Here is a 288358-nt window from a genome sequence, read left to right on the forward strand (position 1 = left end):
CAATATCAGATGCTTGCCTCTGGAATTCAGATCGTTTGCCCACATTTGGACAGAGGTAGGAATGCTATCAGCCTCAGAGGGGTCGACATGCTTGCTGGATGGAGCAAGGATCCAATACAGTTTCTGCTTTCAAAACCGGATGATTATTTCAGTAAAAATAACAGATGGTCACAAAATGAAATTGCAGTTTCATTAGGTGCTTTCACTTCTCTATTTTGAGAGGGAGAGGAAAGTCCCCAGGACTTTGAGACAAGTCACAAAAACTGAATCTCAGTTTGCACAGGAGTACACGATTTGTCTCAGCCTGTTAGTGCAAGCTGCAAGCCCAAATTGTACTTTGAAAGCGATAAGAGGTGTGGAGGGAATTAACTGATTTATCCGCTCCAGGAAAACAAACCAAGCAGCAGCAGTCTGGTGTTGGGGTGAAGTGCAACAGCTTTGAGATTTATTGACATCTAGAATGGAGGAGCCACACGTCAGACATGTCGAGGTGCTGGGATTTGAGAAGAGATTTGTCCCAAGTCAGCATTATGTGAGTACAAGTAGGAAATGGATATTTCCATATCACTATTCTTTCATTATGACAAGTGAATCTGTGTTTTTCTCTTCTTACTCAGAGGGAGGGAGGCAAAAGAGGTGGAGGTTTTGGCAATGCTGATCTGAGATAGTGTCACGGCTGCAGAAAAGGAGAACATGGAGGGATTGTCTACTGAGCCTGTGGGTGGAAGTTAGAAACAGGAAGGGGTCAATAACTCTACAGGGTGTTATTTTTAGACCACCCAATAGTAACAGGGACATCGAGGAGCAGATAGGGAGACAGATTCTGGAAAGGTGTAATAATAACAGGGTTGTCGTGGTGGGAGATTTTAATTTCCCAAATATCAATTGGCATCTCCCTACAGCAAGGGGTTTAGATGGGGTGGAGTTTGTTAGGTGTGTTCAGGAAGGTTTCCTGACACAATATGGAGATAAGCCTACAAGAGGAGAGGCTGTACTTGATCTGGTATTGGGAAATGAACCTGGTCAGGTGTCAGGTCTCTCAGTGGGAGAGCATTTTGAGATAGTGATCACAATTCTATCTTCTTTAGCATAGCATTGGAGAGGGATAGGAACAGACAAGTTAGAAAAGCATTTAATTGGTGTAAGGGGAAATATGTAGTTATCAGGCAGGAACTTGGATGCATAAATTGGGAACAGATATTCTCAGGAAAATGTACGGCAGAAATGTGGCAAATGTTCGGGGATATTTGTGTGGAGTTCTGCATAGGTGCATTCCAATAAGACAGGGAAAGGATGGTAGGGTACAGGAACCGTGGTGTATAAAAGTCTGTTGAAAATCTAGTCAAGAAGAAAAGAAAAGCTTACAAGAGGTTCAAAACACTAGGTAATGATAGAGATCTAGAAGATTATAAGGTTAGCAGGAAGGAGCTTAAGAATGAAATTAGGAGATCCAGAAGGGGCCGTGAGAAGGCCTTGGTGAGCAGGATTAAAGAAAACCCCAAGGCCTTCTGCAAGTATGTGAAGAGCAAAAGGATAAGATGTGAGGGAATAGGACCAATCCAGGGTGACACATAACCCTTAATGAATTATTTAAGCAAACAAAGAATGCTTAATCAAGCAATACATTTACAATATTACTCAAATATTACAGAATAATTAAATACACCAGAAATATTAAATACACATCATCCAAATCATTAAAAGATGACAACCAACAGTGGACTCAGCGCCAATCCCTGCAGCATACCACTTGAATACCATGTGATCTAGCTTTTGACTATGCCTACAATGGGTGAGGAGGTGTGTTATGCAATATCTGCCATCCTGATATATCAGTCATTTGTAACCTATTCAAATAAACTCAGATCAGACCCAGGAGACAGTCACACAACACACAGAATGCTGGAGGAACTCAGCAGGCCAGGCAGCATCCATGGAAAAGAGTACAGTTGACGTTTCAGACTGAAACCCTTCAGCAGGACTGGAGAAAAAATGCTGGGGAGTAGATTTGAAAGATGTGGGGAGGTGAGAGAGAAACACTGGCTGATAGGTAAAACTTGGAGGGGGAGGGTTGAAGCAAAGGTCTAGGAAGATGATTGGTGAATGAGATGGAAGGCCATGGAAGAAAGAAGAAAGGGGGAGGGAAGGAGCACCAGAGGGACGTAGTGGGTGGGCAAGGAGATAACATGAGGAGGGACAAGGAGATGGGAAATGGTGAAAGGGAGGATGGAGGCATTATTGGAAGTTTGAGAAATCGGTGTTCATGGCATCATGTTAGCTGCTACCCAAACAGAATACAAGGTGTTGTTCCTCCAACCTAAGTGTGGCCTTATCCTGACAGTGGAGGAGGCCATGGATGGACATATTGGAAAGGGAATGGGAAGTGGAATTAAAATGGGTGGCCATTGAGAGATTCCGCTTGCTCTGGCAGACGGAACATAGATGCTCTGCGAAGCAGTCTCCTAATTTCCATCAGGTCGCACCGATATAGAAACATAGAAAACCTATAGTACAGTACAGGTCCTTCGGCCCACAAAGTTGTGCCAAACATGTCCCTACCTGAGAAATTACTAGGCTTACCCATCGCCTTTTATTTTTCTAAGCTCCATGTACCTATCCAAAAGTCTCTTAGAAGACCCTATCATATCTGTCTCCACCACCATTGCCGGCAGCCCATTCCACGCACTCACCGCTCTCTCGGAGTAAAAAATTTACCCCTGACATCTTCTCTGTATCTACTCCCCAGCACCCTAAACTTGTGTCCTCTTATGGCAACCATTACAGCCCTGGGAAAAAGCCGCTGACTATCCACACAATCAACACCTCTCAACATCTTATGCACTTCTATCAGGTCACCTCTCATCCTCTGTTGCTCGAGGTTTGGTGCCACACTGGGAGCACCAAACACAGTTGGGAGTGATCCCTGTAGAAAGCAGGAAGTGTGGGGGGAGAAAGATGTGTTGTGAGATCCATTTGGAGAGAATTATGTGCTGGATGCGGAGGGTGTTGGGGTGATAGGTGAGGATAAGAGGAACCCTATCATTGGTAGTGTGACGGGAAGTTAGGCTAAGAGCAGACGTGAGTGAAATGGAAGAGATGTGGTTGAGGGCAGCATTGATGGTGGAAGATGGGAAGCCCCTTTCTTTGAAAAAGGAGGGCATCTCCTTCATTCTAGAATGAAAAGCCTCATCCTGAGAGCAGATGCGGTGGACACAGAGGAATAGGGAGAAGGGATGGTGTTTTAATGCCTCCACCACCCTTTCACCATATCCTATTCCCTTGTCCTTCCCTCATATTATCTCATTACCCGCCCATCACCTCCTTCTGGTGCTCCTTCTCCCCCTTCTTTCTTCCATGGCCTTCTGTCTCTTTCACCAATCAGCTTCCCAGCTCTTTGCTTCACCTATCGCTTGGCGTTTCTCACTCCCCTCCCCCCCACCTTTCAAATCTACTCCTCAGCATTTCTTCTCCAGTCCTGCTGAAACGTCGACTGTACATTTTTCTGTAGATGCTGCCTGGCCTGCTGAGTTCCTCCAGCATTCTGTGTGTTGCAAGGTATACAGATAAAAGGTCTTAACCCCAAACGTCACCTGCCTGTTTCCTACCATTGATGCAGCCTGACCTGAGTTCCTCCAGCATTCTGTGTGTGTTGCTATAAGTTTCCAGCAGAATCTCTTGCATCTCCATTTTGCATCACATTTTAAGACCACGAGATATGGTAGCAGTATTAGGCCATTTGGCCCATCAGGTCTGTTCCACTCTTTCATCATGGCTGATCCATTTTCCCTCTTGCCCCAATCTCCTGGTTTCTCCCTGTATCCCATCATGTCCTGACTAATTGAAAATCAACCATCTTCTGCCATAAATATACCCAATGACCTGGCCTCCACAGATTCAAAGATTTATTATCATCAAATGTATAAATTATACAACCTTGAGATTTGTTTGCTTAACAGGCAGTCGCAAAGGTAGGAACCAAAATAACCCAATTAAAAAAATTAAGACCAACTCCCAGTGCCCACAGAGAAAGAGAAAAATAAACCAAAACAAATCATGCAACCAATAGAAGTGAGCAACAACAGCATTCGGAACCAAACTGAGTCCTTAGGTCCAAATCCCTGGAGCAGCCCAGAACAGGCCCAAAGCCTCAGTATTCAGTTTGTCATATTAGTGGGGCAAGTCACCACAAAGTTCACAGACATGAAGCACAGCAGCCGGGTGTGGTCTCACAGCCTTAACATCATGGAGAGAGGAGCCCCCAGACTATCTGAGCGAGTGTTTAAATTGTCTGAACCTCGCACTCTGTACAGGGTCTTACCATGGCAAATCACTCCAGGCCTAGATTTTGCTGCTGGAGAAGCTGTTCTCAACCTCTCCAAATCAGTCTGGCACTTCAATTGGTCCAACCTCACCTGACTCTCGAAACTCTGCCTTTCCAGTCCATCTGGGTCTAGAACATGCCACCCAGTGATTTGCTTCAGATCTTGCAGCCAAAGAAGCCACTCTCAACCTCACCAAATCAGTTCAGCACTTGGAGTAATCCACCATTGCACCCAGGCAAGCAGAACGGGCATCAGAATTCCTCCATTCCATCTTCTTCGCTCCAAATCATCCAGTTCAACTAGCAGGTTCCAACTCCAAGTGTGTTGATTTTGCAGTGCACCAGCAGGGCACGTCTCGAGTTCACTTTGCCCTGACTCGCCTCTTCATTGTTTGTAGAAATAGTTTACCATAATTTACTTCATAAACAGTATTATTAGTAATGTTTTTAATCAAATTCCTTTGCTTTCCAACCACAAATATGCTGTTGCATGTCTTCGGAAGTGCCATCTTAAATGGGAAGCTGTCTGTAGCAACAAATTCCACAGATTCACCACCATCTGGCTAAAGAAATTCCTCATCTCCATTCTAAAAGGAAGCCCCTCCTTTCTGAGGTTGTATTTTCTGGTCTAAGACTCTCCCAATGATATTATTGGCTCATTTACCTTCACAATATTACCAGCTCATTTACCTTCATATTACATCTTTTCCTTCATTTTTGGGATGTATATATCCTGTGCTTTCTGAATTGTTTCCAGTAATTCCAGCCATTGCTGCTCTGCCATCATCCCTGCCAGTGCTCTTTTCTGATCAATTTTGGCCATCTCCTCTTTCATGCTTCTGTAATTCATTCACTTCATTGTAATACTGACACCTCTGACAGCTGTAAACACTCACCTTCCTGCACCCCTTTCCAAAATCCTCCTTAACCATTAATTACTTACCTTAATCTTATAGTAATGATCTTACTACAGAACATTTTTGACACTTTTAATCCTTGATCATTAATTCAGAAAATCATAAGCTCCCTGTGAGTCGGCACAAGTTTTCAGAGCCTTACCAAGTACTCCATCTGGGCCTACTGCCTTGCGAGGGTTCACCCTTCTGAAAGACAGCCTAACGTTGGCCTCCAAGACACAGGGTCACCGGGTGCTGCAGGGATCCTCACAGTTGTAGCTATATTTTCCCTTTCAAAGTGGCATAAAAGGTGTTGAGCTCATCTGGTAGTGAAGCATCATTGCCATTCTTGATGTTGGGTTTCGCTTTGTAGAAAGTATTAGAAACATAGAAAACCTACAGCACAATACAGGCCCTTCGGCCCACAAAGTTGTGCTGAACATGTCCCTACCTTAGAAATTACTAGGCTTACCCATAACCCTCTATTTTTCTAAGTTCCATGTACCTATCCAAAAGTCTCTTAAAAGACCCTATCGTATCCGCCTCCACCACTGTTGCTGGCAGCCCATTCCACACACTCACCACTCTCTGCAAAAAAGACTTACTCCTGACATCTCCTCTGTACCTGTTCCCAAGCACCTAAAACCTGTGCTCTTGTGGCAGCCATTTCAGCCCTGGGAAAAAGCCTCTGACTATCTACACGATCAATGCCTCTTATCATCTTATACACCTCTATCAGATACTTTGTCCTGTAAACCTTGCCAGAGTTGACATGCATCCAGTGTCACCTCCAGTCTTGCTTAGAACTGTTTCTTCACTCTTGAAATAGCCCTCTGCAAGTCATACCTGATATTTTTCACCCATATATCCTGATTTATATCCTGTTGTAGACTTTGCCAAACTTCTATGCTATCCATAACATCACCAATCTTCATATCATTTGCAAACAAGGTCATTTATGTACATCACAAGCCAGGGAGTTCCCTGTACAGATACCTACAGAACACTACTAATCTTAGACCTCCAGTTAGAATAAGTCCCTTTAACCACCACCCTCTGTCTTCTATGGAAGAGGCAGTTCTGAATCCAAACAGCCAATTCACCATGGATCCCATGCATCTAAGGCTTCTGGATGAGCCTCCCATAAAGGAACTTGTCACACACCTTACTAAAATCTATGTATGCAACATCTACAGCTCTATCTTCATCAACCATCCGGCTGTGCTTGTGCAGTACCAAGCAGAAGCAGAAGAAACCACCCTCGCCACCTTGTCAAACAACTCAATCAAGTTAGTAAGTCACAACTTACCCCACACAAAGCCATGTTGGCTCTCCCTAATTAGGCCAGTTTTGCAAGTGCTCATAAATTCTGTCCCCAAGAGTTGTCCCCAGTAACTTTCCTACCACTGACATGAGACTTGCTGGTTTATAGTTTCCAGGATTATCCCTGATTCCCTTCTGGAATAATAGGAAACATTAACTATTTACTAGTCCTCCAGGACCTCACCTGTAGCAAGAAAGAACATGAATACGTTAGTCAAGGCCACAGCAATCTCTTTTCTTGTCCTTCTCAATAACCTGGGGTCTGGCTTCAGTGCTGTGTGTCAGACATGGCTATAAGCAGAACTAGAGTCTCATGGGGACTGCGGTAGATCCCTTCATTTTTACCCCGTATATCTCAGACTTTAGATACAACACTGAGTCACGTCATCCGCAGAAATTCTCCATGACTAAGCAATAGTTTGGTGTATAAAGGTAGAATATAGTGGGGTAGACTCAGTGCTCACAGGTGGCTGCGGAAGATGGAGGCAACAAAAGTGGGGCAGAGAGTGAGTCTGGGAAGCCAAGGAAGTAAAAGTGGGACTGGGGGTGCAGCAAAGAGCAGGAGCTTTGAGTGAGCTGAATGAGACCCAGTGCCAGGCCTACAAGAAGGCCAAGAGCTGGAGAGGGTGTGAGAGGCAGTGGAACTGTGGCATGGAGAGCAGTGGTTAAAGCTGCTGATTCCTGACTCCAGAGACCGAGGTTCAATCAGGAGCTCCAATGGATTTACTACACCCCTCTACCATGGTTAAGAGTCACATTGCCACCACTGAGGTCAAAAGGTCATGGTGCCCCTCCCTCAGTAACTCGCATCAGGAACCCTACCCTGGTTCCCACTACCTCACCAGGGAAGTTCGCAGTACAAACTCTGAGCTAGCGCTGAAAGCTGCACACTGTCTACAGTGCCCCATGTGGGGCCAGAGCATTCACTGCCAGGGCATTAGCCTGAGCACAGCCCACCAGTGCCAGTGGATGAGTGGGTAGTGAGGAACAGGTTCCCTTTTTGCCTGACCCCACTACACTGACCTGTCCCTTGCAGTGCAAACACCCAACTTTTTGATACTAGGTCTGGCTGGGGTCAAGCACTCCTGGCCAGAATGGCCAGGGCTTCTTGTAAAGTAAATAATCAGAAACTCACATTGGGTGTGCTGGTTTAGTGAGGAGACCCAGACAAGAGGAAACGGGAAGTGGACCATGCTTTGTGTGGGTCAGGACAGCACACTGGTGCAGTTTTGGGGAGTAAACTTTTCAGTGTTTTATTTGCAGGTTTATATGCTCATGGTGAAGTGGAATGACTTGTCGGAAAAACTCATCTACCGAAAGTTCTCTGAAATCTATGACTTCCATGTAAGTAGTTCACTTTCACTGTCCACTCAAGAGGTGAAACTATAGCCTGGGTGCTGCAGAATTGTCAGTCAGGCTCTCGGGCACACAACCCAAGCTGAAGAACCTGCCACAGCAGGTACCAATAGAGCCATGTCTGATCATGCTGCGTTACTGGGGAGAGCTACGAGACACCACTCCTCCGCCTTAAAGCCAACAGGACATTGAGGAACAGAGATGCGGTTAGGTTAGAGAAAGGGATAAAAACAATCATTATGAGTGACTTCAACTGAGACCTCCTTAGTGCAAGAGTGTTAGATGGGGCAAAGTTTAGTACATCCAAGAGAGTTTCTTTACACAGTCTGTGGATACTTCAACAAGAGGAGAGGTCATATTGGACCAGATGTTTGGTGACAGAGTGGGGGAACATTTAGGAAATAATGATCACAATGCCTTAAGTTGATGGATAGTTATGCATAATCTTGGATCATTGGGATCTATTTTGGGGGAGGAATGACTTATACAGAAACGATTGGTTACACCTGAACTCAAGGGGTACTAATATCCTGGCAGGATTGTTTAATATAGCTGTTAGGAAAGGTTTAAACTAAGTTGGCAAGGGAAAGGAAACCAGGGTGTTAGGGTCGAGGAAGAGGGAAATAGAAATAAGTCAAAGATACTGTGCAGCAAAGATGGCAAGAAGGACAGGCAGGTGAAAGGACATGGTAATTTGCTGTGCGATAGAAATATAGCAAAATCAGTAACAGATACTGATCTAAATGTACTGTACTTAAATGCACGCAGCATTAAAGTGGATGACCTTGTTGTACAGCTACAGGTTTAAAAGATATGACATTGTGGCCATCACTGAGTCATGGCTAAATGATGGATGTGATTGGGAGCTGAATTTTAAAGGATACACAGTGTATAGGAAAGATAGGAAGGTAGGTAAAGGGGGTGGCATGGCCCTGATGGTAAGCAATGATATCAAATCACTAGAAAGAAGGGACATGGGATCAGAAGAGGTAGAATCCTTATGAGTTAAGTTAAGAAATGGCAAGGGTAAAAAGACACTAATAGCAGTTATATACAGGCTTCCAAACAGCAGTCGGGATGTGGACTACAAGTTACAGCTGGAAATAGAAAAAGTGTGTCAGAAGGATAATGTCAAGATAATTATGGGGGATTTTAATATGAAAGTGGATTGGGAAAGTCAGGAAGGTACTGGATCTCAGGAGAGGGAGTTTGTAGAATGAATGCCTATGGGATGGCTTTTTGGAGCAGCTTGTCCGTAAGCCCACCAGGGGATCAGCTGTTTTGGATTGGGTGCTGTGTGATTAGGGAGCTAGAGATAATGGGACCCCTTGGAAGTAGTGATCATAATATGATTGAGTTCAGTTTCAAATTTGAAAAGGAGAAGCTGGTATCAGGTGTATCGATAGTGGATAGTTCAGTGGAACAAAGGAAAATACTGTGGTATGAGAGAGGAACTGGCCCAAGTTGATTGGAAAAGTAAGCTTGATGGAGGGACAGTAGAGCAGAATTGGATGAAATTCCTACAAGAAATAAGGAGAGTGCAGGAAAAATATATTCCAAGAAAAAAGAAAATCATGAATGGAAAAATGGCACATATGGGTCCCAGAACAGATCCCCGAGCCACACCACTAGTCACTGACCCCCATGCAGAATGTGACCTGCCTACAACCACTCTTTGCCTTCTGTGAGCAAACCAATTCTGGATCCACAAAGCAATGTCCCCCTGGATCCCATGCCTCCTTACTTTTTCAATAAGCCTTGCATGGGGTACCTTATGAAATGCCTTGCTGAACTTTGAACTTGACTTTGAAGAGTGAAGGGGGAGGGGAAAGTCACTGGGAGTTAGAGAAATCGATGTTCATGTCATCATGTTGAGGCAAACCAAATAGAATATATCTATTGTACGGAGCCTATCAGCAGCATCAACAGAGCTCTACGAAGAGGAGTTTCTCGCAGGTTGGCGGCGATTATTTAAAAAGAGAGCTTTGCGAGTGTTTGTTCTTTGTGTGGGGCCCATCAGTGGCATCAGAGCTCTGCAAACTAAATAAAAGTACAGAAAGGATAAGCAGAGTGGCCATTATTGGCAGTAGGCCAGCGTCAAGAGTAGAAGTGACAGGCTTTGCTTAAAAGAGGCTTCGGGGTGTTAGCTCTGTGTTATTTGTCTGTTAAGATTTCCTTTTTGTTTTTTTTTATCTTGTACTCTACCATTTAAATGGCTGTGGTGTGCTCTTTGTGCTGGATGTTGGAGAACTGGGAGACCCAGTCTTCTGGGGAACTACATCTGTGTGAAGTGCATTTGGCTGCAACTCCTTGAAGACCGTGTTATGGATCGGGAGCAGCAACTGGATGATCTTCGGCTTGCACGGGAGAGTGAGGAGATAACTGATCAAAGCTACGGCTGAGCAGTCACCCCAGTTGCAGGAGGCGAGTAGCTGGTGACTGGCAGGAGAAACAGAAAGAGGCAGGTAGAGCAGAGCACCCCTGTGGCTACTCCCCTCAAAAATAAGTATACCGCTTTGGATAGTTTTGTGGGGGTGAGCTCCTGGGAAAATGCCACAGCGGCAGTGTTATAGGCACTGAGCATGGGTCCGTGGTGCAGAAGAGAAAAAGGGAGAAGTGACAGGGGACTCAATGGTGAAGGGAACAGGAAGGAGAATCTGTGGATGTGAATGAGACTCCCAGATGGTATATTGTCTCCCAGGTGCCAGGGTCAGGGATGTCTCAGATCATGTCCATACATTCTGGAGAGGGAGGGAGAGCAGCCAAATGTCTTGGTACTTATAGGTACCAATGACATAGGAAGGAAAAGCAAAGAGGTCCTGACCTCCCCGGGAAGTATTTTCTGGATTGCTGCCTGTGCCACGGGTAGAAGCAGGATGTGTGGCTGAGAAGCTGGTGCAGGGGGCAGGGCTTCAGGTTCTCAGATCACTGGGATCTCTTCTGGGGGGGTATGACCCATCCAAAAGTGAGGGATTGCACCTGAACCCGAGGGGCAATATTCTTGTGGGCAGGTTTGTTAGAGCTGCTGGGGAACTAATTTGGTGGAGGGGAGAGGTTGGGAACCGGAAGGGACTCAGGATAGGATGGACAATAAAAACATAAAGATAGTGTGCAGTCAGACTATCAGGAAGGACAGGCAAGTGATGGGTCTTAGTTGCAGCCAACAGGCTGAGTATCAAAACATTAGGGATGCAGAATCATAAAGGATAGCAAATCTGGTACTCAAGGTGCTGTATCTAAATGTGTGTAGTATAAAAAATAAAGTGGATGATCTTGTTGCACTATTACAGATTGCCTGGTATGTTGTAGCCATCACTGAATTGTGGCTGAAGGATGGTTGTAGCTGGGAGCTGAATGTCCAAGGTTACACATTATATTGGAGGGACAGGAAGGTAGACAGAGGGGGTGGTGTGGCTCTACTGGTACAGAATGGCATCAAATCAGTAGAAAGATGTGACATAGGATCGGGAGATGTTGAATACCTGTGGGTTGAGTTAAGGAACTGCAAGGGTAAAGGGACGTTAATGACCGTTATATACAGGCCTCCCAACAGTCCCAACAGTCCACAACTTACAACCAGAAATAGAAAAGGCGAGTCAAAAGGAAAAGTAAAAGTCGCCTTGTAAGGAGATAGCAGATATTTGTAGTAAGCGCAAGGTTGTGATTGTGGGAGATTTTAATTTTCCACACAAAGACTGGGAAGCCCATACTGTAAAAGGGATGGATGGTTTGGAGTTTGTAAAATGTGTGCAGGATAGTTTTTTGCAGCAATACATAGAGGTACCGACTAGAGAAGGGGCAGTGTTGGATCTCCTGTTCGGGAATGAAATAGGTCAGGTGACGGAGGTATGTGTTGGGGAGCACTTTGGGTCCAGTGATCACAATGCCATTAGTTTAAATATAATTCTGGAGAAGAATAGGACTGGACCCAGGGTTGAGATTTTTGATTGGAGAAAGGCTAACTTTAAGGAGATGCGAAAGGACTTAGAAGGAGTGGATTGGGACAATTTGTTTTATGGGAAGGATGTAATAGAGAAATGGAGGTCATTTAAAGGTGAAATTTTGAGGGTACAGAATCTTTATGTTCCTGTTAGGTTGAAAGGAAAGGTTAAAAGTTTGAAATCGCCATGGTTTTCAAGGGATATTGGAAACTTGGTTCAGAAAAAGAGGGAGATCTATAATAAATATAGGCAGCATGGAGTAAATGAGGTGCTTGAGGAATATAAAGAATGTAAGAAGAATCTTAAGAAAGAAATTAGAAAAGCTAAAAGAAGATACGAGGTTGCTTTGGCAAGTAAGGTGAAAATAAATCCAAAGGGTTTCTACAGTTATATTAATAGCAAAAGGATAGTGAGGGATAAAATTGGTCCCTTAGAGAATCAGAGTGGACAGCTATGTGTGGAGCTAAAAGAGATGGGGGAGATTTTGAACAATTTCTTTTCTTCGGTATTCACCAAGGAGAAGGATATTGAATTGTGTAAGGTAAGGGAAACAAGTAGGGAAGTTATGGAAGCTATGACAATTAAAGAGGAAGAAATACTGGCACTTTTAAGGAATATAAAAGTGGATAAATCTCCGGATCCTGACAGGATATTCCCTAGGACCTTGAGGGAAGTTGGTGTAGAAATAGCAAGGGCTCTGACAGAAATATTTCAAATGTCATTAGAAACGGGGATGGTGCCGGAGGATTGGCGTATTGCTCATGTGGTTCCATTGTTTAAAAAGGGTTCTAAGAGTAAACCTAGCAATTATAGGCCTGTCAGTTTGACGTCAGTGGTGGGTAAATTAATGGAAGATATTCTTAGAGATGGTATATATAATTATCTGGATAGACAGGGTCTGATTAGGAACAGTCAACATTGTGCGTGGAAGGTCATGTTTGACAAATCTTATTGAATTTTTTGAAGAAGTTACGAGGAAAGTTGATGAAGGTAAAGCAGTGGATGTTGTCTATATGGACTTCAGTAAGGCCTTTGACAAGGTTCCACATGGAAGGTTAGTTAGGAAGGTTCAATCATTAGGTATTAATATTGAAGTAGTAAAATGGATTCAACAGTGGCTAGATGAGAGATGCCAGAGAGTAGTGGTGGATAACTGTTTGTCAGTTTGGAGACCGGTGACCAGTGGTGTGCCTCAGGGATCTGTATTGGGTCCAATGTTGTTTGTCATATACATTAATGATCTGGATAATTGGGTGGTAAATTGGATTAGTAAGTATGCAGATGATACTAAGGTAGGTGGCGTTGTGGATAATGAAGTAGGTTTTCAAAGCTTGCAGAGAGATTTAGGCCAGTTAGAAGAGTGGGCTGAACGATGGCAGATGGAGTTTAATGCTGATAAGTGTGAGGTGCTACATTTTGGTAGGAATAATCCAAATAGGACATACATGGTAAATGGTAGAGCATTGAAGAATGCAGTAGAACAGAGTGATCTAGGAATAATGGTGCATAGTTCCCTGAAGGTGGAATCTCATGTGGATAGGGTGGTGAAGAAAGCTTTTGGTATGTTGGCCTTTATAAATCAGAGCATTGAGTATAGGAGTTGGGATGTAATGTTAAAATTGTACAAGGCACTGGTAAGGCTGAATTTGGAGTATTGTGTACAGTTCTGGTCACCGAATTACAGGAAAGATATCAACAAAATAGAGCGAGTACAGAGGAGATTTACTGGAATGTTACCTGGGTTTCAGCACCTAAGTTACAGGGAAAGGCTGAACAAGTTAGGTCTTTATTCTTTGGAGTGTAGAAGGTTGATGGGGATGATAGAGGTATTTAAAATTATGAGGGGGATAGATTGAGTTGATGTGGATAGGCTTTTTCCATTGAGAGTAGGGGAGATTCAATCAAGAGAACATGAGTTGAGAGTTAGGGGGCAAAAGTTTAAGGGTAACACGAGGGGGAATTTCTTTAGTCAGAGAGTGGTAGCTGTGTGGAATGAGCTTCCAGTAGAAGTGGTAGAGGCAGGTTCGGTATTGTCATTTAAAGTAAAATTGGATAGGTATATGGACAGGAAAGGAATGGAGGGTTATGGGCTGAGTGCGGGCCAGTGGGACTAGGTGAGTGTAAGCGTCGGCACGGACTAGAAGGGCCGAGATGGCCTGTTTCCATGCTGTAATTGCTATGTGGTTATATGGTTAAAAGGGCAATGTTATGATAGTCATAGGAGATTTAACATGCAGGTCGATTGGGAAAAACAGGTTGGTAATGGATCTCAAGAGAGTGAGTATGTTGAATGCCTAAGAGATGGCTTTTTAGTGCAGTTTGCTGTTGAGCCTACTAGGGGATCAGCTATACTGGATTGGGTGTTATGTAATGAACCAATTAGGGAGCAATTAGGTAAAAGAACCCTGAGGAACCAGTGATCACAATATGCTTGAGATCAACTTGAAATTTGATAGGGAGAAAGTAAGGTCTGATGAAGCAGTATTTCAGTGGAGTAAGGGAAATTACAGTGGTATGAGAGAGAAGTTGGCCAAAGTAAATTGGAAGGAGCTGCTGGTAAACATGTCAGCAGAGCAGCAATGGCGTGCGTTTCTGGGAAAAATGAGTAAGATACAGGACACTAATATTCCAAAAATGAAGAAATACTCTAATGGTAAAATAGTACAATGATGGCTGACAAGGGAAGTCAAAGCTATTGTAAAAGCAAAAGAGAGGGCATACAACAAAGCAAAAATTAGAAACACAGAAAAACTACAGCACAATACAGGCCCTTTGGCCCACAATGCTGTGCTGAACATACACTTACTTTAGAAATTACCTAGGGTTACCCATAGTCTCTGAAAAGACCCTATCGGATCCGCCTTTGCCACCATTGCTAGCAGCCCATTCCACGCACTCACCATTCTGCATAAAAACGTACCGGACATCTCCTCTGTACCTACTTCCAAGCACCTTAAAACTGTACCCTCTCATGCTAGCCATTTCAGCCCTGGGAAAAAGCCTCTGATGATCCACATGATCAATGCATCTCATCATCTTATACACCTCTATCAGGTCACATCTCATTGATCCATTGCTCCAAGGAGAAAAGGCTAAGTTAACTTAACCTATTCTCCTAAGGCATGCTCCCCTATCCAGGCAACATCCTTGTAAATCTCCTCTGCACCCTTTCTATAGTTTCCACATCTTTCTTGTAGTGAGGTGACCAGAACTGAGCACAGTAGTCCAAGTGGGGTCTGACCAGGGTCCTATACAACTATAACATTACCTCTCGACTCTTGAACTCCATCCCACAGTTGATGAAGGCCAATGTACCATATGCTTTCTTAACCACAGAGTCAACATGCGCAACAGCTTTGATCATCCTTTGGACTCAGTGCCCAAGATTCCTCTGATCCTCCACACTGCCAAGAGTCTTACCATTAATACTATATTCTGCCATTATATTTGACCTACCACAATGAACCACCTCACACTTATCTGGGTTGAACTCCATCTGCCACCTCTCAGCCTAGTTTTGCATCCTATAGATGTTCCTCTATAACCTCTGACAGCCCTCCACAGAATCCACAACACCATCAACCTTCGTGTTGTCAGTAAATTTACTAACCCATCCCTCCACTTCCTCATCCAGGTCATTAAAAAAAATCATAGAGAAAGGGTCCCAGAACAGATCCCCGAGGCACACTACTGGTCACCGACCTCCATGCAGAATATGACCCATCTACAACCACTCTTTGCCTTCTGTGGACAAGCCAGTTCTGGATCCACAAAGCAATGTCCCCTTGGATCCCATAAGCCTTGCATGGGGTACCTTGTCCTTGTACCTGAAATCCATACACACTACATCTACTGCTCTTCCTTCATCAATGTGCTTAGTCACATCCTCAAAAAATTCAATCAGGCTCGTAAGGCACAACCTGCTTTTGCCAAAGCTATGCTGACTATTCCTCATCATACGAGGGGTGATTGATAAGTTTGTGGCCTAAGGTAGAAGGAGTCAATTTACCCTCTCTTACATTTATACACAGTCCAGTGTCGTGGCGCATACGGATCCCTTCTTTGTAGAAGTCAGCATCTAGGACCGCCAGGAAGTGTTCACAGCAGGGGTGATTGATAAGTTTACAACCTAAAGTTTAGGGGGCAAATGTTTAGGGGTAACACAAGGGGGAATTTCTTTACTCAGAGTGGTAGCTGTGTGGAACGAGCTTCCAGTAGAAGTGGTTAGAGGCAGGTTCGGCATTGTCATTTAAAGTAAAATTGGATAGGTATATGGACAGGAAAGGAATGGAGGGTTATGGGCTGAGTGCGGGCCAGTGGGACTAGGTGAGTGTAAGTGTCAGCACGGACTAGAAGGGCCGAGATGGCCTGTTTCCATGCTGTAATTGTTATATGGTTATATAAAGTAGAAGGAGATGAGTTATACAGCTCTTGCTACTTGCACGTGCAGTTTAACTCTGAGTGATTAAGCAGAAAATTAGAAATTAATAACTCACCTCCTTCTACCTTAGGCCATGAACTTATCAATCACCCCTGCTGTGGACCACTTCTGCAGGTCCAAGATCCGTATGCTCAACGACCACTGGACTAAGTGTGTAAATGTAAGAGCGGACAATGTTGAAAAATAAATGTGCTAGGTTTTCTAAAACTGACTCCTACCTTAGGCCACAAACTTATCAATCACCCCTCGTGTAGTGCCTCTCCAAATATTCATAAATCCTGCCTCTCAGGATCACCTTACCAACCACTGAAGTAAGACTCACTAGTCTATAATTTCCTGGTGTTGTGGAAACACTAACTAAGAACACCACACACACAAAATGCTGGTGGAACACAGCAGACCAGGAAGCATCTATAAGGAGAAGCACTGTTGCCGTTTCGGGCTGAGACCCTTCATCAGGACTAACTGAAGGGAAAGATACTAAGAGATTTGAAAGTAGTGGGGGGAGGGGGAAATGCAAAATGACAGGAGAAGACTGGAGGGGGTGGGTTTCTCGGTCCACCAGAGAAAGCAGGATCTCCCAGTGGCCACACATTTTAATTCCACATCCCATTCCCATTCTGATATGTCTATCCATGGCCTCCTCTACTATCAAGATGAAGCCACACTCAGGTTGGAGGAACAACACCTTATATACCGGCTGGGTAGCCTCCAACCTGATGGCATGAACATTGACTTCTCTAACTTCCGTTAATGCCCCTCCTCCCCTTCTTACCCCATCCCTGATATATACAGTTTTTTCCCCCTCTTTTTTTCTCTCTCTCTCTCTCTGTCCATCACTCTGCTTGTTCTCCATCTCCCTCTGGTGCTCCCCCTCCCCCTTTCTTTCTCCCGAGGCCTCCCGTCCCATGATCCTTTCACTTCTCCAGCTCTGTATCACTTTCACCAATCACCTTTCCAGCTCTTAGCTTCATCCCACCCCCTCCTGTCTTCTCCTATCATTTCACATTTCCCCCTCCCCCCACTACTTTCAAATCTCTTAGTATCTTTCCCTTCAGTTAGTCCCAACGAAGGGTCTCGGCCCGAAACATCAACAGTCCTTCTCCTTCTAGATGCTGCCTGGTCTGCTGTGTTCCACCAGCATTTTGTGTGTGTTGTTGTTTGAATTTCCAGCATCTGCAGATTTCCTCATGTTTGCACTAAGAACACCACAGTGACTTGGAGTATTATTTTAAGAGTTTATTAACATGATTACATGAAGTGTCTGCAGCAGTCTCCACCGCCACCAGAACTCTGATTTTAAGTTGTACAGAGCTCATACTTGTACAGCAAGACAGACATCTTCACATAACCTTGTTTGGCATCCCACGGTCATGATGATCAATCGTTTAAAAGACTTCAATTATCTCTCAGCACGAGTCTAACAATTCTTCCTGCTTTCTGTCATCAAGACTCATAATTTACACCCAGAGGTTCCAGAGGCCTAGTGTCTTATTAACTGGAGTTCCTGGTACTGCGTTTATCATCCAAGGTTATTCTCGACATGCATTAGCAGTCTTAAGCCCAGCTTTTCCAGAATGGTCAAGTATCCTATCATACACTAGTTTTAACCATTTCTACCACACCTTTTCTTGAATAAGGTAAGAACTTCTGCAACCCTCCAATCCTCTGGAACCTCCTCCATTCCCAATGATGATACAAAGATCATTGTCAGAGGCTCAGCCATCTCCTCCCTCGCCTCCCACAGTAGCCTGGGATACAACTCATCCGGTCCCCGAGACTTATCCAACGTGTTGCTTTCCAAAAGCTCCAGCACATCCTCTTTCTTAATGTCTATATGCTCAAGCTTTTCAATCCACTGTAAGTCATCCCTACAATCGCCAAGATCTTTTTCCATAGTGAATACTGAAACAAAGTATTCATTAAGTACCTCAGCTATCTCCTCCAATTCCATACACACTTTTCCACTGTCACACTTGATTTGTCCTATTCTCTCACGTCTTATCCTCTTGCTTTTCACGTATTTGCAGAAGGCCTTGGGGTTTCCTTTAATCCTGTCTGCCAAGGCCTTCTAATGGCCCCTTCTGGGTTTCCTGATTTCATTCTTAAGCTCCTTCCTGCTAGCTTTATAATCTAGTTCTCTATCATTACCTAGTTTTTTGAACCTTTCGTAAGCTTTCCTTCTTGACAAGGTTTTCAATAGCCTTTGTACACCATGGTTCCTGTACCCTACCATTCTGTCTCATTGGAACGTACCTATGAAGAATGCCGCACAAATATCCCCTGAACATTTGCCACATTTCTGCCATACATTTCCCTGAGAACATCTGTTTCCAATTTATGCATCCAAGTTCCTGCCTGATAGCTTCATATTTCCCCTTACTCCAATTAAAACTTTTCTAATTTGCCTGTTCCTATCCCTCTCCAATGTTATGCTAAAGGAAATAGAATTGTGATCACTATCTCCAAAATGCTCTCCCAATGAGAGACCTGACACCTGACTAGGTTCATTTCCCAAAACCAGATCAAGTACAGCCTCTCCTCTTGGAGGCTTATCTACATATTGTGCCAAGATACCTTCCTGAACACACCTAACAAACTCCACCCATCTAAATCCCTTGCTCGAGGGAGATGCCAATCAATATTTGGGAAAATAAAATGTCCCACCACGACAAACCTGTTAATCATTACACCTTCCCAGAATCTGTGTCCCTATCTGCTCCTTGATATCCCTGTTACTATTGGGTGGTCGATAAAAAACACCCAGTAGAGTCATTGACCCCTTCCTGTTCCTAACTTCCACCCCCAGAGACTCAGACAAACCCTCCATCACTTTCTCCTTCTCTGCAGCTGTGAGACTATCTCTGATCAACAGTGCCATGCCCCCACCTCTTTTGCCTCCCTCCCTGTCCTTTCTGAAACATCTAAAGCCGGGCACTCTAAGTAACTATTCCTGCCCCTGAGCCATCCAAGTCTCTGTAATGGCCACAACATCATAGCTCCAAGTACTGATCCACGCTCTAAGCTCATCCATTTTGTTCATGATGCTTCTTGCATTGAAATTGACACATCTCAAACCATCGGTCTGAGCGTATCCCTTCTCTATCACCTGCCTATCCTCCCTCTTGCACTGTCTCCTAGCTTTCTCTATTTCTGAGTGAACCATCCCTTCCTCCATCTCTTCAGTTCGGTTCCCATCCCCCAGCAATTCTAGTTTAAACTCTTCCCAATAGTCTTAGCAAACCTCCCTGCCAGGATATTGGTCCCCCTTGGATTCAAGTGCAACCCGTCCTTTTTGTACAGGTTACACCTGCCCCAAAGAAGGTACAAACAATCCAGAAACCTAAATCCCTGCCCCCTGCTCCAATTCCTCAGCCACGCATTTACCCTCCACCTCATCCTATTCCTATACTCACTGTCACATGACACAGGCAATGAGGTCCTGCTTCTCAACTTCCTTCCCAACTCCCTGTAGCCTGTTTTCAGGACCACCTCCCTTTTCCTACCCATGTTGCTGGTATCAATATGTATCTGTTCACCTGTCCACTTCAGGATATCATGGACCCGATTAGAAACATCCCGGACCCTGGCAGCTGGGAGGAAAACTACCATCTGCGTTTCTTTCCTGCGTCCACACAATCGCCTGTCTATAGAGTCCCCCATTACTGCTGCCTTCTTCCTTTCCTCTGTTGCTTCCCTCAGGTAGTTCGCCCCCCCCCCCCCAACAGGAGTACTTATTGTTAAGAGGGACAGCCACAGGGGTACTCTATAGTATCTGCCTCTTGCCCTTCCCTCTCCTGACTGTTACCAACTTAGCTGTCTCCCGAGGCCCTGATGTGACTTCTTGCCTATAGCTCCTCTCTATCACCTCCTCACTCTCCCTGACCAGATGAAGGTCATCGAGCTGCATCTCCAGTTCCCTAACACCATCCCTAAGGAGCTTCAGCCCAACACACCTGGTGCAGGTGTGGCCATCCGGGAGGCTGGGGGTCTCCTGGACTTTCCACATCTGACACCCGCCTCACAAACATACTTCATGTTTCTATGCAACACGTACAACACACTGGAGGAACAGGAGCCCTATGTAGTAGAAGAAGACAGTATCATGAGAGAGGTGATAGGCAGCTGGAAGAGGAGGCACAGTGAAAGTGGGATGGGGGAAGGGAGAAGGAGGGAATTACCAGAAGTTGGAGAATTCGATGTTCATACCAAGGGGCAGGAGGCTACCCAGACGGTAGATGAGGTGTTGCTCCTCCAACCTGAGTTTGGCCTCATCATGGCAGTAGAGGAGGCCGTGTATGGACATATCCGAATGGGAATGTGAAGCCTCCAGCCGCTTTCTCTTCTCCTTCCTCGCGTCCAAGAAGGAACACAAGCTTGCCCACCTGCAGCCCATGATGACCGCCTCCAGCCTGGACCCCGATCCCTCAGACTTTGACTTCTCAGGCCTTCAGCAGGCCGAAGACCCATCCGCCACTGACTCTAACCCCGACTGGAACCACATGGGCATCAGCCCCCGGCGGGCCATGGACTCACTCGCTTCTGACTCGGACCTTCAGTTCTGGCGCCCTGCTGGCCACAGGCTCCAACACCCCCAGCTCCAGATCCAGCTCGGACCGTGATCCTGACCCTATCCAGACTGGGACCGCTCTTACTGCCGCTGGGTCCTACCGCTTGTCTTATTCCTCTACCAACCCCTATTCTCCCCGGGACTCCCAACCTTCCCTCCACCCCTCATCCCCTCCATTCCTCTGATCCCTCATCCTCCCCTCAGCCCACTCTCCCTGAATATCCCAACACCCCTCTCCCTCCTGAGACCTCCCACGCTTTACCCTCCTCTGAGTCATCAACTTTGCATCAACCCAGCCCTTAAATTCACTTGGTCCATCTCAGACACTTCTCTCCTCTTTCTCGATCTCCTGGTCTCCATCTCCGGAGATAGACTGTCCACTGACATCTTCTATAAACCCAGTGACTCTCATAACTACCTCGACTGTACCTCTTCCCACTCTGCCAAATGCAAAAATGTTATTCCCTATTCCCAGTTCCCCCGTCTCTGCCGCATCTGCTCCCAGGATGAGGCTTTCCATTCCAGGACTTCTCAAATGTCCTCTTTCTTTAAGGATCGTGGTTTCCCTTCTGCCGTCATCAATGATGCCCTCACCCGCATCTCCTTCATTTCCCACACTTCGGCCCCCTCACCCCATCCTCCCGTCACCACAACAGGGACCATGTTCCCCTCATCCTCACCTATCACCCCACCAGCCTCCGGATCCAGCACATTATCCTTCGCAACTCCCACCACTTTCAACAGGACCCCACCACTAAGCACATCTTTCCCTCTCTACCCCTCTCTGCTTTTCGCAGGGATCATTCCCTCTGCAACTGACTGGTCCACACGTCCCTCCCCACAGATCTCCCACCTGGTACTTATCCCTGCAAGCATAAGTGCTACACCTGTCCCTACACCTCCTCTCTTACCACCATTCAGGGTCCCAAACAGTCCTTCCAGGTGAGGCAACACTTCACTTGTGAGTCTGTTGGGGTAATCTATTACATCCGGTGCTCCCGGTGCGGCCTCCTCTACATCGGCGAGACCTGACGCAGATTGGGGGACCGCTTCATCGAGCACCTCCACTCCATCCACCACAACAGACAGGATCTCCCGGTTGCCACTCACTTCAACTTTCCTTTACATTCCCATTCGGATATGTCCATACATGGCCTCCTCTACTGCCATGATGAGGCCAAACTCAGGCTGGAGGAGCAACATCTCATACACCGTCTGGGTAGTCTCCAACCCCTTGGTATGAACATCGAATTCTCCAACTTCCAGTAATTCCCTCCCTCTCCCTTCCCCCAACCCAGTTTCACTCTTCCTCCTCTTCCAGCTGCCTATCACCTCTCTCATGATTCTGCCTTCTTCTACTACCCATAGTGCTTTCCCCTTACATTCCTTCTTCACCTCTCCTGCCTATCCCCTCCCTGCTTCCCCTCCCCCACCCCTTGATCTTTCCTCTTATTGGTTTTTCACCTGGCACCTACCAGCCTTCTCCTTCCCACCCTCCTCCCACCTTCTTTATAGGGCCCCTGCCCCCTTTGCCTTCAGTCCTGACGAAGGGTCTCGGCCCGAAATGTTGACTGTTCGTTTCCACAGATACTGCTGGACCTGCTGAGTTCCTCCAGCGTGTTGTGTGTGTTGCTTTGACCCCAGCATGTGCAGTGTACTTTGTGTTTACTTACTGTTTCTATTCCTCATGGGTAACTCACCTCACATCGACCCAATATTAGCAACATAGAAAACCTACAACACAACACAGGCCCTTTGGCCCACAAAGTTCTGCCAAACATGTCCCTGCCTTAGAAATTACTAGGCTTACCCATCGCCCTCTATTTTTCTAAGCTCCATGTACCTATCCAAAAGTCTCTTAAAAGACCCTATCGTATCCGCCTCCACCACCGTTTCCGGCAGCCCATTCCACGCACTCACCACTCTGAGTAACAAACTTACCCCTGACATCTCCTCTGTACCTACTCCCCAGCACCTTAAACCTGTGTCCTCTTGTGGCAACCACTTCAGCCCTGGGAAAAAGCCTCTGACTATTCACACGATCAATGCCTCTCATCATCTTATACACCTCTATCAGGTCACCTCTCATCCTCCGTCTCTCCAAGGAGAAGAGGTCGATGTCACTCAACGTGTTTTCATAAGGCATGCTGTCCATAAGGAACATCCTTCCTGTACTGAGGCGACCAGAACTGAGCACAGTACTCCAAGTGGGGTCTGACCAGGGTCCTATATAGCTGCAACATTACCTCTCGGCTCCTAAATTCAATTCCACTATTCATGAAGGCCAATACACCATTCACCTTCTTAACCACAGAGTCAACCTGCGCAGCTGCTTTGAGTGTCCTATGGACTCGGATCCCAAGATCCCTCTGATCCTCCACACTGCCTAGAGTCTTACCATTAGTACTATATTCTGCCATCGTATTTGACCTACCAAAATGAACCACTTCACACTTATCTGGGTTGAACTGCTTCTGCCACCTCTCAGCCCAGTTTTGAATCCCATCAATGTCCCGCTGTAACCTCTGACTGTCATAAGGTGGGTGCTGGGAGCAGACCCAAATGCAAGACACAGACGCTGAAGTACTGGGAACTGGACAGGACTAGAGTTGGGGACGGGGCAGGACACAGACTAGGAGCTGGGACAGGAACACAGACTTGGGCTAGGACTTTGGCCAGGAAAGCAGGACCAGGACAAGGAACTGGGAACCAGGAGCCTGGGCTTGGACTCCAATCCAGAGACTGGACAAGGACCCAGAACCTGGGTCTTGACTCAGGCTCAGACCCTGGAACTAGGCGAGGACATGACATGGCTACAGGACTGGACGTGGCTTGGGTTCTTTGAAGCTTGGCTGCAGGACTAGACATGGAACTCCTGCACAGGATGAGGTACATGGACAGGACAAGTACCAGAAGCCTTGATTCAATCTCAGGACACAGGAACACAGAGCCTTGGTCTCAAGAGAGAACAGGAACACAGAAGATGGAACACAGAGCCAGGACCCCTCCTTAGGAACAGGAATTGGGGCCAGGCTCTACTAAGAGTCAGGACCCCTCCTAGGGAGCAGGACAGAGAGTCAGGATCCCTCCTAGGGAGCAGGACAGAGAGCCAGGGCCCATACACAGAACAGAGATGGTTCTCAACACAAGGTAGCAGCAAACAGCCAGACCTACCTAGTGAAGGCATGGAGACAGACAGTTCCAAACAACAATAGAAAGTTCCTTATCTAGACACAGCAAGGCTCCAGTCTTGTTCCACAAGCAGAACTTGACAGCAATACAGGCCAGGGCTTCAGGGGGGAGGGGAGGGAACAGTCCAGCAAATGAAGCTGAACACAGGAGCTATTTATGTAGCCAGCCCAAAATGAGAATCAGGTGCCTCAATTAGAGCACCCAACAGAACAAGGGAGAACAGTGGACCGGACCGTGAATCAGAATGCAGACTTCACGGACCGGACTGTGAACCGGAATGGGGTCTTCACGGACCGGACCGTGAACCGGAATGGGGTCTTCACGGACCGGACCGTGAACCGGAATGCGGTCTTCACGGACCGGACCGTGAACCGGAATGGGGTCTTCACGGACCGGACCGTGAACCGGAATGCGGTCTTCACGGACCGGACCGTGAACCGGAATGGGGTCTTCACGGACCGGACCGTGAACCGGAATGCGGTCTTCACGGACCAGACTGTGACACCGACAACCCTCTGCACTATCCACAACAAATCCAACCTTTGTGTAATCAGCAAACTTACTAACCCATCCCTCCACTTCCTCATCCAGGTCATTTATAAAAATCATGAAGAGAAAGGGTCCCAGAACAGATCCCTGAGACACACCACTGGTTACAGACCTCCATGCAGAATATGACCCGTCTATAACCACTATTTGCCTTCTGTGGGCAAGCCAGTTCTGGATCCACAAAGCAATGTCCCCTTGGATCCCATGCCTCCTTACTTTCTCAATAAGCCTTGCATGGGGTACTTTATCAAATACCTTGCTGTAATCCATATACACTACATCTACAGCTCTTCCTTCATCAATGTGTTTAGTCCCATCCTCAAAAAATTCAATCAGGCTCGTAAGGCATGACCTACCCTCGACATTCCTAATCATATTATACCTCTCCAAATGTTCATAAATCCATCTATCCCGGGTGAAACATATAGATGCAATCATAAAAGATGGCGTGCCAGTGGTTTTAAATCTTTAAGAGTTTGAGAAGATTTAGTATGTCACCAAAAACTCTTGCAAATGCCTACAGATGTATCACAGCATGTATGGAGGCTGCAGAGGATTGTGGACTCAGCCAGCTCCGTCATGGACAAAAACCCTACTATCGAGGGCATCTTCAAGAGGTAATGCCACAAAAAGCTGGCATGGATCACTAAGCACCTCCACATTCCAGGAGATGTCCTCTTCTCATTACTACCATCAGGGAAGAGGTAGAGGAGACTGAAGACCAACAGTCAACGACATAGGGACTACTTCCCGCTGACTGGTTACGGTCCCTGATCCTCCCATCTAGCTTCACAAACTAGCATCTGCTTTGCCCGTCTCATGCACGGTGCTGACTGACCGAGAGCAGCTGGTATTCTGGGGCTGTCGCTCCACTGCTGCAGCTGTGCCACCCTTGGGCTTTGCTTCCCTCACCATGGCAGAATTGCTGAAACACATGGTCCACCATGATAGCATTTGTGAGCTTATTACCCCTAGCCTTCAGGCCACACGCTGTCATAGTTTCCTCTCAACTTTGTTCAGCTCATGGCTCTCAAAATGTTCATTGTGTACAGTGCCTGTCAGAGGGCAGGTCTACTGCGGAAGTGAGCTGAGGTGGTATTCTGGCCTCCGCTTCCAACACTATTTCAGCAGGAGCTCATAGCCAGAATGTCTCTCCAGAATTACAGACTGACCTGCTGAATGTTCTCAACATTTTCTGTTCCCAATTCAGATTTCCAGCATCTACCTTTCAATTAGTTACTTTTTTCTAGAACTCTTGCTTGAGCAGGGGTTTGATGTTTCTGATTCAGGAATGCTGTATAGGTACAGTATGTGTTGCAGTTTTGCACTAACAATTTTGTTCTTTTATATCAGAAAATGCTGAAGGAACTGTTTCCTATTGAAGCTGGAGAAATAGATCCCAAAGCCAGGACACTTCCACATTTACCAGGTTGGTCAGAAACAGTGATAATTCTAGAAGAGTGTCAAATGACTTTATTGCTTGGAATGTAGAAGATTGAGAGAAGATTTGATAGAGGTATAGAAAATTATGAGGGGTATAGATAGGGTAAATGCAAGCAGGCTTGTTCCACTGAGGTTGAATGGGACTACAACCAGAGGACATGGGTTAAGGGGGAAAGATAAAAAGTTTAAGGGGGACATGAAGGGAAACCTCTTCATTCAGAGGGTCACAAATGTGTGGAATGAGCTTCTAGCAGAAGTGGTGCATACAAGGTCGATTTCAAAGTTTAAGAGAGGCTTGGATAGGTACATGGATGGTAGGAATATGGTCCCAGTGCAAGTCAATGGGACTAGGCAACTTAAATGATTTGGCATGGACTAGATGGCCAAAAGGCCTGTTTTTGTGCTGTATTTTTCTATAAATGTTCCTTTATTTGAGAAATGGCAGTAAAGATAGGCCAGGAAAATAAAGCCTGTGACTCTAATAACACAAGCAGTTACTGGAAACAATTCTGAGGGACAGGATTAATCCATGTTTCAAGTTCAAAGTACATTTGTTATCAAAATATGTCTAAATTATACAGCCTTGAGATTTGTCTGCTTACAGGCAGCCACAAAACAAAGAACTCAATTTAATAAAAGGCCAATGTGCAGAGAGAGAAAAACAAACATAAATCATGCAAACAATAAAAGCAAGTGACATCATTCAGGATGATGAATACGAAGACACAGACACGAAGCCCGGAGCAGGCCCACAGCCGCAGCCTCAGTTCATCAGGCAGTGGGGAAGATCATCATGAAGCTCACAGACACGAAGCCCGGAGCAGCTGTAGTAGGACACAGCCTCAGTGCCGTGGCGTGCCATTGTAGAGCACCTGTGGTCCCCAACACCCAGCCTTTTCAATCCATCTAGCCAGGCATTTAAATTGTACAAAGACCTTGCACTCAGACCCAAGCGGTGTATTCAGTGTCTGCTGAGTTTCAGCCCATACCTGACCTTTCCAAATTGGCCTGGAGCTTAGATCAATCCAACCTCACTCTCAATTTAGGTAGATGGGCTCTGAAACTCCTCCACTCTGATTTCACTCACTCCAGCTCCATCCCCGACTCCAACTTCATCTCAAACATGCCTCGAGCACATTCTGACTCCATCTTGTACCCACATGCCTTGACCCTTGGATCAGCCTCACCTTTTCTGGAGTGATTTTATCCGCTGGAGTGTAGAAGAATGAAGGGAGATTTTATGGAGGTATACAAAATAGGAATGAAAGGGTTACTGTATGAGGAATGTCTGGCTGCTCGGATTGTACTCCCTGGAGTCCAGGAGAATGAGAGGGGATCTCATAGAAACATTCCGAATGTTAAAAGGCCTGAACAGATTAGATATGGCAAAGTTATTTCCCATGGTAGGAGTTTCTAGGACAAAATGGCATGACTTCAGGATTGAAGGATGTCCTTTCAGAACTGAGATGAAGAGAAACTTCTTTAGTCAGAGAATGGTAAATCTGTGAAATTTGTTGCCACAAGTGGCTGTGGAGGCCAGGTCATTTAAGGCAGAGATTGATGGGTTCTTGATTAGCCAGGGCATCAAAGGGAATGGGGTGAAAGCAGGGGAATGGGGATGATTATAATAATTGGATCAGCCCATGATTGAATGGCAGAGCAGGCTTGATGGGCTGAATGGCCTACTTCTGCTCCTGTATCTTATACGTTATTCTAAGGCATATGTACAAAGTTAAGGGAGGGAAGTTTAGGGGAGACATCAGGGGTAAGTTTTTTAGACAGAGGGTTGTGAGTGCCTGGAATGACTTGCCAGGGATGGTGGTGGAGGCTAAAATATTAGGGGTATTTAAGAGCCTCTTGGACAGGCACATGGATGAAAGAAAAATGGAGGGTTATGGGGTAGTGTGGGTTTAGTACTTTTTTTTTAAAGGATTATATGGGTTGGCACAACACGGAGGGCTGAAGGGCCTGTACTGTGCTGTAGTGTTCTATGGTTCTATGGTTCTATGGTAAGAGGGCACGACTTCAGGATTGAAGGACGTCCTTTTAGAACTGAGATGCAGACACAAGAGGGCACAGCTTTAAGGTGCTTGGAAGTAGGTACAGAGGAGATATCAGGGGTAGGTTTTTTATGTAGAGAGTGGTGAATACGTGGAATGGGCTGCCGGCGACAGTGGTGGAAGTGGATATGATAGGGTCTTTTAAGAGACTCCTGGCTAGGTACATGGAGCTTAGAAAAATAGAGGGCTATGGATAAGCCTAGGTAATTTCTAAAGTAAGTACATGTTCGGCACAGCATTGTGGGCCAAAGGACCAGTATTGTGCTGTAGGTTTTCTATTTGCTATGATTACTAATGCCGCCACAATCTCTCAGCCACCTCTTTCAGAACCCTGAGGTGTGCACCATCTGGTTGAGCTGACATATCTACCTTCAGACCTTTCAGTTTCCCAAGAACATTCTCCCTAGTAATGGCAATTTCATACGCTTCTTCCCAACGTTGACTCCTGAGCTTTTGGCAGACACTATGTCTCCCACAGTGACGACTGATGCAGCATACTTAATTCAGTTTGTTCACCATTTCTCTTTTCTTCATTAGTGCTGAACTGGTTGATAAGGTTTCTCTCTTCCTGTACTCCTGCTCAGTGATCGGTCACAGTCCAACTAAAGATACAACGGGGTGTAGATAAGCTAGAAAGTTGGGAGGAGTGGTGGCAGAATAAATTCAAAGAAACACAGACACAATCTCATTCAGAAACTTACCTGGCAAATTGCTTTTGACCTGCCTCCAATGTATTAAACCCACATCCACAACTTCTGCTGGCAGCTTGTTCCACACGCCTACCACCTTCTCAGTGAAGAAGTTCTCTTATGTTCCCTTTAAACATTTCACCCTTTGCATTTAACCTATGACCTCTAGTTCTAGTCTCTGTGGGAAAAACTTCCTTGCATTTCCCCAGTAACTTTGTATACCTCTATCAAATTTCTTCTCATTCTCCTCTATCCTAGGGAATAAAGTCATAATTTATTCAGCCTTTCCCTATTATTCAGGTCTTTAAGACTCAGCAAACTCCTTGTCATTTTTTCTGTACTCCTTCAACCTTATTCATATTGTTCCTCGAACTGCATGCAATACTCCAAATTAAGCCTCACCAATGTTTTATACAATTTCAACATAATATCCCAACTTCTGTACACACAAAGTGCTGGAGGAACTCAGCAGGCCAGGCATCATTTATGGAAAAGAGCAAACAGTCAATGCTTCAAGCCAAAATCCTTCATCAGAATTCCTGCTCTCTTTATGACCCTGTCTATCTGTAACAGCACTTTCAAGGGTCTGTATTCCCAGATCCACTGCATTCCTCAGTGCCCTAACATACACTGTGTAGATCCTACCCTAGTTTGACCTTCCAAGGCACAAAACCTCACAATTGTCTGCATTAGATTTCATCTGCAACTTTTCAGCCTATTTTCCATTTGGTCCAGATCATGCTGTAATCCTTAATAGCATTCTTCACTGTCCATTATACCCCCAATCTTGGTGTCATCTGCAAATGTGCTTATACAATTTACCATATTATCACCCAAAGCATTAATATAGATGGCAAACAACAACGTATCCCGGCAGCACACTGCTGGTCACAGATCCAGTCAGACAGGCAACTTCCAGTCACTGGTTTCTCCCACTAAGCCAATGTTAAATCCAATGTACAGTCTCATCTTGAACTTTCTGTGAGGCTTCGATGCAGGGTTAGTGGCAACAGTGGCCATGCGTGGCACAGAGTGCTGACGGGGAGGTTTGCTAAGGCTACTGGGGAGAGTTTTTGCTAAGGCTACTGGGGAGAGTTTAAACTAGAATTGTTGGGGGTGGGAACCGAATTGAAGAGACTGGGGAAGAGGAGGTTGGCTCACAAATAGAGAAAGCTTGTAGACAGTGCAAGAGTGAGGATAGGCAGGTGATAGAGAAGGGATGCGCTCAGACCGAAGGTTTGAGATGTGACTATTTTAATGCAAGGAGTGTTGTGAACAAAGCGGATGAGCTTAGAGCGTGGATCAGTACTTGGCGCTATGATGTTGTGGCCATTACAGAGACTTGGATGGCTCCGGGACAGGAATGGTTACTTCAGGTGCTGGGTTTTAGATGTTTCAGAAAGGACAGGGAGGGAGGCAAAAGAGGTGGGGGAGTGGCACTGTTGATCAGAGATAGTGTCATGGCTGCAGAAAAGGTGGATGCCATGGAGGGATTGTCTACGGAGTCTTTGTGGGTGGAGGTTAGGAACAGGAAGGGGTCAATAACTTTACTGGGTGTTTTTTATAAGCCGCCCGATAGTAACAGGGATATCGAGGAGCAGATAGGGAAACAGATCCTGGAAAGATGAAATCATAGCAGAGTTGTCGTGATGGGAGATTTTTATTTCCCAATTATCTTTTTCAATATTTTTATTAATTTCTACATAGAAAAATACAGAGTTCAAGGAAATACATATTATAAAACAAAAGAAAGATAAAATAATACCAAATACATTATATTTGAATTACATTGACAAACTCCTTATCCTATGTTCATGTAGATTAGATTAATTCATATGTTGAGATATGAGTAATTTTTATATATATTAAAAAATCTATATCCACTACCAGGGCCAAAGCTGTTTGGTAAAGAAAAAAAGGAAAATAAAACCTTATCAGATTGTGAAATATGCTATTAACCAGCATCTGTACTTTAACGGGAGATCAAAGGTTTTGAAAATAATTCAAAAATGGTGCCCACAAATTTTGAAAATCTTGGTTAGATTCAGAAATCGAACAATGAATCTTTTCTAAATTTAAGCACGCCATAACATCCCATAACCACTAAGCGTGATCAGATGGAGCAGCATCCTTCCGTTTAAGCGAGAGCGCCCTCCTAGTCATAAGAGAGATAAAAGCCAGAATGTGCTAGTCAGAGGTCTTCAAAATGATATCCACCCCTCCAACAATACCAAATAAGGCAGTCAAAGGATTAGGCTTAAAATTTACTTTAAAAAGTACAGAAAGAGTTTGGAATACTTCCTTCCAATATTTTTCAAGACGTAGACATGTCCAAAACATATGAATGAATGAAGCTTCTCCATTGTTACACCTATCATAGTAAGGAGATATATCCATATAAAAACCAGATAGCTTATCCCTTGGTTATATAAGCCCTATGGACCACTTTAAATTGTAGGAGGGAATGACGGCACATAACAATTAAGTATTAACCTATTTAAAAATTTCATTCCAAGTTTCTTCAAAAATTGAAGTCTATAAATTTTGTTCCCAAAGATTTTTGATTTTGTCTAAAGAATCACTTCTCATTCCCATCAACGTATCATAAATATTGGATATTGAATGAACCATTATAAAAAGGTTTCAAATTAAGAATTTCATCTAATAAGTTCTTATCAAGACTTTTAGGAAATATATATAATTGAGATTGCAGAAAGTCTCTAATTTGTAAGTATTGAAAGAAATGGGTTTTTGGTAAACTATATTTAGTTGACAGTTCTTCAAACAAAGAAAGACTTCCTCCAACAAACAGATCCTAGAAACATTTAATACCCAATCTATCCCATTGTTTAAAAACTACATCAGTCATAAAGGGCTTAAAAACATAAATAAGAAAAATGGGACTAGAAAGGAAAAATCTCAATAAACCAAAGTGTTTTCTAAATTGTATCCAGATCCTCAAGGTATGTTTAACTACCACATTTTCAGTTATTTTACTTAAAGATCAAGGAAGTGAAGATCTCAAAAGAGAGATGGTAGAAAATTTATTAACAGAGTTAGCTTCTAAAGAAATCCACCTTGGACAGTCCTCATGATTAATAAAGGGGCTCAAAGGACAACTTTGTCTGGTTCCACATTGAAGTTTATAAGGTTTAGAATGCTGAGAATTAGTAAGAACCCAAGCAGAAGGAGATAAATAAAATAATTGGATAGGTATATGGACATGAAAGGAATGGAGGGTTATGGGCTGAGTACGGGTCAGTGGGACTAGGTGAGAGTAAGCGTTCAGCACGGACTAGAAGGGCCGAGATGGCCTGTTTCTGTGCTGTAATTGTTATATGATTATATGTTTATAATTGAGTAAAATTGGGCCCAAAATTAAATTTTTCTAAAATTTTAAATAAATAGTGCCATTCAGCCTGATCAAAAGCCTTCTTAGTGTCTAAGGATATCACACACTCCAATATCTCCTTAGAAGGAGAATAGATAACATTTAATAACCGGTGAATATTAAAATGGGAATATTGATTTTTAATAAATCCAGTCTGAACGTCAGAAACAATAAATGGTAAGATATTTTCAATCCTATGAGCCAGAACTTTGGATAGGATTTTAGTATCAACATTAAGTAAGGAAATTGGTCTATGTGAAGAACATTCAGTTGGGTTCATATTCTTTTTAAGGATAAGAAAAATAGAAGGTTCAATAAAAGATTACGGCAACCTACACAACTTAAAAGAATCCGGAAAGACTAAACATAAATGAGGTATAAGCAGTGAAGAAAAAGCCTTATAAAATTCTCCAGAAAATCCATCAGGACCTGGAGCCTTCCCTGAGTGCAGTGAACGTACAGCCTCGGCAATTTCTTCATGAGAAATAGGCTGATCTAACTGTTTTCAGTTATCCACACAAAGTGCAGGAATATTTAATTGGTCTAAAATTATTCATTACAGTATTATCTTTAGGAAGGTGAGAACTATAAAGTTTAGAATAAAATTCTCTAAAGTTATCATTTATTTCTAAATGATCAGTTGTCCTAACACCATTAACTTTACAAATTTCTTTAATCTGTTGTTTAGCAACAGAAGTTTTAATTTGGTTAGCCAATAATTTACCTGTTTTATCTCCTTGAATATAAAATTGACTTTTATCCTTTAGGAGTTGAGCTTCAGTAGAGTATGTTAGTAAAAGATCATATTTAGTCTTAATTTCAACCCGTCTTTTATATAGAACAGGATCTGAACCCAAGGCATATTCTTGGTCTAATTATTTCAGCTGATTGGCTAAATTAATTCTCTCTTTATTAGCTTTTTTAACACTTGCAGTATAAGAAATGATTTGTCCTCTAATATATGCTTTAAACGCATCCTATATAACAAGTCTAGAAGTCTCCTCCACTATATTCTCTTCAAAAAAGAGAATAATTTGTCTCTACAAGAACTTTATAAAAACTTTGTCAGATAACAAAGTTAGAGTAAAATGCCAGAATCTGTTTGTTTGAAGAAAACCAGGAAGATTTAAAGATAAAAGCACAGGAGCATGACCAGAGCTAGCAATCTATTTATATTCACAAGATCAAGCTAGTGGAATCATTTGACTATCAATAAAAAAAAGTCAGTTCTGGAATATGTATGATGAACATGAGGGAAAAATGAATATTCTCTATCTGCTGGATGTAGAATGTACCATATATCAACAATATCACATTTCATTAGAAATGAATGAATAAACAAAGCTGATTTATTGAGTGTCGCTGGTTTAGAGGATGACCGATCTAAAACTGGATCTAATCAGCAATTAAAGTCTCTTGCCATTACCAGTGAGTACAAACTCAAATCAGGCAGAAATAAAACAAAAAATGCTGAAAGAATTGTGGGTGATCTATATTTGGGGCATAAACATTAGAAAATACCATTAAATTTGCCCTCAAATTTACCTGGTCTATTTCTGACACCTCCCTCCCCTTTCTTGATCTTTCTGTCTCTATCTCTGGAGACGGCCTATCTACTGATATAAGCCTACAGACTCTCCAGCTACCTGGACTATTCCTCTTCCCACCCTGTCTCCTGCAAAAATGCCATCCCCTTCTCACAATTCCTCCGTCTCCACTGCATCTGCTCTCAGGATGAGGCTTTTCATTCCAGGACGAAGGAGATGTCTTCCTTTTTAAAACAAAGGAGCTTCCCTTCTTCCACCATCAACTCTGCTCTCAAACGCATCTCTCCCATTTCCCGCACATCTGCCCTCACCCCAACTGCCCACCACCCCACTCGGGATAGGGTCCCCTTTGTCCTCACTTACCACCCCACCAGCCTCCAGATCCAACATATAATTCTCCGTAACTTCCGCCACCTCCAACGGGATCCCACTACCAAACACATTTTTCCCTTCCCCTCTTTTTGCTTTCACTACGCGACTCCCTTGTCCACTCGTCCCCCCCATCCCTTCCCACCAATCTCCCTCCTGGCACTTATCCTTGTAAACGGAACAAGTGTTACACCTGCCCTTACACTTCCTCCCCCACCACCATTCAGGGCCCCAGACAGTCCTTCCAGGTGAGGCGACACTTCACCTGTGAGTCAGCTGGTGTGGTATACTGCGTCCGGTGCTCCCGGTGTGGCCTTTTATATATTGGTGAGACCCGATGCAGACTGGGAGACCATTTCGCTGAACACCTACGCTCTGTCCGCCAGAGAAAGCAGGATCTCCCAGTGGCCACACATTTTAATTCCACGTCCCATTCCCATTCTGATATGTCTATCCATGGCCTCCTCTACTATCAAGATGAAGCCACACTCAGGTTGGAGGAACAACACCTTATATTCCAGCTGGGTAGCCTCCAACCTGATGGCATGAACATTGACTTCTCTAACTTCCGTTAATGCCCCTCCTCCCCTTCTTACCCCCTCCCTGATATATTTAGGTTTTTTCCCCCCTCCCTTTTTTTTTCTTTCTCTCTCTGCCCATCACTCTGCCTGTTCTCCACCTCCCCCTTTCTTTCTCCCTAGGCCTCCCGTCCCATGATCCTTTCCCTTCTCTAGCTCTGTATCCCTTTTGACAATCATCTTTCCGGCTCACAGCTTCACCCCACCCCCTCCGGTCTTCTCCTATCATTTCTCATTTTCTCCTCCTCATCCTACTTTCAAACCTCATACTATCTTTCCTTTCAGTTAGTCCTGACGAAGGGTCTCGGCCCAAAACGTCGACAGCGCTTCTCCTTATAGATGCTGCCTGGCCTGCTGTGTTCCACCAGCATTTTGTGTGTGTTGCAAATACCATTAATTTATTCTCTAATTTTCCTGATAGTATAACAAAACACCCATTAGTATCAGAGACTACCCTGTGTTAAACAAAAGGAACTGTATTATCTATAAAAATTGAAACTCCCCTAGACTTGGCCTGAAAACAACAGTAAAAGTTTAATTCTTTCCATCGGCTAAAAAGGTGTGAATTATTAGGGTTACATACATGAGTTTATTGTAAAAAAATAATTGGGACCTTAATTTTTTTAATATGGGCAAAAATCTTATTTCGTTTCACAGGGTGATTTAACTCTTTCACGTTAAGACTAAGTAAGTTAAGTAGTATAAACCATTTTAATACTATTCAAAAGTTAGAGGGATAATCCCTGAAATGATTAATAAAACTAAACAATGACCTTTTGAAATAAGGTAACCAAGCAACAGATTTGGCTAAGAATCCAAAACAGCTTCCAGGGAAAAAAACTCAACCCCCCCCACTCCCTCCCAAGGAGAGAAAGTTGACACCTACACCTAATGATAACATCCCCCCCCCCAAGAACCTACTGGCTTAGCTCCAAATTAAAAACTCAACCCCCCCACTCCCTCCCAAAGAGAGAAAGTCGACACCTACACCTAATGATAACACCCCCCCCCAAGAACCTACTGGCTTAGCTCCAAATTAATTTCAAGGTTAGAAGTATTCCAACCTAGTCAAAACAGCAGATAAAAAAGAAACACTTAATTCTGATATCAAGAACTCTAGAGAAAGAAGTATAATATAAAATAATATGAACTCACAAAGTATTAGCTCGTTAAAGTCTTATTCTCAAAATAAAGCCTTAAAAGGATCAAAAAGAGAGTTGACTACAAGGTTTACCAAAGGTAAAATAATAAACAGTCAATTTTCTGACTCTAAAAATCTCTGAGCCTCTAAACTCGAACAGAACCATTCCTTTGAACTAACCCACTGTGTAATTCTGAGTCGAGCTGGATACTGTAAAGAAGGTTTAAAATTTTTGTTGAACAGCTCTGACATGACACTTTTAAACTTAACACGCTCCCTTATGCTCTCTGCTGAGAAACCCTCGACAATCCTAATCTTCTTGCCATTGTAATTGATCATATCTTTCCGACAGGATTCACGAATTATAAGGTCCTTTGTTTGAAATTCACAAAAACAGATAATTACTGAACAAGGTCTGTTTCCAGCCACTCTGTGAGCTCGGTCAATCATTGGTGTCAACTTTAAAAATATTAGGGAATAGCTGCAAAGTTTGCAAAGAATTCCGTAGGGTGATCACCTTCAGTTAACTCTTCGAGGCCAAGAATTCGTAAGTTATTTCTTCTGCTTCTTTTCTGTGTTTTTGCAGCAACTCCATAATAGAATCCAAAGATGTAGAGGGATCTTCTTTTTTAGTACCTTTAGCAGTTCTTGTAGCCATGGTAAGACAATGTCACATTCAAAAGTAAGGTTTCAAATCAGATTGGGAAGTAAGAAAAGTAAAGTAAACCAGGAGCAGCTGCAAAAAACTGTTATTCCATCCACAGCCAGCAGAAAAGTCAATTTGCTAAATATCAATTGGCATCTCCCTAGTGCAAAGGGTTTAGCTGGGGTGGAGTTTGTTACCCGTGTTCAGGAAGGTTACAGTGGGACATTGATAGGATGCAAAACTGGACTGAGAATTGGCAGATGGAGTTCAACCCAGAAAAGTGTGAAGTGGTTCATTCTGTTAAGTCAAATGAAATGGCAGAATATAATAGTAATGATAAGACTCTTGGCAATGTGGAGGATCAGAGGGATCTTGGGGGTCCATAGGACACTCCAGGAGAGTCCATAGGACACTCAAAGCTGCTGCACAGGTTGACTCTGTGGTTAAGAAGGCATATGTGGATTGTGGATTGTGGGATTGAGTTTATGAGCCAAGAGGTAATTTTGCAGCTATATAGGACCCTGGTCAGACACAACTTGGAGTACTGTGCTCAGTTCTTGCCAGCTCACTACAGGAAGGATGTGGAAGCCATAGAAAGGGTGCAGAGGAGATTTACAAGGATGTTGCCTGGATTGGGGAGCATGCCATATTAGAATAGGTTGAGTGAACTCGGCCTTTTCTCCTTGGAGCGACGGAGGATGAGAGGTGACCTGATAGAGGTGTATAAGATGATGAGAGGCATTGCTCGTGTGGATAGTCAGAGGCTTTTTCCCAGGGCTAAAATAGTTGCCACAAGAGGACACAGGTTTAAGGTGCTGGGGAGTAGGTACAGAGGAGGGGGTCAGGGGTAAGTTTTTTACTCAGAGAGTGGTGAGTGCGTGGAATGGGCTGCTGGCAACAGTGGTGGAGGCGGATACGATAGGGTCTTTTAAGAGACTTTTAGATAGGTACATGGAGCTTAGTAAAATAGAGGGCTATATCTAAGCCTAGTAATTTCTAAGATAGGGACATGTTCGGCACAACTTCATGGTCCGAAGGGCCTGTATTGTGCTGTAGGTTTTCTATGTGTCTATGTTTCTAAGTTATGAGGTGTCTCTCACATTATATGTCAATGACCTGGATGATGGAATCCATGCTGGCTTTGTAGCCAAGCATGCAAATGATAAAAAGATAGGTGACATGCAGCATTGATGCGATGAGGAGCCTACAGGAGGACAAATTAGAAGAATGTGCAAGAAGTAGCAGATGGAATACAGCATAGGTAAGTGTATGGTCTTGTGTTTTGGTAGAAGAAAACAAAATGTAGATTATTTTCTAGACAGGGAGCAAACCCAGAAATCAGAGGTGCAAAGGAACTTGGGGGTCCAAGCGTAGGGTTCACTAAAGGTGAACTTGAAGGTCGAGGCAGTTGTCAGGAAAGCAACGCTTGCATTCATTTTGATCAGACTAAAGTATAAAAGCAAAGACGTAATGCTGAGGCTTTATAAAATATTGGTCAGACCACATTTGGAATGTTGTGAGTGTTTTTATTTAATAAAGGATGTGCTAGTGTTGAAGAGAGTCCAGAGGATGTTTATGAGAATGAACCCAGGAATGGAAGGGTTAAATGTGTGGAGCATTTGATTGCTCTGGACCTGTACTCACTGGAGTTTATAAGAATGAGTGGGGGGATCTCTGTGAAACCTATTGGCAATTGTTAGGCCTGACAGAGTGGACGTTGAGAGAATGTTTCCAATAGGTGGGGAATCTAGGACTAGAGAGTATAGCCTCAGAATACCTGTGTACATTTAAAACAGAGGTGAGGAGGAATTTCTTTAGGCAGAAGCTGGTGAATCTGTGGAATTCATTGTCACAGTCACTGTGGAGGCCACATTATTGGGTATATGTAAAGCAGAGGCTGATAGGTACTTGACTAGTAAGGGCCATGAAATTGTGGAGTAGTCTCTATGGGCCAAATGGCCTAATCACACTCCTATGTCTTGTTTTCTAATGGTCTTTACCCTTTACAGCTCCCAGATGGTTGGAAGGTCACAAAACCACAGAGAACAGACAGAGCACCCTAGCTGACTACTTACAAATGCTGCTCAGCCAGCCTCCCAAGATCTCACGCTGTCAGTGGATTATGAACTTCCTTCAGGTTCGCCCTGATGATGTTGCTGTGCCTAATCCTCACCCGTGAGTATGATCCATCCAATCATCACCCTTCTGCTTCATGTAGACAGAGACAGTCAGGGGCCAGGACAGAAGGTAGGATGTTGATAAGTTGGATGGAGCAATGGCAATGACTGATAAGTGTAAGGTGATGCACTTTGCCAGGAGTAATGAGAGTAGAACACACACCAGGAATGGTAGGGCTTTAGGGAATGTTCACGCACTGGTAAATGGGATTAGCATGGAAGATTTTCGGCTTGGACAGGAGGGGCTGAAGGTTTATTTCTGTGATCAGCTCTTTTCATTTTGGAGAGGTCCCAGACAACTCAAAGTACTGCACAAATAATCGTACTATTGAAGAAAGGATAAACTCCACAGAATCCCTACCCTCTGGCTAAAGAAATTTCTCATGGATAGTTAGCTTAGCTTCAACTATTGGGAAAAGTGGGAATTCATTCCTGAAGAAGAAGGGGATTTGGAAAATTTTGTCAGTCAAGTAGAAGTCATCTGGTTTTAAGAAAAGGAAATTATGTTTGATAAATCTCTGGGTTTCTTTGAGGATGTGAAAATGTTGGCAATGGGGAAACTAATGGTTCTAATGCAAAAGGACACAGGGCACAATAGGATTTGGGAGTGATGCACTGGCAGGGACTGGTGGATTGATAGTGTTGGGAGTGATGCACTGGCAGGGACTGGTGGATTGACAGTGTTGGGAGTGATGCACTGGCAGGGACTGGTGGATTGACAGTGTTGGGAGTGATGCACTGGCAGGGACTAATGGATTGATAGTGTTGGGAGTGATGCACTGGCAGGGACTAATGGATTGATAGTGTTGGGAGTGATGCACTGGCAGGGACTGGTGGATTGACAGTGTTGGGAGTGATGCACTGGCAGGGACTAATGGATTGATAGTGTTGGGAGTGATGCATTGGCAGGGACTAATGGATTGACAGTGTTGGGAGTGATGCACTGGCAGGGACGAATGGATTGATAGTGTTGGGAGTGATGCACTGGCAGGGACTAATGGATTGATAGTGTTGGGAGTGATGCACTGGCAGGGACTAATGGATTGATAGTGTTGGGAGTGATGCACTGGCAGGGACTAATGGATTGATAGTGTTGGGAGTGATGCACTGGCAGGGACTGGTGGATTGACAGTGTTGGGAGTGATGCACTGGCAGGGACTAATGGATTGATAGTGTTGGGAGTGATGCACTGGCAGGGACTAATGGATTGATAGTGTTGGGAGTGATGCACTGGCAGGGACTGGTGGATTGATAGTGTTGGGAGTGATGCACTAGCAGGGACTAATGGATTGATAGTGTTGGGAGTGATGCACTGGCAGGGACTAATGTATTGATAGGGTTGGGAGTGATGCACTGGCAGGGACTGGTGGATTGACAGTGTTGGGAGTGATGCACTGGCAGGGACTAATGGATTGATAGTGTTGGGAGTGATGCACTGGCAGGGACTAATGGATTGATAGTGTTGGGAGTGATGCACTGGCAGGGACTGGTGGATTGACAGTGTTGGGAGTGATGCACTGGCAGAGACTAATGGATTGATAGTGTTGGGAGTGATGCACTGGCTGGGACTAATGGATTGATAGTGTTGGGAGTGATGCACTGGCAGGGACTAATGGATTGATAGTGTTGGGAGTGATGCACTGGCAGGGACTAATGGATTGATAGTGTTGGGAGTGATGCATTGGCAGGGACTAATGGATTGACAGTGTTGGGAGTGATGCACTGGCAGGGACGAATGGATTGATAGTGTTGGGAGTGATGCACTGGCAGGGACTAATGGATTGATAGTGTTGGGAGTGATGCACTGGCAGGGACTAATGGATTGATAGTGTTGGGAGTGATGCACTGGCAGGGACTAATGGATTGATAGTGTTGGGAGTGATGCACTGGCAGGGACTGGTGGATTGACAGTGTTGGGAGTGATGCACTGGCAGGGACTAATGGATTGATAGTGTTGGGAGTGATGCACTGGCAGGGACTAATGGATTGATAGTGTTGGGAGTGATGCACTGGCAGGGACTGGTGGATTGACAGTGTTGGGAGTGATGCACTAGCAGGGACTAATGGATTGATAGTGTTGGGAGTGATGCACTGGCAGGGACTAATGGATTGATAGGGTTGGGAGTGATGCACTGGCAGGGACTGGTGGATTGACAGTGTTGGGAGTGATGCACTGGCAGGGACTAATGGATTGATAGTGTTGGGAGTGATGCACTGGCAGGGACTAGTGGATTGATAGTGTTGGGAGTGATGCACTGGCAGGGACTGGTGGATTGACAGTGTTGGGAGTGATGCAATGGCAGAGACTAATGGATTGATAGTGTTGGGAGTGATGCACTGGCAGGGACTAATGGATTGATAGTGTTGGGAGTGATGCACTGGCAGGGATTAATGGATTGATAGTGTTGGGAGTGATGCACTGGCAGGGACTAATGGATTGATAGTGTTGGGAGTGATGCACTGGCAGGGACTAATGGATTGACAGTGTTGGGAGTGATGCACTGGCAGGGACTAATGGATTGATAGTGTTGGGAGTGATGCACTGGCAGGGACTAATGGATTGATAGTGTTGGGAGTGATGCACTGGCAGGGACTGGTGGATTGACAGTGTTGGGAGTGATGCACTGGCAGGGACTAATGGATTGACAGTGTTGGGAGTGATGCACTAGCAGGGACTAATGGATTGATAGTGTTGGGAGTGATGCACTGGCAGGGACTGGTGGATTGACAGTGTTGGGAGTGATGCACTGGCAGGGACTAATGGATTGATAGTGTTGGGAGTGATGCACTAGCAGGGACTAATGGATTGATAGTGTTGGGAGTGATGCACTGGCAGGGACTGGTGGATTGACAGTGTTGGGAGTGATGCACTGGCAGGGACTAATGGATTGATAGTGTTGGGAGTGATGCACTGGCAGGGACGAATGGATTGATAGTGTTGGGAGTGATGCACTGGCAGGGACGAATGGATTGATAGTGTTGGGAGTGATGCACTGGCTGGGACTCTAAGACTAACATCCTGGGAGAGAACTATTGACAGGGACTGAAGCGTAAGCAGGTTAAGACTGATGCACTGTCCATAAGACATAAGACATACAGTAGGAGTGGAATCAGACTATTAGGTCTATCCACCATTCCATCATGACTGATTTACTATCCCTCTCAACCCCATTCTCCTGCATTCTTTCTGTAACCTTTGATGCCCTGACTAATCAATAACCTATCAACATCCATTTTAAATATATTCATTGACGGCCTCCACAGCTGTGTGTGGCAATGAATTCCACAGAATCCCTACCCTCTGGCTAAAGAAATTCCTCATCATCTCTATTCTGAATGAATGTCCCTCTGTCTTGAGGCTACGCCCTCTGGTCCTAGACTTCCCCACTTCAGGAAATATTTTCTCCACACCCACTGTATCAAGGCCTTTTCAACATACAATAAGTTTGAATGAGATTCCCTCTTATTTTTCTAAACTCCAGCGAGTACAGACACAGAGCCATCAAACGCTCCTCATATGTTAATCATTTTATTACCAGAATCATTCTTGTGAAACCTTCTCTGGACTCAAAGATGCTCACAGTACTGCAGGTGCAGTCTAACTAATGACTTATCTTGGAAGTTAACCTTCAGAGAATCTTGCAGAAGGACTTCCCTGCCCTATACTTCATCTGACATTTCTTTGCCCATTCTCCCAATCTGTCTAAGTCCTTCTGCAGACTCCCTGCTTCCTCAAGACTACCTGCTGCTCCAGCTGTCTATGTATCATCTGCAAGCTTGGCCACAAAGCCATTAATTCCATCAGCCAAATCATTGAGTTACAATGTGAAAAAAGTGGTCCAAACATTGACCCCTGTGGAACATCATTAGTCACCACCAGGCAACTAGAAAAGGCTCCCTTTAATCCTACTCCTGCCTCCTGTCAGTCAGCTAATCTTCTATCCATGCTAGTATCTTTTCTATAATAGGACGCTCAAAGCTGCTATGCAGGTTGACTCTGTGGTTAAGAAGGCATACAGTGCATTGGCCTTCATCAATCATGGGATTGAGTTTAAGAGCCGAGAGGTAATGTTGCAGCTATATAGGACCCTGGTCAGACCCCTCTTGGAGTACCGTGCTCAGTTCTGGTCACCTCACTACAGGAACGATATGGAAACTATAGAAAGGGTGCAGAGGAGATTTACAAGGATGTTACCTGGATTGAGGAGCATGCCTTATGAGAATAGCCTTTTCTCCTTGGAGTGATGGAGGATGAGCATTGACCTGATAGAGGTGTACAAGATAATGAGAGGCAAAGATGGTGTGGATTGGATAGTCAGAGGCTTTTTCCCAGGGATGAAATGGCTAGCAGGAGAGGGCATATTTTAAGGTGCTTGGAAGTAGTTACAGAGGAGATGTCAGGGGTAAGATTTTTACACAGAGAGTGGTGAGTGCGTGGAATGGGCTGCCAGCAGCAGTGGTGAAGGTGGAAATGATAAAATAGAGGGTTATGAGTGACCCTAGGTAATTTCTAAGGTAGGGACATGTTCGGCACAGCTTTGTGGGCCGAAGGGCCTGTATTGTGTAGTAGGTTTTCTATGTTTCTATTCTATGTTTCTAATACCGCAGGTTTTCATAAATAAAATAGCAGAGGCATTTTAATTTTAAGAAAAACTGTAACAACTCACTTTTGTTATCAACCAAACACAAAACAAGAGCTTCACGTCATTACGTTATCATGTCAGACCAGACTCCTAAGTGAACTCTAACTCAATGTTGGTGGTTGTGAATTATGCATAAGTTTTCACCAATTACATTACCTATACAGGCACAAAACCGGCAATGTGAGCCTGTCTGCAGCTCGGAGGGGCTGCCCAGCTTGGGTCCTATATTCCTTTTTTTTGTAATTTTTTTTATTGAAGTTCATCATCAAACAAACATTTCCATAAGATGTATTTCAGACATTGTACATATATATCATATAATCATATATATCACAAACCTCCACAAAGTATTTATTTGAGGTATACACTTATAGAAAAGAGTGGAAAGAAAAAACAAGCAAAAGGAAAAAACTATGTACAAGTAGGGAGTGATCTTTTTCACAACATATTCATTGATTTGTGAGAATAAAATCAGGCCCATGAGGCATTATGTAGTTAAACCATTTTTCCCAGTATGAATCAAATTATTCCAGCATATGATTAACAGACGCTGTTATCTTCTCCATTTTGTAAATGTCCATTGTAATTTCCATCCATGTATTTAAAGTTGGGCTCTCCTGTGATAACCATTTCCTAGTAAGAGTCTTTTTACCAGCCACCAACAGTATATTCATTAAATATTTATCTCTTTTCAACCATTCTTGAGGTATATATCCAAAATATATGGTCTTACTCTCCAAGGGTATTTCACATTTAAAGGTGTCTTGTAGGGCATTGTGTAACCCCCTCCAACAGTCTTTGGTAACAGGGCAGTCCCAAAAAATATGATAATGATTTGCATTTTGATTTCCACAATTTCTCCAGCAAACAGGGAGGTTGCCATCATAATGGGATTTCTGAGAGGGTGTAATAAAATATCTTATCAAGTTTTTCCATCCAAACTCCCTCCATTTCTGTGAACTGGTACACTTCCATTGATACTTCCATATTATTGTCCATTCCTCCTCAGATATAATTATCCTTCCTTCCTTCTCCCATTTTGTTTTAATGTATGAAGTCGAATGTGTTTTTAGATTTGACAACCCCTTATACATGCTTGAAATGATTCTACTACCATTATCTGAATTATATGCTTTTCTAAAGAGCTCTATCAAGCATGTATTTGCCTTGGTTACATTTTTAAGCGTCTTATTAACATATTGTCGCATCTGTAAATACCGATAAAAATCTTGTTTTTCTAATAAGTGTTTCTCTTTAAGCATTTCAAAACTGAACAGTGTTCCTTCTTTTATCATGTTGCAAAGAACTGTTATTCCTTTAGCTGTCCAGTCCTTAAATCTAGCATCCAATTTATTTCGTGTAAAATCTGAGTCATATGCACACCATTTAAGAATTGCAATATCTCCCTCTAGATTATATTCTTTTATAGTAGTTTTCCATATTTTAAGAGTCAATTTCACCCATGGGTTATCAATAATATTTATGTAACTTTGCAAGTTGTTATCAGCCAAAATTGCTTGTATGGGGATGGGAAGTACCCGCTTCTCAATGCTTTTCCATTGAGCGTCATATGATGGGTTGCACCAACATATCACAGCTCTCAACTGTGCTGCAAAATAATTATCTCTAAGAGAAGGTAGGCCCCATCCCCCCTTTTCCTTTTCTAATTGCAAAGTTTTGAGATGAACTCTAGGCCTTTTACCTTGCCAAATATGCCTTGATAACATCTTGTTCCATTCATTGAATTGATTATGATTAATCTCTATTGGTAGGGTCTGAAAGAGATATAACAGTCTGGGCAGTATATTCATTTTAATAGACTCAATCCTTGAACTGAGACTGAAAAAAGGAATCAGGTTCCATCTTGCCACATCTTCCTTAATTTTTTATGTAAAGGCTGATAATTACATTCTGATAATTTTGCCAAATCATTTGGCATAATGATGCCCAAATGATGCCCAAGACTCTGTGTGCCATGCCCAGGGATATCTACTTTCAATTTCTCTTGGTGGGCTATAGTTATATGAAAGTAATTGGGTTTTATCTATGTTGATCTTGTATCCTGATAATTGACCATATTGTTCAAAGGATTGCATCAATTTAGGTAAAGAGTATGTTGGTTGCCCTAGATAGATCAAAATGTCATCCACATAACAAGCCAATTTATGCTCTGTCCCTTTAATAGTAATTCCCCTGATATCTTCATTTTGTCTGATGTATTGGGCTAATGGTTCCAGATATAATGCGAAGTGTAGCGGGGACCATGCACAGCCCTGTCTCGTGCCCCTTTCTAGGGTAAGACTATTTGATAAATATCCATTGATTTTAATCCTAGCAGTAGGGTTGTCATGTAGTGTCTGTATAGTTTAATAATTGTGTCTTGGAAACCAAATCTATGTAAAACTCTGAAAAGAAAATTCCATTGAACCGAATCAAATGCCTTTTCAGCGTCCACGTTTATCACTATTGCTTTGATTTTATTTTTTTGTGAAGTGGGGTCCTGTATTCCATTGGTGGGGTAACAGCAGGTGCCTCTGGCTCATCCAAAGATGTGTTTATGTGCTCATGATCATGTTGTGATGCCAGGGGCAGCATAGCAGAATCCCACAGCTCTTGGTGGGCTGGTTTAAGGTGATCTACTGAAATACATTCAGATTTACTCCTCCTATCTATGATAAGCATCTTTGCTCTCTGTTCCAACTATCATTTCTACAGTCCTGATAGAAAAAGCTACAGAACCTGGACCTCTGTACTTCCCTCTGCATCTGGATCCTCAGCTTCCTAACTGGAAGACCACAATCTGTGTGCATTAGAAATACTATCTCCTCCTCACTGGTAATCAACACTGGTGCACCTCAGGGGTGTGTGCTTAGCCCACTGCTCTACTCTCTCTGCAGCCGTGACTGTGTGGCTAGATGTAGCTCAAATGCCATCTATAAATTTGCTGATGATACATCCATTGTTGGCACAGCTTCAGATGGTGATGTGAGGGTGTACTGGAGTGAGATGTATTAACTAGTTGAGTGGCGTTGCAGCAACAACCTTGCACTCAATATTTGGTATGTCACTTAAAACCCTCACAAAGTTCTACAGATGTACCATGGAGAGCATTCTGACTGGCTGTTTAGGATGGGAGGTGGGGGGAAACTACTGCACAGGATTGAAATAAGTTGCAAAGGGTTGTAAACTGAGTCAGCTCCATCACGGGTACCAGCCTCTGTATTATCTAGTGTTAACTGCATGCACAGAACTTACATTTGCACCTATGAAATCAGCAATGAAGAGGATTTTTGGAGAAAAGGCCACTAAGACAACAGTCGGAATTAGTTTGAGTCAGGAAATGGCATACTTCACTGAGCAAAAACAAAAGTATAGCAAGCGTAGATCCCAGAGGGACCAGACAAGGCCACCATTACCTGACACAAATCCAAGAAACAAGTATGGTAGGAGATCAAAATGTGTGATATGTCAAAGTATTTACCACTGGGCAAGAAACTGCACAGAAACGAACAAGTTAGGCTAACTGAACAAAATAGCAAAGCTGAAGATGTAGAAGTGTGCCATATCACACTGTTTACAAAGGAATCAATTACTAATTCAAAGACACCTGAGACAGAGATTTTGATCATATGACCATAAAGCCATAAGATATAGGAGCAGAAGTAGGCCATTCAGCCCATCGAGTCTGCTCTGTCATTCAACATGGGCTGATCCAATTCTTCCAGTCAGCCCCATTCCCCTGCTTTCTCCCCATACCCTTTGATGCCCTGACTAATCAAGAACCTATCTATCTCTGTCCTAAATGCACCCAATGACTTTGCCTCCACAGCCGTTCATGGCAACAAATTCCACAGATTTACCACCCTCTGACTAAAATAATTTCTCCGCACCTCAGTTCTAAAAAGATGTCCTTCAATTCTGAATTTGTGCCCTCTTGTCCTCGAATCCTCTACCATGGGAAATAACTTTGCCATATCTAATCTGCTGAGGCCTTTTAACATTCGGAATGTTTCTATGAGATCCCCCTCAATCTCCTGAACTCCAGGGAATACAGCCCAAGAGCTGCCAGATGTTCCTCATACGGTAACCCTTTCACTCCTGGAATCATTCTCGTGAATCTTCTCTGAACTCTCTCCAATGTCAGTATATCCTTTCTAAAATAAGGAGCTCCAAACTGCACACAATACTCCAAGTGTGGTCTCATGAGTGCCTTATCGGGCCTTAATATCATAAACCTGCTCTTATATTCTATACCTCGAAAAATGAATGCCAACATTGCATTTGCCTTCTTCACAATTGACTCTACCTGGAGGTTAACCTTTAGGGTATCCTGCACAAGGACTCCCAAGTCCCTTTGCATCTACATTTTGAATTCTCTCCCCATCCAAATAATAGTCTGCCCATTTATTTTTTCCACCAAAGTACATGACCATATACTTTCCAATATTGTATTTCATTTGCCACTTCTTTGCCCATTCCCCTAAACTATCTAAGTCTGTCTGCAGGCTGTCTGTTTCCTCAACACTACCCGCTCCTCCACCTATCTTTATATCATCAGCAAATTTAGCCACAAATCTATTAATACCACAGTCCAAGTCATTGACATACATCGTAAAAAGCAGCGGTCCCAACACCGACCCCTGTGGAACCCCACTGGTAACCGGCAGCCAGCCAGAGTAGGATCCCTTTATTCCCACTCTCTGTTTTCTGATGACCAGCCAATGCTCCACCTACACTGGTAACTTCCCTGTAATTCTATGGGTTCTTATCCTGCTAAGCATCCTCATGTGTGACACCTTGTGAAAGGCCTTCTGAAAATCAAAGTACCCCATGTCTACTGCATCTTCTTTGTCTACCCTGCTTATAATTTCCTCAAAGAATTGAAGTAAGTTTGTCAGGCAGAATTTTCTTTTCAGGAAACCATGCTGGCTTTGGCCTATCTTGTCATGTGCCTCCAGGTACTCCGTAATCTCATCTCTAACAATCGATTCCAACAACTTCCCAACCATTGATATCAGACTAACAGGTCTATAGTTTCCTTTCTGCTGCCTCCCACCCTTCTTAAATAACAGAGTAAAATTTGCAATTTTCCAGTCATCTGATACAATGCCTGAATCTATCGATTCTTGAAAGATCATTGTTAGTGCCTCCGCAATCTCTCCAGCTACTTTCTTCAGAACTCGAGGGTGCATTCCATCAGGTCCAGGAGATTTACCCAGCCTCAGACCATTAAGCTTCTCAGTTGTAATTTTCACTGCACAAACACACTTGAATGGCTGGTATACTGCAGATGTCTTGGAAACAAAGATGCAGATTATTTTTCCACCCTATAGCAGATAATTGACAGCTGTGAGATGTGCCAAAAGTTTGGAAAGCCAAAGCCTGCAGTTTACCTGCCACTAGTATCCGAATACAATGAGACAGGAGCCATAGACCTACATGAACTGGAGTAAGGAGTGTGGTATCTCCACATAAGACCATAAGACACAGGAGCAAGATAACGCCATTCAGCCCATTGAGTCTGCTCTGACAATTTCATCATGGCTGACCCCTTATCACAGTCAACCCCGTACACCTTCGCACATGATGCCTTCTCGCCATATCCTTCGAAGCCCTGACCGATCAGGAAATGATCAACTTCCGTCTTAAATGTACCCGTGGACTTGGCCTCCACTGCAGTCTGTGGCAGAGCATTCCACAGATTCACTACTCTCTGGCTAAAAAAAAATTCTCCTTGCCCCTGTTCTAAAAGGTCGCCCCTCAATTATGAGGCTGTGCCCTCTAATTCTGGATACTCCTCCATAGGAAACATCCTCCTCACATCCACCCTTTCAACATTCACTAGGTTTCAATGAGATCCCCACGCACTCTTCAAAATTCCAGTGAGTACAGGCCCAAAGCTGCCAAAATTTCCTCTTATGTTAACCCCTTCATTCCTGGAATCATCCTTGTGAACCACCTCTGACCTCTCTCCAATGACTGCACATCCTTTCTGAGATATGGGGCCCAAAACTGTTGACAATACTCCAAGTGCAGCCTGACTAGTGTCTTATAAAGGCTCAGCATTATCTCCTTGCTTTTATATTCTATTTGCTTTGAAATAAATGCCAACATTGCACCTGCCTTCTTTCCAATAGACTCAATCTGTAAATTACACTTCTGAGAGTCTTGCATGAGGATTCCAAAGTCTGATGTTTGAACATTCTCTACGTTTTGAAATTAGTCCGCTCTATTATTCTTTCTAGCAAAATGCATTATCATACATTTCCCAACACTGTATTCCATCTGTCACTTTTTTGTCCATTCTGCAATCTGCTTATGTCCTGCTGCAAACACATTGTTTACTCAGCACTACCTACTCCTCCACCTATTTTCATATCATCCACAAACTTTGCCACAAAGCCATCAATTCCATTATCCAAGTCATTGTCAAACAATGTGAAAAGTAACAGTCCCAAAACTGACACCTAAGGATCAACACTAGTCACTGGCAGCCAACCAGAACAAACCCTTTTATTGCCACTCACTGCCCCAGCCATTGCCCTATCCATGCCAGTAATGCCATAGGATTTTATCTGATGTACGGCACCTTATCAAGGGCTTTTTGAAAATCCAAGTTATGTCCTCAAGAACTCTAACAGATTTATCAGGCAAGATTTCCCTTTACATAAACCATGCTGACTTGGAATTATTTTATCATTAATCACCAAGTACTGCAAAATGTCATCCTTAATAATAGGCTCTAACAATTTCCCAACACTGAGGTTAGCCTAACTGGCCAATAATTTTCTTTCTTTTACCTTCCTCCCTTCTTTTGCTACCTTATAGGCCCTTTTCTTGGCTTTTATGTAGTCCTTAGCTTCCCTTGTCTGCCATGGTTGCCTATCCCTATCATTTGAGAACTTCTACTACTGTGGGACATATCTATCCTGCGCCTTGTGAATTATTCCCAGAAACTTCAGCTATGTCTGCTCTGCCATCATCCCTGCTGGTATCCTCCTCCAATCCACCTGGACAAGCTCCTCTCTCATGCCTCTGTCATTCCCTTTATTCCATCGTGATACTGATACATGTGACTGTGCTTCTCCCTCTCAATTTGCAGTATGAATTCAATCATATTATGTCACTGCCTTCCAAGGGTTCCTTTACATTCAGCTGACTAGTAAGATCTGGGTTATCACAATCTAAGACAGCCTTTCCCCGAGTAGGCTCAGGCACAAGCTGCTCTAGAAAGCCATCTCATAGGTATTCAACAAACTTCCTCTCTTGCAATTCAACACCAAACTGATTCTCCCAGTTCCCTTGCATATTGAAGTCCTCTATTAAAATTGTGACATTCCGCTTATTACTTGCCCTTTCCAGCTCCCTTTGCAACCTCAACCCCACATCTCGGCTACTATTTCAAGGCCTATATATGATTCCCAGAATGGTGTTTTACCCTTGCTGTTTCTTAACTCCACCCACAAAAGTTCAACATTTTCTCACCCTATGTCACCTCTTTCTAAAGATGTAATTTCAGCTCTTACCAACAGCGCCAGACCATTCCCTATGTCTTCTTGCCTGACCTTTCAATACCAAGTATATCCTTTAATGTTAATCTCCCAACTATGGTCCTCTTTAAGCCACAACTCAGTGATGTCCACAATGTCATACCAATCAATTTCTAATTGTACCACGAGTTTCTCCACCTTATTCCGAATATTACATGCATTTAAATGCAGCACCTTCAGTTCTACATTCTTTGCCCTTTTGAATCTTGGCTCTGTGGTACAATTTAACTCTTTGCTGTCTGTATTTGTACCCAATCATTAGCTTGTCTTTCTTTGCATTCATGTTAAATATGATGGCAGAATATAGTATTAATGGTAAGACTCTTGGCAGTATGGAGGATCAGAGGGATCTTGGGGTCCGAGTCCATAGGACGCTCAAAGCAGCTGCACAGGTTGACTCTGTGGATAAGAAGGCGTACGGTGTATTGGCCTTCATCAATCGTGGAATTGAATTTAGGAGCCGAGAGGTAATGTTGTAGCTATATAGGACCCTGGTCAGACCCCACTTGAAGTACTGTGCTCAGTTCTGGTCACCTCACTACAGGAAGGATGTGGAAACCATAGAAAGGGTGAAGAGGAGATTTACAAGGATGTTGCCTGGATAGAAAACCCATAGCACAATATAGGCCCTTTGGCTCACAAAGTTGTGCCGAACATGTCCCTACCCTGGAAATTACTAGGCTTACCTATAGCCCTCTATTTTACTAAGCTCCATGTACCTATCGAAAAGTCTCTTAAAAGACCCTATCGTATCCGCCTCCACCACTGTCGCCGGCAGCCCATTCCACACACTCACCACTCTCGGAGTAAAAAACTTACCCCTGACATCTCCTCTGTACCTATTCCCAGCACCTTAAACCTGTGCCCTCTTGTGGCAACCATTTCAGCCCTGGGAAAAAGCCTCTGACTATCCACACAATCAATGCCTCTCATCATCTTATACACCTCTATCAGGTCACCTCTCATCCTCCTTCGTTCCATGGAGAAAAGGCCGAGTTCACACAACCTATTCTCATAACCTATTCTATTTCATATGAAGCTGAAGTCTTAGGATTAGTAGGCAAAGGCACTGGGAGAAACAGAAGTTGGTACAACTTGGATTACCTAGAACCAGTCACGGTCACTGGCACTGCAGACAGACTACATACTGAATCAGGCTGGACCATCTGAGAAATATCAAGGTGAAGATGTCCTAGTAACTAAAGAGGTGATGTTTGAATCTGCAAAATCAGGATGAAATCAGAAGTTGGAGAAAATAAAGGAGTGTTTGAGGTAGCTAGAGAGATTGGCCAGAAGGTAGAGTCTACAAGATGGGTATATACCCTGAAAGAAACTCCGACAGGAATTATACCAAAAACATGCCTGGTGGCTGGAAGTTTTGAGGAACTGAAGATAGAACTCCGAAAGACTTACCAACAGGTGCATCAGAGTCTCTCTGACTACTTTTCTCAGTGATATGTCAAAAGGATTGGCAACCCCATTGCGTGGATACAAAATCCTTATTCTTACAGGAAATGGAGCTGTCAAGTGACATTTACATTAAACCCCCTCCTGAAGCTAGAAGCAAAGGAACAGTGTGGAAACTCAGTAAGTGTGTGTACAGTCCAGCAGATGCATCACCTGGGTAGTACAAAAAGGTCAAGAAAATAATGTTGAAAACAGATGGAAAGCTATCACGAGTGGATCCAACTTTTTTTTATTGGCACGATTCAGGATATCCTGTGATTGGAGTACTTGCCTGTCATGTAGATGATTTCATACGGGGAGGCTCACAACAGCTATCCCTCAGCGAAAGTCAGCTTTCAGGAGGAACACGACAGATTCTGCTATGTAGGGATAGACATCCTTGTTGTTGACGGGACAGTACAACTGCACAAAGAAAGCTACATCAGGAATCTTCGGACAATCCACATGGAATCTTCACATGCCACTGACAGGATGTTGTGTGAAGCTGGAGTGGAGCGACTTAGATCAAAGGTAGGTCAGATTCTGTGGGTGACAAGGCAGAGCAGAGCTGACATCATGTTTGATGCTGCAACTTGGCGTCCAGCACAAGAAGTGCCACAGTACAAACTTTACGTGAGGCAGACAAGATAGCGTGTAGAATTCAATCTGAAAAGGTAGTCGTGAAGTTTCAACAGCTCACTGAGGCTCGTTGTCTTCAGTGATGCCCCACTTGGAAATCTTCCTGATGAAGTTATTCAAGGGGGACATTTTATTGTACTGAAGGGAGACGAGGGAAGATTTTCACCTCTCTATTGCCAATCAAAAAATGATCTGTAGAGTTGTCCAGAGTTTTCTGGCTGGAGAAAGCCTTGCAATGTCTGAAGGTATTGACAATGTTGTTTTTCTGGTTATGCTATATTCTGAGCTTTTCCATGGTGACCCAAAGAAGAGCGGTCTACATATAACTTATATCACAGACAACTACTCTGGTTGATGTCATCAAATCGCCAAGTCAGTTACAGAGAAGAGGCTTCATCTAGAGATACGTAGCATCAAAGAACTTATCCAAGCACAGAAAATTCATCACGTTATGGTCAACTACAAATGAACAACTAGCTGACTGTCTGACAAAGAAAGAAGCTCCAGCTCTTGTGCTGTTAAAAGCCCTTAGTGAACGCATTTAGTACCTTAAGAATTGTATTAATTTCTAGGGATAGAACTAAATCCCATATCCTAATGGACATTTGAATTGTCTTAAAATTGTTTTCAAATTTAATTTTTTAATACATACATAAAAAGAATGGGAGTTTGCTGAGTTCTGTTCATTTGGTTTATGTAAGTATTTAGTACACATGTGTACTGTCCCTGTTATGCACATGTGTGTGGGTAGAGGGAGACGATTGTGGGATGTAAAGGTGTCACTGCTCAGGTATCGAACGGAGACATTGGAAGTAAAGTCGTTTAAACAAAAGAAAAATGTGTTCTTGTTGTTTGGGTGTTAACATTTGGATCTAAGAACACAGTTTGGTTCAGAATGCTGTTGTTGTTGCTTGCTTCTATTGCTTCCAGGATTTGTGGTTTTTTTCCCTTTCTCTGTGCACACCGAGGGCTGGGAGTTGGCTTTTTAACTGGATTATCTTGGGTTTCATGCTTTGTGGCTGCCTATAAACAAACAAATCTCAAGGTTGTATAATTTACTTTGAATTAAATATGTTGAATCTTGAATTCACTGAGGAAGGCAGAATGCTGTTGAGAGGCAGACCAGGTGATCATAGCATCAGGAATAAAATCTCCTGGCACTTGTAACAGCTGTCCATATACCAACTCAGCCGCAGACAACTGTAGGTCCTCCTTTGGAGATGTTCTGAGCCCTAGCAGGACCCACAAGCGATGATTATGTCAACATTTACCCATCAGGGAAGCCCACAGAGTAGTCTTTAAGGGGTGGTGAAACTGCTCACCCAGGCCATTGGACTGCATGTGATACACTGTAATGTGATGTAGACCATGCCCGGTCCTGTGCCATCGCAGCAACGAGGTCTGATATGAACTTGGAACTGTGGTCAGAGGAAATATCAGATAGGTGTCAAACTGGGAAACCCAGGGGCTGATGAACACCCAAGCCATTGTCAATGCTAGAGAGAATACCTCTGGCCACCAGGGGGTATGGTCCACCATGGTAAGAAAGTGGGCTGTTGGATGGCTGGTGGGTGGTCTGGTAAGTGTACACATTAAAAATACCTCAATTCCTTCTTCAGCAGCCCTGAAAAGCTTTTATTTTTCACTCAGCATGGTGCTGAACAAGACAACACATCTGGAAAGCTGCTGCAGCACTAATAGATGGTGTAGTTTGTGGCTGTTATAAGGTGCGAACTATCACTGCTGTTGGTCTGTAGCCCTCCCGGAGTAGCAGATGAGTCTGGAGGAACAGCAGCTCAGTCCTCAGAAACAACTCTCTACTCTTCTTCATTGTCATCTTTCCAGATAATTCCATCTATTATCAGATAAAGAATACAGTATACAACCAGGCAGCCATGAAAAACAGACGAACTCCAAAAGAACGAATGAAAGAAAAACGTTAGAACCCCAAAGCCCCCTCTCCCCATCCCCCATGCAGGCTGCAGCAAACCATCAGTGTGTCAACCAACCCCTCCCCCACCAACTTCAGTAAAAACCGTCAGCACCACCACCCACCAATGTGTCAACCAACCCCTCCCCCCAACAACTTCAGTAAAAACCGTCAGCACCACCACCCACCAATGTGACAACCAACCCCTCCCCCACCAACTTCAGTAAAAACCGTCAGCACCACCACCCACCAATGTGTCAACCAACCCCTCCCCCCAACAACTTCAGTAAAAACCGTCAGCACCACCACCCACCAGTGTGTCAACCAACCCCTCCCCCACCAACTTCAGTAAAAAACCGTCAGCACCACCACCCACCAATGTGTCAACCAAACCCTCCCCTCACCAACTTCAGTAAAAACCGTCAGCACCACCACCCACCAACGTGTCAACCAACCCCTCCCCCACCAACTTCAGTAAAAACCGTCAGCACCACCACCCACCAATGTGTCAACCAACCCCTCCCCCACCACCTTCAGTAAAAACCGTCAGCACCACCACCCACCAATGTGTCAACCAACCCCTCCCCCCACCAACTTCAGTAAAAATCGTCAGCACCACCACCCACCAATGTGACAACCAACCCCTCCCCCACCAACTTCAGTAAAAACCGTCAGCACCACGACCCACCAGTGTGTCAACCAACCCCCTCCCCCACCAACTTCAGTAAACACCGTCAGCACCACCACCCACCAGTGTGTCAACCAACCCCTCCCCCCACCAACTTCAGTAAAAACCGTCAGCACCACCACCCACCAATGTGTCAACCAACCCCTCCCCCCACCAACTTCAGTAAAAACCGTCAGCACCACCACCCACCAGTGTGTCAACCAACCCCTCCCCCCAACAACTTCAGTAAAAACCGTCAGCACCACCACCCACCAATGTGTCAACCAACCCCTCCCCCCAACAACTTCAGTAAAAAACCGTCAGCACCACCACCCACCAATGTGTCAACCAACCCCTCCCCCACCAACTTCAGTAAAAACCGTCAGCACCACCACCCACCAATGTGTCAACCAACACCACCCCCCACCAACTTCAGTAAAAACCGTCAGCACCACCACCCACCAATGTGTCAACCAACCCCTCCCCCACCACCTTCAGTAAAAACCGTCAGCACCACCACCCACCAATGTGTCAACCAACCCCTCCCCCCACCAACTTCAGTAAAAACCGTCAGCACCACCACCCACCAGTGTGTCAACCAACCCCTCCCCCCAACAACTTCAGTAAAAACCGTCAGCACCACCACCCACCAGTGTGTCAACCAACCCCTCCCCCCAACAACTTCAGTAAAAACCGTCAGCACCACCACCCACCAGTGTGTCAACCAACCCCTCCCCCCACCAACTTCAGTAAAAACCATCAGCACCACGACCCACCAGTGTGTCAACCAACCCCTCCCCCCACCAACTTCAGTAAAAACCGTCAGCACCACCACCCACCAGTGTGTCAACCAACCCCCTCACCCACCAACTTCAGTAAAAACCGTCAGCACCACCACCAACCAATGTGTCAACCAACCCCTCCCCCCACCAACTTCAGTAAAAACCGTCAGCACCACCACTCACCAATGTGTCAACCAACCCCTCACCCACCAACTTCAGTAAAAACCGTCAGCACCACCACCCACCAATGTGTCAACCAACCCCTCCCCCCACCAACTTCAGTAAAAACCGTCAGCACCACCACCCACCAATGTGTCAACCAACCCCTCCCCCACCAACTTCAGTAAAAACCGTCAGCACCACCACCCACCAGTGTGTCAACCAACCCCTCCCCACCAACTTCAGTAAAAATCGTCAGCACCACCACCCACCAATGTGTCAACCAACCCCTCCCCCACCAACTTCAGTAAAAACCGTCAGCACCACCACCCACCAGTGTGTCAACCAACCCCTCCCCCACCAACTTCAGTAAAAAACCGTCAGCACCACCACCCACCAATGTGTCAACCAACCCCCTCCCCACCAACTTCAGTAAAAACCGTCAGCACAACCACCCACCAATGTGTCAACCAACCGCTCCCCCACCAACTTTAGTAAAAACCGTCAGCACCACCACCCACCAGTGTGTCAACCAACCCCCTCCCCACCAACTTCAGTAAAAACCATCAGCACCACGACCCACCAGTGTGTCAACCAACCCCTCCCCCCACCAACTTCAGTAAATACCGTCAGCACCACCACACACCAGTGTGTCAACCAACCCCTCCCCCACCAACTTCAGCAAACACCGTCAGCGCCACCACCCACCAATGTGTCAACCAACCCCTCACCCACCAACTTCAGTAAAAACCGTCAGCACCACCACCCACCAGTGTGTCAACCAACCCCCTCCCCACCAACTTCAGTAAAAACCGTCAGCACCACCACCCACCAATGTGTCAACCAACCCCCTCCCCCCACCAACTTCAGTAAAAACCGTCAGCACCACCACCCACCAATGTGTCAACCAACCCCTCCCCCACCAACTTCAGTAAAAACCGTCAGCACCACCACCCACCAGTGTGTCAACCAACCCCTCCCCCACCAACTTCAGTAAAAACCGTCAGCACCACCACCCACCAATGTGTCAACCAACCCCCTCCCCACCAACTTCAGTAAAAACCGTCAGCACCACCACCCACCAATGTGTCAACCAACCCCTCCCCCACCAACTTTAGTAAAAACCGTCAGCACCACCACCCACCATTGTGTCAACCAACCCCTCCCCCACCAACTTCAGTAAAAACCGTCAGCACCACCACCCACCAGTGTGTCAACCAACCCCTCCCCCCACCAACTTCAGTAAAAACCGTCAGCACCACCACCCACCAATGTGTCAACCAACCCCTCCCCCCACCAACTTCAGTAAAAACCGTCAGCACCACCACCCACCAATGTGTCAACCAACCCCTCCCCCCACCAACTTCAGTAAAAACCGTCAGCACCACCACCCACCAGTGTGTCAACCAACCCCTCCCCTCACCAACTTCAGTAAAAACCGTCAGCACCACCACCCACCAATGTGTCAACCAACCCCTCCCCCCACCAACTTCAGTAAAAACCGTCAGCACCACCACCCACCAATGTGTCAACCAACACCACCCCCCACCAACTTCAGTAAAAACCGTCAGCACCACCACCCACCAATGTGTCAACCAACCCCTCCCCCACCACCTTCAGTAAAAACCGTCAGCACCACCACCCACCAGTGTGTCAACCAACCCCTCCCCCCACCAACTTCAGTAAAAACCGTCAGCACCACCACCCACCAGTGTGTCAACCAACCCCTCCCCCCACCAACTTCAGTAAAAACCGTCAGCACCACCACCCACCAATGTGTCAACCAACCCCTCACCCACCAACTTCAGTAAAAACCGTCAGCACCACCACCCACCAATGTGTCAACCAACCCCTCCCCTCACCAACTTCAGTAAAAACCGTCAGCACCACCACCCACCAATGTGTCAACCAACCCCTCACCCACCAACTTCAGTAAAAACCGTCAGCACCACCACCCACCAATGTGTCAACCAACCCCTCCCCTCACCAACTTCAGTAAAAACCGTCAGCACCACCACCCACCAATGTGTCAACCAACCCCTCACCCACCAACTTCAGTAAAAACCGTCAGCACCACCACCCACCAGTGTGTCAACCAACCCCCTCCCCACCAACTTCAGTAAAAACCGTCAGCACCACCACCCACCAATGTGTCAACCAACCCCTCCCCTCACCAACTTCAGTAAAAAACCGTCAGCACCACCACCCACCAATGTGTCAACCAACCCCTCACCCACCAACTTCAGTAAAAACCGTCAGCACCACCACCCACCAGTGTGTCAACCAACCCCCTCCCCACCAACTTCAGTAAAAACCGTCAGCACCACCACCCACCAATGTGTCAACCAACCCCTCCCCCCACCAACTTCAGTAAAAACCGTCAGCACCACCACCCACCAATGTGTCAACCAACCCCTCACCCACCAACTTCAGTAAAAACCGTCAGCACCACCACCCACCAATGTGTCAACCAACCCCCTCCCCACCAACTTCAGTAAAAACCGTCAGCACCACCACCCACCAGTGTGTCAACCAACCCCTCCCCCCAACAACTTCAGTAAAAACCGTCAGCACCACCACCCACCAGTGTGTCAACCAACCCCCTCCCCACCAACTTCAGTAAAAACCGTCAGCACCACCACCCACCAATGTGTCAACCAACCCCTCCCCCCACCAACTTCAGTAAAAACCGTCAGCACCACCACCCACCAGTGTGTCAACCAACCCCTCCCCCCAACAACTTCAGTAAAAACCGTCAGCACCACCACCCACCAGTGTGTCAACCAACCCCCTCCCCACCAACTTCAGTAAAAACCGTCAGCACCACCACCCACCAATGTGTCAACCAACCCCTCCCCCCACCAACTTCAGTAAAAACCGTCAGCACCACCACCCACCAGTGTGTCAACCAACCCCTCCCCCCAACAACTTCAGTAAAAACCGTCAGCACCACCACCCACCAGTGTGTCAACCAACCCCCTCCCCCACCAACTTCAGTAAAAACCGTCAGCACCACCACCCACCAATGTGTCAACCATCCCCTCCCCCACCAACTTCAGTAAAAACCGTGAGCACCACCACCCACCAATGTGTCAACCAACCCCCTCCCCACCAACTTCAGTAAAAACCGTGAGCACCACCACCCACCAGAGTGTCAACCAACCCCCTCCCCCACCAACTTCAGTAAAAACCGTCAGCACCACCACCCACCAGTGTGTCAACCAACCCCTCCCCCACCAACTTCAGTAAATACCGTCAGCACCACCACCCACCAATGTGTCAACCAACCCCCTCCCCCACCAACTTCAGTATAAACCGTCAGCACCACCACCCACCAATGTGTCAACCAACCCCCTCCCCCACCAACTTCAGTAAAAACCGTCAGCACCACCACCCACCAATGTGTCAACCAACCCCCTCCCCTCACCAACTTCAGTAAAAACCGTCAGCACCACCACCCACCAGTGTGTCAACCAACACCTCCCCCACCAACTTCAGCAAACACCGTCAGCGCCACCACCCACCAATGTGTCAACCAACCCCTCCCCTCACCAACTTCAGTAAAAACCGTCAGCACCACCACCCACCAATGTGTCAACCAACCCCTCACCCACCAACTTCAGTAAAAACCGTCAGCACCACCACCCACCAGTGTGTCAACCAACCCCTCCCCCACCAACTTCAGTAAAAACCGTCAGCACCACCACTCACCAATGTGTCAACCAACCCCTCCGCCACCAACCAGTAAAAACCGTCAGCACCACCACCCACCAATGTGTCAACCAACCCCCTCCCCCACCAACTTCAGTAAAAACCGTCAGCACCACCACCCACCAGTGTGTCAACCAACCCCTCCCCCCACCAACTTCAGTAAAAACCGTCAGCACCACCACCCACCAATGTGTCAACCAACCCCTCCCCTCACCAACTTCAGTAAAAACCGTCAGCACCACCACCCACCAATGTGTCAACCAACCCCTCCCCCCACCAACTTCAGTAAAAACCGTCAGCACCACCACCCACCAATGTGTCAACCAACCCCTCCCCTCACCAACTTCAGTAAAAACCGTCAGCACCACCACCCACCAATGTGTCAACCAACCCCTCACCCACCAACTTCAGTAAAAACCGTCAGCACCACCACCCACCAGTGTGTCAACCAACCCCCTCCCCACCAACTTCAGTAAAAACCGTCAGCACCACCACCCACCAGTGTGTCAACCAACCCCTCCCCCACCAACTTCAGTAAAAACCGTCAGCACCACCACCCACCAGTGTGTCAACCAACCCCTCCCCTCACCAACTTCAGTAAAAACCGTCAGCACCACCACCCACCAATGTGTCAACCAACCCCTCACCCACCAACTTCAGTAAAAACCGTCAGCACCACCACCCACCAGTGTGTCAACCAACCCCCTCCCCCCACCAACTTCAGTAAAAACCGTCAGCACCACCACCCACCAATGTGTCAACCAACCCCTCCCCCACCAACTTCAGTAAAAACCGTCAGCACCACCACCCACCAATGTGTCAACCAACCCCTCCCCCACCAACTTCAGTAAAAACCGTCAGCACCACCACCCACCAATGTGTCAACCAACCCCTCCCCCACCAACTTCAGTAAAAACCGTCAGCACCACCACCCACCAATGTGTCAACCAACCCCCTCCCCACCAACTTCAGTAAAAACCGTCAGCACCACCACCCACCAGTGTGTCAACCAACCCCTCCCCCCAACAACTTCAGTAAAAACCGTCAGCACCACCACCCACCAGTGTGTCAACCAACCCCCTCCCCACCAACTTCAGTAAAAACCGTGAGCACCACCACCCACCAATGTGTCAACCAACACCACCCCCCACCAACTTCAGTAAAAACCGTCAGCACCACCACCCACCAGTGTGTCAACCAACCCCCTCCCCACCAACTTCAGTAAAAACCGTGAGCACCACCACCCACCAGTGTGTCAACCAACCCCCTCCCCCACCAACTTCAGTAAAAACCGTCAGCACCACCACCCACCAGTGTGTCAACCAACCCCTCCCCCACCAACTTCAGTAAATACCGTCAGCACCACCACCCACCAATGTGTCAACCAACCCCCTCCCCCACCAACTTCAGTAAAAACCGTCAGCACCACCACCCACCAATGTGTCAACCAACCCCCTCCCCCACCAACTTCAGTAAAAACCGTCAGCACCACCACCCACCAATGTGTCAACCAACCCCCTCCCCTCACCAACTTCAGTAAAAACCGTCAGCACCACCACCCACCAATGTGTCAACCAACCCCTCCCCTCACCAACTTCAGTAAAAACCGTCAGCACCACCACCCACCAATGTGTCAACCAACCCCTCCTCTCACCAACTTCAGTAAAAACCGTCAGCACCACCACCCACCAACGTGTCAACCAACCCCTCCCCTACCAACTTCAGTAAAAACCGTCAGCACCACCACCCACCAGTGTGTCAACCAACCCCCTCCCCCCACCAACTTCAGTAAAAACCGTCAGCACCACCACCCACCAATGTGTCAACCAACCCCTCCCCCCACCAACTTCAGTAAAAACCGTCAGCACCACCACCCACCAATGTGTCAACCAACCCCTCCCCCCACCAACTTCAGTAAACACCGTCAGCACCACCACCCACCAGTGTGTCAACCAACCCCTCCCCCCACCAACTTCAGTAAAAACCGTCAGCACCACCACCCACCAATGTGTCAACCAACCCCTCCCCCACCAACTTCAGTAAAAACCGTCAGCACCACCACCCACCAATGTGTCAACCAACACCACCCCCCACCAACTTCAGTAAAAACCGTCAGCACCACCACCCACCAATGTGTCAACCAACCCCTCCCCCACCAACTTCAGTAAACACCGTCAGCACCACCACCCACCAATGTGTCAACCAACACCACCCCCCACCAACTTCAGTAAAAACCGTCAGCACCACCACCCACCAATGTGTCAACCAACCCCTCCCCCACCAACTTCAGTAAAAACCGTCAGCACCACCACCCACCAGTGTGTCAACCAACCCCTCCCCCACCAACTTCAGTAAACACCGTCAGCACCACCACCCACCAATGTGTCAACCAACCCCCTCCCCTCACCAACTTCAGTAAAAACCGTCAGCACCACCACCCACCAATGTGTCAACCAACCCCTCCCCCACCAACTTCAGTAAACACCGTCAGCACCACCACCCACCAATGTGTCAACCAACCCATCCCCTCACCAACTTCAGTAAAAACCGTCAGCACCACCACCCACCAATGTGTCAACCAACCCCCTCCCCTCACCAACTTCAGGAAAAACCGTCAGCACCACCACCCACCAATGTGTCAACCAACCCCCTCCCCTCACCAACTTCAGTAAAAACCATCTGCACCACCACCCACCAGTGTGTCAACCAACCCCTCCCCTCACCAACTTCAGTAAAAACCATCAGCACCACCACCCACCAATGTGTCAAGCAACCCCTCCCCCACCAACTTCAGTAAAAACCGTCAGCACCACCACCCACCAGTGTGTCAACCAACCCCTCCCCCACCAACTTCAGTAAACACCGTCAGCACCACCACCCACCAATGTGTCAACCAACCCCCTCCCCCACCAACTTCAGTAAAAACCGTCAGCACCACCACCCACCAGTGTGTCAACCAACCCCTCCCCTCACCAACTTCAGTAAACACCGTCAGCACCACCACCCACCAATGTGTCAACCAACCCCTCCCCCACCAACTTCAGTAAACACCGTCAGCACCACCACCCACCAATGTGTCAACCAACCCCTCCGCCACCAACTTCAGTAAAAACCGTCAGCACCACCACCCACCAGTGTGTCAACCAACCCCTCCCCCACCAACTTCAGTAAACACCGTCAGCACCACCACCCACCAGTGTGTCAACCAACCCCTCCCCCACCAACTTCAGTAAAAACCGTCAGCACCACCACCCACCAGTGTGTCAACCAACCCCTCCCCCCACCAACTTCAGTAAAAACCGTCAGCACCACCACCCACCAGTGTGTCAACCAACCCCCTACCCCACCAACTTCAGTAAAAACCGTCAGCACCACCACCCACCAGTGTGTCAACCAACCCCCTCCCCCACCAACTTCAGTAAAAACCGTCAGCACCACCACCCACCAGTGTGTCAACCAACCCCTCCCCCACCAACTTCAGTAAAAACCGTCAGCACCACCACCCACCAGTGTGTCAACCAACCCCTCCGCCACCAACTTCAGTAAAAACCGTCAGCACCACCACCCACCAGTGTGTCAACCAACCCCTCCCCCACCAACTTCAGTAAAAACCGTCAGCACCACCACCCACCAGTGTGTCAACCAACCCCCTCCCCACCAACTTCAGTAAAAACCGTCAGCACCACCACCCACCAATGTGTCAACCAACCCCCTCCCCCCACCAACTTCAGCAAAAACCGTCAGCACCACCACCCACCAGTGTGTCAACCAACCCCTCCCCCCAACAACTTCAGTAAAAACCGTCAGCACCACCACCCACCAATGTGTCAACCAACCCCCTCCCCCACCAACTTCAGCAAAAACCATCAGCACCACCACCCACCAATGTGTCAACCAACCCCTCCCCCCACCAACTTCAGTAAAAACCGTCAGCACCACCACCCACCAGTGTGTCAACCATCCCCCTCCCCCCACCAACTTCAGTAAAAACCGTCAGCACCACCACCCACCAATGTGTCAACCAACCCCTCCCCCACCAACTTCAGTAAAAACCGTCAGCACCACCACCCACCAATGTGTCAACCAACCCCTCCCCCCACCAACTTCAGTAAAAACCGTCAGCACCACCACCCACCAGTGTGTCAACCAACCCCTCCCCCACCAACTTCAGTAAAAACCGTCAGCACCACCACCCACCAGTGTGTCAACCAACCCCCTCCCCTCACCAACTTCAGTAAAAACCGTCAGCACCACCACCCACCAATGTGTCAACCAACCCCTCACCCACCAACTTCAGTAAAAACCGTCAGCACCACCACCCACCAGTGTGTCAACCAACCCCTCCCCCACCAACTTCAGTAAAAACCGTCAGCACCACCACCCACCAGTGTGTCAACCAACCCCTCCCCCACCAACTTCAGTAAAAACCGTCTGCACCACCACCCACCAATGTGTCAACCAACCCCCTCCCCCACCAACTTCAGTAAAAACCGTCAGCACCACCACCCACCAATGTGTCAACCAACCCCTCCCCTCACCAACTTCAGTAAAAACCGTCAGCACCACCACCCACCAATGTGTCAACCAACCCCTCCCCCCACCAACTTCAGTAAAAACCCTCAGCACCACCACCCACCGATGTGTCAACCTACCCCTCCCCCCACCAACTTCAGTAAAAACCGTCAGCACCACCACCCACCAATGTGTCAACCAACCCCTCCCCCCACCAACTTCAGTAAAAACCGTCAGCACCACCACCCACCAGTGTGTCAACCAACCCCTCCCCCACCAACTTCAGTAAAAACCGTCAGCACCACCACCCACCATCGTTGTCTCTGTATTACATCAATAGTTGTAGAGGTCCCACCACTGCCCCTGTGAAACATCACTAGTTACAGAAGTTCCTGCACCAAACTTTGTGATGCAACACTAGATATAGAGGTGCCAACTCTGACCACTGTGACACTCAATGATTGGAGAAGTGTGAGAAGGGGAAAGGGGGAAAGTGATATATGGGCCTAGAATTGTAGAGGAGAGGAGATGTGGGGTGGATTTTTTTGTTCTTCTCCCATTCTCCACATCTGCTCACATTCCCCAACAACCAATTGTTGTTGGCTATCTTAGTTATCACCGTAAGTTGCAGAGCAAAATTCTCATTGTGGTAAACCATGTATACCTGTCTGGACACGCCCCTCTGCTGACTGCTCCTGTGGCTCTTCCCACGGACTCCCGTATAAAGGCGATTGGGGCACTCTTCGACATGGTTGTGCTCCGTTTTCGCTGTTAAATAAAAGCCTATCGTTATTTTACTCTACTTCCAGTCTCCTAGAGTTATTGATAGTGCATCACTCATACAATACATGCATATTTGCAGGACAAAGAAGACAGAAACGTACCTGATATCAAAAGGCAGAGCAAGGACAAGTTCCTCTGGTAAGTTAGTAATCCACCCAAGAAAACTTCCGCTTATGATTGATTTAGATCAGCAGTTTCACTGATGTTAGAATTGTAATATTTGTTTGTAATATACAGTGGATGTTATGTGTGCCACATTTTGAGTGATCAAATGCAATAGGGAATTTTACAGTAAATGAGCGGACTCTGAGGAGCAATTATGTATGAGGAATCTTGGGGTCCAAGCCTAGTTTTCCTAGGGAAACAGAATCACCAACTAGAGGACCTCTGTTTAAGGAGAGAGGGGAAAGATTTCAAAGGGACCTGAGGAACAACTTTATATAATGTAAGAACATAGTGTAAATAGTAGAAACAGCCCAGCCCAACACAGGACAAACACTCCCCACAATTGAGCACATCTACACTGTTGCAGAAAAGCTGCATCCATCATCAAGGACCTCTACCATCCGGACCATGCTCTCTTCTTGCTGTTGCCATCAGGCAGGAGGTACAGCAGCCTCAGGACTCACACCACCAGGCTCAGGAACAGTTATTACCCCTCAAACCATCAGGTTCTTGAACTAGAGGGGATAACTTCACTCACCCAATGCTGAACTGTTCCACAACCTATGAACTCACTGTCAAGGACTCTTCATCTTATGTTCTTGGTGTGTATTGTTTATTTATTAATTATTATTATTATTTTTATTTATTTTTGTATTTGTACAGTTGTTGTCTTTTGCACACTGGTTGTCTGTTTGTCCTGTTGGGTGTATCTTTCATTGACTGTATTGTGTTTTTTGTATTTACTGTGAATGCCCAAAAGAAAATTAATCTCAGGGTTGTACGATGATAATAAATTTATTTTGAACTTTGCTCCTTGAAAGAAGCCACACAAGTGTATAGGGCAGAAAGAAAGGGTTGCTACATGTTTCATGAGTAATAGTAGGAGTGTTTCCCTTTATTGGTAAAGGTGTTGAGTATAAAGTGTTACGGATTCAGCAACAATAAACATATCAGTGAGGCAGGGTTTATTTATAACAAATAAAACATTTATTAAACACGGAACAACAAACCCCCAAAAGTAAACAGACCACTAACGTAACCGGAAATCAGCTGCTGTGCGGCAGCTTGAGCAGATCTTAAAGGGATAAAGCGAAAACAGTTCTTAAAGCGATGCTGTAAAAACAGTTCTTCAAAGTAGTACTACGAAAGTTCAAAATGCTTACAGTCCATTAAAGGAGAGACTTTTTAGACGATTTAAATTCTCTTTCACGTCGTGTTGTTGCGGTTCCCAGTCGAACTATACTTTTCCCGGAGAATTTACGAAGATGAAAATGAAACGGCTTAAAGGCACTGATCTTTCCTTGACGAAACTGTACCCAAACCCTTTCTGCTATTATTGCAGGGGTTAACACGGGCACAGCCAACAAATTCCTTCCGAATGAGGATCAAACAAGGTCGAACCTGTTTCACCGTCGAAATCGACTTTCCTCGGTCTTTTAGCTCCCGAACTCCGATCTTCACTCTCCACTGACTCTTAACTGGCAGTATTGTAAAGAAACTGCCAGCAATGACCTTTTAAAACTTTAGGCAGAAAATAAAACTCCACCTTCCAACGAAACTGCGTCATAATATTGGACCACGCAGTAGCATGGAGTCAAAATGGCAAATCCAGCCACGAACTGCCCCTCCTCACAGGGAGGGGTCCTCCTTTTATAACCTGTTTAAAAAATTGTCACATGACCTCTACTGGCAGGAAAACACCATCATAAGACCATTACCTTAGGTCCATTATAGCTTCAACACCCCTGTCACGTGACAAGTACAAGATACCCACGGGTACGTAACAAAAGATTGAACACAGGACAGCTGTATGAAATTTTGGTCAGGTCACATTTGGAGTATTGTGTGCAGTGCTGGCCATCCCATTACAGGAAGGATGTGGAGGCTTTGGAGAAGATGCAGAAGAGGTTCACCAGGTTATTGCCTTGTTTAAAGACTATTAATTCTAAGGAGAAGTTCAACAAACCTGCATGGTGTTTCTGAGTGCTGGAGGGGAGACCTGGTGGATATATATAATATATACAATATGAGGCTAGATAGTCCGAATCTTTTCCCCAGAGTCATACAGCACAGAAACAGGCCCTTGACCCAAATTATCCAAACCAATCAAGAAGCCTAGATCCATTTGCCTGTATCAAAACCTTTCCTGTCCATGTACTTGTCCAAATGTCTTTCAAATGTTGTTGTCATAACTGCCTGGCCATTTCCTCTGGCACCTCATTCCAAATACACACCACCCTCTGTGTGAGAAATTTTAAACCTCTCCCCTCTCACCTTAAACAGATGTCCTCTAGTTCTTGGTTCCCTTTCCCTGGGAAAAAACTATGTGTAATCTCAATTCTCTCCTTTCTCTCAATTCCTCCGCCTCCGCCGCATCTGCTCTCAGGATGAGGCCTTTCATTCTAGGATGAAGGAGATGTCTTCTTTTTTTAAAGAAAGGGGCTTCCCTTCGTCCACTATCAACTCTGCCCTCCATCGCGTCTCCCGTATTTCACGCACCTCTGCCCTCACCCCATCCCCCCACCAGCCCACCAGGGATAGAGTCCCCCTGGTCCTCACCTATCACCCTACCAACCTACAGATCCAATGTATAATCCTCCGTAACTTCCGCCACCTCCTACGGGATCCCACCACCAGACACATCTTCCCCTCCCTCCCCACTCTTGGCTTTCCGCAGTGATCGCTCCCTAAGCGACTCCCTTGTCCATTCATCCCCCCATCCCTCCCCACCGACCTCCCTCCAGGCACTTATCCCTGCAAACAGAAGAAGTGCTACACCTGCCCCCACACTTCTTCCCTCACCACCATCCCAGGCCCCAGACAGTCCTTTCAGGTGAGGCACCACTTCACCTGTGAGTCAACGGGGGTGATATACTGTATCCGGTGCTCCCGGTGTGGCCATTTATACATTGGGGAGACCCACCGCAGACTGGGAGACCATTTCGCCGAACACCCGCGCTCAGTCCTCCAGCAGTGGCGGGATCTCCCTGTGGCCACACACTTCAATTCCACGGAACACTCCCACTCCGACATGTCTGTTCATGACCTCCTCTACCGTCAAGATGAGGCCACACGCAGGTCGATGGAGCAATACCTTATCTCCTGCCTAGGTAGCCTCCTACCTGCCGGCATGAACATCCAACTCACGGACCTCTGTTGACACCCCTGCCCCCCCCTTACCCCATCCCTATCTATTATTTTAGTCTGGTTCTCTTTTTCCCCCCTCACTATAATCTCCCCCCAGCCCTACCTTTCTTTCTCTTTTATTTCCCATAATTCTCCACCTTCCCCCTAGCCCATTTCCCTCCAGCCTATCACTTCCCAGCTCTCTACTTCATCCCTCCCCCCACTTCTTATCCCCCCTCGACCATCCCATGTTACTTCACTCCTGATGAAGGGTTTTGGCCCGAAACATCGTCACTACCTCCTCCCATAGATGTTCTCTGGCCTGCTGAGTTCTGCCAGCATTTTGTGTTTTTTATCAGTGCCTTCATGATTTTATACACCTCTTTAAGGTTACCCCGCAGTCTTCTACATTCCATGGGATAAAGCACTAGCCTGCCCAGCTTCTCCTCAGTCACCATCCTATGCAGTCTTACTGCACTCTCTCCAGCTGAGTGACAGCTTTGCTATAACAGGGTGACCAAAAGGTAGCCAATACTCCAGGAGCAGCCTCACCAACAGTTTGTAGATTTGCAACTTCCACACTCAGTGCCGTGACTGATGAAGTCCAGCATGCTACACGGCTTGTAACCCCACTTCCGCTGAACTATGTACTTCAACTCATAACTTCCTTTATTGTACAACATTCCTTGAACTCCTACTATTTACTGTGGAAGTCATATTGACTGCCCAAAATGAAATATTTACCACCTAGGGTCCTAGAGTCAGTGTTGTTCAGCACCAATAAAAGCCCTTCAGCCCAAACATTTCCATGCTGACTAAAATGTACTTCCCAGCACTTGGCCCATATCCTTCTAATCTCTTGCATTTTCCTGTCTTATGCACCTTATATACCTGCCTTATTTAAGTATATACCTGTCTATATACTTAATGCATCAAAATTACAAGCCTCAATCACTTCTGGTAGCTAGTTTCATATATCTATCTTCTGCTGTGTAAAAAGAAAGTTGCCCTCAGGTTTTTAATAAACCTTTCATCTCTACCTTTAAAACTATGTCCTCTAGTTTCCACTCTACCGTGGAAAAAGACTGCTCATCCCATGCATGATCCTGGTGATCTTATATACCTCTATGAGATTACTCAAGTTTCACGTCCCAATCTGTCCAACCTCTCCCCATATCTCAGTTCCTTAAGTCCTGATAACTTACTTATAAATCGTTTCTGTACCCTTTCCAATTTAATTATTCCTTTAATGGGGTGACCAAAACTGAAACAAAATGCTCCAAGTGTGATCTCACAAATGTCATGTACAATTGCAACATAACCTCCCAACTTCTATATTCACTGCCTAACTGATAACTATATAACAATTACAGCACAGAAACAGGCCATCTCGGCCCTTCTAGTCCATGCTGAACACTTACTCTCACCTAGTCCCACTGACCTGCACTCAGCCCATAACCCTCCATTCCCTTCCTGTCCATATACCTATCCAATTTTACTTTAAATGACAATATCAAACCTGCCTCTACCACTTCTACTGGAAGCTCGTTCCACACAGCTACCACTCTCTGAGTAAAGAAGTTCCCCCTTGTGTTACCCCTAAACTTTAGCCCCCTAACTCTCAATTCATGTCCTCTTGTTTGAATCTCACCTACTCTCAATGGAAAAAGCCTATCCACGTCAACTCTATCTATCCCCCTCATAATTTTAAATACCTCTATTAAGTCCCCCCTCAACCTTCTATGCTCCAATGATGAAGGCCTGCATGCCAATAGCCTTCTTCACTGCCCTGACTAGTCCACCTTAAGGGAACTATGCACCTGTCTTTCTTTCCAAAATGTAACACTTCACATTAAATTCTAAATTAAATTCTTTTTGCCATTCCTCAGTCTTCCTACCCAGCCAATCAAGACCCTACTGTAGTTCTTGATATTCCACGTCACTGTGTACACCACCCATTTTACTGTTATTTGCAAATTTACTAACTGTTCCTTGAATATTCTCATCCAAATTGCTTATATAAATAACAAACAACAATGGGCTCAGCTCTGATTCTTGGGGAATACTACTAATCACGGGCCTACTCTCCAATAAAAAACTCATACCATCAACTCTGCTTTTTACCATCATCAACTGTGCATCCACTCTCATGCAACCTAACCTTCCAGACTAGCCTTCAATGAGAAAGTCATATCAATATCACCCATTTAGGACTGCCATTGAGGATCAGTTCTATCCTTTCCATAACCTGAAACTTACGGAATTATGGTCACTGGCCCCCAAGGTGCTCCACGACTGTCACATCAGCCCCTTTCCCCAAATCATTTCCTATGAGGAGATCAGTTGTAGCTCCTTCTCTACAAAGGACAGTGACATATTGCAATAGACAACTGCTCTGGACACACTTAACAAATTCTGCCCTGTCTATTCCATTATCACTACAGCAGTCTCAATCAATATTAGTGAGGTTTATATCACCTACAGTTACAACCTTAACATATCCTAAAAGGGCACTGTTATGATAATTATGGGGGATTTTAACATGGGAGTGGGTTGGGAAAATCAGGTTGGCACTGGATCTCAAGAAAGAGAATTTGTAGAATGTCTATGAGATGGCATTTTAGAACAGCTTGTTGTTGAGCCCACTAGGGGATCGGCTGTACTGGGCTGGGTATTGTGTAATGAACCCCAGAGGTGATTAGAGAGATTGAGGTGAAGGAACCCTTAGGAGACAGTGATCATAAAATGATTGAGCTCACTGTGAAATTTGAGAAAGAGAAGCCGAAATCCGATGTGTCGGTATTTCAGTGGAGTAAAGGAAATTACAGTGGCATGAGAGAGCAACTGGCCAAGGTTGACTGGAAAGGGACACTAGTGGGAAGGACAGCAGAGCAGCAGTGGCTGGAGTTTACGTGAGATGTGAGGAAGGTGCAAGATGGATATATTCCAAAAAAAAAGAAATTTTTGAATGGAAATAGCATGTAACCGTGGCTGACAAGAGAAGTCAAAGCCAAAGTAAAGGCAAAGGAGAGGGCATACAAGGAAGCAAAAATTAGTGGATTGGGAAGATTTTAATAACTTACAAAAGGAAACTAAGAAGGTCATTAAGAGGGAAAAGATGAACTATGAAAGGAAGCTAGCAAATAATATCAAATAGGATACTAAAAGCTTTTTCAAGTATATAAAGAGTAAAAGACAGGTGAGAATAGATATAGGACTGATAGGAAACGATACTGGAGAAATTGTAATGGGAGATAAGGAGATGGCAGAGGAAATGAACAAATATTTTGCATCAGTCTTCACTGACGAAGACATCAGCAGTACACCGGACACTCAATGGTGTCAGGGAAGAGAAGTGTGCACAGTCACAATTATGACAGAGAAAGTATTCAGGAGCTGAATAGTCTAAGTGTAGATAAATCTCCTGGACCAGATGGAATGCACCTTCGTGGTCTGAAGGAAGTAGCTGTGGAGATTGCGGAGGCATTAGCAATGATCTTTCAAAAGTTAATAGAGTCTGGCATGGTTCCGGAGGACTAGAAGATTGCAAATGTCACTCTGCTGTTTAAGAAGGGGGCAAGGAAACAAAAAGGAAATTATAGACCTGTTAGTTTGACATTGGTGGTTGGGAAGTTGTTGGAGTCAATTGTCAAGGATGAGGTTACGGAGTACCTGGAAGCATATGACAAAATAGGCAGAACTCAGCATGGTTTCCTTAAAGGAAAATCCTGTTTGACAAACCTAGTGCAATTTTTTGAGGAAATTACAAGTAGGCTAGACAAGGGGGATGCAGTGGATGTTGTGTATTTGGATTTTCAGAAGGCCTTTGACAAGATGCCGCACATGAGGCTGCTAAACAAGATAAGAGCCCATGGAATTATGGGGAAGTTACATACCTGGATAGAGCATTGGCTGATTAGCAGGAAACAGAGAGTGGGAATAAAGTGATCCCATTCTGGTTGGCTGCCGGTTACCAGTGGCGTTCCACAGGGGTCTGTGTTGGGGCCGCTTCTTTTTATGTTGTATATCAACGATTTGGATTATGGAATAGATGGCTTTGTGGCTAAGTTTGCTGATGATACAAAGATAAGTGGAGGGGCCGGTAGTGCTGAGGAAACAGAGAGTCTGCAGAGAGACTTGGGTAGATTGGGAGAATGGCCAAAGAAGTGGCAAATGAAATACAATGTTGGAAAGTGTATTGTCATGCACTTTGGTAGAAGAAATAAATGGGCAGACTATTATTTAAATGGGGAGAGAATTCAAAGTTCTGAGATGCAACGGGACTTGGGAGTCCTCGTGCATGATACCCTTAAGGTTAACCTCCAGGTTGAGTCAGTGGTGAAGATGGCGAATGCAATGTTGGCATTCATTTCTAGAGGAATAGAGTATATGTGCAGTGATGTGATGTTGAAGCTCTATAAGGCACTGGTAAGACCTCACTTGGAGTACTGTGTGCAGTTTTTGGCTCCTTATTTAAGAAAGGATGTGCTGACTTTGGAGAGGGTTCAGAGAAGATTCACTAGAATGATTCTGGGAATGAGAGGGTTAACATATGAGTAACGTTTGACCGCTCTTGGACTGTACTCCTTGGAGTTTAGAAGAATGAGGGAAGAACTCATAGAAACATTTCGAATGTTGAAAGGCATGGACAGAGTGGATGTGGCAAAGTTGTTTCCCATGGTGGGGGAGTCTAGTACGAGAGGGCATGACTTGAGGATTGCAGGGTGCCCATTCAGAACAGAGATGTGAAGAAATTTTTAGCCAGAGGGTGGTGAATTTGTGGAATTTGTTGCCATGAGTGGCAGTGGAGGCCAAGTCATTGGGTGTATTGAAGGCAGAGATTGATAGGTATCTGAGTAGCCAGGGCATCAAAGGTTATGGTGAGAAGGTGGGGTAGTGGGACTAAATGGGAGAATGGATCAGCTCAAGATAAAATGGCGGAGCAGACTCGATGGGCCGAATGGCCAACTTCTGCTCCTTTGTCTTATGGTCTTATATCCTAACATCCTGAAATCCTAACATATATACTCCTATAATTCCCACTTTTGGGGTCCAATAGTAGAATCCCATTAAAATGATTGCCTTTTTATTATTTTTAATTTCTACCTATTTGACTTGACTCATGTTCCCGTTGGGGATGTCATCTCTCAATACTGCTGTGACGTTCACCAGTGCAACTACCCCTCCGATCTTACCTCCACCTCTATCATGCCTGTAACATCTGTGCCCTGGAACATTGATCTGTCAGTCCAGACATCCCAGAACCGTATTTCTGTAACAGCTGTAATTTCTTAGTCCCATGTTCGAATTGATGCCCTGAGTTCAGCTGCTTTACCTGTCAGGCATCTCACATTAAAATAGGTGTTATTTTATTTTATCTTAATAAGATGCAATGTAGTCGATCAGACTTCCCCAGTCACTGTACTGACCCTTCCTGTCCTGCGTAATATTCCTGGTCACTTACATTTTTATATTTGCCTCGGCTTTCTGATTTGCCACGCTACTATTTTGGATACCACACCCTGCTGTCCTAGTTCAAATCCTCCTGAGTAGCACTAGCCAATCTTCCTGTCAGGATATTGGTTCTCCTCCTACAGGTTGCCTCTGTCCCAGGAGAAAATGCAATGGTCCAAGTACCTTTTGAGGCAGAACAACTTTTGAAGAGAAGTAAGCTTGATCATGGCTGCATTTGGAGCATAAGAATCAAATTTCAGCTTCATGACCTCACACTAACCAAGCACCCGACTTTGAATGGATGAGTCTGCCAGTCTGACCTTCGGTCTTTAAGGCACAGCTTGCTATCATCCTTTTTGTTCAGCTGAGTTTAACCTCATCTATCTCCGTCCTTGAGTTTTTGACTTAAGGTCTAATGATCATTCAGACTGAGCTGTTGGTGAATATTAACCATATAACCACATAACAATTACAGCACGGAAACAGGCCATCTCAGCCCTTCTAGTCTGTGCCGAATGCTTACTCTCACCTAGTCCCACTTATCTGCACTCAGCCTATAACCCTCCATTCCTTTCCTGTCCATATACCTATCCAATTTTACTTTAAATGACAATATCGAACCTGCCTCTACCACTTCTACTGGAAGCTCATTCCACACAGCTACCACTCTCTGAGAAAAGAAATTCCCCCTTGTGTTACCCTTAAACTTTTGCCCCCAACTCTCAACTCATGTCCTCTTGTTTGAATCTCCCCTACTCTCAATGGAAAAAGCCTACCCATGTCAACTTTATCTATCCCCCTCATAATTTTAAATACCTCTATCAAGTCGCCCCTCAACCTTCTACGCTCCAAAGTATAAAGACCTAACTTGTTCAACCTAAGTCATCTAAGTTAGCACAGATGCTAAGTCATGGAGCTGCTTATACTGTGCACTAATTCCATTTGCCTGCATTAGGACCACATCCTTCTCTGCACTTTGAAGTGCTTCTTTAAACAGAGTAATTGTATCTGATGCCGTCACCACCTCTGGTACCACATTTCTGATATCAACTACTCTCTAGACAAAAAAAAAATCACCCTGAGATCCCCTTTAAATCTCCACCTTACCTTAAAACTTTGCCCTTATGTTTTTGATACCCCTACCATGGGAAAAAGATTCAATCAATGACTCCAACAATCTTATATGATCAGGTAAAACTGCACCCCACCTCAGATTTCTAGGTTCCAGTGTCAATAAACTCACCCTATACAATCTCTCCTTATAACTACAGTCCTCCAATCCAGGTAACATCTTAGTGAATATCCTCTGCACCTTCTCCCACAAAGCCCCAGTTATCTCCTTCCTTCCTTTCGTGCTATTTTAGGACTGATCTGATAGCCCTGGTGACCTATCCTGTTAACAGATTGAAGTGTGCTTCAAGGTTTCTAACCGTTCCATCTTCTTATGCTCCAGACAATCAATGTGTCCCCTCCCCAAACTCTGTCTTGCATAAACAAGAGAAAATCTGCAGATACTGTAGGTCCAAGTACCACACACAAAATGCTGGTGGAACACAGCAGGCCAGGCAGCATCTATAGGGAGAAGTGTTCCACCAGCATCTTGTGTGTGAAAAGAGTATAAGTCAACATTTCTGTCCTGATGAAGAGTCTCATCAGCTGTTTGCTCTTTTCCATAGATGCTGCCTGATTTGCTGAGTTCCTCCAGCAGTTTGTGTGTATTTCTCTGTCTTTCAAGTTCTGCTCCTTGGTCAAGTATTCATTTAGGACTAAGCCACATCCTCAGGCTCCACACCAGTTACCTTTTTAGTCTTGGAGGGAACCTAATTGTTCTCCAAGTACCCTCTTAGAGTCATAGAGCCATACAACTCGGAAAAAGGCCCTTTGGCCCAACTGGTCCATGCTGATCAAGATTTCAATCTGAGCTAGTGTCATTTGTCCATATTCCTCTTAAGCAGGGATTCCCAACCTGGGGTCCATGGCATTAAGAAGTTTGGGAGCCCCTGCTCTAAAGCCTTCCTATCCACGTATCTGTTCAAGTACCGTATGGCATTTCATATAAAGAGCGTTTGTTCGTTGCCTCTGGGTTTGTATTCACGGGAATTCAGAAGAATGTGTCATGAGGTGCAGACATAGCCCGCACCTGTGAAATATCGACACACTTCAGTGTTGGAGTGAGAGACACTGAAATGGGTTGATATTTCACAGACTTTAATGCGAACAATGTTAAAGGGAAAAGAAAACAATAAACACTAGGCCAAACAGGGCCGTTGACTAAAACTCTCAAATGGAAAATGAAGCCGACACTGCGGCTGAAAAGAACAGATAAGAATAAAACGAATACCACTAGTCTTCAGAGTCAGTGGACTGGACAGTCCAATTTCTCAGGCAAGGCCGAACGCAGATAACAAAGCGTAGCTACGTCCAAGTCTCCACAAATACTACGACGGAATGAATGGAGTTAAATACTATCTCCAATGTATTAATGGAGATAATACATTGAAATAATGAAATAATGATAAGCTGACATGTGCAATTGCCGAATCTGCTACGCTGCCGAATCCGTGGTTGTGACAAGGCCCCCCCCCCCCCCCAGGCGCAGCCCCTGAGGCGCCACAGACCTTGTCCGCTGGAAGTCCCAGATGAGGGACTTGTCCAAGATGTCCTTCAGTGATGCTGGTAGACAAGTGACAGGGTGTGCACTGCCAATATCAGAGCCAAAGACTTCCACATAGAGACAGAAACGAGCTTTTACAGAGGTAGCTCGACCAAGTGACACCGAGAGACGGATCATTCTCAAAGTGAGGACCCTCCATTGGAGCTAATCAGGCATCTGCTTCAACAATCAAACCAACACAGAATCCCTGAGCCTCTCAAAATAAACTTAAACAGAAAGCACCAGGAAACCGCATTACAAAGAGCGAGTCGCTGGAAAAAAACACAAGCAAATCTTAAACCATTAATAACTGTTGTTAAGCAACAATTAACCAATTCAGGTTCTCTAAAGACCTCAGAGCCCAATGTTCTGATGCCTTGCACAGGTCTGAAGGAGTCACTACAGGACCATCCTCCCTATAGCTGGCACTTGATGGCCCTGGAAAGCCTGATAACTTGAGGGACCTGGGGAACTTGAGAGGAAGGCATGGGGACCTCGAGAGGTAGGGAGACTTGGGGATCCAGAGAGACCGAGAGACCAGGGAATCCTGAGAGACTGAAAGTCCTGGGAACCTCGAGTGAGATCAAGAAACCTTGGTAGAGCCGAGAGGGTGACTTGGGAGTCCCTAAAATGGGGAGGACATTGAAAAACCCTAAGCACATTGAATAAGCCTTGGAAACAACTGGAAAAATAAAAACCTTGGAAACATAGAGAAAAGTCCTTGGGAAACCTTGACAACATGAAACTTGAAACCTTTTCAAATCTTGCTTACACTGTTTTATCTTAGCAATGTTTTCCAGAGGGTATTAGGATATACTCTCAATTTTAAAGATGAAGACAGCACAGACTGGTTTCTTTCATTGCTAAGCTAGCTGGTCCTCTGTAGATCTGTTTAATTTGCTATAATTCTCCCAGTCTGTACCATGACTTTCATCAAGAGGTCGATGGGGTTACTTTACTTGTGTATTTGCACACTCCAGCCAGGGATCAGCTTTTGGAGTAGGGCTCTTCCGGAATTTACACTGTTGACTTGAATAATGATTTGTTGAATGAATTGAAAAGCTTGCTTGAAGTGCTTATTTGTTATGCAGACCTGAGTCATGGGACCACAAAGCTGGGAACCTGAGTACTTGTGACTTGAACAGCTTGGAATGGATACTGGAGAAACTCAATGTAGACTAGAGAAACACAGTATGTAGGCTCGGTACTCTCGGAATGCAGAGTCAGGACATGCACTGAGAACGAAGGCACCCTCTCCTCAAGCCACCAATGTCAAAACGTCACTGTTCAAACTTCACTGGATCCTTCTGTCAGCATGGAGATGGAAACAAGAGTTTATACATAGGAATTCCATTGGAACATCATTGCCTCGACAAATCACTCTGACAGATGAATCTCATGGCCAAGGTCAGCTGCCCTCTCTCTGCTGGATCCACCTTTGTGTGATTGAGACTTGCTGTCACCAGGTTCGGACATGGCCCAAGTGCAGAGTGAGACACTCTGGAGCAGGCTTCAGTGTGCAGGCACTGAAGGAGGCAGCAGGCAGCAGGCTTCACAGACTTTAATGCGAACAATGTTAAAGGGAAAAAGAAAACAATAAACGCTAGGCCACATAAAACTAAAACTCTCAAATGGAAAATGAAGCCGACACTGCGGCTGAAAAGAACAGCTAAGAATAAAACAAATACCGCTAGTCTTCAGAGTCAGTAGACTCAACAGTCCGATTTCTCGGGCAAGGTGGAATGCAGATAACGAAGCGTAGCTATGTCTAAGTCTTGACAAATACTACGACAGAATGCTATCATATCACAATGAAATAATAATTAGCTGACATGTGCATATCCATGAGAGCTATTGCTGTATCTGCCATGCTGCTGAATCCGTGTTTGTGACAGAATGAGGGGTGACCTAATTGAAACTTATCGAATGGTGAAGGGCCTTGATAGACTTGATAGAGTGGATGTGGAGAGGATGTTCCCTATGGCAGGAGTGTCTAAAACCAGAGGACACAGACTCAGAATATAAGAGAGTCATTTTAGAACAGAGATGAGAAGGAATTTCTTTAGCCAGAGATTAGTGAATCTGTGGAATTGTTTGCCATAGGGAGCTGTAGAGGCCAAGTTTTTATGTATATTTAAGGCAGAGGATATGGAGAGAAGGGAGATTGGGGCTGAGAGGAAAAATGGCAGAGCAGACTCAATGGGCCAAATGGCCTAATTCTACTCCAATATCTTATGGTCTACTATTGTCAATATTCCTCTGACAGTTCCTTCCATATCCTAACCAACCCCTGGGTGAAAAAGTGGCTTCCCAGGTTCTTTTTAATAGACAATAGGTGCAGAAGTAGACCATTCGGCCCTTCGAGCCTGCACCGCCATTCTGAGATCATGGCTGATCATTTACTATCAATACCCGGTTCCTGCCTTGTCCCCATAACCCTTGATTCCCCTATCCATAAGATACCTATCTAGATCCTTCTTGAAAGCATCCAGAGAATTGGCCTCCACTGCCTTCCGAGGCAGTGCATTCCAGACCCCCACAACTCTCTGGGAGAAGAAGTTTTTCCTTAACTCTGTCCTAAATGACCTACCCCTTATTCTTAAACTATGCCCTCTGGTACTGGACTCTCCCAGCATCTGGAACATATTTCCTGCCTCTATCTTGTCCAATCCCTTAATAATCTTATATGTTGCAATCAGATCCCCTCTCAATCTCCTTAATTCCAGCGTGTACAAGCCCAGTCTCTCTAACCTCTCTGCATAAGACAGTCCGGGCATCCCAGGAATTAACCTTGTGAATCTACGCTGCACTTCCTCTACAGCCAGGATGTCCTTCCTTAACCCTGGAGACCAAAACTGTACACAATACTCCAGGTGTGGTCTCACCAGGGCTCTGTACACATGCAAAAGGATTTCCTTGCTCTTGTACTCAATTCCCTTTGTACTAAAGGCCAACATTCCTTTTAAATCCTTCCCCTATTGCTTCAAATGTATGCCTTCTTCCCAATTCCCCAATTATGGGAAGAAGATTGCATTCACCCTATCTATGCTCCTTATAATTTTATACATCCCTATAAGATCAACCCTCATTCTCCTTCATTCCAATGAAAAATATACCAATCTGCTCAATCTGTCATCTTTGATTCCTAGGAACATCCTTGTTTATCCCCTCTGTACTATTTTCAGTTAATGGCATCTTGCCTGAGCAGAGTGACTAAAAATGAATGCAATATTCCAAATTTGATTTCACTAACAGCTTGTACAACTGCAACATAACATTTTGACTTTTACACTCAATGAAAGCTTAAAGCTGTATTCACCATCCTGTCTATCTGTAATGCCACTTTTGGGGAAACCTGCATTTGCATTCCTACGTTTCTTTGTTCTACAACACCCACTAGGTCCTATTGTGAAAATCCTACTTTGTTTGATCTCCCAAAATGCAACACATCTGTCAAAGAACAACATGCTGGATGGTGATCTTTATTTAATCCCTACATAGGAACAGCAAAAGGCATACAGCCCACGCAAGATGCAACAAGGTTTCAGGGTAACTAAAACACTGAGTGTACTGCTCATGCAAAACTAAATGGCCCACACCTGCTCGTCTGTTTCCAGATTTCTACAGGTGTTTCCATTCGTGTAAGGTTGTTAGAACCTACACTAGAAAGAGTGTACGTGAAGCCCAAGCAACCTGTACGTAAATTAACATATTACCAATTGTTTTCTTGGTTTGGCCAGTGTTCTATATTAACCTTGTTTTTTCTTACTAGAAATCACAGGACCAATGTTGCTGCAAACATATCGTTCAATTGCAGATTATCAGAAGAATTCTAAGTATGAAATGAGCATCCAGACTGGGGATGTTGTAGAGATCGTGGAAAAGCATGAAAATGGTAAGAAGATCCTCTTCCTCAAAGAAACACAAATGTTCCTTCAAATGTTGAAAGGCATGGACAGAGTGGATGTGGCAAAGTTGTTTCCCATGGTGGGGGAGTCTAGTACGAGAGGACATGACTTGAGGATTGCAGGGTGCCCATTCAGAACAGAGATGTGAAGAAATTTTTAGCCAGAGTGTGGTGAATTTGTGGAATTTGTTGTCACGGGCGGCAGAGGAGGTCAGGTCACTGGGTGTATTGAAGGCAGAGATTGATAGGTATCTGAGTAGCCAGGGCATCAAAGGTTAGGGTGAGAAGGCAGGGGAGTGGGACTAAATGGGCGAATGGCTCAGCTCATGATAAAATGGTGGAGTAGACTTGATGGGCCGAATGGTAGAATTCTGCTCCTTTGTCTTATGGTCTTATGGTTCCCTGTGAATCCTCAGTAAGACATAACTACTAACTGAGTCTCCTCCCTTACCACCATTTGGAGACCTAAACAGTCTTTCTAAGTGAGGCAGCATTTCACAGTGGCAATTATTGCATCTGGTGCTCCTAGGATTGCCCCTTCTACTTCAATGAGATCCAGCTCAGATTGGAGGACCACTTTATCAATCACTTTGCTTCATCTGCTGTAACAGGCAGGATCTCCCATTCATTTTAATTGTACTTCCTATTCCCATACCATCATGTCTCCCCATGACCTTCTTTACTGGCACAGTGAAGCTAGATACAGATTGGAGGGGCAATGCTTCATATTCTTGGTAGTTTCAGACCTGATGATATTAACATTAATTTTTCTAACTTTTCAAATTCAAGTTCAAGTTTATCGTCATTCAACTGTATACATGTATACAGCTAAATGAATCAATATTTTGCTGGGACCAAGGTGCAAAACACATTTCGTCTCACATATAGCACATAAAATAATATTCACACAATAATATTAACAGATTTTGGTAAGCTCTCCCTTCAGTATATCCTTTATTTCCCCTTATCCCCGTGGCCCCATTACCCCACTCTTTCCCTCCCCCACCCTCATAACCTGTCCATTACCCACACCCTCCTCCATCTGCTTTCCTCCCACTTCCCTTTATTCCATGATCTACAGTCCTCTCCTATCAGCTTCCTTCTTTTGCCCTTTTTCTCTTCCATCTATCACCTCTCAGCTTCTCACTTTATTTATTTTGCCCCCTTCATCAGGATTCACACATCTACCAGCAGGCAGCTCATGCTCCCCCTTCCCCCACCAATTTATTCTGGCCTCTGACCCCTTCCTTTCCAGTCCTGGTGAAGGGTTTAGCTTGAAACATTGACTGTTTATTTCCTTTTGTAGATGCTGCCTGACGTGCTGAATTCCTTTGGTGTATTGCTCCAGATTTCCAGGGTTATTAGTCTCTCTTGTGTTAGCCAGTATACTGTTGTCCCTGCTTTTATCTCTACCCCTTTTGTCACAATACTCAGCTTTAGTCAGAGATGTCTTTGTGCTGCCCCAAGATTTGTATGGCTTCCTGTTGAAGGATGTAACTCTGCAGAAGCTGCAGGAAGATGGAGAATTCCCAGTTCCCACCGTAACATCCAACAGTCGCCACTGAAGACAGACTTAACCATATAACAATTACAGCACGGAAACAGGCCATCTGGCCCTTCTAGTCTGTGCCGAACGCTTACCTAGTCCCACTGACCCACACTCAGCCCATAACCCTCCATTCCTTTCCTGTCCATATACCTATCCAATTTTACTTTAAATGACAATATCGAACCTGCCTCTACCACTTCTACTGGAAGCTCATTCCACACAGCTACCACTCTCTGAGTAAAGAAATTCCCCCTCGTGTTACTCTTAAACTTTTGCCCCCTAACTCTCAACTCATGTCCTCTTGTTTGAATCTCCCCTACTCTCAATGGAAAAAGTCTATCCATATTAACTCTATCTATCCCCCTCATAATTTTATATACCTCTATCAAGTCCCCCCTCAACCTTCTACGCTCCAGGGAATAAAGTCCTAACCTATTCAGCCTTTCTCTGCAACTCAGTTTCTCAAGTCCTGGCAACATCCTTGTAAACCTTCTCTGCACTCTTTCAACCTTATTAATATCCTTCCTGTAATTAGGTGACCAAAACTGGACACAATACTCCAAATTCAGTCTCACCAATGTCTTATACAACCTCACCATAACATCCCAACTCTTATACTCAATACTTTGATTTATAAAGGCCAATGTACCAAAAGCTCTCTTTACAACCCTATCTACCTGTGACACCACTTTTAGGGAATTTTGAATCTGTATTCCCAGATCCCTCTGTTCTACTGAACTCCGCAGTGTCCTACCATTTACCTTGTATGTTCTATCTTGGTTTATCGTTCCAAAGTGCAATACCTCACACTTGTCTGCAGTAAACTCCATCTGCCATTTGTCAGCCCATTTTTCCAGCTGGTCCAAATCCCTCTGCAAGCTTTGAAAACCTTCCTCACTGTCCACTACACCTCCAATCTTTGTATCATCAGCAAATTTGCTGATCCAAGTTGCCACATTATCATCCAGATCATTGATAGAGATGACAAATAACAATGGACCCAGCACTGATCCCAGTGACACACCACTAGTCACAGGCCTCCACTCAGAGAAGCAATCCTCCACTACCACTCTCTGGCTTCTCCCACTGAGCCAATGTCTAATCCAATTTATTACCTCACCATGTATACCTAGCGACTGAATCTTCTTAATTAACCTCCCATGCGGGACCTTGTCAAAGGCCTTACTGAAGTCCATGTATACAACATCCACTGACTTCCCTTCATCCACTTTCCTGGTAACTTCCTCGAAAAACTTTAATAGATTGGTTAAACATGACCTACCACGCACAAAGCCATGTTGACTCTCCCTAATAAGTCCCTGTCTATCTAAATACTTGTAGATCCTGTCTCTTAGTACTCCTTCCAATAATTTACCTACTACTGACGTCAAACCTACCGGCCTATAATTTCCCGGAATACTTTTAAACAATGGAACAACACGAGCACCAATCCTCCGGCACCTCACCCGTAGATACCGAAATTTTAAATATTTCTGTCAGGGCCCCTGCAATTTCAACACTAGTCTCCTTCAAAGTCTGAGGGATTACCCTGTCAGGTCCTGGGGATTTATCTACTCTGATTTGCCTCAAGACAGCAAGCACCTCCTCCTCTTCAATCTGTATAGGTTCCATGACCTCACTACATGTTTGCCTTATTTCCATTGACTCCATGCCAGTTTCCTTAGTAAATACGGATGTAAAAAACCCATTTAAAATCTCCCCCATTTCTTTTGGTTCCATACATAGCCGACCACTCTGATCTTCAAGAGGACCAATTTTATCCCTTACTATCCTTTTGCTCTTAATATACTTGTAGAAGTTCTTTGGATTATCCTTCACCTTGACTGCCAAAACAACCTCATGTCTTCTTTTAGCCCTCCTGATTTCTTTCTTAAGTATTTTTTTTGCACTTTTTATACTCCTCAAGCACCTTATTTGCTCCCTGTTGCCTATATGTGTTATACATCTCTCTCTTCTTCTTTATCAGAGTTTCACTATCCCTCGAGAAGCAAGGTTCCTTATTCTTATTCACTTTGCCTTTAATCCTGACAGGAACATACAAACTCTGCACTCTCAAAATTTCTCCTTTGAAGGCCTCCCACTTACCAATCACATCCTTGCCAGAGAACAATCTGTCCTAATCCACGCTTTTTAGATCCTTTCTCATTTCTTCAAATTTGGTCTTTTTCCAGTTTAGAACTTCAAACCGAGGACCAGATCTATCTTTATCCATGATCAAGTTGAAACTAATTTTTTGCAGACTATTATCTTAACGCGTGGTTCCTTGACTTACTGTCGCCTTCCTGTCAGATTGAATCAGTCTGGCCAATCTCCTTGATCTCTGTTGTTAACAAGGCATTTTCTCCCGCAGAACTGCCTCTCACTGTGTTTTACGTTTGGTTGTTTGCTTCTTTCCTGCTCCAGTCTCTGTAAAACGGCCCGCTTGTACGTGAGTATCAAAGGAGATCAGCAGTTTTCTGTGATACTCTGAATACAACGAGTATAAAAACTAATGACATTATGATCACTGGAACCAAAGTGTTCCCCTACACACACTTCCGTCACCTGCCCTAACACATTTCCTAATAGGAGATCTAATATTGCATCCTCTCTAGTTGGTAGCTCTATATATTGATTTTGAAAACTCTCCTGGACACATTTTACAAACTCTAACCCGTATAGTCCTTTAACAGTATGGGAGTCCCAATCAATATGTGGAACATTAAAATCCCCTACTATCACAACTTTATGTTTCCTGCAGTTGTCTGCTATCTCTCTGCAGATTTGCTCCTCCAATTCTCAACCCCATTAATGTGGTCATACCTTTCCTGTTTCTCAGCTCCACCCATATGGCCTCGGTAGACAAGCCCTCTAATCTGTCCTGCCTGAGCACTGCTGTAACATTCTCCCTGACTAGCAATGCCACCCCCCCCCCCCCCCACCCTTCATCCCTCTGCCTCTATCACATCTGAAACATCGGAACCCTGGAACATTAAACTTTCACTAATGGCTATGATGTCATAATTCCACGTGTCAATCTACACCCTCAGCTCATCAGCCTTCCCCACAATGCTCCTCGAATTGAAATAGACACACCTCCGAAGATTATTAACATCACACACAAACCTTCTATTTGTGACTTTGCATGAACTTTTAGCATCATATACTTTCATCCCTGCTCCACTATCTGCTCTGTCACTCTGGTTCCCAATCCCCTGCAAATCTCGTTTAAACCCTCCCCAATAGCACTAACAAACCTCCCTGCAAGGATATTGGTCCCCCTGTAGTTCAGGTGTAACCCGTCTCTCTTGTACAGGTCCCATCTGCCACAGAAGAGGTCCCAATGATCCTGAAATCTGAAACCCTGCCCTCTACACCAGTTCCTCAGCCACGTGTTCATCCTCCAGAGCATCCTACTCTTACCCTCACTGGCACGTGGCACAGGTAGCAATCCTGAGATTACCACCCTCAAGGTCCTGCTTTTTAACTTCCTACCAAGCTCTCTATACTCACTCTTCAGGACTTCCTCACTCTTTCTTCCTACGTCATTGGTACCGATGTGTACCGTGACATCTGGCTGCTCACCCTCCCATTTCAGAATGCTGTGCACGTGATCAGAGACATCCCTGACCCTGGCACCCGGGAGGCAACAAACCATCCGGAGTCTCTGTCACGACCACAGAACCTCCTGTCTGTACCTCTAACTATCGAGTCCCCTATCACTACCGCTCTCCTCTTCTTCCCCCCTCCCTTCTGCACTGCAGAACCAGACTCAGTGCCAGAGATCTGGCTGCCGCAGCTTGTCCTGGGTAAGTCATCTCCCCCAACAGTATCCAAATCGGTATACTTGTTGTTGAGGGGAATGGCCACAGGGGAGCCCTGCTCTACCTGCCCTTTCCCCTTCCCTCACCTGATGGTAACCCAATTACCTGTGCGCTGCTCATTTGGCGTAACTGCCTCCCTGTAGCTACTATCTACAAACTCCTCATTCTCCCGAATGATCTGGAGATCATCCAGCTCCTGCTTCAGTTCCCTAATGTGGTTGGTTAGGAGCTGCAGCTGGAGCTTACTGGTGTCGTCGTCAGGGACACCAGAGTCTCCCTGACCTCCTACATCCTGCAAGAGGAGCATTCCAACATCCTGCCTGGTACTCTCTCTACTCTAAATGAACAAAACAGAACTTACCGGAACCTACCCTCACCTCTGTCTGTTCATGCCGAAGCCTGTTGAGCCAAAGCCAACCCACTCTGCTCCCTCTCAGTCCACTGCCCGCTCTCAACGCTGCCCGCTGTATATGGTGGTCACCTTTTTAGACTTTTGGTGCTCTACTGACTGACATCACGCACCTGCACAGTCCAGCCTCTTTTCCCCGAGCAGTGAAAAAAAGTGGCTTCTCTCCGAGATTCCTTACTCCTTCACTCTCGTCCTCTTGCTCCGATTTAGAAAAGACCTTTGAAAAATTCCTCTCCTTTTTAAACTTAAATCTATAGTGTAAGATTCCAAGCAACATATACAAAATGTGGAGGAACTCAGCAGGCCAGGCCGCTTCTATGGAAAAGAATAAACAGCTGACGTTTCAGACCGAGACCCTTCATCAGGAGTCATGAAGGGTCTCGGCCCGAAGTGTTGACTGTACTGTTTTCCGTAGATGCTGCCTGGCCTGCTGAGTTCCTCTGGCATTTTGTGTGTGATTTCCAGCATCTGCAGATTTTCTAGTGTAAGAATACAACCACTATGCAGACTTTCATCTAATATTTTTACAAAATTTAATACAGCACAACACAGGGACAAGTATCTTTGAGATCCTGCTTTTTGGCCTCTTACCAAACTGCTTAGTTGTTGGTGCCAATGTGCACCATGGCCTCTGGCTGCTCACTCTCTCCCTTAAGGATATCTTGCAACTGCTTCGAGACATCCTAGCAGGAAACACACCACAGAAACTCTTGTCAGCCCCCCAGCTATCAAGTCTCCTCTCACTATTGCCCTGTCTGCCTTCACCCTTCCATGCTGAGCTTCAGGTTTGGTCAAGGTGCCAGTAACCTGGCTGTTGCAGGAGTATGCACATGGGTGTACTTGTTGCTGAGTCGCTGAACCTGTAACTGTTCTCCGCTGTAGGCTGGTGGTTCTGTCAGATGGAAGGACGCAGAGGCTGGCTGCCGGCAGCATTCCTCGAGCCCTTGGATGGACCTGACGAGATTGAGGAGCAGGAGCCCAACTATGAAGGTGAGAGTGTGATCGGTCTGCGCATAACATGAGCTGATGCACTATAGCGCAGGCCCGTGTGGCTCAGCAGCCTCAGCATCAGGCCTTGGCAAGCCACAACTGAGGCAATGTCCTGATCGGCCACAGCCCTCGTCACCTAGGCCACACTGGGCCTGCGAGAGGACAAGGGTAAGGGTTTGTAAAAGATCAGCTGCAACCTGTGCAGAGGAATGTGCTGTTATGCACCACCTTAGGATGTGTGGAGAGGACTTATGTGTACATCGACCTGAGCATATGTGGTAAACTGGCTCGAGCCCATACAGTGATGGCCTGTGTATTATAGATCTGTGTAATGCATTAACTGAGCTGTATAAGACGGATGTGTAAAACATCAACATGAGACTGCATAGAGTGGGGCCTCGAGTTATACAGTATGGAAAAAGGGCCTTCACCACCATGTCCATATAAGCCTCTCCATTGGTCTCAATTGCCCATAGGCTCTTTGGTCCATGGCCTTCCATGTCTGCGACAGACAAGGTTATTTGTGGTAGATGTAATACTCAGGTGGCCACTTTAACTCACATGTTTTGTTCTTGTATAAAGTTGGAGAATTTTTGGAAAGATGTTTTTAAAACCTTATCAAAAGTGCTGGATCTGGATTTACAACCAAACTTATTTACAGCTATTTTTGGGATTATTCCATCAGAAGCAGGATATACTCAGCCTTTTCAACCTTATTGACTGGGAAAGCCATTTTACTTAAATGGAAGGACCCTAACCCTCCTACCACCTTTTATTGGCTTTCCTCTATCACGTCCTGTTTTAAGTCTAGAGAAAATAAGAAGACGGACATTGGATACATCCTCTAACTTTGAAGAAATCTGACAACCTTTTATTCAATATTTTCATGTGATCTGATGTTTGTACTGATTCTCTTCCAGCTATTTTTTCAGAACCTTGGATTTGATCAGAGAGTCTCTCTTCTCTTGGTTTTTCTCTCAGGATTGACTTCCCAGTCCTTTTTTTTCTGTTTAGAATAGTAGGTTTTTTTTAAACTCTTTTCTTTCATATAAAAGTTTCTAATAGTCCTTCCTTTCTTCATAAATTGATTAGAGGAGAATTATACATTCTATATCAAATTTATACTTTGTAGATCAACACTATGTGTGATTCTGATATTGTTTATTTTCTGTATGAACTGCAATTGACATATATCCCAGAGATATTCTCTTCCTGCTTGTATACACACTTTTTTTAATCAATAAAAAGACTGAAAAAGAAAAGAAGAAAGAGACAAGGCACTGCTGAAATATAACGGATTTCTCTGCCTGCACCACCCTCTCAGGCAGTCACTCTCAGTAAAATTTCCCAATCTGATTCCTCTAAACTTATACCTATGTCTCTTGTCTGAGACACTGCAGGAAGAATATTTCACCATACTCTGTCTATCCCCCTTTAACTTATATCTTTCAGCCTTCTTCAGTCAGTGAAAATAAGCCAAGATAATCCAGTCTCTTGTTGTGACAAGAAATATTGTCACCTCTGCTCCTTCTCCAGTATAATCTCATCCCCCCCCCCCACCCCCATGGTGTAGTGACCAGAATTGCACTCAGTTATAAGACCAAAAGCCATAGGAGCAGAATTAGCCCATTTGGCTCAGCAAGACTGCTCTGCCATTTGATCATGGCTGATCCTGTTTTTCACCTCTTCAACCCCCATACCCGGCTTTCTCCCCGTAACTTCTGATGTTGTTGTTGCTGTTCAGTCATTTAGTACAGTCCGACTGTGCCCTCTTGTCCTGGACTTCCTACACCATGGGAAACATACTGTCCACATTTATCCTGTCTAGGCTCAGCGAGACTGCTCTGCCATTCGATCATGGCTGATCCTGTTTTTCACCTGTCCACATCTATTCTGTCTAGGCCTTTCAACATTCAAGAGATACCCCCTCATCCTTCTAACTTCCAGTGAGTACAGACCCAGAGCCATCAAATGTTCCTTGTATCATAATCCTTGTATTTCTGGAATCATCCTCATGAACTTTCTCTGGAACCTCTCCAATGCCAGCACATCTTTTCAAAACTGTTCACAATACTCAAGGTGAGGCCTCACCAGTGCCTTATAAAACCTCAGCATCACATCCCTGCTCTTGTGCTCAAGAACTCATGAAATGAATGCTAACATTGCATTTGCTGTCCTCACCACCAACTCAACCTGCAAGCTAACCTTTAGGGTGCTCTGCACAAAGTCTCCCAAGTCCCTTTGCATCTCAGATTTTTGGATTTTCTCCCCATTTAGAAAATAACCTGCACATTTATTTATACTACCAGAGTGCATGACCATGTATTTTTCAACATTGCATTTAACTGCCACCTTGTCATGTGTTTGCTGGCTTTTTGCCATTTGTGCAATTTGTTCTTTTGTTGTGTTTTGGGTATTTGATGGTTTTTTAAAAAGGGTTTCATGGTGTTTCTTTGTTTCAAGGATGCCTGTGGGAGAACGAATCTCAGAGGTGTATTCTGTATCCATACTTTGATAAAAAATGTACTTTGAATCTTAAAGGTGTATGCGGTGAAATAGTGATCAGGTTTATTCCGAGCAAATGCAAAGTGTTGCATAAGAGAGGTCAAATGTAAAGGGATATAATAAATTGCAAGACCCTTAACAGCACTATTACACAGATGAATCTTGAGTTCCAAGTCGAGAGCTCATTGAAAGTGACCAGGTAAATAGATAGTGTGGTAAAGAAGGTGTGCTTGCCTTCATTAGTCATGGCATTGAGTATAAGAATCAGGCAGTCATGTCCCTTGTAACTTAGTTGAAATTTGGAATATTGTGTGCAGTTCTGTCCACTCCATTACAGGAAGGATGTGGAGACAATAGAGAGGATATAGAAGAGGTTTTACGAGCATACTGCCTGCATTAAATTGAGCAAATTTGAGGAAGACCCGATAATTATAAAAGATAGGGTACTGTGAAGGATCTTTTTACCAAGATCAAAGTGTCAGGTACCAGAGGCTATGCACTTAAATTGAGAGGGGGAAGTTTAAAAGAGGCAAGGTTTTTACACAGATTAGTGGATGCCTGGAATAGGCTGCCAGGGGTGGTGGTAGAGGCAGATGTAATAGAGGTGTTTAAATAGCTTTTATATCAACATGTGAATATGCAGGGAATTGAGGGATACAGATCATCTACAGGTAGAAGAGATTTAGTTTAACTTGGCATTCTCATTTTTACAAGCCCCTGCTCATTGGATGCTGTTGAATCCATAAACCAGCCTCTGCAAATCTAATTCTACCTGCCCCCTACCTTATGTGATTGAAATAGGCCCTACCCAAATTTAGGACAAAAGCTTGAGGACCATCGATAACAACTTTAAAACTTACTGAATTCTGATAACTGTTCCCAAGATGCTCCCTTGCTGAAATTCCCACTCTTGCCCAGCTTATTTCCCAAGATTAAATCCAGTGGAGACCCTTCTCTTCTAAGACAACCTACATATTGACTCAAAAACAATACTTCTGGGTCCACTTTATAAATATTATCCCACCTAATCCCTTTGCGTTAAGGCACAAGGGAATTAAAATCCTCCAAGACCAAAATCTCTGCTATTTGTCAATGTACCTGCTCCTTTGTTTCTAGCTGACTGGTGGAGAACTGGTAGTAAAACCACAAGCAAATTAATCACTTTTTAAAATTTTGTCCCATACATATGCCCTTATCTCAAAGGTTCAAAAGTCCAATATAATGTCAGAGAAATGTATACAATATACATCCTGAAATGCTTTTTCTTCCCAAACATCCATGAAGACAGAATGAATGATAGTTAAACGTAAGAATCCCAAAGTAAACCCCAGCTCTCCTCCTGCGTGTAAGCGGCAGCAAGCAAAAATCCCCTTTCTCCCCTTCCCCCCTTCGGCAAAAGAAAGCAAGCATCAGCTCAGCTTGGGCTCTCAGGCGTGAGCAAAGCAACAGCAAAGACACAGACTTGCAGTTACCCCAAAGACTTCGCGTTTCACCCAGCATTCAACATCCCACAGGTTCTCTCTCTCCCTCATAAGGGAGAAGGAGGGTCACCATTTTCCCAGCGAGCGGGACATAACAAACAACTCGCTGGTTTATGATGTTAAAAGTCTGTTATGTCATTTTTTTCAAGCTCTGTACCTGAAGTTTGCGAAGATCCCGGGTCTTCGGGCCCAGAGCAGTAGATTTTCTGACTCATCCAACGACACACCGTGACACCCACCCTTGATCTGCCCATCTCCAGAGCCCCGAGATCTCCTTCCAAATCCGAGCGGGATTCTCAGTCTGAACCCTTGGCGTGCTGAACAACGGCCAGTCCTGAAAACCCAAAAATGGGTCTCATTCCCACAAGGAACCAAAGTCAGTACATAATTCCAGGCCACGGTCTCCAAAAGAACCCTGAAAGGGAAAAATAAAGATATTAAAGATGGAAATAGAGCTGCTTCCTATTTGAAGAGCCACCCAGGATATTCTACCTGAGCGCTGCCAAAATCAGCACTTTCTTGGCCATACTTTGACATATCTGCATTTCGTATCTGAAACTTCAATACCATGAATCACTTGGGTGCCAGTCCTTCCTTTCTCCTCTCCAACCATAATAAATAAATAAATGTGATGTGTATGTGTGTATACACACACACGCACACACACATAATATTCACATGGTCTAATTTCCTTAGTCTAACTTGTCAGGCAGCCACCATTGAAATTCAAACAATTTCACAATTTCACTATTTCACTTTCCACATTCCATCCATTCTTCCAACTGGACTTTTGTTTGGTCTATACCCTATATATACCATCACTGCATCTATGTACATTATGACACTATGTAATAGATTGGTTTGGACCCAGGTAGGGTGGATCTGTGAAATATATTGGTTTGGGATCAACATACACAAAATGCTGGAGGAATTCAGCAGGTCAGGCAGCATCAATTGAAAAGAGTAAACAGTCAATGTCTTGGGCTGAGACCCTTCATCAGGACCGGAAAGACAGCGTAAGAAGGTGGGGGGAGGGGAGGAAGAAGTACAAGGTGACAGGTGATAGGTGAAACCAGGAGAGGGGAGAGGGTGAAGTAAAGAGCTGGGAAGTTGATAGGTGTAAGAGATAAAGGGCTGGAGAAGGGGGAATCTGATAGGAGAGGACAGAAGACTATGGAAGAAAGGAAAGAGGGAGGAGCAGCAGAGGGAGGTGATGAGCAGTTAAGGAGATAAGTTGAGACAGGCAAACAGGAATGGGGAATAGTGAAGCAGAGGAGTAGGGGGCAATTACCACAAGTTCAAGAAATCAATGTTCATGCCATCAGGTTGGAAGCTATCTAGATGGAATATAAGGTGTTGCTCCTCCAACCCGAGTGTGGCCTCATCATGGCAGTAGAGGACTGACTGACATGTTGGAATGAGAATGGAAAATAGAATTTAAATGGCTGGCCCATGGGAGATCCCACATTTTATAGCTGATGGAGCAAAATTCCTCGGCAAAGTAGTTGTCCAACAGCGTTGGGTCTCACCGATATATAGGAGGCCATATTTTGAGCACCAGATACAAAAGATGACCCAAACAGTGTTGCCTCACCTGGAAGGACTGTTTGGGACCCTGAATGGTAGTGAGGGAGGAGGTTTAGGGGCTCCACTCTGTGGCACTTGTTCCACTTGCAACGATATGCACCAGGAGGGAGATCAGTGGGGAGGGATGAGTGGATGGGAGGGTTGTGTAGCAAGCAATCCCTGTGGAAACCGGAAAGAAACAGGGAAATGGTAGGATCCCATTGGAGATGGCAGAAGTTGTGGAGAATTATGTTCTGGACACAGAGGTAGGTGAGAACAAGAGGAACGTATCCCTAGTGTGGCAGCAGATGGGGTGAGGGCTGATGTGTGTGAAATGGAAGAGAGGTAGGTGAGGGCAGCATTGATTGTGGAGGAAGGGAAGGCCCTTTCTTTGAAGAAAGAGGACCTCAGTTGTGGAATGAAAAGCCTCATCCTGAGAGCAGATGTGGTGGAGATGGAGGAACTGAGAGATGGAGATGATGTTTTTACAAGTGACAGGGAGGGAAGAAATATAGTTCAGATAGCTGTGGGACTCAGTGGGTTTATAAAATACATCAGATAGATTGACTCTCTAGAGATGGAGACAGAGAGATTGAGAAAGGGTCTCATGGGTTCTCATTGGGATGCCTGTTATCTAAATTTTTTGGGCAGTTCTATTTGGTTCCAGTTGATTTGATGAACTGAGTGACTCAATAAGACTGTGCAGACTGTTGGGTTTGATCTTGTGCGGTGTTGCAGGTGAACGTTATAAAGTCATTCGAAGCTATATGGCAGTGCAGGAGGACGAGATGAGCCTGAAGGAGAACGACATGGTTGATGTGATCCACAAGCTGTTGGATGGCTGGTGGGTGGTCCGGTAAGTGTACACATTAAAAATACCCCCATTCCTTCTTCAGCAGCCCAGAAAAGTTTTTATTTTTCTCTTTGCATGGTGCTGAACAAGACAACACATCTGGAAAGCTAACACAAGGAAATTTGCAGATGCTGGAAATTCAAACAATTGGTTGACACACTGGTGGGTGGTGGTGCTCACGGTGTTTACTGAAGTTGGTGGGGGGAGGGGTTGGTTGACACATTGGTGGGTGGTGGTGCTGACGGTTTTTACTGAAGTTGGTGGGGGGTGGTGTTGGTTGACACATTGGTGGGTGGTGGTGCTGACGGTTTTTACTGAAGTTGGTGGGGGGAGGGGTTGGTTGACACATTGGTGGGTGGTGGTGCTGACGGTTTTTACTGAAGTTGGTGGGGGGTGGTGTTGGTTGACACATTGGTGGGTGGTGGTGCTGACGGTTTTTACTGAAGTTGGTGGGGGGAGGGGTTGGTTGACACATTGGTGGGTGGTGGTGCTGACGGTTTTTACTGAAGTTGGTGGGGGAGGGGTTGGTTGACACACTGGTGGGTGGTGGTGCTGACGGTTTTTACTGAAGTTGGTGGGGGAGGGGTTGGTTGACACACTGGTGGGTGGTGGTGCTGACGGTTTTTTACTGAAGTTGGTGGGGGAGGGGTTGGTTGACACATTGGTGGGTGGTGGTGCTGACGATTTTTACTGAAGTTGGTGGGGGGAGGGGTTGGTTGACACATTGGTGGGTGGTGGTGCTGACGGTTTTTACTGAAGTTGGTGGGGAGGGGGTTGGTTGACACACTGGTGGGTGGTGGTGCTGACGGTTTTTACTGAAGTTGGTGGGGGGAGGGGTTGGTTGATACACATTGGTGGGTGGTGGTGCTGACAGTGTTTACTGAAGTTGGTGAGGGGAGGGGTTGGTTGACACATTGGTGGGTGGTGGTGCTGACGGTTTTTACTGAAGGTGGTGGGGGAGGGGTTGGTTGACACATTGGTGGGTGGTGGTGCTGATGGTTTTTACTGAAGTTGGTGGGGGAGGGGGTTGGTTGACACATTGGTGGGTGGTGGTGCTGACGGTTTTTACTGAAGTTGGTGGGGGGTGGTGTTGGTTGACACATTGGTGGGTGGTGGTGCTGACGGTTTTTACTGAAGTTGGTGGGGGGAGGGGTTGGTTGACACACTGGTGGGTGGTGGTGCTGACGGTTTTTACTGAAGTTGGTGGGGGGAGGGGTTGGTTGACACACTGGTGGGTGGTGGTGCTGACGGTTTTTACTGAAGTTGGTGGGGGAGGGGTTGGTTGACACACTGGTGGGTGGTGGTGCTGACGGTTTTTACTGAAGTTGGTGGGGGGAGGGGGTTGGTTGACACATTGGTGGGTGGTGGTGCTGACGGTTTTTACTGAAGTTGGTGAGGGGAGGGGTTGGTTGACACATTGGTGGGTGGTGGTGCTGACGGGTTTTACTGAAGTTGGTGAGGGGAGGGGTTGGTTGACACATTGGTGGGTGGTGGTGCTGACGGTTTTTTACTGAAGTTGGTGGGGGGAGGGGTTGGTTGACACACTGGTGGGTGGTGGTGCTGACGGTTTTTACTGAAGGTGGTGGGGGAGGGGTTGGTTGACACATTGGTGGGTGGTGGTGCTGACGGTTTTTACTGAAGTTGGTGGGGGAGGGGTTGGTTGACACACTGGTGGGTGGTGGTGCTGACGGTTTTTACTGAAGTTGGTAGGGGAGGGGTTGGTTGACACACTGGTGGGTGGTGGTGCTGACGGTTTTTACTGAAGTTGGTGGGGGGTGGTGTTGGTTGACACATTGGTGGGTGGTGGTGCTGACGGTTTTTACTGAAGTTGGTGGGGGGAGGGGTTGGTTGACACATTGGTGGGTGGTGGTGCTGACGGTTTTTACTGAAGTTGGTGGGGGGAGGGGTTGGTTGACACATTGGTGGGTGGTGGTGCTGACGGTTTTTACTGAAGTTGGTGGGGGGAGGGGTTGGTTGACACACTGGTGGGTGGTGGTGCTGACGGTTTTTACTGAAGTTGGTGGGGGAGGGGTTGGTTGACACAATGGTGGGTGGTGGTGCTGACGGTTTTTACTGAAGTTGGTGGGGGAGGGGTTGGTTGACACACTGGTGGGTGGTGGTGCTGACGGTTTTTTACTGAAGTTGGTGGGGGAGGGGTTGGTTGACACATTGGTGGGTGGTGGTGCTGACGGTTTTTACTGAAGTTGGTGGGGGAGGGGTTGGTTGACACATTGGTGGGTGGTGGTGCTGACGGTTTTTACTGAAGTTGGTGGGGAGGGGGTTGGTTGACACATTGGTGGGTGGTGGTGCTGACGGTTTTTTACTGAAGTTGGTGGGGGAGGGGTTGGTTGACACATTGGTGGGTGGTGGTGCTGACGGTTTTTACTGAAGTTGGTGGGGAGGGGGTTGGTTGACACATTGGTGGGTGGTGGTGCTGACGGTTTTTACTGAAGTTGGTGGGGGAGGGGTTGGTTGACACATTGGTGGGTGGTGGTGCTGACGGTTTTTACTGAAGTTGGTGGGGAGGGGGTTGGTTGACACATTGGTGGGTGGTGGTGCTGACGGTTTTTTACTGAAGTTGGTGGGGGAGGGGTTGGTTGACACATTGGTGGGTGGTGGTGCTGACGGTTTTTTACTGAAGTTGGTGGGGGAGGGGTTGGTTGACACATTGGTGGGTGGTGGTGCTGACGGTTTTTACTGAAGTTGGTGGGGGAGGGGTTGGTTGACACATTGGTGGGTGGTGGTGCTGACGGTTTTTACTGAAGTTGGTGGGGAGGGGGTTGGTTGACACATTGGTGGGTGGTGGTGCTGACGGTTTTTTACTGAAGTTGGTGGGGGAGGGGTTGGTTGACACATTGGTGGGTGGTGGTGCTGACGGTTTTTTACTGAAGTTGGTGGGGGAGGGGTTGGTTGACACATTGGTGGGTGGTGGTGCTGACGGTTTTTACTGAAGTTGGTGGGGGAGGGGTTGGTTGACACATTGGTGGGTGGTGGTGCTGACGGTTTTTACTGAAGTTGGTGGGGAGGGGGTTGGTTGACACATTGGTGGGTGGTGGTGCTGACGGTTTTTTACTGAAGTTGGTGGGGGAGGGGTTGGTTGACACACTGGTGGGTGGTGGTGCTGACGGTTTTTACTGAAGTTGGTGGGGAGGGGGTTGGTTGACACATTGGTGGGTGGTGGTGCTGACGGTTTTTTACTGAAGTTGGTGGGGGAGGGGTTGGTTGACACATTGGTGGGTGGTGGTGCTGACGGTTCTTACTGAAGTTGGTGGGGGAGGGGTTGGTTGACACACTGGTGGGTGGTGGTGCTGACGGTTTTTACTGAAGTTGGTGGGGGAGGGGTTGGTTGACACACTGGTGGGTGGTGGTGCTGACGGTTTTTACTGAAGTTGGTGAGGGGAGGGGTTGGTTGACACACTGGTGGGTGGTGGTGCTGACGGTTTTTACTGAAGTTGGTGGGGGAGGGGTTGGTTGACACACTGGTGGGTGGTGGTGCTGACGGTTTTTACTGAAGTTGGTGGGGGAGGGGTTGGTTGACACGTTGGTGGGTGGTGGTGCTGACGGTTTTTACTGAAGTTGGTGAGGGAGGGGTTGGTTGACACATTGGTGGGTGGTGGTGCTGACGGTTTTTACTGAAGTTGGTGAGGGGAGGGGTTGGTTGACACATTGGTGGGTGGTGGTGCTGACGGTTTTTACTGAAGTTGGTGGGGGAGGGGGTTGGTTGACACACTGGTGGGTGGTGGTGCTGACGGTTTTTACTGAAGTTGGTGGGGGGAGGGGGTTGGTTGACACATTGGTGGGTGGTGGTGCTGACGGTTTTTACTGAAGTTGGTGGGGGGAGGGGGTTGGTTGACACATTGGTGGGTGGTGGTGCTGACGGTTTTTACTGAAGTTGGTGGGGGAGGGGTTGGTTGACACACTGGTGGGTCGTGGTGCTGACGGTTTTTACTGAAGTTGGTGGGGAGGGGGTTGGTTGACACACTGGTGGGTGGTGGTGCTGACGGTTTTTACTGAAGTTGTTGTGGGGAGGGGTTGGTTGACACATTGGTGGGTGGTGGTGCTCACGGTTTTTACTGAAGTTGGTGGGGGGAGGGGTTGGTTGACACATTGGTGGGTGGTGGTGCTCACGGTTTTTACTGAAGTTGGTGGGGGAGGGGTTGGTTGACACACTGGTGGGTGGTGGTGCTGACGGTTTTTACTGAAGTTGGTGGGGGGAGGGGTTGGTTGACACACTGGTGGGTGGTGGTGCTGACGGTTTTTACTGAAGTTGGTGGGGGAGGGGGTTGGTTGACACATTGGTGGGTGGTGGTGCTGACGGTTTTTACTGGTTGGTGGGGGAGGGGTTGGTTGACACATTGGTGGGTGGTGGTGCTGACGGTTTTTACTGAAGTTGGTGGGGGAGGGGTTGGTTGACACACTGGTGGGTGGTGGTGCTGACGGTATTTACTGAAGTTGGTGGGGGAGGGGTTGGTTGACACACTGGTGGGTGGTGGTGCTGACGGTTTTTACTGAAGTTGGTGGGGGGAGGGGTTGGTTGACACATTGGTGGGTGGTGGTGCTGACGGTTTTTACTGAAGTTGGTGGGGGGAGGGGTTGGTTGACACATTGGTGGGTGGTGGTGCTGACGGTTTTTACTGAAGTTGGTGAGGGGAGGGGTTGGTTGACACACTGGTGGGTGGTGGTGCTGACGGTTTTTACTGAAGTTGGTGGGGGGAGGGGGTTGGTTGACACATTGGTGGGTGGTGGTGCTGACGGTTTTTACTGAAGTTGGTGGGGGAGGGGGTTGGTTGACACATTGGTGGGTGATGGTGCTGACGGTTTTTACTGAAGTTGGTGGGGGAGGGGGTTGGTTGACACATTGGTGGGTGGTGGTGCTGACGGTTTTTACTGAAGTTGGTGGGGGGTGGTGTTGGTTGACACATTGGTGGGTGGTGGTGCTGACGGTTTTTACTGAAGTTGGTTGGGAGGGGGTTGGTTGACACATTGGTGGGTGGTGGTGCTGACGGTTTTTACTGAAGTTGGTGGGGGGAGGGGTTGGTTGACACACTGGTGGGTGGTGGTGCTGACGGTTTTTACTGAAGTTGGTGAGGGGAGGGGTTGGTTGACACATTGGTGGGTGGTGGTGCTGACGGTTTTTACTGAAGTTGGTGAGGGGAGGGTTTGGTTGACACATTGGTGGGTGGTGGTGCTGACGGTTTTTACTGAAGTTGGTGGGGGGAGGGGTTGGTTGACACACTGGTGGGTGGTGGTGCTCACGGTTTTTACTGAAGTTGGTGGGGGGAGGGGTTGGTTGACACATTGGTGGGTGGTGGTGCTGACGGTTTTTACTGAAGTTGGTGGGGGAGGGGTTGGTTGACACACTGGTGGGTGGTGGTGCTGACGGTTTTTACTGAAGTTGGTGGGGGGAGGGGTTGGTTGACACACTGGTGGGTGGTGTTGCTGACGGGTTTTACTGAAGTTGGTGGGGGAGGGGTTGGTTGACACATTGGTGGGTGGTGGTGCTGACGGTTTTTACTGAAGTTGGTGAGGGGAGGGGTTGGTTGACACATTGGTGGGTGGTGGTGCTGACGGTTTTTACTGAAGTTGGTGAGGGGAGGGGTTGGTTGACACATTGGTGGGTGGTGGTGCTGACGGTTTTTACTGAAGTTGGTGAGGGGAGGGTTTGGTTGACACATTGGTGGGTGGTGGTGCTGACGGTTTTTACTGAAGTTGGTGGGGGAGGGGTTGGTTGACACACTGGTGGGTGGTGGTGCTGACGGTTTTTACTGAAGTTGGTGGGGGGTGGTGTTGGTTGACACATTGGTGGGTGGTGGTGCTGACGGTTTTTACTGAAGTTGGTGGGGGAGGGGGTTGGTTGACACATTGGTGGGTGGTGGTGCTGACGGTTTTTACTGAAGTTGGTGAGGGGAGGGGTTGGTTGACACATTGATGGGTGGTGGTGCTGACGGTTTTTACTGAAGTTGGTGGGGGGAGGGGGTTGGTTGACACATTGGTGGGGGGGTCAGTGAGTGTATCTGTGTGTGTACATGTGTGTCTGTGTGTATGGTGTGTGCATATGTGTGTGGGGCTCTGTGTGTGTGTATCATTGTGTGGGGTGTCAGTGTATGGTGTGGGTGTGTTGTGTTTGTGTGTTGTGTTTGTGTGTTGTGAGTGGCTGTATATGTGTGGGGTGTTAAGTGAATGTGTCAGTGTGTGGGTACGTATGTGTCTGTATGTGTGGTGTGTGCATATGTGTGTTGGGGGAGTCAGTGTGTGTGTTGTGTGGAGGGGTCAATGTCTGTGTGGTGTGTGTGTGTTTGGGTGAGTCTTGGGTGGGTGGGGTCAGTGCATGTGGGTGTCTGTGTGTGTTTGTGTGAGTGTGTCTGTGTGTATGGTGGTCAATGTCTGTGTGTGGGCTGGTAGGGTCAGTGTGTGTGTGTATGGGGTGTCTGTGTGTGTTTGTGTGAGTGTGTCTGTGTGTATGGTGGTCAATGTCTGTGTGTGGGCTGGTAGGGTCAGTGTGTGTGTGTATGGGGTGTCTGTGTGTGTTTGTGTGAGTGTGTTTGTGTGTATGGTGGTCAATGTCTGTGTGTGGGCTGGTAGGGTCAGTGTGTGTGTGTATGGGGTGTCTGTGTGTGTTTGTGTGAGTGTGTCTGTGTGTATGGTGGTCAATGTCTGTGTGTGGGCTGGTAGGGTCAGTGTGTGTGTGTATGGGGTGTCTGTGTGTGTTTGTGTGAGTGTGTCTGTGTGTATGGTGGTCAATGTCTGTGTGTGGGCTGGTAGGGTCAGTGTGTGTGTGTTGCGTCTGTGTGTGGTGGCGCAGTGAGTGTGTCTGTGTGTGGGGGGTAGTGAGATCAGTGGGTGGGGGTGGGGGCAGTGTGTGTCTGTGTAGGGAGTGGCGTGTGTGTGTGTGTGTGGGGGGTAGTGAGATCAGTGGGTGGGGGTGGGGGCAGTGTGTGTCTGTGTAGGGAGTGGTGTGTGTGTGTGTGTGTGGGGGGTAGTGAGATCAGTGGGTGGGGGTGGGGGCAGTGTGTGTCTGTGTAGGGAGTGGCGTGTGTGTGTGTGTGTGGGGGGTAGTGAGATCAGTGGGTGGGGGTGGGGGCAGTGTGTGTCTGTGTAGGGAGTGGTGTGTGTGTGTGTGTGTGGGGGGTAGTGAGATCAGTGGGTGGGGGTGGGGGCAGTGTGTGTCTGTGTAGGGAGTGGCGTGTGTGTGTGTGTGTGGGGGGTAGTGAGATCAGTGGGTGGGGGTGGGGGCAGTGTGTGTCTGTGTAGGGAGTGGTGTGTGTGTGTGTGTGTGGGGGGTAGTGAGATCAGTGGGTGGGGGTGGGGGCAGTGTGTGTCTGTGTAGGGAGTGGTGTGTGTGTGTGTGTGGGGGGGGTAGTGAGATCAGTGGGTGGGGGTGGGGGCAGTGTGTGTCTGTGTAGGGAGTGGTGTGTGTGTGTGTGTGTGGGGGGTAGTGAGATCAGTGGGTGGGGGTGGGGGCAGTGTGTGTCTGTGTAGGGAGTGGCGTGTGTGTGTGTGTGGGGGGGGTAGTGAGATCAGTGGGTGGGGGTGGGGGCAGTGTGTGTCTGTGTAGGGAGTGGTGTGTGTGTGTGTGTGGGGGGGGTAGTGAGATCAGTGGGTGGGGGTGGGGGCAGTGTGTGTCTGTGTGTGGGGGGTAGTGAGATCAGTGGGTGGGGGTGGGGGCAGTGTGTGTCTGTGTAGGGAGTGGCGTGTGTGTGTGTGTGTGGGGGGTAGTGAGATCAGTGGGTGGGGGTGGGGGCAGTGTGTGTCTGTGTAGGGAGTGGTGTGTGTGTGTGTGTGTGTGGGGGGTAGTGAGATCAGTGGGTGGGGGTGGGGGCAGTGTGTGTCTGTGTAGGGAGTGGTGTGTGTGTGTGTGTGGGGGGGGTAGTGAGATCAGTGGGTGGGGGTGGGGGCAGTGTGTGTCTGTGTAGGGAGTGGTGTGTGTGTGTGTGTGTGTGGGGGGTAGTGAGATCAGTGGGTGGGGGTGGGGGCAGTGTGTGTCTGTGTAGGGAGTGGTGTGTGTGTGTGTGTGTGTGTGTGGAGGCAATGTGTGACTTGGGGACTCAGTGGGCTGAGCTTATTTCAGATTTTGAACATCTGCAGTTTTACTTTTACTTTATAGGAACAATCATGTTGTTCTTGTTGAAACAGGAAACACGAGGGTACAGGGTACTATCCCTCTATGTACCTCCAGAAGTCAGGCTGCCCACTCAACTCTGGATTCAACGTGAACAAAGTGAACTCCCCACCCCCCCGCAGGTGAGGCGGCCTCGCACCGAGTTAAACTTTTCCCCTTGCTCTGCTCTTTTCAGTTAATCAGAGAGCGGTCAGATGGAGTGGTCAGAGAATAATGACTTTGAATGTTGTAATTTCCTGTCCCTTCTGTAATATTTGTGGAACTGAAACGAGACTCTTGTCGGCAATACTGGGTGTTGTCAAAGCATGGCAACTCTAAGAAAGAAGCCTCAAAACTGGCCTCAAAACTGGTATTAAGTTCAGAATAAGAATTCATTCCCATCCTTGAGCCTAAAAGCTAGAGTTGTAAGATTCAGTCTTTCATTAGATATTTCAGAGTTCTGAATGGCAATTTTGTAAATAGTCCTGATTGTAATTCCAGTTAACATGGCTGAATGTGAGGTCACTGACATTTTCACTGTTTGTGAAAATAACAGGATGTTCTGACCATCACTTCTCGAAACTAAGGCCAGATATTTGCTGACTCTCCCATTGCTGTGAAACACTGATGACTGCTCCACATCAGTGAGCACAGACTGTAAAATACACACACACACGCACTGACCCCACCCCTGCCACACACACTGAGAGTGGTGCTGTACTCTCCTGCTGATACAATGGTCCTTCCGATAAATTCTTCTGAGTTTATGACTGTGTCAGATCCCTTACTGAACAGCTTGATGCATACCTGTCCAATCAGGTTAGAAGGACGTCCCTTTAGAACAGAGACGCGTAGAGGGTGGGGAACCTATGGCATTCATTGCCACGTATGGCTGTGGAGGCCGTGTCATTGAGTGCTTTTAAAGCAGAGCTTAATAGATTATTGATTAGTAAAGGCATCAATGGTTATAGGAAGAAGGCAGAAGAATAGGGTTGAGAGGTAAAATAAATCAGCCATGATTGAATGGCAGATCAGACTTGATGGACTATATGGCCTAATTCTGCTCTTATGTCTTATGGTTTATATGGACAAATATCCCAACCCTCCTGTTGCCTGGCAGCATGATGAAATGGTGGAGGGAGAAAGGTAGGGTCACTGAATTATAGGAAAGATATCAACAAAATAGAGAGAGTACAGAGAAGATTTACTAGAATGTTACCTGGGTTTCAGCACCTAAGTTACAGGGAAAGGTTGAACAAGTTAGGTCTTTATTCTTTGGAGCGTAGAAGGTTGAGGGGGGACTTGATAGAGGTATTTAAAATAATGAGGTGGATAGATAGAGTTGACGTAGATAGGCTTTTTCCATTGAGAGTAGGGGAGATTCAAACAAGAGGACATGATTTGAGAGTTAGGGGGCAAAAGTTTAAGGGTAACACGAGGGGGAATTTCTTTACTCAGAGAGTGGTGGTTGTGTGGAATGAGCTTCCAGTAGAAGTGGTAGAGGCAGGTTCGGTATTGTCATTTAAAGTAAAATTGGATAGGTGTATAGACAGGAAAGGAATGGAGGGTTATGGGCTGAGTGCGGGTCAGTGGGACTAGGTGAGTGTAAGTGTCGGCACAGACTAGAAGGGCCGAGATGGCCTGTTTCCGTGCTGTAATTGTTATATGGTTATATAATGGGCCAAGCTTTGATGGTCAGCAGGGGCAAATTAGGCCGAAGGGCCTGTTCCTGTGCTGTATGGCTCCCTCAGTAATTCACTGCACATTTTCAGATCAACCATACGTAATGCAAAGAGCATCCATGGGGCAGAGCGGAAGCAGATAAGCCAGGAGACCTACAGGCGGAACAGCAGACGGTATCTCCAGCAGAAGGCCAATACAAGTTCTGCAGCCACCAACAGGAACGTGTGGAAGCAGAAGCAAGATCCAAGGACAGAGAAGAAGCTTCCATCTGCAGGTACCAGCAGCTCCACTGATGCCTCTTGAAGGCTCCACAAATACCCGTCATTCTCATATTTTCACCACCCACCAGGCAGTGTTGAAATTTGAGTGCGAGGAGGTCATCGGGCAGGGTCCTCTTGGCCAATGCCCTATCCCTCTTCCTGGGTCTGGGGACAGAATAGGTTACTGCTTCGAACATTCTGATCCGAGTCAATTGGGAATGTTTGGGACACTCTCCTTCATTTCGGTAGCACATCCCAGGAACACCAATTCAATGAGGGCCATTGGTTTAAAGTTTATAAGGCTGCTGTTTATAACCAATGAAGTTAGATATGGCATCAGCCTCTCACTAAAAAAAAAACTAAACATCCTTTCTGAAGCTGTGGAGCCCACACAAAATGCTGGAGGATCTCAGAAGGTCAGGCAGCATGTATGGAGAGTCAACATTTCAGACAGAGACCTTCATCTGGAAAGGAAGAAGCCTGAATAAGAAGTTGTGGGGAGAGGAAGGAACACAAACTGGCAGGTGGTAGGTGAAACCTGCTGGAGGAGAAGGTGGGGGCAGGAAGATGAAGTGAGAAGTTGTGTGATAGGTGGAAGAGATAAATGACCACAGTATACCTTGTCCCTCTGCCTCAATCCCACACCAGTAGAAAGAGGCCCCTTCCACTGTACCCTAAGCAGGCTGTCAAACTGCAGGAGCTGGGCAAGAGCTTGAAGGGAAATGTACAGTTCTGATTGAGCAGAACACCAAAATTGTGGGGTGTTAACTCCAAGCAAAATGTACAGGGGAGCTTTAGCTGGTGAAGGTCAGGCATGGAAGGATTTAGCAGTTTTATTCAAGAAAGGTAGGAAAAGTAGACAGATTGTGCAGGATTCCCCTGTGGTGATTTCACTTGAAAATCCAAGAGCTCCCTGAAGCAGTATGTGGACAGTCCAACCAGAGAGGAGGTTGTACTGGGGAATGAGCCTGGCATGGTGAGTGGGTGAACAATGGTCCCTATGCTTTGAGACAGTGCAAATAAGGGAACAATAGACAATAGACAGTAGGTGCAGGAGTAGGCCATTCGGCCCTTCTAGCCAGCACCACCATTCACTGTGATCATGGCTGATCATACACAATCAGTACCCCGTTCCTGCCCTCTCCCTATATCCCTTGACCCCGCTATCTATAAGAGCTTTATCTAACTCTCTCTTGAATGCATCCAGAGACTTGGCCTCCACTGTCTTCTGGGGCAGAGCATTCCACATATCCAACACTCTCTGGGTGAAAATTTTTTTCCGCATCTCTGTTCTAAATGGCCTACCTACCCCTTATTCTTAAACTGTGGCCTCTAGTTCTGGACTCACCCATCAGTGGGAACATGCTTCCTGCCTCCAGTGTGTCCAATCCCTTAATAATCTTATATGTTTCAATCAGATCCCCTCTCATCTGTCTAAATTCCAGTGTATACAAGCCCAGTCGCTCCAAACTTTCAACATATGACAGTCCCACCATTCTGGGAATTAACCTTGTGAACCTACACTGCACTCCCTCAATAGCAAGAATGTCTTTCCTCAAATTTGGAGACCAAAACTGCACACAATACTCCAGGTGGGGTCTCACCAGGGACCTGTACAGCTGCAGAAGGACCTCTTTACTCCTATACTCAATTCCTCTTGTTATAAAAGCCAGCATGCCATTAGCTTTCTTCACTGCCTGCTGTACCTGCATGCTTGCTTTCATTGACTGATGTACAAGAACACCTAGATCTCATTGTACTTCCCCTTTTCCTAACTTGACTCCATTTAGATAGTAATCTGCCTTCCTGTTCTTGCCACCAAAGTGGATAACCTCACATTTATCCACATTAAACTGCATCTGCCATACATTTGCCCACTCACCCAACCAGTCCAAGTCACCCTGCATTCTCAGAACATCCTCCTAACATTTCACACTGCCACCCAGCTTTGTGTCATCAGCAAATTTGCTAATGTTACTTTTAATCCCTTCATCTAAATCATTAATGTATATTGTAAACAGCTGCGGTCCCAGCACCGAACCTTGCGGTACCTCACTGGTCACAGCCTGCCATTCCGAAAGGGACCCGTTAATCACTACTCTTTGTTTCCTGTCAGCCAGCCAATTTTCAATCCATGTCAGTACTCTGCCCCCAATACCATGTGCCCTAATTTTGCCCACTAATCTCCTATGTGGGACTTTATCAAAAACTTTCTGGAAGTCCAGGTACACTACATCCACTGGCTCTCCCTTGTCCATTTTCATAGTTACATCCTCAAAAAACTCCAGAAGATTAGTCAAGCATGATTTTCCCTTCATAAATCCATGCTGACTCGGATTGATCCTTCTACTGCTATCCAAATATATCGTAATTTCCTCTTTAATAATTGACTCCAGCATCTTTCCCACTACTGACGTCAGGCTAACCGGTCTATAATTCCCTGTTTTCTCTCTCACTCCTTTCTTGAAAAGTGGGACAACATTAGCCACTCTCCAATCAGCAGGAATTGTTCCTGAATCTATAGAACATTGGAAAATGATTACCAATGCGTCCACGATTTCTAGAGCCACCTCTTTAAGTACCCTGGGATGCAGACCATCAGGTCCCAGGGACTTATCAGCCTTCAGACTCAACAGTCTATCCAACACCGTTTCTTGCCTAATATAAATTTCCTTCAGTTCATCTTTTACCCTAGTTCCTTTGGCCACTATTACATTTGGGAGATTGTTTGTGTCTTCCCTAGTGAAGACAGATCCAAAGTACCTGTTCAACTCATCTGCCATTTCCTTGTTCCCCATAATAAATTCACCCATTTCTGTCTTCAATGGCCCAATTTTGGTCTTAACTATTTTTTTGCTATTCACATACCCAAAGAAGCTTTTACTATCCTCCTTTATATTCTTGGCTAGTTTACCTTCGTACCTCATTTTTTCTTGACGTATTGCCTTTTTTGTTATCTTCTGTTGCTCTTTAAAAGCTTCTCAGTCCTCCGGTTTCCCACTCATCTTTGCTATGTTATACTTCTTCTCTTTTATTTTTATACTGCCCTTTACTTCCCTCGTCAGCCACGGCTGCCCCTTACTCCCCTTAGGATCTTTCTTCCTCTTTGGAATGAACTGATCCTGCACCTTCTGCATTATTCCCAGAAATACCTGCCATTGTTGTTCCACTGTCTTCCCTGCTAGGGTATTGTTCCATTGAACTTTGGCCAGCTCCTCCCTCATAGCTCCATAGTTCCCTTTTTTCAACTGTAATACTGACACATCCGATTTTCCCTTCTCCTTCTCAAATTGTAGGTTAAAACATATCATATTATGGTCTCTACCTCCTAAATGGTTCCTTTACCTCGAGGTCCCTGATCAAATCCGGTTCATTGCACAACACTAATTCTAGAATTGCCTTCTCCCTGGTAGGCTCCAGTACAAGCTGTTCTAAGAATCCATCTCGGAGGCACTCCACAAACTCTCTTTCTTGGGGTCCAGTACCATTCTGATTCTCCCAGTCTACCTGCATGTTGAAATCCCCCATGACAACTGTATCATTACCTTGGTAACATGCCAATTTTAACTCTTCATTCAACTTACACCCTACATCCAGACTGCTGTTTGGGGGCCTGTAGATAACTCCCATTAGGGTCTTTCTACCCTTAGAATTTCTCAGTTCTATCCATACTGACTCTACATCCCCTGATTCTATGTCCCCCCTCGCAAGGGACTGAATATCATTCCTCACCAACAGAGCCACCCCACCCCCTCTGCCAGTCAGTCTGTCCTTTTGATAAGATGTATATCCTTGAATATTCATTTCCCAGGCCCTGTCCGCTTGAAGCCATGTCTCAGTTATTCCCACAACATCGTACTTGCCAATTTCCAACTGAGCCTCAAGCTCAACTACTTTATTCCTTATACTTTGTGCATTCATATATAATACTTTTAATTCGGTACTCTCCTCTCCTTTCATATCAATTCCTATTTCACTTGGCCATACTGTATGATCTCTTCTTGAGTTTTCTACGCCATTGATTCTGTTGTCCTTTTTAACTTTTCTTATTTTCACTTTTCCTTTAACTCCATCCTTATATTTCCAGTTCATCCCCTCCCCCCCACTACTTAGTTTAAACACATCTGTGTTGCAGTGGCAAATCTGTCTGCCAGAATGCTGGTCCCCCGCCTATTAAGGTGCAACCAGTCCCTTTTGTACAATTCATTCCTACCCCAAATCAGATCCCAGTGGTCCAAGAATGTAAATCCTTGCTTCCTGCACCAGTTCCTCAGCCACACATTCAGATCCATTATCTCCCTGTTCCTGCCCTCTCCAGCATGAGGACTGGAAGCAAACCGGAGATAACCACCCTGGAAGTCCTGCTTTTCAGCCTTCTTCCGAGTTCTCTGAAGTCCCACTGCAGAATGTCCTTCCTCTTCTTCCCGATATCATTTGTGCTGACATGCACTACCACTTCCGGCTGTTCACCTTCACCCTTGAGGATTCCCTGCAATCGGTCTGTGATGTCCTGGATCCTGGCACCAGGGAGGCAACACACCATCCTTAAATCTCGCCTGTTGCCACAGAAACCCCTTTCCGTACCTCTTACTATGGAGTCCCCTACTACCACGGCTCTTCCTGATGTCTGACTCCTCGGCTCTGCTTCTGCACCAATTTTCGGCTCGCAGACCTGTTCACCTCTCAGACTGGCAGTATCTTCTGTCCTGACAGCTTCCAAGAGTGTGAACCTGTTTATGAGAGGCACATCCCCTGGGGTCTCCTGTACTTCAAGCATCCTTTCCTTCCTCATCATCGCCCCCTTTCTCTCTTCCGGTATCCTCGGTGTAACAACCTCACTGTAGGTCCTGTCCAGAAAACTCTCGTTTTCGCGGATAAACCTGAGGTCATCCAGTTCTTTCTTCAGTGCTGCAACATGCTGCTTCAGAAGCTGAATCTGGACACACTTCCCACAGCTGTAGCAGCCGGGGGCACCATCAGTGTCCCTGACCTCCCACATCATGCACGTAGCACACTGAATCAGCTTAGCGGTCATGTCTTCACCCTCTGCAATTGTGCCTGGCGTAGTCTCCTCGCCGAAGACTCTCAAGCCAAAGACTAGCACTTTTCACACCAGGCCGCTTCCCTCGACCAGGCACTTCCCTCGACCAGACACTTCCCTCGACCAGGCCACTTCCCTCGACCAGGCCGCTTCCCTCGACCAGGCACTTCCCTCGACCAGGCCACTTCCCGACAGGCCACTTCCCTCGACCAGGCCACTTCCCTCGACCAGGCCGCTTCCCTCGACCAGGCACTTCCCTCGACCAGGCCGCTTCCCTCGACCAGGCACTTCCCTCGACCAGGCCACTTCCCGACAGGCCACTTCCCTCGACCAGGCCACTTCCCTCGACCAGGCACTTCCCTCGACCAGGCCACTTCCCGACAGGCCACTTCCCTCGACCAGGCACTTCCCTCGACCAGGCCACTTCCCGACAGGCCACTTCCCTCGATCAGGCCACTTCCCTCGACCAGGCCGCTTCCCTCGACCAGGCACTTCCCTCGACCAGGCCACTTCCTGACAGGCCACTTCCCTCGACCAGGCACTTCCCTCGACCAAGCCGCTTCCCGACAGGCCGCTTCCCTCGACCAGGCCACTTCCCTCGACCAGGCACTTCCCTCGACCAGGCCGCTTCCCTCGACCAGGCCGCTTCCCTCGACCAGGCCACTTCCCTCGACCAGGCCGCTTCCCTCGACCAGGCACTTCCCTCGACCAGGCCATTTCCCTCGACCAGGCACTTCCCTCGACCAGGCCACTTCCCGACAGGCCACTTCCCTCAACCAGGCCACTTCCCTCGACCAGGCCGCTTCCCTCGACCAGGCACTTCCCTCGACCAGGCCGCTTCCCTCGACCAGGCACTTCCCTCGACCAGGCCACTTCCCGACAGGCCACTTCCCTCGACCAGGCCACTTCCCTCGACCAGGCACTTCCCTCGACCAGGCCACTTCCCGACAGGCCACTTCCCTCGACCAGGCACTTCCCTCGACCAGGCACTTCCCTCGACCAGGCCGCTTCCCTCGACCAGGCACTTCCCTCGACCAGGCCGCTTCCCTCGATCAGGCCACTTCCCTCGACCAGGCCGCTTCCCTCGATCAGGCCACTTCCCTCGACCAGGCCGCTTCCCTCGACCAGGCACTTCCCTCGACCAGGCCGCTTCCCTCGATCAGGCCACTTCCCTCGACCAGGCCGCTTCCCTCGACCAGGCACTTCCCTCGACCAGGCCACTTCCCTCGACCAGGCACTTCCCTCGACCAGGCCGCTTCCCTCGACCAGGCCACTTCCCTCGACCAGGCCGCTTCCCTCGACCAGGCACTTCCCTCGACCAGGCCACTTCCCTCGACCAGGCACTTCCCTCGACCAGGCCACTTCCCGACAGGCCACTTCCCTCGACCAGGCCACTTCCCTCGACCAGGCCGCTTCCCTCGACCAGGCACTTCCCTCGACCAGGCCGCTTCCCTCGACCAGGCACTTCCCTCGACCAGGCCACTTCCCGACAGGCCACTTCCCTCGACCAGGCCACTTCCCTCGACCAGGCACTTCCCTCGACCAGGCCACTTCCCTCGATCAGGCCACTTCCCTCGACCAGGCCGCTTCCCTCGACCAGGCACTTCCCTCGACCAGGCCGCTTCCCTCGATCAGGCCACTTCCCTCGACCAGGCCGCTTCCCTCGACCAGGCACTTCCCTCGACCAGGCCACTTCCTGACAGGCCACTTCCCTCGACCAGGCACTTCCCTCGACCAAGCCGCTTCCCGACAGGCCGCTTCCCTCGACCAGGCCACTTCCCTCGACCAGGCACTTCCCTCGACCAGGCCGCTTCCCTCGACCAGGCCACTTCCCTCGACCAGGCCGCTTCCCTCGACCAGGCACTTCCCTCGACCAGGCCACTTCCCTCGACCAGGCACTTCCCTCGACCAGGCCACTTCCCGACAGGCCACTTCCCTCGACCAGGCCACTTCCCTCGACCAGGCCGCTTCCCTCGACCAGGCACTTCCCTCGACCAGGCCGCTTCCCTCGACCAGGCACTTCCCTCGTCCAGGCCACTTCCCGACAGGCCACTTCCCTCGACCAGGCCACTTCCCTCGACCAGGCACTTCCCTCGACCAGGCCACTTCCCGACAGGCCACTTCCCTCGACCAGGCACTTCCCTCGACCAGGCACTTCCCTCGACCAGGCCGCTTCCCTCGACCAGGCACTTCCCTCGACCAGGCCGCTTCCCTCGATCAGGCCACTTCCCTCGACCAGGCCGCTTCCCTCGACCAGGCACTTCCCTCGACCAGGCCGCTTCCCTCGATCAGGCCACTTCCCTCGACCAGGCCGCTTCCCTCGACCAGGCACTTCCCTCGACCAGGCCACTTCCTGACAGGCCACTTCCCTCGACCAGGCACTTCCCTCGACCAAGCCGCTTCCCGACAGGCCGCTTCCCTCGACCAGGCCACTTCCCTCGACCAGGCACTTCCCTCGACCAGGCCGCTTCCCTCGACCAGGCCACTTCCCTCGACCAGGCCGCTTCCCTCGACCAGGCACTTCCCTCGACCAGGCCACTTCCCTCGACCAGGCACTTCCCTCGACCAGGCCACTTCCCGACAGGCCACTTCCCTCGACCAGGCCACTTCCCTCGACCAGGCCGCTTCCCTCGACCAGGCACTTCCCTCGACCAGGCCGCTTCCCTCGACCAGGCACTTCCCTCGACCAGGCCACTTCCCGACAGGCCACTTCCCTCGACCAGGCCACTTCCCTCGACCAGGCACTTCCCTCGACCAGGCCACTTCCCGACAGGCCACTTCCCTCGACCAGGCACTTCCCTCGACCAGGCCGCTTCCCTCGACCAGGCACTTCCCTCGACCAGGCCGCTTCCCTCGATCAGGCCACTTCCCTCGACCAGGCCGCTTCCCTCGACCAGGCACTTCCCTCGACCAGGCCACTTCCTGACAGGCCGCTTCCCTCGACCAGGCACTTCCCTCGACCAGGCCGCTTCCCTCGACCAGGCACTTCCCTCGACCAGGCCGCTTCCCTCGACCAGGCACTTCCCTCGACCAGGCCACTTCCCGACAGGCCACTTCCCTCGACCAGGCCACTTCCCTCGACCAGGCACTTCCCTCGACCAGGCCACTTCCCGACAGGCCACTTCCCTCGACCAGGCACTTCCCTCGACCAGGCCGCTTCCCTCGACCAGGCACTTCCCTCGACCAGGCCGCTTCCCTCGATCAGGCCACTTCCCTCGACCAGGCCGCTTCCCTCGACCAGGCACTTCCCTCGACCAGGCACTTCCCTCGACCAGGCCACTTCCCTCGACCAGGCCACTTCCCGACAGGCCGCTTCCCTCGACCAGGCCGCTTCCCTCGACCAGGCCACTTCCCTCGACCAGGCCGCTTCCCTCGACCAGGCCGCTTCCCGACAGGCCGCTTCCCTCGACCAGGCCGCTTCCCTCGACCAGGCACTTCCCTCGACCAGGCACTTCCCTCGACCAGGCCGCTTCCCTCGACCAGGCCGCTTCCCGACAGGCTGCTTCCCGACAGGCCGCTCCGCTAGAGCTCTCCATCTTTTTATTTGCTTGGGCTTGAACAATTCATATGCTGTGAATAAGTTAACGTTGCAGGTAAATATTAAATTGGGGAACGTAAATTATGAGTGCATCAGACAGGACCTAGGGTGATATAACTGGAGAGAATTGTTTTCACGCAAGTCCATATCTAACATGTGAAGGTTGTTCTTAAGATCAGTTGCAAAGAACTGTGGACTTGTTTGCTCCAGTAAGAGAAAAGGAAGTGAATGGCATGATGCAGGAGCCTTGGATGATGAAAGGAGTAGTTACTTTGTCAAGAAGAAGGCAGCATTTGTAAGGCTTAGGAAACTGGAATCTAACAGATCGCTTGAGGACTGTAAAGGAGCAAGATGGGAACTCGAGAAGGGACTTAGGAAAACCAAGAGTACTCACAAAATTACCTTGGCAAATAGGATTAATGAGAATCTCAAGTCATTCGACACATACATTGATCAAGGGGCTTACTGGTGTAGAAGCATTTAAGGATGAAGAAAGGACCTTGTGTTCGGAGACAGAGGATGTGGACAAAGTCCTAAATGAGTACTTTGTATCAGTATTTATTGAGGAGAAGGTCAAGGATAGTGGGATCAGTGTGGAATATGCTAAGATACAAGGACATTTCATGGACAAGGTAGTGTACTAATTCTTGGAAGAACATTAAGATGGCTAAGTCCCCAGGATCTAATTGCTGTGCCGAACATGTACTTACTTTAGAAATTACCTAGGGTTATCTATAGCCCTCTATTTTTCTAAGTTTCATATACCTATCCAGGAGTCTCTTAAAAGACCCTATCGTATCCGCCTCCACCACCTTCACCAGCAGCCCATTCCATGCACTCATCACTCTCTGTGTAAAAAATTTACCTCTGACATCTCCTACTTCCAAGCACCTTAAAACTGTGCCCTCTTGTGGCAGCCATTTCAGCCCTGGGAAAAAGCCTCTGACTATCCACACGATCAATGCCTCCCATCATCTTATACAACTCTATCAAGTCACCTCTCATCCTCCATCGCTCCAGGGAGAAAAGGCAAGTTCACTCAACCTATTCTCATAAGGCATGCTCCTGAATCCAGGCAACATTTATTGCTGGAGCTTTGACCAGACTTTTGTATCTTCTCTAGCCACAGGTCCAGGGGACTGTTAAGTAGCTTATAGCTTCCTTTGATCAGGAAGAGAAATAGAGATAATCCTGGAAAATATAGACTCCTGGGTCTCACATCAATAGTAGGAAAGCTACTGGAGAAAATTCTTAGTGATAAGAATTATACAAGTTTGGAAAACTATGGCCAAATTAGAGGCAGTCTGCATGGCTTTGTATGGGACAGCTCATGTTTGACTAATCAGATTGAGATGTAGATGTAAAATCAAGATGTAATGATTGATCAAGGTAAAACAGTGGATGTCACATGCAAAGATTTTAATAAGGTGTTTGATAAGGTTCCTCATGGGATGCTCATCCAGAAAATCAGGATGCATGAATCCATGGTGCCTTGGCTTAAGTGACCCAGAATTGGCTTGCCCACAGAATAGAAAGTAGTGGTGGATGAGTTGTATTCTGGATGGAGGTCCATGGCTAGTGGTGTTCCACAGGGATCAGTACTGGTAACTCAGCTGTTGGCTATATATGTATATAAGTGAATAAAATGAAAATGTGGTAAGATGAGTGAGTAAATTTGCTGATGACACAAAGATTCCTGGCATTGTCCATTGCATGGAGGATTGCCAAAGAATACAATGGGATATTGATCACTTGTAGATATGGACAGAGAAGTGGCAAATGCAGTTTAATTCTGGTAAGTGTGAGGTATTGCACTTTGTGAGATCTAATGAAATGAGGCAGCACACATTTAGTGGCTGGAATCTGAACAGTGTTGATGGACAGATGTATTTTGGGGCTCAAGTCTCCAGATTGGGAAGTCCAAATCAAGATAGCGATCAGTTTGCTGATACTGACTGCACAAGCTGGTATAGTGGTAAAGAAGGCATGCTACCGTTTATTAGGCAAAACACAGTCAAACAGTCAAGAAGTTATGTTGCAGCTTTATAACATAAAGCTATGTCTAGAGTATTGCATTCAATCTGATTGCTCAATCACAGGAATGTGGATGTTCTGGAGAATGTGCAGTAGGGTTTTACCAGAATGCTGTCTCAGTTAGAGGGGATGCACTGTAAGGCAAGTCATAAAGAACAGCACAGCATGGATATAGGCAGTTTGTCCAACCAGTCCATGTTAATCAGGGCGCCCACCCAGTTGGCCCAAATTTCATGTGTTCAGCCCTTATCTCAGCCCTGCCAATCAAGGTACTTCTTAAATTGTATTATTGTAACAGCCTCAACCACTTCCTCTCACTCCATATAGTCACCATTCCCCCTCACTCCATATTATCATCACTTTCTGTCATTCCATATAGTCACCATTTCCTCTCTCTCCATAGCATCACCACTTCCTCTCACTCCACATTCCCCCTATTCCCTCTCACTCCACATTCACACCACTTCCTCTCACTCTGTATCATCACCACCTTCTCTCACTCCATATAGTCAGTACGTTCGCCCACTCCATATTCTCACCACCTCCATATTTTCCTTAATCCACATTCTCACCAGTTTTTCTCATTCTATATAGCTACCACTTTCTTTCACTCCACATTCTTAACCTGGCCAACCTCTTGCTATATCTCAGGACCTCTAATCTTGGTAACATCCTCATAAATCTCTGCACTTTGTCCAGTTTAACCATATTGTTCCTATTACAAAGAGACCAGAACTGTACACAATGCTCAAAATGTAGCCTCACCAATGACTTATAAAACTGCAACATAAAGACCCAATGCCTATACTCAGCGCTGTGCTTGATGAAGGCCAATGTACAAAACAACTTTTACATGACACTGTCTACCTGTGCCACCACTTTCAATGATCTTCTGTTTCACTGCACTCCCTCATGCTCTACCCATAATATAAGTGCTATACTGGCTTAACTTTCCACTTATTTATATTGAAATCCATTTGCCACACCTTAGCCCACTTCCCTAACTGGTCATGATCTCCCTGTAATCTATGATGACCTACTTCACTATCAACAACACCTAGTAATTCAATAGGCATACTTAATGTCAGAAAAATGTACACAATATACATCCTGAAATTCTTCTTCGCAAACATCCACAAAAACAGAGGAGTGCTCCAATGAATGACAGTTAAATGTTAGAACCCCAAATGTGTCATCTGCAACCTCACTGATCAGGCCTTGTGCATTTGCATCCAAGCCATTTATATCGGTAACAATTACAGGGGTTGTGGCACCAGCCCCTGCAGCACACCACTAGTCTGGCCTCCATTCTAAGAAACAACCTTTAATCACCTTCCTACCTTGGAGCCAATTTTGAATCCATCAAAGTACAATAGCTCTTCCTGGATTCCATAAGACCTAACCTTCCAGACCAACCTACTATGCAGGACCTTGTCGGAAGCCTTGCTAAAGTCCAAATAGACAAAATCTACAGTCCTACTCCATCTACCTTTTTAGTTGTTACTTCAAAAAGACTCTGAAAAGTTAATTGAGCACACCTTCTATGCACAATGCCATGCTGACAACTTCCAATCAGATTCTGTCTGTGCAAATGTTGGTAGATCCTGTCCCTCAGAATTCCCTCCAGTCACATCCCCACCACTGATGTCAGGCTGATCAGCCTGTAGCTGCATGACTCCCTATATTGAAACAGAAGTCGTTAGCCACCTTACATTCTTTGGGGGCTTCATTGTCTCTGTACATGGCTCCATGACTTCATTTCTAGTCTTCCGCAAAGTCCAAGGAGGCACTCAGTTAACTCCTGGGGATTTTTCTACCTTAATATCTTTTAATACTGCAAATAGCACCTCTTTGGTAATAGTTTCTAGTACATCTTCACTGGTTTCCCTTAACTCCTGTGTATACATAAACTCAGAGGTGAGATTGTGGTTAAAAATCCTACCTATCTCCCACAGTTCAAGATATAGCCAGCGTTTCTTATCTTTAAGAGACCTACAAATTCTCCCTAGCCACCCCATTACTTTTAATGGAGGGTGTATATTTAAAATGAGAGGAGTATGTTCAAAGGAGATGAGTGGAATAAGGATTGTACAGCTGGAATTACAGCTTGAATGTACTGCCAGGTCTTCGAAATAGGCACATGAATGTCTAGAGATTGGAGGGCTATGGATTTTTTGTAGGTAGAAGGGATTAGTTAAGTGTTCAATGACTAGTTAATTAGGTCAGCACAACGTCATGGGTTGAAGGGCCTGTTCCTGAGCTGTACTGTTCTTTGTTTTAAAACAGAGACACCTAAAACTAGGACTATAGACTTAAGTTTAGGAGTAAGGCTTTCAGAGGGTTAACGAGGAAGAACGTCTTTCACCTAGAGGTTGTTTACATTCTGGAATGCACTGCTTGAGAAGGTGACGGAGGCAGAGGCAGATACATTTAAAAAGTATCCAAACAAGCAAATACTTGACCCACCACGGACTGAGTTCTGATCAATGGGATTTGTGGAGACGTGTGCTTTGCTATTGATGGTGTCTTTTGTGCTCCATGACATTGGGTGTTTCAACGTGTGTGTGTATGTGTACATGTATACTGGACTATCCGTACATGTTGTTGGTTGTACATAGCTATGTGGGTATGTGTGTCAGTGTGAACTCTCTGCTTTTCTCCTTCCACGGTCCTGTGTTGCTCTTTTAGGGACGTGTCCTGACTGTAAGAGTTGTCTGCGTGGGAAGTCTGGGTATGTGCCAGTCCAGTTGAGTGATCATCAGTTATTTTTTTTTCTCTCTCAGATGCCATAAATCAAGAGGAAGAAATTCAAAAGATGGCCCCAGAAATCCCCCCCCGGCCCACCCTCAGTGAGATCATGGCACACTGCACTGAGAGAACCAAGAGCAAAATAAAATGAGTGTGAGCCTTTGCAGGAAACCATCGGCAGCAGGTATGGCCAGCTGGTGGTCATGTGGCTCGTGGGTGTGAATCCAGCTGTGGTCTTGTTGACGTGGCTCTTGCTGTGCTTAGGTTTCATGTTCAGTATCCAGCTGTGGCAGATAGCCGTGTCTGAAGTCCAGCTCTGGTGGGTGGCTGTGCTATTGGGGTTCCACCTTGCTTGAGTGATTTTGGATTTTGGAATTCACTGTGTGGAAATTTGATGAACCAAGTGGTGTCACCCTAACCTGATCCCAGGCTCATTGTTCAAGGAGCTAATTATTTCCTCTTCTCCTGCCCCTCCCACTGTTGCCTGCAACAATCAACAGGTCAGGCACTGGCTGTGGAGAGAATTACATATTTCATTTGAAATCTGATGATAAAGCCTAAAACTTTAATCTTTGTTTCTCTCTGCACAGATGCTGCCTGACTGGAATCCTCCCAGCAACTTCTGTTATTATTCCCAGCATCTGCAGTTTAGTTCTGAATTCATCTGAGGAAGTTGCTGGTCCCAGACTTCAGCACGACTGAAGTTGGTGCCACACATACCCCTGTGTCCGTGCCACACATGCCCCTGTGTTCGTGCCACACATGCCCCTGTGTCCGTGCCACACATGCCCCTGTGTCCGTGCCACACATGCCCCTGTGTCCGTGCCACACATGCCCCTGTGTTCGTGCCACACATGCCCCTGTGTCCGTGCCACACATGCCCCTGTGTTCGTGCCACACATACCCCTGTGTCCGTGCCACACATGCCCCTGTGTTTGTGCCATACATGCCCCTGTGTTCGTGCCATACATGCCCCTGTGCTTGCCCGGCTTGTATCTTTCTGCAGCAACCAACCTGGGCCAGGCTTGTTTTAGGAGTTGCTGAGACAATGGGTCAGAGAAAACAATCCCCTGCAAGGATTTACACATGTGTTAAAACAATAAAAGACAATCTTACTTTCTTCATCTGGTTTGTGTTTTTCCTACTGTGATCTTGATTCCAAGATTACAATGTCTCTAAATTGTCAGATTAGAACAGAAGCATATCCTGAATGTTGACATTTATTTGTAAATTGAAAAGCAATTTGCCCTTAAACCTCATGGTTACAAATTGGCATATAGGAGGGAGGTTGAATATCTGGTTCAGTGGTGCCACAACAGCTTCTCACACAGTAACAGTAAAATCAAAGAGCTGATTATTGATTACAGGAGGAAGAAGCTGGAGGTCCATGAGTGAGTCCTCATTAGGGGATTGGAGGTGAAGAGGGTCAGTAACTTTGAATTCATTGGCAATACCATATCAAAGGATCTGTCCTGGGACTAGCAAGTAAGTGCCATCACAAAGAAAGCATGACAGCTCCTCTACTTTCTTAGAAGTTCACATAGATTCACCATATAATCTAAAACTTTGACAAACTTCAAATGATACTCAGTGGAGAGCATCCTGACTATTTGCATCATGGCATGGTATGGAAACATCAATGTCCTCAGAAAGTGCTGGATGCAGTCCAGTCTATCACAGGTAAAGCCCTCTCCATCATTGGGTAGATTTACAAGGAGCACTGTCACAAGAAATCAACATGCATCATCAAGAACCGCATTATCCAGACCACATGACTGCCATCTGGTAAAAGGTACAGGAGCCTTAGGTCCCACACCACCGAGTTCAAGAACAGTTATTACCCTAAAGCCATCAGGCTCCTGTATCAGTGTGGATAACTTGACTCACTCGACACGAAATTGACTCCACAACTGATTGACTCACTTTCAAGAACTTTGCAACTCACATTCTCAGTATTATTTATTTACTTTATTTTATTTGTGTAATTTGTTTTCTTTTGCACATTAGACACTTGACATTTGTTATGTACAGATTTTCATAAATTATTTTTTCCTGTGAATGCCTGCAAGAAAGTGAATCTCAGAGTTGTATATGGTGACATATATATACTTTGATAATAAAGTTACTTTGACTTTGTCCTGTACCAAATTCAATGCTGACTCCTTGTAGCTGCGGAGATTTTGACAGCTAAAGCATACTTTGTTTAACTAAAGCCAGCCTGTACTGAAGAGCACCACGCTCCATGATTGTGGAGTTGTGTATATGGGAGGCTCTGCAGCAGTCGTGTATTTCCACAGTGCCCTCTCCTAGCCTAGATTTACTTTCAAAGCATCATCCTGTTATGACAGATAACTACATTGATAATTACAAAATGATTTTTGTGGGTAGAACTGATCTCTGGTTTGTGGGAGTTACTGATCAGTGTCATATATCAGGGGACTAGAAGATAAGTGCGGCCTGGGTAGAACCCAGGCAAGGCAGAGAAAGGCAGGCACTTTGTACGCTGTTTATGAATATTTGTTACAAAAAATTGGCTGTGTTGACTCTAAAATTGAGAGGAATTACCAGAACAAGCTCTGATCTTGACTCTCACTGAACCCCTCAGAGAAAGATGTTACTGGCATGGTGATAGGAAGCAGAATGCAGTGGGGCATCAAACTGACGGGCTCTGTGACCAGGAGTGCAGTGCTGGAGCCTCTACTGTTTGTCATATATATAAATGATTTGGTTGAGAATGTAGATGGTCAGAGTAGTGAGTTTGTAGATGATATGAAAATTAAAGTCACAGATGATGAATAAATTTGTGATATAGTGAGACGCAGAACAGCTGGGAAGCTGGAAAGAACACTTGGAGGTAGAATTAATTTTAAATGAGTGTGAGATAATGCACTTCAGTAAATCACATTCTGACAGGGTATACAGAGGAAATGACAGGGACGTTAGCAGCAGAAGTATATAAAGACCTTGATGTGCAAGTCCATAACTGCCTGTAAGTGGTGTCCCACCTGGATAAGGTAATGTTTGCCAAATCATGCCAAATCAAAGAGTATTATAGCAGGGTCATCATGTTGCATCATGTTACATATGATGAAGTACAGTATGCCAAAGTCTGCATGGTTTTCTAAAGGGGAAATCTTGCCTGCCACATAGACCATAAGATATAGAAGCAGAATTTGGCCAGTCAGCTCATTGAGTCTGCTCTGTCATTTCATCATAGCTGATCCCGGATCCCATTCAACCCCACACACCTGCCTTCTCACCATATCCTTTGATGCCCTGAAGCATCACGAAGCTATTAACTTCTGCCTTAAATACATCCATGGACTTGGCCTCCACCACCATGGGTTATTGAGATTGGGTGCGACTGCAAACAGAGTTCATGGGATAGTGAGTTAGGGTGCAACTACAACCAAAGTCCATGGGCTATTAGTGTTGGGTGTGACTTCAACCAGAGTCCATGGGCTATTGAAGATGGGTGTGTCTACAAACAGATTTCATGTGCTATTGAAGTTGGGTGAGACTACAACCAGAGATCATGGGCTATCAAGGTTGGGTGCAACTACAACCAGAGTTCATCGGCTATTGAAGTTGTGTGTGACTACAACCAGAGTCCATGGGCTATTGACGTTTGGTATGACTGCAATCAGAGATCATAGGGCTATTGAGGTTGGGTGCGACTACAACCACTGTCCATGGGTATTGATGTTGGGTGTGACTACAACCAGAGTTCATGGACTATTGAGATTGGGTGTGCCTACTACCAGATTTGATTTTCTATTGAGATTGAGTGCAACTACAACCAGAGTCCATGGGCTATTGAGGTTGGGTGCAACTACAACCGGAATCCATGGTCTGTTGGGGTTGGGTGTCATGACAACAAGAGTTCAAGGGCTATTGGGGTTGGGTAAGACTGCAACCAGATTTCATGATCTATTGAACTTGTGTGTGTGCGTGTACGACCAGAGTCCATGGGCTATTGAAGTTGGGTGTCACTACGAACAGAGTCCATGGTCTATTGGGTTAGGTGTGACTACAACCAAAGTCCATGGGATATTGAGGTTGTTTGCGACTGCAACCAGAGTCCATAGGCTATTTGTGTTGGGTGTGACTACAACCAGAGACCATGGGCTATTGAAGTTGGGTGTAACAACATCCAGAGTACATAGTCTATTGGGGTTAGGTGTGGCTACAACCAGTGCCCATTGGCTATTGAGGTTGGGTGCGACTGCAACCAGTGATCATGGGCTATTTAACTTGGGAGCAACTACAACCAAACTGCATGGGCAATTGAGATTGGGTGTGACTACCACCAGAGTTCATGGGCAATTGAAGTTCCGTGTGACTAAATCCAGAGTTCATGGGCATCAAGGTTGGGTGTGACTACAACCAGAGTCCATGGGCCATTGAAGTTCGGTGTCACTACAACCAGAGTCCATGGCCTATTGAGGTTGGGTGTGACAACAACCAGAGTCCATGGCCTATTGAGGTTGGGTGTGACTACAACCACAGTTCATGGGCTATTGAGGTTGGGTGTGACTACAACCAGGATCCTTGGACTATTGGGGTTGGGTGTGACTACAACCACAGTTCATGGGCTATTGAGGTTGAGTGTGACTGCAAACAGATTTCATGATCTATTGAATTTAGGTGCGACTACAACCAGTGTGCACGGGCTATTGAAGTTGGGTGTGACTACAAACAGAGTTCATGAGCCATCAAGTTTGTGTGCGACTACAATCAGAGCCCATGGGCAATTGAAGTTGTGTGTGACTAGAAAACAGAGTCCATGGTCTATTGGGGTTAGGTGTGACTACAACCAGAGTCCATGGGTTTTTGAGGTTGGGTGCGACTACAAACAGATTTCAAGGGCTATTGCATTTGGATGTGACTGCAACCAGAGTCCTTGGGCTATTGAGGTAGAGGGCGACTACAACCAAAATCCATGGGCCATTGAGCTTGGGTGTGACTAAAACCAGAGTTCATTGGCCATCAAGGTTGGGTGCGACTATAACAAAAGTCCATGGGTTTTTCAGGTTGGGTGTGACTATAACCAGAATCCGTGGGCTAATCAAGTTGGGTGCATCTACAACCAGAGTCCATGGGCTACTGACTTTGGGTGTGACAACAACCAGAGTCCATGATCTATTGGGGTTAGGTGTGACTACAACCAGTGCCCATTGGCTATCGATGTTGGGTGCGACTGCAACCAGAGATCATGGGCTATTGAACTAGAGAGTGACTACAACCAAACTGCATGCGCTATTGAGGTTGGATGTGATACAACCACAGTTCATGGGCTATTGAAGTTAGGTGTGACTAAAACCAGAGTTCAAGGGCATCAAGATTGGGTGTGACCGCAACCAGATTTCATGCGGTATTGAATTTGGGTGAGACAACCACTATAGTCCATGGGCTATTAAGTTACCTGTGACTAAAACCAGTGTTCATGGGCCATCAAGGTTGGGTGCGACTACAGCCAGAGTCCATGGGCTATTGAGTTTGGTTGTGACTACAAGAGAGACCATGGGCTATTAAAATTGGGTATGACCGTAATCAGAGTCCATGGGCTATTGAAGTTTTGTGTGACATCAACCAGAGTCCATGGTCTATTGGGGTTAGGTGTGACTACAATCAGAGATCATGGGCTATTGAACTAGGGAGTGACTACCACCAAACTGCATGCGCTATTGAGATTGGGTGTGACTACAACCAGATTTCATAGTCTATTGAGGTTGAGGGCGACTACAACCAGAGCCCATGGGCTATTGAAATTGTGCGCGACTACAACCAGAGCCCTTGGGCTATTGGAATTGTGTGCGACTACAACCAGAGCCCATGGGCTATTGAAATTGTGTGCGACTACAACCAGAGCCCATGGGCTATTGAAATTGTGTGCGACTACAACCAGAGCCCATGGGCTATTGAAATTGTGCGCGACTACAACCAGAGCCCATGGGCTATTGAAATTGGGTGCGACTACAACCAGAGAACATGGGCTCTTGAAGTTGTATGCAACTAAATCCAGAGTTCGTAGTCTATAGAGGTTGGGTGTGACTGTAAACAGTTTCATGATCGATTGAAGTTGGTTGCGACTATTCCAGAGTCCACGGGTTATTGAATTTGGCTATGTCTGCAATCTGAGAACATGGGCTATTGAGTTTGGGTGCGACTACAACTAGAGTCCATGGGCTGTTGAGGTTGGGTGTGACTACAACCAGAGTTCAACATTTATTGAAGTTGGGTGTGACAACAACCAGAGTCCATGGGCTATTGAGGTTGGGTGTGACTACAACCAGAGTTCATCATTTATTGAAGTTGGGTGTGACAACAACCAGAGTCCATGGGCTATTGAGGTTGGGTGAGACAACAACCAGAGTCCATGGGCTATTGAGGTTGGGTGAGACAACAACCAGAGTCCATGGGCTATTGAGGTTGGGTGTGACTACAACCAGAGTTCATTATTTATTGAAGTTGGGTGTGACAACAACCAGAGTCCATGGGCTATTGAGGTTGGGTGTGACAACAACCAGAGTTCATCATTTATTGAAGTTGGGTGTGACAACAACCAGAGTCCATGGGCTATTGAGGTTGGGTGTGACAACAACCAGAGTCCATGGGCTATTGAGGTTGGGTGAGACAACAACCAGAGTCCATGGGCTATTGATGTTGGGTGTGACTACAACCAGAGTTCATCATTTATTGAAGTTGGGTGTGACAACAACCAGAGTCCACGGGCTATTTAGGTTGGGTGAGACAACAGCCAGAGTCCATGGGCTATTGATGTTGGGTGTGACTACAACCAGAGTTCATCATTTATTGAAGTTGGGTGTGACAACAACCAGAGTCCATGGGCTATTGTGGTTGGGTGAGACAACAACCAGAGTCCATGGGCTATTGAGGTTGGGTGAGACAACAACCAGAGTTCATCATTATTGAAGTTATGGGTGATTAAAACCAGAGTTCATGGGCCATCAAGGTTGAGTGCAACTACAACCAGTGTTCATAGGCTATTGAAGTTGGGTGTGTCTACAACCAGAATCCATGGGCTATTGGGTTGAATGCAATTACAATGGGACTCCATGGTTTATTGGGATTTGATGTGATTACAATCGGTGTCCATGGGCTATTGAAGTTGGGCGTGACTATAACCGGAGTCCATGGTCTATTGAACTTGAGTGTGACTACAGCCAGAATCCATGGGCTACTGGTGTTGCGTGAGACTATAACCAGAGTCCATGGGCTATTGAAGTTACGTATGACTAAAACCAGAGTTCATGGGCCATCAAGGTTGGGTGCGACTACAGCCAGAGTTCCTGGACTATTGAAGTTGGGTGCGACAATAGAACCATAGAACATTACAGCACAGAAACAGGCCTTTTGGCCCTTCTTGGCTGTGCCGAACCATTTTTCTGCCTAGTCCCACTGACCTGCACCTGGTCATATGCCTGCAAACCCCTCTCATCCATATACCTGTCCAAGTTTTTCTTAAATGTCAAAAGTGAGCCCACATTCACCACTTCATCTGGCAGCTCATTCCACACTCTCACCACTCTCTGTGTGAAGAAGCCCCCCCCCCATGTTCCCTTTAAACTTTTCCCCCTTCACCCTTAACCCATGACCCCTGGTTTTTTTCTCCCCTGGCCTCAGTGGAAAAAGCCTGCTTGCATTCACTCTACCAATACCCATCATAATTTTATACACCTTTATCAAATCACCCCTCATTCTCCTACGCTCCAGGGAATAAAGTCCTAACCTATTCAACCTTTCTCTGTAATTCAGTTTCTCAAGTCCTGGTAGCATCCTTGTAAACCTTCTCTGCACTCTTTCAACCTTATTAATATCCTTCCTGTAATTAGATAACCAAAATTGCACACAATTCTCCAAATTAGGTCTCACCAATATCTTATACAACCTCACCATTACATTCCAACTCTTATATTCAATACTTTGATTTATAAAGGCCAGTGTACCAAAAGATCTCTTTACTACCCTATCTACTTGTGACACCACTTTTAGGGAATTGTGTATCTGTACTCCCAGATCCCTCTGTTCTATTGAACTCCTCAGTGTCCTACCATTTATCTTGTATGTTCTACCTTGGTTTGACCTTCCAACGTGCAATAACTCACACTTGTCTGTATTAAACTCCATCTGCCATTTTTCAGCCCATTCCTCCAACTGGCCCAAATCCCTCTGCAAGCTTTGAAAACCTTCCTCAGTGTCCACTACACCTCCAATCTTTGTATCATCAGTAAATTTGCTGATCCAATTTGCCACATTATCACCCAGATCATTGATATAGATGACAAATAACAATGGACCCAGCACTGATCCCTGTGGCACACCACTAGTCACAGGCCTCCACTCAGAGAAGCAATCCTCCATTACCACTCTGTGGTTTCTTCCATTGAGCCAATGTCTAATCCAATTTACTACCTCTCCATGTATATCTAGCGACTGAATCTTCCTAACTAACCTCCCATGCAGGACCTTGTCAAAGACCTTACTGAAGTCCATGTATACAACATCCACTGCCTTCCCTTCATCCACTTTCCTGGTAACTTCCTCGAAAAACTCTAATAGATTGGCTAAACATGACCTACCATGCACAAAGCCATACTGACTTTTTCTAATAAGTCACTGTCTATCCAAATACTTGTAGTTCCAATCTCTTAGTATTCCTTCCAATAATTTACCTATTACCGACGTCAAATTTAGCAGCCTATAATTTCCTGGCTTACTTTTTGAGCCTTTTTTAAACAATGGAACTACATGAGCTATCCTCCAATCCTCCGGCACTTGACCTGTGGATATCGACATTTTAAATATTTCAGCCAGGGCCCCTGCAATTTCAACACTAGTCTCCTTCAAGGTCCAAGGGAATACCCTGTCAGGTCCTGGGGATTTATCTACTCTGATTTGCCTCAAGACAGCAAGTACCTTCTCCCATTTAATTTGTATAAGTTCCATGACCTCCCTATATCCAGAGTTCATGGGCTATTGAAGTTGAGTGTGACTACAACAAGTGTTCATGGGCTATTGAAGTTGGGTGTGACTACAATCAGTGTCCATGGGTTATTGAAGTTGGGTGTGACTACAACCAGTGTTCATGGGCTATTGGGTTAGGTGCGACTGCAACCTGAGTTCATGGGCTATTGAGGTTTGTTGCGATTGCAACCAGTTCATCATTTGTTGAAGTTGGGTGCAGCTACAACTCAAGTCTATGGTCCATTGGGGTTAGGTGTGAATACAAACAGAGTCCATGGGCTAATGAGGTTTGTTGCGATTGCAACCAGAGTTCATCATTTGTTGAAGTTGGGTGCAACTACAACCCGAGTCTATGGTCCATTGGGGTTAGGTGTGAATACAAAGTCCATGGGCTATTGAGGTTGTGTGAAACAACATCCAGAGTCCATGGGCTATTGAAGTTTGTGTGACTAAAACCAGAGTTCATATGCCATTAAGTTTGGGTGCAACTACAACCAGAGTTCATGGGCTATTGAAATTGGGTGCAACTACAACCAGAGGTCATGGGCTATTGAAGTTGGGTGCGACTACAACCAGAGACCATGGGCCATTGGGATTGGGTGCAACTACAACCAGAGTTCATGGGCTATTGGGGTTGGGTGCAACTACAACCAGAATCCATGGGCTATTGAAGTCATGAGCAGCTAAATCCAGAGTTCATAGGCTATAGAGGTTGGGTGTGACTGCAACCAGTTTCATGATCTATTGAAGTTGGGTGCGACTATTCCAGAGTCCATGGGCTATTGAAGTTGGATTTGATTGCAATTTGAGTTCATGGGCTATTGAGTTTGGGTGCGACTACATCCAGGTACATGGGCTATTGAAGTTGGGTGCGACTACACCTAAAATCCATGGGCTATTGAGTTGAGTGCGATTACAATGAGACTCCATGGTTTATTGGGATTTGGTGCAATAACAATCGGTGTCCATAGGCTATTGAGGTTGGGTGTGACTACAACCAGAGTTCATGGACTATTTAACTTGTGTGTGAGTACAGCCAGAGTCCATGGGCGATTGGGGTTGTGTGTGAGTACAGCCAGAGTCCATGGCGATTGGGGTTGTGTGCGACTAGAACCAGTGTCCATGGGCGATTGGGGTTGTGTGTGACTAGAACCAGTGTCCATGGGTATTGAAGTTACGTGTGACTAAAACCAAAGTTCATGGGCCATCAAGGTTGGGTGTGACTACAGCCAGAGTTCATGGGCTATTGAAGTTGGGTGCAATTAAAATCAGAGTCCATGGGCTGTTGAAGTTGGGTTTGACTAGAACCAGATTTCATGGGCTATTGAAGTTGGGTGTGACTACATCCAGAGTTCATGGGCTGTTGATGTTGGGTGCGACTGCAACAGGCGTTCATGGGCTATTGACGTTGGGTGTGACTACAACCAGAATCCATGTTCTATTGAGGTTGTGTGCTACTACAACCAGAGTCCATGGGCTTCTGAGGTTGTGTGCTACTACAACCAGAGTTCATGTGTCATGGTCCCTTCTGGCAATTGCCCACCCGGCTATTTACCTCAGGAATTGGGCCTCAATCACCTCATTTAGTTTCCAATTATTCCCAGGTTCCACTAACTACACACACCTGCTTTCCATCAGCACATGCAATATAAAAAACCTGTGACCACAACAAGGAGATGCCAGTTCATTGGTTGACTCTGGTGTGAGTAGCCTTGTTTCATGGTTCTTAGGACTGCCAGTTCAAAGTCTAGCATCACTCCTGGATACTAACTCCACACTCGCTATGTTAATAATGCCTCCCGACTCTGCCTCCACGCCCGTGTTCTGCACTTGGTTTTGTCCACCGCCATGCTCATGTAACAGAACGAACTGGCCATAATGAACCCAGCGGACACGAATACCCGGTAACAAGCCCTCGCCAGCCAGGGCTCCCTACTGGGCTTGCACGATCAGCTGCTCCAGGACATCATGGAGAACCTCTGTTCTCTGTCAGTGAACGTAAGAAAGGTCAGTGAACAGGTCGACCGAGTCTTCGGCCATCTTACCCCGTCGACTCCGGGAACTCTGTCTGACCAGCACACATAACCTGTAGTGGCGACGCCCGATGCATCAACAACACGTCCGCTAAGAGAGCCGCACATACCTGAACCAGAACCCTACGCCGGAGATCTGGGGAAGTGCCGGGCTTTTCTACTGCAATGCTCCTTCTTGTTCGAGCAACAGCCATACACGTACGCCACGGACAGATCAAAAATAGCTTACATTATGGGGTTGTTGTGAGGAAATGCCTTAGCGTGGGCCACGGAGATTTGGGATAATCAGCCAGAGACCTGCTCTTACTTTCCCACATTCATCTCAGAAATAAGGAAGATTTTTGACCATCCCGATCGCGGTAAAGATGCCGCTGTGTCTGCTCATCCTCCGTCAAGGCTCACGCAGTGTTGCCGAATACTCCGTGGAGTTCCGGACGCTAGCGGCCGACTCGAGTTGGAATGATGAGACACTCCAGGAGGTATTCCGGCAAGGCCTCTGTGACAAGGTAAAGGACGAGTTGGCGGCTAGGGATGACACTAACAGCCTGGATTCAGTGATCTCTCTCGCCACCAGGCTGGACAACCGACTCCGAGAATGTCTGAGAGAGAAGACCGGTTACCCCGTTCCTCGGGCCATCCCACGGTCCACCTTACCTTCTTCAGTCAGCCCTAACCTCTCTCCCCTTTCCTTTCTTCACAGAGTTCCCACTTCTACGGTTCTGGTGAGTCCGACAACACTCCCTTCAGCCCCCAGACTCGGATGCAGATCCCGGCTACCGTGAATTACCAATGACAGTCTCTGTCCGTATCTGCTTTTGTGGATTCCGGTGCCGAGGGCAATCTGCTGGATGAGGACATAGCCTCCCAGGCTGGAATACCTCGTGAGCCACTAACTACACCCCTGGAGACCCTGGACGGAAAACTGCTGGCTTGGTACGCCACCCCTGACCTTGATCCTATCCGGCAACCATCGGGAGGAGGTATGGTTCAGTCTCATTCATTCACCTCAAGCCCTGGTAGTTCTAGGGTACCCATGGCTGACCTAACACAATCCCCACGTCAACTGGTCTACCGAGGATAGCCGAATGGAGCCAGTCTTGCCACGTCAACTCGTGCCCCAACTTCCAGGGAAGCTACCGTGACCCCGCCTGTCCCAGAACCCCTTGATTTGTCCCGAGTCCCCACAGAGTACAATAACCTGGGACCAGTATTCAATAAACAATGGTCTCTTTCCTTGCCTCTGCACCGCCCATATGATTGTGCCACCGACCTTCTCCCCGGGGCATCACTACCCACCAGTCGCCTTTTTAACCTATCCTGACCGGAGAGGGGGGCCATGGAGAAGTACATCTGTGAGTCCCTTGCAGCGGGCATTATCAGACCTTCATCCTCCCTGGAAGGTGCCGGTTTCTTCTTTGTAGAAAAGGACGGGTCGTTTCATCCTTGTATTGATTACAGAGGCCTAAACAGTATAACTGTTAAGAATAAGTACCCTTTACCCCTCATTAGTTTGGCTTTAGAGCCACTGCATGGAGCCACCATTTTCTCAAATGTGGACCTTTGGAACGCATAACATCTAGTCAGAGTGAGGGAGGGGGACAGGTGGAAGATGGCCTTTAATACACCTCTGGGCCTCTTCGAATATTTGGTCTTGCCGTTTGGCCTCACCAATGCTCCCGCCGTTTTTCAAGCCCTCATTAATGACATATTGAGTGACTTCCTTAAATGGTCAGTATTCGTTTACCTCAATGATATCCTGATATTTTCTAGCACCCCCCCCCCCACCCCCAAGAACACGTTCACCATGTCCGTCAAGTCCTCCAGAGACTGTGGGAAAACCAATTATTTGTGAAGGTGGAGAAATGTGAGTTCCATGTTCTTTTGGTCAGCGTCCTGGGTTATATCATCAAAAGCGGGCAGATGAGAGCAGATCCCGAGAAGATCCGGGCAGTGGAAGAATGGCCTAGGCCCAAGACCCGCAAACTACTTCAACGATTCCTGGGGTTTGCAAATTTCTACCGCCGATTTATCAGAGACAACCATTGAATGGCGGCCTCCCTTACCCAGCTTACCTCGTCTACTACCCCCTTCTGTTGAGACTCTGAAGCTGACTCGTCATTCACTGACCTGAAGAGGCGGTTCACCACTGCTCCCATCCTGGTCCATCCGGACCCAGCCCATCAATTCATTGTCGAGGTGGACACCTCTGACTCCAGGATAGGAACAGTCCTGTCCCAACGATCAGGTTCGGACAAAAAACTTCACCCCTGCGCCTTCTATTCTCGCTGACTGTCCCCCGCCGAGCGGAATTACAACGTGGGGAATCGGGAACTCCTGGCGGTCAAACTAGCATTGGAAGAATGGAGGCACTGGCTGGAGGGGGCAGAACAACCTTTTGTGGTATGGACTGATCATAAAAACCTGGGGTATATTCAGACCACCAAACATTTGAGCTCCCGCCAGGCCTGTTGGGCGTTATTTTTCAGACGGTTCAGGTTTTCCCTCACATACCATCCAGGGTCAAGAATGGGAAGCCGGACGCGCTCTCCTGCCAATACGACCCCAAGGAGGACACTTCCAGCCCAGGGACTATCCTCCCACCATCCTGCGTGGTTGCCACCCCCACTTGGGAGTTCGAGTCGAAAGTAAAAGAAACCCAACGGGATGACCCCAACCCCAGCAATGGACCCGGCGATCGCCTTTATGTGCCCATTTCCGTCAGGTCCCAGGTTCTTCAATGGGAGCTCACGTCTCGGTTCGCCTGCCACCCTGGGAGTGAACGGACCCTAGCGCTCCTGAAAAATCACTTCTGGTGGCCATCCATGGAGGCGGGGAAAAGCCTCTCATCGGCCACCTGCGGGTTTACTTTGTCCTCTACCTGTCCCCAGTCATCCCTGGTCACACATCACCCTGGAATTCGTCACTGGTCTACCCCCTTCACATGGGAACACCACCGTACTCACCGTGGTAGATCGGTTCTCCAAGGTGGTGCACTTTGTACCCTAAACTCCCTTCCTCTCTAGAAACCGCAGATCTTCTTGTTCGCCATGTCTTCCGCCTCCACGGAATCCTCGTAGACATCGTCTCCGATTGAGGTCCTCAGTTCGTCTCACCAGGTGTGGAAGGCCTTCTGTCAAGCCTTAGGTGCACCGGTCAGCCTGTCATCCGGCTTCCATCCCCAGACGAACAGGCAGACGGAACGGGTCAACCAAGACCTGGAGGCGACGCTACGTTGTGTAACGGCAAACAACTCGTTGACCTGGTGCGACCACGTCCCGTGGGTTGAGTACGCCCACAACTCTTTAGTAAGCTTGGCCATTGGAAGGTCTCCATTTGAGTATTTCCTGGGGTACCAACCCCCGCAGTTCCCCACGCAGGAAGAGGAGATTGCGATACCATCGGTTCAGGACCATATCAATCGGTGCCTTAAGGTGTGGGAGGAGACACTCACGGCCCTACTCAGATCAGCAAAACATAATCATCAATGACCATTCGACATACACCATCTGAAGACTGCTGGATGTGCGCCGTAGGGGCAGGGGTCTCCAATACCTGGTAGACTGGGAAGGGTACGGTCCAGAAGATCGTTCCTGGGTCCCCTGCTCCTTCATCCTAGACCCATCCCTCATCCAGGTTTTTCATCAGGAATTGGGCCTCAGTCACCTCGTTTAGTTTCCAATCATTCCCAGGTTCCACTAACTACAAACACCTGCTTTCCATCAGCAAATGCAATATAAAAACCCTGTGACCACAACAAGGAGCTGCCAGTTCGTTGGTTGACTCTGGTGTGAGCAACCTTGTTTAATGGTTCTTAGGACTGCCAGTTCAAAGTCTAGCATTGCTCCTGGACACCAACTCCACACTCGCTACGTTAATAACGCCTCCTGACTCTGCCTCCACGCCCGTGTTCTGCACTTGGGTTTGTCCACCACCACGCTCGTGTAACATCATGGGCGTTTAAGGTTGGGTGTGACTACACCCAGAGTTCATGGGCAATCGAGATCAGGTGCAAGTACAACTGGAGTTCATGTGTTAAGAGTGGAAGGTTGAAAGTTTAAGGGGAACATGAGCAGAAATGTCTTTACTCAGAGGGTCATCAGAGTGTGGAACATGGTGCATGTGAGCTTCATGGGAGTAGGCAGTTTGAAAGATTTCAGCATGAAGTAAATAGGCTGAAGGATCTGTTTCTGTGCTGTACTTTTCTATGACTCTGTTTGCAGAATGCTTTAAGTTTCATAAACAGAATCTAAAAGAAGGGGTATCATTTCATCATTTCAATTCATTGAATGAATTGAAGAGACTCTTTGAGTATTGTCAGCTTGTTAATGGATTTAATGATACACTAAGAGTTTATTTAGTTTGTGGGATTTTACAAGAAAACATTCCAAAATGCCTCCTAACTGAAGTACGGCTTACATTGAAAAGAGCAGTGGAGATTGCTGTTTCAACTGAAACCGCATTCAAAGACGCAATTAAGTTGCAGTCAGGAACAAAAGTGAATGTGAATAAAATTGCAGTGTTAAAACAATTGCAGCCTAGCTAAACAAACTGTGTTACCATTGTGGCACTGGCTCACATGCAGCAAACATATGCAGATTTAAAGGCGAAACTTGCTAAAATGCAACAAAGTAGGACACAGACAAAGAGCACATCAGACAGACAAAAATAAATAGAGTGCACAGAGAACTGAAAAATTCAGGTTGCAGTTTCAAAAAGAACTAATCTGTATGCTGTGAAAAATCTGATAATGATGGGAGTAACACAGGATTATATAAACTTGAGATCTACAATGTTAAAGTTAACAATGGACAAGCAATATGGTTTAGACCAGGAGTAAATGGCAAATTAATTAACATGGAATTGGGCACTAGTTTGGCTGTTTCAGTCATTCCACAAAATGAGTTTGAATGACATTTCAAAGACACCAAATGGAAGCTTGCAAATATCCAACTAAGAACATAACAGTGAAATACACCAACCAGCAAGCCACGTTGAGCCGGTATGTGTAAAAAGAGAAGGACCAGCGTTGTGGGGCTGAGATTGGCTGAGACAACTACAACTTGATCCATTTACCATTTGCATGCCACATCTCCTACAATGAATCCAATTGAAAGCAAATTAAGTCCAGAAGACCATAACATATAGGAGTAGTATTAGGCCATTCAGCCCATCGAGTCTGCTGCACCATTCTATCATGGCTGATCATGGATCCCATTCAACCCCACACACCTGCCTTCTCACCATATCCTTTGATGCCCTGAAGCATCACGAAGCTATTAACTTCTGCCTTAAATACATCCATGGACTTGGCCTCCACCACCATGGGTTATTGAGATTGGGTGCGACTGCAAACAGAGTTCATGGGATAGTGAGTTAGGGTGCAACTACAACCAAAGTCCATGGGCTATTAGTGTTAGGTGTGACTTCAACCAGAGTCCATGGGCTATTAGTGTTGGGTGTGACTTCAACCAGAGTCCATGGGCTATTGACGTTTGGTATGACTGCAATCAGAGATCATAGGGCTATTGAGGTTGGGTGCGACTACAACCACTGTCCATGGGTATTGATGTTGGGTGTGACTACAACCAGAGTTCATGGACTATTGAGATTGGGTGTGCCTACTACCAGATTTGATTTTCTATTGAGATTGAGTGCAACTACAACCAGAGTCCATGGGCTATTGAGGTTGGGTGTCACTACGAACAGAGTCCATGGTCTATTGGGTTAGGTGTGACTACAACCAAAGTCCATGGGATATTGAGGTTGTTTGCGACTGCAACCAGAGTCCATAGGCTATTTGTGTTGGGTGTGACTACAACCAGAGTCCATGGGCGATTAAGGTTGGGTGCAACTTCAACAAGAATTCATGGGCTATTGAGAATCGATGTGAATGCAATCAGAGTTCATGGGCTAGTGAGCTGGGGTGTGACTACAACCAGAGACCATGGGCTATTGAAGTTGGGTGTAACAACATCCAGAGTACATGGTCTATTGGGGTTAGGTGTGGCTACAACCAGTGCCCATTGGCTATTGAGGTTGGGTGCGCTGCAACCAGAGATCATGGGCTATTGAGTTTGGTTGTGACTACAAGAGAGACCATGGGCTATTAAAATTGGGTATGACCGTAATCAGAGTCCATGGGCTATCAAAGTTTTGTGTGACATCAACCAGAGTCCCGGTGTGACTACAGTCAGAGCCCATGGGCTATTGGGGTTAGGTGTGACTGCATTGGATTTCAATGAATCCAATTGAAAGCAAATTAAGTCCAGAAGACCATAACATATAGGAGTAGTATTAGGCCATTCAGCCCATCGAGTCTGCTGCACCATTCTATCATGGCTGATCGCGGATCCCATTCAACTCCATACACCTGCCTTCTCACCATATCCTGACCGATCAGGAAACGATCAAACTCCGTCTTAAATATACCCATGGACTTGACCTCCACCACAGCCTGTTGCAGAGCATTCCACAGATTCACCACCCTCTGGTGAAAAAAATTCCTCCTTACCTCAGTTCTAAAAAGTCACCTTTCAATTTTGAGGCTGTGCCCTCTGGTTCTGGATACCCCTAGCATAGGAAACATCCTCTCCACATCAACTCTATCTAGTCCTTTCAACATTTGATAGGTTTGAATGAGATACCCCCACATTCTTCTAAATTCCAGTGAGTACAGACCTAAAGCTGCTAAATGCTCCTCATATGTTAACCCTTTCATTCCCAGAATCATCCTTGTGAACCTCCTTTGGACTCCCTCCAATGATAACACATCCTTTCTGAGATATGGAGCCCAGAACTGCTGACAATACAGCTTGTCTAGTGTCTTATAAAGCCTCAGCATTATCCCCTTGCTTTTATATTTTATTCTCCTTGAAATAAATGCCAACATTCCATTTGCCTTTTTTTTAACCACAGACTCAACCAGTAAATTAACCTTCTGGGAGTCTTGCATGAGGATTCCTAAACCCCTCTGCACCTCTGATGTTTGAACCTTCTCCCCATTTAGATAATAGTCTGCACTATTGTTCCTTTTTTTGTAATTTATTTTTTTATTGAAGTTCATCATCAAACAAACATTTCCATAAGATATCATAAGACATATCATATAATCATATATATCACAAATCTCCACAAGTATTTATCTGAGGTATACACTTATAGAAAAGAGTGGAAAGAAAAACAAGCAAAAGGAAAGAACTATGTAGAAGTAGGGAGGAATCTTTTTTTTAACAACAGATTCATTGATTCATGAGAATAAAATCAGGCCTTTGAGGTATTATGTAGTTAAACCATTTTTCTCAGTATGAATCAAATTGTTCCAGCTTATGATTAACAGATGCTGTTATCTTCTCCATTTTGTAAATGTCCATTGTAATTTCCATCCATGTATTTAAAGTTGGGCTCTCCTGTGATAACCATTTCCTAGTAAGAGTCTTTTTACCAGCCACCAACAGTATATTCATTAAATACTTATCTCTTGTCAACCATTCTTGAGGTATATATCCAAAATATATGGTCTTACTCTCTAAGGGTATTTCATATTTAAAGATGTCTTGTAGGGCATTGTGTATCCCACTCCAATAGTTTTTGATAACAGGGCAGTCCCAAAAAATATGATAATGATTTGCGTTTTGATTTCCACAATTTCTCCAGCAAACAGGGAGGTTACTATCATAATGGGATTTCTGAGAGGGTGTAATAAAATATCTTATCAAGTTTTTCTATCCAAACAAAAAGTCCAAATGGGAACAAGTGCAGAGAGACAGAGGGGTGTAAAATGAGGGTAGAAGCAAAAAGTAGTAAGGTGAAAAGTAAAAGTGGCAGGCAGGCAAATCCAGGGCAAAAAGCAAAAAGAGCCACTTTTCAACATAATTGTATAAGGGCTAAGAGTGTTGTAAAAACAAGCCTGAAGGCTTTGTGTGTCAATGCGAGGAGCATTCGTAACAAGGTGGATGAATTGAATGTGCAGATAGTTATTAATGAATATGATATAGTTGGGATCACAGAGACATGGCTCCAGGGTGACCAAGGATGGGAGCTCAACATCCAGGGATATTCAATATTCAGGAGGGATAGACAGGAAAGAAAAGGAGGTGGGGTAGCATTGCTGGTTAGAGAGGAGATTAACACAATAGAAAGGAAGGACATTAGCCTGGAGGATGTGGAATCGATATGGGTAGAACTGCATAACACTAAGGGGCAGAAAACACTGGTGGGAGTTGTGTACAGGCCACCTAACAGTAGTAGTGAGGTTGGGGATGGCATTAAACAGGAAATTAGAAATGCGTGCAAAAAAGGAACAGTAGTTATAATGGGTGACTTCAATCTACATATAGATTGGGTGAACCAAATTGGTAAGGGTGCTGAGGAAAAGGATTTCTTGGAATGTATGTGGGATGGTTTTCTGAACCAACATGTCGAGGAACCAACTAGAGAGCAGGCCATTCTAGATTGGGTATTGAGCAATGAGGAAGGGTTAGTTAGCAATCTTGTTGTGCGAGGCCCCTTGGGTAAGAGTGACCATAATATAGTGGAATTCTTCATTAAGATGGAGAGTGAGATGGTTAATTCAGAAACAAAGGTTCTGAACTTAAAGAAGAGTAACTTTGAAGGTATGAGACGTGAATTAGCTAAGATAGACTGGCAAATGATACTTAAAAGGTTGACGGTGGATATGCCATGGCAAGCATTTAAAGATTGCATGGATGAACTACAACAATTGTTCATCCCAGTTTGGCAAAAGAATAAACCAGGGAAGGTAGTGCACCCGTGGCTGACAAGGGAAATTAGGGATAATCTCAAGTCCAAAGAAGAAACATATAACTTAGCAAAAAAAAGCGGCACACCTGAGGACTGGGAGAAATTCAGAGACCAGCAGAGGAGGACAAAGGGCTTAATTAGGAAAGGGAAAAAAGATTATGAGAGAAAGCTGGCAGGGAACATAAAAACTGACTGTAAAAGCTTTTATAGATATGTGAAAAGAAAAAGATTGGTCAAGACAAATGTAGGTCCTTTACAGTCAGAAACAGGTGAATTGATCACAGGGAACAAAGACATGGCAGACCAATTGAATAACTACTTTGGTTCTGTCTTCACTAAGGAGGACATAAATAATCTTCTGGAAATAGTAAGGGACCGAGGGTCTAGTGAGATGGAGGAACTGAGGGAAATACATGTTAGTAGGGAAGTGGTGTTAGGTGAATTGAAGGGATTAAAGACAGATAAATCCCCAAGGCTAGATGGTCTGCATCCCAGAGTGCTTAAGGAAGTAGCCCAAGAAATAGTGGATGCATTAGTGATAATTTTTCAAAACTCCTTAGATTCTGGATTAGTTCCTGAGGATTGGAGGATGGCTAATGTAACCCCACTTTTTAAAAAAGGAGGGAGAGAGAAACCGGGGAATTATAGACCGGTTAGTCTGACATCGGTGGTGGGGAAAGTGCTAGAGTTGGTTATCAAAGATGTGATAACAGCACATTTGGAAAGAGGTGAAATCATCAGACAAAGTCAGCATGGATTTGTGAAAGGAAAATCATGTCTGACGAATCTTATAGAATTTTTTGAAGATGTAACTAGTAGAGTGGATAGGGGAGAGTCAGTGGATGTGGTATATTTAGATTTTCAAAAGGCTTTTGACAAGGTCCCACATAGGAGATTAGTGTGCAAACTTAAAGCACACGGTATTGGGGGTATGGTATTGATGTGGATAGAGAATTGGTTGGCAGACAGGAAGCAAAGAGTGGGAGTAAACGGGACCTTTTCAGAATGGCAGGCAGTGACTAGTGGGGTACCGTAAGGCTCAGTGCTGGGACCCCAGTTGTTTACAATATATATTAATGAGTTAGACGAGGGAATTAAATGCAGCATCTCCAAGTTTGCGGATGACACGAAGCTGGGCGGCGGTGTTAGCTGTGAGGAGGATGCTAAGAGTATGCAGGGTGACTTGGATAGGTTAGGTGAGTGGGCAAATTCATGGCAGATGCAATTTAATGTGGATAAATGTGAGGTTATCCACTTCGGTTGCAAGAACAGGAAAACAAATTATTATCTGAACGGTGGCCGATTAGGAAAAGGGGAGATGCAACGAGACCTGGGTGTCATTGTACACCAGTCACTGAAGGTGGGCATGCAGGTACAGCAGGCGGTGAAAAAGGCAAATGGTATGTTGGCATTCATAGCAAAATGATTTGAGTACAGGAGCAGGGAGGTTCTACTGCAGTTGTACAAGGCCTTGGTGAGACCGCACCTAGAGTATTGTGTGCAGTTTTGGTCTCCTAATCTGAGAAAAGACATTCTTGCCATAGAGGGAGTACAAAGAAGGTTCACCAGATTGATTCCTGGGATGGCAGGACTTTCATATGAAGAAAGACTGGATCGACTAGGCTTATGCTCATTGGAATTTAGAAGATTGAAGGGGGATCTTATTGAAACATATAAAATTCTAAAGGGATTGGACAGGCTAGATGCAGGAAGATTGTTTCCGATGTTGGGGAAGTCCAGAATGAGGGGTCACAGTTTAAGGATAAAGGGGAAGCCTTTTAGGACCGAGATGAGGAAAAACTTCTTCACACAGAGAGTGGTGAATCTGTGGAATTCTCTGCCACAGGAAACAGTTCAGACTGGTTCATTGGCTATATTTAAGAGGAAGTTAGATATGGCCCTTGAGGCTAAAGGGATCAGGGGGTATGGATAGAAAGCAGGTACAGGTTTCTGAGTTGAATGATCATACTGAATGGTGGTGCAGGGTCGAAGGGCCGAAAGGCCTACTCCTGCACCTATTTTCTATGTTTCTATGTTTCTATATAAACTCCCTCCATTTCTGTGAACTGGTACACTTCCATTGATACTTCCATATTGTTGTCCATTCTTCCTCAGATATAATTATCCTTCCTTCCTTCTCTCACTTTGTTTTAATGTATGAAGTCGAATGTGTTTTAAGATTTGACAACCCCTTATACATGCTTGAAATGATTCTACTACCATTATCTGAATTATATGCTTTTCTAAAGAGCTCTATCAAGCATGTACTTGCCTTGGTTACATTTTTAAGCGTCTTATTAACATATTGTCACATCTGTAAATACCGATAAAAATCTTGTTTTTCTAATAAATGTTTCTCTTTAAGCATTTCAAAACTGAACAGTGTTCCTTCTTTCATTATGTTGCAAAGAACTGTTATTCCTTTAGCTGTCCAGTCCTTAAATCTAGCATCCAATTTATTTTGTGTAAAATCGGAGTCATGTGCACACCATTTAAGAATTGTAATATCTCCCTCTAGATTATATTCTTTTATAGTAGTTTTCCATATTTTAAGAGTCAATTTCACCCATGGGTAATCAATAGTATTTATGTACCTTTTCAGGTTGTTATCAGCCAAAATTGCTTGTATGGGGATGGGAAGTACCTGCTCCTCAATGTTTTTCCATTGGGCGTCATATGATGGGTTGCACCAACGTATCACAGCTCTCAACTGTGCTGCAAAATAATAATCTCTAAGAGAAGGTAGGCCCCATCCCCCCTTTTCCTTTGCTAATTGCAAAGTTTTGAGACGAACCCTAGGCCTTTTACCACGCCGAATATACCTTGATAACATCTTGTTCCATTCATTGAATTGATTTTGATTAATATCTATTGGTAGGGTCTGAAAGAGATATAACAATCTGGGCAGTATAGTCATTTTAATAGACTCAATCCTTGAACTGAGATTGAGAAAAAGAAACAGGTTCCATCTTGCCATATCTTCCTTAATTTTTTATATAAAGGCTGATAATTACATTCTGATAATTTTGCCAAATCTTTTGGCATAATGATGCCCAAATATTTGAAAAGACTTTGTGTGCCACGCCCAGGGGTATCGACTTTCAATTTCTCTTGGTGGGCTATAGTAATATGAAAGTAATTGGGTTTTATCTATGTTGATCTTGTATCCTGATAATTGACCATATTGTTCAAAGGATTGCATCAATTTAGGTAAAGAGTATGTTGGTTGCCCTAGATAGATCAAAATGTCATCCGCATAACAAGCCAATTTATGCTCTGTCCCTTTAATAGTAATTCCCCTGATATCTTCATTTTGTCTGATGTATTGAGCTAATGGTTCCAGATATAACACGAAGAGTAGCGATGACCATGCACAACCCTGTCTCATGCCCCTTTCTAGGGTAAGACTATTTGATAAATATCCATTGATTTTAATCCTAGCAGTAGGATTGTCATATTGTGTCTGTATAGTTTTAATAATTGTGTCTTGGAAACCAAATCTATGTAAAACTCTGAAAAGAAAATTCCAATTAACTGAATCAAATTCTTCTTCAGCGTCCACGCTTATCACTATTGCTTCGATTTTTTTTGTATATGATCCATAATGTGAAGTGTCCTTTGTATATTGTCTTGAGTCTGGCGTTGTCGTATAAAACCTGTCTGATCGTTACGTATCAGTATGGGTAGAAACTCCTCTAATCATTTGGCCATGATGGAGGTAAATAATCTATAATCTACATTAAGAATGGATATTGATCTAAATGACCCACATTCCATTTTATCCTTGCCTTCTTTCTGTATAGCTGAGATTATCACTTCCTTCCAACTGGGTGGCATTTGTGCCTTTTTTTAGAGCCCAGTTCAGTGAGGGGAGTAAAACAGGAATTAACTCATTTTTAAATTCTTGGTACCACTCTGCTGTATACCCATCTGATCCTGGTGACTTGCTTAATTTAAGCCTACTAATTGCAGCTTTTAATTCAACTTCAGTTATGTCAGCAGTCATCATTCTATTTTGTTCTTCACTTTAAGTGGATAACTCTAGAGAATTCAAGAAGGTGTCAATTTGGGTTATGCTTCCCCCTGGAACTTTGGAATATAGAGTTTTATAAAACACTTCAAAAGCTTCTTGAATTTCACTTAGCTCATTTTTTATCATTTTCGTTCTTGGGTCCCTAATTCTATGAATTGTATTTTCTGCTATCTTTTTTTTCAGTTTCCACGTCAGTATTTTCATAGATTTCAATCCACTTTCATAATGTCTCTGTTTCAGAAACATTAAGTTTCTCCTGATTTCTTGCATAGCCGAACTATTTATTTCATTCCTAATTCTTTTAATTTCCCCTAATGTATACTGTGCCAAATTCAATTTGTGCTTTTTCTCTAGTTCCTTCAGCCTATTTTGTAATTCCTTTAATGTTTTATTCCTTATTTTTTTCTTATATGATGATATTGCTATAATTTTCCCTCTTAAGACCACCTTCAGAGTATCCCATAAAATGGGAGGTGAAACATCTCCATTATCATTAAATTCTAAGTAGAGACCAATTTCTTTTTTAATTTGTTCCTTAAAGTACGGATCATTGAGTAGACTTCAATTTAGTTTCCAAATAGTATTCTTTGGTTGTAGGTCAAAATCAACAGATAAATATATAGGTGTATGGTCACTTACATCTATTGTCCCAATTCCACAGGTATTTATTTTGTCTTTGTCTTTTCCAAATGTTATGAAATAGTCTATTCTTGTAAATAGAGAATGGGGAGTGGAATAATGAGTGTAATCCCTTCTGTCAGGGAAAAGGTCCCTCAATTAAACCAACATCCTCAAAAAGTGTATTAACTTTATAATATAAGAATTTTGTTTCATAGGTTTTTCTATTGGAAGAGTCGAAGTTTGGTTGTAATTGTAAATTTAGGTCTTCCCCACATATCAGGAGACCTTCTGTTTCCGTTACCATAATATTAGTAATTTTCTGAAAGCAACCAATATCACTTCCTGGGGGTGCGTATATATTAAATAGAGTAACTGAATTTCTGTCTATATTCCCCCTTACCAGAATATATCTGCCCTCCATATCTCCCATTTCGAATACTTTTTCAAAATTCAGCTTACTTGAGATAAGAATAGCAACTCCTCTCCTATGTCCTGATTTATATGAGGAGAAAAACAGATTAGTGAAGCCCATTCTCTTTAGTTTTTTATGCTCATTATCACTTAAATGAGTTTCCTGTAAATATACTACATGGGCTTGATCTTTTCTCAGTTTGGATAAAATTCTCTTACGCTTGATTGGATTTAATAGCCCATTGACATTAAAAGAAATGAATTTTACCTTGTCCTTAGCCATCTGTATTTATCTGTCATTGAAATTAGAATAAAACTTAAGCGATCTACTCCCTGAACAAATAAGAACCAAGAGACACAAATAATAACACAAATGGCAATGATTCCAAGGCTGAGGTCTCTAGTAAATGACCCTCCGTTGAGCGAGGGGAAATGTCTAGCTGTGGGGGATAACCCCTCCTACTTGTGAGTTGAGGGCCCCCATTGCAGTATTCATAACAGTCAGTGAACAAATCCATTACACAGAAAAGATTTCCCTGTGTAATCCTCCTCTCTCTCTCTCTCTCTCTCTCTCTCTCTCTCTCTCTCTCTCTCTCTCTCTCTCTCTCTCTCTCTCTCTCTCTCTCTCTCTCTCTCTATATATATATATATATATATATATAGTGTTGCCTTTAAGGCATTTGTTTAGTTTATTATATTTTCACTTTAGTAATTCGTTTGTTATCGTGTTCTAGTTAAAATTAAGATTGTTTAAAGTAAATTCGTTGTCTGTGATATATCGTGGCATGCGATGATGTCACTCCCGGTTTCGCCGCGTCTTGTGGGAAAATACCGGTTTGGAGAAACGGGAAGGAGGGGGCTCATGTGTGCAGGATCAGCGCGAGAAAAGTTTTCTTTCTAGGCACTAGAAACATTAGTGAAGCAACGCCATAAGTTCATGAGATAATCGATATGTTGAATTTAAAATGTTAATGCTGATTCTGTTAAAAGTAATGACGGTTGATAAAGTTTATGTTTTTTGTTATTTAAAGAGTTGCGGATAGTTTGTGTTGAAGTGTATTTAAAGCCAGTCGATGGCGTAGGTAGATTCTGACTGTATGTTGCACTTTAATGTAATATAGTTGTTGTAGTTTTACTTTTGCAAGTATTTATGATGTAAATGTGATGTCAAGAAGGAAACAAATACTGTATACATTTTGTATTGTTTTATCAACAGTTTTCACCATACGTTAATGTGGAAGAGTGAACAGTAAATGGTTAATCTTACTGGGACCGCTTCATTGACTGGTTTATGCTTGGTGTTTAGTTCAGAGTTCTTTTTACACCTGAGTGAGAACACTACATATATACACACACACACGCACATATTACAGACATACACATATATATATTCTCATTTTGGTGGGGAAAAAGGAGTAAGTGAGCGAATAAAGAATAACAACTAAGTAATATAAAATCCACATTATAATAAGTATTTCTTGAGATAGGTATATCACCATCTACTTTTGCTTCCGTTTAGCTTCTCAACATTTTTAAAGTTAGCCAAACCTTATGGCTCTTCTGGAGGGGGTGAGGACTGTCTTTGGGAAACTCCTGGTCTCTTGCTGATATATTTCTCTCGGCCTCCTCCCATCTCTTGCCTTCTCAATTCTCACACTATTTCCCAAGCAGAGCAGGATAATTCCTCAGTCAGGCTTTCCCTCGGTTTGGTCACACTGACGGGCAATCCTCTGGCCTTCATGTCTGTAGTCGCCTCTTCCACTGTCTGGTACAACCGCGTCCCGTTGTCATAAAACACTCGAAGTTTAGCAGGGTACGGAGTTTGAAATCTAATCTTTTTTTGCTTTAGTACTCGCTTTACTTCAGAGTATACTTTGCGTTTCTGCAGGACCGCGGGGGGGGGGGGTGATCTTGGTTGAAATATATTAATTTATCATCTAAAAACACTCTCTTCTTACCCCAGGCCCTTCGTAGAATCTCCGCCTTGGTACTGTACCAAAAGAATTTAATTATTATTGAGCATGGCTTTCTATCCCGGGTAGGTTTCGGGATGAGTGCACGATGGGCTCTTTCGACTTCCAGTTCCATAGCCAAGGGAAGATCCAGCATGTCCCGTAGTAACTTTCTGACAAACTCTGTCATAGACGAGCCCTCCGCTCCTTCGGGAACGTTGTAATTTCTGATATTTTTCCGCTGTGATCTTCCCTCCAGGTCCAGCAGTTTACCTTCTTGGTGATGTATTATTCTTATTGTCTTACTCAGTATCCATTCCATGTTTTGAACGCGATCTTCCACCTTCTGAATTCAAGTCTCTGCCACCGCTATTTTTTGATTGACACTGGCGAGCTCTGACTTAATATCATGTAGCTGCTGCTTTATATCTTTCTAGACCTCCATTATTTCTTTCAGGATTTCGAACATATTCGCCGCTTCGACTGAACGAGGCCCGGCGTCCACCTCGCTAGCACGCGGTCGGGTCGGAGAGCCGCTCGCTGCACTCCTCTCGGACGCAGGCTCCACAGTGTCACTTTTTTTATTTCCATTCTTTTTCCCCACTCTTGCCCCTCCTTTCAGTTCAAATATTTTTTGAAAAATATTATATTTGATGGTTTAACAGGGCTTAATACGCATTTTTCCGGAGGAGCTAGTGACTTAAGTATTGTTCCTTTTTAAAAATACATTATCGTACATTTCCCAACACTATATTCCATCTGCCACTTTTTAGCTCATTTTCCAATGTGTATAAGTCCTGCTGTAGCTGTGTTGCTTCCTCAGCACCACCTACCCATCCACCTATCTTTGTACCATCCGCAAAGTTTGCCACAAAGCCATGAATTCCATTATCCAATAATTGTTAAACTATGTGACAAATAGAAATCCCTGTACTGATCCCTGAGAAACACCACTGGTGTCCAGCTTCATTTATTTCTACTCACTGCCTCCTGCTTGTCAGCCTTTCCTCTATCCATGCCAGTATGTTTCCTGTAACAACATGGGATTTTATCTTGTTAAGCAGCCTCATGCGTGGCACCCTATCAAATGCCTTCTGAAAGTGGCGTGACATTTGCAATCTTGCAGTCCTCCGGGACCATTGTAGAGTCAAGTGATTCTTGAAAGATCATGACCAATGCATCTTTTATCTCTTTAGCAATCTCTCTCAGGACTTTGGGATGTAGCTTATCTGGTCCAGGTGACTTGTCCACCTTATGACCTTTCAGTTTGCCTACCACTTTTTCCTTTATAATAGCAATGGCACACACTCCTGCTCCCTGACTATGACAGACCTCTGGCACAGTGAAGACAGATGCAAAGTACCCAATAAATTCATCTACCATTTCTTTCTTCCCCATCACTTCCTCACCAGCATCATTTTCTAGTGGTTCAATATCAACTTTCACCTCCTTTTCACTCTTTATATAACTGAAAAACTTTTGGTATCCTGCTTTATATTATTGGCTAGTTTGCCCTCATATTTCATCTTTTCCCTTCTCATAGATTTTAAGTGGCCTTTTGTTGGATTTTACAAGCTTCCCAATCACCCAACTTCCCACTCACTTTTTCTACCTTATATGCCCTTTCCTTGGCTTTTATGCAATTGTTAGCTTCCCTTGGTCCGTCACAGTTACCCACCCCTGTTACTTGATAATGGCTTCTTCTGTGGGACATATCTGTCCTGCGCCTTGTGAACTATTCCCAGAAACTTCAGCCACCTCTGCTCTGCCGTCATCCCTGCCAGTATCCTCCTCCAACCCACCTGGACAAGCTCCTCTCTCATGTCTCTGTAATTCCCTTTATTGATACAGATACATGTGAGTTATGCTTCTCCCTCTCAAATCGCAGTATGAATTCAATCATGGTATGATCACTGCCTTCTAGGGGTTTCTTTACATGAAGCTCCTTAATAAGATCTGGGTTATTACACAACACCCAGTCTAAGACAGCCTTTCCCCAAGTAGGCTCAAGCACAGCTGCTCTAAAAAAACATCTCATAGTCATTCAACAAACTCCCTCTCTTGTGATTCGACACCGACCTGATTTTCCCGATCCCCTTGCATATTGAAGTCCTCCATTGTGTCTTTACCCTCATCATATGCCTTTTCCAGCTCCCTTTGCAATCTCAACTCCACGTTGTGGCCACAATCTTGGCCTATATGTGATTCCCTAAAAAGTTTTTCCACTTTACAGTTTCTTAACTCACCTATAAAGATTCAACATTCTCTAACCCTATGTCACCTCTATCTACAGATGTAATTCCATCTCTTACCAACAGAGCCACACTACTGCCTATGCCTTGCTGCCTGTCCTTTTTTATATAAAGTATATCCTTTGATATTAAATTCCCAACTATGGTCCTCTTTCAGCCATGACTTAGTGATGCTCACAACATCATACCGACCAATCTCTAATTGTACCGCACATTCATCCACCTTATTCTTAATGCTACGCACATTTAAATACCGCAACTTCAGTCCTGCATTCTTCATCCTTTTGATTTATGCCTCTGTGGTACAATTTACTCTTTGCTCTGTCTGTATTTGTATCCAATCATTGGCTTAGCTACTGAATGATCTCACAACTGTGCTGAACTCCATGAACCACTGGCAAACACGCCAATCTCTGTGCCTTTGGCGGGAAAGCTTATTGGACCAAGGAAGGACAATGCTGTTTAGAGGAAGCACGAAAGTGATGAAGGCAGTGGTCTGACTACAACAGTTTTTGTAGGTAACATATCTGAGAAAGCTTCCGATATGTTAATCAGGCAGTGGCTTGGTTTTAAGCCAGAAGAGAATTCAAGGAGCTTCAGGAAAGTTGAAAGCATTCAAACTTTGTGGGTATGAAGAACCAGAATCTACTCTGTGTGTATTCAGATTATTGCATGAACTTCAGGTAGGAGACAAAAAGCTGATCAGGAAAAGTATTATCCTCCATGAATCAGAAAGCCTCCACAGTGATGAAATCTTTCAGCCTGAATGGCACATTTTTATATTTACTATGCTGTGGATGTCTGTATGTGGTAGCTGTATTATATAACATACTGTACATATAGTTGAGATGTATTTTACATTGTGTTGGAGATTATAGCTAAGCAGGGAGGAGTGTTGTTTAGTTAATATTTCACTAATATTTGAGTTATCTTGTGTATGTATATATATATATAGAGCTTAATTAAGAATTCTTGTTCATTTAAATAATTAATTATAAGTTATACATTAAAATATTTTAATTGCATATGTCATCACACCACCATGTGATATGTGCACGCCTTGCAAAAAGTAAACTCAAAGTTAGACATGCATTTTTGGACTCCTGCATCTTCATTTGAATTACTTTAATGTTTTCAAGTTACAAATATGCAGAGGATAATCTTAGCAACAGAATATGATTTTGATAATTTAGGAGCAATACAGGTAGAACTTTATCCTTGAAAGTGGGAGGTGAGAGGACTGATAAGGGTAGGACAAACACAAAGAATGGTAGGCTTTGGGTGAATAGATGGACTCTGTGCAATGTGAAATGCAGCTTGAGTTGCACAGTTCTTGTTTTCACTCTCATGTAGGATGCACCGAACTCACCACAGGATGTTACTTGGAGGAGCTACTTTCACTTCTGAGGAGAGAGAGTTAATTAAGAAAGAAATCAGGAGGCCTAAAAGAAGGCATAGGCATGAAGCTGCCCTAGTGGACAAAGTGAAGGAGGATCCTTAGGGATTCTACAGATATGTTAAGAGCAAAAAGATTTCAAACAATAAATTTGTCCTCTGGAAGATCAAAATGGTAATCCATGTGTGGAGCCAAAAGAGATGGTGGAGGCCTTAAATGAATTTTTTGTATCTGCATTTACTCAGGAGATGGACAGGGAGTCTAGAGAAGAGAGGCAAAACATCAGAAGTGAGGCTTTTACTGCCCTGAGGCAAATAAAGGGGATAAATCCCCAGGGCCTGACAAGATGTTTCCTCGGACCCTATGAGGCAAGTGCAGAAATTGCTAAGGCCCTAGCAGAGATATTTAAATCATCTTTTGTAACAGGTGAGGTACCAGGGGACTTTGGAGGAAGCTGAGAGGGACTAGGCACAATTATCTGAAGCATAGGCAGCACAAGCAGGAGGAAACTTCTCCTCAGAGTGAAGGTGAGGGATAGGTTTAGGGTAAGGGGACTTAGGAAGGAGTTGAGGTAGAGCTGTTTTATCAGCCAGGGGGACATTTAGAATCTGGAGCCCACAACATTGAAGAGTATGGAGTGCTGGGATTGGGACTCAGGGTTAGTATAGATGCAAGCTAACACAAGTGTATGATGGGCCCAGAGTACAAAGCCCTGTGTATGAAGACCCATCCCTTCCAGCCCATTGGGCACTGTGGAACTCAAAGAGGGATTCAAATGATGAATTTAGAGATAGAAAGATCTGGTGATGCCACCCATCCCAACTCTGCAACTTGTCTGTTCTCAAGTAAATGTATCGCCTCAGCATTTTGGTTCTATCTCCCAGGTAGAAAACCATCTGGTCAATGGCTCAGATATTGAAGTCATTCTTCCCTCCAGCTCTGTGGAATGTTGAGGCTATGAGAGGAGCAAAGCAGGTAATTAATTGTTTTAATTCTTCCAGTGTGAAGTCAGTAATCCAATGTCCACTCTGTTCTCTTTGTCCAGCATAGGTTTCCCATGGCTCATGAGATGAAAGTAGAAAGATTATAATTTGGTTTCCTTTTGAATAAGGTGATGAATGTTTTTCAGGGAGAATTAAAGCAATTTTGGGCCCCAGCTGTTATATTTGACTATCAATGATATCAAACAATGAGAAAGATATGGGAGTGGTTCACTGGTTTAGACCAAGGAGTGAGGGGCTAAGATTGTGCTGGAAGATTGGAGAAGCTGGATTTCCTCTCCCCAAGATAAGGGTAGGGTGGATTCACTCTCGCTGAGCAGAGGTTGGTAGCCTATTGAACAAGCCCATTTGTCAGTGGTTTACCAACAAATCCATCCCGAGCAGGAAGGCAAAGACCTAAGGTAAGCAGCGCAGAACCAGATTCACTGGGTGAACCCATTGCCCATATCAATTGAGATGGAAGGTCAACAGAGCTATGGTGAGGGATACAGTTGATTTATTGGCTGATTATTTTAGAAAGCTGGCACAGACTCAACATTCTCATAATCTCCATTCAACGAATCTGGAACAACCACATCATCATAGTTGTCTTCATTTTCTGGCTCAACGTTGATGTAATCCTGAGAGGTAGTTGGCTCAAAGTCAGGTGGTTGCTCATAGTCGTGGGATGCATTGTCTTGGGTGTCTGACTTGCTCACTGCATTCTCTGTATCAGAATGAAGATCAGAGATTTAAGGGTAATAATGGAGAGATCCTCACATTTTTGCAAAAAACAGTACTGATGGAGCATTGATTTAACATCTTATTCATGCAGCATTCTTTCACTGGTGTCTGGAGTGAGATTTGAACTGACATTGTTACAATTTTGTCTTAGGGCCTTCTTGTTGTTAATGGCCATTCAAAGTAGGACATTCATCACAGTAGCATTAGGCTCTGAGTTTGAGCTACTTCCAATGGTTAGGGTGTGTTAAGCAATAGTCCACATGCACCCTGTAAAGGTAAGACACACAAGAGAGTCCTGGGAATTGCTGACTGCTTATCTTCCCAGAGGCTCTGGGAACCTCAGGAGACACAGATTCCTTAGGCAGTTGGACCAGTGATATCACTGTGTGGAAAGATGAGCTAGCCACACCCCCACACCAGGGGGAGACACAAGGAAGAGCTACTCTGTAACAGTACCGACTCAATCCTGTCCTTGGGTGCAGTATGGGAGGAGTTTGCACATACTCCCTCTAGGTGCTCTCACGTTCCTGAGAACTGGTCACCAAATTTCCCGAAGGATCTGAGGAGTGTGGGGGAGCAGCTGGGGAGTCCAAGTGGCTGCTCCAGTCTGGGTGACTCATTTATGATTTTCATCTCCGAGTATTCCAGCCCAGCACAGTTTATGCAGTTGGCCATTCCTGTACCAGCAGGGTGGCGCACTAGCAGCTGCAGGCATCCTCTCTAATTTGTGTGTCCTCCTGCCTTGTTGCAGTTTGAGGCACATATTTTGCACTTCTGTTTGCAGAGGGAGGGGTCAGTGAGTGACATGGGTGGTTGGATACTTTGTTGTCACTGGTGAGGAAGGGCCTCCGTGTTTCCCTCTCTCGTTACCGATGCTCCTGTGTTGTCCCTTTCCCAGACCACACTCTACCCTACCCATCACCATCCATTTTCTTCCCTCTCCTGATTCCATCAACCGATGTTTCATCCACTGTACCTCATCCCCCATCTACTTCCACCTGCCTTTCACCTTCCCCTTAATGCTTCTCACTATCACCTTCTGTATTGATCAGGTTTCCCTTTGCATTTCTGCTTATCTCCCTCTTGCAGCTGTCTTCCATTTAATCCTCTGACTCCACCTCCACGTGACCTTTAGTCCTGGCGGAGGGTCTTGACCAAAGCCTTCATTTCCCTTCACAGATGTTGCTTGATCCACTGAGTTCCTCCAAAAGGTCATGTTTTGCTCCTTGTCTGCTTCAATCTCTTACCCATCTGCCTCTGTCTTCCAACTCCATCTCTCCCCTTCCTCACCTGCCCATTATCCTTCATGTCATCCTCTGTTAACGTACCACCCACCAGACCCTCTACTCCTCTCCACTCCCACTGGATGCAGTGGTTCAACCCAAAATGTCAACACATACTTTCCCCAAAAGAAGCTGCTCAGCCCACTGATTCCTCCAGCAAGTTGTTTGTTGCTCCATGTTCCAGCATCTGTATCCTCTTAATTCTCAAATGTTACTACTTGCCTTGACTGGTGAATCTGTTACTGGGTGATTGAGGTGGCTGTGAGACTATGTGTGTTTAGTGGTTGACTGGCTGTTGTGTGGCATTGGAAGATCCCATTAACCTTGACCGTGGTGAGAGGGCATTTATCTCCAGATCTGCCAGCTCTCTCCACATCTTTCCTCATTATCTACTCAACAGCTTTCTCATCTCTTCTGATCACTGGTTCTGAGAACCCACACCGCTATCCCAACACAGAGGTTGCAGCCCTTACCACCATGACAGAGACCCAGGAACGTACCGTAATTACGCTCATTATCCAGCTGGTATGTGTTCTTTCTTGTGTGGACTTGAGAAGTTCTGCTCAGTGGCGCACTTGTGAAGCAACTGTAATACAAGGAGAATAAAATGGAAATTAGTAGCCACAGATTCATACCCATGTCACAGTGCGTGTATGAAGTGTGGATCTCACCCATCTGACTGATGATTCTGGAACTAACCAGGAGTGGGATGGTGCCTAGAAGGTTTTAAAGAATCAGATCTAACCTTTCATCCTCCATTACTCTTCAGATCAGCTGCTCATCACAGCTTGGGTACAGATGTGCCCATATTTCATTGGCCCAGACAAAGTACTGAAGCTGAGAAGCCTTTTCATTTGTATTTAGAAACAGGCCCTTCAGCCCACGATGCTGTGCCGAACATGTACGTACTTGAGAAATTACATAGAGTTACCAATAGCCCTCTATTTTCCTAAGCTCCATGTACATATCCAGGAGTCTCTTAAAAGACCCTATCGAATCTGCCTCCACCACCATCACCCTAACCCAGTCCCTAAGGAGCTGCAGTTTGATGCACCTGGTGCAGACGTGGCCGCCCAGGAGGCTGGATTAAGTATTTCATGACTTAATCCAAGTAATTACTGATCAGTGACAGAAAAACAGAGATTTGTTGTAACAACAAACTGCCCTTTCAGCTGAATAGTAACCTGGCCTGTAATGAGTGAGTCCCTGGTGAGGTTCCTCCATTGGAACCTTGCAGCCAATGAGAAACTGCTTGGTCAATTACCCAGGGAAGAGCCACATAAATCGTCATTGTTGTTTGAGCAGTGCTTGACAGGTCTGGATGTTGTTTAACTGCAGGACCCTGCAGCATACTACAGCATAATTTCCCATCTATCTAGATCAGGTGATCCCAACCAGGGGTTCACAGATTCCCTGCTTAATGGCATTGGTCCATGGCATGAAAAAGGTTGGGGGACCCCTGGTCTAGACTGATTAATCAAAAGATTGTATATAAACTTCTCTGAATTTTCCATTCAAGATGTGAAATATTTCAGAAAAATTGTAACTTTAAAAGCTCTGTCAGTTGTTGCTTTGGTGTTTCACTGAACTGGAGCCCCAGGTTGATCATTGGCCAACTAGTGAGCTGGATTTTGTAATTACTTTAGCAACCCACAGAAAAACCTGAAGCAACTCAGCATATCAAGCAGCACTTATGGAGGAGGCTAAACAGTTGACATTTTGGACCAAGACCCTTCATTACATTGGAAACAGTGATTGCCTTGGCAAAAAGGCACAGTGAGACTTAAAACTCAGGGAGTCAAATTTCCAACCCTCGACAGATAGTGTTGCATTTCAGAGTGAGAAGATAAAGAGAAGATTTGGGTAAATTGGTCTTTTCTTGGTGATTCAGGGTGTCAGAGTCCTACTGAAGGTTAGGGAAAGGAGAGATCAGAATGATGTTGTGCCTATCACTGAATCGTGGCTGAAGGATGGTTGTAATTGGGAGCTGAATGTCCAAGGTAACATGTTGTATCAGATAGATAGGAAGGTAGGGAGAAGGGGTGATGGGGCTCGACTGGTAAAGACTGGCATCAAATCAGTAGAAAGATGTGACATAGGACGGAAAATGTTGAATCCAGTTAAGAAACTGCAAGGGTAAAAGGACATTGATGGCAGTTATATTTTAACATGCACGTTGATTAAAGTTGGTAATGGATCAAGTGAGAGTGAGTTTGTTGAATGCCTAAGAGATAGTTTTAGAAACATAAAAACGTAGAAAACCTACAGCACAAAGCTGTGCCGAACATGTCCTTACCTTAGAAATTACCTAGGGTAACCCATAGCCCTCTATTTTTCTAAGCTCCATGTACCTGTACAGGAGTCTCTTAAAAGACCCTATCGTATCCGCCTCCACCACCATCGCTGGCAGCCCATTCCACGCACTCACCACTCTGCGTAAAAAACTTACCCCTGACATCTCCTCTGTAGCTACTTCCAAGCACCTTAAAACCATAAGACCATAAGACAAAGGAGCAGAAACTGGATTTCCAGCGGGAAGACATTTTGAGTTCTCAGCGGAAGAGAGAGGCCAGACCGTGCAGGCGCGTGACGTTAGCCAGTTGAGCGCGAACGGTTTAAAAAGGGCAAAGAATCTGCAGAAGTTTTTGATTCGGAGGAAGAAGGCAACGGGAGAGCACCTAAGGATTTCCAGCGGGAAGACATTTTGAGTTCTCGGGGGAAGAGAGAGGCCAGATTGCGCAGGCGTGTGACGTCAGCCAGTTGAGCGCGAACGGTTTAAAAAGAAGGCAGCCATACCCAGCGGCAGCGTTGGGAGGGGGCAGCAGAGTGGAAGGGCTTTGGCTCAATGGGCTTCGGTGGTAACCGGATGAGGTGAGGCAGTTGTTGATTGCTAAAGGAGGTAGTATGTGTGTGAGGCCAGTTTTCTGTGGTTGGTGTCAGATGTGAGAAGTCCTGGAGTCTCTCGGCGTCCTGGACAGCCACATCTGCACCCGGTGCATCGAGATGCAACTCCTAAGAGACCGTGTTAGGGAACTGGAGCTGCAGCTCGATGACCTTCGTCTGGTCAGGGAGAGTGAGGAGGTGATGGAGTTACAGACAGGTGGTCACTCCAGGGCCACGGGAGACAGACAAGTAGGTCACAGTCGGGGGGGGGGGGGGGGGAAGGAGAAGAGTCAGGTACTAGTGAGTACCCCAGTGGCTGTACCCCTTGACAATAAGCACTCCTGTTTGAGTACCGTTGGGGGGGACAGCCTACCTGGGGGAAGCGACAGTGGCTGTGCCTCTGGCACAGAGTCAGACCCTGTGCCTCAGAAGGGTAGGGAAAAGAGGAAGGCAGTGGTGATAGGGGACTCAGGGGGTCTGATAGGCGATTCTGTGGACGCAGGAAAGAAACTTGGATGGTAGTTTGCCTCCCAGGTGCCAGGGTCCAGGATGTTTCTGATCGCATCCAAGATATCCTGAAGTGGGAGGGAGAACAGCCAGAGGTCGTGGTACATATTGGTACCAATGACATAGATAGGAAAAGGGAAGAGGTCCTGAAAGAAGACTACAGGGAGTTAGGAAGGAAGTTGAAAAGCAGAACCTCAAAGGTAGTAATCTCGGGATTACTGCCTGTGCCACGTGACAGTGAGAATAGGAATAGAATGAGGTGGAGGATAAATGCATGGCTGAGGGATTGGAGTGGGGGGCAGGGATTCAGATTTCTGGATCATTGGATCCTCTTTTGGAATGGGTGTGACCTGTACAAAAAGGACGGGTTGCACTTGAATCCCAGGGGGACCAATATCCTGGCGGGCAGGTTTGATAGAGCTGTTGGGGAGGGTTTAAACTAGTTTGGCAGGGGGGTGGGAATCAGAATGTGAGTGCAGGAATTAAGGTAGAAGGACAAGGGCATGATGCTAAGAGTTCGGAGTTGATGAGGAAGGACAGGCAGGGGACAGAACATAATTGTAGCCAGTTAAAGGGGTTGAAATATGTCTATTTCAATGCTAGGTGTATTAGGAACAAGGAGGATGAACTTAGAGCATGGATTAGTACGTGGAACAACGATGTTGTGGCCGTTACTGAAACTTGGTTGAAGGGCAGGATTGGATGATGCAGGTCCCGGGGTTCAGGTGTTTTAAAAGGAATAGAATGGGGGTAGAAAAGGGGGGAGGGAGTGTCATTGCTGGTCAGGGATAGTATCACGGCTATAGAAAGGGAGGATGCTGCAGAAGGAGTGTCAACGGAGTCAGTCTGTGTGGAAGTCAGAAATAGGAAGGGATCAATCACTGTTCTGGGAGTAGTCTATAGGCCCCCAAATAGCCCTTGGGACACCGAGGAGCAGATAAGCAGACAGATTTTAGAATGGTGCAGGAAATACAGGGTAGTAGTTATGGGTGATTTCAACTTCCCTCGTATTGACTGGCACCTCCTGAGTGCAAGGGGGATAGATAGGGCTGAATTTGTCAGGTGTGTTCAAGAAGGATTCCTGACACAGTATGTGGACCGGCCGACGAGAGGAGAGGCCATACTGGATCTAGTTCTGGGTAATGAACCTGGTCATGTAACAAACCTCTTGGTGGGGGAGCATTTTGGTGAGAGTGACCACAACTCCCTCAGCTTCAGCATAGCTCTGGAAAAGGATAAAAACAGACATAATGGGAAAGTGCATAACTGGGGAAGGGTTAACTTTGAAGGGATGAGGCAGGAACTAGTGAGAGTAAATTGGAAACAGATGTTCAAAGGGGAAAGCACAGAAGTATTGTGGGAGAAGTTTAGGGACCACTTGCGCTGGGTTCAGGATAGGTTTGTCCCACTGAGACAAGGAAAAAATGGTAGGAAAAAGGAGCCGTGGCTGACGAAACATGTGAGGCAACTCGTCAAGAAGAAAAAGGAAGCATATGTTAGATATAAGAAGCAGGAAGTAGGAGGGGCTCATGAGAAATATAGGGTAGCCAGGAAGGAGCTAAAGAAAGGACTTAGGAGAGCTCGAACGGGGCATGAGAAGGCCTTGGCATGTGGGATTAAGAACCCCAAGGCGTTCTATGCGTATGTAACAATAGGAGGATGACGAGAACGAAGGTGCGACCGCTAAAGGATAAAGAGGGCAACATGTGCCTGGAGGCAGAGGAGGGTGGGGAGGTCCTAAATGAATTCTTTGCTTCAGTATTCACAAGTGAAAAGGATCTTGATCAGGATGAGGTCGAAGTAGAGCAGGCCTGTGTGCTGGACAATGTGGAGATTAAGGAAGAAGAAGTGCTGGATCTTCTTAAAAACATTAAGATTGATAAATCCCCAGGGCCAGATATGATTTACCCCAGGTTGTTGTGGGAATAGAGAGAAGAGATCGTAGGAGCATTAGCTATGATCTTTGAATCCTCTTTGGCTGCAGGGGAAGTGTCGGAGGACTGGAGAATGGCAAATGTAGTTCCCTTGTTTAAAATAGGTAATAGGGAGAAACCTGGGAACTATAGACCGGTGAGTCTTACATCGGTGGTCTGCAAACTACTGGAAAGGATTCTTAAGGATAAGATCTATGAGCATTTGGAGAAGTACAGTCTACTCATGAATAGTCAACATGGTGTTGTGAAGGGAAGATTGTGCCTCACGAGACTGATTGAGTTTTTTGAAGAGGTAACAAAAGAAATTGATGAGGGTAGGGCAGTGGATATGGTCTACATGGATTTTGGCAAAGCATTTGACAAGGTTCCTCATGACAGACTCATCCAGAAAGTCATGAGGCGTGGGATAAGTGGAACCTTGGCTGTTTGGATAAAAAATTGGCTTACAGGAAGAAAGCAGAGGGTAGTTGTGGAAGGAAAGTATTCTGCCTGGAGATCCGTGACTAGTGGAGTGCCGCAGGGATCTGTCCTGGGACCCCTGCTATTTGTGATTTTTATAAATGACCTGGATGAAGAGGTGGAAGGATGGGTGAGTAAGTTTGCGGATGACATGAAGATTGGAGGAGTTGTGGATGGAGTTGTAGGTGGTTGAAGGTTACAAGAGGATATAGATAGGATGCAGAGTTGGGCAGAAAAATGGCAGATGGAGTTCAATCCGGACAAGTGTGAAGTGATGCATGTTGGAAGGACAAACCAGAAGACTGAGTACAGGATTAATGGTCAGTTACTTAAGAGTGTGGATGAACAAAGGGACCTTGGGGTTCAAATCCATACATCCCTCAAGGTTGCTGCACAGGTTGATAAGGTAGTTAAGAAGGCCTATGGGATGCTAGGCTTCATTAACAGGGGGATTGAGTTCAAGAGTAGAGAGGTCATGTTACAAGTCTACAAATCTCTGGTGAGACCACACTGGTGGTTAACCTTAAGGGTATCCTGCACGAGGACTCCCAAATCCCATTGCATCTCAGAACTTTGTATTCTCTCCCCATTTAAAAAATAGTCTGCCCGGTTATTTCTTAAAACCGTCCTCATGTGCTAGCCATTCCAGCCCTGGGAAAAAACCTCTGACTATCCACATGATTAAAGCCTCTCATCATCTTATACACCTCTATCAGGTCACCTCTCATCCTCCGCTGCTCCAAGGAGGAAAGGCCAGGATCACTCAACCTATTATCATAAGGCATGCTCCCCAATCCAGGCAACATCTCTGTAAATCTCCTCTGCACCCTTTCTATGGTTTCCACATCCTTCCTACAGTGAGGCAACCAGGACTGAGCACTCCAAGTGGGGTCTGATCAGGGTCCGATATAGCTGCAACATTACCTCTCTGCTCCTAAACTCAATCCCACAATAAATGAATTCCACTACTCTGGAATCAATGGGCTTAACCCTGTTGACGATGATCTTGAGCAGCATCTTGTAGACTAAATTCAACAAGATGAGTCTCTAATTCCTGATGCTATCCCTGTCCCCTTCCGCTTGTAAATGACGGTAATGGGGTCTGATAACTGCCAGTCAGACACATAACATTGTACACTTCCAGCAGGTCTGGAGTCATCCAGTGCCATTGGTCAACCTCTTCTATATCCTTTCCAAAGCCCCAAAATTTTTCCTATTGTGGGGAGACCAGAGCTGTATGCAATTCTCCAGATTTGGCCTAACCAGAGTTTTATAAAGTTACAGCATAACTTCATGACTTTTCAACTCAATGACTCTAGTAATAAATGGAAACATTCTATGAGACTTTGTAACCATCTTACCGACCCATGTAGCCAAGTTCAAGGAACTATGAGCATGCATCCCAAGCTCAGCAACACTGTTAAGGATCTTGCCCTTAACAGCACCATTTCTAATTTATGTTAGATCATTTGGACTCTTCTTTTGCAAATGTGAGGAATATCCACACAGTTGATAAGCCTATCAACTTATGGAAATTACCCATTTAAATCAAAATAATACCACTGCGAGTGGTTATAACAAAATTGCTAAAGTTTATAACAATAAAAAATAGTTTAGTTTGCCAGATACATTCAAATATATCAAATTTGGAAAACAATAAATCATAATTTATATGACCACTGAGAAGAAGAGTCCATCTTTCGCTACAATGTCTAATATTCACTTAGTTCCCATGGGCTCATGTACAGTAAGATATTTTAAAAAGGGGCAAATCCAGCACAATATGAACTCTTGGGATTTCTGTTAACTGAAATTTAACGCCTGAACCAATCACACTTTCAGTTGAATTTTTAAAGTCTCTAAAATTATTAAGAATGAGAATTTCAACATCAACTATATACTTGCTAGCAATGGGCAGTGTGTTTGACAATATACCCTCACAGAGCCGCACAGCATGGAAATAATCCCCTGAACTCATCATGTCTATGCCAGACATTGCCTTCCTATCTTTAGTAAACCCATTTCCTAGCATCCAGCCATTCAGCGCCATGATGTGGCAAGTGCCTATCAAAATACCTCTTGTATGCTCTGATTGTACTTGCCTCTATCATCGCCTCAGGAAGAGTGTTCCAGATTTCAGGTAAAAAAAAGTTCTTCTGCAAATCTGTTATCCCTGTTCTTACACCTCACACCACTCCAAAGGTTAAAATTTCTACAGATGAACTATACTCTTTTAATTTTGTACTCCCATACCAGCTACCTAGTCCTTCAGCCCACCCATTACTACTCTTAAGAAAGCAAACCTAGCCTATTCTGTCTGACAATATCCCAATGAATCTCCTTTGCACCTTCTCCAGTACAATCACATCCTTCCTCTTCCTCCAAAAGGGTCTCTTTCTCTCGTCTCTCTCTCCTGTGATGCCAAAAGCCGTCAGCTTATTTGTGATATTTTGTCAAATAAAGTGACTGCTTCATACCTACCAGTATTTCCCACTGGTGACTTGATTCACACAACAACATTTGACGTCAGGAGAGGGATACCTTCCTGCGACCCATCATGTGGGCCAGCAATCTCAGCAGTTGAAGTGGGTGAGTATTTTTAAAATTAGCACTCACACTTGGACCTGTTCAGGTCGGTGGTTATGGAATCGCTAGGTATCATGAACACAACGAGAAGCTGAACTGGTAGATATGAAGGTCATGTTTGAGTGTGTGCTTGTGTGTTAATGTAAGAGACTAAACATACTGTGGTAATTTGGTAAGGCGGGTTGCGAAGGGTGGTTACTGAAGGTTCAAGAGGCTTGTGGGCGTGTGATTGTTCAATTCAAGAACTGTAATGTAGGATACATGTTTGCGAGTGTGTGCCTTAGTGTAACAGTTACAAGCAAAGGAGTACAGCAGACATCTTGAGCTTAGATGCACAGAAGTATCAGATAGTGGAGTAGGCACTCTGCGGTTTTAAGCGTGTACTGTTTAACTTGTATCCGTCATTTATGTTTTACATTCTGTGGGAATTAGAGGAGATTTTTCAGTGGGAAGTTTTACAGACATGTATCTGTTTGGAGAGCACCTGTTGCGGTCAGGTAGCATCAGGTCGAGAACCCTGGAGACTCAAGCCAGACCTCAGCTGTGATTACAATCATTCACAAGCCTTTCACGCCCGGGAAGAAACTGTGCATTTTGTCAGAATCGCTCTGACTGAAAGTTGCATGTGGAAATTCAGAGAGAAGAAGCAACAGAAATTGCAAGTGATTGCAACAGATAGAAACTACAACTGCCTATTTAGTAAGGTTACATGGGGATGTTAAGGACCAAGTAAAACAACAGCAACACATTGCTGATCAGAGAGAGCCGGAGATAGTCCTCCCATACACAGCCGGTGACAAACTTATGGTGAGGGTGCTGTCTGAAATGACAGGGTTTGCTCAGATTGATAGGACCTACACCCCCAGCCTTTGTATCATCAGCAAATTTACTAACCCATCCCTCCACTTCTTCATCCAGGTCATTTATACGGAGAGTAGGGATCCCAGAACAGATCCCTGAGGCACATCACTGGTGACCGACCTCCATGCAGAATATGACCAATCTACAACCACTCTTTGCCTTCTGTGGGCAAGCCAGTTCTGGATCCACAAAGCAATGTTCCTCTTGGAACCCATGTCTCCTTACTTTCTCAATAAGCCTTGCATGGAGTACCTTATCAAATGCCTTGCTGAAATCCATATACACTACATCTACTGCTCTACCTTCATCTATGTGGTTTTAGTGCAGTTTGTTGTTGACCCTACTAGGAGATCAGCTATACTGGATTGGGTGTATGTAATGAACCGGAGGCATTTAGGGAGCTTAAGTTAAAAGAACCCTCAGCAGTCAGTGATCACAGTATGATTGAGTTCAACTTGAAATTTGATAGGGAGGAAGTAAAGTCTGATGTAGCAGCATTTCAGTGGAGTAAGGGAAATTACAGTGGTATGAGAGAGGAGTTGGCCAAAGTAAATTGGAAGGAGATGCTGGCAGGGATGACAGCAGAGCAGCAATGGTGTGTGTTTATGGGAAGGATGAGGAAGCTGCAGGACATATGTATTCCAGAAATGATGAAATACTCAATGGTAAAGTAGTACAACTGTGGCTGACGAGGGAAGTCAAAGCTATTGTAAAAGTAAAATTAAGGCCACACAACAAAGCAATAATAAGTGGGAAGATAGAGGATTGGGACATTTTTAAAAACCTCCAGAGAGCAACTAAAAAAATCACTTGAAAAGAAAAAATGAAATATGACCGCAAGCTAGCTAATAATGTCAAAGTGGATCGTAAAAAGTTTTTTCAAGTATGTTAAAAATAAAAGAGAAATGAGAGTGGACATAGGACCGCTAGAAAATGAGGCAGGAGAAATAATAACGGGGGACAAGGAGATGGCTGATGAACTAACTAACTATTTTGCATCAGTCTTCACTGTGGAAGACATTAGCAGTGTGCCCGATGTTGTACTGTGTGAAGGAAGAGAAGTGGATGCAGTTACTATTACAGGAGAGAAGGTGCTAAATTAGCTGAAAAACCTGAAGATACATAAGTCACCCAGAACAGATGAAGAGCATGCTAGGCTTCTGAAAGAGGTAGCGCCAGAGATTACGGTAGCATTAGAAATGATCTTTCAAATATCGTTGGACTCTGGCATGGTGCCAGAGGACTGGAAAATTGCAAACGTCACTCCACTCTTTAAGAAAGGAGGAAGGTGGCAGAAAGGAAATTATTGACCTGTTAGCCCGACCTCAGTTGTTGGGAAGATGTTAGAGCCAACTGTTAAGGATGAGGTGAAGGAGTACTTCATGACACAGGAAATATAGTACAAAGTCAGTATGGTTTCCTTCAGGGAAAATCCTGTCTGACAAACCTGTTGGAATCCTTTGAGGAGATTACACGTAGGATAGCTAAAGCAGATGCAATGTATGTTGTATATTTGGACTTTCAGAAGGTCTTTGACAAGGTGCCACACATGCTGCTTACCAAGTTAAGAGCCCATGGTATTACAGGAAAGTTACTAACATGGTTAGAGCATTGGCTGATTGGTAGGAGGCAGCCACTGGGAATAAAAGGATGCTTTTCTGGTTGGCTGCCAGTGACTAGTGGTGTTCCACAGGGTTTGGTGTTGGGACCGCTTCTTTTTATGCTGTTAACCAATGATTTAGATGGCTTTCTTGACAGGTTTGCAGATGATATGAAGATTGGTGGAGGGGCGGGAAATGTTGAGGAAACAGGTAAGATGCAGAAAGACTTAGACAGATTAGGTGAAAGGGCAAGACAGTGGCAAATGAAATACAATGTTGGAAAATGTATGGTCATACACTTTGGTAGTATAAATAAATGTGCAGACTATTTTCTAAACGGGGAGAAAATACAAAAATCTGAGATGCAAAGGTACTTGGGAGTCCTTGTGCAGAGCACTCTAAAGGTTAACTTGCAGGTCAAGTTGGTGGTGAGGAAGGCAAATGCCATGTTAGCATTTATTTCAAGAGGTCTAGAATACGAGACCAAGGATTTGATGCTGATGCTTTATAAGGCATTGGGGAGGCCTCACCTTGAGTATTGTGAGCAGTTTTGGGCCCCTCATCTTAGAAGAGATGTGCTGTCATTGGAGAGGGTTCAGAGGAGGTTCACAAGGATGATTCCAGGAATGAAAAGGTTATCTGGGGTTGAGGAGGAGAAAACAAGAGGATCAGCCATGATTGAATGGCAGAGCAGACTCAATGGACCGGATGGCTTATTCTGCTCCTATGTCTTATGGTCCTATGGATAACATATGGGGAGTGTTTGGCAGCTTTGAACCTGTAGTCACTGGAATTTAGAAGAGTATGGGTGAATCTCATTGAAACCTACCGAATATTGAAAGGTTTAGATGTGAGAAGTTCTGCAAACTTGACAACAAAGCCATCTATTTCATCATCATATATACAGCCCCATAAAAAGAAGTGGTCCAAAATCAACACCTGCAGAACACGACTAGTCACTATCCTACTTATAATCTCCTCAAAGAATTCCAACAGTTTCATCAGGCACGATTTTCCCTGAAGGAAACCATGCTGATGTGGTTCTATCTCGTCCTGTGTCACCACGTACTCCATCACCTCATCCTTAGCAATTGACTGTAACATTTTCCCAACCAGTGCAGTCAGGCCAAATGGTCTATAATTTCCTTTCTGCTGCTTTCCTCCTTTCTTCAAGAGTGGAGTGACATTTGCAATTTTCCACTCCTCTGGCACCTTGCCAGAGTCCATTGATTTTTGAAAGATCATTTCTAGTGCCACCACAATTTCTAACGCTACCTCTTTCAGAACCCTGGGGTGCAGTTCATTTGGTGTGGGTGACTGATATACATTTAGGTCGTTGAGCTTTTTGAGCACCTTGTAACAGTAACTGCACCCACTTCTCTTCCTTAAAACACAACAACATCTGGTGCAATGCTAGTGTCTTTCACAGTGAAGGCCTTTGCAAAAGACTCATTTAGTTCATCTGCCATCTCCTCGTTCCCCATTATTACTTTTCCTGCCCCATTTTCTAGCGGTCCTATGTCCACTCTCATTTCTGTTATTTTTAACATACTTGAAAAAGCTTTTACTATCCACTTTGATATTATTTGCTAGCTTGCTTTCATATTTCATTTTTTCCCTTCAAATGATTCTTTTAGTTATTCTCTGTAGGTTTTTAAAAGCTTCCCAATACTCCATCTTCTTACTAATTATTGCTTTGTTGTATGCCATTTCTTTTGTTTTTACATTAGCTTTGACTTCCATTGTCAGCTGTGGTTGTGTTTACTTTGACCCTGATACCACTGTACTTTCCCTTACTCCACTGAAATACTGCTACGTCAGAGTTCACTTCCCCCTATCAAATTTCAAGTTGAATTCAATCATATTGTGATCACTGGTTCCTAAGGGCTCTTTAAATTTAAGTTCCTTAATCACCTTAGGTTCATTACGTAACACCCAATCCAGTATAGCTGGTCCCCCAGTAGGCTCAACAACAAACTGCTCTAAAAAGCCATCTCTTAGGTATTCAACAAATTCACTCTCTTGAGATCCATTACCATACTGATTTTCCCAATCGACTTGCTTGTTAAAATCTCCCATGACTATCATAACATTCTCCTTTTGACATGCCTTTTCTATTTCCTGTTGTAATTTGTGGTCTACCTCCCAGCCACTGTTGGGAACCCTGTATATAACTGCGATCAGGGTCCTTTTACACTTGCAGTTTCTTAACTCAACCCACAAGGATTCAACATTTTCCAATCCTCTGTTACATCTTCTACTGATTTGATGCCATTCTTTACCACTAGAGCCACAGCACCCCCTCTGCCTACCTTCCTATCCCTCCAATGTAACATTCAGCTCCCAACTACAACCATCTTCACCCACGATTCAGTAATGGCCACAACATCAAACCTGGCAATCTGTAATAATGTAACAAGATCATCCACCTTATTTCTTATACACTGCACATTCCTGGAATCTTACTCTCTTCATTCCCGGAATCATCCTCATGAACCTCCTTCGGATTCTCTCCAATGACAATGCATCCTTTCTGAGATATGGGTCCCAAAACTGTTAACAATACTCCAATTGTGGTCTGACTGTACAATTATAAAGCCTTAGTATTATCTCCTTGCTTTTATATTCCATTCCCCTTGAAATAAATGCCCACGTTGCAATTGCATTGTTTACCACAGATTCAACCTGTAAATTAACCTTCTTGCATGAGGACTCTGAAGTTCCTCTGCACCTTTGATGTTTGAATCTTCTCCCCATTTAGGTAATAGTCTGCTCTACTGTTCCTTTAATCAAAATGCATAATCATACATTTCCCAACACTGCATTTCATCTGCCACTTTTTTGCCCATTCTCAGCACTACCTACCCCTCCACCTATCTTTGTATCATCTGCAAACTTTGCTACAAAGCCATCAACTCCATTATTCAAATCATTTATGAACAATGTGAAAAGTAACGGTCCCAATACTGACCCCTGAGGAACACCACTAGTCACTGACAGCCAACCTTTATTCCCACTCCCTGTCTCCTGCCTCATGTGTGCCACCTTATCAAATGCCTTCTGAAAATCCAAGTAAATGAGATCCACTGCCTCTCCTTTGTCCACCTGCTTGTTTTTTCCCTCTAAGAACTCTAACAGGTTTGTCAGGCAAGATTTCCCTTTACAGAAACCATGCTGACTTTCTTTTGCCTTCCTCTCTTCTAAAAGAGTAGAGGGACATTTGCAATCTTCCAGTCCTTTGTGATCATGCCAGGATCAAGTGATTCTTGAAAGATCATGACCAATGCATCCGTCATCTCTTCAGAAACCTCTCTCAGGACTCTGGTATGTAGTATATCTGGTCGAGGTGACACCCACCTCAAGACCTTTCAGTTTTCAGGATTGAAAAGCTTGTAAAATGAGGAGTGTTTTATCGCCCTGGGCCCCCCTGCTTCAAACAGGGTTCAATCATACAGGTGCCCCAGAAGAGTGTGTTAACCTGTCTCAATGACTATCACCTAGTTTCACAAACATCCATAGTGATGAAGTGTTTTAAGAGGCTGGTGTTGAAGCATACCAGCTCCTGTCTGTGTAGCAACTTGGATCTGCTCTATTCACCTACTGAAGCGACAGGTTCACAGCAGATGCTATCTCATCGGCCCTTTACACAAGCAGGAACATCTGGACAGCAAAGATACATACATCAGGATGCTCTTTGTTGGTTACAACTCAGCATTTAATACCATAATCGCTTCAATACCAATCAGTAAACTCCAAGACCTTGGCCTCAATACCCCCTTGTTCAACTGGATCCAGGATTTCCTTACCTGCAGACCCCAGTCAGTTTGGATTGGCAAAAACATCCCCTCCAATCTCCATCAGCACAGGGATATGTGCTCAGCCCTCTGCACTACTTGCTTTACACTATGACTGTGTGGCTAAGTACAGCTCCAACAACATATACAAGTTTGTTGATGACACCACTGTTGTGGGCTGTATCAACAGCGATGATGAATCAGCATAAAAGAGGGAGATTGAAAAATTGGCTGAGTGGTATATTAACAACAACCTCTCACTCACTGTCAATAAGACTGAGGAACTAATTGTAGATTTCAGAAGAGGGAAACCAGAAGTCCATGATCCAGTAATATTTGGAGGATCAGAGGTGGAGAGGGTCAGTAACTTCAAGTTCCTGGGTGTTACTATCTCAAAGGACCTGTCCTGGACCCAGCATATAAATATAATTGCAAATAAAGCACAACAGCACCTCTACTTCCTCAGGAATCTGCGGAAATACGGCAGATGACCAAAAAACTTGGTAAACTTCTCTAGATATGTGGGGGAGGGTGGACTGACTGGCTGCTTTATGGGCTGGTATGGGAACACCAATGCCTCTGAGCTGAATATCCTACAAAAGATATTGGATTCAGCTAAATACATCACGGGCAAACCCTCCCAACCATCTACATGAAACAGAGTTATAGGAAAGCAGCATCCATCATCAAAGATCTTCTCTACTTTGGCCATGCTCTTTTCTCACTGCTGCCATCAGGTAGAAGGTACAAGTGCCTCAGAACTTGCATTACCAGGTTGAAGAACAGTTACTACCCCTCAACCATCAGGCTCTTGAACAAAAGTGGATAACTACACTCATTCTAATTCTGCTGTTCCGACAACTGATTATCTCACTTTAAGGATTCTTTATCTTGTTACTTCATGCTCGTTATTTAGTGCTATTTGTTTATACGGTGCCTGTTAAAGGTATTCACACCCCTTGGAAGTTTCCATGTTTTTTGTTTTACAACATTGAATCACAGTGGATTCAATTTGGCTTTTTTGACACTGATCAACAGAAAAAGATTATTTCCTATCAAAGTGAAAACAGGTCTCTACAAAGTGATCTAAATTAATTACAAATATAAAGCACAAAATAATTGATTGCATAAGAATTCACCCCCTTTCATATGATACACAAATTATCACTGGTTCAGCCAGTTGGTTTTAGAAGTTACATAATGGAAATCTGTTTTTGGAGACCTGTATACAGTCGAGGTGTTTCAATTGTAGTAAATGCATACCTGTATCTGGAAGGTTCAACTGCTGGTGAATCAGTATCCAGGCAAAAACTACACATTGAAGACAAAAGAACACTCCCAGCGACTCCGCAAATAGATGATTGTAAAGCACTAGTCAGGAGGTGGATACAAGGAAATTTCCAAGCCATTGAATATCCCTTGGAGTACAGTTAAGTCAATCATCAAGAAGTGGAAAGAATATGCACAGCTGTAAATCTGGCAAGAGCAGGCCGTCCTCAAAAACTGAGTGACCGTGCAAGAAAGAGACTAGTGAGGGAGGCCACCATGAGACCTGAGACAACTCTAGAGGAATTACAAGCTTCAGTGTCTGAGATGGGAGAGACTGTGCACATAAAAACTGTTGCTTGGGTGCTTCACCCAGTCACAGCTTTAAGGGAGAGTGGCAAAGAGAAGCCACTGCTGAAAAAACTCACATGAAAGCTCAGCTAGAGTTTGCCAGAAGGCCTGTGGGAGACTCTGATGTCAGCTGGAAGAAGGTTCTATAGTCTGATGAAACCAAAACTGAGCCATTGATGTGTTCTCTACATCACACATGTAGATGTACACATCATGTGTACATGAAATGTAGTGTTTAGGCCATTGGACTAAACACTACACATCATCAAAAACTCTACCCTGAAGCATGGTTGCAGCTGCATTATTCACTGCAGCAGGCCCTGGAAGGTTTGTGAAGGTAGAGGTAACATAGAACGTAGAACATATAAATCTACAGCCCATTACAGGCCCTTCAGCCCACGATGTTGTGTCGACCATGTAACCTACTCTGGAAACTGTATAGGGTTTCCCTAGCGCAAAGCCCTCTATTTTTCTAAGCTCCATGTACCTTTCTAAGAGGCTCTTAAAAGACCCTATTGTATCCGCTTCCACCACCACTACCACTACCAGCAGTGGAGGGTAAAATGACTGCAGCAAAATACAGGGAAACCCTGGAGGAAAACCTGATGCAGTCTGCAAAACAACTGCAGCTTGGGAGATCTGTTTTCCAGCAAGACAATGACCCCCAGCACAAAGCCAAAGCTACACAGGAATGGCTTAAAAGCAACGAAGTTAATGTCCAGGTGTGGCCAAGTCAGAGTCCAGGCCTCAATCCAATTGAGAATTTGTGGCTGGATTTGTAAAGGGCTGTTCACTCATGATTTCCATGCAATATAACACACCTTGAGCAGTTTTGTAAAGAAGAATGGGGAATAACTTCTCTTAAACATTGAAATCGAGCTCACATACCCCTCACAGTTAGGACTATATTCCTTGGAACCTAGAAGAGTAAGAGGAGATTTGATAGAGGGGTATAGATAGGGTAAATACAACTAAGATTTTTCCACTGAGGTTGCGTGGGACTTCAACCAGAGATCATGGCTTAAGGTGAAAGGTGAAAAGTTTAAGGGGAACATGAGGAGAACTATCTTCACTCAGAGGGTCGTGAGAGTGTGGAATGAGTTGCCAACACAAGTGATACATGTGAGCTTGATTTCAACGTTTAAGAGAAGTTTGTATAGGTAAATGGATGGTAGAGATATAGAAAGCTATGATCCTGGTGCGGGTTGATGGGAGTGGGCAGTTTAAATGGTTCAGCATGGACTAGATGGGACACAGGACCATTTTCTGTGCTCTATGACTCTAATGATAATAAATCAGCTCTGATGGAATGGCAGAGCAGACTTGAGGGGCTGAACAACTTAATTCTGCTCCTGTTTCTTCTGGTCTTATGGTATTATGGTCTGAGCCCTCTTTGTTCTTGTGAGAATTACCCCAGCCTATCCAATCGCTCCTTATAACTACAACCCTCTATTCCATCTCTTCTGCATGCTCTCATAACGTTACCGTATCCTACAGTGTGGAAACAAGAACTGTGCACAATATCCAAGGGCATCCTGATGAACAATCTACATATCAGATAACGAGGAGCATAGGTCAGGTGGACAGTGAGCAAGTTTTCCACTGGAAGTTAGATGTTGATTTGAAGTAAAGGTTTAGGGGGAGGACTCTTTCAGCCAGAAAATGGTTGGGATCTCCCACCACCTTGTGGAAGCAGGAACTCACTCATGGGCACAGAGATCTCTAAGGTCAGGTACCAAATGCCAATACATCAGATTAGTATGGAATGGAGTTTTGATGGTCAGCATGGACACAAGGGCTGGAGGGCTTGTTTGCCTGCTGCTAAACTCCATTAGCAGAGGGTCTGAGGTTTTCTGATACATCTTTAAACAATAGGCATACTTCCTAACTCGTTGCTTGCTAAACCTGAAAGTTAGAAGGTTAACATGAGATTAAAGCCCAATTACTGTATTTACCTGAGTGTGATGTGGCCTTCACAGTAGTTCTCACCATCACGTTGATCTGTAATAAAATCAAAATCATTCTTATTGCTGTCTCTTTCATCCCACTGGCTATCAAGAACATAGCATTGGAAGGAGAATGGGGGCAGACCTTAAAGTCGTATACAAAATCATGAGGGGTATAGATGGGGTGAAAGCATGCAGCATTTTCCTCCTCAGGGAGGGTGAGACTAGAACTAAAGGGTGAAAGATGAAAGGTTTAAGGGGAATCTGAGGGGAAACTTCTTTATTCAGAGGATGGTGCAAGTGTAGAATGTGTTGCCAATAGAAACAGTGTTCACTACTGTGGTGTTCATTGATATCTTTAACCTCTCACTTCAGCAGTCTGAGATATCCACCTTCTTCAAGCAGGCTTCAATTATACTGGTCCTCAAGAAGAAGGTGGCAACATGCCTCAGTGACTGTCATCCAGTAGCACTTACATCCATTGTGATGAAGTGCTTTGAGAGGTTGATAATGAAGTATATTCACTCAAGGGGGGTTGTGAGAATGTGGAATTAGCTGACAGCACGAGTAGTGTATGCAACTTCAATTTCAATGCTTAAAAGAAGTTTGGATAGTACGTGGATGGTGGGGGGTATGGAGGCTATGATCCTGTAGCAGTTCAATGGGTGTGGGCAGCTTAAATGGTTGGGCACAGACCAGATGGGCAAAATGAGCCTGTCTCTGTGCTGTATTTTTCTATGACTCTGTAACTCCTGCCTGAGGAGTGACTTGGATCTGCTCTAATTTCCTTTTAGTTACAACAGGTCAACAGCAGATGCCAGTTTGTAGGCTCTTCAGTCAACTGTAGATTCATACATCAGGATGATCTTCACTGACTATCACTCTGCATTCAACACTATCATCTGTGGGAGGCAAGGGAGGAGATTGCTGAGCCTCTGGCAATGATTTTTGCATCATCAATGGGGATGGGAGAGGTTCCAGAGGATTGGAGGGTTGTGGATGTTGTTCCTTTATTCAAGAATAGGGAGTAGAGATAGCCCAGGAAATTATAGACCAGTCAGTCTTACTTCAGTGGTTGCTAAGTTGATGGAAAAGATCATGAAAGGCAGAACTCATGACCATTTGGAGAGGCGTAATATGATTAGGAAAAGACAGCATGGCTTTGTCAAAGGCCTAATGAGACTGAATTTTTTGAGGATGTGACGAAACACATTGATGAAGGTAGAGCAGTAGATGTAGTGTATATGGATTTCAACAAAGCAGTTGACAAGGTACCCCATGCAAGGCTTATTGAGAAAGTAAGGAGGCATGGGATCCAAGGGGCCATTGCTTTGTAGATCCAGAATTGGCTTGCCCACAGAAGGCAAAGAGTGGTTGTAGACAAGTCATGTTCTGCATGGAGGTCAGTAACCAGTGTTGTGTCTCAGGCATCTGTTCTGGGACCCCTACTCTTCATGATTTTTATAAATGACCTGGATGAGGAAGTGGAGGGATGGGTTAGTAAATTTTCTGATGACACAAAGGTTGGGGGTGTTGTGGATAGTATGGAGGGCTGTCAGAGATTACAGCGAGACACCAATAGGATGCAAAACTGGGCTGAAAAATGGCAGATGAAGTTCAACCCAGATAGATGTGAAGTTGTTGGCAGTACGGAGGATCAGAGGGATCTTGGGGTCCGAGTCCATAGGACACTCAAAGCTGCTGTGCAGGTTAACTGTAGTTAAGAAGGCATACGGTGTATTGGCCTTCATCAACCATGGGATTGAGTTTAAGAGTCGAGAGGCAATGTTCCAGTTTTATAGGACCCTGATCAGACCCCACTTGGAGTGTTGTGCTCAGTTCTAGTCACCTCAGTACAGGAAGGATGTGGAAACTATAGAAAGGGTGCAGAGGAGATTTACAAGGATGTTGACTGGATTGGGGAGCATGCCTTATGAGAATAGGTTGAGTGAACTTAGCCTTTTATCCTTGGAGCAACAGAGGATGAGAGGTGACCTGATAGAGGTGTACAAGATAATGAGAGGCATTGATCTTGATAATGAGAGGATAGTCAGAGGCTTGTTCCCAGGGCTAAAATGGCTAACATGAGAGGGCACAGTTTTAAGGTGCTTGGAGGTAGGTACAGAGATGTCACGGGTAAGTTTTATCTCAGAGAGTGATGAGTGCGTGGAATGGGCTGCCAGCGACACTGGTAGAGGTAGATATGATAGGGTCTTTTAAGAGACTCCTGGATAGGTACATGGAGCTTAGAAAAATAGAGGGCTATGGATAACCCTAGGTAATTTCTAAAGTACATGTTCGGCACAGCTTTGTGGGCCAAAAGGCCTGTATTGTGCTGTAGGTTTTCTATGTTTCTATGTTTCTATCCCCTCACCAGCAGGATGAGTATCAGTGCATTAGGGATGCAAAATCAAAAAGGGTATAGCAAATACAGTACTCAAAGTGTTATATCTCAATGTACGGAGTGTAAGAAATGAGGTGGATGATCTTGTTGCATTGCCAGGTATCATGTGGCCATCAATGAATCATGGCTAAAGGTTGGTTGTAGTTAGGAGCTGATTGTCCAAGGTTACATTTGTATCAGAGGGGGTGGCTGGTAAAAAGTGGCATGAAATCAGTAGAAAGATGTGATATAGGATTGGAAGATGTTGAATCCTTGTGGATTGAGTTAAGAAACTACAAGGGTAAAAGGACCCTGATGGCAACAGTAGCTGGGATGCGGACCACAAATTACAACAGGACATAGAAAAGTTGTGTCAAAAGGTCAATGTTATGATAGTGATGGGAGATTTTAACATACAGGATAATTTGGAAAATTAGGTTGGAAGTGGATCTCAAGAGAATGAGTTTGTTGAATGCCTACAAGATGTCTTTTTGGAGTAGTTTGTCATTGAGTTTACTGGGGGATCAGCTATACTGGATTGGGTAATGAACCAGGGATGATTAGGGAGCTTAAGGCAAAAGAACCCTCAGGAGTCAGAGATCACAGTATGATTGAGATCAACTTGAAATTTGAAAGGGAGAAAGTAAAGTCTGATGTAACAGTATTTCAGTGGAGTAAAGGAAATTACAGTAGTATGAGAAAGGAGTTGGCTAAAGTAAATTTTAGGGAGCTGCTGGCAGGGATGACAAAAGAGCAGCAATAGCATGCATTTTTGGAAAGAATATGTAGGACAGATATATTCCAAAAGTGAAGAAATACTCAAATGGCAAAATAGTACAATGATGGCTGACAAGGGAAGTCAAAGCTAATGTAAAAACAAAAGAGAGGGCATACAACAAAGCAAAAATTAACGGGAAGATACAGGATTGGGAAGCTTTTCAAAGCTTACAGAGAGCAACTAAAAGAATCATTTGGAGAGAAAAGATAAAATATGAAAGCAAGCTGGTAAACAATATCAAAGTGGATTGCAAAAACTTTTTCAAATATGTAAAAAATAAAAGAGATGAGAGTGACTATAGGACCGCTAGAAAATGAGGTTGGAGAAAGAATAACAAGGGACAAGGAGATTGCAGATGTACTAAATGAGACTTAGGAGAAGAATTAGGCCATTCGGCCCAACGAGTCTGTTCCTCCATTGAATCGTGGCTGATCCTTTTTTCCCCTCCTCAGACCTGCTGCCTGGCCTTCTCCCCAAACCTTTGATACCATGTCCAATCAAGAACCTATCAGTTTTGCCTTAAATACACCCAATGACCTGGCCTCCACAGCTGCCTGTGGTGATACATTCCACAAATTCACCACCCTCTGGCTAAAGAAAATTCTCTGCATCTCTGTTTTAAATTGACACCCCTCTATCCTAAGGCTGTGCCCTCTTATCTTAGATTCCCCACCATGGGAAATATCTTTTCCACATCTACTCTGTCTAAGCCTTTCAACATTTGAAAGGATTCAATGAGATCCCCCCTCATCCTTCTAAATTCCACTGAGTACAGCCCCAGAGCTATTAAACATTCCTTGTATGATAACCTTTTCATTCCTGGAATTATCCTTGTGAATCTCCTCTGAAGACTCTCCAATGCCAGCACATTTTTTCTTAGATGAGGAGCCCAAAATTGTACACAATACTCAAGGTGAGGCCTCACTACTGCCTTGTAAAACCTCAGCATCACATTCTCACTCTTGTATTCTAGACCTCTTGAATTGAATTAAATGCCTTCCTCACCACAAGGACTCCCAAGTCCTTTTCTATCTGAGATTTTTGGATTTTCACCTCGTTTAGAAAATAGTCTGCACATTTATTTCTACTACCGAAGTGCATGACCATGCATTTCCAACATTGCATTTCATTTGCCTCTCTCTTGCCCTTTCAAACTGTGTTTCTGCAGCCTAACTGTTTCCTCTACACTACTTGCCCTTTCACCAATCATTGTATCATCTGCAAACTTGGCAACAAAGCCATTTATTCCATCATCTAAATCATTGGTTAACAGCATAAAAAGAAGTGGTCCCAACACCAACCCCTGCGGAACACCACTAGTTACTGGCAGCCAACCAGAAAGGGATCCTTTTATTCCCACTCACTGCTTCCTACCAATCAGCCAATGCTCTAAATATGTTAGTAACTAGTTAAGAACCATGGGCTCTTAACTTGGTAAATAACCTCATGTGTGGTATCTTGTCAAAGGCCTTCAGAAAGTCCAAATATACAACATCTATTGCATCCCCTTTATCTATCATATGTGGAATCCTCAAAGAATTACAAGTTCATCAAGCAAGATTTTCCCCGAAGGGAACCATGCTGACTTTGTCCTATCTTGTCCGATCTACTCCATAACCTCATCCTTAACAATTGAGTCCAATGATTCTTGAAAAGGTCATTACTAATGCCTCCACAATCTCTACGACCACCTCTATCAGAACCCTAGGGTGCAGTTCATCTGTTCTGCTTGACTTATGTACCCTCAGGTCTTTCAGCTTTTTGAGCTGAAATTAATAATAACTTCACTCACTTATCTTTCCTCACACCCTTCAACATCTGGCACACTGCTAGTGTGTCCACAGTGAAGACTGATGCAAAATAAACAAAGGGGCTTCCCTTCTTCCACCATCAACTCTGCTCTCAAAAGCATCTCTCCCATTTCCGGCACATCTGCCCTCACCCTATCCGCCCGCTACCCCACTCGGGATAGGGTTCCCTTGTCCTCACCTACCACTCCACCAGCCTCCGGTTCCAACGTATAATTCTCCATAACTTCTGTCACCTCCAACGGGATCCCACTACCAAGCACATCTTTCCCTCCCCCCCCTTTCTGCTTTCCGCAGGGATCGCTCCCTACGTGACTCTCTTGTCCACTCGTTTCCCCCCCACCATCCCTTCCCACCGATCTTCCTCCTGGCACTTATCCTTGTAAGCGGAACAAGTGCTACACCTGCCCTTACACTTCCTCCCTCACCACCATTCAGGGCCCCAGACAGTCCTTCCAGGTGAGGCGACACTTCACCTGTGAGTCGGCTGGTGTGGTATACTGCGCCTGGTGCTCCCGGTGTGGCCTTTTATATATTGGTGAGACCCGACGCAGACTGGGGGACCGTTTCACTGAACACCTACGCTCGGTCCGCCAAAGAAAGCAGGATCTCCCAGTGGCCACACATTTTAATTCCACATCCCATTTCCATTCTGATATGTCTATCCATGGCCTCCTCTACTGTCAAGATGAAGCCACACTCAGGTTGGAAGAACAACACCTTATATATTGGCTGGGCAGCCTCCAACCTGATGGCATGAACATTGACTTCTCTAACTTCCATTAATGCCCCTCCTCCCCTTCTTACCCCATCCCTGATATATTTAGTTTTTTCCCCCTCTTTTTTTCTCTCTCTCTCTCTCTGCCCATCACTCTGCCTGTTCTCCATCTCCCTCTGGTGCTTCCCCCCCCTTTCTTTCTCCCGAGGCCTCCCGTCCCATGATCCTTTCCCTTCTCCAGCTCTGTATCCCTTTTGCCAATCACCTGTCTGGCTCTCAGCTTCACCCCACCCCCTCCGGTCTTCTCCTATTATCTCGCATTTCCCCCTCCCCCCACTACTTTCAAATCGCTTACTATCTTTCCTTTCAGTTAGTCCTGACAAAGGGTCTCGGCCCGAAACATCAACAGTGCTTCTCCCTATAGATGCTGCCTGGCCTGCTGTGTTCCACCAGCATTTTGCTTGAATTTCCAGTATCTGCAGATTTCCTCATATTTACAAAATACTCAATTAGTTTGTCTGCCACCTCTTTACCACACTTTATTATTTCTCCAGCCTCATTTTCTAGTAGTTCTATATTCATTCTCATTTCTCTTATATTTTTACATTCAGTGAAAAGCTTTTACTATCCTTTTTGATATGGCTTGCTTTCATCCTTCATCTTTTCTTTTACTTGCTCTCTGTAGGGTTTTAAAAGCTTCCCATTCTTTAGTCTTTCTGCAAATTTTTACTTTGTTGTATGCCCTCTCTTTTGCTTTTCCCAGCTTTGACATGATTGTATTATTTTGTCATTTGAGTATTTCTTCATTTTTGGAATACATCTATCCTGTACTTCCTCATTTTCCCCAGAAACTAATACCATTGCTGCTCAGTTGTCATCCCTGCCAGCATCTCTTTCTAACTTACTTTGGACAACCCCTCTGTCATATCACTGTAATTTCCTTTACACTGAAATACTGTTAGACAGACAGACATACTTTATTGATCCCGAGGGAAATTGGGTTTTGTTACAGTCACACCAACCAAGAATAGTGTAGAAATATAGCAATATAATACCATAAATAATTAAATAATAATAGGTAAATTATGCCCAGTGGAAATTAGTCCAGGACCAGCCTATTGACTCAGGGTGTCTGACACTCCAAGGGAGGAGTTGTAAAGTTTGATGGCCACAGGCAGGAATGACTTCCTATGACGCTCAGTGTTACATGGAATGAGTCTCTGGCTGAATGTACTCCTGTGCCTAACCAGTACATTATGGAGTGGATGGGAGTCATTGTCCAAGATGGCATGCAACTTGGACAGCATCCTCTTTTCAGACACCACCATCAGGGAGTCCAGTTCCACCCCCACAACATCACTGGCCTTACGAATGAGTTTGTTGATTCTGTTGGTGTCTGCTACCCTCAGCCTGCTGCCCCAGCACACAACAGCAAACATGATAGCACTGGCCATCACAGACTTGTAGAACATCCTCAGCATCGTCCAGCAGATGTTAAAGGATCTCAGTCTCCTCAGGAAACAGAGACGGCTCTGACCCTTCTTGTAGACAACCTCAGTGTTCTTTGACCAGTCCAGTTTATTGTCCATTCATATCCCCAGGTATTTGTAATCCTCCACCATGTCCACACTGACCCCTTGGATGGAAACAGGGGTCACCGGTGCCTTAGCCCTCAGTTATATCAGACTTTATTTTCTCCCTGTCAAATTTCGACTTAATCATATTGTGATCACTGTCTCTCAATGGTTCTTTTACCATAAACTCGCCAGTCAGCTCTGGGACATTACAATACACCCAATCCAATATAGCTGATTCCCTAGTAGGCTGAATGACAAACTGCTCTAAGAAGCCATTTTGTAAGCATTCAACAAACTCACTCTCTTGAGATCCATTTCCAGCCTAATTTTCCCAATCAACCTGCATTTCGAACTGTTTCATGACTATCAAAACATTGCCCTTGTGACAAGCCTTTTCTATTTCCTGTCATCCACATCTCACTGCTGATGGGAGGCCTAATTATAACTGCCATCAGGATCCTTTTACCCATGCAGTTTCTGAACTCAACCCACAAAGATTCAACATCTTCTGATCCTATGTCACATCATTCTGCTGATTTGATGCCATTCTTTGCTAGCAGAGCCATGCCACCCCCTCTGCCTACCTTCCTATCCATCCGATGCAGCGTGTAACCTTGGACATCTAGTTTCCAACTACAACCATCCTTCAGCTACGATTCAGTGATGGCCACAACATCATTCCTGACAATCTGTAATAGTGCAACAAAATCATCCACCTTATTTCGTATACTATGAGGCTCTATGAGGCACTCGTGAGACCACACTTAGAGTATATTGTGTGCAGTTTTGGTCTCCTTATTTTAGAAAGGATATACTGACATTGGAGAGGGTTCAGAAAAGATTCACGAGAATGATCCCGGGAATGAAAGGGTTACCATATGAGGAACTGTGGAACTTGTTGCCACGAACGGCTGTGGAGGCTAAATCAGAGGATGCATTTGTAACCATAACCACATAACAATCACAGCACAGAAACAGCCATCTCGGCCCTTCTAGTCCGTGCCGAATGCTTACTCTCACCTAGTCCCACTGACCTGCACTCAGCCCATAACCCTCCATTTCTTTCCTGTCCATACACCCATCCAATTTTACTTTAAATGACAATATTGAACCTGCCTCTACCACTTCTACTGGAAACTCATTCCACACAGCTACCACTCTCTGTGTAAAGAAGTTGCCCGCATGTTACCCCTAAACTTCTTCCCCCTAACTCTCAACTCATGTCCTCTTGTTTGAATCTCCCCTACTCGCAATGAAAAAAAGCCTATCCACGTCAACTCTACCTATCCCCCTCATAATTTTAAATACCTCTATCAAGTCCCCCCTCAACCTTCTATGCTCCAAAGACTAAAGACCTAACTTGTTCAACCTTTCTCTGTAACTTAGGTGCTGAAACCCAGGTAACATTCTAGTAAATCTCCTCTGTACTCTCTCTATTTTGTTGAAATCTTTCCTGTAATTCAGTGACCAGAACTGTACACAATACTCCAAATTTGACCTTACCAATGCCTTGTACAATACTCCCAACTCCTATATTCAATGCTCTGATTTATAAAGGCCAGCATATTAACCACCCTATCCACATGAGATTCCACCTTCAGGGAACTATGCACCATTATTCCTAGATCACTCTGTTCTACTACATTCTTCGATGCCCTACCATTTACCATGTATGTCCTATTTTGATTAGTCCTACTAAAATGTAGCACCTCACACTTATCAGCATTAAACTCCATCTGCCAACTTTCAGCCCACTCTTCTAACTGGCCTAAATCTCTCTGCAAGCTTTGAAAACCTACTTCATTATCCACAACGCCACCTATCTTAGTATCACCTGCATACTTACTAATCCAATTTAGAACCCCATCATCCAGATCATTAATGTATATGACAAACAACATTGGATCCTGTACAGATCCCTGAGGCACACCACTAGTCAGTGGCCTCCAACCTGACAAACAGTTATCCACCACTGCTCTCTGGCATCTCCCATCCAGCCACTGTTGAATCCATTTTACTACTTCAATATTAATACCTAACAATTGAACCTTCCTAACTAACCTTCCATGTGGAACCTTGTCAAAGGCCTTACTGAAGTCCATATAGACAACATCCACTGCTTTACCCTCGTCAACTTTCCTAGTAATCTCTTCAAAAAATTCAATAAGATTTGTCAAACATGACCTTCCACACACAAATCCATGTCGACTGTTCCTAATCAGACCCTGTCTATCCAGATAATTATATATACCATCTCTAAGAATACTTTCCATTAATTTACCCACCACTGACATCAAACTGACAGGCCTATAATTGCTACGTTTACTCTTAGAACCCTTTTTAAACAATGGAACCACATGAGCAATATGCCAATCCTCCGGCACCATCCCCGTTTCTAATGACATTTGAAATATTTCTGTCAGAGCCCCTGCTATTTCTACACCAACTTCCCTCAAGGTCCAAGGGAATATCCTGTCAGGATCCGGAGATTTATCCACTTTTATATTCCTTAAAAGCGCCAGTACTTCCTCCTCTTTAATCATCATAGCTTCCATAACTTCCCTACTTGTTTCCCTTACCTTACACAATTCAATATCCTTCTCCTTAGTGAATACCGAAGAAAAGAAATCTTTCAAAATCTCCCCCATCTCTTTCGGCTCCACACATAGCTGTCCACTCTGATTCTCTAAGGGACCAATTTTATCCCTCACTATCCTTTTGCTATTAATATAACTGTGGAAACCCTTTGGATTTATTTTCACCTTACTTGCCAAAGCAACCTCATATCTTCTTTTAGCTTTTCTAATTTCTTTCTTAAGATTCTTTTTACATTCTTTATATTCCTCGAGCACCTCATTTACTCCGTGCTGCCTATATTTATTGTAGGTATCTCTCTTTTTCCAAACCAAGTTTCCAATATCCCTTGAAAACGATGGCTCTCTCAAACTTTTAACCTTTCCTTTCAATGTAACATGAACATAAGGATTCTGTATCCTCAAAATTTCACCTTTAAATGACCTCCATTTCTCTATTACATTTTTCCCATAAAACAAATTGTCCCAATCCACTCCTTCTAAATCCTTTCGCATCTCCTCAAAGTTAGCCTTTCTCTAATCAAAAATCTCAACCCTGGGTCCAGTCCTATCCTTCTCCATATTGAAACTAATAGTATTGTGATCACTGGACCTGAAGTGCTCCCCAACACATACCTCCGTCACCTGACCTATTTCATTCCCTAACAGAAGATCCAACACTGCCCCTTCTCCAGTTAGTACCTCTATGAATTGCTGCAAAAAACTATCCTGCACACTTTTTACAAACTCCGAACCATCCATCCCTCTTACAGTGTGGGCTTCCCAGTCTATGTGTGGAAAATTTAAGGCAGAGATATATAGCTTCTTGACTAGCCAGGGCATCAAAGGGTATGGGGTGAAAGCAGGGGAGTGGGCATGACTGGAAGAATTGGATCAGTCCATGATTGAATGACAGAGCAGACTCATGCTACTATATCTTATGGACAACTCCTGCTCCTATATCTTATAGTCTTATGGTCTCGTGGAGACACAGTGGCATATAATACAGCAAAAATTAGCAGGAAGATACATGATGGGGAAGCTTTTAAAAACAATCTGAAGGCAATTGAAAAAAGTCAAAGAAGGAAAAGATGAAACAAGAAGTCAAACTAGCCAATAGTTTTACAGAGGATACCATAAGTTTCTTCAAATATATAAAATGTAAAAGAGAGGCGAGATTAGATAGCTATCATGCTGCTAGAAAATGATGCTGGAAAGATGGCAATGGGGGAACAAGGAAATGATGGATGAGTTGAATAAATATTTTGCATCTGTCTTTGTCATTACTGGAGTGAAGGTTTGAAGGTAGATAAATTACCTGGGCCAGTTCTGAAAGAGGTAGCCGAAGAGTTTGTAGAGCCTTTAATAATGATCTTTCAAGAATTAGTAGATTATGGTAAGGCTCCAGAGGACTGGAAAATTGCAAATGTCACACCACTCTACAAGAAGGAGAGAGTCATAGGGTAGTTAGTCTGACCTCAGTGGTTGGGAAGATGTTGGACTCAACTGTTAAGGATGTAGTTTTGGGTACTTGGTGGCACAATAAAATAGATTTAGTTTCCCTAAGGAAAACTCTTGCCTGTCAAATCTGTTGGAATTCTTTGAAGAAATAAACATCATAGTTAAAGGAGAATTGGTGGATGTTGGGTACTGGATTTTCAGAAGTTCTTTGACAATTTGGTACACGTAAGGCTGCTTAACAATCTAAGGGCCCATGGTACTACAAGAAAGATACTAGAGTGGATAAATCATTGGCTACTTAGCAGGAGGGAAAAGATGGAATTAAAGGGAGCCTTTCCTGGGTGGCTGGTGGTGACTAGTGGTGTTGCACAGGGGTCTGTGTTGGGACGGATTATTTTTACATTATATGTCAATGATTGAGATGATGGATTGATTTCTTTTCTAGCAAAGTTTGCAGGCAATATGAAGATAGGTTGAGGTGCAGGTCATTTTGAGCAAGTAAAAAGGCTACAGAAGGACTTAGATTAGGAAAATGGGCAAAGAAGTGACAGGTGGGATACAGTGTCGGGGGGTGTATGGTCGTGCACTTTGGTAGAAGAATGAAATGGTTGAATATTTTCTAAATGGAGAAGAAATTCAAAAATCTGAGGTGCAAAGGTACTTGGAAGTCCTCATACAGGATACCCTAGAGTTTAATTGGCAGTTTGAGTTGATGGTGAGGAAGGCAAATGCAATGTTAGTACTCATTTCAAGAGGACTAGAATATAAAAGCAAAGATGCAATGTTGAGGCTTTATGAGGCACTAGTGAGGCCTCACTTGGAGCATTGTCTCCAGTTTTGTACCCCTTATCTAAGAAGGAACATGCTGCAATTGGGGAGGGTTCAGTGGTGGCTCACAACAGTTATTCCAGGATTGAAAGGCTTATCATATAAGGAAGGAGTGTTTGATGGCTCTGGGCCTAAACTAAAATGGAATTCAGAAGAATGGTGGGGGAGGGGGGGGGGATCTCACTGAAACCTACCAAATGTTGAAAGGCCTTGGCAGAGTGGATGTGGAGAGGATGTATCCTATGGTGGTGGAGTCTATGACCAGAGGACATAGCCTCAGAATAGAGGGACATCCATTTAGAATGGAGATGACTAGCATTTTCTTCAGCCAGAGAGCGGTGAATCTGCAGAATTCTTTCCCACAGGCAGCTGTGGAAATCAAGTCATTATGTATATTTAAGGCAGAGCTTGATAGATTCTTGATTTATCAAGGCATGAAGGTATACTGGAGAAGGCATGAAGGAGATTGAGGCTGAGAGGGAATTAAATTAGCCATGATGAAACAGTGGTGCAGACTTGATGGGCCATCTGGCCTAACTCTACTCCCATATCTTATGAGCAAACACGAGGAAATCTGCAGATGCTGGAAATTCAAACAACACACACAAAATGCTGGTGGAACACAGCATTTTGTGTGTGTTGTCCCATATCTTATGGTTTTACTGTTTAGGATGTAGGAATGAATTACATTGAAATAATTTTAGAAAGCAAACTTACTTGCTTTAAATATTATTCTGAACATCAGGTAGAGTGTGAGGCCCATAGCAGAATCTGCAATGACTATAGCAATCCCAAGCAACAGCCAGAAATACTGACGAAGTGAATCCATGGTGGAAGCTGTAAGGAAACAAGTCAGATGAGTCCAACAGTGAGTCCAATCAGGCACACCTGTAAAATGAGCTTTGCATTGCTGCAGTTACTTTATCATAGTTTGGACAAGTTATTCCAGTAGGCAGGCAGAGGTTTCCCCAGTTCTTAAGAAGTCTGACCCCAAACTGCACCTTTAGGAAGAATTGTTACGAATCTCCAATTTGGAGATTTAATTTGAAGGAAAGGTAACAAAAGAAAAAGAAGCACGTTTCTTACATCTTGCCTGTCCTGACTAACTGAGATGTTACTGCAATGAAGGAAATCTTCTGCATTTCTTTGATGAGAGTTGTCTACCTTCCATCACTAGCTTGGTGAGATTCCAGGTGGACCTACTTTCTCCCTTGATAACTGATCATTTGTTGGGTGACTTTCAGCAAGAGTTGTAATTGTTTCTGGCCAGGGCAAAAATCAGCTATACCAAAGGGCAGGAATTCTCTCTCAAAGGTTCAGCTTCATTGTTAAATGGGTCTGAAAGAGGTCTCCAAGATACGCCTACTTCTACTCCGGCCCACAATGTTGTGCCAAAACAGCTAAAAAGAAAATAAAAGAACAAAAAGTAGCTCCTCCTTGTCCATGACACAATGTCCATATCCCTCCATCTTTCTCATTTTCATGTACACATCTAGATGTCTCTTAAAAGCCTCTAATGTAATCACCATACCAGACCACGCATTCCAGGCACCCACTATTCTCTGAGCAAAAAATGTACCCCTCACATCCCCTTTTAAATTCAATGCATGACCTCTGATAATAGACATTTCTACACTGGGTAAAAGATACTTCCTGTCTATGCCTCTCATAATCTTATGATCTATTGTGGCCTGCCCCTATTGAATTGTGCAGCCACTTTCAAGGTGCTATGAACTTGGACCCCAAGATCAGTCTGCTCAGCAACACTATTAAGGGTCTTGTCCTTAACAGTGTACTCCCTCTCATAATCTCTATCAGATATCCCCCCAGCTTCCACTGTTCCAAAGAGAACAACCCAAGTTTGTCCAGCCTCTCATGATAGCATACAGTATGCTTCCTAAACCAGGCAGCCTCCTGGTAAACCTCTTTTGCACTCTCTCCAAAGTCTCAACATCCTTTCAATTGTGGGGCGACCAGAACTGTATGCAATACTCCAGACGTAGCCTAACCACTGTTTTATGAAGTTGCAACATAAGCTCAATGCCTCAACTAATAAAAGCTTATTCTATAAGCCTTCTTAATCACCCTATCAACTTGTGTAGCCACTTTCAAGGCACTAAGAACTTGGATCTCAATATCTCTCTGCTCAGCAACACCTTTAAGGGTCTTGCCCTTAACAGTGTACTGTCTCATTGGAGTTACCCTACCAAGGTGCGATACCTCACGTTTATCTGGGTTAAACTCCATCTGCCATTTCTCTGCCCATATCAGCATCTGATCTATATCATTCTGTATTCTTTGCCAGTCTTCTGCTCTGTCTACAACTCCAACAGTCTCTGTGTCATCCACAAACTTACTGACCCACTTAGCTACATTTTCATCCAGGTCATTTATATACATTACAAATAGTACAGATCCCTGCAGAACATCACTAATTACAGAACTCTTGTTACATCCAGGGGGCATTTAAAAATAAGAGATTTTTTTGGTCATTTAGTATGTGGACTCTATTTTCCCAGGGTCACTTTGTGGGTATGCAGTATTCATTGGATTGATTACCTTTTATGTTCATGTGTTTGTCATTGGACTAGCTCTGATTTTTCCCTTTGTTTTACAGATGTCTCATTTGGTATCATGATGAGTTTTACGCTCTGTTTGTATTTATGACTTTAACTCAGCTTGGGTTAATTTAATTAGCACATTTTTTTCAATGAATTGTATTCCTACATGCTCCAGGGAGTATTTTAAGGGGGCATGCCAACCCCTCTGCTCGATCATTGTGCCTCCTTGTCAGGTGAAACTCAAACTGAATTCTTCTGTGTATCATGAAAGATTCAAGTTCATCAGAGTTCTGTTAGTTTTGCTGATTAACTTCTGTAATAAATCTTTAGTTTTGCTTGAGTTGCCAAAGTCTATGTGATTCCTGCACTTGAGTTTGCTAGTGATCCTTACTCCTCCAGCACGAAAAAGTCACTTTGACCATTCTTTGTGCAAGCCAGTTCTGACTCCAAACAGCTAATTTGCAGCAGACACTGTGCATCCTAAACTTCTGGATTAGCCTCCCATGAGGGACTTTGTCAAATGTCTTTTTCTTTTCCAATATTTTTATTAGTTTCTACATTGAAGAACACAGAGTACAAGAAAATGTATATAAAAGGTCAAAAAAGATTTTAAAAAACCTACCAATTACATTATATCTGTTCATAATAACAATCTCATTACCCCGTATTCATTTAAGTTAATTAAGAGTTATATTGAACTATTCTAATTTATTACAAAAAAAAAGAATCTAACCCCTACCAAGACCGAAGCTGTTCATGAAAGAGAAAAGAAGGTAAAATACCTTCTCGTATAATAAAAATTAATAATAGCCAACATCTGAGTTTAAACTAATTGAAGGTTTTGAAAATAATTCAGAAAAGGTCCCCACAATGTTTGGAAGTCTTGACGAAATTCAGAAATTGAACAACGTATCTTCTTTAAATCTAAACATGACATAATGTCACATAACCATTGAACATGAGTAGGAAGAAAAACATCTTTCCATTTAAACAAAAGCATCCTCCTAGCTACAAGAGAGCTAAAGGCCAAAATATGTAAATCAGATGCCTTCAGCTTAATATCTTGTCCTGCAACAATACCGAATAGGGCCATCAGAGGGTTAGGCTTAAAATTGACTTTAAAAAGTAAGGGAAAAGTTTGAAAAACTTCCTTCCAATATTTTTCAAGATTCAGACAAGTCCAAAACATATGAATTAATGAAGCTTCTCCATTATTACATCTGTCACAGTAGGGAGATATATCTGAATAAAAATGAGATAGCTTATCCTTAGTCATATGAGCTCTATGTACCACCTTAAATTGTATGAGGGAATGACGAGCACAGAGCGATGAAGTATTAGCCAGTTTAAAAATTTCATTCCAAGTTTCCTCAGATACTGATGTCTATAAATCTTGTTCCCAGAGATTCTTAATTTTGTCTAAAGGAACATTCCTCATCTGCAGTAACATACCATAAATATTAGATATTGAACCATTATTAAAAGGTGTCAAACTAAAAATTACATCTAGAAAGTTCTTAACTGAGCTTATAGGAAATGTACTTAATTGAGATCTTAAAATGTCTCTGATTTGTAAATACCTAAAAAAGTGAGTTTTGAGTAAGCTATATTTAGCTGATAATTGCTCAAATGAAAAAAGGTTTCCTCCAACAAACAGATCCCAAAAACATTTAATACCCAATCTGTCCCATTCTTTAAAAACTAAATCAGTCATGGAGGGTTTAAAAAAATAGAATAAATGGGACTTGAAAGGGAAAATCTCAATAAACCAAAGTGTATAAACTAAATTGTATTGAGATCCTCAGAGTATGTTTAACTATTAAATTATCAGTTAGTTTACTTATAGATAAAGGAAGTGAGGTTCCAAGAAGAGAAATAATAGAAAATTTATTAACAAAAGTTAGCTTCTAAAGAAACCCATACCGGACAATCTACACAATTAATATAATATAACCAAAACATAAGATATCATATATTAACTGCCCAGTAATAAAACCTAAAATTAGGTAAGGCTAAACCTTCAGACTTTTCAGATTTTTGAAGATGAACTTTATTGAAATGAAGATATTTATTTTTCCATATGTAAGAGGATAAAATAGAATCAAGAGAGTCAAAATAGGATTTAGGAATAAAAATGTGTAAAGCCTGAAAAAGATATATAAATTTAGGTACAATATTCATTTTAATAGAATTAATTCATCCAATCAATGAAATTGAAAGAGGTGACCAATTTGATGATATCCTTTTTACATGATTCAATAAAGTAAGAAAATTTTTTTTAAACAGGTGTTTATAATTCTTAGTGACTGTTACACACAAATAAGTAAATTGATTCCTTACAACTTTAAAAGGGAGATTAATATTAATTGATACCAAATTATTTAAAGGAAATAATTCACTCTTATGTAGGTTCAATTTATATCCTGAAAACTGTCTAAAATGGGAGAGTAAAGAAAATACGCAAGGTAACGAGGTCTCAACATTAGAGATAAACAGCAATATATCATCAGTGTAAAACAAAATTTTGTGAGAAATACCTCTCCTTAAAATACCACAGATGTCATTAGATTCTCAAAAAGCAATGGCAAGAGGTTCTAAAGCTAGATCAAAGAGCAAAGGGTTCAACGGACAGCCTTGTCTAGTTCCGCGATGAAGTTTAAATGGTTTGGAATTTTGAAAATTAATAACAACCCGAGCATAAGGAGATAGATAAAGTAACTTAATCCATTGAATAAAATCTGGTCCAAAATTAAATTTTTCTAAGGTTTTAAATAAATAATTCCAGTCAACCCAATCGAAGGCCTTCTCAGCATCTAAGGATATCACACATTTCGATATCTCCTTAGAGGGAGAATAAATAACATTTAATACATGGCATATATTAAAATGGGAATGTCTGTTTTTAATAAATCCAGTCTGATCATCAGAAATAATGGAAGGTAGAATATTTTCAATCCTACGAGCCAGAACTTTAGAAAGGATTTTAGTATCAGCATTGAGTAATGAAATTGGCCTATATGAAGAGCATTCAATTCAGTCCTTGTTGTTTTTTAGGATAAGTGAATAGAAGCTTCATAGAAAGATTGAGGCAAACTACCCAATTTGAAAGAATCCAAAAAGACTAAGTGTAACTGTGGTATAATTAATCAAGAAAAAGCCTTATAAAATTCTCCAGAAAATCCATCTGGACCCAGAGCCTTCCCTGAATGGAATGAACATATAGCCTCGGCAATTTCCTCATAAGAAATGGGTTGATCCATCTGTTTACAATTATCTGCAAAAAGTGCAGGGATATTTAATTGATCTAGAAAATTATTCATTACAGTATTATCTTTAGGGAAATCAGAACTATAAAGTTTAGAATAGAATTCTGTAAAGGTATCATTTATTGCAGAGTGATCAGTTGTCTTAACACCATTAGTTTTGCACATTTCTTTAATTTGTTGTTTAACTACAGAAGTTTTTAATTGGTTGGCCAATACTTTGCCTGTTTTATCTCCGTGAATGTAAAATTGAGTTTTATCTTTAAGAAGTTAAGTTTCAATTGGATATGTTAACAGAAGATCGTATTTAGTTTTAATTTCAACACATCTTTTATATAAAACAGGATCTAGAGCTATAGCATATTTTTGAACTAATTATTTCAATTGATTGGCTAATTCAATTCTTTCTTTATTAGCTTTACTCTTAGCACTCACAGTACCCACTGAGGCTAGGGGAGAAAAAAACCAGAGGTCATGGGTTAAGGGTGAGGGGGGGAAAGTTTAAAGGGAACATTGGGGGGGGGGCTTCGTCCCACAGACAGTGGTGGGAGTGTGGAATGAGCTGCCAGATGAAGTGGTGAATGTGGGCTCACTTTTAACATTTAAGAAAATCTTGGACAGGTATATGGATGAGAGGGGTTTGGAGGGATATGGCTCAGGTGCAGGTCAGTGGAACTAGGCAGAAAAATGGTTCAGCACAGCCAAGAAGGGCCAAAAGGCCTGTTTCTGTGTTGTAGTGTTCTATGGTTCTATGGTTCTAAATCATTTGATTATCAATAAAAACACAATGAATCCTGGAATATGTATGATGAACATGGGAAAAAAACAAGTACCCCCTATCTAAAGGATGTAAGAAATGTCAAGTATCAACATACTTCAATAAAAAAGATGGAATAAACAAAGCTGATTTATTAAGAGACGCTGGTTTAAAAGATGATCGGTCTAAAATTGGGTCTAGCCAGCAATTAAAATCTCCTCCTATCACCAAAGAATAAAGACTCAGATCTGGTAAAAACAAAAAAAAAAATGCTCAAAGAATCCTGGATCATCTACATTTAGGGCATATACATTGGCAAATACTATTAATTTATTATCTAGTTTTCCTGAACCTATAACGGAACATCCATTAGTATCAGACACTACTTTATGTTGGACAAAGGAAAGTGTATTATCCATAAGAATCAAAACTCCTCTAGATTAGGCCTGAAAAGACGAATGAAAACAAAATCCATTCCAACGGCTAAAAAAAGGTAGGTTATCACATTTGCATATGTGAGTTTCTTGTTAAAAAAATAGGGACCTTAAATTTCTTAATATAAGCAAAAATCTTATTATGTTTAACAGAGTGATTTAACCCTTTCACATTAAAACTGAGTAAGTTAATAGTTTGGTTCATTTTTAATTTATTTAAAGGAAGCATTAAAATGTAAGTTAAAACCAATCCATAAACCTTGAGAAATGGTAACCAAGCAACAAGTTGGCTAAAAAAATTCGAGAACAGCTTCTGAGAAAAAAAAACATCCCCCGTCCACCTCCCAAAGAAGGAAAACTGACCAACAGAAAGTCGGCATCTACAACTACGGACAACCCCCCGAAAAACCTGGTGATCGCTCCAATTAGTTTCAAGGTTGTTTATATTCCAACCTAGACTAAACAATTTCCAGACAAGAAATTCAATTCTCATATATAATATTAAAAATACAAAAGGAAATTAGTTACAAAGGTTTAGCAAAAGTAAAATATACCATTATTCATACAGAAAGACATTAAACATTTAATCTTATATCTTCATGAAAAAACAGGCTAAGCAGTTAGCTTTCAAATTTTAAAAAATCCTTTGCTTCAGCATTCAAACGAAACCATTCAAAGGGTCCATCTTTAATGAGATTCTCAGTCAAAGTGAGTAGCCAAGGAACATGTTAAAACCCTTATTAAAAAATTCCAACAAAGCTTGTTTAAACTTAGCACATTCCTATAAAACCTCAAGCGAATAGTCTTTGAGAATCTAATATTCCACCCTATAACGAATCATGCCCCTTCGATGGGATTTGCGAATTAAAAGTTTCTCATTTAATCTTGTGTCTTCATGTAAAAACAAACTAAACAGCTAGCCTTCGGATTTTAAAAACCTTTGTGCTTCAGCAGCCAAACGAAACCATTCGAAAGAATTGTTTTTAAGTGTGATTCTGCGACGAGCTGGATAGCGAAGGGAGGGTTTAAAACACTTGTTAAAAAACCCGGACATAACTTCTTTGAACTTAACATGTTCCTGCATAACCTCAGGCGAGTAATCTTAAACAATTCAAATCTTGCTGCCATGACAATCAATCATGCCTCTTCGATGAGATTTGTGTATTAACAGTTCCTTTGTTTTAAATTCATGAAAACAAATTATTACCGATCTTGGTCTATTTCTGTCAGGAGGTCTAAAGACAGGAGACCTATGCACTCGGTCAATCATAGGCAAGGACGCCAAAATTTCCAGAAATAATTCTTGCAGAAAGTTTGCAAAGAATTCCAGAGGATGATTAACTTAAATTAATTCTTTGAGACCCAGAACCCATAGATTGTTCCTTCTACTTCTATTTTCTATGTTGATAATCTTCTGTCTTTTCGTTGGACTTTGATTGCTTTTCACAAAGCTTTTGCAGTTCACCCGCTTCCGTTTCCAGAGACGACAACGTTGCTTCATTATTTTTACACATTTATCGTGTTCATTAAGAGTTTGCTGAATAGATCCAATTTACCATCTACTTGTTTAAATTCAGAGCTGAATTGTTGAAACTTCTCAGAGGCTTCTTGTGTATGACTTGCAGCAAATCCATAATAGAATCAGGGCAAAGAAGCATCCTTTTTAGTACCTCTGCCACTCCTTGATGTAGCCATAATGAAAAAATATCACACTTAAAAAGGAAGTTTCAAGACAGGTTGGAAATAGTAAGATAATTAGAGTTGGAGCAACAGGAGATTTCTGCTACTCCATCAGCCACCACCAGGAAATCTGTCAAATGTCTTACTAAAATCTATTTAGACAACACCCGCTGCTCTCTCTTCATCAATTCCACTCTCATTTTGTCACTCAGTCAAGTTGGTAATACACAACTTGCCCCACACAAAGTCATGCTGGCTCTCCCTAATTTCACCATTGATTTCCAAATGCTTTTACATCAAAGCAAGAGGCGGAGAGTGAAGAAGTAAAGGCATCTCAGAGAAAAGCCATTTTTTTAAACTGATCGGGGAAAAGAGGCTAGACTGCGCAGGCACATGACGTAGTGCGCCAAAGGTTTAAAAAAAGACCGCCATATACAGCGGCCATTATCGGAGTGGACTGAGTCAGAGTGGGACGGCTTTGGCTCAACAGGCTTCAGTGTGAACAAGCAAAGGCGAGGGGAGGTTCCGGTAAGTTCTGTTTCTGTTCGTTAAGAGTAGAGAGAATGCCAGGCAGGATGTTAGGATGCTTCTCTTGCAGGATGTGGGAATCAGTGAGACCTCCGGTATCCCTGACAATGACACCTGCAAGAAGTGCATCCAGCCGCAGCTCCTAACAAACTGCGTTAGGGAACTGGAGAAGGAGCTGGATGATCTCCGGATCATTCGGGAGAATGAGGAGTTTATAGATAGTAGCTACAGGGAGGCAGTTACGCCAAAGGAGCAGCGCACAGGTAATTGGGTTACCGTCAGGTGAGGGAAGGGGAAAGGGCAGGTAAAGCAGGGCTCCCCTGTGGCCATTCCCCTCAACAACAAGTATACCGATTTGGATACTGTTGGGGGGGGTGGGGGTGGGAGAATGACTTAACTGGGACAAGCTGTGGAAATTGGATCTCTGGCACTGAGTCTGGTTCTGCAGTGCAGAAGGGAGGGGGGAAGAAGAGGAGAGCGGTAGAGATAGGGGACTCGATAGTTAGAGGTACAGACAGGAGGTTCTGTGGTCGTGACAGAGACTCCCGGATGGTTTGTTGCCTCCCGGGTGCCAGGGTCAGGGATGTCTCTGATCGCGTTCACAGCATTCTGAAATGGGAGGGTGAGCAGCCAGATGTCATGGTACACATCGGTACCAATGACGTAGGAAGAAAGAGTGAGGAAGTCCTGAAGAGTGAGTATAGAGAGCTTGGTAGGAAGTTAAAAAGCAGGACCTTGAGGGTGGTAATCTCAGGATTGCTACCTGTGCCATGTGCCAGTGAGGGTAAGAATAGGATGCTCTGGAGGATGAACACGTGGCTGAGGAACTGGTGTAAGGGGCAGGGTTTCAGATTTCAGGATCATTGGGACCTCTTCTGGGGCAGGTGGGACCTGTACAAGAGAGACGGGTTACACCTGAACTACAGGTGGACCAATATCCTTGCAGGGAGGTTTGTTAGTTGTATTGGGGAGGAGGGTTTAAACTAGATTTGCAGGGGGATGGGAACCAGAGTGCCAGAGTAGATAGTGGAGCAGGGGTGAAAATAAATGATGTTAAAGTTTCATGCAAAGTCACAAATAGAAGGGTTGTGTGTGGTGGCAATAATCTTCTGAGGTGTGACTATTTCAATGTGAGGAGTATTGTGGGGAAGGCTGACGAGCTGAAGGTGTGGATTGACACGTGGAATTATGACATTGTAGCCATTAGTGAAACTTGGCTACAGGAGGGGCAGGACTGGCAGCTCAATGTTCCGGGGTTCCAATGTTTCAGACGTGATAGAGGCAGAGGGATGAAGGGTGGGGGGGGGGGGGTGGCATTGCTAGTCAGGGAAAATGTTACAGCAGTGCTCAGGCAGGACAGATTAGAGGGCTTGTCTACCGAGGGCATATGGGTGGAGCTGAGAAACAGGAAAGGTATGACCACATTAATGGGGTTGTATTATAGATCACCCAATAGTCAGCGAGAATTGAAGGAGCAAATCTGCAGAGAGATAACAGACAACTGCAGGAAACATAATGTTGTGATAGTAGGGGATTTAAATTTTCCACATATTGATTGGGACTCCCATACTGTTAAAGGTCTAGATGGGTTAGAGTTTGTAAAATGTGTCTAAGAAAGTTTTCTAAATTAATATATAGAGCTACCGACTAGAGAGAATGCAATATCAGATCTCCTATTAGGAAACGAGTTAGGACAGGTGACGGAAGTGTGTGTAGGGGAACACTTCGGTTCCAGTGATCACAACATCATTAGTTTCAACTTGATCATAGGCAATGATAGATCTGGTCCTTGGGTTGAGGTTCTAAATGGGAAAAAGGCCAAATTTGAAGAAATGAGAAAGGATCTAAAAAGTGTGGATTGGGTCAGGTTGTTCTCTGGCAAGGATGTCATTGGTAAGTGGGAGGCCTTCAAAGGAGAAATTTTGAGAGTGCAGAGTTTGCATGTTCCTGTCAGGATTAAAGGCAAAGTGAGTAAGGATAAGGAACCCTGGTTCTCGAGGGATATTGGAATTCTGATAAAGAAGAAGAGAGAGATGTATGACATGTATAGGAAACAAGGAGCAAATAAGGAACTTGAGGAGTATAAAAAGTGCAAAAAAATACTTAAGAAAGAAATCAGGAGGGCTAAAAGGAGACATGATGCAGTCAGGGTGAAGGATAATCCAAAGAGCTGCTACAGGTATATTAAGAGCAAAAGGATAGTAAGGGATAAAATTGGTCCTCTTGAAGATCAGAGTGGTCGGCTACGTATGGAACCAAAAGAAATGGGAGAGATATTAAATGGTTTTTTTGCATACATATTTACTAAGGAAACTGGCATGGAGTCAATGGAAATAAGGCAAACAAGTAGTGAGGTCATGGAACCTATACAGATTGAAGAGGAGGAGGGGCTTGCTATCCTGTGGCAAATCAGAGTAGATAAATCCCCAGGACCTGACGGGGTATTCCCTCAGACCTTGAAGGAGACTAGTGTTGAAATTGCAGGGGCCCTGGCAGATATATTTAAAATGTCTGTGTCTACAGGTGAGGTGCAGGACGATTGGAGGATAGCTCATGTTGGTCTGTTGTTTAAAAAAAGTCTCTAAAAGTAATCCAGGAAATTATAGGACGGTAAGTTTGACATCGGTAGTAGGTAAATTATTGGAAGGAATACTAAGAGATAGGAACTACAAGTATTTAGATAGACAGGGTCTTATTAAGGAGGGTCAACACAACTTTGTGCATGGTAGGTCATGTTTAACAAATCTATTAGAGTTTTTCGAGGAAGTTACAAGAAAAGTGGATGAAGGGAAGGCAGTGGATGTTGTCTACATGGACTTCAGTAAGGCCTTTGACAAGGTCCCACATGGGAGGTTAGTTAGGAAGATTCAGTCGCTAGGTGTCCATGGAGAGGTAGTAAATTGGATTAGACATTGGCTCAATGGGAGAAGCCAGAGAGTGGTAGTGGATGATTGCTTCTCTGAGTGGAGGCCTGTGACTAGTGGTGTGCCACAGGGATCAGTGCTAGGTCTATTGTTATTTGTCATCTATATTAATGATCTGGATGATAATGTGTTAAATTGGATCAGCAAATTTGCTGATGATTCAAAGATTGGAGGTGTAGTGGACACTGAGGAAGGTTTTCAAAGCTTCTACCCATACTGACTCAAAAGAGGATCCTGCTACATTATCCACCCTTTCTGCAGCTGTAATAGTATCCCTGACCAGTAATGCCATCCCTCCTCCCCTTCACCCCCTCTCTATCCCTTTTAAAACACTGAAATCCAGGAATATTGAGAATCCATTCCTGCCCTGGTGCTAGCCAAGTCTCCGTAATGGCCACTACATCATAATTCCATGTATCCAAGCTCTCAGTTCATCACCTTTGTTCCTGATGCTTCTTGCATTGAAGTACACACACTTTAGCCCTTCGACCTTACTACCTTTACACCCTTTATTCTGCTTCTCTTTCCTCAAAGCCTCTCTATATGCTAGATCTGGCTTTACTCCATGCACTTCTTTCACTGCTCTATCGCTCTGGGTCCCATCCCCCTTGCAAATTAGTTTAAACCCTCCTTAACCATGCTAGCAAACCTACCTGCAAGGATATTGCTCCCCCTCGAGTTCAGGTGCAACCCATCCAATCTGTACAGGTCCCACCTTCCCCAGAAGAGATCCCAATGGTCCAAAAATCTAAAACCCTGCCCCCTGCACCAACTCCTCAGCCACGCACTCAACTGCCATCTCCTCCAGTTCTTACCATCACTATCACGTAGCACTGGCAGCAATCCTGAGAACGCCACCCTTGAGGTCCTGTTCTTCAGCCTTCTGCCTAGTTCCCGAAACTCACACTTCAGGACCTCATCCCTCTTCCTGCCTATGTCGTTGGTACCAACATGTATCACGACTTCTGGTTGCTTTCCTTCTCATAACAGTATGACATGCACCCGGTCAGAGACATCCTGGACCCTGGCACCCGGGAGGCAACAAACCATGCGGGTGTCCTTCACACGTCCACAAAATCTCCTGTCTGCTCCTCTGACTATTGAGTCTCCAATGACAACAGCTCTCCTCTTCTCCGTCCCATCCTTCTGCACCACAGGGTCAGACTCAGTGCCAGAGGCCCTGCCACCGTGGCTCACACCTGGTCGATCGTCCTCACCAACAGTATCCAAGATGGTAAACTTATTATTCAGGGGAATGGCTACAGGGGTGCTCTGCACTACCTGTCTACTCACCTTCGCTTTCCCCCCTCGGACTGTCACCCAACGACCTGCTTCCGGCACCCTAGGTGTGACTATCTCCCTGTTGCTCTCATCTATGACTGCCTCATTCTCCTTTATGAGTTGAAGGTCATCCAGCTGCTGCTCCAGATTCCTCACACGGTCTTCCAGATTGCCCAGCCTCAAGCACTTCTGACAGATGTGACTCTGCGGGAGAGGGGAGTTCCCCCAAGACTGCCACATCTCACCGGACAGGCACATCACCGTCTCAGGAGGCATTGTAAAGACTAACTGGGAACAATCTCGTCCTCCGCCTCTTCTTGTCGAAGCCTCTTGAGTCAAAGCCTCAAATCTCCACTCCTTCACTGGCCCACTCAATCACTGGCCGTTTTCCACAGGAAAATCTACGCTTTCCAAGGTAGAACATACAAGGTAAATGGTAGGGCACTGAGGAGTGCAGTAGAACAGAGGGATCTGGGAGTACAGATACAAAATTCCCTGAAAGTGGCGTCACAGGTACCGTAGATTCCGGATTTTAAGCCGCTACTTTTTTCCCACATTTTGAACAGCTTTGAACTTTGCGGCCTTTAATCCGGAGCGGCTAATACATGATTTTTTTCATGCCGCCTCGTAAACATTTTGCCTCATAACAGTAGACCAATAAAATTGATGAGTAGTTCACAGAGGTCCAATGAAATTGTACGATAAATCAAGCGCACTTTCACAATTAAATTATTGTAAATCAGTCATTTGTACTCACCCTCATCAACATGGAAAACACTCGAAGAAAAGCATTGTGCTGCCTTATGGCAGTTATTTAGTTTATAATATTTTCGCTTAGTAATTCATTTTCTAGTTAAAGTTAGAAGAGTTTTAACTATATTTGTTTTCTGTACTACATCGCGGGATGCTATGACGTCACACCCGGTTTCGCGGTGTCTTGTGGGAAAAATGCCGTTTGCGAATAAACGGAAAGGAGGGGGTTGAGCGGCGGAGCGGCATCAGACCCGAGCGAAACGCTGCTTTTAAGTTAAAGGCGATCAATAACTTTTCCTGGTAGGCTGCAGTATATATATTTTTTACCAGTCGTTAGGAGATATTGGAATGTTGTTCAGTAAAGAAGTATACGCAACGTATATTTAAAAGTAGCCGCGGTACGGGCACGGTTCGAAAAAAAGCATTTGCAATATGTATTTGTTTTTGTTACCATATGGATTTAATTAAAAGTTAAAAAATCCTCACGTGTAATATCTTTCTGTGTAAATATCTCATATTACAACGTGGGACACCTGCGGCCGAAAATCCGGTGCGGCCTAAAATCCGGTGCGGCCTTTACAATTAAAAAATTGATTTTATTTCTAAAATTAGAGCCAGCGGCTTTTAATCAGGTGCGCTCTGTAGTCCGGAATCTACGGTAGATAGGGTTGTAAAGAGAGTTTTTGGTACATTAGCCTTTATGAATCCAAGTATTGAGTATAAGAGTTGGAATGTTATGGTGAGGTTGTATAAGGCATTGGTGAGGCCAAATTTGGAGTATTGTATGCAGTTTTAGTCACCGACTTACAGGAAGGATATTAATAAGGTTGCAAGAGTGCAGAGAAGGTTTACAAGGATGTTGCTGGGACTTGAGAAACTGAGTTATAGATAAAGGTTGAATAGGTTAGGACTTTATTCCCTGGAGCGTAGAAGAATGAGGGGTGATTTGATAGAGATACATAAAATTATGATGGGTATAGATAGAGTGAATGCAAGCAGGCTTTTTCCACTGAGGACATGGGTTAAGGGTGAAGGGGGAAAAGTTTAAAGGGAACATTAGGGGGGGCTTCTTCACACAGAGAGTGGTGGGAGTGTGTAATGAGCTGCCAGATGAAGTGGTGAATGTGGGCTCACTTTTAACATTTAAGAAAAACCTGGACAGGTACATGGAGTGTATGGAGGGATATGGGCCAGGTGCAGGTCAGTGGGACTAGGCAGAAAAATGGTTTGGCATAGCCATGAAGGGCCAAAAGGCCTGTTTCTGTGCTGTAATGTTCTATGGTTCTATGCTGATATATCCTATCCCTAAGAATTTTCTCCAGCAATTTCCCTACAACTGACTTGAGACTCACCGGTCTATTGTTCCAAGATTTTCCCTTGTTCCCTTCTTAAATAGAGCCCCAGCAATCTCATCTCTTGCTTCCTTCAATAATTTACTTTAATTCCATCAGACCCTGGGGACTTATCCACCTTAATACTCATTAGGAGATCCAACACTTCCTCCTCCTTGACCTCTAAATGCCCTAACTTATTTATACACTCAGCACTGATCTCCCGGTCCTCTATGTCCTTTTACTTGGTAAATACTGAAGTAAATTACTCATTAGGTACTGCACTCACATACTCTGCACCCAAGCAAATGTTCATCTATTTATTGTTGAGTGGTCCTACCCTCTCCTGTTGTTCTTGATGTATTCTTCACTTTAATCCTCATTGCCAAGGACTTTTCATGGCCCATCCTGGCTTCCCTAATTCCCTTCTTGAGTTCTTTTCTGGCTTCTTGATAATCCTCATGTGCTCTGTTTGATCCTAACTTCCAAAGCTTTACATACATCGTTTTCTTTTTGACTAAATTCATCTCCTCCCTGGACATCCAAGGTTCTCTTACCTTTCCATTCCCATCCTTCCTTCTCACAGAAACTTACCTTCCTGTACTCTGTGCAATCGATCTTTAAACACCCTCCACGTGTCCAGTGTGAACTTGCCATAAAAAATGATGTACCCAGTTTTCAGTTCCTGCCCAATGCACTCATATTTTGCCCTACTCCAATTTAAGACTCTCCTGCAAGGACCATATCTATCCTTATCTATGGCTATCCTGAAAGTTAAGGAGTCGTGGTCACTGTTCCCTAACTACTCACTCACTGTAAAGTTGGTCATGTGGCCTGGCTCATTACCCAACACAAGGTTCCGTACAGCCACCCTCCTCTCATTGGACCGTCCATATATTGACTTAGAAACCAGGATATACTTAACAATTTCTGCCGCATCTAAACCCCTGGCATTAAGAAAGTTCCAGTTTATATTAGTTGAAATCCCCCCATGATTCCTATTTCTGAGTCTAGCTGAATGGATTCAGTGTCTGAACCCTCCATTATGTGTGCAGCTGTGACAATACCTCTGATTAGAAGTGCAACTTGCCCTCTCTTTTATCTCCTTTTATATCTTTGCTAAAACTTTGAATTGCTGGTACAACAAACATCTGTTCTGGCCCCTTTCTTGACAAGTCTCTGTAATGACCATAACATCATGGTTCCATGGACTGATCCATGCTCTACATTCATCACATTTACCCAAAATACTCCTAGCATTAAAATACTCACGCTTCAACCTATCCGTCCCACCATACTTGTTATTTCAAATTTGCCTATCAATACTATCCCTGACATATACTTTCCCATCTGATCCTACACTTACTGACCTGGTGCTCTAGTTCCCAGCCACCTGCAAAACTAGTATAAACTCTCCCCAGTAGCATTAGCAAACCATCCAGCCAGGATACTGGTTCCCCTCCAGTTCAGGTGCAACCCATCCCTCTCGGACAGGTCACCGCTTCCCCAGAAAAGGTTCCAATCTTCCAAGAACTTGAAACCCTGCCCCCTCACTACCTCCTCAGATTCATTTGTGCTATCAGCCTATACCTACCTGCACAAGCCTGAGGTACTAGGAGTAATCCAGAGATTACTACCTTCAACCTCTTTCCTAACTCTTATATACTCACTGCGCTGGACCTCTTACCCTTTTCTGCCTATGTCATTGTTGCCAATGTGCACCAAGACCCCTGGCTGTTCACTCTGAAAATATTCTACAGCCACTCCAAGACGTCCTGGACCATATCACCCAGGAGTCATCACTCCAACCTGGCATATCTTCTGCAGCCACAGAATCTCCTGTCTATCTCCTTAACTTTCGAGTCCTATAAGACGATGAGATATAGGAACAGGATTAGGCCATTTGGTCCATCAAGTCTGCTTTACCTTTTCAACATGGCTAATTCAATTTTCCTCTCAGCCACAATCTCCCTGCCTTCTCCCTGTATCCCTTCATGCCAGAACCAATCTATCAACCTCTGCCTTAAATATACATAAGGATTCCACAGATTCACCACTCTGGCTAGAGAAATTCCTCCTCATTTCTGGTCTGAAAGGGCACCCATCTATTCTGAAGCTGTGTCCTCTGTTCTTAGACTCTCCCAACATAGGAAACATCCCGTCCACATCCACTCTAACAAGGCATTTCACCATTTGATAGGTTTCAATGAGATCACTGCTCATTCTTCTGAATTCATGTGAATACAGGCCCAGAGCCATCAAATACTCTTCATATGACAAGCCTGGTATCATTTTTGTGAATCTTCTTCACATTCTTTCTAAGATAAGGGACACAAAACTGCTCACAATACTTGAAGTGAGGCCTCACGAGTGCTTTATAAACATCACATCCTTGCTTTTATATTTCAGTCCACTTGAAATAAATGCTAATATTGCATTTGCCTTCATCACCACAGACTTAGCCTGCAAATAAACCTTTAGGGAATCCTGCACAAGGACTCCCAAGTCTCTCTGTTCCTTGGATTTTTGTATTTTCTGTCCATTTAGAAAATAGTCAACCCTTTCATTTCTTTTACCAAAGTACTTGACCATACACTTCCTGAAACTGTATTCCATCTGCCATTTCTTTGCCCATTCTCCAAAGTCCTTTTGTAGCCTCTATACTTCCACTCCACCTATCATCATGTTGTCTGCAAACTTTACAACAAAACCATCAATTCCACCATCCAAATCATTGATGTATAATGTAAAACGAATTAGTCCCAACACAGACCTTGTTGAACACCTCTAATTACCAGCAGCCAACCAGAATTGGCTCCTTTATTCCCACTCTTTGCCTCCTGCAAATCAGCCTCTACTTTAGCCATGCTGGAATCTTTCTTATAATACCGTGGGCTTGTAGCTTATTAAGCTTCCTCATGTGTGGCACCTTGTCAAAAGCATTCTGAAATCCAAGTACACATCATCAACCAATTCTCTTTTGTCAATCCTGCTTGTTCTTCAAAGAATTCCAACAGATTCATCAGGCAAGTTCTTCCCTTGAGGAAACGACACTGACTATGGACTATTTTATCATGTGTCTCCAAGTACCCTGAGACCTCCACCAACATCACCGAAAGTGTATTCCATGCACCGACCACTCTCTGCGTGAAAAACCTACCCTTGACATTCCCTCAGTACCTATTTCCAAGCACCTTAAAACTATCCCCCCTTCTGTTAGCCATTTCAGCCCTGGGAAAAAGCCTCTGGCTATCCACATGATTAATGCCTCTCACATTCACATTCACATTTATAACACCTCTATCAGGTCATCTGTCATTGTCCGTCACTTCAGGGAGAAAAGGCCAGATTCATTCAACCTATTCTCATAAGACACGCTCTCCAATCCAGACAATGTAGGACCAGATGAGATGTACCCCAGGCTACTGTGGTAGGCGGGGGAAGAGATTGCTGAGCCTCTGGTGTTGATCTTTGCATCATTATTGGGACAGGAGAGGTTCCGGAGAATTGGAGGGTTGTGGATGTTGTTCAATTATTCAAGAAAGGGAGTAGAGAGAGCCCAGGAAATTATAGACCAGTGAGTCTTACTTCAGTAGTTGGTAAGTTGATGGAGAAGATCCTGAGAGGCAGAATTTATGAACATTTGGAGAGGCATAATAGATTAGGAATAGTCAGCATGGGTTTGTGAAAGACAGGTCATGCCTTATGAGCTGATTGAATTTTTTGAGGATGTGACTAAACACATAGATGAAGGTAGAGCCATAGATGTAGTGTATATGGATTTCAGCAAGGCATTTGACAAGGTACCCCATGCAAGGCTTATTGAGAAAGTAAGGAGGAATGGGATCCAAGGGGACATTGCATTGTGGATCCAGAACTGGCTTGTCCACAGAAGGCAAAGAGTGGTTGTAAACAGGTCATATTCTGCATGGAGTTCGGTGACCAGTGTTGTGCCTCAGGAATCTATTCCGGGACCCCTACTCTTCGTGATTTTTATAAGTGACCTGGATGAAGAAACGGAGGGTTGGGTTAGTAAATTTGCTGATGACACAAAGGTTGTGGATAGTGTGGAGGGCTGTCAGTGGTTACAGCAGGACATTGATAGGATGCAAAACTAGGCTGAGAAATGGCAGATGGAGTTCAACCCAGATAAGTATGAGGTGGTTCATTTTGGTAGGTCAAATATGATGACAGAATATAGTATTGATGGTTAGACACTTGGCAGTGTGGAGGATCAGAGGGACCTTGGGGTCTGAGTCCATTGGACGTTCAAGGCTGTTGCATAGGTTGACACTGTGGTTAAGAAAGCATATGGTGCATTGGCCTTCATCAATCGTGGGATTGAGTTTAGGAGTCAAGAGGTGATGTTGCAGCTATATAGGACCCTGGTCAGACCCCACCTGGAGTACTGTGCTCAGTTCTGGTCACCTCACTACAGGAAGGATGTGGAAACCATAGAAAGGGTGCAGAGGAGATTTACAAGGATGTTGATCGATTGGGGAGCATGCCTTATGAGAATAGGTTGAGTGAACTCAGCCTTTTTTCCTTGGAGCGATGGAGGATGAGAGGTGACCTGATAGAGGTGTATAAGACGATGAAGAGGCATTGATCATGTGGATAGTGAGAGGCTTTTTCCCTGGGCTGAAATGGCTAGCATGAGACAGCACAGTTTTAAAGTGTTTAGAAGTAGGTAAGAGGAGATATCAGGGGTAAGTTTTTTTACGCAGAGAGTGGTGAGTGCGTGGAATTGGCTGCTGGTGGAGGCAGATACAATAGGGTCTTTCAAGAGACTCCTGGACAGGTATATAGAGCTCAGAAGAATAGAGGGCTATGGGTAACCCTAGGTAATTTCTCAGGTAAGGACATGTTCAACACAGCTTTGTGGGCCGAAAGGCCTGTATTGCGCTGTAGGTTTTCTATGTTTCTATGTAACATCCTTGTAAATCTCCTCTGCACTCTCTCTATAGTATCCACATCCTTCCTGTTGTGTGGTGACCAAAACTGAACACAGTATTCCAAATGAGGTCTGGCCAAGGTCTTTCTAGCTGTAACAGTCCTTGAACTCAGTCCTACGGTTGATGAATGCCGAGACACCATACGCCTTAAACAACTCTGTCAATCTGCACAGCAGCTTTTAGTGTCCTATGGACACTGACCCCAAGATCTCTCTGATCCTCCCCTCTGCCAAGTTTCTTAATTTTAATACTATATTCTGCCTTTAAATTTGACCTACCAAAATGAACCACTTCACACTTATCTGGGTTGAACTGATCTGCCACTTCTCAGCCAAGTTCTGCATCCTTTTAATGTCCTGCTGTAACCTCTGACAACCCTCCAGACTATCTACAGCACCCCAAAACCTTTGTATCACCTGCAAATTTACTAACCCACCTTTCTACTTCTTCATCCAGGTCATTTATAAAAGTCACAAAGAGGAGGGGTCCCAGAGCAGATCCCTGTGGAACACCAGTGGTCACTGACCTCCATGGAGAATATGAACCATCTACAACCACTCTTTTCCTTCTGTGGGCAAGCCAGTTCTGGATCCACAAAGCAAGGTCTCCTCTAGCATAATCCAATAATCTACTTCAACATCTTCCCAACCACTGAGGTCAGTCTAACTGGCCTATAGTTTCCTTTCTTCTATCTCTCTTCCTTCTTGAAGTGGAGTGACATTTGCTATTTTCCAGTCTTCCAAAACCATTCCAGAATCTAATGATTCTTGACAGATCATTACTAATGCCTCCACGATCTCTTCAGCCACCTCTTTTGGAACACTGGGGTGAATGACATCTGGTCCAGGTGACCTATTTACCTTCAGCCCTTTCATTTTCCCAAGACCTTTCACTCTAGTAATGGTAGCTTCACACACCTCATGACCTCTGACACCTGGAACTTCCACCAAACAGATAGTGTCTTCCACAGTGAAGACTGATGCAAAATACTTACTCAGTTCATCTGCCATTTCCTTGTTCCCCATTACTAATTCTCCAGCATCATTTCCCAGCAATCTGTTATTCACTCTCACCTCTCTTTTACTCTTTATGTATCTGAAGAAGCTTTTAGTATCCTATTTAATATAATTGGCTAGCTTACTTTGGTATTCCATCTTTACCTTAATGACTTTTTTGCTCTATTAGATGCCCTCTCTTTGGATTTGACTTCTCTTGTTAGCCATGGTTGTCATCTAGCCTTTCAGATACTTCTTCCTCTTTGGGATGTATATACCCCGTGCCTTCCAAATTGCTCCCAGAAATTCCAGCCATTGCTGTTCAGCCCTCATCCCTGCCAGTGTTCTTTTCCAATCAATTCTGGCCAACTCTTCTCTCATGTCTTTGTAATTCCCTTTATTAAATTGTAATACTGATGCATCTGACTTTAGCTTCTCCTTCTCAAATTTCAGGGTGATTTCAAGCATATGGTAATCACAATCCCCTAAGGGTTCTTTTACCTTAAGCTCTCTAATCAACTGCAACTCATTGTACAACACCTAATCCAGAATAGCTGACCCCCTTGTGGGTTCAACCACGAGCTGCTCTAAAAAGCCATCTGAAAGGCATTCTGGAAATTCCCCCTCTTAGAATCCAGCACCAACCTGATTTTCCCAATTTATCAGCATATTGAAACTCCCTGTGACTATTGTAACATTGTCTTTTTGGAATGCATTTTCTATCTCCTGTTGTAAATTGTAGACCACATCATTACTACTGTTTGGGTGTTTGTATACAACTCCCATCAGGATCTTTTTACCCTTGTAGTTCCTTAGCTGTATTCACAATGATTCAACATCTTATGACCCTATGTCTCCTTTTTCAGATTATTTGATTTCATCTTTTACCACGATCTACCTAATTTTCATCTACCTAATTCCGTATACTGCCTGCATTCAAGTATAACACCTTCAGTCCTGTATTCACCCTCTTCGATTTTGTCCACTTTTACATTGCAAGTCATCCTATTGACTACAGTTTTGCCCTATTAACTGCTTCTTCTCACTACACATTGCCTTTGTTTGTAAACCAGCTACCTCACCTTCAGCACTATCGCTCCAGTTCCCATCCCCCGACCAAATTAGTTTAAATCCTCTTGAACAATTCTAGCTAACCTGCCCATAAAGATATTGGACACACTCTGGTTCAGCTGTAACCCATTTCTTACAGGTCATGCCTTCCTCAGAAGAGATCCCAATGATCCATAAATCTGAACCCCTGCTCCCTGCACCAGTTCCTCAGCCACACGTTCACCTGTCAAATCATCTTATTCCTACCCTCACTGGCACGTGACATGGTAACAATTCAGAGATTACTGTCCTAGAGGTCCTGTTTTTCAAGCTTTCTACCAAGCTCCCTAAAATCTCTCTTCAGGACCTCCTGACCTTGTCAACCTGTGTAGTTGGTGCCAATATATACCAAGACTTCAGGCTGCTCAGACTCATCCTTGAAAATGCCATGGACCTGATCTGAGACATCCCTGATCCTGGCACCAGGGAGACAACGTACCAGCAGTGTGTCTCTATTGTGCCCACAGAAACTTGTCTCTGTTCCTCTAACTACTGAGTCTCCTATCAATACTGCCGTCGTCTTCACCTCTCTGCTCTTTTGAGACACAGCGCCAGAGACCCGGTCACTGTGGCTCTGCCAGGTAGGTTGTCTCCTTCAATAGTATCTAAAGTTGTATACTTATTATTGAGAGGGATGGCCATAGATGTACTCTACATTGTTTGTCTATTTTACCTCCTTTCCCTGACAGTCACCCAGTTACCTGTCTCCTGCAACCTAGGGGATGACTATCTCCCTGTAATGCCTGACTACCACCTACTCATTCTTCTGTATCAGTTGAAGGTCATTGAGCTGCCACTCCAGTTCCTTAGTACACTTTCTCAGGAGCTGGGTGCACCTGGTGCAGATGTGTTTACAGTCTCCCAGACTTCCCACATCCGACAGCAAGTACAAAACGCAGCCCCTGGAGCCATTCTCACTATACTAACAGATGAGGAATGAACAACTAAGAACAGTAAGAGAGAAACTTACCTCACCCAAGTCTGATCTCACCTAAGCCTAATTAGCCAAAGCCACTCTAAACACTGGCACACGCAGAATGGCCGCTCCGCTTATACTTATGCATTTTTATTGGCTCTTTCTAATGAATCCCTCCTGCTGATTGGTCGCTCCTCTACTCAGAGACTGCATGCAGCTCTGCCTTTAAAATAGCGATCGCCTTCCTCATTGAAAACTAGCTCTTTCTATGCACAATCTGATGGCGATTGTACAACTCAAGAAAACTGCCATAATGGTCTGCTTATTAAATCCTGAACTGAAAGATAGCTGCTTCGCACTGCTTTCTGCTGATTGTCACCTATCACTATCACAATGCCTGTCTTTACCTTTCTCTGCTGAGCTTCAGAGATGGCCACAGTGCCTGGCTGCTGCGGGTGTGCCCTGATGGGTCATTCCCTCCCAAGCGGTTTACTTGTTGCTGACTGCTTAATTCCCTTACCTGTCCTGGTGGTCACTCATCTACTGTCTGAAACTTGTACTCTGGGTATGACCACCTCTTCAAAAGTCTCATCCATAATGTCTGATGAAGGCTCTCAGCCCAAAGTGTCGACTGTTCATTCTTTTCTATAGATGCCGCCTGACCAGCTGAGTTCCTCCAGCATTTTGTGTGTGTTGTTTGGATTTCCAGCATCTGCATATCTTCTCTCATCTATAATGTTTCGGCATCCCAGCTGATCCTGAATACATCCAATTCCAGCTCCAACTCCTTGAACTGGTCAATCAGGAGCTGAAGTTGGGTGCACTTTCCACAGATGTAGTCATTAGGGAAATTGTCAGGTATCAAGAATTTCTACATCTGACAGGTGGAGCATTCCATTCTGACTATACTGTACTAAAAAGCAAAACATTACACTCAATAGAAAAAAAGTTTACCTCTTTATATATATGCCTCTGACTGTTCTTGTTGAAGCCTATTGAGCTAAAGCCTTCCCATTCCAACAACGGCTGCTCCACTTGTACCTAACTTCCTTTTATTTGCTGCTGAGCTTAGGCTCCGATGCTGACGTTTACCATGCCTGCGCAGCCGACAAAAGATCAGAATTATCCAAAGCTGCTCCTTCTATATTCTCACTCAGACCTTCCGTAGGCCTTTGATGCCAACACTTAGCACTTCTGCACACTTTTCTGAAGCTCCTTTTTTACTCTCTTTCTCCTGATTTTGGAAAAGGCCAGTTTCCTTTGTGACGTCTACAATTACTTTTCCTGCCTATTTCTTTGTTCTGGACACCTATAAGACCTACAATGATGGTTGACTGCAGCCAATGATCCTACATTTCACTATAGTTCTCATATATTGTGAGAGAAAATTTGTACCAAAACAATGGCTGATGTGAGGATACTGTGTACAATTGCACCAGTTCTGGGGAAGTTAGAACTTTACAAACTTCCACAAAAGATGACTGTACAGATAAATCTGAGGGGATACATTTTGAAAACATAAACTAACATAGGACTTACACTCCAACTGGTAGGGCACAAGGAAGTATAGAATAGAGGGACCGAGGAGAACGTACATGGCTCATTGAAAGCAAATTCACAGGCTGATAAAAAAAAAGGTGTTCCATATGCTAGCCTTCATCAGTCAAGGCACCAATTACAGAAGTCAGGACATTATGTTGCAGTTGGTGAGGCTGAACTTGGAATACTGTTAACAGGTTTCGGTCACTATTATAGGAAAGACATTGTCAAGCTAGAGAGACTTGTCAGGACTAGAGGGCCTGAGTTATAAGGAAAGGGTGGTGAGATTAGGTTTTTATTCCTTAGATTGATGGAGAATAAGGAGTGATCTTATAGAAGTTATAAAATCATGAGGGGATTAAATAAGGTGGATTGTAAAAATCTGCTCCCAAGAACAAGGGAGTCAAAAACTAGGGGAGAGAAGGGTAAGATTTAAGACCATAAGACCATAAGACATGGGAGAAAAATTAGACTATTCAGCCCATCGAGTCTGCTCCGCCATTCAATCATGGTTGATCCTTTTTCCCCTCCTCAGCCCCATTCCCCGGCCTTCTCCCCGTAACCTTTGATGCCATGTCCAATCAAGAACCTATCAATCTCTGCTTTAAACACACCCAATGACCTGGCCTCCACAGCTGCCTATGGTAACAACTTCCACAAATTCACCACCCTCTGGCTAAAGAAATTTCTCTGCATCTCTGTTTTAAATGGATGCCCCTGAGACTGTGTCCTCTTGTTCTAGACTCCCCCATCATTGGAAACATCCTTTCCAAATCTACTCTTCCAACATGTCTAGGTCTTCCAACATTCAATGAGATTCCCCCCTCATCTTTCTAAATTTCCGCGAGTACAGACCCAGAGCCATCAAACATTCCTTGTATGATTCCTTTCATTCTCAGAATCATCTTTGTAGACCTCCTCTGAACCCTCTCCAATGCCAGTACATCTTTTCTTTGATGAGGAGCCCAAAAACTGTTCACAATACTCAAGGTGAGGTCCCACCGGTACCTTATAAAGCCTCAGCATCACATCCCTGCTCTTGCATTCTAGACTTCTTAAAATGAATACCAACATTGCATTTGCCTTCCTCACCACCGACTCAACCTGCAAGATAACCTTTAGAGTATTCTGCCCAAGGACTCCCAAATCCTTTTCAGATTTGTGGATTTTCTCCCCATTTAGAAAACAGCCTGCACATTTATTTCTAATGCCAAAGTACATGACCATACATTTTCCAACATTGTATTTCATTTGCCACTTCCTTGCCTAATCTTCCTAATCTGTCTAAGTCTTTCTGCAGCTTATCTGTTTCCTCAACACTACCTGCCCCTCCACCATTCTTAGTATCATCTGCAAACTTGGCAACAAAACCATCTGTCCCATCATCTCATCATTTTCCATCATTGATACACAGCATAAAAAGAAGCAGTCCCATCACGACCCCTGTGGAACACCACTAGTTGCTGGGAGCCAACCCAAAGAGGATCCTTTTATGCCCACTTGCTACCTCCTGCCGATCAGCCAATGGTCTAACTGCGCCAGTAACATTCCTGCAGTACCATAGGCTCTGAACCTGGTGAGCAGCCTCCTGTGTGGCACCTTGTCAAAGGCCTTATGAAAGTCCAAATATACAACATCCACTGCATCCTCTTTATCTATCCTACTTGTAATCTCCTCAAAGAATTCCAATGCTTTGTCAGGCAAGATTTTCCTTGAGGAAACTATGCTGACTTTGTCTTATCTTGTCCTGTGTCACCAAGAACACCGTAACCTCATCCTTAACAATTGACTCCAACATCTTCCCAACCACTGAGGTCAGGCTATAATTTCCTTGCTGCAGCCTACTCCTTTCTGAGAAAGTGCAGTGACATTTGCAATTTTTGAGTCCTCTGGCACCATGACAGAGCCCAATGATGTTTGAAAGATCATCATTAATACCTCTACGATCTCTATTGGTACCTCTTTCAGAACCTTAGGGTGCTCTTCATCTGGCCTGGGTGACTTATGTACCCTTGTGTCTTTCAGGTTTTTCAGCACCTTCTCCCTTGTAATATTAACCATTCACTTCTCTTGTCTCAATCCCTCCAATATCTGGCACATTGCAAGTGTTTTCCACAGTGAAGACTAATGCAAAATACTCATTTAGTTCATCTACCATCTACTTGGGCCCTGTTATTATTTCCCTGTCCTATATTCACTCTCATCTCTCTTTTACTTTTTAAATACCTGAAAAAGCTTTTTTCTATCACTTTGATTCTTTTAGTTGCTCCACTGTAGGTTTTTAAAAGCATCTCAATCCTCTGTCTTACCACTAATTTTTGTATTGTTGTATGCCCTCTCTTTTGCTTTTACATTAGCTTTGACTTCCCTTGTCAGCCACGGTTGTACTATGTTGTCATTTGAGTATTTCTTCATTTTTGGAATACATCAATCCTGCACCTTCCTCAATTTCCTAGAAATTCACACCATTGCTGCTATGCTGTCATCCCTGCCTGTTACAATGGAGTGTAGGGAGCGGACCCAAGTGCAGGACACAGGCACGGAGATGGACATGAACTCGAATCAGACTCAGACTCGGAGCCTGGAACTGGAACATGGAGACGATCACACCAAACAAAGACAGATGATTCATATCTTGCTCAGATGAGCGGCAAACAGCTAGCAATCCCCAGCTAGACATGAAGAGACAGAATTCCCAACTCAGAGTAGCGGCAAAACGGCCGGACCTACTCAGCTGGAAATGAGAGGACAAAAACAAACAATGACTGACAATTCGTAACACGGCTCGGAGCAGTGGCAAACGGCCAGCAATTACTCAGCCGGACACAAGACGACAGAAACAAACAATGGCAGACAATACGTATCGCGGCTCTGAATAGCACATAAAGCAGCAGGCTCTCGTCTCGACCCAGGAACAACGGACAACAGGCTCTCATCTCGACCCAGGAACAGAGGACAACAGGCTCTCGTCTCGACCCAGGGACTGTGAACGACAGGCTCTCAACTGAACCCAGGAACAACGGACAACAGGCTCTTGACTGGACCCAGGGACTGTGAACGACAGGCTCTCAACTGAACCCAGGAACAACGGACAACAGGCTCTTGACTGGACCCAGGGACTGTGAACAACAGGCTCTCAACTGAACCCAGGAACAATGGACAACAGGCTCTTGACTCGACCCAGGGATTGTGAACGACAGGCTCTCATCTCAACCCAGGAACAACGGACAACAGGCTCTCATCTCGACCCAGGAACAACGGACAACAGGCTCTCATCTCGACCCAGGAACAACGGACAACAGGCTCTTGACTCGACCCAGGGACTGTGAACGACAGGCTCTCAACTGAACCCAGGAACAACGGACAACAGGCTCTTGACTCGACCCAGGGACTGTGAACGACAGGCTCTCAACTCGACCCAGGAACAACGGACAACAGGCTCTCATCTCGACCCAGGAACAACAGACAACAGGCTCTTGACTCGACCCAGGGACAATGGACAACAGGCTCTTGACTCGACCCAGGAACAATGGACAACAGGCTCTTGACTCGACCCAGGGACAATGGACAACAGGCTCTTGACTCGACCCAGGAACAATGGACAACAGGCTCTTGACTCGACCCAGGGACAATGGACAACAGGCTCTTGACTCGACCCAGGAACAACGGACAACAGGCTCTCGTCTCGACCCAGGAACAACGGACAACAGGCTCTTGACTCGACCCAGGGACTGCAGCTCAGAACCAGCATCGCTGCACTGCTGAGGTGACAAACCAGCAGCGAGCAGATGAAAGTCAGAGTTTTTATACTGCCAGTTCAAATGAGGATCAGGTGCCCGGATCAAGGAGCCCAGCGGAACTCAGGGGAAGGGAAATCAACAGAAACAAGGAGTCAACCGACAGGACTGTGACACTGCCAGCAGCTCCTTCCAATTTACTTTAGCCAAGTATTCTCCCATACCACTATAATTTCCCTTACTCCACTGAAATACTGCTATATCAGATTTTACTTCCACCCTGTCAAATTTCAAGTTGTAATCAGTCATATTGTGATCACTGGCTCCTAAGCATTCTTTTACATAACCTCTCTAATCACCTCCGGTTCATTACTTAACACCCAATTCAGTATAGCTGATCCCCTAGTAGGCTGAATGACAAACTGCTCTAAAACGCCATCTTGTAGGCATTCAATGAACTCACTCTCTTGAGATCCATTACCAACCTGATTTTCCCCAATCGATCTGCATGTTGAAACCTCCCATAACTATTATAACATTGCCCCTTTTGACACACCTTTTTTATTTCCTGTTGTTATCTGTGGTCCACCTCCCAGCTACTGTTGGGAGGCCTGTATATAATTATATATAAGGGGCAACTTTTTCATGCAGAGGGTGATAAGTACATGGAAAGATCTTCCAGAAGAAGTGGTTGAGGCATGTATAATAGTATCATTTAAGAAGCACCTCAAAAGGAATCTGGACTTGGTGGGCCAAAGAGCTTTCATCCATCTGTATGGCTCTATGACTCTAGCACAGTGGCACAGTTAGTGAGCCTCTACTTCACAGCTCCATAAATCTTGGTTCAATCTTGCTATCTGTGTGGAGTTTGCATGTTTTTCCCCAAGTGTTCCAATTTTCTTGCACTTCCAAAAGATGTGCCAGAGGTTAACAAGCTACCCCTTAGCTTAGGAAAGTGGTTGAAAAGTTGGAGATGGGGTAGGGGTGTAGGGGTAGTTTGAGGAATTGGAGGGAATAGTGAGGCACATGATTGATGTAATTGTTCTGAATGCCACAAGAAACTCAATTTTACTGAATTCTCTTCTATGTACATTATAAAAATACAAGGGCTCTGGGGAGCAATATAGGACAGAGACCCTGTGGCATGCGTACATCTTTCATTGAAAGTAGCAACATAGACAGAGAAGGTTGTGAAGCATTTGGTATGCTAGTGTTGCATTGATCAGGCACTGAGTATAGGAGTTAAACTGTCATATTACAGTTGTACAAGACATTGGTAAGGCCACTTTTGCAGTTCTGGTCATCATGCCATTAAACTGAAGAGGGTGCAGAAAAGATTTATGAAGATGTTACCAGGACTATTGGCCTTGAGTTATAAGGAGAGACTAGGACTTATTAGGATAGGTTAGGGCTTTTCTCTCTGGAGCTTTGGAGGCAGGGGGTAACATTATAGACATTTATAGAAACTTCAGGGGAATAGAACTGGTGTCCAGGGTATTCCAAAACTAGAGGGCATAGGTTTAAAGTGAGGGGAATGATTTAAAAAGGATCTAAGGAGTAATTTTACACGCAGAGGTTGAAGGGAATGTGTTATGCACTACCAAAATAACAATTTTGGGTACAATTACAAAATTTAAAAGAATTTTGATAGGTTCATAGATAGGAAAGGTTCAGAGGGATATGAGCCAAACTCAGTACACTAGCTTCAGAATAACATTTGGTCAGTATGGATGAGTTGAGCGGAAGGGCCTGTTTTCCATGCCGTGTAAACTGTGACTTTGTGTTGTAAGGAAATAAGAGACATGAGAACATTTGTTAACCTTGGTGGTATCTAAGCTTATTTTTAGATGAGGAAGTAGCATATTTGTGCCTTGACCTCATGAAGGCCTGAAACTGAGTAGCCACGTTATATTTTACAGGTCAAACAGCCCATGGAGTCATTTTTCTGTGAGTTGCTGCAAGTTCACAATTTCAGTAATGAGCTGGCAGAGCACAAGGTCTTACTGGCTGTCAGATGACACAGCTTGAAATAGATGTGTGTTTCAACTCCATTTTCTGCTATAGAAATAGCTACAGTTACTTTATAGACATGCAATATAGAAAAGCAGAATAAACCAATTACTGTCATCCCATTCATAAACCTTGGCTCTGTTGCCCTTCAACACCAAATAGCACTCAGCTTAGTTTTGAAATTTGATATAATTTAAGCTCTTTAGAGACTCGATAGTCTTTATTTACCAGGACAGAGTTCAAAATTTCCACCACCTTCTGCAATATCACCTCTCAGTACTGATGTAATGCTCTTTGTGCCCACACTCTCTTCCAACCTCACATTTTACCATAAGATATTGGAACAGAACTAAGCCGTTTGACCCATCGAGTCTGCTCCACCATTTTATCAAGGCTGATCCATTTTCCCTCTCAGCCCAATCTTCTCCCTCTATCCCTTCATGGCCTGACTAAACTAGAATCCATCAATGACCCAATGGCTTTACAGTACAAGTGAGTGGAGTTCAGTTCCAACTGCCGCCTGTTAGGAATTTGAATGTTCTCCCTGTGACCATGAGGGTTTCCTCCAGTTCCTCCCACAGTCCACAGATGTACCGCTGGTAGGTTAATTGGTCATTGTCATTTGTCCTGTGGTTAGGCTCGGATCATGATTGGAGATTGCTTGACAGCACAACGCAAAGGGCCAGAAGGGTCTACTCTGTGTTGTATATCAATTTTAAAACATTGCATTTCCCTCCTCCACCATCGGCTAAACCTGCAAATTTACATTTAGAGAATCTTGCACAGGGATTAATTATTTTAAACACCTCATTTAAATCGCTTCATATTCTTCTCTACCAGAGGGACAATGGTACCTCACTTAAGGTCCCCAAGCAAATAATGTTTGGCTGGAGTTTGATTGATGGGAGTACTGTGGGTTGATGGGTCTCAGAACCATACAGAGGATGACTACACCCATATCTCAAATTACCGTATGGTGCAATGGGAACCTCTGATTGTACTAATGCCAGACTGGGTTCCAGTTGGGTGACCTCCTCCCTGGATCCTAGACTCTGCTACTGAGGGGAACAACCTCTATACATCACTCTATCAAGGCCTTTCCATGTTTGTCAGGTTTCGATGAAATCCCCCTCATCCATATCAATGTCATCAAGTACAGGCCAGAAACATCAAATGTTTCTTGTAAACTTCTCCCTCATTAAGTAAAACAGCCAGCATAGCCAAGGAATTCTTTCTTCTCCGCTTCCCCATTGGACAGATGAGACAAAAGCCTGAAAGCACATACCACCAGGCTAAAGACCCAGGATTGTGTTTATGAAGCTCCCCAGGACTCTCACCAGGGACAGCATAGTTTTCCTTAGATAGGGGTAAAAACTACTCACAGTATTCCTAGTGTGGGATGACCAATGCCTTAAAACCATAACAGAATTTTATATTCTAGTCCTATTAGCCTCTGTTTGGCCCATATCCTTCTAAACCTAATCTATCCATGTCCCTGTCCGAGTACCTTTTAAATGTTGTTAATGTACCTAACTCAACTATTTCCTCTGGGAACTCATTCAATATTCCTATCACCTCAAAGTGAAAACATTGCCGCTCAGTTTCCTATCGTTACCCTCTCACCTTAACACTATCCTGTCTAGTTTTTGATGCCCCAATCTTGGGAAAAAGACTGTTTCTCTATGCCTTTCATGATTTTATACACTTCTAATAATCATTCTTCTGCACTCCAATGAATGAAGTCCCAATGTGCTCAACGTCACTCCATAATTCAGTTCCTTGAGTTCTGGCAGATCTGCGTAAACCTTCTCTGCACTCCTTAGTGCCTAATGGCACCTTTCCCATAGCAGGGTAACCAAAATATTGTAGGAGCTGTCCATTACTGAGCTCCGTGTCATCTTTTGAAACACCTGATGTCAATGTCTTCCTCTATCATCCCAGCTCTACCCACAGGTATCAGACCCAGTCCTCCTTCCCAGTGCATCAGCATGGTTTATTATTGTCATGTGTACCAAGATAGAGTGAAAAGGTTTTCTTGCATACGGTTTATACAGATCAAGTCATTATACAGTGCATCGATCTAGAGGTGAAACAATAACAACGCCAAATAAAGAGTAAAAGCTATGGAAAAACTTCAGCGCAGGTAAACAACAAAGTGTTTGGTTAACATGAGCTAAGTTGTAAGGCTAAGAGTCAATCTCATTATTCAAGAGTCTGATAATAATGGGACAGAAGCCAGTCTTTAGCCTGGTGGGATGTGTTTTCAGGCTTTTGTATCCTCTGTCCAATGGAGGAGGGGAGAAGAAAGAATATAAGGATTTCTTGATTATGCTAGCTGCTTTACTGAGGCAGTGAAAAATATAGACAGCCTGTAAAAACAAGTTAGTTTTCATGATGTGGTGGGCTGGACTGTATCCACAACTCTTTTTTAAAATTGAGATAGAGCACAGAGTTAGGCCTTCAAAACCTTCGAGCCACACCGTTCAACAACCTCTGATTAAATCCTAGACTAATCATGGGACAAGTTCCAATGACCAATTAACCTACCAACCAGTATGTCTTTGGACTGTGGGAGGAAACTGGATAACCTGGAGGAAACTGACATGGTCACGGGGAGAATGTACAAGCTCCATACAGGCAGCAGTGGGAATTGAACATAGGGTGGTGGTACTTTAAAGCGTTGTGCTAATACTATACTGCCATGCCATGCACCCAACTCTCTACAGTTCATTGCAGTCACATAAGACCATAAGATAGAGAGCAGAAGTAGGCCATTCAGCCCATCGAGTCTGCTCCACCATTCAATCATGGGCTGATCCAATTCTTCTAGTCATCCCCACTCCCCTGCCTTCTCCCCATACCCTTTGATGCCCTAGCTAATCGAGAACCTATCGATCTCTGCCTTAAATGCACCCAATGACTTGGCCTCCACAGCTGTTCGTGGCAACAAATTCCACAGATTTACCACCCTCTGACCAAAGCAATTTCTCTGCATCTCTGTTCTAAATAGATGTCCTTCAACCCTAATTCTTGCCCTACCATGGGAAATAACTTTGCCATATTTAATCTGTTCAGGCCTTTCAACATTTGGAATGTTTCTATGAGATCCCCCTCATTCTCCTGAACTCCAAGGAATACAGCCCAAGAGCTGCCAGACATTCCTCATATGGTAACCCTCTCATTCCTGGAATCATTCTCGTGAATCTTCTCTGAACCCGCTCCAATGTCAGTATATTCTTATTAACTATCTAAGTCTCTCTCAAGGCTCTCCGCTTCCTCAACATTACCCGCTGCTCCACCAATCTTTGTATCATTGGCAAATTTAGCCACAAATTCATTAATACCAATCATTGACATACATTGTAAAGAGCAGCAGTCCCAACACTGACCACCAGCCAGAATAGGATCCATTTATTCTCACTCTCTGTTTTCTGCTGAACAGCCAATGCTCCAATCATGCTAGTATCTTCCCTGTAATTCCATGGGCTCTCACGGCGGCAGCTACTCAAAGGCCTTCTGGAAATCCAAGTACACTACATCTCCTTTGTCTACCCCATTTGTAATTTCCTCAAAAAATTGAAGTAGATTGGTCAAGCAGGATTTTCCTTTCAGGAAACCATGTTGGCTTTGGCCTATCTTGTCATGTGCCTCCAGGTACTCCGTAATCTCATCCCTAACAATCAATTCTAATAACTTCCCAACCACTGATGTCAGACTAATGGGTCTATAATTTCCTTTCTGATGCCTCCCACCCTTCTTAAATCGTGGAGTAACATTTGCAATTTTCCAGTTATCCGGTACAATGCCAGAATCTTCAGACTCTTGAAAGATCATTGTTAATGCCTCTGCAATCTCTCCAGCTACTTCCTTCAGAACACGAGGGTGCATTCAATCAAGTCCAGGAGATTTATCCACCCTCAGACCATTAAGCTTCCTGAGCACCTTCTCAGTCGTAATTTCAACTGCACATACTTCACTTCCCTGACACTCTTGAATATCAGGTATACTGCAGATGTCTTCCACTGTGAAGACTGATGCAAAATATGCATTCAGTTCATCTGCCATCTCTGCATCTCCCATTACAATATCTCAGGCATAATTTTCTATTGGTCCTATATCTACCCTCAACTTTATATACTTAAAAAGGTTTTAGTATCTTCTTTGATATTAGTCGCAAGCTTCCTTTCATAATTCAGGGCAGCTGCCTTAGCAAACCATTCTGCACCCAGACAGAATATAGTGCATTGATAAAAATTGTTAAGACTCTGAATCAGAATCAGGTTTATTATCACTGGCATATGTTTTGACATTTGTTAACATAACAGCAGCAGTACATGTAAATATAGGAAAAAAACTAAATTACAGTAATTATATGTATATATACACAGTATGTATATAAACAGTTAAGCTAAAATAAGTAGAGCAAAACACAAATAAATAACAGATTAGTCAGGTAACGTTCATGGGTGAGTGTCCATTTAGAAATCAGATGGCAGAGGGGAAGAGTTGACAGGCATATGCCAAATTTCCCATGGTTCCCATGACGTCTCTTCAAAAGCTTCCATTCTCATTTTCATCTCCATACCCACCAGTCATTTTCTCCTGAGAACCCATTTTCCATCTGACCCTTGCTTCCCAACTTCCCTTAATACAGGGGCGGAGCTTAGAGGGATATGGCTGGAAGAAGGAATTGGGATTAGCTGGTTTGGCACTGAGGCCGGCACATTCCGGTTGGACAAAGTGCCTACATCCATGTTGTATTACTCAATGACTCCAACTAAAATCAAAGGAGTAATCTCTGAGGAGATGATTAGTCCTTCATTATATCTTGTTCAGGTGTAGGAAAGGCAAGAATTTTACAAAGAAGACCTATGAAACAAAAACTCAATGATTGCTGAGAACGTAAGGGAGAGTCATCAACAAGGGAGTAAAGTTACAAAATATGTGTGGGTACAAAGACAGATGCTGGAAATCTGGAGCAACACACAGTCCTGACAAAGGCTCTCAGCCCAAAACTTCAGCTGTTTATTTCACTCTATAAATGTTCCCTAATCTGCTAAATTCTTGCAGTGTTTTGTGTTATTTCACTCTATAAATGTTCCCTAATCTGCTAAATTCTTTCAGTGTTTTGTGTTATTTCACTCTATAAATGTTCCCTAATCTGCTAAATTCTTTCAGTATTTTGTGTTATTTCACTCTATAAATGTTCCCTAATCTGCTAAATTCTTTCAGTGTTTTGTGTTATTTCACTCTATAAATGTTCCCTAATCTGCTAAATTTTTTCAGTATTTTGTGTTATTTCACTCTATAAATGTTCCCTCATCTGCTAAATTCTTTCAGTATTTTGTGTTACTGGTGGGTAGAAATGTCATCTCAGTGGACAGTGACCTCAGGAACTCTCTGCTCCAAGGGATTAAGGTGGAGGAAGATTGTGGATTGACATAGCAGAGTAGTTTATGTATCAGCCGTGAACAGTGGGATGGATTTAAGGGACTGAGTAGCCTACTCTTGCTATTATTTTCCCATGTTCCTGTGAGCGGATTTAATGGGTATGCCACTGCTGAGCTCACAAAAGAGGGCCTGCTGTCCCATGTCTCCCTCAGACTTTAATGGAAAAATTTGTGTTTGAAAGTGGTAGTGTAATAGGGAATTAAACTGATAGCCAACAAGGATAGTTTTAGTTTCAAATTTCAAACATCAACATTTTAAAAAATTGACTGTAGATAAAATCTTGCTCAGCCTTACCTAGAATAGTATTCTTGTGGGTGTTCCAGAAAGAGGAACTGTTTTAGAGTTGTGACATGGGGCTTTCCAAACTGTTCCAATGCAATGACAACTCTAGCTTTCCTGGGTCCTCCTCCCTCTCTCTCTCAGTTACACAGGCATAGTCGTTTTGGGAAATAGGTTCAGCTGCACATTAGTTCAGCCTCTTGTCCTTTTCTTGGAAGAGTTTATTCAGGTTGGGGCAGTGGCATAGGACCAGAGGTCATAGATGTAATTCAAAAACAATAGATTTAACAATAAACCCAGCAAATCCAGGTCAAATTAAGAGTCAGATTGAGGGAAATGGATTAAATAAAACAAACCAGCACATATCTGTTGAAGGCAAATTACATTTAACTAATGTAACAGAATTTTTTGATTAAGTTGAAAAATAATGATGAAGTGAATGCAGTTAATGAGATTCAGAAGTTTCTGGTAAGATGTCATTGACGAAGTTGAAGCACATGGAATAATTGGGACTCCATTTAACAGTGACAGCTAAGTGACTCCATTTAGCAGCTAAGTATGCCTGCTGAAAAGAATCTCAGGATTGTATGTGATGACATGGATATACTCTGATAATATATTTTACTTTGAACCTGATTAGTTTCAAAGAGTAACCCGAGAAAACCTGATTTCACATGGGATGTGTTTAGAAAGTGAAAAGTACTGCCTGAAGTTATGTTTTGGGAATAGGTTCCACTGCGGCCTCAAGAGATAACTGGACAAATACATGGTGAAGAAGAAGTTGTAAAGCTACAGAGAATGAGCAGAAAGTGGAAGTCATAAGTTATTTAGAAGACCGCTAAGCAGATTAAATGGGCTTCCTTCTGTGGCTGACCATTGTAAAGTCTAGTTCCCTTCTGAGAGTCCTCTTGGAGTCAATCACACTTGTCTTACAGGGCTGGGAATTTAGAATAGATTGTGAAATGAGTGGAAATTCATTCCACTGGACTCATCATTCACAGGGTAAAACTGGCAATGAAGTTGACCAGACGAAGGATTGGGCCATAGCATTAATGTTCCCACTGAATAATCATCCAGTGACAAAGGATTTCAAGGGAATTGAAGGCATGCATAAATTGAAGAGAGGTATAATTTCAAGGCAAGAGTAAATTTCTCAGTGTCATGTGTTAAATAGATGTGATGAGGCAAAGTGATCGTGTTCTCTTTAAAGACTTCCACAACAAACATTTTGAGTGCATTGGACTGTGTGTAGTAAAGGCATTTTTGCTGCTGGCTATTTTTATTATCAAGTAGACAGAGAATAGCAGGGAGTTTGTGGATTGGTTTCAAGAGTAATGCATGGAATTTAGGAAGATCTAGGAAGGATGGGGTTTGTAATTGATGCTTGCAGGCCAAAGAATATTCAGTGAGGGCTCAGCTTAACAGTGAGCCACCTAAATCCGTTTCCAGCTGCTAGACTTGGGCTCCATAATTCAGACTGAAATAGGCTGAATATTGCTTCATGTAAAGATGAGATCAGATTTGATTTATTTGTCACATTACATTGAAACATAATAAAATACGTCGTTTTGTGGGGGCAGTTCACAAATGTCTCCCAGTTACCAGCGCAAACATAGAGTGCCCATAACTTACTAACCATAACCCGTATATCTTTGGAATGTGGGAGGAAACCCAGGCACCCGGAGGAAACTGACGTGATCACAGGGAGAAACTCCTTGCAGGCAGTAGTGAGAATTGAACCGGAATCATGATTACTGGTGCTGTAAAGCCTTATGCTAACCACTGCACTACCATGCCACCCTCATGGCGTGAGTTCTATGACAATTGATTTATCATTATCACATGGAGCTACAGTGAAAACTTGGTTTTGAGTGCCATCGACATTGAGAATCACCTCTTTGAAGAGGATTTGATTAAAGGGTAAGTGATAAAGGAAACAGCTTTCACTGAAGAGATGAGTGAGGACAAGGGCTAGAGCCCACATCCCTCAGAGCTGCTGGTTTCTCCACTTTTCTCTTCACAGGTCCCCCAGTGTGTTTCTATTCATGGTGTCGCCACATGCACATGGGTTACCGATTTGGGAAATGATGCGCTGCAATAGATGTTACTCCTAACCACTGGGACATTGAGGAACAGATATGTAAACAGATTAGGGAAATGTGTAAAAATAATAGTGCTGTTGTCATGGGGGAGTTTCAAATTCCCCATTATAAGCTGGGGCATATATAATGGCAAGAGTTTAAATAGGGCAGAATTTAAGTACATCCAGGAGGGTTTATTAAATCAATATGTAGATGGTTCAATGAGAGGAGGGGCCGTACTGGACTTGGTTTTGGATAATGAACCTGGTCAGGTGACTGACTTTTCAGTGGGTGACCATTTAGGGAGCAGTGACTACAACTCCTTAACTTTTGGGATAGCTATAGATAAGTTAGGTATGAGTCCTTGCGGGAGAGTCTTATATTGGAGGAAGGCAAAATTCAAGTGCATTATGCAAAATATCAAGTTTGGTATTTTGAATATGCCAGCCAACTCAGTCACTTTGAAACTACCAGAGTTCTGGAGCAAATGCTATATCTTGATTTGTACAAGCCAAGACCTAGTTTGTGCTGTGAGAAATCTCTGCCAACAACACCAAATTTTACTATGTGGTAATGCCACTCAGCAACTCCACAGGTGAGTCTACTAGAACACCCGCTTGAACATGAAAAATACCGACCTCTGTAACTCACCTTTCACAGACTGGTGCACTATAGAGCCTGAGCGCGCCAAACAGTTGCTCACCATGCCCAGTCTCAGGGATGCTACAGCACTAGAGCTAATATATCACATGCTGTCCCTCCTGGGAAATCACCATCTTGTTTTATATTTAAAGAACTCTTCATGCAGCAAATAAAGTTTAGATTGCTCTCACTAAAAGGACAATTGGGAGCTTGCTAAAATGGCTGATAGTCTATATTCAACCAGGCAGAGATGCATCATTCCTCCTCCTTTCCCTGCCTCAATAAAGTCATAGAGACATAGAATCAAAGAGAATTACAGACAGAAACAAGCCCTTTGACCTGCACTAGGACCCTAGCCCTCCACAACCCTACAATCCACATACCCATCCAAACTTCCCTTAAGCATTGAAATCAAGCTCGCATGTACCACTTGTGCTGGCAGCTCGTTCCACCCTCTGAGTGAAGTTTCCCCTCATCTTCCTCTTCTCACCTTTCACTCTTAACCCATGACCTCTGTGTGATACTAAAGTCTGTAAGGTTGGGGATAGTGGCTGCCACTGTCACAGTCCTCCCGACATCGGATAGTCCAAACACTTCTCCCAACAGCTGCAGCTTTGGACATCCAGCCTGTAGATGATCCGTTTCCCCACAGTAATAGAAGCAACCTCTACTCCGACGCCAGAACCTCTCATCGATAAAGATTCTCAAGTGGCTGATTTGCACGGGCGTGACAGAATCCTAAACAGGAGACGGGCTGATTATAGCCCAAGATTGGGGGTTGGAACTATAATGTGTTTAGACAGGGCTCTGGCCAGCCCTCTTCGACCTCTTGATGTAGTTCCACTTACACTCTGCCAGACAAATAGAAGTGATTGAATTGCTCAATCAGAACCTCTAGGTACTCAACTGGCTCTCCCAAGGTGAGGGCATCCTTCACGTTGTCTTGGAGTCCATGGAGGTATAGAGTGGTCAAGGCCTCCCTGTTCCAGCCATTCTCTTGAGACTCAACAGCAGAGTCAGCTGGTGACTGTCCGCCCCATCGAATCTTCATTAGATGGCCCAAGACTCAGCTGGCTCCTGCAGGGTGACGGAACACCTTCCCAGTGACTTATCCAACTTGTTGTTTTCCAAAAGCTCCAGCACATCCTTTTCCTTAATATCTACATGCTCAAGCTTTTCAGTCTGCTGCACGTCATCCCTACGATCACCAAGGTCCTTCTCCGCAGTGAATATTGAAGCAAAGTATTCATTAAGTACCTCCGCTATTTCTTCCAGTTCCATACACACTCTTCCATTATCACACTTGATTGGTCCTATTCTCTCACATCTTATCTACTTGCTCTTCACATACTTGTAGAATGCCTTGGGGTTTTCCATAATCCTGTCCACCAAGGCCTTCTCATGGGCCCTTCTGGTTCTCCTAATTTCATTCTTAAGCTCCTTCCTGCTAGCCTTATAATCTCCGAGATAGCCTACGTCATCACCCGACTAGACAGAGAATGGGGAACAGCCCCCTGGAAGGCAGGATCCCCTTTCTGTAGTAGTTTTTTTTCTGAGGAGATGAGAAAGGTGTTTGATCACTCCAGACATGGGAGAGAGGAACAAGTGCTACACCTGCCCTTACACTTCGTCCCCCACCACCATTCAGGACCCAAGATAGTCCTTCCAGGTGAGGTGACACTTCACCTGTGAGTCGGCTGGTGTGGTATACTGCATCCGGTGCTCCCGGTGTGGCCTTTTATATATTGGTGAGACCTGATGCAGACTGGGGGACCGTTTCGCTGAACACCTACGCTCTGTCCGCCAGAGAAAGCAGGATCTCCCAGTGGCCATACATTTTAATTCCACATCCCATTCCCATTCTGATATGTCTATCCATGGCCTCCTCTACTGTCAAGATGAAGCCACACTCAGGTTGGGGGAACAACACCTTTTATACCTTCTGGGTAGCCTCCAACCTGATGGCATGAACATTGACTTCTCTAACTTCTGTTATTGCCCCTCCTCCTCTTCTTACCCCATCCCTGATTTATTTATTTTTGCCCCACTCCATTTTTTGTTCTCTCATCTGCCCATCACTCTGCCTGTTCTCCAGCTCCCTCTGGTGCTCCCCTTCCCCTTTCTTTCTCCCGAGGCCTCCCGTCCCATGATCCTTTCCCTTCTCCAGTTCTGTATCCCTTTTGCCAATCACCTTTCCAGCTCTTAACTTCATCCCTCCCCCTCCGGTCTTCTCCTATCATTTCAGAATTCCCCCTCCCCCCACTACTTTCAAATCTCTTATTTTTTCTTTTAGTTAGTCCTGACAAAGGGTCTCAGCCTGAAATATCGACAGTGCTTCTTCCTATAGATGCTGCCTAGCCTGCTATGTTCCACCAGCATTTTGTGTGTGTTGTTTGAAGGGCCCATAAATTAGATCTGATTTCCTCTGCAATCTGTACAGGGTCCATGAAGTTGATGCCACTTTGCTGCTCTTTTCATCTTCTGAGTAAACACAGATGCAAATAATTAATTTAAGATCTCCCCCATCTGTTTTGGCTCCACACAGGGTTTACCATTCTGGTTTACCAGAGGAACAATTTTGTCCCTCGCAATCCTTTTGCTCTTAACAGATCTGTACAATCCCTTAGGATTTTCCTTGTGCTGGGGCAACTTTATGCCTGCTTTTAGCCTTCCTGATTTCTTTCTTTTGTAATTTTTTTACAAACATTTCCATTAAGATGTATTTCAGATATTGTATGCATATATCATATATTCATGTTTGCCACAGATCTCCACAAAGTATTTATCTGAGGTATACACTTATAGAAAAGAGAGGGAGAGAACCATGTACAAGTAGGGAGTGTTTTTTTTTATACAACAGATTCATTAATCTGTGAGAATAAAATCTGGCCTATGATGTGTTAAACCATTTTTCACAGTATGAATCAAATTGTTCCAACTTATGATTAACAGATGCTGTTATCTTCTCCATTTTGTAAATGTCCATTGCGATTTCCATCCACACGTTTAAGGTTGGGCTCTCCTGTGATAACCATTACCTAGTAAGAGTCTTTTTACCAGCCACCAACAGTATATTCATTAAATATTTATCTCTTTTCAACCATTCTTGAGGTGTATATCCAAAATATATGGTCTTACTCTAAGGGTATTTCACATTTAAAAACATCTTGTAGGCTACTCTTTGATAATGGGGCAATCCCAGAAAATATGGTAATGGTTTGCATCTTGATTTCCACAATTCCTCCAGCAAACAGGGAGGTTACTATCATAATGGGATTTCTGAGAGGGTGTAATAAAATATCTTTTCAAGTTTTTCCATCCAAACTCCCTCCATTTCTGTGAACTGGTACACTTCCATTGATACCTCCATATTATTGTCCATTCTTCCTCAGATATAATTATCCCTCCTTCCTTCTCCCATTTTGTTTTAATGTATGAAGTCGAGTGTGGTTTAAGATTTGACAACCCCTTATACATGTTTGAAATGATTCTACCACCATTATCTGAATTATGTAATTTTCTAAACAGTTCTATCAAACATGTACTTGCCTTGGTTACATTTTTAGCCTTCCTATTAACATAATGTCACATCTGTAGATACCGATAAAAATCTTGTTTTTCTAATAGGTGTTTCTCTTTAAGCATTTCAAAACTAAACAGTGTTCCTTCTTTCATTATGTTGCATAGAACTGTTATTCCTTTAGCTTTCCAGTCCTTAAACCAAGCATCCAGTTTATTCGGCATAAAATCCAAGTCATATGCACACCATTTAAGAATTACAATAGATCTCTCTAGTTTATATTCTTTTAAAATATGGAAACTATTATAAGAGTCCCTTGATTTCTTTCTTAAGTATTTGTTGCATTTTTATATTCCTGGGGCTAAGAGGAAAATTGGATCAGCCATGATAAAATGGTGGAGCAGACTCGATGGGCCAAATGGCCTAATTCTGCTCCTATAAGCAGACTCGATGGGCCAAATGGCCTAATTCTGCTCCTATAAGCAGACTCGATGGGCCAAATGGCCTAATTCTGCTCCTATAAGCAGACTCGATGGGCCAAATGGCCTAATTCTGCTCCTATAAGCAGACTCGATGGGCCAAATGGCCTAATTCTGCTCCTATAAGCAGACTCGATGGGCCAAATGGCCTAATTCTGCTCCTATAAGCACCTTATTTGTTCCTACTTGCCATGCACCTTTCTCTTAACTAGGGCCTCAATCTCTCTTGAAAACCAAGTCTCCCTGCACTTGTTATCTTTACCTTTTTTTCCTTGACAGGCATATGCAAGCTTTGTATACTCAAATTTCATTTTTGAAGGCCTCCCACTCACCAAGTACACCATTGCCCAAAAAACCGAAACTGAAAATTTATGCATGACATCAAGATTGGGACCATGAGGGAAGCTTGCAGCAGTAGCTTGGCCAGCTGGAAAAATGGACTGGAAAATGGTAGATTGAATTTATTGCAGACAAGCGTGAGGTGTTGTACACTGGGAGGATAAACCAGGTAGGAATTACAGAGTGAATGAAAGGGCAGAGATGTGTGATAGAACAGACATATTGGAGAACTGATATTTCCTTGAAAGAAATCACATGTAGATACAATTGTAAAGACAGTTTTTGTTACATTAGCTTTCAAAAATCACAGTATTGAGTACAGGAATTAGAACATTGTTGATGTTGTATAATATGTTGGGGTGATCAAATTTGGAGTACTATATACAGTTCAGATCACCCATCTACAAGACAGACATCAATAAGATTGAAAGAGTATATGGAAAATTTACAAAGATTTTGCAAGAACTTGATTACCTGAGTTTAGGAAAGGTTGAATAGGTTAGGACTATTTCTGGAGTGCGAGTGACTGAGGGGAGATTTAAACAGATTTATGAGGGGTACAAACAGGGTAAATACAAGGTTTTTTCCTGACTGAAGTTGAGTGAGATTAGGAAGAGAGGTCATAGGCTGAGTGAATTGTGAACTATTTAAGGGAAACCTGAGGAGGAACGTCTTTGTGAACATGGAACAAGCTGCCTGTGCAAGTAGTGGATGTGCCACTGACTCAAGAAGCTGGCCCTGAATGTTGCCCATGCTGTGACAAACATGCATCTCCATCCTAAATCAGTGTCATGATTATCTATTGAGGTTATACTGACTTTGGTCTGCCACTCACAAATGGAAGTAATGAGGCTGGATGTATGACTGGAATATCTTACCAAAAGATGGATTCCAGTGAAATTCTTCCTACTTTACTCCCTACCTATAGATCAGAGGATAAATCATACTTCCAGATGCATTTCATAGAACCTTCACATCAATTAGGCTGCCAGTCTCAGAATGACTGGTCTACATACCAGTGCAGGCAAATTCTTTCCCTGCTTCATTGAGTCTATATATACACATATAAAAATCTCCATAATCCTCCCAGTGCCTAAAGGAAATCGTCCTTTCTTCAACCTGGCACCTTAACAATAAAGCCATTTCACACATTACAAGACCAATTTCCTGAAAGCTGTTACATTTCTTAACAATGCCAGATCTTTCCTAGAATAAGCTGTCTTGCTGCAGCGGGAGTTCTGTGCTGGGTGCCACATACTCGAGTGAAAGCACAATCATCAGACCAGCAAACATTCTTAATGTCTTTGCTACTGAAAGGCAGCCCCTTTCTCAAAGGTTGAAAACACAACAATATTTTTCAGTTGAAGTAATTATCTTTGAAATAAACAATTATCTACCCCAGACCCTGCAAAAAAAAGTTACTCACAGTATAACCACTGAAAAATCAAGGATATTATGAAATAATTTGGGTCTGTGCTGTGAGACAAAATGCAGGCGAGCAGAAAGTGATCCAAAATCCTGGTGACCACAGCGGTGTGAAGTGAATGGCTGTACTCAATCTTCACAGTTGCAAAGGAAATGGAGACAAAACATTTCTGTAAACTTGTAGATGTCAAATGACAGGAAATAGAAAACATCAAGCTCCTTGGAAGACGTCCTATACCTCGAAATAAGATTGACCTTGCTGTGTGCAGGAAATTACTCAAACCGAAGGAATGTACGGGACAATTTCGCCAATGATAAAAGGAACTATCGTCAAAAAGACTGAAGCAAGTTTGGAGATATCACCGAATCTCTAGTTTCTGCATTGTTCAGTTCTGGACTATTATTTGGGAGCCCTCTTGTGTAAGCTCAAAGAGTCAACTTGCAGATTTAAATGAGTACAAGAGCCCAGGCAAACAGGAACATTGTTACAAAGTCAGAGTTATACAATTCAGAAACTATCCCTTCAGCCCACATCGACCATAATGTCACTGTTGGGCTCATAGCTTTTTATACCTCTTCTATTCTTGCACCTGTCCAACTGCTTTTTAAACAGTCGAGAGAATCTACAGGTGCTGAAAATCAAAGTAATACACACAAAATGCCAGGGGAAAGAGTCTCGGCCCAAAACATTGACTGTTTACTCTTTTCCATAGATTCTGCCTGGCCTGCTGAGTACCTACAGCATTTTGTGTGTATTGCTTTTTAACAGTTAGCATTTTAACTTTACTGGCTTCATCTGGTAGCACATCCCACAAACAGTTGTTTCTTGAGTTCTTCCTAAATCTTTCCCCTCTCATCATACATCTTGTAGTTCTTGATCCCCCAAGACCAGGAAAAAGACTGCTGATTCACCCTCTATAAAACCACTTGCGATTTAATACAGCTCTGACATCACCCCTCCGTTTCTGATACCATAAGGAATAAAGTCCTAGCATTTTCAACCCTCCCTACAACTCAGTCCCTTAATTTCTGGTAAAATCCTTGTAAATCTTTTCTGCACTTCTTCCAGTTCAAAAAACATCTGAGTAACCAAAATGGTATGGCCTCACCAGCATCCTGTAGAACTGCAACACAATCTCAGCTTTTATACTCAATGCCTCGACTTGTGAAGGTTAGCGGGCTAAAAGCCTTTGTCACAACGCTGTCCACCTGAGTCACCACTTTCAGAGTGTACTTGTACCCCAAGGTCCCTCTGTTCTACAACACTCCCCAGGGCCCTACTTTCACCTACCTAGCAAAGTCAGACCTGGAAATGAATTCCCAAAAGGCAACACCACACAATTATCCAAATTAACCTCCATTTGCCATTCCTTAGTCCACTTACTCAGCTAGTCATTAGGGTTAGGTGTGTAATATTTGGTCACCTTTACTCTTAACTGTACTTTAGACCACAAGATATAGGAGCAGGTTTAAGCCATTTGGCCCAACAAGTCTACTCTGCCATTTCATCATGGCTGATCCATTTTCCCCTCTCAGCCCCAATCTCCTGCCTTCTTCCTGCATCCCTTCATGCCCTGACTAATCAAGAACCTATCAACCTCTGCCTTAAATATACCCAGTGATTTGGCCTCCACAGTCACCTGTGGCAAAGTATTCTACATATTACCACTCCCAGGCTAAATAAATTCCTCTTCACCTCTGTTCCAAAAGGATACGTATTAATTCTGAGAATGTGTCCTCTGGTCTTAGACTCCCCCAACGTAGGAAACATCTTAAAAACATAGAAAAACTACAGCACAATACAGGCCCTTCAGCCCACAATGCTGTGCCAAACATGTACTTACTTTAGAAATTACCTAGGGTTACCCACAGCCCTCTATTTTTCTAAATTCCATGTACCCATCAAGGAGTCTCTTAAAGGACCCTATTTCATCCAACTCCACCACTATTGCCAACAGCCCATTCCATATAACAATTGCAGCACGGAAACAGACCATCTCAGCCCTTCTAGTCCGTGCCAAATGCTTACTCTCACCTAGTCCCACCAACCTGCACTCAGCCCATAACCCTCCATTCCTTTCCTGTCCATAATACCTAGTCAATTTTTTTTTTTTTTAAAAAATGACAATATCAAACCTATGATTCCACACAATCACCACTCTGTGCAAAAAAGTTACTCCTGACATCTCCTTTAAACCTACTTCCAAGCACCTTAAAACTGTGCCCTCTCAGGATAGCCATTTCAGCCCTGGGAAAAAGCCTCTGACTATCCACACGATCAATGTCTCTCATCTTATACACCTCGATCAGGTCACCCCTTATCCTCTGTTGCTCTAAGAAGGCCAAGTTTACTCAACCTATTCTCATAAGACATGCTCCCCAATCCAGGCAACATCGTTGTAAATCTCCTCTGCACCCTTTCTATGGTTTCCACATCCTTCCTGTAGTGAGGCAACCAGAACTGAACACAGTATTCCAAGTGGGGTCTGACCAGGGTTCTATATAGCTGCAATATTATCTCTCAGCTCTTAAACTCAATCCCACAGTTGATGAAGCCCAATACACCATACACCTTCTTAACCATAGTCAACCTGTACCACAGCTTTGAGGATCCTATGGACTTGGACACCAAGATCCCTCTGATCCTCCACACTGCCAAGAGTCTTACCATTAACACTATATTCTGCCATCATATTTGACCTACCAAAATAAACCACTTCACACTTACCTGGGGTTGAACTCCATCTGCCATTTCTCAGACCAGTTTTGCATTCTATTAGTGTCCCACTGTAACCTCTGACAGCTCTTCACACTATGCACAACACCCCAACCTTTCACCAGCAAATTTATTAACCCATCCCTCAACTTCCCCATTCAGGTCATTTACAAAAAAAAACACATGGAGAAGGGGTCCTAGAACAGATCCCTGAGGCACAGCACTGGTCACTGACCTCCACTGTCAGGACACTGGAGCAGGGATCCAATCACAGACCCAGTACTGTGCTCACAGTGATATTAATTGAGAAATAAATCCCAAGACACAAACAAAGACAGCATTAAAGTTCAGGAAAAGAGCAAAACATTCAGAGAAATCAAAAACCCAGAATAAGGAAACAGGCAGAGTCAATATTCAGACAGAGTACAAATACTGGAAAGGCTCAGTAAAATTCACTAGCACAATCTGGTGAAAACACAGGACTGAAATACACTGAGCAATAAACAGAGAGGCAGATGATAGGTGGAGCACAATGAGACACAGGTGGCAGCAATACAGGTAATAATGAGAAGCAGATGAGAGGTGGAGTACTCAGTAGTACAGGGGCCGGAGTAGAGCAGGAGCACATGGCAATACAAAAACACAGACTGCCAACTGGGGAAGGCACACAAAAAGACAGAGTTCAAGCGGAGGTACTGACAATACCCCCACCTCTACTGACGTCTCCTGGTGTCACGGCAGGTAGAGCTGGGTGCTGGCAATGAAAGTCCCTGATGAGAAAGGGGTCCAGGATGTTATGGGTGGGACCTAGCACCTCTCCTCAGGTCCGTAGCCCTCCCAGTCTACAAGGTACTGGAGGCTACGGCCCTGGCTAAGAACGTCCAGCAGTCAACACAGCATGAAGGTCTCTGACCCATCGATAAGCCATGGGGGGGGGGGGGCGGGTTTGGGAACAGGATACAGGGGGACACATGGAAGGTGGGATGAATGTGGTGGAGAGTGGAGGGGAGCGTGAGACAGATGGCAGCAGGGCTGATGACTTTGGCAATGGGAAAGGGACAGATGAAGCGAGGGTGAGCAGCAGGTCTCGGGTTGAAAGCCATACACGCTGTTCCTGGTGGTAATGTGGGGCCTTGGAGCGATGGCAGTCAGCTTGACACTTGATCTTAGCAGAGGCATGGAGAAGGGCAGAGTGACTGCGCCTCCACATCCGCTGACAACGGCGGATGAATGCCTCGGCAGACGAAACGCCAACCTCCTCCTCCAGGAAACAGTGGAGGGTGGTAGCCAAGGCAGCACTCGAAAGGGGACAGACCGGTGGATGAGGACAGATGAGAATTTATGGTATACTCAGCCCAGGGTAGCTGCTGACTCCACGCGGAGGGGTTCTGGGAGACCAGACACCACAGTACAGTCCCTAGCTGTTGGCTGTCCCGCTCGGTCTGGCCATTGGTCTGTGGGTGGAATCCCGGAGACAGACCCACACGGAGGCACCCAGATTACAGAATGCCCTCCAACGTTGGATGTGGATTGAGAGCCCTGTCTGACACAACATCTACAGGTAAACCCTGTAATTTAAAAACATGCAGTACCAGTAATTTGGCTGTTTCTTTGGCCGAGGGGAGTTTAGGTAAAGGAATGAAGTGTACAGACTTGGAGAAATGATCAGCTACTGTGAGAATGGTGGTGTTACCATCTGATGGGGGAAGACTGATGACAAAATCCAGGGCAATGTGCAACCTTGGGGATAGACAGGGATTGTAACAGACCAGCAGGTGACCTATAAAAAAACACAAAATGCTGGCAGAACTCAGCAGGCCAGACAGCATCTATGGGAGGAGGTAGTGACGACGTTTCGGGCCGAAACCCTTCATCAGGAGTGAAGTAACATGGGATGGTCGAGGGGGGATAAGAAGTAGGGGGAGGGATGAAGTAGAGAGCTGGGAAGTGATAGGCTGGAGGGAAATGGGCTAGGGGGAAGGTGGAGAATTATGGGAAATAAAAGAGAAAGAAAGGTAGGGCTGGGGGGAGATTATAGTGAGGGGGGAAAAAGAGAGAGAAAGAGAATCAGACTAAAATAATAGATAGGGATGGGGTAAGGGGGGGGGGGCAGGGGTATCAATGGAGGTCAGTGAGTTGGATGTTCATGCCGGCAGGAAGGACGCTACCTAGGCGGGAGATAAGGTATTGCTCCGTCGACCTGTGTGTGGCCTCATCTTGACGGTAGAGGAGGCCATGGACAGACATCCTTCCTGGGGCCTTTACCACTCTCACTCCGACAGGTCTGTCCATGGCCTCCTGTACCGTGTTACATGTTACTTCACTCCTGATGAAGGGTTTCGGTCCGAAACGTCATCACTACCTCCTCCCATAGATGCTGTCTGGCCTGCTGAGTTCTGCCAGCATTTTGTGTTTCTTTATTTATTTCCAGCATCTGCAGATTCACTCGTGTTGCCAGCAGGTGACCTGTTAGAGTTCTTCCCTTGAGCGCAGACCGAGCAGGCTGAGACAAAGTTGCGGATGTCATCACCCATGGAGAACCACCGACTGATGAACGCTCGAGTACGCCTGGTTCCAGGGTGACAGGATAACGGGAAGAATGACCCCACTGCAATACCCATCAGCAGACAGGGCTGGGAACATAAACACGGTTAGTGGGGAATTGACTAGGGGCTGCCTCGCTCTGTTGAGCAGCTCGCACCATGGCTTCAATGTCCCATTGCATTGCACCCATGAGACAGTGAGCAGAGAGGATGACATCGGGGACCTCAGGGGTCTCAGAGGAAGGAAATCTTCGGGAGAGGGCATCAGGTGTTCCATTCTTGGAACTGTGGTGGAAGGACAGAGTAAAATTGAATCTTGAGAAAAACAGGGACCAACAAGCTTGACGGGAGTTGAGACACTTGACTGTACGGATCTATTCCAGATTCTTGTGATCAGTCCAGACCAAGAATGGCACCTTTGCTCCCTCCAGCCAATGCCTCCATTCCTCCAGAGATAGCTTCACAGCCAGCAGCTCCCAGTTTCCGACATTGTAATTCTGCTCCGTTGGAGTGAGGCGGTGAGAGAAGGTGGCGCAAGGGTTTACCTTCTCATCCTTGACCAAGCGCTGAGAGAGAACAACTCCTACACCAATGTCAGACACATCCACCTCCACAATGAACTGCCGGTCGGTGTTGGGTTGAATCAGGATGAGGGCAGAGGTGAAATGTTCCTTCAGGTCAAAGAATGCTTTTTCAGCAGCAGGGGACCGGGAGAATCTGACAGCTGATGAGGTGAGTGGTGCAGCCAATGTACTGTAATTTCTGATGAAGTGGCGATAGAAGTTATCAAAGCGCAAGAAGCCTTGCACTCCCACCTTGACCTTCTGTTGGTCCATCTGAATGGAACCGCCTGAGATTACATACCCCGGGAAGGAAACTCACGTTTCTCAGCCTTCACAAAGAGCTGCTTCTCCAGAAGGCGCTGGAGAACTCTGTGGACATGACCTGCGTGTTCAGCAAGGGACTTAGAAAATAAATCAAAATGTCATCGGGATACGAAAAACAAATTGGTTCAGCATGTCCCTGAGAACGTCATTTTCCAAGACTTGGAAGATGTCGGGGACATTAGTGAGACCGAATGGCATGACCAGATACTCATAATGGCCTGAGGTGGTGTTGAAGGCCACCTTCCACTTATCCCCTTCATGGATGCAGACAAGATGGTAGGCATTATGGAGATCAAGCTTGGTGAAAACTGATGCTCCTTGCAGTAGTTCAAATTCCAAGGTCATGAGCGGAAGAGGGTAACGGTTCTTAACAGTGACTTCATTCAGTCCCCGGTAATCAATGCATGGACGCAAGGAGACGTCCTTCTTTTCAACAAAGAAAAAACTGGCCGGATGATGCCTGCATCCAGAGAGTCTCGAATGTACTTACTCATGGCTTCTGTCTCAGGTACGGACAGGAAATACAGGCAGCTCCTTTTGCCAGGCAAGAGGTCAATGGCGCAATCATATGGACAATGAGGTGGCAGGGAAGTGGCCGGGGACTTGCTGAACACAGCCTTGATGTCCATGTATTCAGGAGGGATGGCACTAAGGTCCAGAAATTCCTCTGGGGGGATCTGGGCTTGGAGGCAAGGGGATCCGAGCAAGGCAGAGGCAGTGGGAGTGACAGAATGGGCTCCAGTCTACAATCTTGCGACTGAACCAGTCAATGTGAGGGTTGTGTCTCACTAACCAGGGATGGTCCAGGACAACAGGAGCTTGAGGCAAGTCAATAATATAAAGGGTTAACTGTCCATGATGGTTGCCAGATAAACTGAGACTCATCGGGGCTGTGACATGGATGAGTCTCTGACCGTTCAAGGTGTTGGCCACCAGTGGTGGCTGGAGAGCAGATCTGGGTAGTCCCCACTGGGCAGCCAAGCCAAAAATTGATAAAAGACCTCTCCGCACCAGAATCGACCAAGCTGGAGACTGCTCGCCATTGGATGCCCCACTCCAGAGAAGCAGGTATGAGAGGGAGTGGTGTTGAGGAGGGCAGGACAGAGGTCACGCTCACCAATACTCCTCGTCCGACTGGTGATCACTGGCTCTTACTGGGCGGGTGGAGATGAAGTGGTCTGATTGGCCAAGTACAGACAGGAGTGGGTGCTGATTCTCCTTTGTCTTTCAGTCGGCATCAGGCGGGTATGGTCAACATGCATAGCCTCGGGCTCTGGAGTGGCAATTACAGATGGGGGCAAATGGCAGGGCAAAGTAGACTGACAAGGAACTTGGAACTCACCCAGTGCCCCAAGGGGCCCTCTGGAACCCCTCCCTCTGTGGCACTGCTGAAGGCGAACATCAATACGGATGGCCAAATCCACCAGGGCTTCAAAGGAGGCAGGGAGGCCCTGGCTGACCAGCTCATCTTTGATGTCTTTGGAGAGTCCGTTCAGGAAGGTGTACTCTGCCTCTGAGCTCCGGCCACCAGAGGTGGCTGGGGTCCGGAACTCTACGGCGTAATCTGACACAGATCTGCGCCCCAGTGCACATGCGGCATTTCACGGGCAGCCTCTCTCCCATGTTTGGAGCGATCAAACGCTTTTCTCATCTCCTCAGAAAATAACTGAAAACTAGTGCAGAAAGGGGATCCTGCCTTCCAAAACACAAAGTACACTGCAGATGCTGGGGTCAAAGCAACACGTACAACACGCTGGAGGAACTCAGCAGGTCGGGCAGTATCCGTTGAAAGGAGCAGTCAACGTTTCGGGTCGAGACCCTTCGTCAGGACTAAAGAAGGAGGGGGCAGGGGCCCTATAAAGAAGGTGAGGGGAGGGTGAAAAACCAATCAGAGGAAAGATCAAGGGGTGGGGGAGGGGAAGCAGGGAGGGGATAAGCCGGAGAGGTGAAGAAGGAATGTAAGGGGAAAGCACTGTGTAGTAGAAGGTGGCAGAATCATGTGATAGGCAGCTGGAGGAGGAGGCAGAGTGAAGGTGGGATGGGGGAAGGGAGAGGGAGGGAATTACCGGAAGTTGGAGAATTCGATGTTCATACCAAGGGGTTGGAGGCTACCCAGACGGTATATGACGTGTTGCTCCTCCAACCTGAGTTTGGCCTCATCATGGCAGTAGAGGAGGCCATGTATGGACATATCCGAATGGGAATGTGAAGCAGAGTTGAAGTGAGTGGCAACCGGGAGATCCTGTCTGTTGGTGCTCCGTTAAAGAGTTGGGACCCAATCTGCGTTGGGTCTCACTGATGTAGAGGAGGCCGCACCAGGAGCACCGGATGCAATAGATGACCCCAACAGACTCACAAGTGAAGTGTTGCCTCACCTGGAACGACTGTTTGGAGCCCTGAATGGTGGTAAAAGAGGAGGTGTAGAGACAGGTGTAGCACTTACGCTTGCAGGGATAAGTACCAGGTGGGAGATCTGTGGTGGTGGGGGGGGGGGGGACATGTGGACCAGGCAGTTGCGGAGGGAACGATCCCTGTGAAAAGCAGAGAGGGGTAGAGAGGGAAAGATGTGCTTAGTGGTGGGGTCCTGTTGAAAGTGGTGGGAGTTGCGAAGGATAATGTGCTGGATCCGGAGGCTGGTGGGGTGATAGGTGAGGATGAGGGGAACATGGTCCCTGTTGTGGTGACGGGAGGATGGGGTGAGGGGGCCGAAGTGCGGGAAATGGAGGAGATGTGGGTGAGAGCATCATTGATGACGGCAGAAGGGAAACCACGATCCTTAAAGAAAGAGGACGTTTGAGATGTCCTGGAATAGAAAGCCTCATCCTGGGAGCAGATGCGGCAGAGACGGGGGAACTGAGAATAGGGAATAACATTTTTGCATTTGGCAGGTGGGAAGAGGTACAGTCGAGGTAGTTATGAGAGTCACTGGGTTTATAGAAGATGTCAGTGAACAGTCTGTCTCCAGAGATGGAGACCAAGAGATCGAGAAAGGGGAGAGAAGTGTCCGAGATGGACCAAGTGAATTTGAGGGCTGGGTGGAAGTTAGAGGCAAAGTCGATGAAATTGACGAGCTCAGCATGGGTGCAGGAAGCAGCACCAGTGTAGTCATCAATGTAGTGAAGGAAAAGTTGGAGAGCAGTACCAGTATAGATTTGGAGCATAGACTATTCCTCATAACCCACGAAGAGGCAGGCATAGCTGGGGCCCATGTGAGTGCCCATAGCTACACCCTTGGTCTGAAGAAAGTGAGAAGAACCAAACGAGAAGTTATTAAGTGTGAGTACCAGTTCCATCAACTGGAGGAGTGTGGTGGTGTTGGGGAACTGGTGAGGTCTATTGTTTAGAAAGTAGCGGAGGGCTCTGAGCTCTTCTTGATGGGGAATTGAAGTGTATAAGGATTGGACATCCATCGTGAAAATGAAGCAGTTGGGACCGGGGAACTGGAAGTTATTGAAGAGGTGGAGGGCATGGGATATATCCTGGATGTAGGTGGGGAGGGACTGAACTATGGGTGACAAAATGGAGTCCAGGTAGGCAGATACAAGTTCGGTAGGGCAGGATCAGAACGAAACTATAGGTCTACCAGAACAGTCAGGCTTATGGATCTTGGGGAGGAGGTAAAACTGAGCAGTGCGGGGTGTAGGTGTTACGAGTTTTTTGGCTGAGGATGGAAGGTCTCCGGGGTTGATAAGGGCGGTGATGGTACGGGAGACAATGGTTTGATGTTTTTGGTGGGGTCATGTTCCAGGGGTAAGTAAGAGGAGGTGTCAGAGAGCTGCCGTTTGGCCTCAGTGAGGTAGAGGTCCGTCCGCCAGAATACTACAGCACCACCTTTGTCTGCGGGTTTGCTGGTGAGGTTAGGATTAGAGCAGAGAGAGTGGAGGGCGGTGCGTTCAGAGGGAGTGAGGTTAGAACAGGAGAGAGGAGTGGTGAAGTTGAGACAATTGATGTCTCGGCGACAGTTGGAGATGAAAAGATCGAGTGCAGGTAGAAGGCCTGGTGGGGTGTCCAGGAGGAGGAGGGTTGAAGACGGGAGAAGGGATCATCAATGGGGGAAGAGAATCCTTTTTAAAGTAGCAGGCTTGGAGAAGTAGGTGATGGAAGAAGAGTTCAGCGTTATGGCGGGCACAGAACTGACTGAGGTGTGGACAAAGAGGGACAAAAATGAGGCCCCTACTAAGGACAGAATGTTCTGCCTCAGAGAGGGGAAGGTCAGAGGGGATGGTGAAGACATTGCAAGGGTTGGGGCTGGGGTCAGAGGAGGGTGAAGAGTGGGAGGTCTCAGGAGGGAGAGGGGTGTTGGGATATTCAGGGAGAGCGGGCTGAGGGGAGGATGAGGGATCAGAGGAATGGAGGGGGATGAGGGGTGGAGGGAAGGTTGGGAGTTGCAGGGAGGATAGGGGGTAGTAGAGGAATAAGATGAGAGGTAGGACCCGGTGGCAGTAATAATGGTCCCGGTCTGCAGAGGGTCAGGATCTCAGTCCGAGCTGGATCTGGAGCATACATTCCTTCTTCACCTTTCCTGCCTATCCCCTCCCCCACCCCTTGATCTTTCCTCTTATTGGTTTTTCACCTGGCACCTACCAGCCTTCTCCTTCCCACCCTCCCCCCACCTTCTTTATAGGGCCCCTGCCCCTTCCTCTTCAGTCCTGACGAAGGGTCTCGGCCTGAAACATTGATTTCCATGGATGCTGCCCGACCTGCTGAGTTCCTCCAGCGTGTTGTGCAACCTGCCTTCCAGGGGGCTGTTCCCCATTCTCTCACCCGACTAGACAGTTGGGTGATGACGTAGGCTATCTCGGAGATTATAAGGCTAGCAGGAAGGAGCTTAAGAATGAAATTAGGAGAGCCAGAAGGGGCCATGAGAAGGCCTTGGTGGACAGGATTAAGGAAAACCCCAAGGCATTCTACAAGTATGTGAAGAGTAAGAGGATAAGACGTGAGAGAATAGGACCGATCAAGTGTGATAATGGAAAAGTGTGTATGGAACTGGAGGAGATAGCAGAGATACTTAATGAATACTTTGCTTCAGTATTCACTACGGAAATGGATCTAGGCGTAGTGATGACTTGCAGCAGACTGAAAAGCTTGAGCATGTAGATATTAAGGAAAAGGATGTGCTGGAGATTTTGGAAAGCATCAAGGTGGATTAGTCACCGGGACCAGACGGAATGTACCCCAGGCTTCTGTAGGAATCGAGGGAGGATATTTCTGAGCCTCTAGCAATGATCTTTGAATCATCAATGAGGACAGGAGAGGTTCCAGAGTACTGGAGGTTTGCAGATGTTGTTCCCTTATTCAAGAAAGGGAGTTGGGATAGCCCAGGAAATTATAGACTAGTGAGTCTTATTTCACTTGTTGGTAAGTTGATGGAGAAGATCCTTGAGAGGCAGGATTTATGAACATTTGGAGAGGCATAATATGATTAGGAATAGTCAGCATGACTTTGTCAAAGGCAGGTCATGCCTTATGAGCCTGATTGAACTTTTTGATGATGTGGCTAAGCACATTGATGAAGGTAGAGACCTAGATGCAGTATATATGGATTTTAGCAAGGCATTTGATAAAGTACCCCATGAAAGGCTTATTGAGAAAGTAAGGAGGCATGGGATCCTAGGGGACATTACTTTGTGACTTGCCCACAGAAGGCAAAGAGTGGTTGTAGATGGGTCATATTCTGCATGGAGGCCAGTGACCATGGTGTGCCTCAGGATCTGTTCTGGGACCCTTATTCTTCATGATTATTATAAATGACCTGGATGAGGAAGTGGAGGGATGGGTTAGTAAATTTGCTGATAACACAAAGGTTGGGTGTGTTGTGGATAGTGTGGAGGGCTGTCAGAGGTTACAACGGGACATTGATAGGATGCAAAACTGGGCTGAGAAGTGGCAGATGGAGTTCAACCCAGATAAGTGTGAGGTGGTTCATTTTGGTAGGTAAAATATGATGGTAGAATATAATATTAATGGTAAGACTGTTGGAAGTGTGGAGGATCAGAGGGATCTTGGGGTCCGAGTCCATAGGACGCTCAAGGCTGCAGCACAGGTTGACTCTGTGGTTAAGAAGGCATACTGTGCATTGGCCTTCATCAATCATGGGATTGAGTTTAAGAGCCGAGAGGTAATGTTGCAGCTATAAAGGACCCTGGTCAGACCCCTCTTGGAGTACTGTGCTCAGTTCTGGTTACCTCACTACAGGAAGGATGTGGAAACCATAGAAAGGGTGCAGAGGAGATTTACAAGGGTGTTGCCTGGATTGGGGAGCATGCCTTATTAGGATAGGTTGAGGGAACTTGGCCTTTTTTCCTTGGAGCGACGGAAGATGAGAAGTGACTTGATAGAGGTGTATAAGATGATGCAAGTCATTGATCGTGTGGATAGTCAGAGGCTTTTTCCCAGGGCTGAAATGGCTCACACAAAAGGGCACAGTTTTAAGGTGCTTGGAAGCAGGTACAGAGGAGGTATCAGGGGTAAGTTTTTTACGCAGAGTGGTGAGTGCATGGAATGGGCCTCCGGAGATGGTGGTAGAGGCGGATACAATAGGGTCTTTTAAGAGACTCCTGGACAGGTATATGGAGCTCAGAAAAATAGGAGGCTACGGGTAACCCTAGGTAATTTCTCAGGTAAGGGTATGTTTGGCATAGCTTTGTGGGCCGAAGGGCCTGTATTGTGCTGTAGGTTTTCTATGTTTCTAAATTGAAGGGAATCTTACGGTAGTTACTTTGCTGTACTTTTAATGCAACTGTAAACCAATGAAGCTGAGTTGTGTCAAATCTGTTTTTGTGCAAGTCCCATGTAATTTTCATATAGGGAACATCACGTGTGAAGGACGTTAAATGAGACTGTCGATTTTTTTTTAAAGGAATTTTTCTCATACAGTTGCAGTTGAACAGTGCAAGCAGTGGTCTTCTGCATGAAAAGTTTAACTCAGTTTTCCTTTCCACAGGTGTTGTATGAACAGTTGAGCATTTTCAGCATGTTTTGCTTATTATGCTGCATTTAGTTTTGTATCAGGAACAGCTTTACATTTCACCTGCTGACGTTGAACATTCCAGGTCAGATTTGGGATGGGACTCGCTGAAAGTAATCTGCAGGTCAGTGTTGGGGATAGAGAATGCTTCAGGACAAGGACATGGAGCACAGCTAGTAAAGCCACTATCTGACAAGGACAGTGACTTAGATTCAATCCTGACCTCGGTGCTGTCTATATGAAGTTTATACGTTCTTCATTGTGACCCTGTGGGTCTCCTCCAGGGGCCCAGTTTCCTCCCACATCCCTAAGATGGACAGGTAGGTGGTAAATTGCCTTTGGCATAGAGGTGAATGGTAGAATCTGGGGGCAATTGAGGATGTGAGGAGAACAGAATATGTGATTAATGCAGGATGAGTGTAAAATTAGTGGTTGACGGTTGGAGAATACTTGGTCAGCTGAAAGGTCTGTTTTCCTGCTGTATATATCACTTCATCAGAACTCTAGTCATGAAGGTATCATGACTATTCAATTGTGTCCTTTAATGGCAAAAAGAGAGAAATGTTGCAATCATTCAACTATAGGAATTGGCCATTGGATGTGGCAATCCAGCTTGAAGTTACCTTGTGATGGGGTATAGACATTGTAGAACATACAGCAGAACAGTATAGTGAAAGAACAAACCCTCAATCTATAGAATCTGTGCTGACCCTAGTAGTATCTATCTGCATATGGTCCGTGGCCCTCTATCCCTGTCTGTTCAAAGTTTAAAGTAAATTTAATATCAAAGTTCACATGTCACCATATACTATCCTGAAACGTGTTTTCTTGTGAACATTCACAGCAATTACAAAGAAACTGCACGCAACAAAGATGAACAGACAGCCCATGTGCAAAAGACAGCAAATTTTGAAAATAAAAAAGCAAAATAACAAATAAACAATAAATATTTAGAATGTGTGTTGTAGAGTCCATAGTTTGTGGAAACAGATCAGTGTTGGAGGGAGTGAAGTTATGCACTCCGGTTCAGAACCCCTATGGCTGAGGTATAATAACTGCTTCAGAACCTGTTAGTGTGGAGCCTAAGGCTACTGTACCTCTTTCCTGATGGCAGCAGCAAGAATGGCCTGAATGGTGGGAGCACTTGATAGATGCTGCTTTCCTGAAACAGTGCTCCTTGTAGATGTGCTCAATGATGGGATGAGCTTTTCTGTTCAAGGGCACTGTTGTTTCATACCAGGTCATGATGCAACCATTCAATATACTCTCCATCATGCATCTATAGTAGTTTGTCTAAGTTTTAGATGACATGCCAAATCTTTGCCAACTTCTAAGAAAGTAGAGATATTGCCGTGTCTTCTTTGTAATAGAACTTACATCCTGATCCCAGGCCATATCCTTTAAATGATAATGCTGAGGAATTTAAAATTGCTGACCTTCTGCACCTCAGATCCCATATGAAGACTGGCTTATGGACCCCTGGTTTTCTCCTATGCCTATGACATGTTACTATCATATCTGCCTCCACCACTTCCCCTGGCTGTGTGTTTCAGGCACCTACCACTCTAATTTTAAAAAATCTTCGCAAGAAGATTTTCCACCCCAAGGCCACTGGAGACAGATAATTGGGTGACTGTTCGGAGAGGGAAGGGAGAATGTCAGACAGTGGAGAGGCTGTCCCCCTTGACAATAAGTACTCCATTTTGAGTACTGTTGGGGGGGTGGGAATGGCCTACCTGGGGGAAGCAACAGTGTTCGTGCCTCTGGCACCAAGTCTGGCCCTGTAGCTCAGAAGAGTAGGGAACTGAAGAAGATGATTAACAGCAACAGGGGATTCTGAGGATGTGAGAAACAGAAATGGTAGTTTGCCTCCCAGGTGCTGGGATCCGTGATGTTTTTGAACGTGTTCACATTATCCTGAAATGGGAGGGTGAGCAGCCAGAAGTCATGGTATATATTGGTACCAATGACATAGATAGAAAAAGGGAGGAGGTCTTGAAAACAGAATACAGTGAAGATGAGAAGTAGGGTGATAATCTCGGAATTGCTGCTGTGCCACATGGCAATGTGGAAGGGAAAAGAATGCGTTGCTGAAGAATTGGAGCAGGGGTCAGGGATTCAGATTTCTGGGTAATTGGGACCTCATCTGTGACCTGTACAAAAGGAACAGGTTGCACTTGAATCTGAGGGGGACCGATATTCTTGCAGACAGGTTTATTAGAGATGTTGGGGGTGGTTTAAACTAATATGACAGGTGGATAGTGTCACGTACCCTGTGACCGGGTTACCAAACCAGCAGAAATGGAATGATACATTGGAGTCTGGTGGTACTGCAACTGAAGGTGTTTATTAGTAAACTAAGTAAAACAGTATCAAAAATGCAAATATACATATAAAACAGGTTAGCAATGATAAATACAGAAGTGTAGGAATAAGAATCAAAACCAAGCTCTATCAAAGTCTAGGGGTAAATGAATAGTCTTAAGATAATGCAGAGTTCAGTTCAGTTCAGTTTGGGTTGAGGTAGTTGCTGTTGTGATGTTGGAGAGAGTGAGCGAGATGTGAGCAGCTGCGGCAGGCAAACCTTCCGTTGTCTACTTGTACATTGTACTGTTGTGGTCATCAATTATGACCCTTCTGTTCCCAGATAGACCATTCTTCAGTGGTGGACCTGTCACCCAGGCGAGGATGGACACACACACAAGCCCCCACCGGTCTGCCTTCACACACTGTGAGCCTCTGACCGATTCCCCTGAATTGATCCTCCAAGCCCCCTCCTTCCTGTGGGTGCACAACACTCATTCAGTGTCCAGTGGCGTGTCTGCCTGTGTCTCAGCAGACTCGTCTTTTATCTCCCATGCCGGCGTACCAGCCATCCATCAACTGAACATGTCCATCAAACTGGGCCACTCCCTGCTGTGTCAGCAGGCACCTGGCATCACTCTGCTGTCTCAGCAGGCACCTGGCATCACTCTGCTGTGTCAGCAGGCACCTGGCACCCCTCTGCTGTGTCAGCAGGCACCTGGCATCACTCTGCTGTGTCAGCAGGCACCTGGCACCCCTCTGCTGTGTCAGCAGGCACCTGGCATCACTCTGCTGTCTCAGCAGGCACCTGGCATCACTCTGCTGTGTCAGCAGGCACCTGGCATCACTCTGCTGTGTCAGCAGGCACCTGGCATCACTCTGCTGTGTCAGCAAGCTCCTGGCATCACTCTGCTGTGTCAGCAGGCACCTGGCATCACTCTGCTGTGTCAGCAGGCACCTGGCATCACTCTGCTGGCTCGGCAGGCACCTGGCATCACTCTGCTGTCTCAGCAGGCACCTGGCATCACTCTGCTGGCTCGGCAGGCACCTGGCATCACTCTGCTGGGTCAGCAGGCACCTGGCACCACTCTGCTGGGTCAGCAGGCACCTGGCATCACTCTGCTGGCTCAGCAGGCACCTGAACATCACTCTGCTGTCTCAGCAGGCACCTGGCATCACTCTGCTGTCTCAGCAGGCACCTGGCATCACTCTGCTGTCTCAGCAGGCACCTGGCATCACTCTGCTCTGTCAGCAAGCACCTGAACATCACTCTGCTGTCTCAGCAGGCACCTGGCATCACTCTGCTGTCTCAGCAGGCACCTGGCATCACTCTGCTGGGTCAGCAGGCACCTGGCATCACTCTGCTGGGTCAGCAGGCACCTGGCACCACTCTGCTGGGTCAGCAGGCACCTGGCATCACTCTGCTGGGTCAGCAGGCACCTGGCATCACTCTGCTGGGTCAGCAGGCACCTGGCACCACTCTGCTGGGTCAGCAGGCACCTGGCATCACTCTGCTGGGTCAGCAGGCACCTGAACATCACTCTGCTGTGTCAGCAGGCACCTGGCATCACTCTGCTGGGTCAGCAGGCACCTGGCATCACTCTGCTGGGTCAGCAGGCACCTGGCACCACTCTGCTGTGTCAGCAGCCACCTGAACATCACTCTGCTGTGTCAGCAGGCACCTGGCATCACTCTGCTCTGTCAGCAGGCACCTGGCATCACTCTGCTGGGTCAGCAGGCACCTGGCATCACTCTGCTCTGTCAGCAAGCACCTGAACATCACTCTGCCCTTTCAGCAGGCACCTGGCATCACTCTGCTGGCTCAGCAGGCACCTGGCATCACTCTGCTGGGTCAGCAGGCACCTGGCATCACTCTGCTGGGTCAGCAGGCACCTGGCATCACTCTGCTGTGTCAGCAGGCACCTGGCATCACTCTGCTGGGTCAGCAGGCACCTGGCACCCCTCTGCTGTGTCAGCAAGCACCTGGCATCACTCTGCTGTATCAGCAGGCACCTGGCACCCCTCTGCTGTGTCAGCAAGCACCTGGCATCACTCTGCTGTCTCAGCAGGCACCTGGCACCACTCTGCTGTGTCAGCAAGCACCTGGCATCACTCTGCTGTCTCAGCAGGCACCTGGCATCACTCTGCTGGGTCAGCAGTCACCTGGCATCACTCTGCTGGGTCAGCAGGCACCTGGCATCACTCTGCTGTGTCAGGAAGCACCTGGCATCACTCTGCTGTGTCAGGAAGCACCTGGCATCACTCTGCTGTGTCAGGAAGCACCTGGCATCACTCTGCTGTGTCAGCAGGCACCTGGCATCACTCTGCTGTGTCAGCAGGCACCTGGCATCACTCTGCTGGGTCAGCAGGCACCTGGCATCACTCTGCTGGGTCAGCAGGCACCTGAACATCACTCTGCTGTCTCAGCAGGCACCTGGCATCACTCTGCTGGGTCAGCAGGCACCTGGCATCACTCTGCTCTGTCAGCAAGCACCTGAACATCACTCTGCTGTCTCAGCAGGCACCTGGCATCACTCTGCTGGGTCAGCAGGCACCTGGCATCACTCTGCTCTGTCAGCAAGCACCTGAACATCACTCTGCTGTCTCAGCAGGCACCTGGCATCACTCTGCTGTCTCAGCAGGCACCTGGCATCACTCTGCTGTGTCAGCAGGCACCTGGCATCACTCTGCTGTCTCAGCAGACACCTGGCATCACTCTGCTGGGTCAGCAGGCACCTGGCATCACTCTGCTTGGTCAGCAGGCACCTGGCATCACTCTGCTGTCTCAGCAGGCACCTGGCACCACTCTGCTGGGTCAGCAGTCACCTGGCATCACTCTGCTGGCTCAGCAGGCACCTGGCACCACTCTGCTGTGTCAGCAGGCACCTGGCATCACTCTGCTGTGTCAGCAGGCACCTGGCATCACTCTGCTGTCTCAGCAGGCACCTGGCATCACTCTGCTGTGTCAGCAGGCACCTGGCACCACTCTGCTGTGTCAGCAGGCACCTGGCACCACTCTGCTGTGTCAGCAGGCACCTGGCATCACTCTGCTGGGTCAGCAGGCACCTGGCATCACTCTGCTCTGTCAGCAAGCACCTGGCATCACTCTGCTGGGTCAGCAGGCACCTGGCATCACTCTGCTGGGTCAGCAGGCACCTGGCATCACTCTGCTGGGTCAGCAGGCACCTGGCATCACTCTGCTGGGTCAGCAGGCACCTGGCACCACTCTGCTGGGTCAGCAGGCACCTGGCATCACTCTGCCGGGTCAGCAGGCACCTGGCATCACTCTGCCGGGTCAGCAGGCACCTGGCATCACTCTGCTGGGTCAGCAGGCACCTGGCATCACTCTGCCGGGTCAGCATGCACCTGGCATCACTCTGCTGGGTCAGCATGCACCTGGCATCACTCTGCTGGGTCAGCAGGCACCTGGCATCACTCTGCTGGATCAGCAGGCACCTGGCACCACTCTGCTGGGTCAGCAGGCACCTGGCATCACTCTGCCGGGTCAGCAGGCACCTGGCATCACTCTGCCGGGTCAGCAGGCACCTGGCATCACTCTGCTGTGTCAGCAGGCACCTGGCATCACTCTGCCGGGTCAGCAGGCACCTGGCATCACTCTGCCGGGTCAGCAGGCACCTGGCATCACTCTGCTGGGTCAGCAGGCACCTGGCATCACTCTGCTGGGTCAGCAGGCACCTGGCATCACTCTGCTGTGTCAGCAGGCACCTGGCATCACTCTGCGGTGTCAGCAGGCACCTGGCATCACTCTGCTGGGTCAGCAGGCACCTGGCACCACTCTGCTGTGTCAGCAAGCACCTGGCATCACTCTGCTGGGTCAGCAGGCACCTGGCATCACTCTGCTGGGTCAGCAGGCACCTGGCACCACTCTGCTGTGTCAGCAAGCACCTGGCATCACTCTGCTGGGTCAGCAGGCACCTGAACATCACTCTGCTGTGTCAGCAGGCACCTGGCATCACTCTGCTGGGTCAGCAGGCACCTGGCATCACTCTGCTGGGTCAGCAGGCACCTGGCACCATTCTACTGTCTCAGCAGGCAACTGGCATCACTCTGCTGGGTCAGCAGGCACCTGGCAACACTCTGCTGTGTCAGCAGGCACCTGGCATCACTCTGCTGGGTCAGCAGGCACCTGGCATCACTCTGCTGTGTCAGCAGGCACCTGGCATCACTCTGCTGTGTCAGCAGGCACCTGGCATCACTCTGCTGTGTCAGCAGGCACCTGAACATCACACTGCTGTCTCAGCAGGCACCTGGCATCACTCTGCTGGGTCAGCAGGCACCTGGCATCACTCTGCTGGGTCAGCAGGCACCTGGCATCACTCTGCTGTGTCAGCAGGCACCTGGCATCACTCTGCCGTCTCAGCAGGCACCTGGCATCACTCTGCTGTGTCAGCAGGCACCTGGCATCACTCTGCTGGGTCAGCAGGCACCTGGCATCACTCTGCTCTGTCAGCAAGCACCTGAACATCACTCTGCTGTCTCAGCAGGCACCTGGCATCACTCTGCTGGGTCAGCAGGCACCTGGCATCACTCTGCTCTGTCAGCAAGCACCTGAACATCACTCTGCTGTCTCAGCAGGCACCTGGCATCACTCTGCTGTGTCAGCAGGCACCTGGCACCACTCTGCTGTGTCAGCAGGCACCTGGCATCACTCTGCTGTCTCAGCAGGCACCTGGCATCACTCTGCTGGCTCAGCAGGCACCTGGCATCACTCTGCTGTGTCAGCAGGCACCTGGCATCACTCTGCTGTGTCAGCAGGCACCTGGCATCACTCTGCTGTGTCAGCAGGCACCTGGCACCACTCTGCTGGGTCAGCAGGCACCTGGCATCACTCTGCTGTGTCAGCAAGCACCTGAACATCACTCTGCTGTCTCAGCAGGCACCTGGCATCACTCTGCTGTGTCAGCAGGCACCTGGCACCACTCTGCTGTGTCAGCAGGCACCTGGCATCACTCTGCTGTCTCAGCAGGCACCTGGCATCACTCTGCTGGCTCAGCAGGCACCTGGCATCACTCTGCTGTGTCAGCAGGCACCTGGCATCACTCTGCTGTGTCAGCAGGCACCTGGCATCACTCTGCTGTGTCAGCAGGCACCTGGCATCACTCTGCTGTCTCAGCAGGCACCTGGCATCACTCTGCTGTGTCAGCAAGCACCTGGCATCACTCTGCTGGGTCAGCAGGCACCTGGCATCACTCTGCTGGGTCAGCAGGCACCTGGCACCACTCTGCTGGGTCAGCAGGCACCTGGCATCACTCTGCTGGGTCAGCAGGCACCTGGCATCACTCTGCTGTGTCAGCAGGCACCTGGCATCACTCTGCTGGGTCAGCAGGCACCTGGCATCACTCTGCTGGGTCAGCAGGCACCTGGCATCACTCTGCTGTGTCAGCAGGCACCTGGCATCACTCTGCTGTCTCAGCAGGCACCTGAACATCACTCTGCTGTCTCAGCAGGCACCTGGCATCACTCTGCTGGGTCAGCAGGCACCTGGCATCACTCTGCTGGGTCAGCAGGCACCTGGCATCACTCTGCTGTGTCAGCAGGCACCTGGCATCACTCTGCTGTCTCAGCAGGCACCTGGCATCACTCTGCTGTGTCAGCAGGCACCTGGCATCACTCTGCTGGGTCAGCAGGCACCTGGCATCACTCTGCTGGGTCAGCAGGCACCTGGCATCACTCTGCTGTCTCAGCAGGCACCTGGCATCACTCTGCTGGGTCAGCAGGCACCTGGCATCACTCTGCTGTGTCAGCAGGCACCTGGCATCACTCTGCTGGGTCAGCAGGCACCTGGCATCACTCTGCTGTGTCAGCAGGCACCTGGCATCACTCTGCTGTCTCAGCAGGCACCTGGCATCACTCTGCTCTGTCAGCAAGCACCTGAACATCACTCTGCTGTCTCAGCAGGCACCTGGCATCACTCTGCTGTCTCAGCAGGCACCTGGCATCACTCTGCTGGGTCAGCAGGCACCTGGCATCACTCTGCTGGGTCAGCAGGCACCTGGCACCACTCTGCTGGGTCAGCAGGCACCTGGCATCACTCTGCTGGGTCAGCAGGCACCTGGCATCACTCTGCTGGGTCAGCAGGCACCTGGCACCACTCTGCTGGGTCAGCAGGCACCTGGCATCACTCTGCTGGGTCAGCAGGCACCTGAACATCACTCTGCTGTGTCAGCAGGCACCTGGCATCACTCTGCTGGGTCAGCAGGCACCTGGCATCACTCTGCTGGGTCAGCAGGCACCTGGCACCACTCTGCTGTGTCAGCAGCCACCTGAACATCACTCTGCTGTGTCAGCAGGCACCTGGCATCACTCTGCTCTGTCAGCAGGCACCTGGCATCACTCTGCTGGGTCAGCAGGCACCTGGCATCACTCTGCTCTGTCAGCAAGCACCTGAACATCACTCTGCTGTCTCAGCAGGCACCTGGCATCACTCTGCTGGCTCAGCAGGCACCTGGCATCACTCTGCTGGGTCAGCAGGCACCTGGCATCACTCTGCTGGGTCAGCAGGCACCTGGCATCACTCTGCTGTGTCAGCAGGCACCTGGCATCACTCTGCTGGGTCAGCAGGCACCTGGCACCCCTCTGCTGTGTCAGCAAGCACCTGGCATCACTCTGCTGTATCAGCAGGCACCTGGCACCCCTCTGCTGTGTCAGCAAGCACCTGGCATCACTCTGCTGTCTCAGCAGGCACCTGGCACCACTCTGCTGTGTCAGCAAGCACCTGGCATCACTCTGCTGTCTCAGCAGGCACCTGGCATCACTCTGCTGGGTCAGCAGTCACCTGGCATCACTCTGCTGGGTCAGCAGGCACCTGGCATCACTCTGCTGTGTCAGGAAGCACCTGGCATCACTCTGCTGTGTCAGGAAGCACCTGGCATCACTCTGCTGTGTCAGGAAGCACCTGGCATCACTCTGCTGTGTCAGCAGGCACCTGGCATCACTCTGCTGTGTCAGCAGGCACCTGGCATCACTCTGCTGGGTCAGCAGGCACCTGGCATCACTCTGCTGGGTCAGCAGGCACCTGAACATCACTCTGCTGTCTCAGCAGGCACCTGGCATCACTCTGCTGGGTCAGCAGGCACCTGGCATCACTCTGCTCTGTCAGCAAGCACCTGAACATCACTCTGCTGTCTCAGCAGGCACCTGGCATCACTCTGCTGGGTCAGCAGGCACCTGGCATCACTCTGCTCTGTCAGCAAGCACCTGAACATCACTCTGCTGTCTCAGCAGGCACCTGGCATCACTCTGCTGTCTCAGCAGGCACCTGGCATCACTCTGCTGTGTCAGCAGGCACCTGGCATCACTCTGCTGTCTCAGCAGACACCTGGCATCACTCTGCTGGGTCAGCAGGCACCTGGCATCACTCTGCTGGGTCAGCAGGCACCTGGCATCACTCTGCTGTCTCAGCAGGCACCTGGCACCACTCTGCTGGGTCAGCAGTCACCTGGCATCACTCTGCTGGCTCAGCAGGCACCTGGCACCACTCTGCTGTGTCAGCAGGCACCTGGCATCACTCTGCTGTGTCAGCAGGCACCTGGCATCACTCTGCTGTCTCAGCAGGCACCTGGCATCACTCTGCTGTGTCAGCAGGCACCTGGCACCACTCTGCTGTGTCAGCAGGCACCTGGCACCACTCTGCTGTGTCAGCAGGCACCTGGCATCACTCTGCTGGGTCAGCAGGCACCTGGCATCACTCTGCTCTGTCAGCAAGCACCTGGCATCACTCTGCTGGGTCAGCAGGCACCTGGCATCACTCTGCTGGGTCAGCAGGCACCTGGCATCACTCTGCTGGGTCAGCAGGCACCTGGCATCACTCTGCTGGGTCAGCAGGCACCTGGCACCACTCTGCTGGGTCAGCAGGCACCTGGCATCACTCTGCCGGGTCAGCAGGCACCTGGCATCACTCTGCCGGGTCAGCAGGCACCTGGCATCACTCTGCTGGGTCAGCAGGCACCTGGCATCACTCTGCCGGGTCAGCATGCACCTGGCATCACTCTGCTGGGTCAGCATGCACCTGGCATCACTCTGCTGGGTCAGCAGGCACCTGGCATCACTCTGCTGGATCAGCAGGCACCTGGCACCACTCTGCTGGGTCAGCAGGCACCTGGCATCACTCTGCCGGGTCAGCAGGCACCTGGCATCACTCTGCCGGGTCAGCAGGCACCTGGCATCACTCTGCTGTGTCAGCAGGCACCTGGCATCACTCTGCCGGGTCAGCAGGCACCTGGCATCACTCTGCCGGGTCAGCAGGCACCTGGCATCACTCTGCTGGGTCAGCAGGCACCTGGCATCACTCTGCTGTGTCAGCAGGCACCTGGCATCACTCTGCTGGGTCAGCAGGCACCTGGCATCACTCTGCTGTGTCAGCAGGCACCTGGCATCACTCTGCGGTGTCAGCAGGCACCTGGCATCACTCTGCTGGGTCAGCAGGCACCTGGCACCACTCTGCTGTGTCAGCAAGCACCTGGCATCACTCTGCTGGGTCAGCAGGCACCTGGCATCACTCTGCTGGGTCAGCAGGCACCTGGCACCACTCTGCTGTGTCAGCAAGCACCTGGCATCACTCTGCTGGGTCAGCAGGCACCTGAACATCACTCTGCTGTGTCAGCAGGCACCTGGCATCACTCTGCTGGGTCAGCAGGCACCTGGCATCACTCTGCTGGGTCAGCAGGCACCTGGCACCATTCTACTGTCTCAGCAGGCAACTGGCATCACTCTGCTGGGTCAGCAGGCACCTGGCAACACTCTGCTGTGTCAGCAGGCACCTGGCATCACTCTGCTGGGTCAGCAGGCACCTGGCATCACTCTGCTGTGTCAGCAGGCACCTGGCATCACTCTGCTGTGTCAGCAGGCACCTGGCATCACTCTGCTGTGTCAGCAGGCACCTGAACATCACACTGCTGTCTCAGCAGGCACCTGGCATCACTCTGCTGGGTCAGCAGGCACCTGGCATCACTCTGCTGGGTCAGCAGGCACCTGGCATCACTCTGCTGTGTCAGCAGGCACCTGGCATCACTCTGCCGTCTCAGCAGGCACCTGGCATCACTCTGCTGTGTCAGCAGGCACCTGGCATCACTCTGCTGGGTCAGCAGGCACCTGGCATCACTCTGCTCTGTCAGCAAGCACCTGAACATCACTCTGCTGTCTCAGCAGGCACCTGGCATCACTCTGCTGGGTCAGCAGGCACCTGGCATCACTCTGCTCTGTCAGCAAGCACCTGAACATCACTCTGCTGTCTCAGCAGGCACCTGGCATCACTCTGCTGTGTCAGCAGGCACCTGGCACCACTCTGCTGTGTCAGCAGGCACCTGGCATCACTCTGCTGTCTCAGCAGGCACCTGGCATCACTCTGCTGGCTCAGCAGGCACCTGGCATCACTCTGCTGTGTCAGCAGGCACCTGGCATCACTCTGCTGTGTCAGCAGGCACCTGGCACCACTCTGCTGGGTCAGCAGGCACCTGGCATCACTCTGCTGTGTCAGCAAGCACCTGAACATCACTCTGCTGTCTCAGCAGGCACCTGGCATCACTCTGCTGTGTCAGCAGGCACCTGGCACCACTCTGCTGTGTCAGCAGGCACCTGGCATCACTCTGCTGTCTCAGCAGGCACCTGGCATCACTCTGCTGGCTCAGCAGGCACCTGGCATCACTCTGCTGTGTCAGCAGGCACCTGGCATCACTCTGCTGTGTCAGCAGGCACCTGGCATCACTCTGCTGTGTCAGCAGGCACCTGGCATCACTCTGCTGTCTCAGCAGGCACCTGGCATCACTCTGCTGTGTCAGCAAGCACCTGGCATCACTCTGCTGGGTCAGCAGGCACCTGGCATCACTCTGCTGGGTCAGCAGGCACCTGGCATCACTCTGCTGGGTCAGCAGGCACCTGGCATCACTCTGCTGGGTCAGCAGGCACCTGGCACCACTCTGCTGGGTCAGCAGGCACCTGGCATCACTCTGCTGGGTCAGCAGGCACCTGGCATCACTCTGCTGGGTCAGCAGGCACCTGGCATCACTCTGCTGTGTCAGCAGGCACCTGGCATCACTCTGCTGGGTCAGCAGGCACCTGGCATCACTCTGCTGGGTCAGCAGGCACCTGGCATCACTCTGCTGTGTCAGCAGGCACCTGGCATCACTCTGCTGTCTCAGCAGGCACCTGAACATCACTCTGCTGTCTCAGCAGGCACCTGGCATCACTCTGCGGGGTCAGCAGGCACCTGGCATCACTCTGCTGGGTCAGCAGGCACCTGGCATCACTCTGCTGTGTCAGCAGGCACCTGGCATCACTCTGCTGTCTCAGCAGGCACCTGGCATCACTCTGCTGTGTCAGCAGGCACCTGGCATCACTCTGCTGGGTCAGCAGGCACCTGGCATCACTCTGCTGGGTCAGCAGGCACCTGGCATCACTCTGCTGTCTCAGCAGGCACCTGGCATCACTCTGCTGGGTCAGCAGGCACCTGGCATCACTCTGCTGTGTCAGCAGGCACCTGGCATCACTCTGCTGGGTCAGCAGGCACCTGGCATCACTCTGCTGTGTCAGCAGGCACCTGGCATCACTCTGCTGGGTCAGCAAGCACCTGAACATCACTCTGCTGTCTCAGCAGGCAGCTGGCATCACTCTGCTGGGTCAGCAGGCACCTGGCATCACTCTGCTCTGTCAGCAAGCACCTGAACATCACTCTGCTGTCTCAGCAGGCACCTGGCATCACTCTGCTCTGTCAGCAAGCACCTGAACATCACTCTGCTGTCTCAGCAGGCACCTGGCATCACTCTGCTCTGTCAGCAAGCACCTGAACATCACTCTGCTGTCTCAGCAGGCACCTGGCATCACTCTGCTCTGTCAGCAAGCACCTGAACATCACTCTGCTGTGTCAGCAGGCACCTGGCATCACTCTGCTGGCTCAGCAGGCACCTGGCATCACTCTGCTGTCTCAGCAGGCACCTGGCATCACTCTGCTGGGTCAGCAGGCACCTGGCATCACTCTGCTGGCTCAGCAGGCACCTGGCATCACTCTGCTGGGTCAGCAGGCACCTGGCATCACTCTGCTGGCTCAGCAGGCACCTGGCACCCCTCTGCTGTGTCAGCAGGCACCTGGCATCACTCTGCTGTCTCAGCAGGCACCTGGCATCACTCTGCTGTCTCAGCAGGCACCTGGCACCCCTCTGCTGTGTCAGCAGGCACCTGGCACCACTCTGCTGTGTCAGCAGGCACCTGGCATCACTCTGCTGTCTCAGCAGGCACCTGGCACCACTCTGCTGTCTCAGCAGGCACCTGGCATCACTCTGCTGGGTCAGCAGGCACCTGGCATCACTCTGCTGGGTCAGCAGGCACCTGGCATCACTCTGCTGGGTCAGCAGGCACCTGGCACCCCTCTGCTGTGTCAGCAGGCACCTGGCACCACTCTGCTGGGTCAGCAGGCACCTGGCATCACTCTGCTGGGTCAGCAGGCACCTGGCATCACTCTGCTGTGTCAGCAGGCACCTGGCATCACTCTGCTGTCTCAACAGGCACCTGGCATCACTCTGCTGGGTCAGCAGGCACCTGGCATCACTCTGCTGTGTCAGCAGGCACCTGGCATCACTCTGCTGGGTCAGCAGGCACCTGGCATCACTCTGCTGGGTCAGCAGGCACCTGGCATCACTCTGCTGGGTCAGCAGGCACCTGGCATCACTCTGCTGTCTCAGCAGGCACCTGGCATCACTCTGCTGGGTCAGCAGGCACCTGGCATCACTCTGCTGGGTCAGCAGGCACCTGGCATCACTCTGCTGTGTCAGCAGGCACCTGGCATCACTCTGCTGTCTCAGCAGGCACCTGGCACCCCTCTGCTGTGTCAGCAGGCACCTGGCATCACTCTGCTGGGTCAGCAGGCACCTGGCATCACTCTGCTGTGTCAGCAGGCACCTGGCATCACTCTGCTGGGTCAGCAGGCACCTGGCATCACTCTGCTGTGTCAGCAGGCACCTGGCATCACTCTGCTGTGTCAGCAGGCACCTGGCATCACTCTGCTGTGTCAGCAGGCACCTGAACATCACTCTGCTGTCTCAGCAGGCACCTGGCATCACTCTGCTGGGTCAGCAGGCACCTGGCATCACTCTGCTGGGTCAGCAGGCACCTGGCATCACTCTGCTGTGTCAGCAGGCACCTGGCATCACTCTGCTGTCTCAGCAGGCACCTGGCATCACTCTGCTGTGTCAGCAGGCACCTGGCATCACTCTGCTGGGTCAGCAGGCACCTGGCATCACTCTGCTCTGTCAGCAAGCACCTGAACATCACTCTGCTGTCTCAGCAGGCACCTGGCATCACTCTGCTGGGTCAGCAGGCACCTGGCATCACTCTGCTCTGTCAGCAAGCACCTGAACATCACTCTGCTGTCTCAGCAGGCACCTGGCATCACTCTGCTGTGTCAGCAGGCACCTGGCACCACTCTGCTGTGTCAGCAGGCACCTGGCATCACTCAGCTGTCTCAGCAGGCACCTGGCATCACTCTGCTGGCTCAGCAGGCACCTGGCATCACTCTGCTGTGTCAGCAGGCACCTGGCATCACTCTGCTGTGTCAGCAGGCACCTGGCATCACTCTGCTGTGTCAGCAGGCACCTGGCACTACTCTGCTGGGTCAGCAGGCACCTGGCATCACTCTGCTGTGTCAGCAAGCACCTGAACATCACTCTGCTGTCTCAGCAGGCACCTGGCATCACTCTGCTGTGTCAGCAGGCACCTGGCACCACTCTGCTGTGTCAGCAGGCACCTGGCATCACTCTGCTGTCTCAGCAGGCACCTGGCATCACTCCGCTGGCTCAGCAGGCACCTGGCATCACTCTGCTGTGTCAGCAGGCACCTGGCATCACTCTGCTGTGTCAGCAGGCACCTGGCATCACTCTGCTGTGTCAGCAGGCACCTGGCATCACTCTGCTGTCTCAGCAGGCACCTGGCATCACTCTGCTGTGTCAGCAAGCACCTGGCATCACTCTGCTGGGTCAGCAGGCACCTGGCATCACTCTGCTGGGTCAGCAGGCACCTGGCATCACTCTGCTGGGTCAGCAGGCACCTGGCATCACTCTGCTGGGTCAGCAGGCACCTGGCACCACTCTGCTGGGTCAGCAGGCACCTGGCATCACTCTGCTGGGTCAGCAGGCACCTGGCATCACTCTGCTGTGTCAGCAGGCACCTGGCATCACTCTGCTGGGTCAGCAGGCACCTGGCATCACTCTGCTGGGTCAGCAGGCACCTGGCATCACTCTGCCGTGTCAGCAGGCACCTGGCATCACTCTGCTGTCTCAGCAGGCACCTGAACATCACTCTGCTGTCTCAGCAGGCACCTGGCATTACTCTGCTGGGTCAGCAGGCACCTGGCATCACTCTGCTGGGTCAGCAGGCACCTGGCATCACTCTGCTGTGTCAGCAGGCACCTGGCATCACTCTGCTGTGTCAGCAGGCACCTGGCATCACTCTGCTGTCTCAGCAGGCACCTGGCATCACTCTGCTGTGTCAGCAGGCACCTGGCATCACTCTGCTGGGTCAGCAGGCACCTGGCATCACTCTGCTGTCTCAGCAGGCACCTGGCATCACTCTGCTGGGTCAGCAGGCACCTGGCATCACTCTGCTGTGTCAGCAGGCACCTGGCATCACTCTGCTGGGTCAGCAGGCACCTGGCATCACTCTGCTGTGTCAGCAGGCACCTGGCATCACTCTGCTGGGTCAGCAAGCACCTGAACATCACTCTGCTGTCTCAGCAGGCAGCTGGCATCACTCTGCTGGGTCAGCAGGCACCTGGCATCACTCTGCTCTGTCAGCAAGCACCTGAACATCACTCTGCTGTCTCAGCAGGCACCTGGCATCACTCTGCTCTGTCAGCAAGCACCTGAACATCACTCTGCTGTCTCAGCAGGCACCTGGCATCACTCTGCTCTGTCAGCAAGCACCTGAACATCACTCTGCTGTCTCAGCAGGCACCTGGCATCACTCTGCTCTGTCAGCAAGCACCTGAACATCACTCTGCTGTGTCAGCAGGCACCTGGCATCACTCTGCTGTCTCAGCAGGCACCTGGCATCACTCTGCTGGCTCAGCAGGCACCTGGCATCACTCTGCTGTCTCAGCAGGCACCTGGCATCACTCTGCTGGGTCAGCAGGCACCTGGCATCACTCTGCTGGCTCAGCAGGCACCTGGCATCACTCTGCTGGGTCAGCAGGCACCTGGCATCACTCTGCTGGCTCAGCAGGCACCTGGCACCCCTCTGCTGTGTCAGCAGGCACCGGGCATCACTCTGCTGTCTCAGCAGGCACCTGGCATCACTCTGCTGTCTCAGCAGGCACCTGGCACCCCTCTGCTGTGTCAGCAGGCACCTGGCACCACTCTGCTGTGTCAGCAGGCACCTGGCATCACTCTGCTGTCTCAGCAGGCACCTGGCACCACTCTGCTGTCTCAGCAGGCACCTGGCATCACTCTGCTGGGTCAGCAGGCACCTGGCATCACTCTGCTGGGTCAGCAGGCACCTGGCATCACTCTGCTGGGTCAGCAGGCACCTGGCACCCCTCTGCTGTGTCAGCAGGCACCTGGCACCACTCTGCTGGGTCAGCAGGCACCTGGCATCACTCTGCTGGGTCAGCAGGCACCTGGCATCACTCTGCTGTGTCAGCAGGCACCTGGCATCACTCTGCTGTCTCAACAGGCACCTGGCATCACTCTGCTGGGTCAGCAGGCACCTGGCATCACTCTGCTGTGTCAGCAGGCACCTGGCATCACTCTGCTGGGTCAGCAGGCACCTGGCATCACTCTGCTGGGTCAGCAGGCACCTGGCATCACTCTGCTGGGTCAGCAGGCACCTGGCATCACTCTGCTGTCTCAGCAGGCACCTGGCATCACTCTGCTGGGTCAGCAGGCACCTGGCATCACTCTGCTGGGTCAGCAGGCACCTGGCATCACTCTGCTGTGTCAGCAGGCACCTGGCATCACTCTGCTGTCTCAGCAGGCACCTGGCACCCCTCTGCTGTGTCAGCAGGCACCTGGCATCACTCTGCTGTCTCAGCAGGCACCTGGCATCACTCTGCTGGCTCAGCAGGCACCTGGCATCACTCTGCTGTGTCAGCAGGCACCTGGCATCACTCTGCTGTGTCAGCAGGCACCTGGCACCACTCTGCTGTGTCAGCAGGCACCTGGCATCATTCTGCTGTGTCAGCAGGCACCTGGCATCACTCTGCTGGGTCAGCAGGCACCTGGCATCACTCTGCTGTCTCAGCAGGCACCTGGCATCACTCTGCTGTCTCAGCAGGCACCTGGCATCACTCTGCTGGGTCAGCAGGCACCTGGCATCACTCTGCTGTCTCAGCAGGCACCTGGCATCACTCTGCTGTCTCAGCAGGCACCTGGCATCACTCTGCTGTGTCAGTAGGCACCTGGCATCACCCTGCTGGGTCAGCAAGGATTCACACAAGCAGGCAGAGTCCTTGGAAGTAAAGTCAACAATCAGCGAACAAGCCATAATTGTAAATCCTTGTGTCTCTCTCATTATCAGCATGTGCAGCATGGCACCTCTCCCCCTCTTTATCTCTCCCTCTCGTTAGCAGCATAGTTCACGGGGGCCAACTCTGGACCCCATCTCCCCATGGTTTTCTCATCACACGTAACAATGGGAACCAGTATGATAGAGCTGAGGATGAGTCAGCAGATTTGCAAGTAGATGATGAATGGAAGGAAGGACAAGCAAATGACTGGGTACAAATACAGACAGAGCAAAGAGTTGAATTGTACCACAGAGGCAAAATCCAAAAGGGTGAAGAATGCAGGTCTGAAGATGCTATATTTAAAAGTGCATAGCATTCGGAATAAGGTGGATGAACTCATGGCACAGTTAGAGATTGATCAGTATGACGTTGTGGAAATCACTGAGTCTTGACTGAAAGAAGGCTATAGTTGGGAGCTTAAAATCAAAGGATATACCGTAAATTCCGGACTATAAGCCGCTACTTTTTTCCCACGCTTTGAACACTGCGGCCTATACTACGGTGCGGCTAATGCATGTTTTTTTTTTCATGCCGCCAAAAACATTTTGCCTCGTAACAGTAGACCAATAAAATTGATGAGTAGTTCACAGAGGTCCAATGAAATTGTACGATAAATCAAGTGCACTTTCACAATTAAATTATTGTAAATCAGTCATTTGTACTCACCCTCATCAACATGGAAAACACTCGAAGAAAAGCATATGATGCAGCTTTTAAGTTAAAGGCGATCAATCTGGCGGTTGAAGAAGGAAATCGAGCCGCTGCACATAATCTTGGCATAAATGAATCGATGGTGAGACGGTGGAGATGCCAGTGTGAAGAACTGAGTCAATGCAAAAAGATGACAAAAGCTTTCAGAGGTAATCATAGCAGATGGCCCGAACTTGAAAACTTTCTTGAAGACTGGGTTAACACACAGAGAGCAGGCGGCCGCGGTGTTTCCACCGTGCAGATCAGACTGAAGGCTAAAGCAATCGCCACCAAAATGAATATCGAAGATTTTAGAGGTGGGCCATCGTGGTGTTTTAGATTTATGAGACGAAAAGGCCTGTCCGTCAGGGTACGCACGACTCTGTGTCAGCAGCTCCCTCCCGACCATGAGGAAAAACTTGCTAACTTCCGCACATTCACTCAAACAAAGATAGTGGAGAATTCCATCGGGCCAGATGATATCATAAATATGGATGAAGTACCTTTGACGTTTGACCTGCCTCTCACTCGGACTGTTAATAAAAAAGGTGACTCGTCCATCACACTGAAAACAAGTGGCCATGAGAGAACGCATTTTACTTGTGTTCTGAGCTGCACAGCATCCGGACTAAAACTTCCACCGATGGTGATTTTTAAGCGGCTGACAATGCCAAAGGAAAAATTCCCAAAAGAAATCATGGTGAAAGTCAATAAGAAAGGTTGGATGATGGAGAGTCTAATGAAGGATTGGCTGAGAGAGTGCTACGCCAAACGACCAGGGGGATTTTTTCACAGAAAAAAAGCATTGCTCATTATGGACAGCATGAGGGCCCATATAACAGATTCAGTGAAAGCTGCCATCAAGAGTACAAACTCAATTCCAGCTGTGATTCCTGGGGGCACCACGAAGTATTTGCAGCCACTGGACATCAGCGTGAACCGGGCATTTAAAGTGGCGCTGCGCGTTGAGTGGGAGACTTGGATGACGAGCGGCGAGAAATCCTTTACCAAAACAGGCCGCATGCGAAGAGCATCTTTAACTCAAGTCTGCCAGTGGATCCTAAATGCGTGGAGCCGTGTCACAACATCCACCATCACCAACTGGTTTCGAAAGGCTGGACTGCTGCGTGATGAAGAGGATCGCGTGCGCTCAAGTGAGAGCGACAACGAAGAGACTGAAGTGAGTGACGAGATCCTGAGGTTGTTCAATTCAGACACTGAAGAAGAGGACTTTGATGGTTTTAGTGCGCAGGAGGAAGATGAGGAAGGCGATCAATAACTTTTCCTGGTAGGCTGCAGAATATATATTTTTTTACCAGTCGTTAGGAGATATTGGAATGTTGTTCGTGCACTGTTCAGTAAAAAAGTATACGCAACGTAATTTGTGTGTTACCGATACGTATGTATATTTAAAAGTAGTTGTGTTACAGGCACTGTTCGAAAAAAAGCATTTGCAATATGTATTTGTTTATGTTACCATACGGATTTAATTAAAAGTTAAAAAATCCTCACGTGTAATATCTTTCTGTGTAAATATCTCATATTACAACGTGGGACACCTGCGGCTTAAAATCCGGTGCGGACTGTACAAGTACAAAATTGATTTTCTTTCTAAAATTAGAGCCTGCGGCTTTTAATCAGGTGCGCTCTGTAGTCCGGAATTTACGGTACTTTGTATTGAAAGGACAGGCATCAAAGCTTAGGGAATAGTGTGTCTTGACTGTAATCCCCGATAAATTGGCAATAAAAGTTTGCAAAACTGCGGGTCGTGGATCTGGGCCACTCTTCCACCGCCCGGATCTTCTCGGGATCTGCCCTCACCTGCCCGCTCTCGATGATGTAGCCTAGGAAGCTGACCGAAGGGACGTGGAACTCACATTTCTCTGCCTTCACAAACAACTTATTCTCCCATGGTCTCTGGAGGACTAGACGGACATGGTGAATGTGTTTCTGGGGGCTGCTAGAAAATATTAAGATATCATCTAGGTAGATGAACACAAAGCAATTAATAAAGTCCCTCAGCGCATCATTGATTAGGGCTTGAAAAACAGCAGGGGCATTGGTGAGACCAAGTATTCGAAGTTGCCCAAAGGTGTATTAAAGGCCGTCTTCCATTCATCTCCCTCCCTCATCCTGACTAGATGGTAGGCGTACGAAGTTCTAACTTCGATAAGATGGCGGTTCCATGAACTGGCTCAAATGCCGTGTTAATGAGGGGTAGTGAGTACTTATTTTTAATTGTTATATTGTTTAGGCCTCGGTAATCAATGCAGGGATGAAGCGATCCATCCTTCTTCTCTACAAAGAAGAAACCAGCACCCACCGGTGAGGATGAAGGTCGAATAATGCCCACCACCAGGGATTCACTAATGTATTTCTCAGTGGCCTCTCTCTCCCATCGGGATAAGTTATAAAGATGACTGGTGAGTAACGAGGCCCCAGGGAGAAGGTTGATAGCGCAATCATATGGGCAGTGTGGAAGGAGGGGAAGAGCCCATTGTTTGCTGAATACCGGTCCCAGGTCAAATGGTATTCTGCGGGGACTCTGGACAAGTCAAGGGGTTCCAAGACAGGCCAGGTCGTGGTAGCCCCCCTAGGGGATGGAGCCGACCACAGATAGGTGGCGTGGCAAAACGGGCTCCAGCTGGCTATCCTCCCAGTAGACCAGTCGATGTAGGGGTTGTGTTGGTTCAGCCAGGGATATCCTAGAACTACAGGGGCTTGAGGAGAATGGATGAGATTAAATCGTACCTCCTCTCGATGGTTTCCGGACAGAATCCAGGTTGGGGGGTGTACAGTGGGTAACCCGAGCCATCAGTTTTCCATACAATGCCTGGGACTCCAGAGGGGTACTTAATGGCTCCCGAGGTAATCCAGCCTGGGAGGCTATGTCCTCATCTAGATTTCCCTTGGAACCAGAATCCACCAAGCGGCTAGGGACAGGGACTGTTGTCGATAGTTTACGGTAGCCGGGTTTGGGGGACTGAAGGGAGTGTCGTCCGGCTCACCAGGGTCCCCCTTTCTACTGGTGAGCCCACCCTTCTGGCTGCAGAGGACAGGTATCCTGGAAATGTCCCGGCTGGCCGCAATAGTAACAATCCCCAGCTCTCCACCTACGAAGTCATTCGGCAGGGGAGAGACGGTTCCGTCCCAGTTCAATGTTCCTTCCCCAGGGTAGTGGGGGCAGTTGGAGCAGGAGCTGCACTTGGAGCGGCTGGGAAGGAAGGTGGCTGAAGATGGTAAGGTGGGACGTGGGCTTACCCAAAGAGCTGGTCTTTTCTCTCAGATGCTCTTGAAGTTGATCATCTAGCCTAGTGGCTAGAGAGTTCAGAGTCCAGACTGTCAGCGTCATCCCTCGTTGCCAATTCATCTTTTATCTTATCTGAGAGGCCCTGTCGGAACACTTCCCGTAGTGCCTCGTCATTCCGCCCAGAGTCGGCCGCTAATGTTCGGAACTCGATGGAGTATTTTGCTACGCTTCGCAAACCCTGACAGAGTTAGCAAGCAGTTAGCGGCGTCCTTACCGTGAAAGGGCTGTTCAAAGACGTTCCTCATTTCAGAGACGAAGTTGGGGAAGGAGGAACAGATCTCTGGCCGGTTGTCCCAGATCGCGGTGGCCCATGCCAAGGCATCCCCTCGTAACAGCCCCATGATGTATGCAATCTTGGATCTGTCCAAGGTATACGTACATGGCTGTTGCTCAAAGACAAAAGAGCATTGTAATAAGAAGGCCCAGCATTTCCCTAGGTCCCCAGCATAGTGTTCGGGTTCGGGTACGTACAGCTCTGGAGGGGATTCTGTTGCCAATCCAAGGGGCTTACCATCCCAGGCTCTGAGGTTTCATCAGTCGGGGTTCTTGGAAGGGACGGAGTAAGGGAAGCGGATACCCAGTCAACCTGCTCACTGACCTTCCTCACATTCATGGACAGCACACAAAGGTTTTCTGTGACCTCTCTGAGCCGTTGGTTGTGGGCACCCAGTAGGTAGCCCTGGCTGGCAAGGGCCTGTCTGCTGGGTTCATTCTTGGCCAGTTTGTTCTGTTGCAAGGACAAGGCCAAGGAGGAACACAAGTGTAGGACACAGGCATGGGGGGCAGAGTCTTGAGGCGTTAGCACCATCGTGAACAGGGAACCAGTATCCAGGAGAGCCTTTACATTGAGACAAGGTTACAGAGAGTATCCAGTAAATGATCCATAGCTGACAACTGCCAGTCCCAAGGAAACAACATTTACTCACACTAGAGTCAACCAACAAACTGGCAAAGCATAGCTCTGATGCTCGAGTTTTATCCTATGTTCGCTAATAGGAATCAGGTGTGCTGTAATTAGTGGAACTGGGAATGATTGGAAATCAGATGAGGGGATTAAGGCCCAATTAAGGAGGTAATAGCAAGATGGGGAATTGCCAAACGGGACTATAACAAGGAGTCCTTGTTCAAGACTCCCAGAAGGTTAATTTGCAGGTTGAGTCTGTGGTAAATAAAGCAAATGCAATGCTAGCATTTACTTCAAGGGGAATAGAATATAAAAACAAAGAGATAATGCTGAGCCTTTATAAGACACTAGTTAGGCTACACTCAGAGTATTGTCAACAGTTTTGGGTCTCTAATCTCAAAAATAGTATGTTGTCATTGGAGAGAGTCCAGAGGAGGTTCAGGAGGATGATTCTGGGAATGAAGAGGTTAACATATGAGGAGTGTTTTGCATCTTTGGGCCTGTACTCACTGGAATTTAGAAGAATGTGGGGTGGATCACATTGAAACCTGAATGTTGGAACAACCAGATTTGGTGGATGTATAGAGTATGTTTCCTGTGATGGGATTATCCAGAACTAGAGGGCACAGCCTCCAAACTGAGGGGTGATCCTTTAGATCAGAGATAAGAAGGAATTTTTTTAAATCCAGAGAGTAGTGAATCTGTGGAATGCTCTGCCACAGCTGTGGTAGAGGCTAAGTCTGTGGGTATACTTAATGTGGAAGTTGATCATTTCCTAATTGGTCAGGGCATCAAAGGATATGGCGAGAAGGCAGGTGTATGGTTTTGAGTGGGATCCGAGATCAGCCATGATGTAATGGTGGGGTAGACTCAATGGGCTGAATGGCTTAATTCTGCTCCTATGTCTTATGGTCTTATTGTCTGTCTTCTCCTATTCTCGGCTTCTCTCTCTAGATCTTCTTCAATCCTTAATTCTCTCTCAGTCCTTGGCTTTTTTCTCATTATTCCACTGTTCTTCTTTTTCACATTTCTTCTCTCATTCATGTGTTTCTCTTTCTTTCACTCAGTCTTTTCTCTCTGTCACTTCTCTCCTTTTCAACTTCTTGTCTTCTTGCCTTTCTTCTTGGGATATGCTTTTGATCTTGGAAGGGTGTACTTGGTTCAGTGGAGTATTTTCTTACTGATCCTTCTATTGCTCCCTTTATGATTTGATTCTCTCCTCTTGGTTTCCTCATCCACAACACCACCTGATGATTCCTCTGATTTCCTACCTCCATTGATTCCTTTCTTTTTGGCCTTCCACTCATGCAGCTGGGCTTTGGTCATTGCATCTCCTTTTACAAGCAGCTTTTTGTCTCCAACTTGAAGTTCATGCAATAACCTCAACACACATGGAATAGATTTTGGTTAATTCTACTCACGAAGTGGAATGCTTGCATTTTTCTGAAGCTCCTTGAACTTTTCCAGTTTAAAACCAACTCGCAACTACCCGCCTAATTAATGTAACAGAAACTTTCTCAGGTATGTTGCCGACAAAAGCTGTTATAGTTGGACCACTGCTTTTCTCACTTTTACGATTCTTCTGACCTGCATGGTACTTCTTTGGTCCAATATGCTTTCCAACTGGAGACACAGAGATTGGCACCAACATCTGTTCACACTCTGGTGCCCAGCATGGAGACAGTTGTGGCATTATCCAGTATCCTTTTTAATTCACTTTGTTCACTCTTGCAGGGGATGTGGCTTGCAAATAGTGGATGGATCTCCAATCAAGTTACAATTGTCTCAGCCATTCACGGTCTCACAACGCTGGCCCACCTGTTTGGACCACATTCAAGATCAATGTGGTTTGTTGGTTATTGTATTTAATTGTTACGTATGTCATTCCCACGGAAGTTATATTTTCTCCAGTATTTGTTCTTAGTTAGTTATCTGAAGGTTTTAGTTCAATATTTTAAAAGTGTCATTCCAACTCATTTTGTGAAATAACTGAAACAGCTGTGCCATTATTCCATTCCAGTTTAATTAATTTGCCGTTCACTTCTGGCATACACCATATTGCTTGTCTATTATTAGTTTTCATTTCATAACTCTCAAGGGAACTAGTGCTGTGCTCTCAACATGATCAGATTTTTATCAACAGCATGCAGATTCTAGATCTTTTTGAAACTGCAACTTGATTTTGGAGCTTTTTCTCTTGTTTGTTACATTTTCTGCAAGCATCGGTGTTGTGTATGTGAGCCCCTGTCACAATGGCCAGGCGAGTTTCTCTTTCACGCTGCAATTTCGTTCATGCTCATTTTCACTGACAACCGCAACATATCCTCCTCGCTAACGTTCAACACTGACGCACCTCAGGAGTGTGTGCTCAGCCCACTGCTCTACTCTCTCTATACACATGACTGTGTGGCTAGGCATAGCTCAAATAACATCTGTAAGTTTGCTGATGATACAACCATTGTTGGTAGAATCTCAGGTGGTGACGAGAGGCCATACAGGAGTGAGATACATCAACTAGTGGAGTGGTGTCACTACAACAACCTGGTACTCAACATCAGTAAGACAGAAGAGCAGATTGTGGACTTCAGGAAGGGTAAGACGAAGGAACAGATACCAATCCTCACAGAGCGATCAGAAGTGGAGAGAGTAAGCAATTGCAAGTTCCTGGGTGTCAAGATCTCTGAGGATCTAATCTGGTCCCAACATATCGAAGTAAATATAAAGAAGGCAAGACAGTAGCTATACTTAATTAGGAGTTTGAGGAGATTTGGCATGTCAACAAATACACTCAAAAACTTCTATAGATGTACTGTTGAGAGCATTCTGATAGGCTGTGTCACTGTCTGGTATGTGGGGGTGGGGCTGCTGCACAAGACCAAAAGAAGCTGCAGAAGGTTGTAAATCTAGTCAGATCCATCTTGGACACTAACCTACAAAGTATCCAGGACATCTTCAAGGGGTGGTATCTCAGAAAGGCAGCATCCATTATTAAGGACCTCCAGGACCCAGGGCATGCACTTTACTCACTGTTATCATCAGGTAGGAGGTACGGAAGCCTAAAGGCACACACTTCAGGAACAGCTTCTTCCCCTCCACCATCTGATTCCTAAATGGACATTGAACCCTTGGACACTACCTCACTTTATTTAAATATACAAAATTTCTGTTTTTGCATGATTTTAATCTATTCAATATACGTATACTGTAATTGATTTACTTATGTATTTATTTTTTTCCTCTTCTATATTATGTATTGCATTGAACTGCTGCTGTGAAATTAACACATTTCACATCACATGCTGGTGATAATAAACCTGATTCTGATGCTGAACTCCATTGAAACAGCAATTTCAACTGCTCTTTTAAATGTCATTTGTACATCAGTTAGGAATTGTACTTGAACGCTTTCTTGTAAGATTGCCAAAATAAACACTCATTAAGCCCATCACTGAACTGATAATGTTCAGACAACTTTTTCAATTCAGACAAGTATGCTGAAATAGACTCTTCTTCCTTTTGATTCCACTTAATGAAATCTAAAGCATACTGTAATCCACAGTGGTATTGGTTCTAAATGTTCCTGCATTTCTTTCACAATATCAATAAAGCTCATTTCAGTTGGAGCAGACTGCATGCACTCAGCAATTCTCAGGCACTCTTTTCTCATTGGCTCTGTTATTTGATTCACATTTGGAATATTATGCTCATTTTTGGCTACACTGCTATAGGAAAGATGTTATTAAAGGGGAACGATGTTATTAAACTGGAAAGAGTGCAGTAAAGATTTATGAAGTTGCTGTCTGAACTTGAGGGGTTGAGTTACATATATATGGAGAGGTTGGACAGGCTGGTGCTTTATTCCTTGGAGAATAGGAGACTGAGTGGTGGGCAATTTATTATATAAAACCCTGAGGGGTAAATGCACCAAGTTTTCCCAGGGTTGGGTAATCAAGACTAAGGGTATAGGTTTAATGTGAGGGGAATTTGAGGAACAAGTTTTTTACACAAGTGGTGGTATGTATAAAAACATAGAAACGTAGAAAACCTACAGTACAATAAAGGTCCTTCAGCCCACAATGATGTGCCAAACATGTATTTACTTTAAGAATTACCTAGGGTTACCCATAGCCCTCTATTTTTCTAAATTCCATGTACCTATCCAGGAGTCTCTTAAAAGGACCGACTGTATCTGCCTCCACCACCACTGTCACCAGTCCATTCCACGTACTCACCGCTCTCCGCATAAAAAACTGACCTCTGACATCCCCTCTGTAACTACTTCCAAGCACCTTAAAACTATGCCCTCTCGTGCTAGCCAATTCAGCCCTGGGAAAAAGCCTCTGACTATCCACATGATCAATGCCTCCCATCATATACACCTCTATTAGGTCATCTCCCATCCTCCTTCACTCCAACAAGAAAAGGCTGAGTTCACACAACCTATTCTCATAAGGCATGCTCCCCAATCCAGGCAACATCCTTGTAAATCTCTTCTGCACCCTTTCTATAGTTTCCACATCCTTCCTATAGTGAGGTGACCAGAACTGAGCACAGTACTCCAAGTGGGGTCTGACCAGGTCCGTGTATAGCTGTAACATTACCTCTCAGCCCTTAAACTCAATCCCACGATTGATGAAGGCCAATGTACCATATGCCTTCTTAACCACAGAGTCAACCTGTGTAGCAGCTTTGAGTGTCCTATGGACCCCACGATCCCTCTGATCCTCCACACTGCCAAGAGTCACCATTAATACTATATTCTGCCATCATATTTGACCTCACACTTGTCTGGGTTGAACTCCGTCTGCCACTTCTTAGCCCAGTTTTGCATCCTATCAATGTCCCACTGTAACCTCTGACTGCCATTGATATTATCAACAACACCCCGAACCTTTGTGTCATCAGCAAATTTACTAACCTCCACTTTCTCATCCAGGTCATTTATAAAAATCACAAAGAGAAGGGGTTCCAGAACAGATCCCTGAGGCACACCACTGGTCACCAGCCTCCATGCAGAAAATAACCCATTCACAACCAGACTTCTGTGGACTAGCCAATTCTGGATCCACAAAGCAATGTCCCCTTGGATCCCATGCCTCCTTACTTTCTCAATAAGCCTTGCATGGTGTACCTTATCAAATACCTTGCTGAAATCCACATTTACTACATCTACTGCTCTATCTTCATCCTTTAATGTGTTTAGTCACATCTTTAAAAAATTCAACCTGGCTCGTAAGGCATAACCTATCTTTCACAAAGCCATACTGACTATTCCTAATCATATTATGCCTCTCCAAATGTTCATAAATCCTCTCAGGATCTTCTCCATCAACTTACCAATGACTGAAGTAAGACTCACTGGTCTATAATTTCCTGGGCTATATCTACTCCCTTTCTTGAATAAGGGAATAACATCTGCAACCCTCCAATCCTCTGGAACCTCTCCCATTCCCAATGATGATGCAAAGATCATTGCTAGAGTCTCAGCAATCTCCTCCCTCGCCTCCCACAGTAGCCTGGGGTACATCTCGTCTGGTCCCAGCGACTTATCCAACTTGATGCTTTCCAAAAGCTCCAGCACATCCTCTTCCCTCATGTCTCTATGTTTAAGACTACTTGTAGTGAGATTGTTCCAAGCATTTTTTTAAAGTTGTAAAATATGTATTCTTGTACTTGAATTAGTTATCAACAGATAATAAAAATAATATGACATACATTCATTTAATGCTGTACATACTATACAGTAGTTAATTTAGTTGATCATAGTGATTAAGTTAATGATCTTTATTCAACCTATGCAGTGCTCTATTTATGGAAACAGAATAATCTTTTTTTTTAATACAAGGTTCCTTGACTGTGAAAGAGTAAAAGAACTATTTTTTCTCAAATACTGTGTGGAAGTGAACATAACATTTAATCATTATTTGTGTACCACTTTAAGCTATTTGTTGCTGAGTTTAGAATATTTACACTTTGGAACCAGGGCAATCAATAAATCTTGCTGCAACTTGCAGGGTTGGGTGCAGTTAATAATTCTAGGAATTTTTGAAATAATGTATGTTGGCTATTAAATTACATTGCTGTTATATATTTACTTTACGAACTCTAAAATTAAAATGGTTTAGTAATTGAAAAAGTACTGTTTGTAATGCTGTTAATGGAGGAAATCCACTATAAAAGGAGCAAAATGGTAAATGAGAAAAAAATTGCAGGAGTCTGAGCATTGTCCTCTTGTACAATTCAGTGTTTACTGAAGGACAACAGGATAATAATAGGTCTACAGAATTAATACAAAAAGGGCAGATTTGGTTAGGAGAGTTAAGGGAAGATCATGTGACTAGAACTTCAGTGAGTACAAAGAACAGAAATTCCCAAAGCCCTCTGAGGTGGCCACTAAATCAAATGATCAAATTATTAAAAAGTATTCAAAATAGATCCATGGAAACTGTCTGTTTTGTGGTAGAATTTGGTGGGCAAACCTTAGTGAGTTAATGGAAATTGATGCAAGTCGAATGCTTGAGTTCAGATGGTTTAATTGACAAAGGAGCTCATGAAATTAAATATTCTGCTTCACCTAAGTTGGGAACCCATTAAGAGGATGGAGAAATAAGTCACCAAAAAGGCCTACAGTGAAACCCAGGAAATAGGATGTGGAAGCATTGGAAAGGGTACAGAGGAGATTTACCAGGATGCTGCCTGGTTTAGAGAGTATGCATTATGATTAGAGATTAAGGGAGCTAGGGCTTTACTCTTTGGAGAACAGGAGGATGAGTGGAGACATAATAAAGGTATACAAGATATTAAGAGGAATAGATAGAGTGGACGGTCAGCGCCTCTTCCCCAGGGCACCACTGCTTAGTACAAGAGGACATGGTTTAAGGTAAGGGGTGGGAAGTTCAAGGAGGATATTAGAGCGGTTGGTGTGTGAAATGCATTGCCTGAGTCAGTGGTGGAGGCAGATACACTAGTGAAATTTAAGAGACAACTAGACAGGTATATGGAGCAATTTAAGGTGGGGGGTTATATGGGAGGCAGGGTTTAAGGGTCGGCACAACAGTGAGGGCAAAGGGCCTGTAATGTGCTGTACTATTCTATGTTCTATTTTCTAAAATGCTGACCAGTTAACATGATGTAAGGGAAAACACAGGAGTGTTAGTGTAAGGTGTTGTAAATCCTGGAAAATTATGGATCTATGTGTGAGCAAATAAAGATAATTCAATGGACTTCTTTGAGGAGTGAATGTAGGATACAGTGAAGATACTGAGTTTTATTGATGAAAGAGACATCAGGCATTTTTACAATATTGAACAAAATATTTTTCCAGTGTCACAAAGGGCAATGATCCATTAAAACTTTAGGAATAAAACAGCAGATATAGTGTAAAATAACTCACCCCTCAAAATGTGCAACTGCATCTCCAACACTACTACTCTTAGAAACCCCCACCTTCTGCACTTTTACCCTCTCCTGCTGATGGGACATCAACCACCTTGAGTTCTTCACAGCCCTTGTCCATTCCAGTCATACGTGAATCACTTTTCATCTGTAGCCCTGCACTTGCCACCTCAAGGAGTTCCAGGCTGTCATGGTGACATCTTTTTCATTGCCTCCTTCTTACTGCCTGCTTCTGCCTACCGGCAAAGAATCCTTAACACCCAGTGATGATGCTTTCATTTTGGACATCCATTTTTACCGCTGTTAGCCTTTTCATCTCTGACATTTTCACTTTCAGTTGATGACGTGACATAGACTGCCTTGACTTCTCCATTCCCCTCACCCTTTTAATATGCAGCAGCAGTGTCTTGGTCAGCAGTTGGAATGTGCAGGGGTTATGGATGGAACTGGGTTATTTTAAAGAGCTGACTAATGGGGAGTCATAGTCTGTTAAGATGAACAGGAATGGAAACAAAGCTCTGTGTTTAGAGATGCTTCAGGAGTGGAAAGGACTGAGGCAGGATGCTAATTACCTGGATAAATTGGGGCAGGTGGGACATTTGCCTCAATGTGGCCAAGTGAAAATTTGTGAGATTGCAGAAAGATACTAAGTGGCAATATAAGAGGAGTGGGATTATGATCAAGGATGTCAGAAAAATGGAATTTAAAGAACTGTTGGATAGATCCTTGATGTCACCAATACAGATTGACGATTGTAAAGAGTTATTAGGTACACTATAAAGAGGAGGAGCTTAGGACAGACAATGGCGCCTAATGGCAACTCCTTTGCTTGCTTCTTTGGAAACAGCTCTATTTCCATCTTTAATATCTCTATTTTTCCCTTTCAGGGTTCTTTAGAAGAGATGCTGACCTGGGGTTACACGCTGACTTCATTCTTTGCACAATAGGATCCACTCTCAGGGTCTCATGACTGGCCGTTAGTCGATAAGCCAAGAATGCGGCCTAGGAGATTAGCGCGCCTTCAGAGTTTTGGGATTTCGTGGCTCTGGAGGTGGGCAGACAGAAGGTCAGTGCCTCTGTAGGAAATCAGTGTGCCATGGGAGATGGAGGATATCTGGCTGTGTGTTCAGAGACCCGAGTTCTTTGGGCAGAGAGCTCAGAAAAAGTGATACAATGGACTTTTAACATCATAAATCAGCGAGCTGTTTGTTATGTCTCCCCTCTCGCTGTGAAACAGAGACACCTCTTTCTCCCTTATTAGGGAGAGAGAGCCTGTGGTATGTTGAACACCGGGTGAACGAGTAGTCTTTGGGGCACTGCAAGTCTGTGTCTTTATTGATGCTTTGCTGCACGCTTGAGTGCTCGGTGGGGGGACACCAATGCTTCTTTTTGCTGGTGGCAGATGGGGGGGGGTTGTTGCTTTGCTGCTGCTTTTGCATGGGAGGGGGGAGCTGGGAGGTGCTTTGGGGTTCTAACATTTAACTGTCATTCATTCTTTGGGGCACTTCACTTTTTCATGGATAGTTACAAAAAAAAAGGTATTTCAGAATGTGTATAATTTGTACATTTCTTTGACATTAAATGTACGTTTGAAACCTTTCTAGTGCTGGGTAGGACCTTCTTTTGCCCTTAGAGTAACCTGAGTTCTTTATGGCATACGCCCGCTCACCAGTTAGCATAACAAAGAAGCATTCTTACTTTTAACAAAACAAAGAAGCCATTTTGATTAACATACGCAGTAACATAAAGAAGAACCCCGTTACAGTAAGATATGTGGAGTGTTCCCTCTTTCAGCTCTATTTTGTACATCTTACACTCCTCTTTTGTTTTTCCTGAGACTGATGCTACCTCTCACTCATGGCATGGAAACAAAGGTTCATTGTCTTGGCTATTTTTCAATTTGCTCCACATGCTCCTTCACATACTCCATCTATAGTTCTTTCTTTTCCTTCCTTGATTGTCTCTTTCCAGTGGAGAGTTAGGATAACTACTGTATTCTGCTGCAGGCTGAACCTCACAGGCATGTTGACTAAATTTTTCTAATATATTTTCCGTTTCCCTTGATTGTGGATTTCCTCCAATGTTGTTGATAGGTACTGAACTGTGTCCTTTTTATTTTCTGCGTGTCTGCTCTCATCCTTTTGTTTTCTCTCCCCACTTTCTGAGCCCAGATATGATTCCCTTGCTTATTATGTTCTGGCCCACTGCCATTTAATGGACTCTGCAATTTCTGATACCTCCAACAGATGCTGTTCCCCTTCTGACCTTCCAATCCCCTGACCCTTCTAGCATTCTGATGGATCTTCACTTCCATGGCACTTAAGTTCGTGTTTTGTACTCCCTTAATGTTCACATTCTTTCCCATCTTGTTCTGCCATTTTGAACTTTTTACTTTCTCCTGTCATGTTATCCAGAGCACCCTTTCCAGGTAATTTGGAGTAGTGCACTTTGTGCACCAGAGGTGTCTGCATTTTGTCATTTTTTTCCTTGTACTGCCTCCACGAACTGCTGTAATGAAATGATGAGTTTGGATGGCATGCAAAAGGAAGCTGTTCACTGTACCTTACGTGATAATAATAAACCAGTTTACTAATTTAGACTGCATTCTGATTTGGAGATACACAAATTTTACAGCTTTGCTTCATCTAAGTCCTGTATTTCCTTATCCAGCTGTGTTGTGATAGTATTTTGAATGGAGATTGCAGCTGTTCAGAAGGTGCACACTAAATGGCTAATTCAGTAGAACCATTTCAACGATATTTAAGGGTTGACAGTAAATGCAAGCTTTGTCAGTGATGCTCTTATCTTGAAAAACGAAGAAGGAAAAATGTATCCATTGCTGAAAAATACATAAATTATGAAATTTATAGTTTGTAAGATAAAGACTTGTACCAGAAATTCCAATATAGTTTTCATGTGTGCAGTAGCATGAGATATAAAAATCATTTGCAGACACTTTATTCGTGTATAGTCAAAAGGTGAGGAGCACCTAGTATTTTTGAGAGTGTAATTGTAAATTGAATTTGAATGATATTCTAAACCAATCAGCATTATCAATAATTCCTATTTCTGTTAACAGAACGAGCTCCCTAAGATGCTCAGAGGGTTGTACTAAGTGATGTACTGAACCATGCATACCCTTTGAACACCTGCAGCATATTATGCTAAAATTGGTGTGAAAATTAGCGACATGGGTGGGAATTCAGAGGGTTACAATGAGAGAGAGAGAGAGAGAGAGCTATAGCTGGACAGAATAATCTGTGTGAGTAAGTAAACGACATCTGTAAATATAAAGAATGCATTGTTGCACCATCTTGATGCTGGAGGAACTCAGCAGGTCAGGCATCATCAGTGAGGAAAATGGCTCGTTGACATTTCAGGTCAAGCCTCTTCATCCAGAATATCTGGATATTAGTTCCTCTATCTTATGTGTTGCTATAGATTCCAGCAACTGCAGTCCCCATGTTGCACTTTCTATTGTGCCTACTTTGGACAAAAAACATGCAGACTTTAAGCATATTGCTGAGTTTCAAGTCTGTATCAGGTTTGCATGTTGTTGCCTTCAGTAGATCATTTGTTTAACCTTTCTCCTATCATACATTGCCATTGAAACCCTCAACATTTCAATTTCTTTCAACTTTACTTTCCTAGGCTCTAATCCACTGTCTTTCCTTAGAACCTCAATCTGATTCACTCTACTTCAATTCACTGCCTGTCAGCACATTGTTTCTAAAAATAGCCTTGCTTTTCTATTCACACCATTGCCCCCTGCGCTGCTCTCTGCAGCCTTAAGCTGCTCAACTATTGGTGGCAGCACTCTTCACGAAGTGTCTAACCTGTTTTACTGTCTTCAATACCTTTAAGAACTGATCTTCCTGATGATGCTTTCAGTCTTTCTGTCAGGCCAAGTGACATTTTAGTCATGATGGTTTACTTAATTGAACGTTTACAGTTGTATTTCAGGATTGAAGTTCTTCCGTTTTCCTGATCATCCCATTTTGTGATCTTAACATTGCCCTGACTGAATAAGTTATCAGCACAGACCAGAGGTTGGGTTTTATTGCTTTGGTGTACATGCAGGCAAAAGACCTCAGGCTTCCTTCCTCCTTTTCCATCCCTGTTGTAATAAGGTTAAAAATAAAGTTTTCTTTCCTTGTATGGCATTTCTACATAAATTGTTTTAAGTTATTTTGAACATTTCAAAAATACTCCATTGGCTGCTTTGGAACAAATCATTACCAAGAAAGTGTTAAAATATTTTTATGGGAACATGTGTACTCCTCTTAGTAATAAAAAAAGGTGTAAAAGTACAGGGCAAATTTAGGATGTATCTTAAAAACAAATAACATAAACAAGAGTATAGTCAGTACGTGGGAAAAGTAAATTAGATAAACCCACCTTTGATTACTACTAATGTGATCTAGAATTTTACAGTAGCCATCAACTTTTTCCCTTTTCATTCTATTTGCATTTTGTGAATTTAGTAGTTCAACATGCACACTGAAAAAATACATTAATTATACCTTAATTCTGTATTGCTGCTGGTAATTCTGTGCAGTGAATTAGGTTGGGGATTTGAATGTTTTCCCTGTAGAATTAAATCACGTTGAGAGTGCTGAGCGTGGGACATCAGTCATTGGTCACTGTCTAGCACTGCTGTCCGCAGTCAGTCCGTCGTAAAGTCAGTTAGTCATGTCTGTCTTAATGTGTCTTTTGTAACATTCAATCATTTAAAAGGTAACACTGTTATATACATTTGGCATAAAGAGATTGTAGAGATCAGAACAGGACGTAGAAATGTTTGTTTATCAATAGGAGGGAAAAAGTTAAATTGTCAAGACTCAGTGGAAATACAGCCATGTGAGGACTCTGTATTAGAGCTGCCCTACAGTAAGTAATTTTATTCAGTGCTTTAGTGACCTACATTGAAAATTTTTCATGTTCTTGTTCATGGTAACTTTCATTTTCTTTTGTTCAATTCAGTGAACAAATTACAACCTTAGTTTGTTGTTCCATTGGATAGGTTCCTTGGCAATCACGATTTTCAGATGCAGTTCCATTGTTAACAAGATTGTTTGTCTATTTTAATGAAATATTTGGCTCCTTTATTTCCTTTAGTTGAGTAATTGATCAGGTACAATGTAAATACTGATTACTTGTATTACACTGGTGCCTTATGTCTGTGTCTGTAAGTATTTGGATGCAAAGATGAGAAATTTTAAAATCAGTCTTCAATTGTGCCTAACTAATCAATTTGTTCTGTTTATCTTAGCAATCCATTGAATGTGCTGGAAATCCAAATAGACATGTTGATTCCTTGTGTTCTAAACTTGACTTATTTCTAAGATATTTAATGTTACTTCTCTGGGAAGAATATAAATCATTTTCATTAAAGGTAGTGTTTCTCTATCTGTCGATTGTGTTTATTTTAGCATCACTTGCCTAACGATTTTCAACTCCAACAAAAGGAACATGCTGCAGGAAGAGCGTAAAATAATAGAAGCAGAAGTAGGCCACTTGCTTCTCGAAATTTAAGCCTTCAGTCATTCAGGCGAATCTGCACTTTTATCATTGCAAAGGCTAATGTATATTTTATGAGATTCATTGCTCAGAACTGAATGCAGGTCTCCCAAATAAGGTCAATTAAAGGTTCTACTCAAGTCTATCCTCAATACATCACTTTTCTCATCACCAGGCCATTTCAGAATAAGACGAGCATTCTTCTAAGCTGTGGCACATGTTCAGGCTGATTTTTAAAATATCGATATAAAGTATCTGAACAGCCAAATCTTTTTGCAGTCTTTATCTTGGTCTCACCGCATAGAGCAAGTACGATGTTGTTGTTCTTTGCACTCCTTCCTAGAGCGCTGAATACTGTATTGCAAGTGTAGCTTCACCAATGTCTTGTACATCCCAACTTGCATACTCAGTGCCCTGACTAATGAAGGCCAGTGTTCACCACCTGTCTACTGGTGACGCCACTTTCAGGAAACCTGAACATGTACACTTGGGTTCCACTGTCTACAGCTCCCCTCGAGACCCTACTATTGGCTGTGAATGCCCTACCTGATTTGTATTTCCAAAATGAACATTGTAGCAGAAGACAACACGAGTGAATCTGCAGATGCTGGAAATAAATAAAAAAACACAAAATGCTGGCAGAACTCAGCAAGCCAGACAGCATCTATGGGAGGAGGTAATAACGGCGTTTCGGGCCGAAACCCTTCATTGTGTCATTGGGTCGCCATCCCATGTTACTTCACTCCTGATGAAGGGTTTCGGCCCGAAACGCCATTATTACCTCCTCCCACAGATGCTGTCTGGCTTGCTGAGTTCTGCCAGCATTTTGTGTTTTTATTGTAGCAGAAGAGCTTGTTAGGACATTCTCAGTGTTTAACCAGTTACAATACCAACTACACATATGCATAATAATCTTTAGAAAATATAAGCTGGAATTAGGTATTCCTTTCTGGTTTTACACTGTCTTCTCTACTGAAGGTATTGGTTCATGCTGAGGGAAACAGACCCTGAACAACTCATTTACCTCAGGTTGCACAATATCTGTATGCAGTATAAAGTTGGCATGTTTTCATCTTTGGAAAATACATTTGCAGTCTAATTGCACATTGTGATCCCTGTTCTCATTTTTAGGAATTCTATTAATATGGAAAGGGAGATTTATCTTTTAAAAAGCAAATCAGATTTTTCTGTAGTGCTTGAAGGTGTGGTGGTTTGAGTGTGATCCCACAACTAATCAGTGTTTGGCAGGTGACCAAAGCTGGCATCACAGGGTAAGCATCTGTTGACTGTTCTCTTTCCTAAACGTTACTGGGGTCAATTCATTTCACAAATTGCTTTTTGTCTGGTATCATTTTTATTTTTAGTTTCAGGTGTGGGTAATTAAATTTGACCAATTTTGAAAATAATAGGAAAAAATTGTGGATGCTGGCAAAAAATAACAGCTGTCGTGCTATTTTGGTTTGGCAAGAAGATCAAAAATATGGTAAATAAGATTCCTAGCAACAATGTTATAATTGAATGGGGGAACTGCTCTGTTGTTAAATGTGTCACAATCATAAAAAAGGCCAGGCGATATTTATGAAGAGGGGAAAATAAGGTGGGTGAGCTTTTATCAATACTGGGATGTGCTCATAAGAGATGTAAAGCTTCAGAGCAAATAATGACAAAGAAAGACAAAGGGGAAAGTAATAATTAATAATTGGGAGGGAGAACAGCCAGAGGTCGTGGTACATATTGGTACCAATGACATAGGTAGGAAAAGGGAAGAGGTCCTGAAAGAAAACTACAGAGAGTTAGGAAGGAAGTTGGAAAGCAGGACCTCAAAGGTTGTAATCTCGGGATTACTGCCTGTGCCACATGACAGTGAGTATAGGAATAGAATGAGGTGGAGGATAAATGCATGGCTGAGGGATTGGAGCAGGGGGCAGGGATTCAGATTTCTGGATCATTGGGACCTCTTTTGGAATGGGTGTGACCTGTACAAAAAGGACGGGTTGCACTTGAATCCCAGGGGGACCAATATCCTGGCGGGCAGGTTTGATAGAGCTGTTGGGGAGGGTTTAATCTAGTTTGGCAGGGGGGTGGGAATCAGAATGTGAGTGCAGGGATTAAGGTAGAAGGACAAGGGCATGATGCTAAGAGTTCTGAGTTGATGAGGGAGGACAGGCAGGGGACAGAACATAATTGTAGCCAGTTAAAGGGGTTGAAATGTGTCTATTTCAATGCTAGGAGTATTAGAAACAAGGAGGATGAACTTACATGGATTAGTACGTGGAACTACAATGTTGTGGCCGTTACTGAAACTTGGTTGGAGGAAGGTCAGGATTGGATGATGCAGGTCCCGGGGTTCAGGTGTTTTAAAAGGAATAGAATGGGGGTAGAAAAGGGGGGAGGGAGTGTCATTGCTGGTCAGGGATAGTATCACGGCTATAGAAAGGGAGGACGCTGCAGAGGGAGTGTCAACGGAGTCAGTCTGGGTGGAAGTCAGAAATAGGAAGGGATCAATCACTGTGCTGGGAGTAGTCTATAGGCCCCCAAATAGCCCTCGGGACACCGAGGAGCAGATAAGCAGACAGATTTTAGAATGGTGCAGGAAATACAGGGTAGTAGTTATGGGTGATTTCAACTTCCCTCATATTGACTGGCACCGCCTGAGTGCAAGGGGGATAGATGGGGCTGAATTTGTCAGGTGTGTTCAAGAAGGATTCCTGACACAGTATGTGGACTGACGGACGAGAGGAGAGGCTATACTGGATCTAGTTCTGGGTAATGAACCTGGTCAGGTGACAGACCTCTTGGTGGGGGAGCATTTGGTGAGAGTCACCACAACTCCCTTAGCTTCAGCATAGCTATGGAAAGGGATAAAATCAGACAAAATGGTAAAGTGCTTAACTGGGGAAGGGCTAACTTTGAAGGGATGAGGCAGGAACTAGTGAGAGTAAATTGGAAACAGATGTTCAAAGGGGAAAGCACAGAAGTAATGTGGGAGAAGTTTAGGGACCACTTGAGCTGGGTTCAGGATAGGTTTGTCCCACTGAGACAAGGAAAAAATGGTAGGAAAAGGGAACTGTAGCTGACGAAACATTTGAGGCAACTCATCAAGAAGAAAAAGGAAACATATGTTAGATATAAGAAGCAGGAAGTAGGAGGGGCTCATGAGAAATATAGGGTAGCCAGGAAGGAGCTAAAGAAAGGACTTAGGAGAGCTTGAAGGGGGCATGAGAAGGCCTTGGCATGTGGGATTAAGGAGAACCCCAAGGTGTTCTATGCATATGTGAAGAACAGGAGCATGACGAGAATGAAGGTAGGACTGCTAAAGGATAAAGAGGGCAATATGTGCGTGGAGGCGGAGGAGGTTGGGGAGGTCCTAAATGAATACTTTGCTTCAGTATTCACAAGTGAAAAGGATCTTGATCAGGATGCGGTCGAAATAGAGCAGGCCTGTGTGCTGGACAATGTGGAGATTACGGAAGAAGAAGTGCTGGATCTTCTTAAAAACATGAAGATTGATAAATCCCCAGGGCCGGATATGATATACCCCAGGTTGTTGTGGGAATTGAAAGAAGAGATCGCAGGAGCATTAGCTATGATCTTTGAATCCTCTTTGGCTGCAGGGGAAGTGTCGGAGGACTGGAGAATGGCAAATGTAGTTCCCTTGTTTAAGAAAGGTAATAGGGAGAAGCCTGGGAACTATAGACCGGTGAGTCTTACGTTGGTGGTATGCAAACTACTGGAAAGGATTCTTAAGGATAGGATCTATGAGCATTTGGAGAAGTACAGTCTACTCATGGATAGTCAACATGGCTTTGTGAAGGGAAGATCGTGCCTCATGAGCCTGATAGAGTTTTTTGAAGAAGTAACAAAAGAAATTGATGAGGGTAGGGCAGTGGATGTGGTCTACATGGATTTTAGCAAAACATTTGACAAGGTCCCTGACGAGAGACTCATCCAGAAAGTCATGAGGCATGGGACAAGTGGAACCTTGGCTGTTTGGATAAAAAATTGGCTTAAAGGAAGAAAGCAGAGGGTAGTTGTGGAAGGAAGGTATTCTACCTGGAGGTCAGTGACTAGTGGAGTGCCGCAAGGATCTGTTCTGGGACCCCTGCTATTTGTGATTTTTATAAATGACCTGGATGTAGAGGCGGAAGGATGGGTGAGTAAGTTTGCAGATGACATGAAGATTGGAGGAGTTGTGGATGGAACTGTAGGTTGTCAAAGGTTACAAGAGGATATAGACAGGCTGCAGAGTTGGGCAGAAAAATGGCAGATGGAGTATAATCCGGATAAGTGTGAGGTGATGCATTTTGGAAGGACAAACCAGAAGACTGAGTACAAGATTAATGGTCAGTTACTTAAGAGTGTGGATGAACAAAGGGACCTTGGGGTTCAAATCCATACATCCCTCAAGGTCACTGCGCAGGTTGATAGGGTAGTTAAGAAGGCCTATGGGATGCTAGGCTTCATTAACAGGGGGATTGAGTTCAAGAGTAGAGAGGTCATGTTGCAACTCTACAAATCTCTGGTGAGACGGCACTTAGAGTATTGTGTTCAATTCTGGTCACCTCATTATAGGAAGGATGTGGAAGCTATGGAGAGGGTGCAGAGGAGATTTACCAGGATGTTGCCTGGTTTGGAGAACAAGTCATATGAAGCAAGGTTAGTAGAGCTGGGACTTTTCTCTTTGGAGCGTAGAAGAATGAGAGGGGACTTGATAGAGGTCTACAAGATTATGAGAGGCATAGATAGGGTAGATAGTCAGTACCTGTTTCCCAGGACACCAATAGCAAACACCAGAGGGCATATGTACAAAATTAAGGGAGGGAAGTTTAGGGGAGATATCAGGGGTAAGTTTTTCACACAGAGGGTTGTGAGTGCCTGGAATGACTTGTCAGGGATGGTGGTGGAGGCTAAAACATTAGGGGTATTTAAGAGCCTCTTGGACAGGCACATGGATGAAAGAAAAATGGAGGGTTATGGGGTAGTGTGGGTTTAGTACTTTTCTTAAGGATTATATGGGTCGGCACAACACGGAGGGCTGAAGGGCCTGTACTATGCTGTAGTGTTCTGAGGTTCTAAGGAATATTTCCCTGAGGGTGAGATCTAATGAGTGAATGTAGCAGTTGAGGTCACATTATACTGTTTTGTGTTGTTGATAGTCAGGCTGTGACTGATTGACCTTGCAGGGCACTGTATAAATTGTGAAAGATAAACTAGATAAAAGTGCAATCACCAGTTTTGATATGCACAAGAAGAAAGATTTGGAGGTTTTGAAACTGAGTCCTGGAGGCTGTTTTTGGCCAAGTGTTAGATTAAGTGATTCTCAATTATTTGTGTCTACTCTAACACCGTTGGAGGCTACAGGCAGTTTGGGTCAGAGTGGGATGAAGAATTTAAGTGGCAGGAGCTGGAAACCTAGTGTCACTCTGGTGGATTGAATATAATTATCCAATTTGTGCTTTGTTTCTGTCGTGTATAGAATCCACAGTGTGAAAATTGAATGCAGAACATGGGATTGGAAGAAGTGCATGTGAATTGCTGCTTCACTTGGAAAGACTGTTTGGATTTCTGGATCATGGGAAGGGAAGGAGTGAAAGTGCTGGGTGTTGAACATCCTCTGGTTGCATTGGATAAGTCCAAAGACTGTGCACGATATGTTCACGGAAGAGCAGATCACTGAGTCGTGGAGGGTACAGTTTCTTTGAAATGCTGAAATGGAAAGGGAATAAGAATATAGGTGGGGAGATTTGGTGGAAATGCAAAGGATGCCCATAGTATTAGAAACAATGTTAGTGGACTTGTGGCACAGATCAAGGCATATGATTTAGTGGCCATTACAGAAACCTGGTTGCAAGGTGGAGATGACTGGGAATTAAATATCCAAGGGTATCAGGTAATAACAAAAGATAGGCAGGAAGGCAGAGGAGGTGGAGTGGCGCTTTTGATTCGGGATGAGATCAGGGCGATTGTGAGAGACGATGTAAGATAGATCGGAGCAGAATGTTGAATCCATCTGGGTAGAGATTAAGAATAGTAAAGGGAAAAAATCACTGGTGGGAGCTGTCTATAGGCCACCTAATAAAAATATAACAGTGGCAGAGACGATTAACCAAGAAATAACTGAGGCTTGTAAGAACGGAACGGCAATTGTCATGGGGGATTTTAACTTCCACATAGATTGGGTGAACCAGGTTGGTCAAGGAAGTCGCACAGAAGGTTAGTTGGATAGGTATATGGACAGGAAAGGAATGGAGGGTTATGGTCTGAGTGCAGGTCAGTGGGACTAGGTGAGTGTAAGCATCGGCATGGACTAGAAGGGCCGAGATGGCCTGTTTCTGTGCTGTAATTGTTATATGGTTATATGGTCTTGAGGAGGACTTCATAGAATGCATCCGTGATGGCTTTCTTTAGCATCATGTTAGTGAACCTACAAGGGAAAATACTATCTTAGATCTAGTCCTGTGCAATGAGACTGGTAAGATTAATGATCTCGTAGTCAGGGATCCTCTTGGGAAGAGTGATCATAGTATGATTGAATTTCACATTCAGATGGAGGATGAAATAGTTAGATCTAAAACTAGTGTATTATGTTTGAACAAGGGAGACTACAACGGGATGAGGGAGGAGTTGGCTAATGTGGATTGGGAGCACAGGCTATTTGGTAGGACAGTTGAGGAACAGTGGAATACTTTCAAAGAGATTTTTCACAGTGCTCAACAAAAGTATATTCCAGTCAAAAGTAAGGACAGTAAGTGTGGGGAGAGCCAGCCTTGGATAACTAAGGAAATAAAAGATAGTATCAGAATAAAAGCTCATGTGTACAAAGTCACAAAGAGTAGTGGGAGACTGGAGGATTGGGAAAACTTTAAAAAGCAGCAGAGACCAATTAAACAAGAAATAAGGAGAGGGAAGAGTATGAAAGTAAATTAGCACAAAATATAAAAACAGATAGCAGAAGTTTTTATAAATATATAAAGCGGAAGAGGGTGGCTAAAGTCAACTTTGGAACTTTGGAAGATGAGAAAAGGAAATTGATATTAGGTGATAAAGAAATGCCTGAGGCATTGAACAACTATTTTGTGTCGGTCTTCACAGTGGAGGACAAGTCTAATATGCCAAAGAAGGATGTTATGGACGAAATGGGAGGTGAGGACCTCAATAAAATCACTGTCACTAAACTAGAGGGCCTGAAGGTAGATAAGTCCCCTGGTCCTGCTGGGATGCACCCCAGGGTGCTGAAGGAATTGGCAGAGGTTATAGCAGACACGTTGGTAATCATTTATCAAACCTCTCTAGACTTTGGGCAGGTCCCGGCGGATTGGAAGACAGCAAATGTCAAGCCACTTTTTAAAAAAGGATGTAGGCAAAAGACAGACAACTATAGGCCAGTTTGCTTAACATCTGTAGTCGGGAAAATGCTTGAACCTGTTAAATAGCAAAACATTTAGAAAGGAGTGGTTCCATTAGACAAATGCAGCATGGATTCAGAAAGGGCAGGTCTCGTTTGACAAACTTACTGGAGTTCTTTGAGGACATAATGAATGCAGTGGATAGAGGGGAACAGGTTAATGTTGTATACTTGTGTTTCCAGAAGATGTTGGATAAGGTGCCGTACAGGAGACTTACAAATAAGATACGGATGCATGGAGTCAGAGGAAGTATATTGGTATGGATAGTGGATTGGTTAACCAATAGAAGGCAGAGAGTTGGTATAAACGGGTGTTTCTCTGGTTAGCAGTCAGTGGGGAGTGGGGTGCCGCAGGGGTCAGTGCTGGGCCCGCAGCTGTTTACCATTTACATTGATGATTTGGAAGAGGGGACTGAGTGTAGTGTAGCAAAATTTGCTGATGACACTAAACTGAGTGGAAAAGCAAATTGTACAGAGGATGTAGAGAGTCTGCAGAGGGATATAGATAGGTTAAGTGAATGGGCCAAGGTCTGGCAGATGGAATACAACACTGGTAAATGTGAGATCATCCACTTTGGAAGGAATAATAGAAGAGCAGATTATTGTTTAAATGGTGAAAGATTGCAGCATGCTGTTGTGCAGAGGGACTTGGGGGTGCTTGTGCATGAATTGCAAAAAGTTGGCTTGCAGGTACAACAGGTTATTAAGAAGGCAAATGGAATGTTGGCCTTCATTGCTAGAGGGATTGAATTCAAGAGCAGGGAGGTCATGCTACAACTATACAGGGTACTGGTGAGGCCATACCTGGAATACTGTGTGCAGTTCTGGTCTCCATACTTGAGGAAGGATATACTGGCTTTGGAGGCAGTGCAGAGGAGGTTCACCAGGCTGATTCCAGGGATGAAGGGGTTAACCTGTGAGGAGAGATTGAGTTGCTTGGGACTATACTCTCTGGAGTTCAGAAGAATGAGTGGATTGAATAGAAACATACAAAATTTTGAAGGGGCTAGATAAGATAGAAGTAGGAAAGTTGTTTCCACTGGTAGGTGAGACTAGAACTAGGGGACATTGCCTCAAGATTCAGGGGAGAAGATTTAGGATGGAGATGAGGAGAAATAGTTTTTCCCAGAGAGTGGTGAATCTGTGGAATTCTCTGCCCAGGGAAGTAGTTGAGGCTTCCTCACTAAATATATTTGAGATACAGTTAGATTGGTTTTTACATAGTAAGGGAATTAAGGGTTATGGGGAAAAGGCAGGTAGATAGAGCTGAGCTTACAGACAGATCAACCATGGTTATATTGAATGGCAGGGCAGTCTCAATGGGCCGCATGGTCTACTCCTGCTCCTATTTCTTATGTTCTTATTACTTAATTGGTAGATAATGGGGTGGATGATGAGAACTGGGGAATTCCAAGGATCAATGTAGAATTATTGCACATCCATGGTGAAGATGAACCCTTTGTGACTAAGGATATGGAAAATGTCAAAGTGAAGTAAGCAAAAAGAGACTGGACCTGGGGAAAAGTAAATAATATTGGGAGGCCGAGTAGGCTGTAACAATGCCTCTGTTTGGATAGTGCAGCTTGTGGATCTTGGACAGAAGGTAGAAGCAAGCTGTGTAAAGTTGAAAGTGATGGAGAGAACTTATCAACGATAAGCTGCATTTTATCCATCATTCTCTGTCGCCAAAGACTTACTTGCTTTCCCTTTTCCCCATTCTGATATAGTGTACCAGACCTAAAATGTTAACTGATTCGTTTTTCATAGGTGATGCTGATCTGATGACTCTTTTCCAGATTTCTTTGTGTTCTTTCACAAAGAAAATATTTTCAGACCCCCAACAGTCCTTCCAGGGGTGGCACTTCTGAATCTGTTGGGGTTGTCTACTGTATCCGGTGCTCCTGATGTGGCCTCCTCTGCATTCAATAGTTCAAAGGTACAATTTAATGTCAGAGAAGTGTATACAATATACATCCTGAAATGCTTTTTCTTCACAACCATCCCCAAAAACAGAGGAGTGCCCCAAAGAATGAAAGACAGTCAAAAGTTGGAACCCCAAAGCCCCCCCTCAGCTCCTCCCTCCCGTGTATAACCAGCAGCAAGCAACAACCCCCCTTCCCCCACCAGCAAAAGAAGCATCGGCACCCGCCACAGAGCACTCAGGCGTGAGCAAAGCAGCAGTAAAGACACAGACTCGCAGTTACCCCAAAGACTACGTTGTTCACTCAGTATTCGACATCCCACGGGTTCTCTCTTTTCCTATTAAGGGAAAAAGAGGTGTCTTCATTTTCACAGCGAGTAGGGAGACATAACAAACAACTTGCTGGTTTAAGATGTTAAAAGTCTGCCATGTCACTTTTTTCGAGCTCTGTGCCCAAAAATCACGATCACAAGCCTCTGGGTACACAGCTGCAGATATTCCAACTCCCCCGACAACACACGGGTCTCCTGTTGTAACACAACCTTCGATCCAGCCGTCTCCAGAGCCCCGGGATCCTAGGCTTCCAAAGCTGAGCCGAATACTTAGGCCAAGACTTTGCCGAACAACAATGGTCGGTTATGAAACCCCGAGAGTGGGTCCCATTCCCGCAAAGAACCGTAGTCAGCATGTAACTCCAGGTCAGGGTCTTCAAAAGAACCCTGAAATGGAATAATAAAGATATTAAAGATGGAAATAGAGCTGTTTCCGAAGATGCAAGCAAAGGAGTCGCTGTTAGGCGTTGTCATCATTCCGCTCCGCCTCTTTACATTGGTGAAACCCAACATAAATTGGGGGACCGCTTTGTCGAGCACCCCAACTCCATCCACCAAGAGTGGAATTTCTTGGTGGCCAACCATTTAAATTCCTATCCTCATTTCCATTCTGACACGGCCTGCTCTCTTGCCACGATGAGTCCACTCTCAGGGTGGAGGAGCACCTCATATTCTGTCTGGGTAGTCTCCAACCTGATGGCATAAACTTTGATTTCTCCTTCTGATAAAACTTTTGCTCCCCCTTCCCTCCTCTCTTATTCCCCACTCTGGTCTCTCACCTCTTCTCCTCACCTGGTGCCCCTTCTTCATCCCTTTTTCCCATGGTCCACTCTCCTCTCTTATTAGATTCCTCCTTCTTTATCCTTTACCTTTCCCACCCACCTGGCTTCACCTATCATCTTCCAGCTGGTCCTGCTCCCTTCCCCCCACCGTTTTATTCTGCTGTCTTCTCCTTTTCGGTCCTAAGAAGGGTCTCAGCTTAAAATATCAATTGTTTATTCATTTCCGTAGATGTTGCCTGACCTGCTGCGTTCCTCCAGCACTTTTTGTGTGTTGTTAATATTTTCCAGCTTTTACAATTCCAGTGAGGTATGGATCGTAACATGTGACATTCAGTATGAAGTCATATTATTGATCATTTAAAAATGTGTTTTTAATGCATCATTTTCATCAACTTTGCCTCTAACTTCCACCCTGCCTTTAAATTCACTTGGTCCATTTCTGCTCTCCCCTTTCTCAATCTCTCTGTCTCATCCCTGGAGTCACCCTGTCTACCAACATCTTTTATAAACCTATCAATTCCCACGGCTATATTGACTATACCTCTTTCCATCCTGTCTCCTGTAAAAATTCTGTTCCCTTTTCACAGTTCCTTCATCTCCGTCACATCTGTTCGCAGGGTGAAGCTTTCCTTTCTAGAGATATCCTCCTCCTTCAAACAATGGGCCTTCCCTTACTCCACCATCGATGTTGCTTTCACCCACATCTCCTCCATTTCCTGGAAATCTGTTCTTATCCTGTCTTCCCGCCAACCAGAGACAGAGTTCAAACAACACACACAAAATGCTGGTGGAACACAGCAGGCCAGGCAGCATCTATAGGGAGAAGCACTGTCGACGTTTCGGGCCGAGACCCTTCGTCAGGACCGAAATGTCGACAGTGCTTCTTCTTATAGATGCTGCCTGGCCTGCTGTGTTCCACCAGCATTTTGTGTGTGTTGTTGTTTGAATTTCCAGCATCTGCAGATTTCCTCGTGTTTGCAGAGACAGAGTTCCTTGTCCTTACCTACCACGCAATGAAAGTTTGCATCCAACATATCAATCTCTGCAACTTCTGGCATCCTCAACGGGATCCTACAACCAAACACATCTTTACTCCACCCCCCCCCCATTCTTCACTTTCCGCAGGGATTTTCTTGTTCACTGTCCATTTGTCCCTCCCCAGTGATCTCCCTCCTGGCACACAGTGAGGGAAATGCTACATCTGCCCATTCACTTCCTCCTTCACCTCCATTCAGGGCCCCAAACAGTCCTTCCAGGTGAGACAACACTTCACCTGTGAATCTGTTGTGGTTGCCTATTGTGTCTGGTGCTCCCGATGCAGCTTCCTGTGCACTGATGAGACTGACATAAATAGGTGGACTGCTTTGTTAAGCACCTCAGCTCCATCTGCCAAAAGAGGACTTTCCCGGTGTCCAAATATTTTAATTCCTATCCCCATTCCCATTCTGATATGTCAGTCAATGGCCTCCTCTTCTGCCATGATGAGACCACTCTCAGGGTGTAAGAGCAACGTTTCTTATTCTGTCTAGAATAAGACTGAATTCTTATTCAGTCTTCAATCTGACGGCATGAATATCGATTTCTCCTTCCCAGTAATTTTCTCTTTCTTTTTCCTTTACCCTTCCCCCTTTCCTGTTCTTTCATTCCTCATTTGTCCTCGTATCTTTTCTCCTCAGCTGCCTATCACGTACCCCTGTTGCCCCTCCTTCCCTTCCTCAGATTCCTTCTCCAGCATTTAACCTTGCCTGCCCACCTGGCTTCATCTATCACCTTTTAATTTGTCCTCCTTCCCCCCACCTTTTTATTCTGGCATCTTCCTTCTTCCTTTCTAATCTTGATGAAGGGTCTTGGCCTGAAATGTCAACTGTTTATTCATTTTAAACAGTCAGAACTCTGCCTGACCTGCTGAGTTCTTCCAGCGTTTTGTGTGTGTTGCTTTGGATTTTCAGCATCTGCAGAATGTCGTGTGTTTAAAATGTGTTGACTTTCATGACTTTACACACTCACCACTATATCAGCTGTTTGCAAGTTCATGTCCCGTATAGGAAATCAGATCAAAAATGCAGACTGAAACTTTGGCTTGGATTGAGGGATTTAGTGACTTGTAGGAGAGTGGACTTTATTGCAAAAAGGTATTTGTCTCCACAAACTTTGTGCCACCAACGTTGCCAAGAAGGGATAGATTGATGATGCTGTTAAGTTACTTTAGTTCCCTTATGTTTATTTTTTTTCCAGTCCTCATTGAGGGATCAAAATTGGAAAGAGTGAGCAGTTTCAAATTTCTGAGTGTCAACATCTCTGAACATTTATCCTGGGCCCAACATATTGATGCAATTACAAAGTAGCCACGTTAGCAGCTGTATTTCACTAGGAGTTTGAGGAATATTCATATATCATCAAAGACTAGAAAATTTTTACAGATGTACCATGGAGAGCATTCTAACAGGTTGCATCACCATCTAATATGGAGAATACATTGCACAGGATTGGTAATAGCTGCAGAGAATTGTAAACTCAGCCAGCTCCATCATGGACAGTAGCCTCTCCAGCATCCAGGATACCTGCAAAAGATGATGCCTCAAAAAGGCAGCATCCATCATTATGGATCCCCCATCACTCTGGACACGCCCTCTTCTCATTGCTGCCATCAAAGAAGAGGTACAGGAGCCTTAAGTCACACAAAATGTTTAAGGAACATTCTTTTAAGCAGAACTGGTCTGACCCTTGCCCTTGCTCCCGACACCCTGTCTTTCCAAACCTTTTGGCCAGGTGTTTTTCAAATATTGGATCATTTCATGCACTAGGACCCAGGCCATGTAGCATCAATACGCTCTGGGCCTGGCTCCACACAATGTTTTGGTCCGTACTTGACCTTTCCAAATTGCCTCAGACCTTTGATCAATCAAACCTTGCTTTCGGTTTAGGTGGACAGGCCCCAAAACCGCTTCTCCTCTGCTCCAACTCTGCTCACCCCAACTCATCTTGAATATGCCTCGATCTTGCTTTAACTTCGTCTTGAACATGCCTTGACTTTGCATTGCACCAACATGCTTCGACCTTAGACTCAGCTTCGCCTTT

General features: G+C 45.4%; 2 protein-coding genes across 3 annotated transcripts; one reads left to right on the forward strand and one right to left on the reverse strand.

Moving 5' to 3' along the window:
• Positions 1-245: 245 nt before the first annotated feature.
• ncf1 (neutrophil cytosolic factor 1) lies at positions 246-118471 on the forward strand. The gene is made up of 12 exons (XM_073053871.1): positions 246-532; positions 7804-7884; positions 25943-26018; positions 38463-38628; positions 65532-65590; positions 80623-80745; positions 87422-87529; positions 93820-93937; positions 102068-102175; positions 103805-103989; positions 117372-117520; positions 117927-118471. Exons 1-11 carry the CDS (start codon positions 461-463, stop codon positions 117485-117487), a joined length of 1212 nt encoding a protein of 403 aa, XP_072909972.1. The 5' UTR covers positions 246-460; the 3' UTR covers positions 117488-117520; positions 117927-118471.
• Positions 118472-147496: 29025 nt separating this feature from the next.
• On the reverse strand, positions 147497-226395 carry LOC140731910 (uncharacterized). Of its 2 annotated transcripts, XM_073053883.1 has the most exons (5): positions 226095-226394; positions 181821-181940; positions 168987-169032; positions 151290-151375; positions 147497-149489 (listed from the first exon to the last, which is right to left on the reverse strand). In XM_073053883.1, the coding sequence occupies exons 1-5, from the start codon at positions 226303-226305 to the stop codon at positions 149296-149298; spliced, it is 657 nt and encodes a 218-aa protein (XP_072909984.1). In that variant the 5' UTR covers positions 226306-226394; the 3' UTR covers positions 147497-149295. The 2 variants fall into 2 exon arrangements, with proteins under 2 accessions (XP_072909984.1, XP_072909986.1); XM_073053885.1 differs by lacking the exon at positions 181821-181940 and having other exon boundaries at positions 226095-226395.
• Between the last annotated feature and the right edge of the window lie 61963 nt (positions 226396-288358).

Source organism: Hemitrygon akajei, chromosome 8 (assembly GCF_048418815.1).
Source record: "Hemitrygon akajei chromosome 8, sHemAka1.3, whole genome shotgun sequence".
Taxonomy (NCBI): domain Eukaryota; kingdom Metazoa; phylum Chordata; class Chondrichthyes; order Myliobatiformes; family Dasyatidae; genus Hemitrygon; species Hemitrygon akajei.

Excerpts from the sequence above, each read along its gene's own strand:
- ncf1 (XM_073053871.1), top strand. The coding sequence starts at position 461 with ATGGAGGAGCCACACGTCAGACATGTCGAGGTGCTGGGATTTGAGAAG. Across the intron at positions 93,938-102,067 it reads GATGGCTGGTGGGTGGTCCG|GAAACACGAGGGTACAGGGT; the intron begins GTAAGTGTACAC and ends TTGTTGAAACAG. Across the intron at positions 103,990-117,371 it reads GAAGAAGCTTCCATCTGCAG|ATGCCATAAATCAAGAGGAA; the intron begins GTACCAGCAGCT and ends TTTCTCTCTCAG.
- LOC140731910 (XM_073053883.1), bottom strand. The coding sequence starts at position 226,305 with ATGTTTTCTATTTCCTGTCATTTGACATCTACAAGTTTACAGAAATGT. Across the intron at positions 181,941-226,094 it reads GATTTTTCAGTGGTTATACT|CTTCCACCATGGATTCACTT; the intron begins GTGAGTAACTTT and ends GTTTCCTTACAG. Across the intron at positions 169,033-181,820 it reads CAGAATAATATTTAAAGCAA|ATCAACGTGATGGTGAGAAC; the intron begins GTAAGTTTGCTT and ends ATTTTATTACAG.